The sequence below is a fragment of the Mesoplodon bidens genome (assembly GCF_964165515.1).
Source record: "Mesoplodon bidens genome assembly, chromosome: 8".
NCBI lineage: Eukaryota > Metazoa > Chordata > Mammalia > Artiodactyla > Ziphiidae > Mesoplodon > Mesoplodon bidens.
Genome location: NC_138165.1, coordinates 16,517,407 through 16,805,764, shown reverse-complemented (window position 1 = coordinate 16,805,764; position 288,358 = coordinate 16,517,407). Strand labels below are relative to the sequence as shown.

The following is a 288,358-nucleotide window of genomic DNA, read 5'->3' as shown; positions in this document are numbered from 1 at the left end:
TGCACAGTAAAAGAGACAATCAACAAAATGAAAAAGCAATCTACAGAATGGGAAAAAATACTTGCAAATCTTATATCTGATATGTGATTAATATCCAAAATATATAAAGAACTGATACAACTCAACAGCAAAAAAAAAAAAAAATCCAAAACAAAATTCCCACACAATCCAATTAAAAATGAGCTAAGAAAATGACATTTTTCTAAGGAAGACAGACAAATGGCCAACAGGTGCATGAAAAAAATTTCCCTACTAATCATCAGGGAAATGCAAATCAAAACGACAATGACATATTACCTCATACCTGTTAGAAAGGCTATTGTCAAAAAGATGAGGGAAACAAGTGTGGGTGAGGATGTAGAGAAAAGGGAACCTTTGTGCACTCTTGTTGGGAATAGATATGGGTACAGCCACTATGGAGCAGTATGAAGGTATCTTAAAAATTAAAAATAGAACTACCATATGATCCAGCAATCCCACTTCCGGGTATATATCCAAAGAAAATGAAAACAGGATCTGGAAGCGATATCTGCACTTCCATGTTCACTGCAGCATATTCACAATAGCCAAGATAGGGAAACAACTAAGTGTCCATCAACAGATAAATAGATAAGATATGGTGTATATGTACAATGGAATATTATTCAGCCATAAGAAAGAAGAAAGTTCTGCCATTTGTGACAACATGGATGAAGCTTGAGGGCATTATGCTAAGTAAAACACGTCAGACAAAGGAAGACAAATACTGTACATCACTTACATGTGGAATCTAAAAAAGCCAAAGTCATAGACACAGAGATTAGAATAGTGATTACCAGGCAATGGTGGGGGTGGGAGAAATGGGAGATGTTGACCAAATGGTACAAACTTCCAGTTATAAGATGAATAAATTCTGGGGATCAAATGATTATAGTTAATAATGCTGTATTTGGGCTTCCCTGGTGGCGCAGTGGTTGAGAGTCCGCCTGCCGATGCAGGGGACGCAGGTTCGTGCCCCAGTCTGGGAAGATCCCACATGCCGCAGAGCGGCTGGGCCCGTGAGCCATGGCCGCTGAGCCTGCGCGTCCGGAGCCTGTGCTCCGCAACGGGAGAAGCCGCAACAGTGAGAGGCCCGCGTACCGCAAAAAAAAAAAAAAAAATTCTGTATTACATACTTGAAAGTTGCTAAGAGAGTAGATCTTAAAAGTTCTCGCCACAAAAAAGAAGTAGTAATTATGTGACATGATGCAGATGTTAGCTAATGCTCTGGTGGTAATCATTTTGCAATATATATATTTGCAATATATGTGTATCAAACCAATACTTTGTACACCTTCAACTTACATGTTATGTGTCAACTATACCTCAATAAAGCTGGCGGGGAAAGACTTTATTAAATTAAAAAAAACATTTTAGGGGAAACCTTCCCTTATGTACTCTTTTAACTGCCTTGACAAATTTGAGATGGTTATACTTTTTCAGTTTAAGTTTTTCATAATTGTGTTAGAAAGCAATAAGTGCTTTTGTATCCTTTCTTATAGCCCACTTGAGGATGACTTTTGCGTTATTTATGTATTTTTCACAATAGACTTTTCATGTCTTTGAATTCTTTTAGCTGGAGTAGGAAATGCAAACAAATCAACAAATGCATTTAGCCCTTGAAAGCTGGAGTCCAGCTGAGTAGTTACAATATCAATTACATCATGAACAATTCCTTTTACCTAAAAAACTGCTAAAACTCAGAGGGTGGCAGTATTATTTCTCAACATAAGACCAACTGGAAAAGAAAATGTAGACCCCTTTTAAATATCGCTGAATGTTGGCAAACCGGGGGAATTTTTTGATATGAGAAAAATATGCAGTTGCTTTTAAGGCGACGTATTGCCTATTATGTATTAATCAACTGACTTCAACAAAGACTATCTTATCTGTTGCTAAAAATCGACCAACAGCCACGAGAATGCTATCTTTGCCAGTGCCAAAAAGATTTCCAAATCTTTTCAGCTAAAAAGCCAGCAAAGATCAAAAAGAGGTTTCATATGAGCTCTCTACGTGCCAATGAGAAACAAGTGCCATTTTTAGCACATTATAATAATCCTGTTGTACAGCATTCTTTTCCAATGACCTGTAAAAATTATATATTTGAGAGAGGTACATTTTTTTCAGCATAAGAAAGTATGAATTAGGAAAGGTACATTTAATAAGTTCAATGATCTATTGCTACAAGTTAATACACTTTTTTTCCATTCTATGGAGATACAAATTCCTGTCCAATTAGCCATAATTGAGATGAAACTTGACTGCTACAGTGCAACTTGACAAAACAATTTATTACTCCTTAGTCACTGGAATAAATACGTGCTCTCTAACATTATTAGCTTTTCACTTATTTTATTATGCATGCCTTCAAACAAATTAAAATATGTGCACTAGCATAATATTGTAGCCAGATTTCAAAAAGAAAGGAAGACAGAGAGAAAGGAAAGAAGGAAGAAAGAAAGGAAGGAAGGAAAGGAGGGAGGGAGGGAGGGATGGAAGCCCAGCCCAGGTTGAATTCTAGTTAAGTGAAATTTATTTTATTTGTTAACACTAACCCTAACCCTAACCCGTACCCTAATCCTAACCCATACACGAACACTAACCCGTGCCCTAACACGTACCCTAAGCCTAACACGTTTTCGTACCCTCACCTGTACCCTAAACCTTACCCGTTCGCTAACCCTAACCCTAACACTAACCCTATCCGAACCCATACCCTAACCCGTACCCTAATCCTAACCCATTCACTAACACTAACCCATGCCTTAACACGTACCCTAAGCCTAACACGTTTCCACTCACCTATACCCTAAACCATACCCACTGGCTAATCCTAACCCTAACCCTAAAGCTAAACCTAACCCTTACCCTGACCCATACCCTAATCCTAACCCGTACACTAACACTAACCTGTGCCCTAACACATACCCTAACCCTAACACGTTTTCATACCTTCACCTGTACCCTGAACCTTACCCGTTCGCTAACCCTAACATTAAACCTAACCCGTACCCTAAATCCTAACCCGTACATGAACACTAACCCGTGCCCTAACACATACCCTAACACTAACACGTTTTCGTACCCTCACCAGTACCCTAAAACTTACCCATTTGCTAACCCTAAACCTAAACCTAACCCTAACCCTTACCCCAAACCGTACCCTAATCCTAACCTGTACACGAAAACTAACCCGTGACCTAACACGTACCCTAACACGTTTTCATACACTCACCTGTGCCCAAATCCATACCCGTTTGCTAACCCTAACCCTAACCCTAAACCTAACCCTAACCTGAACACTTACCCTAACCCATACCCTAATCCTAACCCGTTCACTAACACTAACCCGTGCCCTAACCCATACCCGAAGCATAACACGTTTCTGTAACCTCACCTGTACCCTAAACCTTACCCATTCACTAAACCTAACCATAACCCTAAAATTAACCCTAACCCTAACACTAAACCTTACCCTAACCCGTACCATAACCTTAACCCGTACACTAACACTAACCCGTGCCCTAAAACATACCCTAACCCTAGCACGTTTTCATACCCTCACATATACCCTAAACCTTACCCGTTCGCTAACCCTAACCCTAAATCGCACCCTAAACCTTACCCTAACCAGTACCCTAAACCTAACCCCTACACGAACACTAACCCATGCTCTAACACGTACCCTAACCCTAACATGTTTTCATACCCTCAAGTGTACCCTAAACCTTACCCGTTCGCTAACCCTAACCGTAACCCTAAACCTAAACCTAATCCTAAGACGTACCCTTACCCTAACACATAACCTAATCCTAAACCATACTCAAACACTAACCCGTGCCCTGACATGTACCCAAAGCCTAACACATTTTCGTTCACTAACCCTAACCCTAAACCTAACCCTAACCCTAAACCTTACCCTAACCCGTACCCTAATCCTAACCCATACATGAACACTAACATGTACTCTAACGTGTACCCTAACACTAATGCCTTGTCGTACCGTAACCTGTACCCTAAAACTTACCCATTCCCAACCCTAACCCTAACCCTAACCTGAGCCCTATCCCTACCCTAACCTGTACCCTAATCCTAACATTTACACTAACACTAACCCATACTCTAACACGTACCCTAAGCCTAACCCGTTGTCGTACCCTAACCTGTGCCCTAAACCATACCCATTCCCTAAACCTAATCCTAACATTAAACCTAACCCTAACCATAAACCTAACCCTTACCCTAACCCGTACCCTAATCCGAACCCATTCAGTAACACTAACCAATACCCTAACATGTACCCTAAACCTAACACATTGTTGTACCCTAAGTTTTAACCTAAACCGTACCCTAATCCTAACACGTACATTCACAGTAACCCGTACCCTTACACATACCCTAACCCTACCCATTTTCGTACTCTAACCTGTACCCTAAACGTTACCCATTTGCTAACCATAATCCTAAACTTAACACTAACCCTAAACCTTACCCTAATCCATACCCTAATCCTAACCCTTACACTAACACTAAGGGTTACCCTAACACATACCCTAACCCTAAGCCATTTTTGTACCCTAACCTCTACCCTAAACCTTACCCGTTCACTAACCCTAACCCTAATACTTACTCTAAACCATATCCTAATCCTAACACATACACTAACACTATCCCGTACCCTAACACATACCCTAACCCATTTTTGTACCCTAACCTGAACCCTAAACCTTACCCGTTCGCTAACCCTAACCCTAACCCTAAACCTTACCCTATCCCGTACCCTAATCCGAACCCGTTCAGTAACACTAACCAATACCCTAACATGTACCCTAACCCGTTTTCATACCCTAACCTGTACCCTGAAACTTACCTGTTCGCTAAACCTAACCCTAAACCTAACACTAACCCTAACCCTTACCCTAACCCATACGCTAATCCTAACACATACACTAACACTAACCTGTACCCTTACACGTACCCTAAACTTAACCTGTTTTCATACCCTAAACTGTACCCTAAACCTTACCCGTTTGCTAACCCTAATCCTAACCCTAACCCTAAACCTTACCCTAACCCATACCCTAATCCTAACCTGTACACTAACACTAAGGTTTACCGTAACACGTACCCTAACCCTAACCCATTGTCGTAACCTAACCTTTACCCTAAATCGTACCTGTTCCCTAAACCTAACACTAACACAAAAACTATCCCTAACCCTCACACTAATGGTAACCCTTACCCTAAAGCTTACCCGATTCTAACCCGTACACTAACACTAACCTGTACCCTAAAATGTACCCTAACGTGTACCCTAAACCTTACCCGTTGCCCAATCCTAACCCTAAACCTAAGCATTACACTAACCCGTACCCTAATCCTAAGCCATACACTAACACTAACAGATACCCTAACAAGTACCCTAAGTGTAACACACTGTCGTAACCTAACCCGTACCCTAAACCTAACCCGTACACTCACACTAACCTGTACCATAACACGTACCCTAACCCTAAAACCTGTCGTACCCTAACCTGTACCCTAAACCGTACCCGTTCCCTAACACTAATCCTAACCCTAACCTTAACCCTTACCTTAACCCATACCCTAATCCTAACTGTTACACTAACGCTAACCCATACCCTAACTGGTACCCTAACCCTAAACCGTTGTCACACCCTAAACTATAACCTAAACCGTACCTATTCCCTAACCCTCACCCTAACCCTTAACCTATCCCATTCCCTAATCCTAACCCATATAGTAACACTAACCCGTACCCTAACTCGTACCGAAACCCTAAACAGTTGTCATACCCTAACCTGTACCCTAAACCGTACCCATTCCCTGGCCCTAACCCTAAGCCTAATACTAACCCTAACCCTAAATCTAACTCAAAACCCTAAACCTAACACTAACCTTAACCCTTACCCTAACACCTACCCTAATCCTAACCCATACACTAACACAAAAACATACCCTAACATGTACCCTAACCCTAAAACGTGGTCGTACCCTAAACTGCACCCTAAACTCTACCTGTTCCCTAACCCTAACCCTTACCCTAAGACGTACCCTCATGCTAACCCATACACTAACACTAACCCATAACCTAACAAGTACCCTAATGCTAAACTGTACCCTAAACCGTACCCGTTCCCTAAAAATAAACCTTACCCTAATCTGTAACCTAAACCTAAGCTGTACACTAACGCTAACCTGTACCCTAACACGTACCCTAACACTAACCCGTTTTCATACCCTAACTTTTACCCTAAACCGTACCCATTCCCTAACCATTACCCTAACCCTAACCCTTACCCTTACCTTAAGCTGTACCCTAATCCTAAACCTTCCACTAACACTAACCTGTACCCTAACAGTTACCCTAATCCTAAACCGTTGTCATACCCTAACCTGTACCCTAAAGTGTAGCCATTCCCTAACCCTAATCCTAACCCTCACCCTAACCCTTACCCTAACCGGTACCTAATCTTAACCCATACACTAACACTAACCTGTACCCTAACACATACCCTAACCCTAACCTCTTGTTCTACCCTACCCTGTACCCTAAACCGTACCCATTCCCTAACCCTAACCCTAAACCTTACACTAACACATACCCTAATCCTAGCCAGTACACTAACACTAAACCGTACCCTAACACGTACCCTAACCCTAACCCGTTTTCGCACCCTAACCTGTACCCTAAACCTTACCCGTTCACTAACCCTATACCTAACCCTTTCCCTAACCCTGAAGCTTAGCCTAACCCGTACCCTAATCCTAACACGTACACTAACACTAACATGTACCCTAAAACGTACCTTAACCTAACATGTTTTCGTACTGTTAACAGTTTGAAAAATAAAAGGACATGCCTGAAGGCTCAATTTCAAAGGATTTTGTGACACTTGGAAATCCAACCAAAAAGAGGTATCAGCTCACACCACTCAGAAAAACCATTAGCAAAGAAACTATAAATGATCAATGCCGAAGAGGTTGTGGAGAAATGCATACCCTCAATTTGAAGTGGGACGTAACTCGTAAGAGCCACTAATGGGAACAGAATGGAGGTCCCTTTAAAAGGTCAACACTGAGCTACTATAAAATCCAGCAGGCCCACTCCTCGGCCTATAACCTAAAAAGACAGAATTGGAAAGACACAGGCAGGAAATCTCCACTGCAGCAGTATTACAATAGCCAAGACATGGAAGCAACCAAAAAGTCCATCAAGAGATGAGTGGACAAAGAACAACTGGTACATGTACAGATGGAATATTAGCCAAGGAAAAAAATGAAACAATGACATTTGCAGCACCATAGATGAGTCTAGATGTAATTATGCAACTGGTAGTGAGAAAGCGAGGACACATATCCCATCATATCACTTATAGGTGTTAGCTAAAAGTTGATACCAATGAAGATATTTCCACAGAGAAAGGCAATCACAGATTCATTAAACCAACTTAGGGTTCACCATAAGGAAAGGTGTGAGGATTGGATACATTACGATATTGGGGTTAACAGAGATATACAAACACATGTGAAATATATAATCACCAATGACCTATGGCATACCAAGAGAAGACTACTCAACATTGTGTCATAACCTACATGGGAAAAGGATCTGAAGAAGAATAGATATATGTATATGTGTAAAAGAACCACATCTTGCACACCTAAAACAAACAAAACATTGTATTCAAATTGGCTGTGATAAAAAATAAAAATTAAATTAAAAAACGAACAGGAAGGAATGAGACATAATCTTAAGGGGCTTTTCCTGGCACTTTCCGTTCTAATTTACAACCTACAGCACAACTTCCATTAAGGCTCTGTTGCCCTGGTAACCAGATTTGGTAAAGGAGAAATGCTGCTTCCTTGTGGCTGTTTCACACAACAGCAGCTTTAAACCAAGAGCTAATGGTCACTTAATATTCAAAATATGTGCAGGACTCTAAAGGACACCGGGCCTCAAAAAATTCCTGGGGTCGTAAATTGACCAGAAAATTCAAAAGACATCAACCTTTCAAAAAGACAATGTCAAGAGGCATGTTTTGCACACATGTAGTCTTTTCTTTCTTTTTCTTTTTGTTTAAAAAGATGCATGGAATAATGTTCAATATCAGGAAATAATAAAGCCATGCAAATCCAATCTACAAAAACGTTCTTCACCTTACCACCGTCAGAATGATAAACAGTAAAATAGTCTACAAAACATGAATGCTGAAAGGGTTTTAGAGAACTGTGTACCCTCTAGCTGCTGCTGGGACATAAACTGGTAACAGCCAGTAGTGAGAAGAGAATGGCGGTGCATTTAAAGTTAAAACTTGAGCTCATCACTCTGTAATGACCTACACAGGAAAGGAACCAACAATGAATAGATAGATACATAGATATAATGAACCAGATTCTGTACACCTAGAACAAGCACAACATTTTAATCAAATTTGCTCTGATAATAAATAAAAATTAAATTTAAAAAACAAACAAGAGGTAAGGAGATATAAGCTCTTAGGGGTGTGCCCTGGCACATTCCACTCTAATTTGCAGCCTACTAACACGATTTCCAGCAAGTCTCTGTTGCCCAAAAACCCAGAGTTGGAAATGGAGAAATGCTGCTGCCTTGTGGCCGTTTCCCGCAAGAGCGGCTTTAAACCCACAGCTAATGGTCACTTAACATTCACAAGGACTCAGGGCTGTAAAGGACACCTTCCCTCAAAAAATGTCCTGAGGTGAGGAATGGCCTAAAAAATTCAAAAAAGGCAAAATTTTCAAGAAGGTAGTATGAAACGGTAAGTTTGACTTACTCTCTTGTTAAAAAAAAGGAAAATGTATAGAAGCTCAACCTCAGGAATTATTAGACTCATGCAAATCTAATCTACAAAAAGTTTTCAACTCACTCCAGTCGACTGACCATCAGCAAAAAGTCTACAAAGAATAAGTGTTGATGTGGTTTGAGAGAACTGTGTACCCTCTAGCTGCTGGGGGAATGTAAACTGGTAACAGTCAGTAGTGAGAACATAATGCAGGTGCGTTTAAAGGTAAAAATTGAGCTACCATGTGATCTGGTAGGTCCTTTGATGTGCCTATCACCAGAGCAGACCAGAAAGAAAAAGGCACAGGCTGGAAATCTGCACTGCAGGAACATTTAACATAGCCAAGACTTGGAAGAAACCAAAATGTCAGTGAACAGAAAAATGCACAAAGAAGAAGTGGTCCATGTACACAATGGAATATTAGCCAGGGAAAACAATGAAACAGTGCCATAAGCACCACCATATAAAGACCTAGAGATAATCACCCAACTTGAAGTAAGAACCAAACTGAAGGACAGGTATCTTGACATCACTTCTAGGTGTTACCTAAAAATTGATACCCATGAACTTATTTCCAAGAGAAGGAAAAGCATGGACTAAGAAAATAAAATTATGTTTAACCAATTGGAAAGGTTTAAGGAATGAATGAATTACGATATGGGGGTTAACAGACATGTACTTACACATATGAAATATATAATCACAAAATACGTACGGAATACCAAGAGAGGTCTACTAAACACTCTGTAATAACCTACATGGGAAAGGATCCAAAGAGGAATAGACAGATACACTGATATGATGAACCAGATTCTGTACACCTAGGAGAAACAAAATATTTTTATCAAATTTGCTCTGATACGTAATAAAAATTAAATGAAAAAAAAACAACAAGTAAGGAGATATAAGCTCTTGGGGGTTTGCGCTGGAACATTCCACTCTAATTTGAAGCCTACTAACACGATTTCCAGTAAGGCTCTGTTACCCAAAAACCCAGAGCTGGAAATGTAGAGATGCTGCCTCCCTGTGGCCATTTCCTGCAAGAGCGGCTTTAAACCCACAGCTAATGGTCACTTAACATTCACAAGGACTCAGGGCGGTAAAGGACACCTGCCCACACAAAATGTCCTGAGGTAAGGAATGGCCAACAAAATTCAAAACAGGCAAATTTTTCAAGAAGATAGTATGAAGACGTAAGTTTTACTCACTGCCTTTTTAAAAAAAGGAAAATGGATAAAAGCTCAACCTCAGGAATTATTACACTCATGCAAATCTAATCTGCAAAAAGGTTTCAACTCACACAGGTCGACTGACCATCAACAAAAAGTCTACAAATAATAAATGCTGAAGTGGTTTTTGAGAACTGTGTACCCTCTAGCTGCTGGTGAGATGTAAAGTGGTAACAGCCAATAATGAGAACAGAAAGGAGCTGTGTTTAAAAATAAAAATTGAGCTACCATTCCATGAATCAGGCCCACCGCTGTGCCTCTCACCTGAGAAGACCACAATCCAGAAGACAGAGGCTGCAAAAGCTGCACTGCAGCCTTATTCACAACAGCCAAGACATGGAAGCGGATAAAGAAGAAGTGGTCCATGTACACAATGGAATATTAGCCATGGAAAACAATGAAACACTGCTCTTTGAGGTACCACAGATGAGCCTAAAGATAATCACAGAACATGACGTAAGTTGGAAAGCAAAAGACATATATCATATGATATCACTTATAGGTGTTACCTAACAACTGACAAAAATGGACATATTTCCACAGAGAAAGACACACACGGACTTAAAAAACAAACTATGCGTATCTAAAAGGAAAGGTGGTGGCAATGGATAAATTAAGATTAAGTTTACCATACCTATACAAATACAGATTAAGTACATATATCAAAAAGCCCAAGCACATAGCAAGGGAAGTGTACACAACACTGTAATCCTTTACATGGGAAAAGGATCTGTACATGAATAGATATATATCATGTATGAATGAACCAGATTGTGTTCACCTAGGGAAAACTGTATTCTAATCATTACCCTGATTAAAACAATTAAAACAACGAACAAGAAGTATTGAGACATAAACTTCAGGGGCTTTTTCCTGGCACATTCCATTCTAATTTACAACCAAGTAACAGGACTTCCAGAAAGGCTGTGCTGCCCTAGTAACCAGATTTGCGAATGGACAAATGCTGCCACCTTGTGGCCGTTTCCCACAACACCAGCTTTAAACCCAGTGCTAATGGTCACTAAATATTCACAATCATTGCAGGCATGTAAATGACACCTACTCTCAAAACAAATCCTGGGGTAGAAAAATGACCACAAAATTCAAAAGGGGGCAACCTTCCAAGAAGACAATTTCAAGAGGTATATTGCACTCACACTTTTTTTCTAAATAAAAGAGAAAGGTGTGGAAAATGCTGAATATTAGGAATTATTAAAGACATGCAAATCCAAATTACAAAAACCTATCAGCTCACACCAGTCAGAATGGCCATGAGCAAACATTCTTCAAACAATAAATGCTGAAAGGGGTATGGAAAAATGCATAACCTAGGTGTTAATTGGGACGTGGTAAGAGCTGCTAATGAAAACACAATGCAGGTGCTTTGAAAAGGTAAACATTGAGCTACCAGTCAATGAATCATACCCACTGTTAGGCCTATCACCTGAGAAAATGAGAATCAAAAGTCACAGGCTGGCAATACTGCACTCCAGCAATATTTACCATAGGCAACACTTAGAAGCAACGAAAATGTCCATCAACAGAGGAATGCACAAAGAAGAAGTGGTCCATGTACAGAATGGAATATTACTCCACTAAAAAATATAAATTAAATTTTAAAAACAAACATAAGTAAGGAGACGTAAGCTTTTGGGGGTATATCAGGTCACACTGCACTCTAATTTATAACTGAGGAACACCACTGGCAGGACGGTCAGTTTCCCTAGGTACCAGAGTGGGGAACGTAGAAATGCTGCCATCCTCTGGCCGATACCTGCAACAGCAGCTTTGAAATCCGTGCTAATGGGCACTTCATATGCACAAGTACTGCAGGGTTGCAAATGAAACCTGCCCTTAAAAAGTCTTGATGCAGGTAAAGGCCAAAAAATTTCAAACTGTGGCACATACGTCAAGAAAACAATTTGAAGAAGTCAGCTGTAATAACAGTTTGAAAAATAAAAGGACATGCATGAAAGCTCAATTTCAAGGGATTATGAGACACATGCAAATCCAACCACAAAGAGGTATCAGCTCACACCACTCAGAATAACGATCAGCAAAAAAAAAAAAACTACAAACGATCAATGCTGAAGAAGTTTTGGAGAAATGCATACCCTCAAATTGAAGTGGGATGTAACCTGCTAAGAGCCACTACCGGGAACAGAATGGAGGTGCCTTTAAAAGGTAAACCTTGAGCTACTATATGATCCAGAAGGCCCACTTCTTGGGCTATATCCTAAGAAGACAGAATTGGAAAGACACAGGCAGGCAAATCTGCACTGTAATAGTATTACAATAGCCAAGACATGGAAGCAACCAAAACGTCCATCAAGAGATGAGTGGACAAAGAACAACTGGTACATGTACAGATGGAATATTAGCCAAGGAAAAAAAGGACACAATGCCATTTGCAGGACCATAGAGGAGTCTAGAGGTAATCATGCAACTGGTAGTAAGTGAGAAAGCGAAAGACACATATCCTATCATATCACTTATGGGTGTTCCCTAAAAATGATACCAATTAAGATATTTCCAGAGAGAAAGGCAATCACAGATTCATTAAACCAACTTATGGTTCACCAAATGGAAAGGTGTGAGGATTGGATACATTACTATATTGGGGTTAACAGAGATATACAAACACATGTGAAATACATAATCACGAAAAACCTACGGCATACCAAGAGAAGACTACTCAACATTGTGTCATAACCTACATGGGAAAAGGATCTGAAGAAGAATAGATATATGTATATGTGTAAAAGGACCACATCTTGCGCACCTAGAACAAACAAAACATTGTAATCTAATTTGCTGTAGTAAAGAATAAAAATTAAATTTAAAAAACGAACAAGAAGTAATGAGACATAATCTTAAGGGGCTTTTCTTGGCACCTTCCATTCTAATTTACAACCTACAACACAACTTCCATTATGGCTCTGTTGCCCTAGTAAGCATATTTGGTAAGGAGAAGTACTGCCGCCTTCTGGTCATTTCACACAACAGCGGTAATGGTCACTTAATATTCAAAATAATTGCAGGCCTGTAAATGACACCTGCCATCAAAAAATATCCTGGGGTCGTAAATCGACCAGAAAATTCAAAAGACGTCAACATTTCAAGAAGACAATTTCAAGAGGCATATTTTACGCACATTTTGGCTTTTCTTTTTTTCCTTTAAAATAAAAGGGAATTGAAAAATGTGCAACATCAGCAATTAATAAAGCCATGCAAATCCAATTACAGAAATGTTCACCTCACAGCCGTCAGAATGTTCTTCAGCAAAAAGTTTACAAAGAATAAATGCTGAAGGGGTTTCAGAGAACTGTGTACCCTCTAGCAGCTGGGGGGATGTAAACTGGTAATAGCCAGTAGTGAGCACATAATGGAGGTGCGTTTAAGGGTAAAAATTGAGCTACCATGTGACCTCGTAGGTCCTTTGATGCCCCTATCACCTGAGCAGAGCAGAATGGAAAAGACACAGGCTGGCAATCCTGCACTGCAGGAACATTTTTTTTTTTTTTTTTGCGGTAAGTGGGCCTCTCACTGTTGTGGCCTCTCCCATTGTGGAGCACAGGCTCTGGACGCACAGGCTCAACGGCCATGGCTCACGGGCCTAGCAGCTCCATGGCATGTGGGATCTTCCTGGACCAGGGCACAAACCCGTGTCCCCTGCATCGGCAGGTGGACTCTCAACCAATGAGCCACCAGGGAAGCCCTGCAGGAACATTTAACATAGCCAAGATTTGGAAGAAACCAAAATGTCCATCAACAGAAAAATGCCCAGAGAGGAAGTGGTCCATTTAAACAATGGAATATTAGCCATGGAAAACAATGAAACAGTGCCGTTTGCACCACCATATAAGGACCTAGAGATAATCACCCAACTTGAAGTAAGAAAGAAAGTGAGGGGCTTCCCTGGTGGTGCAGTGGTTGAGAGTCTGCCTGTCGATGCAGGGGACACGGGTTTGTGCCCCGGTCCGGGAAGATCCCACATGCCGTGGAGCGGCTGGGCCCGTGAGCCATGGCTGCTGAGCCTGCATGTCCGGAGCCTGTGCTGCGCAACGTGAGAGGCCACAACAGTGAGAGGCCCGTGTACCGCAAAAAAAAAAAAAAAAAAAAAAGAAAGAAAGTGAAAGACAGATATCCTATGACATCACTTATAGGTGTTACCTAAATATTGATACTCATGAACTTATTTCCAAGAGAAGGAAAAGCATATATTAAGAAAAAAAATATGTTTCACCAAATGGAAAAATGTAAGGAATGTATGAATTAGGATATGGGGGTTAACAGACATGTACTAATACATATGAAATATATAATCACAAAATGCCTATGGAATACCAAGAGAGGTCTACTCAACACTCTGTAATAACCTACACGGTAAAGGATCCAAAGATAAATAGACAGATACATTGATATAATGAACCAGATTCTGTACACTTAGGAGAAACAAAATATTTTTATCAAATTTGCTGTGATAATTAATAAAAATTAAACTTAAAAAACAAAAAAGAAGTAAGGAAATACAAGCTCTTGCGGATGTGCCCTGGCACTTTCCACTCTAATTTGCAGCCTACTAACACAATTTCCAAGAAGGCTCTGCTGCCCCAAAACCCAGAGTTGGAAATGTAGAAATTCTGCCGCCTTGTGGCCGTTTCCCGCAGGAGCAGCTTTAAGCCCACAGCTAATGGTCTCTTAACATTCACAAGGACTCAGGGCTGTAAAGACACCTGCCCAAAACAATTGTGCTGAGGTAGAGAATGGACAATAAAATTCAAAATTGGCAAATTTTTCAAGAAGATTGTATGAAGAGGTAAGTTTGACTCACTCTCTTTAAAAAAAAAAGGAAAATGTATAAAAGCTCAACCTCAGGAATTATTAGACCCATGCAAATCTAATCTACAAAAAGGTTTCAACCCACACCAGTCAACTGACCATCAGCAAAAAGTCTACAAACAATAAATTCTGAAGTGGTTTTAGAGAACAGTGTACCCTCTAGCTGTTGGTGAGATGTAAAGTGGTAACAGCCAATAATGAGAACAGAAAGGAGCTGCGATTAAAAGTAAAAATTGAGGTACCATTCGATCCAGCAGTCACACCACTGGGCCTCTCACCTGAGAAGACCAGAATCGAGAAGACCAGGGCTGCAAAAGCTGCACTGCAGCCTTATTCACAATAGCCAAGACAGCGAAGCAACCAAAATGTCCATCAACAAATGAGTGGATAAAGAAGAAGTGGTCCACGTACACAGTAGAATATTAGCCATGGAAAACAATGAAGCACTGCTATTTGAGGCACCATAGATGAGCCTGGAGATAATCACAGAATATGAGGTAAGTCAGAAAGCAAAAGACCTATATCCTATGATATCACTTATAGGCGTTATCTAATAACTAATACAAATGAACATATTTCCACAGAGAAAGACACTCACAGACTTAGAAATTAAGTATGCTTATCTAAAAGGAAAGGGGGGCGGAACGGATAAATTAAGATTAGCATTACCATACGTATACAAATACATATTATAAACATATATCAAAAAGACCGACCATATAGCAAGGGAGGTCTATGGAACACTCTGTAATATTTTACATGGGAAGAGGATCTGAACATGAATAAACATATATATTGTACAAATGAACCAGACTGTGTACACCTGGACAAACAATATCTAATCATTATCCCGATTAAATAAATTTTAAAAACCAAGAAGAAGTAATGAGACATAAACTTATGGGCGTTTCTCCTGGCACATTCCATTCTAACTTACAATCTAGGAACACGACTTCCAGAAAGGCTCTGCTGCACTAGTACCCAGATTTGGGAATGGAGAAATGCTGCCTCCTGTGGCCGTTTCCCACAACAGCAGCTTTAAACCCAGTGTTAATGGTCACTAAATATTCACCAAACTTGCAGTTTTGTAATGACACCTGCCTTCCAAAAAAATCCTGGGGTCGAATATTGACCAAAAATTCAAAAGAGGGCAACCTTCCAAGAAGACAATTTCAAGAGGTATATTGTACTCACACTTTTATTTTTAAACAGAAAAGAAAAAGGTGTGAAAAAATGATGAATTTTAGGAATTTTTAAAGACATGCAAACCCAAATTACAAAAACCTATCAGCTCACAGCAGTCAGAATGGCCATTAGCAAAAATGCTGCAAACAATAAATGCTGAAGGGATTGTGGAGAAATTCGTACCCTCGGTTGTAAGGGGGATGTGGTAAGAGCCACTAATGAAAACACAATGGAGGTGCTTTGAAAAGGTAAACATTGAGCTACTAGTCAATCAGTCACACTCACTGCTGGGACTATCACCTGAGAAAATCAGAATCAAAAATTCACAGGCTGGGAATCTTGCACTCCAGCAATATTTAATATAGCCAACACTTGGAAGCAACGAAAATGTCCATCAACAGAGGAATGCACCAAGAAGTGGTCCACATACACGATGGAATATTACTCCAATAAAATATAAATTAAATTTATAAAACAAACAAAAGTAAGGAGACATCAGCTTTTGGGGGTTTATCCGGGCACTTTCCACTCTAATTTATAACCGAGGAAGACCACTGGCCGGAAGGTCTGTTTCCCTAGTACTAGCATGGGGAAAGAAGAAAGGCTGCCACACTCTGGCCAGTACATGAAAAAGCAGCTTTAAAGCCTGTGCTAATGGTCACTTCATGTGAACAAGTACTGCAGGGCTGTAAATGAATCCTGCCCTCAAAATGTCTTGAGGGAGGTAATGGCCAATAAATTTCAAAATGTGGCACATACTTTAAGAAAACACTTTGAAGAACTAAGTTGTAATCACAGTTTGAAAAATAAAAAGGGCATGCCTTAAAGCTCAATTTCAACGGATTATGAGTCACAGGCAAATTCAACCACAAAGAGCTATCAGCTCACACCTGTCAGAATATCCATCAGCAAGAAAACTACAAACAATAAACGCTGAAGGTGTTGTGGAGAAATGCATACCCTCAACTGTAAGTGGGATGTAACCTGGACAGAGCCACTAATGAGAACAGAATTGTGGTGCATTTAAAAGGTAAACCCTGAGACACCATATGATACTGGAGGCCCACTCCTGGGCCTATAACATAATAAGACAGAATTGGAAAGACATAGGCAGGCAAATGTGCATTGCAGCAGTATTACAATAGCCAAGACATGGAGGCAACCAAAAATCCATCAAGAGGTGAGTGGACAAAGAAGAACTGGTACATGTACAGATGGAATATTAGCTAGGGAAAAAAAGTGAAACAATGCCATTTGCAGCATGATAGATGATTCTAGAGGTAATCAGGAAAATTGTACTAAGTCAGACAACAAAAGACACAAATCCTATAATATCACTTATAGGTGTTAGCTAAAAATTTATACCAATGAAGGTATTTCCACAGAGAAAGGCAATCACAGATTCATTAAACAAAGTTATGATTCACCAAATGGAAAGGTGTGAGGATTGGATACATTAGGATATTGGGGTTAACATAGATATAGAAACACATGTGAAATATATATTCACCAAAGACCTACGGAATACCAAGAGAAGACTACTCAACATTGTGTCATAACCTACATGAGAAAACGATCTGAAGAAGTATAGATACGTGTATATGTGTAAAAGAAACACATCTTGCACACCTAGAACAAAAACATTTTAATCAAATTTGTTATGATAAAAAATAAAAATTAAATTAAAAAAGGAACAAGAAGTAATGAGACATAAACTTAAGGGGCTTTTTGATGGCACATTGCATTCTAATTTACAACCAGAACACGACTTCAATTAAAGCTCTGTCATCACTAATAAAGCAGCTTTATAAGCAATGTTGAAGGTAGCTTAAAAGAAGTCTCACTAATTATTGATAGTAACAAGAAAACAAACAAAAGTAAAAATCTCACTGCAAAAAGTATACATAGAGTAAGGGTAGTAGATCAAACACTTACTAACTTCTGTAAAGAATAAAAGACAGGGGCTTCCCTGGTGGTGCAGTGGTTGAGAATCTGCCTGCCAATGCAGGGGACAGGGGTTCGAGCCCTGGTCTGGGAAGATCCCACATGCCGCGGAGCAACTAGCCCCGTGAGCCACAAATACTGAGCCTGCGCATCTGGAGCCTGTGCTCCGCAATGAGAGGCCGCGATAGTGAGAGGCCCGTGCACCGCGACTTGCCGCAACTAGAGAAAGCCCTCACACAGAAACGAAGAGCCAACACAGCCATAAATAAAATAAATAAATAAATAAATAAATAATTTTTTTAAAAAAAAAGCAAAATTCCTTTAAAAAAAAAGACAACAGTAGTATGTTTTTTTTAAAAAAGAGAGGGCTCACATAAATCAGAAATGAAATAGATGATGTTACAACAGCCACCACAGAAATACAAAGTATCCTAAGATACACACAGGGTAACTCAGGACTCAGACTGGACATAGCCCACTCGCCACTCCCCTGTACATGACTTACAGGAGCCTCAGGAGCTGAGAAGGGGGTCACTGAGGAGAGGCACAAGATAGAAGATGTTAGGCATTAATATGACTGCATTCATCTTAAACGTGCCTGAACTACATTCACACGAGATGATTTGTCCTGTATGTACATTGGCACCTCTAGTCGGAACTGCAGATCTTTGGCTTCACCACCTCTACTGACAACATTAGCTTCACCTGCTGTGGACCGTCTCCTATAGGATTTTTAGAACCACAAAGCATCAAAGCTTCACAGGACCCAGAGTCTGTGCGACTCCACTCTGAGTCTCAGAGTCTCAACTGCACTCAGAGATGCAGAGTCTCAACAGAGACTCCACTCTTGGAGGGCACACACAAAGTAGTGTGCACATCAGGACCCAGGGGAAGGAGCAGTAAACCCGTAGGCGAATGACCATACCTACCTGCTAGTTTTAGAGGGTCTCCTGCAGAGGCTGTGGCTCACCGTGGGGACAACGACACTGGCAGCAGAAGTTCTGGGAAATGCTCCTTGGCGTGAGCCCTCCCAGAGTCCGCCATTAGCCCCACCAAGAGCAAGGTAGGCACCAGTGCTGGGTTGTCTCAGGCCAAACAACCAACAGGGAGGGAACCCAGCCCCATGCATCAACAGACAAGTGGATTAAACTTTTTATTAAACTTTTATTTAATCCACAGACAAGAAGATTAAAGCTCTGCCCACCAGAGCAACACCCGGCTCTACCCACCACCAGTCCCTCCCATAAGGAAGCTTGCACAAGCCTCTAAGATAGAGTCAATCACCAGAGAGCAGACAGCAGAAGCAAGAAGAACTACAATTCTGCAGCCTGTGGAAGGAAAACCACATTCACAGAAAGATAGACAAGATGAAAGGCAGAGGGCTATGTACCAGATGAAGGAACAAGATAAAACCCCAGAAAATCAACTAAATGAAGTGCAGATAGGCAACCTTCCAGAAAAAGAATTCGGAATACTGATAGTAAAGATGATTCAAGACCTTGGAAAAAAGAATGGAGGCAAAGATCGAGAAGATGCAAGAAATGCTTAACAAAGACCTAGAAGAATTAAGGAACAAACACCTAGAATAATTAAGGAACAAACAAACAGAGATGAACAATACAATAACTGAAATGAAAAATACACTAAAATTAATCAGTAGCAGAATAACTGTGGCAGAAGAACAGATAAGTGACCTGGAAGACAGAAAGCTGGAAATCACTGCCATGGAACAAAATAAAGAAAAAGAAAGAAAATAAATGAAGACACCCTAAGAGACCTCTGGAACAGCATTAAACGCAACATTTGCAGTACAGGGGTCCCAGATGGAGAATAGAGAGAGAAAGGACCCGAGAAAATATTTGAAGATATTATAGTCAAAAACTTTCCTAGCATGGGAAAAGAAATAGCCACCGAAGTCAACAAAGCACAGAGAGTCCCAGGCAGGATAAACCAAAGGAGAAAAATGCTGAGACACACAGTAATCAAATAGACAAAAATTAAAGACAAAGAAAAATTATTGAAAGCAACAAGGGAAAAATGACAAATACCATACAACAGAACTCCCATAAGGTTAACAGCTGATTTCCCAGCAGAAAATCTACAAGCCAGAAGGGAGTGGCCTGATAAATTTAAAGTGATGAAAGGGAAGAACCTGCAACCAAGAGTACTCCACCCAGCAAGGATCTCATTCAGATTTGATGGAGAAATCAAAAGCTTTACAGACAAGCAAAAGCTAAGAGAATTCAGCACCACGAAACCAGCTCTGCAACAAATGCTAAAAGGACTTCTAGATCTAAGTGGGAAACACAAGAGAAGAAAAGGACCCACCAAGACAAACCCATAAAAATTAAGAAAATAGTAATAGGGACATACATATCGATAATTACCTTAAACGTGAAGGGATTAAATGTTCCAACCATAAGACACAGGCTCGTTAAATGGATACAGAAACAAGACCCATATATATGCTGCCTGCAAGAGACCCATTTCAGACCTAGGGACACATACAGACTGAAAGTGAGGGGATGGAAAAATATATTCCATGCAAAGGAAAATCAAAAGAAAGCTGGAGTAGCAATACTCATATCAGATAAAATAGATTTTAAAATAAAGAATGTTACAAGAGACAAGGAAGGACACTACATAATGATCAAGGGATCAATCCAAGAAGATATAACAATTATAAATAGATATGTACCCAACATAGGAGCACCTCAATATATAAGGCAACTGCTAACAGCTCTAAAAGAGGAAATCGACAGTAACACAATAATAGCGGGGGACTTTAACACCACACTTACACCAATGGAGATCATCCAGACAGAAAATTAATAAGGAAACACAAGCTTTAAATGACACACTAGACCAGATAGATTTAATGGATATTTATAGGACATTCCATCCAAAAACAGAAGATTACATGTTCTTCTCAAAGGCTCACAGAACATTCTCCGGGATAGATCACATCTTGGGTCACAAATAAAGCCTCAGTAAATTTAAGAAAACTGAAATCATATCAAGCAGCTGTTCCGACCACAATGCTCTGAGATTAGAAATCAATTACAGGGAACCCTGTCCTGTCTGAGCGAAGAACAGACGCCCTCCAGTGACCTACATGCAGAGGCGGGACCAAATCCAAAGCTGAGATCCAGGAGCTGTGAGAACAAAGAAGAGAAAGGGAAAGCTCTCCCAGCAGCCTCAGAAGCAGTGGATTAAAGCTCCACAATCAACTTGATGTACCCTGCATCTGTGGAATACATGAATAGACAACAAATCATCCCAAATTGAGGAGCCAGGAGTCAGTGCTGTGCCTCTGAGGTGGGAGAGCCAACTTCAGGACACTGGTCCACAAGAGACCTCCCAGCTCCACATAATATCAAACGGCAAAAATCTTCCAGAGATCTCCATCTCAACACCAGCACCCAGCTTCACTCAACGACCAGCAAGCTATGCCAAACAACTAGCAAGACAGGAACACAACGCCCCCCATTAGCAGAGAGGTGGCCTAAAATCATAAAAAGTCCACAGACACCCCAAAACACACCACCACATGTGAACCTGCCCACCTGAAAGACAAGATCCAGCCTCATCCACCAGAACACAGGCACTAGTCCCCTCCACCAGGAAGCCTACACAACCCACTAAACCAACCTTAGCCACTGGGGACAGACACCAAAAACAACAGGAACTACGAACCTGCAGCCTGCAAAAAGGAGACCCCAAACACAGTAACATAAGCAAAATGAGAAGACAGAAAAACACACAGCAGGAGAAGGAGCAAGATAAAAACCCACCAGACCTAACAAATGAAGAGGTAATAGGCAGTCTACCTGAAAAAGAATTCAGAATAATGATGGTAAAGATGATCCAAGATTCTATTTCCAAGATCCAAAATCTTGGAAATAGAATAGACGAAATGCAAGAAACAGTTAACAAGGACCTAGAAGAACTAAAGATGAATCAAGCATCGATTAAAAACACAATAAATGAAATAAAAAATACTCTAGATGGGATCAATAGCAGAATAACTGAGGCAGAAGAACGGATAAGTGAGGTGGAAGATAAAATAGCGGAAATAACTGATACAGAGCAAAATAAAGAAAAAAGAATGAAAAGAACAGAGGAAAGTCTCAGAGACCTCTGGGACAACATTAAACGCACCAACATTCGAATTAAAGGGTTTCCAGAAGAAGAAGAGAAAAAGAAAGGGACTGAGAAAATATTTGAAGAGATTATAGTTGAAAACTTCCCTAATATGGGAAAGGAAATAGTTAATCAAGTCCAGGAGGCACAGAGAGCCCCATACAGAATAAATCCAAGGAGAAATATGCCAAGACACATAATAAACAAACTGTCAAAAGTTAAACACAAAGAAATCATATTAAAAGCAGCAAGACAAAAACAAATAATACACAAGGGAATCCCCATCAGGATAACAGCTGATCTCTCTACAAGCCAGAAGGGAGTGGCAGGACATAATTAGAGTGATGAAGGAGAAAAACCTGCAACCAAGATTAGTCTACCCAGCAAGGATCTCATTCAGATTTGATGGAGAAATTAAAACCTTTACAGACAAGCAAAAGCTGAGAGAGTTCAGCACCACCAAACCAGCTTTACAACAAATGCTAAAGGAACTTCTCTAGGCAAGAAACACAACAGAAGGAAAAGACCTACAATAACGAACCCAAAACAATTAAGAAAATGGGAATAGGAACATACATATCGATAATTACCTTAAATGTAAAAGGACTAAATGCTCCCACCAAAAGACACAGATTGGATGAATGGATACAAAAACAAGACCCATATATATGCTGTCTACAAGAGACCCACTTCAGACCTAGAGACACATACAGACTGAAAGTAAGGGGATGGAAAAAGATATTCCATGCAAATGGAAACCAAAAGAAAGCTGGAGTAGCAATTCTCATATCAGACAAAATAGACTTTAAAATAAAGACTACTAGAAGAGACAAAGAAGGACACTACATAATGATCAAGGGATCGATCCAAGAAGAAGATATAACAATTGTAAATACTTATGCACCAAACATAGGAGCACCTCAATACATAAGGCAAATACTAACAGCCATAAAAGGAGAAATCGACAGTAACACACTCATAGTAGGGGACTTCAACACCCCACTTTCACCAATGGACAGATCATCCAAAATGAAAATAAATAAGGAAACACAAGCTTTAAATGATACATTAAACAAGATGGACTTAATTGATATTTATAGGACATTCCATCCAAAAAGAACAGAATACACATTTTTCTCAAGTGCTCATGGAACATTCTCCAGGATATATCATATCTTGGGTCACAAATCAAGCCTTGGTAAATTTAAGAAAATTGAAATTGTATCAAGTATCTTTTCCGACCACAATGCTATGAGACTAGATATCAATTACAGGAAAAGAGCTGTAAAAAATACAAACACATGGAGGCTAAACAATACACTACTTAATAACGAAGTGATCACTGAAGAAATCAAAGAGGAAATTAAAAAATACCTAGAAACAAATGACAATGGAGACACGACGACCCAAAACCTATGGGATGCAGCAAAAGCAGTTCTAAGAGGGAAGTTTATAGCAATACAATCCCACCTTAAGAAACAGGAAACATCTCGAATAAACAACCTAACCTTGCGCCTAAAGCAATTAGAGAAAGAAGAACAAAAACATCCCAAAGTTAGCAGAAGGAAAGAAATCATAAAAATCAGATCAGAAATAAATGAAAAAGAAATGAAGGAAACGATAGCAAAGATCAAAAAAACTAAAAGCTGGTTCTTTGAGAAGATAAACAAAATTGGTAAACCATTAGCCAGACTCATCAAGAAAAAAAGGGAGAAGACTCAAATCAATAGAATTAGAAATGAAAAAGGAGAAGTAACAACTGACACTGCAGAAATACAAAAGATCATGAGAGATTACTATAAGCAACTCTATGCCAATAAAATGGACAACCTGGAAGAAATGGACAAATTCTTAGAAATGCACAACCTGCCAAGACTGAATCAGGAAGAAATAGAAAATATGAATAGACCAATCACAAGCACTGAAATTGAAACTGTGATAAAAAATCTTCCAACAAACAAAAGCCCAGGACCAGATGACTTCACAGGCGAATTCTATCAAGCATTTAGAGAAGAGCTAACACCTATCCTTCTCAAACTCTTCCAAAATATAGCAGAGGGAGGAACACTCCCAAACTCATTCTACGAGGCCACCATCACCTTGATACCAAAACCAGACAAGGATGTCACAAAGAAAGAAAACTACAGGCCAATATCACTGATGAACATAGATGTAAAAATCCTCAACAAAATACTAGCAAATAGAATCCAACAGCACATTAAAAGGATCATACACCATGATCAAGTGGGGTTTATTCCAGGAATACAAGGATTCTTCAATATACGCAAATCAATCAACGTGATACACCATATTAACAAATTGAAGGAGAAAAACCATATGATCATCTCAATAGATGCAGAGAAAGCTTTCGACAAAATTCAACACCCATTTATGATAAAAACCCTGCAGAAAGTAGGCATAGAGGGAACTTTCCTCAACATAATAAAGGCCATATATGACAAACCCACAGCCAGCATCGTCCTCAATGGTGAAAAACTGAAACCATTTCCACTAAGATCAGGAACAAGACAAGGTTGCCCACTCTCACCACTCTTATTCAACCTAGTTTTGGAAGTTTTAGCCACAGCAATCAGAGAAGAAAAGGAAATAAAAGGAATCCAAATCGGAAAAGAAGTAAAGCTGTCACTGTTTGCAGATGACATGATACTATACATAGAGAATCCTAAAGATGCTACCAGAAAACTACTAGAGCTAATCAATGAATCTGGTAAAGTTGCAGGATACAAAATTAATGCACAGAAGTCTCTGGCATTCCTATATACTAATGGTGAAAAATCTGAAAGTGAAATCAAGGAAACACTCCCATTTACCATTGCAACAAAAAGAATAAAATATCTAGGAATAAACCTACCTAAGGAGACAAAAGACCTGTATGCAGAAAATTATAAGACACTGATGAAAGAAATTAAAGATGATACAAATAGATGGAGAGATGTACCATGTTCTTGGATTGGAAGAATCAACATTGTGCAAATGACTCTACTACCCAAAGCAATCTACAGATTCAATGCAATCCCTATCAAACTACCACTGGTTTTTCACAGAACTAGAACAAAAAATTTCACAATTTGTATGGAAACACAAAAGACCCCGAATAGCCAAAGCAATCTTGAGAACAAAAAATGGAGCTGGAGGAATCAGGCTCCCTGACTTCAGACTATACTACAAAGCTACAGTAATCAAGACAGTATGGTACTGGCACAAAAACAGAAAGATAGATCAATGGAACAGGATAGAAAGCCAAGAGTTAAACGCACGGACATATGGTCACCTTATCTTTGATAAAGGAGGCAGGAATGTACAGTGGAGAAAGGACAGTCTCTTCAATAAGTGGTGCTGGGAAAACTGGATAGGGACATGTAAAAGTATGAGATTAGATCACTCCCTAACACCATACACAAAAATAAGCTCAAAATGGATTAAAGACCTAAATTTAAGGCCAGACACTATCAAACTCTTAGAGGAAAACATAGGCAGGACACTCTATGACATAAATCACAGCAAGATCCTTTTTGACCCACCTCCTAGAGAAATGGAAATAAAGACAAAAATAAACACATGGGACCTAATGAAACTTAAAAGCTTTTGCACAGCAAAGGAAACCATAAACAAGACCAAAAGACAACTCTCAGAATGGGAGAAAATATTTGCAAATGAAGCAACTGACAAAGGATTAATGTCCAATATTTATAAGCAGCTCATGCAGCTCAATAAGAAAAAAAACAAACAACCCAATCCAAAAAATGGGCAGAAGACCTAAATAGACATTTCTCCACAGAAGATATACAGACTGCCAACAAACACATGAAAGGATGCTCAACATCTTTACTCATTAGAGAAATGCAAATCAAAACTACAATGAGATATCATCTCACACCAGTCAGAATGGCCATCATCAAAAAATCTGGAAACAATAAATGCTGGAGAGGGTGTGGAAAAAAGGGAACACTCTTGCACTGCTGGTGGGAATGTGAATTGGTACAGCCGCTATGGAGAACAGTATGGAGGTTCCTTAAAAAACTACAAATAGAACTACCATATGACCCAGCAATCCCACTACTGGGCATATACCCTGTGAAAACCATAATTCAAAAAGAGACATATACCAAAATGTTCATAGCAGCCCTATTTACAATAGCCCGGAGATGGAAACAACCTAGGTGTCCATCATCGGATGAATGGATAAAGAAGATGTGGCACATATATACAATGGAATATTACTCAGCCATAAAAAGAAATGAAATTGAGCTATTTGTAATGAGGTGGATAGACCTAGAGTCTGTCATACAGAGTGAAGTAAGTCAGAAAGAGAAAGACAAATACTGTATGCTAACACATATATATGGAATTTAAGAAAAAAAATGTCATGAAGAACATAGGGGTAAGACAGGAATAAAGACACAGACCTACTAGAGAATGGACTTGAGGATATGGGGAGGGGGAAGGGTAAGCTGTGACAAAGTGAAAGAGCAGCATGGACATATATACACTACCAAACGTAAGGTAGATAGCTAGTGGGAAGCAGCCGCATAGCACAGGGAGATCAGCTCGGTGCTTTGTGACCGCCTGGAGGGGTGGGATAGGCAGGGTGGGAGGGAGACGCAAAAGGGAGGGGATATGGAAACATATGTATATGTATAACTGATTAAATTTGTTATAAAGCAAAAAAAAAATTTAAGAAAATTGAAATTGTATCAAGTATCTTTTCCGACCACAATGCTATGAGACTAGATATCAATTACAGGAAAAGAGCTGTAAAAAATACAAACACATGGAGACTAAACAATACACTACTTAATAACGAAGTGATCACTGAAGAAATCATAGAGGAAATTAAAAAATACCTAGAAACAAATGACAGTGGAGACACGACGACCCAAAACCTATGGGATGCAGCAAAAGCAGTTCTAAGAGGGAAGTTTATAGCAATACAATCCCACGTTAAGAAACAGGAAACATCTCGAATAAACAACCTAACCTTGCACCTAAAGCAATTAGAGAAAGAAGAACAAAAGCATCCCAAAGTTAGCAGAAGGAAAGAAATCATAAAAATCAGATCAGAAATAAATGAAAAAGAAATGAAGGAAACGATAGCAAAGATCAATAAAACTATAAGCTGGTTCTTTGAGAAGATAAACAAAATTGATAAACCATTAGCCAGACTCATCAAGAAAACAAGGGAGAAGACTCAAATCAATAGAATTAGAAATGAAAAAGGAGAAGTAACAACTGACACTGCAGAAATACAAAAGATCATGAGAGATTACTACAAGCAACTCTATGCCAATAAAATGGACAACCTGGAAGAAATGGACAAATTCTTAGAAATGCACAACCTGCCAAGACTGAATCAGGAAGAAATAGAAAATATGAATAGACCAATCACAAGCACTGAAATTGAAACTGTGATAAAAAATCTTCCAACAAACAAAAGCCCAGGACCAGATGGCTTCACAGGCGAATTCTATCAAGCATTTAGAGAAGAGCTAACACCTATCCTTCTCAAACTCTTCCAAAATATAGCAGAGGGAGGAACACTCCCAAACTCATTCTACGAGGCCACCATCACCTTGATACCAAAACCAGACAAGGATGTCACAAAGAAAGAAAACTACAGGCCAATATCACTGATGAACATAGATGCAAAAATCCTCAACAAAATACTAGCAAACAGAATCCAACAGCACATTAAAAGGATCATACACCATGATCAAGTGGGGTTTATTCCAGGAATGCAAGGATTCTTCAATATACGCAAATCAATCAACGTGATACACCATATTAACAAATTGAAGGAGAAAAACCATATGATCATCTCAATAGATGCAGAGAAAGCTTTCGACAAAATTCAACACCCATTTATGATAAAAACCCTGCAGAAAGTAGGCATAGAGGGAACTTTCCTCAACATAATAAAGGCCATATATGACAAACCCACAGCCAGCATCGTCCTCAATGGTGAAAAACTGAAACCATTTCCACTAAGATCAGGAACAAGACAAGGTTGCCCACTCTCACCACTCTTATTCAACATAGTTTTGGAAGTTCTAGCCACAGCAATCAGAGAAGAAAAGGAAATAAAAGGTATCCAAATCGGAAAAGAAGAAGTAAAGCTGTCACTGTTTGCAGATGACATGATACTATACATAGAGAATCCTAAAGATGCTACCAGAAAACTACTAGAGCTAATGAATGAATTTGGTAAAGTTGCAGGATACAAAATTAATGCACAGAAATCTCTGGCATTCCTATATACTAATGATGAAAAATCTGAAAGTGAAATCAAGGAAACACTCCCATTTACCATTGCAACAAAAAAATAAAATATCTAGGAATAAACCTACCTAAGGAGACAAAAGACCTGTATGCAGAAAATTATAAGACACTAATGAAAGAAATTAAAGATGATACAAATAGATGGAGAGATACACCATGTTCTTGGATTGGAAGAATCAACATTGTGAAAATGACTCTACTACCCAAAGCAATCTACAGATTCAATGCAATCCCTATCAAACTACCACTGGCATTTTTCACAGAACTAGAACAAAAAAATTTCACAATTTGTATGGAAACACAAAAGACCCCGAATAGCCAAAGCAATCTTGAGAATGAAAAATGGAGCTGGAGGAATCAGGCTCCCTGACTTCAGACTATACTACAAAGCTACAGTAATCAAGACAGTATGGTACTGGCACAAAAACAGAAAGATAGATCAATGGAACAGGATAGAAAGCCCAGAGATAAACCCACAGATATATGGTCACCTTATCTTTGATAAAGGAGGCAGGAATGTACAGTGGAGAAAGGACAGTCTCTTCAATAAGTGGTGCTGGGAAAATTGGATAGGGACATGTAAAAGTATGAGATTAGATCACTCCCTAACACCATACACAAAAATAAGCTCAAAATGGATTAAAGACCTAAATGTAAGGCCAGACACTATCAAACTCTTAGAGGAAAACATAGGCAGAACACTCTATGACATAAATCACAGCAAGATCCTTTTTGACCCACCTCCTAGAGAAATGGAAATAAAGACAAAAATAAACACATGGGACCTAATGAAACTTAAAAGCTTTTGCACAGCAAAGGAAACCATAAACAAGACCAAAAGACAACCCTCAGAATGGGAGAAAATATTTGCAAATGAAGCAACTGACAAAGGATTAATGTCCAAAATTTATAAGCAGCTCATGCAGCTCAATAACAAAAAAACAAACAACCCAATCCAAAAAATGGGCAGAAGACCTAAATAGACATCTCTCCACAAAAGATATACAGACTGCCAACAAACACATGAAAGGATGCTCAACATCTTTACTCATTAGAGAAATGCAAATCAAAACTACAATGAGATATCATCTCACACCAGTCAGAATGGCCATCATCAAAAAATCTAGAAACAATAAATGTTGGAGAGGGTGTGGAAAAAAGGGAACACTCTTGCACTGCTGGTGGGAATGTGAATTGGTACAGCCACTATGGAGAACGGTATGGAGGTTCCTTAAAAAACTACAAATAGAACTACCATATGACCCAGCAATCCCACTACTGGGCATATACCCTGAGAAAACCATAATTCAAAAAGAGACATGTACCAAAATGTTCATAGCAGCCCTATTTACAATAGCCCGGAGATGGAAACAACCTAAGTGTCCATCATCGGATGAATGGGTAAAGAAGATGTGGCACATATATACAATGGAATATTACTCAGCCATAAAAAGAAATGAAATTGAGCTATTTGTAATGAGGTGGATAGACCTAGAGTCTGTCATACAGAGTGAAGTAAGTCAGAAAGAGAAAGACAAATACTGTATGCTGACACATATATATGGAATTTAAGAAAAAATATGTCATGAAGAACATAGGGGTAAGACAGAAATAAAGACACAGACCTACTAGAGAATGGACTTGAGGATATGGGGAGGGGGAAGGGTAAGCTGTGACAAAGTGAAAGAGCGGCATGGACATACATACACTACCAAACGTAAGGTAGATAGCTAGTGGGAAGCAGCCGCATAGCACAGGGAGATCAGCTCGGTGCTTTGTGACCGCCTGGAGGGGTGGGATAGGGAGGGTGGGAGGGAGACGCAAAAGGGAGGGGATATGGGAACATATGTATATGTATAACTGATTAAATTTGTTATAAATCAAAAAAAATAAAGATAAAAAAAAGCCAGATTGTGGTAATAAGTGGAACAGGACTCGAACCTACATCTATAAAGTCCAACAAGGTTAACACTGTTTTACTTCTACTATTCTGTAGTCTATTTATATTTCTTCTTCTCATTAAAAAATCACCCTCCTGGCATGTTTCATAATGTACATAACACCCTAATAGTCTTGCATATGTATATTATTTATCAATAAATGAGGCTACAATTATTGGAGGACTGTTCAAAATACTTTACCCAGTTTCCACAGTTTAAAAAAAAAAGAAATCAATTACAGGGAAAAAAATGTAAAAAAACACAAACACATGGAGGCTAAACAATACGTTACTGAATAACCAAGAGATCATTGAAGAAATAAAAGAGGAAATCCAAAACTACCTAAAGACAAATGACAACAAAAACACGATGATCCAAAACCTATGGGATGCAGCAAAAGCAGTTCTAAGAGGGAAGTTTATAGCAATACAAACCTACCTCAAGAAATAAGAAAATCTCAAATAAACAATCTAACCTTACACCTAAAGGAACTAGGAAAGAAGAACAAAACCCAAAGTTATTAGAAGGAAAGAAATCATAAAGATCAGAGCAGAAATAAATGAAATAAAAACAATAGCAAAGATCAATAAAACTAAAAGCTGTTTTTTTGGGAAGATTAAAAAAATTATAAACCTTTAGCCAGACTCAAGAAAAAGAGGGAGAGGACTCAAATCAAAAAAATTAGAAATGAAAAAGGAGAAGTTGTAACAGACACCACAGAAATACAAAGCATCCTAAGAGAGTACTACAAGCAACTCTATGCCAATAAAATAGCCAACCTGGAAGAAATGGACAAATTCTTAGAAAGGTATAAACTTCCAAGACTGAACCAGGAAGAAATAGAAAATATGAACAGACCAATCACAAGTAATGAAATTGAAACTGTGATTAAAAATCTTCCAACAAACAAAAGTCCAGAACCAGATGGCATCAGAGGTGAATTCTATCAAATATTTAGACAAGAGCTAACACCCAAACTTCTCAAACTCTTCAGAAATTTTCAGGGAAAGGAACCCTCCCAAACTCATTCTATGAGGCCACCATCACCCTGATACCAAAATCAGACAAAGACACTACAGAAAAAGAAAATTAGAGAACAATATCACTGATGAATATAAATGTAAAAATCCTCAACAAAATAGTAGGAAACATAATTTAACAACACATTAAAAGGATCATACACCATGTTCAGGTGGGGTTTATCCCAGGGATGCAAGGATTCTTCAATATACACAAATCAATCAATGTGATACACCATGTTAACAAATTGTAGAATAAAAATATGATCATCCCAATAGATGTAGGAAAAGCTTTTGACAAAATTCAACACCCATTTATGATAAAAAAATCTCCAAAAAGAGGGCATAGAAGGAATCTACCTCAACATAATAAAGGCCGTATATGACAAACCCACAGCAAACATCATTCTCAATGGTGAAAAACTAAAAGCATTTCCTCTAAGATCAGGAACAAGACAAGGATGTCCACTCTCACCACTACTATTCAGCATAGTTTGGGAAGTCCTAGACACAGCAATCAGAGAAGAAAAAGAAATAAAAGGAATACAAATTGGAAAAGAAGAAGTAAAATTGTCATTGTTTGCAAATGACACGATACTACACATAGTGAATCCTAAAGATGTCACCAGAAAACTACTACAGCTAATGAATGAATTTCATAAAGTTGCAGGATACAAAATTAATGCACAGAAATCACTTGCATTCCTATACACTAACAATGAAAGATCAGAAAGAGAAATTAAGGAAACAATCCCATTCACCATTGCAACAAAAAGAATAAAATATGTAGGAATGAACCTACCTAAGGAGGTAAAAGACCTGTACTCAGAAAACTATAAGACACTGCTGAAAGAAATCAAAGATGATATAAACAAATGGAGGTATAAACCATGTTCTTGGATTAGAAGAATCAATATTGTGAAAATGACTATACTACCCAAAGCAATCTACAGATTCAATACAATCCCTATCAAATTAGCAGGGGCATTCTCTACAGAACTAGAACAATAAAAATCTTAAAATTTGTATGGAAACAGAAAAGACCCTGAATAGCCAAAGCAGAAATTAAAAGAAATTAAAAGAGCTGGAGGAATCAGACTTCTTGACTTCAGACTATACTACAAAGCTACAGTAATCAAGGCTATATGGTACTGGCACAAAAACAGAAATATAGATCAATGGAACAGGATAGAAAGCCTAGAGATAAACCTACGTACCTATGGCTAACTCATCCAATGGAACAGGATAGAAAGCCCAGAGATAAACCTACGTACCTATGGCTAACTCATCTATGAAAAAGGAGGCAAGGATATACAATGGAGAAAAGACAATCTCTTCAGTAATTGGTGCTGGGAAAACTGGACAGCTACACGTCAAAGAATGAAATTAGAAAACTCCATAACACCATACACAAAAATAAATGCAAGGGCTTCCTGGGTGGTAGAGTGGTTGAGGGTCTGCCTGCCAATGCAGGGGACATGGGTTTGTGCCCCGGTCCGAGAAGATCCCACATGCCATGGAGTGGCTGGGCCCCTGAGCCATGGCCACTGAGCCTGTGAGTCCGGAGCCTGTGCTCCACAATGGGAGAGGCCACAACAGTGACAGGCCCATGTACCGCAATAAATAAATAAATAAATAAATAAACTCAAAATGTATTATAGATCTAAATGTAAGACCAGACACTATAAAACTCTTAGAGGAAAACATAGGCAGAACACTCTATGACATAAATCACAGCAAGAACCTTTTTGACCCACCTCCTAGAGAAATGGAAATAAAAACAAAAATAAAAAAATGGGACCTAATGAAACTTAAAAGTTTTTGCACAGCAAAGGAAAACATAAACAAGACCAAAAGACAACCCTCAGAATGAGAGAAAATATTTTCAAATGAAGCAAATGACAAAGGATTAATCTCCAAAATTTACAAGCAGCTCATGTAGCTCAATATCACAAAAACAAACAACCCAAAACAAGAATAGGAAGAAGACCTAAATACACATTTCTCCAAAGAAGGTATACAGATTGCTAACAAACACATGAAAGGGTGCTCAAAATCACTAATCATTAGAGAAATGCAAATCAAAACTACAGTGAGGTATCACCTCACAGCAGTCAGAATGGCAATCATCAAAAAATCTACAAAAATAAATGGTGGAGAGGCATCTATTGGAGAAAAGGGAATGCTCTTGCACTGTTGGTGGGAATGTAAATTGATATAGCCACTAGGGAGAACAGTATGGAGGTTCCTTTAAAAATGAAAAATAGAACTACCATACGACCCAACAATCCAACTACTGGGCATTTACCCTGCGAAAACCATAATTCAAAAAGAGTTATATACAACAATGTTCATTGAAGCTCTATTTACAATAGCCTGGACATGGAAGCAACCTAAGTGTCCATCGACAGATGAATGGATAAAGAAGATCTGGCACATATATACAATGGAATATTACTCAGCCATAAAAAGAAACAAAACTGAGTCATTTGTAGTGAGGTGGATGGACTTAGAGTCTGTCCTACACAGTGAAGTAAGTCAGAAAGAGAAAAACAAATACTGTATGCTAACAGATACATGGAATCTAAACAAAAAAAAAGTTTATGAAGAACCTAGGGGCCGGACAGGATTAAGGACATAGACGTAGAGAAAGGATTTGAGGACATGGGGAGTGAGAAGGGTAAGCTGGGATGAAGTGAGAGAGTGGCATGGACATGTATATACATTACCAAATGTAACATCGATAGCTACTGGGAAGCAGCCACATAGCACAGGGAGATCAGCTCGGTGCTTTGTGACCACCTAAAGGGGTGGGATGCAGAGGGTGGGAGGGAGATGCAAGAGGGAGGGGATATGGTGATATATGTATATGTACAGCTGATTCACTTTGTTATGCAGCAGAAACTAACAATCCATTATAAAGCAATTATACTCCAGTAAAGGTGTAAAATGAAAAAAAAAAAAAGAAAGCCCAGAGATAAACCTACACACCTATGGCCAACTAATCTATGACAAAGGAGAAAAGACTATACAATGGAGAAAAGACAGTCTCTTCATTCAGTGGTGCTGGGAAAAATGGACAGCTACATGTAAAAGAATGAAATTAGAACACTCCCTAACACCATACACAAAAATAAATTCAAAATAGATTAGAGACCTTAATGTAAGACCGGACAGTAAAAAACTCTTAGAGGAAAACATAGGAAGAATACTCTGACATAACTCACATCAATATCTTTTTTGATCCACCTCCTAGAGTAATGCAATAAAAAACAAAACTAAATAAATGTTACCTAATGAAATGTAAAAGCTTTTGCAAAGCAAAGGACACTACAAACAAGATGAAAAGACAACCCTCAGAATGGGAGAAAATATTTGCAACGAATCAATGGACAAAGGTTTAATCTCCAATATATATAAACAGCTCATCAGCTCAATATTAAAAACAAACAAACAACCCAATACAAAAATGGGCAGAAGATCTAAATAAACATTTCTTCCAAGAAGACATAGAGACGGCCAAGACGCACATGAAAAGCTGCTCAACATCACTAATTATTAGAGAAATGCAAATCAAAACTACAATGAGGTATCACCTCACACCTGTTAGAATGGGCATCATCAGAAAATCTACAAACAACAAATGCTGGAGAGGGTGTGGGGAAAAGGAACCCTTTTCCACTACCGGTGGGAATGTAAATTGATACAGTCACTATGGAGAACAGTATGGAGGTTCCTTAAAAAACTAAAAACAGAATTACCATATGATCCAGCAATCCCACTACTGGGCATATACCCAGAAAAGACCATAAATCAAAAAGACACATTCACCACAGTGTTCATTGCAGCACTATTTACAATAGCCAGGTAATGGAGGCAACCTAAATGCCCACAGACAGACGAATGGATAAAGATGTGGTACATATATACAATGGAATATTACTCAGCCATAAAAAGGAATGAAATTGGGTCATTTGTAGAGATGTCGATGGATCTAGAGACTGCCATACAGAGTGAAGTAAGTCAGAAAGAGAAAAGCAAATATTGTATATTAATGCATATATGTGCAACCTAGAAAAATGGTACAGATGAACCGGTTTGCAGGGCAGAAATTGAGACACAGAGGTAGAGAACGAACATATGGACACCAAGGGGGGAAAGCCATGGGGGGTGGTGGTGGGATGAGTTGGGAGATTGGGATTGACCTGTATACATTTATATGTATAAAATAGATAACCAATAAGAACCTGCTGTATAAAAAATAAAATAAAATTCAAAAATTTTTTTAAATAAATAAAATTAAAAAAACAGAAGAAAAAGTTCTTCCCTTCACATAGATGTATTTATATGAATGAATTATTTCCATGCTTATATCTATAAATACAAAAAAGAGGAATAAAATCTACCTTGAACCAAAAAAGAAAAAAAAAAAACAGAACCCACCAGTTATACAGAGGAAAACCTTATCAAGGCACTTGCTCCAGTGGTAAATGATTCTGAAGTTGGTCAGAGGTGGGGAATCATCTCCCATGCAGCCAGCAGCTCCCCCGCACGGAGCGTCCTCATTGCAAAGCTGGGGGACTCTGCCGAGGCTTCTGTGAGTAAATGTGAGCTGAGCCCCAGGCCAGCTGCTGCTGAACTGTTCCCACCCTTCCCAGGTAAAACACCTGAATATTTACAAGGACTTGAAAGCCTAGAGGAAGGGCCGTGGAGCCACACCAGCGACAGCACGCAGGCCGACTCGGTGCCTGCAGGCCAGCCAGGATGGTCCTGGCCCCGGGCGCTCTTCTGGAAGCTTTCCATTTCCCTGCCTGAGATACCCCTCCTGTCCCGGCCCCCACTGCTTTTTTCCTTCCTCACCTCTGCCCGGGGAGAAATTCCAGCGGAAGGTATGGGTGACACATCCTCTTCTTTAGCAGGTGGCAGCCTGGCAACTCCTGCAGAAAGTCCAGCAGAGCCCCACTCACACTGGGACACCCATAAAGCCGTGGCCCCTCCCTCCCTCCCTCCCACCAGCACAGCCTCGAGACTGCTGATGGGGCAGAGAATATGGCGTCAGGCACAGCTGCAGGGGCTCTTGCTGCCTGGAGTGCTGTTTATATTGACCTCAACCCAGGCACACCTGGGGAGGGCTGGCCGGCAGGGTCAGGCTGCCCAGGTCAGCCAATCCTCACCCCTCAGGGGCTCACACTGCAGAAAGTGGACCTTGCTGGACCAGCCAGGTCCAAGGAACAGGTGTGGGCTCCTGAGAATCAGGATAGACAAGGGGCTGCAGCTCCGGCTTGTTTTCTAATCATTTTATCTGGCCCACGAGTGGGAGACAACTTCAAGAAGACCCTCTCTTAATGAGAAGAACCCAGGAGTCAGGGAGAGGAGGGGTGGTGGGTGGAGACAGAGGCCTGGTGGCCCGGCTGCAGTGGAAGTCTCTGGAAGACCAGGCAAAGGGAGGCTGCACAGAGTGATGATCAGGGTCACAGACCTGTCGGAACTGCTGTTTGTTAGTTCAAGTCCTGCTCTGAGGTGCTCTGTGTCAGCTCTGAGCGACAGGTGAGCTGGTGGTGCTCTGAAATGAGGGCTATGTGCACCGTTCCTGTGTGCCCAGCCCTGTCGGGGTACCTGCCCAGGGGAGCTCCATATCCTGGGAGTGTCCTGACCACGAGAGCCCCGTGGGCTGCTGGGGACCTGCCCAGGTGAGCCCCATATCCTGGGAGGGGCCTGACCACGAGAGCCCCATGGGTTGTGGGTGGGTGGGGGGACCTGCCCAGGTGAGCTCCATATCCTGGGATTGACCTGACCACGAGAGCCCCATGAGCTGCTGGGGACCTGGTAAAGGATGTCAGGACAGTCAGTGAAGCCACCGAGGATATACATCCAGTAGTTCCTAATTCCTACACCCTGCTGGTCATTCTACCATCCACCAGGACATGGTATTCTGTATTAGACTTCAATGATGCCTTCTTCTGTATTCCATTAGTCCCAGAGTCACAAGAAATTTTGGCTTGTGATTGGCAGGACTCAACATACAACAAAGACAATACTGCTGGGGCTGTCCTGCCCCAAGGGTTCAAAAATCCCCACACCATCTTTGGAGAAACGTTAGCTAAAGACCTGAAAGTTCTACCTCTGGAAAAGGGAACCCTCCTTCAATATGCAGACGACATTCTGATCGCCAGCCCTACTAAGGAGGCCTCTGAACTACTTAGCCAATAAAGGAGAGAACGTGTCCAAGAAAAAGGATCAAATATCACAGACTAAAGTGACCTGCCTGGGCTTCATTTTCACAGAAGGTCGGAGAAGCCCATCCCAGGAAAGGGAAGAAGCCATTTGCAGCCTTACCCCTTCTAAAACTAGAAGACAGCTTACGGGTTCCTGGGGAGGCCGGGGTTTGCTGCATCTGGATCCCTAATTACAGTCTAATAGCTGGGCTCTATATGAAACACTGAAAGGAAAAGATGATGATTCTTTTGAATAGAATCCACAAGCAGCCTTTCAAGAATGGAAAGAACAGTCAGTTCAGACCCTTGCCCTGGAACTCCCTAATTTAGCTAAACCCTTTGACCTTTACATTCCCGGTCAAAGGTGAATTGCTCTTGGAGTATTAGTGCAAAAACTGGGACCACTTGAAATGGAAAACCGCAAGAATGCCCTCCAGGTAAGATAAACTACGGTCACCAAGGGCTTGGCCCGCCGCCCCATCCGGCCAGGATACTGGGGGTATCTAAAAACCTGGAAATCAGCAGCCCGCTAGGCCAGCTCCCTCCCAAGGTTAAAGGACCCCACGTGGTGATCCTAACCACCCACCATGCCCTGAAGTTGCAGGGGTCGCTCTGTGGGCACACAGACAGACCTCCAGTGAGGAGGCCCTCCAACTCCAACCTCCAGAGAGACAACCGGGGGCAACGGGCCCCCATGACGACTTGTGTGACCATCACTTGACCTGGAGTTTCTCTCAGAAAATAAGAGTGTACCCCAAACGAGCAGACTACTGCTTGCAGGACTTACTGCTCCCAGAGGGGAGCTAATAAGCTTGGCGGAGGAACCATATATCACACTGTCACCATAGAAAAGCCTACAGACACCGTGGTGATGGCGGCCAATAAGACCGGCTGGACTCCTGGCTACTTCAAAAGGCCAGTGACTCAGTGGCCGCCATGGTCCTGGATCACCACCGGCCCTGGACTGTCTGGGAGTTGACCAGGCAGGGCTCTGACACCTGGTGCTGTTTGTACGTTAATTCAGGGGCCTAACTGAAGAAAGCGCAGACTACTGGTCAGAACATCTAGGCTGGTAGAAACCGTCAGCCTAAGGTGAATGAACAAATGTGGGGTGGGGTAAAACCGGTACCCCCCAGCGTCTCTGCGCATCTCTTTCCTGGACCCTTAAAGGTCATTAGAATCTATAACGCTTCCAATGCTGGTGCTCAGGCGGACGAGCAGTGAGGCAGGAGGCCTGGGGACAATCAACCTCACCCGGAGGCTGCTGGGGGGAAGTTCTGCCCCTCCCCCCCGGGTATGAGGACACCCAACTCAGAATGAAGCAGTTACAGAAGAGGGGTCTGCACCCTCAACACCCCAAGAATGAGGAACGGGACAAAAGGCAGAGGAGGGTTTTGTCACCGGCAAAGCCCATTAAAAATTCCTGGGAGATAAAAATAGAATCTGGGCAATAAAATAAAGTCTAACCTTTTTTTCCTTTGTGCTTTTTCTAATTTCACGTGTTCCTAGGGTTCCGCATGCAGAGGTCCCACACCCGGCACTTCAGACCCGATTTCCTAGTGCAGAGTGGCTGGGCCAACACCTCAGCTCGCGGGGCCCCATGCAGACTCCTCGATGGAGAGCCTCAGCTGCAGCCAACCCGGCCCTCGAGAGCTCCGCCCCCTCCCTCCAGCTGACGCTGCCACGATCCCTACACAGCAGCCCCGCCCACAGCCCACGGGGGAGCGTACGCTCTCACCTCTCCATTCTCTGATCAAAATATAAAGTTTCCTTTGCTTCTGAACCAAACTCAGTCTCGATCTGTTGGCTCCAATGACACTGGGCAGGGGGACCCTTGTTGGGGCCCACTCTGGAGGATCAGTAACAGAAATGGAGAACATTGTAACTTCAATGAACAGATGTGTGAGCCAAACTATAATTAACATAGAGCAGTGTATAAGGCTCGGGTAACATAAGATGTTTCTAACACTTCCATTTGATATTTCCATCACTTTATTATAAGCAAGGTCAGTAGAGGTGTTTGTCTTATTTGTCAGGTCAATATTAGAGAAATGACGTGATTTCTTTCCAAGGATGTACATCTAATAATCTTGGCTGAAGCTTCAATCTTGTTTTGAATGCTTTTCCATTGAAAATGATACCTCTCCTTCAGCTCCCCCATTTCTGAGAAGTATAAAATCTTATAATTTATTATTAGCAAAAGGGAAAGGTGGGAGGAGGGATAAATTAACAGTTTGGGATTAACACATACACACTGCTATGTACAAAATAGATCATCAACGTGGAACTATTGTATAGCACTGGGAACTGCACTCAATATTTTGCAATAACCTATAAGGGAAAAATAATCTGAAAAATAATAGATATTTTTATCGAAATCATCTATCAATGACAGATAAAATGTAACCTAAGGGAAGCCGATGGTGAGCACTTCTGACCCTGAAGACTTCAATCATCTAAAGTTCAGACTCTGCCTACTTCCCAAGGCCCTTAATGAACATACGTGTAGCCGTAGCTTAAAAATTCCCCAGTTTCAGGTTCGGGAAGATACTGATTTGGAAAAATCCCTGGTGTTCTCCTTACATGCACGGGACCCTTCCTACTGCTAAAACATGCCTGTCACACCCAGAGGATGGTACACCGTTTGATCGGGAAGAGTTTGGAAAAGGCATCTCATCTCCTCATCTCCTGGTGCTCGGGTTCACCCCTCCAGCGTCTTTCCTAACAATCTCCCCACTTGGGGATGTCAGCACCATCAACATCCTGTTGTGCACAGTTTGGAATTTGTCCAGAGGATGAAGCGGAAGGATGAGAAACAATGAGAGACAAGTCCTAGGTGTTTGGACAGGCACATGTCACTCTAATTTCCAATCAGGAAGACGAATTCACCAAAGGCTAGGATTGCCCACCGAAACAGAATAGGGCTTGAGGAAATACTGCTGTTTTGTGGCCAGTTCCCAAAAACACAAGTTGAAAAATGGAATTCAGGGGCACTAAAATTCATGAAACTGCAGAGTGGAAAATATCTATCGTCGAAAAATGAATTGAGGTAAGTCACTGAAAAGGACTTGGAAGCAAGGGAGAATGGCAGGAAAGGGATTTGAAGAGGTAGAAAGGACTCGCCATTAAAGCACAAGAAAAGGGGCTGAACATCGCCAATGATGCAGTTGGCCAAAAAGGGCATATGTGTTTTTTCTGAATATATTCAAGAAAAGGCCATACACCCTCTTTAGCCAACCAAACAAGTGGGCACTGGAAATCAATACTACAAAATGTATCACTTTGCATCAGTCAGAAGAGCCATCCTCATAAAGTTTAAACACAAGAAATGCAGGACAGGGTGAGGAGAAAAGGGAGCCCTGTGAGGGTGATAGTGGAAATGTAAATTGCCAGCGGCCACTCTGGAGAAGTGTATTGTGTTTACTAAAACATCTAAAAAATGAGCTACAGAGCATAGGGCACTTGCACTCATGGGCGTATATCTTGGGAAAAACAAAAATCGACAGGACTCAGGCACCCCAACGTTTACCGCCTCTCTCTTTAAAAGAACCTCGACTTGGATATAACCTAAATGTCCCTGGAAGGAAAAAATGGATAAAAGAGATGTGGTACTTATGTAGAGTGGAATATTACTCAGCTGGAAATCAATGAAATAAGGCCAGTTGCAACAACTCAGGAGGAGTTACATATGATCATTCTAAGTGACATAAGTCAGAAAGAAAAAGACACACATCATAAGATATCACTTAAAGGTGGAATCAAAAATGGCTACATATGAAATAAATTACAAAACAGAAACATAGTCAAATATGTAGAAAACACACATAAGGCTGCTAAAGGGGAAAGGTAGGGAGGGGTGAGGCATTATCCAGGAGGTTGAAATTAGCAAAGATACCATTCCAAATACCAAATTGATAATCGACAAGGCCTACACTGTACCTCAAAGAACTGCACTCAGCAGACACAAGTCACCGAAAAACAATATATACGACTGGTAAGAATATGAAAAAGAATTTATTGATGTCTCTGTGTATGTGAATCAAGTGGTTGTAGAGCAGCAAGTAACAGAGCATTGAAAAACAGCTGTAACCAATATAATAATAAATTTAAAAAGACAGTGAGACAGAGAAAAATTCTTACAACTTTTGCTCAGCAGCTGTGATGCAACATGGATGAACACATCTAGAACCACAGCAGGATGAGACATAAGGCTGGAAACTGTTCGTGCTAAGAGAACTAGTGAGGTTACGTGAGGAAATGCTGACCCTTTAAAGCAATACTGCGTGCTACCCATTCCATGGGTCCCAACTCTCCAGGTTTAAGGGAATCTTACTACAGCTAAAACATGCATGGGAAACCCAGAGGATGGGGCACCGTGTGATCGGAAAAGGTTTCTAAAACGCTCCTCATTTTTCCTCTCCTGGTGCTCGGGTTTGCCATTCCAGCCACTTTACTGTCAATCTCCCCACTTGGAGAGTTAGCGCCTTTTACCTCCTGTTTCGCACAATTTTCAATTTGCGCAGAGGATGAAAGGGAAGAGGGGGAACCAATGAGACACTAGCTGTATGCATTTGGACGGGCACATGTCACTCTAATTTTCCGTCAGGAAAAAGAATTAACCAAAGGCTCAGCCTGTTGCCCCGGAACAAGAAGAGGGCCTGAACCAATCCTGCGGTGTTGCAGCCAGCTCACAAAAAAGCGAATTGAAAAATGGAGATCAGGGGCACTGCGATTCACAAACCTGCAGAGTTATAAAGGACAACTATCATCCAAAAATATATTCAGGTAAGGCAACAAAGAGGAGTTGAAAGCAAGGCAGAATTGCAGGAAACAGATTTCAGTAGATAGATTGGAGTCGCCTTTAAAGTACATGAAAAGCAGCAGAACTTCGACAATGATGCGGGTTGCCCAAAAAGGGCATATGCATTTTTTCCTGAATATATTCAGGAAAAAATGCATACGCACTTTTTGGCCAACCAAGCAAGCAGGCAATGCAAATCCGCACTACAAAGAAGTCTTCCTTCCCACTTGTCCAAAGGGACATCCAAAAAAAGTGTAAAAACCAGAAAGGCAGGACAGGCCATGGAGAACAGGGAGCCTGTTATGCTGATGGGTGGGATGTAAATTGCCAACAGCCACTCTGGAGAAGTCTATGGTGTTTCCTAAATCATCTAACAAACAGAACTAAGGAGCCTAGGGCACTTCAACTCATGGGCGTACACCTTGGGAAAATTAAAAATCAACAAGACACAGCCACTCCAAAATTTAGGGCTGCTCTGTTTACAAGAACCTCGACTCCAAGACAGCTTAAATATCCCAGGATAGAGAAAAATGGATAAAGAATTTGTGGTACTTATGTACAATGGAATATCACTCAGCCATGAAATCAATGTCATAAGGCTAGTAGCATCATAATGACTGGATTTAGGTATGATGATTCTAAGTGAAATGAGTGACACAGAAAAAGAAGCCTATCATAATATATCACTTATAGAGGGAATGTAAAAATCGCTACACATGAACTGAATTACAAAACAGAACAGAGTCACACATTTAGAAAACACACTTATGCCTGCTTAAGGGGAAAGGTGATGTAGGGTGATGCATAAAAGTAGAGTTTGAAATTAGCACAGATACCATTCCATAAACCAAATATGTAATAGACAAGTCCTACTCCTTGGTCAATGAATTGGACTCAACACACCCTATTCACCGCAGAAGAATATATCTGACTAGTAAGAATCTTAAAATGTATTTATTGATATCTCTCTGTAAGTGAATCAAGTGGGTGTAAAGCGGCATAAACACAGCAGTAGCAATCAGCTAAACCCCATCATAAAAATAAATATATTCAGGAAAAATGCATACGCCCTTTTGGCCACCCAAACAAGCACGAAATGCAAATCAGCACTGCAAAGAAGTCTCTCTTCGCATTCGACAAAGGGGCCATCCTGGAAAAGTGTAAAACCAGAAATGCAGCACAGGACATGAAGAAAAGGGAGCCTTGTTACGCTGATTTGAGGGATGAAAATAGCCAACGGCCACTCTGGAGAAATGTATGGTGTTTCCTAAAACATCTAAAAAACAGAGCTACAGAGCATATGGCACTTCCACTCTTGTGCGTATATCTTGGCAAAACCAAAAATCGACAGGACACAGGCACCCCTACGTTTCATGCTGCTCTGTTTAGAAATGCCTCAACTTGGGTACAAGTTACATGTCCTTGGACGTAAAAAATGGATAAAGAAGATGTGGTACTTATGTACAGTGGAATATTACTGAGCAATTAAATCAGTGAAATAAGGCCATTTGCAGCAACTCGTGGAAACTGAGGTATGATCACTCTAAGTGACATAAGTCAGACATAAAAAGAGACTTATCATAAGGTACCACTTATAGATGGTATCTAAAAATGGCTACACATGACCTCAATTACAAAACAGAAACAGAGTCACACATTTAGAAAACACACTTATGGCTGCTAAAGGAGAATGGTGGGGTGGGGTGATGCATAAACCAGGAGGTTGGAATTAGCATAGATACTGTTCCAGAAACAAAATAGGTAATCGACAGTACCTACTGTATAGCTCAAAGAGCTGGACTCAGCACACTGTTGTCACCAGAAAAGGATATATAAGACTGGTAAGAATCTGTAAAAGAATTTATTGATGTCTCTCTTTAAGTGAATCAAGTGGATAGATGTAGAGCAGGAAGGAACACAGTATTAAAAATCAGCTGTACCCCATTATAAAATTAAATAACAAGAATAACAACAAAAAAAGACAATGAGAGAGACCGAAATTCTTACAAAATTTGTTCAAGGGCTGTGATGCAACCTGGACTGAACACATCTAGACACACAGCTGGATGGGACCTAAGGCTCTACACTCATGGGTCTGAGAGGCTTGGTGAGGATGGGACAGCAAATGCAGCACTTTTAGAGTAATACTGCCTGGCCCTCATTCCATGGGTCCCATATCTCCAGGTACAGGGGACCCTTCCTACAGCTAAAGCATGAATGGGACATCCAGAGGATGGTACACTGTCTGTTCGGGAAGAGTTTGGGAAAGTCACCTCATCTCCACTTCTCCTGGTATTCGGGTTCCCCAGCTCCTTTCCTTAGAGTCTCCCCACTTTGGAAAGGCAGCACACTCAACAGCCGGTTTTTGCACAGCTTGGAATTTTCCGTGTGAAGAAGGGGAATGGCGGGATGGACTGAGACACAAGCCCTAGATGTTTGGACAGGCATATGCCACTCTAGTTTCCTAATCTGGAAGAAGAATTTCCCTATCCTTCAGGTGCCCCAGTAACCAGAATGGGTCAGTAGAAATCCTGCCCCTTTGTGGCTGCTTCCCTAAACAAATTGAAAACTGGTGCTCAGGGGCACTGCAATTCAAAAACATGCAGAGTTGTAATTGACACCTCTAATGGAGTCATTTCTTGAGCCAAGTATTCGTAAAGGCCTTGTAAGCAAGGCAGAATTGCAGGAAAGGGATTTCAAGAGGTAGTTTGCACTCGCCATTAAAGCACGTGCAAAGCTGCTGAACATCGCCAATGATGCACTTTGCCAAAAAGGCCGTATGCATTATTCCTTAATATATTCAGGAAAAACCCTTACTCCATTTTTGGCCAATAAAACAGGCAGGCAATGTAAATTAATACTACAAAGAGGTATCACTTCGCACCAGTCAGAATGGCCAAGTTCACAAAGTGTAAAACCTGAAATGCAGGGCAGGGCGTGGAGAAAAGGGAACCCTGACAAGCTGATGGTGGGAATGTAAATTGCTAACAGCCACTGTGGAGAAGTGGGTAGTGATTCCTTAAAAATCTAAAAAACAGAGCTTCAGAGCATATGGCGCTTCCACTCCTGGGCCTGTATCTTGGAAAAAACGTAAATTGACAGGACCCAGGCACTCCAAAATTTATGCAGCCCTGTTTACAATAGCCTCTACCTGGAAGCTATGTAAACGTCCTCGGAAGGAAGACTGGATAAAGAAATTATGGTAGATATCTACAATGGAATATTACTCAGCCATGAAATGAATGAAATAAGGCCATTTGCAGTCACTCGGAAGGACCTAGATACATTCATACTAAGTGTCATAAATCACACAATGATAAATATCATATGATATTACTTATCAGTGGAATCTAACAATTGATACAAAGGTACTATCTTACAACACAGAAACAGAGCCCCAGACTTAGAACACAAACTTATGGTTACCAAACTGGAAAGGTGTGTTGGAGGCATAAATCATGAGGTTGGAGTTGGTATATACATATTTACAGAGAGAAAACTTGTCATCAACATGGACCTGCTGTAGAGCACTTGGAACTCTTCTCAACACCCTTTAGTAACATCAATGGGAAAATAATTCCAAAAAGAATATATAGTCCTCTCTGTATAAATGAATCATGTTGGTGTGTATCAAAAAATGAACACAACATGGTAAATCAACTATACTCCATTATAAATTTAAAATTAAATTATAGAAAAGAAAAATGATCATTAAATTCATTTAGTCGCGGTGAACGTGCTAGTGTCACATCCCTGGACACAGACCCAATTTGGTCCCAAGGCTGGACTGTTGTGGGTCTGAGGACCTCACGAGGATATGTCAGCTAATTCGACCCCTTGAACATGTAGTACCTGGTCCCCTCTGCATGGGGTCACAATCTCCAGATCTAAGTGTGCCCTCATACTACTCAACCAACCCTCTGACACCCAAAGGATGGTGGACTCTCTGGGCTGGATGACATTTGGAAAGTCACCTGGTCTCAACATATCCTGGTGTTTGGGTTCCGACCTCCCGACTCCTTCGTTAGGGTCATCCCACTCTACAAGACAGCACCCTCAAGAAGTGATTTTGCAGGGGTTTATACTTGTTCAGGGGATGAAGGGTAAGGGGGAAGAAGGAATGGGACAGAAGCCCTTACATGTTTGGTCAGGCACATTCCACTCTAATTTAAAACCCAGGAACAGGACTTTCCCTACATCTAAGGTTGTGTCAGTAACCAGAGAGGGACAGTAGAAATCCTGCCGCCTTCTGTTTCCCATAACAACAATTCTAAAACTGGACCTTATAGGCACTTCATATTCACAATGCCTGGGGAGCTGTAAATGACAACAGCCCTCAAAAAAAGTCTTGGTGTAGGTAATTGAAATAGACTTCAAACAATGCAACCTTTCTGGGCTTCCCTGGTGTCACAGTGGTTGAGAGTCCGCCTGCCGATTCAGGGGATACGGGTTTGTGCCCCAGTCCCAGAAAATCCCACATGCCGCGGAGCGGCTGGGCCTGTGAGTCATGGTCACTGAGCCTGCGCGTCCGGAGCCTGTGCTCCGCAACGGGAGAGGCCACAACAGTGAGAGCCCCGCGTACCGCAAAAAAAAAAAACAACAACAAGGCAACCTTTCAATAACCCTTTTTCAAGGGGTAAATTTTACTCACACTGTTCAAAGAAAAAAAAAGCACATATGAAGATGCTCACCATTGCTTTATGTTAGACAAATGCAAATCAGATGTACAAAGAAGTATCACCTGGAAACACTCAGAATAGCCATCCTCACAATGTCTAGAAACAAGAAATGTTTCAGAGTGTGTGGAAAAAAGAGAAGCCTACTACTTATTATTATTTTTTTAAATCTGCGTTGGGTCTTCGTTGCTGCACGCAGCTTTTCTATAGTTGCAGCAAGCAGGGGCTATTCATCGTTGTGGTACGCAGCCTTCTCTTTGCGGTGGCTTCTCTTGTTGTGGAGCACAGGCACTAGGCACACAGACTTCAGTAGTTGTGGCACATGAGCTCAGTAGTTGTGGCTCGTGGGCTCTAGAGCGCAGACTCAGTAGTTGTGGCACACAGGCTTAGTTGCTCTGCGGCGTGTGGGATCTTCCTGGGCCAGGGCTCGAACCTGTGTCCCCTGCACTGGCAGGCAGATTCTTAACCACTGTGCCACCAATACTATGCTATTGGTGGCAATGCCAATTGGTAACAGCCACTATGGAGCACAGAATGGAGGTTACCTGAGTAAGGGGAGGCAGGAGGGATAAACTGGAAATTGGGATTGACATATACACACCACTATATATAAAAGAGATAACAAATAAGGGCCTACTGTATAGCACAGGGAACTCTACTCAATACTCTGTAATGAATGACCTGTATGGGAAAGGAATCCAAAAAGGATTGGATATATATATAACTGCTTCACTCTGCTGTGCAGCAGAAAGTAACACAGCATTGTACATCAACTATACTCCAAAAAAATTGAAACTGAAACGAAATGAAATAAAATAAAATAAAATAGAGCTACCAGATGATCCAGCAAGTTCACTCCTGTGCGCATATCTGGAGGAAAGCATAAATCGAAAAGACACATCTTCCCCAATGTTCACTGCAACACTCTTTACAATAGCGAAGATATGGAAGCAACCAAAATGTCCATCAACATATGAATATAGGTAAGGAATATGTGATACATATATATAATAGAATATGACTCAGCCATAAAATAGGAGAAAATAATGCCAATTGCAGTAACATGGATGGACCTAGAGATGACTGTACTAAGTGAAGTAAGTCAGACACAGTAAGACAAATATTGTATGATATCACTTCTAGGTGGAACCTAAAAATTGATACAAATGAACTAACTTACAAAACAGAGGCAGATTCACAGACTTGGAAAACAAACATATGGTTACCAAAGGGGAAAGGCTGGGGGTAGGGATAAATCAGGAACTTGAGGTAAACACACGAATACTACTATATATAACATAGATAAGCAACAAGGACCTACTGTATAGCACAGGGAACTCTACTCAGTATTCTGGGAATACCTTTATCAGAAAAGAATCTGAAAAAGAATGAATATATGCATATGTGTAACTGAATCACTTCCTGTGCAGCTGAAATGAACGCAACATTGTAAATCAACTATACTCCCATAAAATTTAAATTACAAAATAAGGAAAATCACCTATATTTCAAAAGAAAAAAAGAATTCCCATATATTTTTATGGCTTGATAGATTATTTTTTTAGTGCTCAATATTATCCCATTCCCAGAATATATTAATACTATATCATTTCATTCACCTATTGGAGGACACCTTAGTTTCATTCACATTTTGGCAATATTGAATTAGGTGCTATAAATATCCATATGCAGGTTTTCGTCTGGAAGTACGTTTTAAACTACTTTCAGTAAATATCCATGAGAACACTTGCCAGATTGTACAGTAAGGGAATGTTCACTATTATAGCAAGTGTCAATCAGACTACCAAAGTAGCTGTACTATTTTTCATTTCCACCAATAACAAATGACATTTCCTATTGTTCCACATCCCCTACAGAATTTGTTCTTGTCATTGTTCACATTTTAGCCATTCTAAGTGTTACATAGTGGTATGTAATTGTATTTTTAATTTGCTTTTTCATGACAGCATGTAATCTGGATTATTCTTCTGTATACTTATATGCATAGTGTCTATTTTCTTTGGTGAGGTGTCCATAAAGTATATTGGTCCACATTTTATTTAGGCTGCTTTCATTTTTTTCTACCCAATCTGTATGTGTTCTATTTATTTTCGTGCCTTATTGCATTAGCAAGCACTTGGAGTAAAATATGGAAAAGGAGTCATGAAAGGGGACATCCTTGCTTTTACCTGAACTTAGGGGAAAAGCTTCATGTTGTTGACCATTAATCATGATGTAAGTTAAAAGTTTCCTGTAGATCTTTGTTATCAACTTGAGAAAGCTCCAGTCTATTTCTTTTTTTTTTTTTTTTTTGCTGTACGCGGGCCTCTCACTGTTGTGGCCTCTCCCATTGCAGAGCACAGGCTCCGGACGCGCAGGCTCAGCGGCCATGGCTCACGGGCCCAGCCGCTCCGCGGCATGTGGGATCTTCCCGGACCGGGGCACGAACCCGTGTCCCCTGCATCGGCAGGCGGACTCTCAACCACTGCGCCACCAGGGAAGCCCTCCAGTCTATTTCTTTAACTGAGAGTTTTTATGAAGAATGAGTGTTAGAATTTTTCAGAGGTCTTCTGAATCTATTGATATGCTAATGATTGTCTTTAGGATGTTGATATGATGGATATAATTATTTGATTTTAGAATGTTGAACCAGCCTTGCATACCTGGGATTATTCCCTCTCATTCATGATATAAAATTCTCTCAAAATATTGTTGGGTTCGATTTGTTAATATTTTGTTGAGGATTTTCACATTGACGTCCCTGAGAGATACTGGTCAGTTTTCTTTACTATTCATATGTTCCTCTAAGTTTGGATGTTGTGAATTTAGTGTCAGACATTCATTTGGGGAGATTCTCAGTCATTTTAAAAAAATATTTTCTGTTCTTTGTTATCTTTATTCTACTCCTGCTATACCCATTATGTATAGGTCACAGCATTTTCACTGTTCCACAATTATTGATTACTCTGTTCTGTTGATTTCTTTCCTGCCCATTTTCTCTTTTCTTTTGAGATTTAAAGGTTTCTCTTGATATGTCTTCAAGCTCACAGATATTTCTCCTCAGCCACCTCTTTGACTGCTAAAACAAAACACGAGAGACTTGGTATTTTATAAGCAACAGAATATTTTTGTTTCCTCATAATTGCTGAGGCTGAAAAATTCAAGAACAAGTTACCAGGGGCTTCCCTGGTAGTGCAGTGGTTAAGAATCTGCCTACCAATAAAAGGGACATGGGTTCGAGCACTGGTCTGGGAAGATCCCACATGCCATGGAACAACCAAGCCCACGTACCAGAAATACTGTGCCTGTGCTCTAGAGCCCACAGGCCACAACTACTGAGCCCGTGTGCCACAACTACTGAAACCCACACGCCTAGAGCCCGTGCTCCGCAACAAGAGAAGCCACCCAATGAGAAGACTGCACACTGCAACAAAGACCCAATGCAGCCAAAAAATTAATTAATTAATTAATTAATTATTTTTAAAAAGAACAAGTTGCCAGCTGACTTAGTGTCTGGTGAGGGACCAATTTCTGGTTCATAATGTGGGTCTTCTCGCTCGGCAATGAAATCATGTAATGGGCATAAGATCTGTGTGCTACATTTATTAGGTCACTAACCCCATGTTTGAGGTCTCTGCCCTCATGACCTAATCACCTCCCAAAAGCCCCACCTCCTAATACCATCAACATGGGAGCTGGGTTTCAAAATTTTAAAATTAGAGGTACAGGGCTTCCCTGGTGGCGGAGTGGTTGAGAGTCCGCCTGCCGATGCAGGGGACACGAGTTCGTGCCCCAGTCCGGGAGGATCCCACATGCCGTGGAGCGGCTGGGCCCATGACCCATGGCCACTGAGCCTGCGCGTCTGGAGCCTGTGCTCCACAATGGGAGAGGCCACAACAGTGAGAAGCCTGCGTACCGCAAAAAAATAAAATAAAATAAAATAAAAATAAAATTAGAGGTACAAAATGCTTACACTGTAACAAGGACCACAGAGTTAACTGATTTTTCCTTTCATGTTAAAGGTTTTCACATTTATATTTATTATATAATCCCAAAACCCCTGTTGTTTTTTTTAAGATTCTTTTCCTGTATACGCCAGTACAGACCATTGAGTAGAGTTTCCTGTGCTATGAAGCAGGTCCTTATCAATACTTATCTATTTTATATATAGTAGTGTGTATATGTCAGTCCAAATCTCTCAATTTATCCCTTCCCCACTTATCCCCTGGTAACCATAAGTTTGTTTTCTATATCCATGACTCTATTTCTGTTGTGTAAATAAGTTCATTTGTACCTTTGTTTTCTTTTTTAGATTCCTCATATAAGTAATATCATATGATATCTGTCTTTCTGTGTCTGACTTGCTTCACTCAGTATAACAATCTCTAGGTCCATCCATGTTGCTACAAAACCCTTAATTGTTAAGGATAACTCTCAATTTTTTCCAGTATCATCATCAATTCTTTCTGGCAGACATGTGATAACACTTATTAAACAGGGATATTGAGACCAAGGCTCCTGACCTGCCAACAAACAAAACATCATTCATATAGTGAAAACTCTGCACATCAAAGGATGAAAGCACTTGGTCTAAATCCCTTTGCACCCACTGCTGACAGAGGGCAGAGGAGTTTGACTCACTAATCTTCCTTACATGCACTTCATCCTAATGGGGTATTCCATCTAAAACTTATAAGAAGCGGGAATGCATCATGGAACACACCAATCTTTACTACAGATTCTGAAGCAGCAAAAAAACAAAAACATGATGAATCCATCCAAAGATTCTGTCCACATTGTTACAATAGTTTCCCTCGCACTGTGAACCCTTTTCAAACACTATCACTTGAACCTAGTTTTATTTTTTTCAACAAAAATAATGTTAATCTGCAGTCACACACTCCAGTAATATTACACTATCCCTTGTGCAAGTATGTAGGGATTTGAGTAGCTATGGGAGGCTATCATGAGAGGTTGCCTAGAGTAATTAGGACATTTCATTTAATGTTGACTCTTCTCCCTAAGATGTCTGCTGTCCTCTTCTTTTTGTAGCTACTAGCATCGAGAAAGTGACCAAGATAAGGCCCTTCTCTTTTCCTGCCCATGAATGCACCCATGATGAACCCCACAGACCTTGGTGCTTCCAGAACCCCCTAAACCTACTGACCCTCCATGCATGGCATGACATAGATAAGGATGGTGACGTGTAGACTTGTATAGAGCATGCTATAAAATTTTTGAGTCTTCCCTTCCTCATAATTCCAAAGAATAGATTTCTTTGGATTTTGGGTTAATGCTGATGGAGTTGGTACATAAGTTGAGGGAGGTATCAGGATACACCAAAAGAGAGGGTAACTGCACAGAAAATACAAGCAGGTACATTTCTGTGTAGTTTCAAGCAGCTTATTTGCTATATCAACCATGGTGACATGTTGACCCTTCCTCTTTCTACTAGTAGTACAACAAACATAAAGGATATTTAGTCTGCTTGTTTTATCCCCACCTCTCTCAACTGATCTGCATTCACATATAGGACAATGAAGGGCACTTTCTACCATCTTAGCCAATACTTGAGAACTAGAAAATGTGCAGATTTTCCCGGGGATTATTTTCATATTCCCCTATCAGGCCTATGAAGGAATCTTACCTATTGTGTTTAATGAAGTCATATCTCTGATGGCATCCCATAATCAACAAAACTGGAAAGAAATTTGAAGGGTCTTAGACTTTACTGTATTTGAAATTCCAATATTTTAGCCTGACACGTTTTTGGATTTTAGAAAAAAATATTTTAAATGAGACAAAAAATAATTTTTTTGACACAAAAGGACAGCAATAGTTTTATATTTTTGTCTGTTCCACTTGCACACAAAAGTCTCATGGGGTTATGTAAAGTAGTCCTGTTGGGTGCTGTGCATGGTGCAAGTATGGATTAAAGCTTAGGAATCTAAGCTTCAGTCACCTGAAACTTTTAAATTAGGATGGAAGCAATCCTGTTCAACATTTGAACAGAGCAAGACACTGTCTTTATTTTACTTGTCAGGTAATTAATCTGTCTTTTGCCCCAAGGAGAGAAACAACTGGCAACTTCCATCAATGTGTTGTACAGAAATCTTTGAACACAGAGTGCAAGCAGAGGCTGATACCAGATGTGAAAAAAAATAAATGAGAGACCCTTGTGGCATTTTCTCCTAACGTATTGCAATTTCCCATTTAAAATGAGGGAATAATCAATCTTCTGAGGATAAAGGCCCAAGGAAGGTTTTTGCTTCTCTGGAATAATGGGATTGCTAAAGATTTCAGGGGGCAAGAAGAATTAGTGAGAATGACCATGAGAAATCAGAAAAGTCAGATCCATGGATGATGTTTACCTCTGTGAATCAATGAGAAGTAGGAGCAAATGAAAAGAAAGCTGAATACAACATTTTCGGAATAAATGTAACCTTTCAGCTGTCATAGAAAAATTAATAACTCACTATGATACAACATATTTAGTTTAGAAAGTTAACTTAAATTTAAAGCTTAATAATTAGATGTACTGAAGAAATGAAAACATATTTGTGGTTTACAATAAATAACGTGTTCTGCTACAGATAAGGAGATTACATAAATAAATAGAAATAAGGCTAAATAAATAAAGAGGAAAATAACAAATTAGATGTTATTAACATTAAAAACTGACACTCATCTAAAGAAAGAGGAGAGACAGAAAGAGAGAAGAACTCATAGCAAGCATATGTTAAAAACTCCTAAATAAGAAGTCTTCAGATGTTAAAAAAAGAAGTCTTCAATAAGAAGATAATGTAATAGCAAAAATGGGGAAAATATACCAAAAGATATTTCAAAAAAGAGAGTACAGAATGTTAAGTAAACATATCAAAAGATGCTTGGCTTCTTAGTAGTCAATTAAATGCAAAAAAGTGATACCTGGAATTATCACTCACCAACCAGAAAGTTCAAGTGAAAATGACAGGTATTATCAAGTTTGACAAGAATGTGTATAATTCTTGAATCTCATTCACTGCTGCTGAGCATGAAAAATCATGCAAATGTTTTGAAAATATTTAGAAATATCTAAAAAGATAAACACATGAAAGCTATGACTTGAAAATTTTACTACTACATGTATACTGAACAATAATTTACACACACCACCAAAGCTCAAGTTCTAGAATTTATATACCAGTGCTATTCTCAGTAGACACAAACTGAAAATCACTCATATTGTAATACACATTGGAATAAATTAATTAATATTTATTTACTCTATGGAATCCTATGCAACAGTGGCAATGCATGATCACAACAATAGGCAACCATATAGGCATATTTGCAAGCAACAAAAAATAAAAAAGCCCAATCCAAAAGTGATTTTACTGTGCCATAACATTTATATAAAATACAAAATACAGGTAACGTGATCTTTTTGTTAGATACCAGAGCAATATTAAACTTTAAGGGGAGTCACTAGAATGGGACCACGGGGCCTCTGAGTATCTGGCAATTTTCTGTGTCTTTATCTAGAAGCTATGTATAGAGTGTATTCAGATTCTGAATTTTCTGAAATTTGTCATTTCCTTACAAACCATGCATGTCTCTAGTTGTTTTTTTATACATAACAAAAAGTAAAAAAGATAGAGTAGGGAAGGTAATTATATTAGCACTTTAATATCCATGCTTTTCAAGGTGGAAGTGAAAGGTATTAAATACTTGACATTGTGATTACTTCTTAAAAGGTGAAAATTTGAGATTAATAAAAAAGACATACTTCTTCATATATAATCCTCAAAGAGGAGGGGTAGAAAGGAGTATTACTTTTTAAATTTAATTCAGAATCGTTAAGATAGAAAATAATGAAAACAGAATAGGTTTAAAAAAGAGCACACTGGACTTCCCTGGTGGCACAGTGGGTAAGGATTTGCCTGCCAATGCAGGGGACAGGGGTTCAAGCCCTGGTCTGGGAAGATCCCACATGCTGCAGAGCTACTAAGCCCGTGTGCCACAACTACTGAGCCTGCGCTCTAGAGCCTGCAAGCAACAACTACTAAGGCTGCATGACACAACTACTGAAGCCCATGCACCTAGAGCCCATACTCCACAACAAGAGAAACCACCACAAGGAGAAGCCCGTGCACCACAACGATGAGTAACCCCTGCTTGACACAACTAGAGAAACCCTGTGCAGCAATGAAGACCCAACGCAACCAAAAATAAATAAAATTAACTCTTTTCACTTCTGAGATGACTCACTCACGTGGCTGTAGGTAAGAAGCCTCAGTTCCTTGCCACATGGATCTCTCCTTAGGGCTGCTTGAGTGTCCTCATGACATGGCAGCTGGCTTACCCCAGGATGAGCGATCTAGCAGAAACCAAAGCAGAAGCTGCAATGTCTTTTATAACTTTGGAAGCTGCACTCTGTCATTCTGCAATTTCTTATTTGTTAAACAGTCAGCCCTTTTCAAGTGCAAGGAGCCACACAGGTACATGAAGACTGGAAGATAAGTAGGGGATAATTAGGGCCATCTTGGAGGCTGGCTACCTAAGTGGCTGACTAGCCAAAGACTGAATTTTGTTTTCTTCACTTCTGGAGAGAAAATGGTTAGTTCTCATTGGTGGTCTTTGAGATATACCAAAGCTACCTCTTGCTCCCACCCCCAGCCATGTGGCTGACAGGGTCTTGGTGCTCCGGCCAGGTGTCAGGCCTGTGTCTCTGAGGTGGGAGAGCCGAGTTCAGGACACTGGTGTACCAGAGACCTCCAGGACCTTGTAATATCAAACGGAGAAAGCTCTCCCAGAGATATCCGTTTCAATGCTAAGACCCAGCTCCACTCAGAGACCAGCAAGATCCAGTGCTGGACATCTCATGCCAAACAACTAGCAAGACAGGAATGCAGGCCCACCCATTAGCAGAGAGGCTGCCTAAAATCATAATAAGGCCACAGACACCCCAAAACATACCACCGGATGCGGACCTGCCCACCAGAAAGACAAGATCCAGACACACCCACCAGAACACAGGCACTAGTCCCCTCCACCAGAAAGCCTACACAACCCACTGAACCAACCTCAGCCACTGGAGGCAGACACCAAAAACAAGAGGAACGACGAATCTGCAGCCTGCAAAAAGGAGACCCCAAACACAGTCCCCAAAGCCAAATGAGAAGACAGAGAAACACACAGCAGATGAAGAAGCAAGGTAAAATCCCACCAGAACAAACAAATATAGAGGAAACAGGCAGTCTACCTGAAAAAGAATTCAGAGTAATGATAGTGAAGTTGACACCAAATCTTGGAACTGGAATGGAGAATATACAAGAAACGTTTAACAAGGACCTAGAAGAACTAAAGAGCAAACAAACAATGATGAACAACACAATAAATGGAATGAAAAATTCTCTAGAAGGAGACAGTAGCAGAATAACTGAGGCAGAAGAATGGACAAATGACCTGGAAGATAAAATAGTGGAAATAACTACTGCAGAGCAGAATAAAGAAAAAAGAATGAAAAGAATTGAGGACAATCTGACACACCTCTGGGACGACATTAAACACACCAACATTCGAATATAGGGGTCCCAGAAGTAGAAGAGAAAAAGAAAGAGACAGAAAATATTTGAGGAGATTATAGTTGAAAACTTCCGTAATATGGGAAAGGAAATCATTAATCAAGCCCAGGAAGTGCAGAGAGTCCCATACAAGATAAACCCAAAGAGAAACATGCCAAAACATATATTAATCAAACTATCAAAAATTAAATACAAAGAAAACATCTTAAAAGCAGCAAGGGAAAAACAACAAATAACATACAAGGGATTCCCCATAAGGTTAACAGCTGATCTTTCAGCAGAAACTCTGCAAGCCAGAAGGGACTGGCAGGACATATTTAAAGTGATGAAAGGGGAAAAGCTACAACCAAGATTATTCGATCCAGCAAGGATCTCATTCAGATTTGACAGAGAAATTAAAACCTTTACAGACAAGCAAAAGCTAAGAGAAATCAGCACCACCAAACCAGCTTTATAGCAAATGCTAAAGGAACTTCTCTAGGCAGGAAACACAAGAGAAGGAAAAGACCTACAATAACAAAACCAAAACAATTAAGAAAATGGTAATAACAACATACATATCAATAATTACCTTAAATGTAAATGGATTAAATGCTCCAACGAAAAGACATAGACTGGCTGAATGGATCCAAAAACATGACCGGTGTATATGCGGTCTACAAGAGACCCACTTCAGATCTAGAGACACATACAGACTGAAAGTTAGGGGATGGAATAAGATATTCCATTCAAATGGAAATCAAAAGAAAGCTAGAGTAGCAATTATCATATCAGAAAATAAAGACTTTAAAATAAAGACTATGACAGGAGACAAAGAAGGACACTACATAATAATCAAGGGATCAATCCAAGAAGAAGATATAACAATTGTACATACTTACGCACCCAACATAGGAGCACCTCAATACATAAGGCAAATGCTAACAGCCATAAAAGGGGAAATCGACAGTAACACAATCATAGTAGGGGACTTTAGCACCCCTCTTTCACCAATGAACAGATCATCCAAAATGAAAATAAATAAGGAAACACAAGTTTTAAATGATACATTAAACAAGATGGACTTAATTGATATTTATAGGACATTCCATCCAAAGACAACAGAATACACTTTTTCTCAAGTGCTCGTGGAACATTCTCCAGGACAGATCATATCTTGGGTCACAAATCAAGCCTTGGTAAATTTAAGAAAATTGAAATCGTATCAAGTATATTTTCCGACCACAGTGCTATCAGACTAGATATCAATTACAGGAAAAAATCTGTAAAAAAATACAAACACATGGATGCTAAACAATAGACTACTTAATAACCAAGACATCACTGAAGAAATCAAAGGGGAAATAAAAAAATACCTAGAAACAAATGACAATGAAAACATGAAGACCCAAAACCTATGGGATGCAGCAAAAGCAGTTCTAAGGGGAAGTTTATAGCAATACAATCCTACCTCAAGAAACAAGAAACATCTCAAATAAACAAGCTAAACTTATACCTAAAGCAATTAGAGAAAGAAAAAAAAATCCCAAAGCCAGCAGAGGAAAAAAATCATAGAGATCAGATCAGAAATAAATGAAAAAGAAATGAAGGAAATAACAGCAAAGATCAAAAAAACTAAAAGCTGTTCTCTGAGAAGATAAACAAAATTGATAAACCATTAGCCAGACTCTTCAGCAAAAAAAGAGAGAAGACTCAAATCAATCGAATTACAAATGAAAAAAGAGAAGTAACAACTGACACTGCAGAGATACAAAGGATCATGAGAGATTACTGCAAGCAACTATATGCCAATAAAATGGACAACCTGGAAGAAATGGACAAATTCCTAGAAAAGCACAACCTTCCAAGAATGAAGCAGGAAGAAATAGAAACTATAAACAAACCAATCCCAAGCAGTGAAATTGAGACTGTGATTAAAAATCTTCCAACAGGGCTTCCCTGGTGGTGCAGTTGTTGAGAGTCCGCCTGCCGATGCAGGGGACACGGGTTCGTTCCCCGGTCTGGGAAGATCCCACATGCCGCAGAGCAGCTGGGCCCGTGAGCCATGGCTGCTGAGCCTGCGCATCCGGAGCCTGTGCTCTGTGACGGGAGAGGCCACAGTGGTGAGAGGCCCGTGTACCGCAAAAAAAAAAAAAAAAAATCTTCCAACAAACAAAACCCCAGGACCAGATGGCTTCACACATAAATTCTATCAAACATTTAGAGAAGATTTAACACCTATCCTTCTCAAACTCTTCCAAAATATAGCAGAGGGAGGAACTCTCCCAAACTTATTCTATGAGACCACCATCACCCTGATACCAAAACCAGACAAAGATGTCACAAAGAAAGAAAACTACAGGCCAATATCACTGATGAACACAGATGCAAAAATCCACAGCAAAATACTAGCAAACAGAATCCAACAGCGCATTAAAAGGATCATACACCAAGATCAAGTGGGATATATCCCAGGGATGCAAGGATTCTTCAATACATGCAAATCAATGTGATACACCATGTTAAAAAACCATATGGTCATCTCAGTAGATGCAGAAAATGCTTTTGACAATATGAAACACCCATTTATGATAAAAACCCTCCAGAAAGTAGGCATAGAGGGAACTTTACTCAACATAATAAAGGCCATATATGACAAACCCACAGCCAACATCGTTCTCAATCGTGAAAAAGTGAAAGCATTTCCACCAAGATCAGGAGCAAGACAAGGTTGCACACTCTCACCACTGTGATTCAACACACTTTTGCAATTTTTAGCTACAGCAATCAGAGGAGAAAAAGAAATAAAAGGAATCCAAATTGGAAAAGAAGAAGTTAAGCTCTCACTGTTTGCAGATGACTTGATACTATACATACAGAATCCTAAAGATGATACCAGAAACCTACTAGAGTTAATCAATGAATCTGGTAAGGTTGCATGATACAAAGTTAATGTACAGATATCTCTTTCATTCCTATACACTAAATATGAAAAATCTGAAAGAGAAATTAAGGAAACACTCCCATTTACCACTGCAACAAAAAGAATAAAATACCTAGGAATAAACCTACCTAAGGAGACAAAAGACGTTTACTCAACAAACTATAAGACACTAATGAAAGAAATCAAAGATGACACAGACAGAGAGATATACCATGTTCTTGGTTTGGAAGAATCAACATTGTGAAAATGACTCTACTACCCAAAGCAATCTACAGATTCAGTGCAATCCCTATCAAACTACCAATGGCATTTTTCAGAGAACTGGAACAAAACATTTCACGATTTGTATGGGAACACAAAAGACCCCGAAAAGCCAAAGCAATCTTGAGAAGAAAAACAGAGCTGGAGGAATCAGGCTCCCTGACTTCAGACAATACTACAAAGCTACAGTAGTCAAGACAGTATGGAACTGGCACAAAAACAGAAATATAGATCAATGGAACAGGAGAGAAAGCCCAGAGATAAACCCATACACATATGGTCACCTTATTTTTGATAAAGGAGGCAAGAATATACAATGGAGAAGTCACAGCCTCTTCAATAATTGTTGCTGGGAAAACTTGACAGCTACCGGTAAAAGAATGAAATTAGATCTAACACCTAACCCTAGGTCTAACCCTAACATCATACACAAAACTAAACTCAAAATGGATTAAAGACCAAAATGTAAGGCCAGACACTATAAAACTCTTAGAGGAAAACATAAGCAGAACACTGTATGACATTAATCACAGCAAGATCCTTTTTGACCCACCTCCTAGAGAAATGGAAATAACAACAAAAATAAACAAATGAGACCTAATGAGACTTAAAAGCATTTGCACAGCAAAGGAAAATGTAAGCAAGGTGAAAAGACAACCTTCAGAATGGGAGAAAATATTTGCCAACGAAGCAACTGACAAAGGATTAATCTCCAAACTTTACAAGCAGCCCATGCAGATCAATATCAAAAAAACAAACAACCCAATCCATAAATGGGCAGAAGACCTAAATAGACACTTCTCCAAAGAAGATATACAGATTGCCAACAAACAGATGAAAGAATGCTCAACATCACTGATCACTGGAGAAATGCAAATCAAAATTACAATGAGGTATCACCACGCACAGGTAAGAATGGCCATCATCAAAAAAATCTACAAACAATAAATGCTTCAGAGGTGTGGAGAAAAGGGAACCCTCTTGCACCGTTGGTGGGAGTGTAAATTGATACAGCCACTATTCAGAACAGTATGGAGGTTCCTTAAAAACCTAAAAATAGAACTACCATATGACACAGCAATCGCACTACTGGGCATATACCTGGAGAAAACCATAATTCAAAACGAGTCATGTACCAAAATGTTCATTGCAGCTCTATTTTCAATAGCAAGGACATGGAAGCAATCTAAGTGTCCAATCAGCTGATGAATGGATAAAGAAGATGTTGCACATCTTCAATATAAAATGGAATATTATTCAGCCATAATAAGAAATGAAATTGAGTTATTTGTAGTGAGGTGGATGGACCTAGAGTCTGTCATACAGAGTGAAGTAAGTCAGAAATAGAAAAACAAATACTCTATGCTAACACATATATACGGAATCTAATAAAAAAGAGAAAAAATGGTTTGGAAGAACCTAGGGGCAGGACAGGAATAAAGACGCAGACATAGAGAATGGACTTGAGGAAATGAGGAGGGGGAAGGGTAAACTGGGACGAAGTGAGAGAGTGGCATGGACATATATACACTACCAAATGTAAAATAGACAGCTAGTAGGAAACAGCTGCATAGCACAGGGAGATCAGCTCAGTGCTTTGTGGCCACTTACAGGGGTGAGATACGGAGTGTGGGAGGTAGACACAAGAGGGAGGAGAGGGCTTCCCTGGTGGCGCAAGTGGTTGAGAGTCTGCCTGCCGATGCAGGGGACACGGGTTCGTGCCCCAGTCTGGGAGGATCCCACATGCCGCGGAGCGGCTGCGCCTGTGAGCCATGGCCGCTGAGCCTGCGCGTCCGGAGCCTGTGCACCGCAACGGGAGAGGCCACAACAGTGAGAAGCCCGCGTACCGCAAAAAAAAAAAAAAAAAAGAGGGAGGAGATATGGGGATATATGTATATGTAGAGCTTGTTCACTTTGTTATAAAACAGAAACTAACACACCATTGTAAAGCAATTATAGTTCAATAAAGATGATAAAAATAAACAAACAAATAAATAATTTATGCCCTCCCAAATTAAATCTTTTTAAAAAATAAATAAATAAAAGAGACCACTCAATAACATGGTAACTCTATATTCTTTTTTTTTTTTGCGGTACGCGGGCCTCTCACTGTGTGGCCTCTCCCTTTGCAGAGCACAGGCTGCGGACGCGCAGGCTCAGCGGCCATGGCTCACGGGCCCAGCTGCTCCGCAGCATGTGGGATCTTCCCGGACCGGGGCACGAACCCGTGTCCCCTGCATCGGCAGGCGGACTCTCAACCACTGCGCCACCAGGGAAGCAACATGGTAACTCTAAACCTAAGTATTTTCAGTACTATAGTAGATGTAAATGGATTAATATTAAAGTGTAATTTTTAATATTCTGTGCAACTAAATTTTTTTCACAATATGCAGGTAAAATAAAAGAATTACATTAGAAAGGAGAAAACATTCCATGTATTTAAAAACAATAAAACAATAAGCATATAATAAGCATATATAATATCATATAATATATAAGCATATATAAGCATATAATATCATTCTTATAATAAGCATATAATAAGCATCTTAGATAAAATAGTCTTTAAGTTCAGAACAATTTGTCATTATTGTAATTAGTATTATTATCCCAATTTCTTAAAAATATTTCAATACTTTTTCTGTTTGAAAAAATATCTTAATACTTTTTTCTTTGCTCTTTTGGGGTCTAATACATGGTAAGTATTTAGGTGCTAACATAACCTAAAAATATATGTTGTTTTTTTACAGCTGAACAAAACTGAATCCAGAAGAAATAGATAACTTGAACATACTGATCACTAAAAGCAAAATAGAATCTGTAATTTAAAAAAACTCCCTACCAACAAAAGTCCAGGATCACATGGTTTCAAAGGCAAATTCTACCAAATATACAAAGCAGAACTTACACTGATTCTTCTCAAACTCTTCAAAAAGATTGAAGAGTAAGGAATACTTCCAAAGACATTCTATGAAGCCACCATCACCCTGATATCAAAAACAGACGGGGGGCGGGGACTTCCCTGGTGGCACAGTGGTTAAGAATCCGTCTGCCAATGCAAGGGACTATAGGTTCGAGCCCTGGTCTGGGAAGATCCTACATGCCGTGGAGGAACTAAGCCTGTGTGCCACAACTACTGAGCCTGCGCTCTACAGCTCACGAGCCACAACTACTGAGCCTGATAGCCACAACTGCTGAAGTCCGCGCACCTAGATCCCATGCTCTGCAACAAAAGAAGCCATGGCAATGAACAGCCTGCACACCACAATGAAGAGTAGCCCCCACTCGCCACAACTAGAGAGAGCCCGTGCACAGCAACGGACACCCAACGCATCCAAAAATAAATAAAGAAAGAAATTTACTAAAAAACAAACAAAGAAAAAAACAGATGGGGACTTCTCTGGTGGTCCAGCAGTTAAGATTTCGCCTTCCAGTGCAGGGGGGGCAGGTTCAATCCCTGATGGTGGAGCTAAGATCCCACATGCCTCACAAACAAGAAACCAAAACATAAAACAGAAGCAATATTGGAACAAATTCAGTAAAGACTTAAAAAAAAACACAGAGAAAGACAGAAATAAAGAATGAAATAATGCCATTTGCAGCAACATGGATGGACCTAGAGATAATGATACTAAGTGAAGTAAGTCAGAAAGAGAAAGACAAATACCACATAAAATCACTTATATGTGGAATCGAAAACAGGACACAAATGAACATGTTAGCGAAACTGGAACAAACACACAGATATAGAAAACAGAGTTGTGGTTGTCAAGGAGAGAGTGAAGGAAAGATTGGGAGTTTTGGAATAGCAGAAGCAAACTATTCTACATAGGCTGGACAAACCACAAAGATCTACCGTATAGCAGAGGAAACTATATTCAATATCCTGTGATAAACCATACTGGAAAAGAATATATATACATACATACATACATACATATATATATATATATATACATACATATATATATATATATATATATATATATATATATATATAAAACTGAATCACTTTGCTGCACAGCAGAAATTAATACAACAATGTATAAAGGCTGCAGAGGGTGTGGAGAAAAGGGAACCCTCCTGCACTGTTGGTGGGAATGTAAACTGATACAGCCACTATGGAGAACAATATGGAGGTTCTTTAAAAGCTAAAAATAGAACTACCATATGACACAGCAATCCCACTACTGGGCATATACCCAGAGAAAACCATAATTCAAAAAGATACATGTACCACAATGTTCACTGTAGCACTATTTACAATAGCCAGGACATAGAAGCAACCTAAATGTCCATCAACAGATGAATATAGAAAGAAGATGTGGCCCATATATACAATGGAGTATTACTCAGCCATAAAAAGGAACAAAAATTGAGTTATTTGTAGGGAGGTGGTTGGACCTAGAGTCTGTCATACAGAGTGAAGTAAGTCAGAAAGAGAAAAACAAATACCATACGTGAACACATATATATGGAATCTAGGAAAATGGTACTGACGAACCTAGTGACAGGGCAGGAATAAAGACACAGATGTAGAGAACAGACTTAAGGACACAGGGCGGAAGGGGAGACAGGGACGTAGTGAGAGAGTAGCACTGACATATATATACTACCAAATGTAAAAGAGCTAGTGGTAAGCTGCCACATAGCACAGGGAGATCAGCTCAGTGCTTTATGTCCCCCAGAGGGGTGGGATAGGGAGGGTGGGAGGGAGGCTCAAGAGGGGGGGATATGGGGAATATATGTATACATATAGCTGATTCACTTTGTTGTAAAGCAGAAACTAATACAGTGTTATAAAGCAATTATACTCCAATAAACATGTATTTAAAAAACCCACAACATTGTAAATCAACTACACTAGAAAATATTTCTTAATTGCAAAAATTTTTTTGGATGTAAGTTTTACTGTGTGTGTGTACCACAGGTTCAACATATATGAATTATGTCAAATTGATTACATTGTTTTTCAAAATAAAGAATTTTTGATATCCTACATCAGCTTCATAATATAAATGCAGAAAAATTATATTTTTTTTTCTAAAGTTCAGAAATAGCCATTTTGCTCATTTGGTATACTATAAACCACTAACTATTCAAAAGGGATTCGTGACCTCTTCCTTCCAAAGAAATATTTCTGCACTCACACAAGTTTAATAGAATGTTCCACCATGAACTGACTTCCTACTTTAGAGACACGAGATTTGCATCCTGAAATCTCTTTCTTGCAAAAATGTCCAATTAGCATCACAGAAAAGAAATGCTTTTTTCCAGATGTCAAATTTCATACAACTTTATCAAGACATCATGTATGTTTTTTTCACACACACAGACTGTATTTTATTTTTACAAGAGATAAATCAACTGACACCAAGCATTGTAAATGGATGACCACAACAAAAGCAACAAAGATTGCAATTACCAAACATGAAACACACTCACACTATGTCATAATATTGACATTCAGTCCAGGAATCCTCCACTGTAAGAGCTCCTTTACTTTGCAGTGAAAGACATCATGTATTTTTAAATTATCAGCACTCACCTGAGGTCTTCAAAAATCAACAAAAACATAATTTTGTGTTCTCTTTCATTTACTCTGGTTCTAAGTGGTCATTCTAAACGGAAGTATTTAAGTATGTTAACGTCACCTCATAACATCATATTTCAAATGACTACCGTCTCTCCAAAGATGAAATATGAGGAACTCATAATTAGGCTCTCCAAAGTATTACTCTCTGAATCTGTTGAACTCCACTTCTGCTGAACTCCACACTGTTCATTATTCTCTGAGAATATTCTTTTTCTTGTATGGCCATCACATGCTCTTTCATTTCATGAAGATTTTTCCTACAATTTTATGCCTAGTTTATTTCTGAGAATATGCATTATTTCAGATTGATATTTATAGACACAAAGACTTCTCTATAATTCCCTGAGAGTTTCAAGAACTCCTTCTTCTTTTTTTTAATACCTAGATTCTGAAGCTCTCCACAAAGCATTACTAAAATTGCATTTACATAAGTATCTACATATTAATCACACATTAATGCATTTACAATTGTATTATGCTTTATTGCTAATTTTGGAGCATAAATGTAGCTGTCTTATGTACCACCCTCTTGGAAATCACTTTAATATTTGCACTTAGGACTTGAAAGAGAATGGATAAATAAAAACCTGAAAATATGCAAATACAATTTATATATTTCTCATAAAATTAGGTGATTATCTAACCTTTATCCAGAGAAAAGAAGAGCCCAGTTACTCTGCAGGCATGACACTCGAGAATGTGTGGTCTTCCAGCAGGAAACATGCAGTAATCCATGTGGCAGAGTTTACCTGTGACCAGCTGGGGTTGGTGTCCTATGCATTCCTTACATGCAACATATCAGGAGTGGAAAAAGGGAATTTGTCAGTTGTGGTAATAAGTATAATGAAGATTTGTAGCAGGTCATGCTCAAATATTCAACACAGGTACAATCAAAATTTTGCTCAATTCTGGTAGATCTAAGTCTGTATCTGTTACCTTGTCTTTAACGAGGAAATGTCAGAACTGACTTACAAAAAGAAAAGTGTTTTGTTTGTTTGTTTGTTTTAATTACAGTCACGGAGAGTAAGACATAGCTCAGAACAGCTAATGTGACTTAGTGATTCTCTCATCAGGAAATACAGTTTCTACTTCCCTGTTTATTCTCCACATCCTGTAGTAAGTTAAGTTTCAATGAAAGATAAATCTACAGGGAGAAAAGAAAAGAAAACTTACATGTGTTGATAAGATCATTCTGACAGGTTTTACCTACTATGTCAGGGTTTCTGGTGATGGACGCAAGCCAGAGCTCCCTGCTCTGACATTTTCACTGATGTCATTCCCCTTGATCCTCTTGAAAGTGGATAAAAATGTTTTCTATGTTTTCTTCTTTAAGAAATTAAATGAAGAATGCTTTCTAGACATGATGCTCTAATGATTTTCAGTCAGTGGTCATCAAGAGAGGAAAAGCACAGAATCTCATCCCCACAGAAGGGTGACCTTCAGTCAGGTAAGAAAATTCTCCCCAAAATCAGAGCTTCATCTTTAACATGCAATCAAACGCTTTCACAGGTTCTTCATCACTCTGCACACAGCCCTACCATATGGGATTGGCTCTGAGAATCTCACACCAGATGACTGACAAACATGTCATAGTACACTGATCTGGTACCGGATCCTGCCTCTCTTAATGATCTCCCGCAGGGACATTGCAATATTCTAGGATATTTCCTGGAGCCCTCTACTCTATACAGGTACACTTCCAAGTAGAAACAGAAGCTTTGATTCTCACTGGGACTCCTGCTCTGTCCAAGCAACCTCTCTAGAAATATGATGTTCTAATCTCTCCTGATCAGAACATTTCACGGTCTCTCCCTGTGCTAATTTCCTAAAGGTAAAAGAGAAACAAGAAAGAGCAAACTAAGCAGGGAGCAATATATAAGATTCCTTTACTTAATGTATTTATCTGATATACCCAAATATTGAGAAATATAGATTCATTTCATAATGGTCAAGAAAAGAGAAGGAGGAACCTCCACACCAACTGTATATATAAAATGGAATCAATATTGCATAAGCTCCAGCTTAAGCTTAGCTATGAGATACTAACTCTTCTCATAAAGAAGCAATAGTTCTCCCATCATTGAAGCACACTGTGGACTCAGACAGCTGGACACTGAGGGTGTAGTCTCCTCACTCGAATTCTGTACCTGCATCACAAAGCAATGAAATATTCCCAAAGAATTATTAAGGATGAGGCGGGGAGCCAAAATAAAAAAGATGAATCCACAGTCTGCCCTACCATCCATTCTGCTGGATATTACCACCATCTTGGCCCAATATGACCTTCCCACTTTTCTCTGGGCCTCCCTACTTTCCACCTCCATCCTCTCATTATATCTTACCTACACTTGGAAACGACTCTAGTTTTTCCACTTATCTTTATCAACAAGTAATCCAAAGAGCAACTGTGTATATAACTCCTTAGAAACCTCAGGTCTGACTCAGTAATACATGACCTTCGAAGTCCAAAGTTTTCCTAATTCCCTTTATTATTTTTTTCTAATTTCCATGTACTTACACTCTCAGGACCTCCACTGTTCTCAGGTTCATCTTCCCTGCAAAATCTGTCAACCTAGACATAGACATAAGTACCACCCTCTAATTATCTCCTAGGGAATCCAGTTTTTAAAAAAGCCTCAGCAGGGCCTCCCTGGTGGCGCAGTGGTTGAGAGTCTGCCTGCCGATGCAGGGGATATGGGTTCGTGCCCCAGTCCAGGAGGATCCCATATGCCGCGGAGCGGCTGGGCCCGTGAGCCATGGCCGCTGAGCCTGTGCATCCGGAGCCTGTGCTCCACAACGGGAGAGGCCGCAACAGTGAGAGGCCCGCGTACTGCAAAAAAAAAAAAAAAAAAAAAAAAAAAAAAGCCTCAGCAAGCCTTATGGACTTTATTAAAGACTCTTTAAGATAACCCATGGGAGATAGCAGTACACCCACAGATATCTATTTAATAAACCCTCAGAGTAAATTTATTTTTTCTTTTTTATAAAGTCTCTTCTGTCCAATGAAGACTCTCAGCTCTTCTTCTTCAACATATGCAGTGTCTCACCCTTCTGATTACTCTCTGCTCTATCCCAGGGCCACTCCCTTTCCTGATATTACATTCTTTCCCAATTCCATATGTTAGTAAAATCAAATAACATAAAATATAACATGTTAACTATTATAAAGTGCACCATTCAGTGATATTAAATACATTCATATTATTGGGCGATCAACATCACCATTTATCTTTCTAATTCTTTTCTACGTTTTAAAACTGTAACTCTATATCCTTTGAACGTAACTTTCCTTTTTGTCCCATAACCACCTGAAAAGCATCATTACCCTCCCAATTTCTATGGTTTTGACTACACTAAGTACCCCATATAATTGAAATAAGTAGTTGTATTGTTATGACTCAGTAAAAGTCACAAAAATTGCATTTTGGTAGCTAAATTTCCTCAAGATTCATACATGTTGTAGCATATTCATAGATCTTTTCCTTCTTAACACTGAATAATATTGTATTATATGGGTATACCACACTTTGCTTATCCAGGAACTAGTGGATGAACACTTAGGTTGCTTTCATATTTTAGCTACTGTGATTATTACTGCTCTAAACACTGGAGTACAAATATTTCTTTAAGACCCTCATTTCAATTCCTTTGGGTATACCTCATAGTACAATTCCTGGATCATGTAGTAATTCTATTTTTCAATATCTGAAAAATTGCCATACTCTTTTGCAAAGCAGCTGTATCATTCTACATTCCCACTGACAGAGCACAATGCTTCCAACTCCCTCACATCCTCACCAATACTTGTTTTCTGCTTGTGTATGTGTGTGTGTGCTTGTGTGTGTATGCATGCACACAAATATATAAACATGCATTTAGTGATATGAAGCATCTATTCAAGTGCTTAGTCATTTGTACATCTTTTTGAAGAACCATATATTCAAGTCTTTTATCCATTTTTGAATCAGGGTGTTTGCTTTTTGTTGAGTTGTAGGAGTTCTCTGTATAATCTGAATAGAGATCTCTTGTCAGATAGATGGCTTTCAAATATTTTCTCCCATCTTGTGGGTTGCCATTTTATTCTGTTTACATTTTTTGATACACATTTTTTCTTAAATTATGTACTGCAAATTGTTTATTTTTTTGTTAGCTGTACCTTTGTTGTTCCTTCGTTTCATATTGAGGAAAACACTGCCAAATCCAATGTCATGAAGCTCTTGTCCTGTGTCTTCTTCTAAGACTTTTTATTTTATTAGGTCTTATATTTAGTTTCTTGATACATTTTCATTAATTTTTGCATATGACGTTAGGTAAGGGTCCATCTTCCTTCTTTTGCATTTTGACAACAAGACTTCTCAGCACCATTTGCTGAAAATACTATCTGTTCTACTTTGAAAAGTCTTGGCAACTTGTCAAAAATCATTTGGCCATATATCAGGGTTTATTTCTGGGTGTTCTATTCTAGTCTATTGGTCTTGAATAAAGGAGAAAATAGTATAACCTATCCAGGTTGATGAAGAACATAAAGAGAGACGAGGACTGAGAATCAGGAGGGCAATACAGAACAGCAGGGAATAAAAGACAGTGTGAGAGAAGATTTTGTATTTGCGAGTTCATGGAAATATGATCATGCTAAAACCACTAAACGCCTGACTTTGAACAATATGGTAAATGTGCTAGCAAGAAACATAACACTTACCCATCTCTGGGAAATATAGTATGGACATAAAGATAAACTACACACAAGTATATTAAAAAAGGAAGGGTTTTCATGGTGTGAGAATATTGTGGGATTTGAAATACAATTTACTTCTATTCTACCATTGTCTCTAAAATTTCTCAAAGTGTATATACAAGGAATTTGAATTCTGGTAATGTGCTTGACAGGTTTATATATGAACTTCAGCAGACCAGTAAATGTACATTCATAGTAGGACTGTTCCCTAATCCAAAAAACAAAACACAAAAACTGGAAAGACTAGAGTTCACTCTGTCAACACACATACAGATGCAGTGATGGTTAACAGTCCAAAAACAGAAGGTGAGCATGGGTGCAAGAGGTTAATCTCCAGGCTGGGGTGGGGTGCAGAGTTTGAGGGTAACACAGGTAGAAAAGGCTTTTGTCCTATCCTTGATTTTTGAGGTATGGAAATTCACAGGTCACTACCTTCATTTCAAAATGAATGAATGCACTATTCAATTTTTTAAAACAGGAGAAGTAAACATGAGTGATAATAAATTTCAAACTGTCACTAATCAAATAAGATACTAAGAAAAATCAAATAATATGATTTAAGAATGAAGTGGAGAGATTGTCCAAGATGGTAGCATTCAAAGACCCAGAGCTTGATACTTCTCATGGGCACACCAAAGTCACAACTGTTTACAGAACAGCAACTGGTAAAAAAGGCCGGGACCTACCATAAAAGATGTCTTAGAGCTAAAGATATAAGGAAGGCACCTCGGCAAGACAAGAAGGAAGGGCAAAATCTCAATAGAGTCAAGACCCATACCACCAGGTGGGTGGCCCACAGATGGGAGAATAATTACAATTTCTGAGGTGCACCCAGGTAGCAAGGGGTATGAACCCAACATCAGGCTCCCAAGCCCAGGGACTCTGTGCTGGAAAGAAGAGTTACTAGAAAGTTGGCCTTTGAAGACCAGTAGTGCTTATTTTCCAGAGAGCCAGAGGTTTGTGGGAAATAGAGAGTCCACTCTTAAGAGATGCTCACAAAATCCCACATGATCCGAGTATCAGAACAGAAGCAGTCATTTGAAAGAATCCTGGGCCACACCTACTTCCTGATCTTGGAGAGTCTCCCAGGGAGGAAAGAGGCAACTACAGCACAGCCTCAGGGACACAGACACTGGAAGCAGCCATTTGGGGGAGCTCCTTCTACCTCGTGGCCACTGGTACCAGCAAGCATAATTTCAGATTCCTCCCTCTATCTTTTTAGCCTCAGGACCTAGCCCTACCCATTTCCACCAGACTATAGACACAAGTACTAGGATGCTGCAGGCCAAGCAGCTAACTAAGCAGGGGCATAGCCCCATTCACCAGCAAACAGGCTGCCTTCAGACCCTCTCAATGCACAGCTGCCCCTGGACATGGGCCCAGCCACCAAAAGCCCCAGGACCAGCCTCCACACCTCAGGGGACAGGCACCAGCCCCAGAGCCCCTGGCCCCTCTGACAAGTGAGCCTGCTCTGGCCTTGGAATCAGCCTCACCATCAGTAGTGATTACTGCACAGGGACTGGATGGAGCTTGGACCTACCCAACAGCAAACCTGCTCTAGCAGTGGGATCAGCCTCATACACCAACAGGCACACACCAGCTCCAGGAATACCACAGCCCAGCAGCCTGTGTGACCAGAACACTCACTTTCAGGCCAGAAGCAGCCATGGACTCAGCTGGGTCCTGACCCTGCCCATCAGAATGCCAACACAAGATTAGGGGTACCCCAGACCCTGCAGATAGCTGTGTCAGGAATAGTGATCCAACACCAACTCTGCGACTCCTGGGCCCTGAAGCCAGAACTCAGGACCTGTGTCTTCCTCCCAGTAGCCAGCATAGCCCCAGGACCAGTGACTGGGCACTAGCCCTGATATCACCTGGACTGCAATTCTACCTATAAGTGAACCAGCACTAGATTTGCTGTTCCCCAGAGTTGTGTAGCCAGCTGCCTTATGATTTAGCCTCATCAAGTAGCACAGACAGCCTCCATACAAGGCAGACTCTGGCAAACAAGCACTCTGGGGGCAACCAAGCCTACCAGACCACCCACAGTAGTAAGCCCACCACAACAGAAGAGCCCAAGCAGTCCACATAGGGGGTACACCTAGAACATATAGTTCTGGTGACCAGGGGACAGTGGGCTGCTGGGATACATAGGACCTCTCCTACAAAAGGCCACTTCTCCAAGGTCAGGAAATGTAACGAACCTACTACGTACATAGCAAAAAAACCCCAGAAAGTTAAGAAAAATGAGGTGACACAGAAACATGGTCCAAATTAAGGAACAAGATAAGAACTCAGAGGAAGATCTAAGTGAAGTGGAGATAGCCGATCTCCTCAACAAAGAGTTCAAGGTAATGACTATAAAGATGATCAAAGAACTCAGGAGAAGAATGGACGACCAGAGCAAGAAGTTAGAATTTTTTAAAAAAGAGTTAGACCATTAAAGAACATTAAAACAGAGATGAGGAATACAATAACTGAAATGAAAAATACACTAAAAGGAAACTACTGTAGACTAAATGATACAGAGAAATGAATCAGAAAACTGAAGGACAGAGTACTGGCAATCACTGAAGATGAATGGTAAAACAATAGATTAAAATGAAATGAGGAAAGTTGAACAGACTTGTGAAACAACATCAAGTGTACTAATATTTGCATTATACTGGTCCCAGAAGCAAAAAGGAAAGAGAAAGCAGTGTAGAACATACCTGAAGACATAAGAGCTGAAAACTTCTGTAACCTGGGAAAGAAAACAGACATCCAAGTCCAGTAAACGCAGTAAGGCCAAAACAGGATCAACCCAAAGAGGACCACACCAAGACTCATTGTAATTAAAATGGCAAAAAAATAAAGATAAAAAGACACTATTAAACGGAGCAAAGGAAAAGCAACAAGTTACAAACATGGGAACTTGCATAAAGTTATCAGCTGAATTTTCAGGATAACCGCTGCATGCCAGAAGGGAGTGGCATGGTATATTTAAAGTCATGAAAGGGAAAAGCCTATAACCAAAAATACTCTACCCAGCAAGGCTCTCCTTCAGATTTGATGGTGAGATCTAAAGTTTTACAGAGAAGCAAAACTCAAAGAGCTCAGCATTGCCACACCAGCTTTATGAGAAATCTTAAAGGGGCTTTTCTAAGTGAAAAAGAAAAGGCCACGACTGAAACATAAAAATAAGGAAAGGAAACTTACGAAAGGAAAAACCTCATTGGATAAGGCAAATATTCTACAAAGGTAGTAAATCAGCCATGTACACAGCTAATAGGAAGGATGAAAGAAAACAGTAATAAAATCATCTATATTCACAATAAGAAGTTAAGGGACACACAAAACAAGTAGATGTAAAATATAAGGTGGGGGAGCAGACTAACAATGCAGGGTTGTTAGTGTCCATGTGAAATTAAGAGCTCAGCAACTTAAATAATGACACACACACACACACACACACACAAAACTGAAAGAAATCCAAACATAATATTAAAGATGTCCTCATATCACAGATGAAAGGAATAAAAGGGGAAGAAAGGAACACTGAAGAAATTAAAGAGGGATTCTAAAAATACCCAAGACAAATGAAAATGAACACACAATGACCCAGAATCTATGGGACACAGCCAACGCAGTTCACAGGCAGAAGTTATAGTGATACAAGCTTATTCTTAGGAAACAAGAAAAATATCAAATGAACAACTTAACATTACACCTGAAGGAATTAGAAAAAGAAGAAAAACAAAACTCAAAGCTGTCAGAAAGAAAAAAAATTAAGAAAACAATACCATATGCAATCACACCAAAAAGAATAAGATGCCTGGGAACAAACACACCTAAGCAGGTAAAAGACATGTGCTCAGAAATCTATCGGCCATTGGTGAAAGAAATTGAAGGCAACAGAAAAAGATGGGAAAATATAGCAGGTGCATGGACTGGACGAATTAATACTGTTAAAATAACCATACTACCAAAGACAATCTACAGATTTAATGCAATTCCTATCAGTATACCAAAGCATCTTCACAGAACTTGAAAAAGTAATTTTAAAATCTGTATAGAAACACAAAGACCCCAAATAGCCAAACAATCTTGAGAAAGAACAGAGCTGGAGGCATCACGCACCTTGACTTCAGATTATACTGCAAAGCGACAGTAATCAAAGAGAATCGTACCAGAGCAAAAACAGACACAAAGATCACTGGAATAGAGTAGAGATCCCAGAAATAAGCCCACACACTTATATTTAATTGATTTATGACAAAGCAGGCAATATGGAGAAAAAACTGTCTCTTCAATAAGTGGTACTGGGAAAACTGGTCAGCTACATGGAAAAGAATAAAATTAGAGTATTTTAGCACACCATACATAAAATAAATGCAAAACTGAATAAAGACCTAAATGTAGGACCATAAAACCCCTAAAGGAAAATACAGAACATTCTTCAACATAAATGATAGCAACAGTTTTAGGTTCAGTCTACTAAGGCAAATGAAACAAAAGCAAAAGTAAACAAATGGGACTTCACTAAACTTAAAAGATTTTGCACAGCAAAGGAAACCAAAGACAAAATGAAAAGGCAACCTGCTGAAGGAGAGACAATATTTGCACATGATAAGAGGTAAACACCAAAAAGATGACCAAGCAAGGGTTCATATATAAACTAGAGTAACAGCACACATAACTCAATATCAGAACAACACCCAAAATCTTTTTTTAAAAAATGAGAAGACCTAAATAGACATTTTTCCAAGGAAAAAATACAGATAGACAGCCAGAACTCACAAAGATGCTAAACATAGCTAATCGGCAGTAAAATGCAAATCAAAACTGTGAGATATATCAACTCAGTCTTGTCAGAATGGCTGTCATCAAAAAGGTCACACTGGTCAGAATGGCCATCATCAAAAAATCTAGAAACAATAAATGCTGGAGAGGGTGTGGAGAAAAGGGAACACTCTTGCACTGCTGGTGGGAATGTGAATTGGTACAGCCACTATGGAGAACAGTATGAAGGTTCCTTAAAAAACTACAAACAGAACTACCATATGACCCCACTATCTCACTACTGGGCATATACCCTGAGAAAACCATAATTCAAAAAGAGTCATGTACCAAAATGTTCATTGCAGCTCTATTTACAATAGCCAGGAGATGAAAACAACCTAAGTGTCCATCATTGGATGGATGGATAAAGAAGATGTGGCACATATATACAATGGAATATTACTCAGCCATAAAAAGAAGCGAAATTGAGTTATTTGTAGTGAGGTGGATGGACCTAGAGTCTGTCATACAGAGCGAAGTAAGTCAGAAAGAGAAAGACAAATACCGTATGCTAACACATATATATGGAATTTAAGAAAAAAATGTCATGAAGAACCTAGGGGTAAGACGGGAATAAAGACACAGACCTACTAGAGAATGGACTTGAGGATATGGGGAGGGGGAAGGGTAAGCTGTGACAAAGTGAGAGAGTGGCATGGACATATATACACTACCAAATGTAAAATAGATAGCTAGTGGGAAGCAGCCACATAGTACAGGGAGATCAGCTCGGTGCTTTGTGACCACCTGGATGGGTGGGATAGGAAGGGTGGGAGGGAGGGAGATGCAAAAGGGAGGAGATATGGGAACATATGTATATGTATAACTGGTTCACTTTGTTATAAAACAGAAACTAACACACCATTGTAAAGCAATTATACTCCAATAAAGATGTTAAAAAAAGGTCACAAATAACAAAGGTTAGTGAGGATGTGGAGAAAGGGAAACTCTTGCACACTCTTGATGTGAATGTGAAGTAGTGCAGCTACTGTGGAAAGCAGAATGGAGGTTACACAAAAAACTAAAAATAGAACTACCATAATATCCAACAATTTCACTCTTGGGTATATCAGAAGAAAACAAAAACACTATTTCAAAAAAATAACTGCACACCAACGTTCATAACAGTGTTGTTCGCCATAGCCAAGATATAGAGTCAAACTAAGTGTTCGTCAATATGTTAGGGGATAAAAAATATTTTTTATGATGACTTTAGCAAAAAAATGAAATTTTGCCATTTGCAAGAACATGGATGGACTTGGAGGGTATTATGCTTAGTAAAATAAGCCACAGAGGAAACAAGCCTGGTAGGTTATCACTTACATGTGGCATCTAAACAACTGAATACCACAACAACAACAACAAAACAGACTCACAGATTAAAGAACAGACTAGTGGTTACCAGCAGGGAGAGACAGGGTGGAGGAGCAAAATAGTGGTAGGAGATTCTGAGGAATAATCCACTATGTATAAAATCAATAATCTACAGTGACGTACTGTATAGCATGGGGAATAGAGCCACTCTTTTATAATAAGTATAAATGGAGAACAACCTAAACATTTATGAATCACTATGTTGTACCTCTGAAACTAATATAACAATGCAACTTAACTACAGATCAATAAAATATAAAGTAAGAAACAATAAAGGGGCGACACAGATTATTAGATAGAAATCAATGAAATAAACACACGTTTTGGAAATCAAGGAATTAAAAAACTACATGTTAAGACACAACATTGGCATTTAAAGTGTACAATCTATTCATTTAAAAGAAATCATTTAAGTGGTGAAAAATGGTACCCATTCTCACAATTTTGTATATCTAAAATATGTTACAAATATTCACTCAAAAAGAAAGAGAAAATTTGGATTAACCCATTTTAGTATACAAATTTAATATCAAAGTCTCTATGTAAAATTGATTTGAATAGGGCTTCCCTGGTGGCGCAGTGGTTGAGAGTCCGCCTGCTGATGCAGGGGAAACGGGTTCGTGCCCCGGTCCGGGAAGATCCCACATGCTGCGGAGCAGCTGGGCCCGTGAGCCATAGCCGCTGAGCCTGCACATCCGGAGCCTGTGCTCCGCAACGGGAGAGGCCGTGACAGAGAGAGGCCCGCGTACCGCAAAAAAAAAAAAAAAAAAAAAAATTGATTTCAATAAGTTCTGTTAGCCACTTCTAGTTTCTTTGTGATGAAAAATCTTTTAAAGCATAAAAATCAGCCTTTCTACATTATTCCATTAGACATACATAGAAGTTAAAAGAAATGAGAAGACAGAGCAATCAACCAGGAAGGTGAATTTACTGAGAAACAGTCACTCGTTCTCCCTCCTCCTTTGCTTTTCCTCCTTTTCCAGGTCTCTTTCGGTTCCAATCAGGAAAAGTCTTGAGAGTTCTGAGAATATTTCTTTGAGGGCTTCAAATCACCATACCTACATCCTCTGCCACAACTACACACACGGGAACAAAAATAAACCTCTGCTATCTACTCATGTAGGAGGGATTCATGCAAAATAAACTCCTACATGGAGACCAACAGGTGAGTTTTCTACCTGTTCTTTATAATGTCCTTCCATTACAGTAAATCCCACACATTATGAGGCAGAAGCGGTTATGTGAGCTTTTCCTTGAAGTCAAAAAACTTGCATTCATTTCAAGTACCTGGTGATCATAGGGTACAGCCAGGGAAGGTGCCTTCCCCCTTGGGGGGGCGGTGAATGGGCTCCCGCAACCATGCACCTCCTGATGTGCAGATTCTGGAGAAACAAAAGGCGGTCACACCGCAGTCAGCCTGTCAGGCTGTCAGGCCACTGGGCAACCCCACCAGCCTGGAAGTGCCCCATCAGTTGCTGAAAGCAAAACTCTGTCCCCCCTGTGAAGCCAGGCAATTTGGGCCAGAGAGTCAGAGGAGACTGGTAATCAACTCCTCCTCTCTGCTCACCTCCCTGGGGTTACAGCAACCCCATCTCCAAACCCAAATCTCACCCTGCAGTGCCAAACTGGGAGTGGCAGGTGGGCTCTGCCGGTGCTTCTGCGCCCTCTGGAGGTTGTCTGCTCTAATGGCAGCTCTCAGCCCTTCCTCCTCCTCCTTCCCTAGTTCTGGGGGCTGCCTTGCCTCCTGCAGCTACTGGCCTGATTTCATTCTTCTTTTTTCTCCAGTTACAATAAAGTTTCTTACAGAGGTTTGGAATCTCTTGAAGAAGGAAGATCTTTTAGTCAATACACCTTAACCGTGAGAAGCTGGTTTCAAGAATGAACGCGAAATACTGTATTTTTCTCCTGATGATTCGAAGGAGACACAGCTCAAGTTTTCTAAATCATAAGAAAAACCAAGGTAAATATGATATTCTGAGCCAGAGATGAAAAAGCCGTTTTTAGCACCCCCTCCTCATGTCATATGACCGGGATGTAAATCAATCAACTGCCACTGGTTTTTAAATCACATGACCCAACTTTAAATCAATCAGCTGCTTCCGTGTAACCCACGTGACTTGGCTTTGAATAGTAAGAAATGCAGAGGTATAAAAATTATGTTCTGAACAATAAATGGAAAAACAACATTTTAGAAAGTTTTTTTCTTTTCGAATGGACCATTCATTGCATACAGAATAAAGTTTTCTCTTGTGGATTTCTTGAACTGTAAACACATACAATGTCTCCGTTGGCTTGACTGACTTAGTTTTTTGGGGGGTTTTGTTGTTGTTAACATCTTTATTGGAGTATAATTGCTTTACCATGTTGTGTTAGCTTCTGCTGTATAACAAAGTGAATCAGCTATTCTTATACATATATCCCCATATCCCCTCCCTATCCCACCCCTCTAGGTGGTCACAAAGCACTGAGCTGATCTCCCTGTGCTATATGCAGCTGCTTCCCACTAGCTACCTATTTCACCTTTGGTAGTGTATACATGTCCATGCCACTCTCTCACTTCATCCCAGCTTACCCTTCCCCCTCCCAGTGTCCTCAAGTCCTTTATCTACATCTCTGTCTTTATTCCTCTGCAGCGACTCCTACTAGGGATGGATACTTCCTTTTATGCTCAGGGAAATCCCCTAGTTTGAATATGATTTGAGTTTGATCCTGTGAAACCATCAGAACTTCCCAGCAGTGATAAATGAGGAGATTCTGGCCTTTATTAGTACGCATGGTGAACACGGTTGTCCCGGCTGTACTTTCCAACCCTCCTATTTTACCCACCTATTTTTATCCACCTTCCTCCCTGTGAGTACCTTTAACCAACCCTGAGCTCAGACTCCTGACCTATTACAGTGACTTTCGCAGTCTTTCTTTAAGAATGGACAGGTAATAAAATGAATTTAACCTAGAAGCAGCAGCTCAGTAAGGGAAATAAAATCATCAGAAGTTATCTAATCACATCCACAGCCATCCAGGGCTCTGTCTTATCTGCTGGGGCATAAGAATGGGACCTTCCTAAACTTGAAGGGCATCCAATCAAATAAGTTGATTACACTCACCTCAGGCTCTTGGAGGTATTGCTAGGCAGTCTACACTAACTGCAAAACACGGTCATGGTTTTGAAACACCTAGGTTCCAGGAAAGCTTTTTGGGGTGCATGGGGAAGGTTTCTTTTTGAAATCAAGCAAAAAATAAATCGCCAAGCTCTTTGAGCACAGGGCTTCTTAAGAGGGCAGTAGAAGGAAGGAATGGGCAGAAAACATGATCCCCTCTGAAGTGAAGGTCGTTTTTCCAAAAGAGTAGGATTTAGTCTCAGTTTAAGGAGAACACTTTTAAATAGCTGGGACAGCTCCAAACTGCAGTTTAGGGAATGAGTGCTTCAAAAGAACAGTGCTTTAAAAGTCCTGGCAAGGCAGCAAGAGGATGAAGAGTTGGTTTTGCATAGTTTTGAACACAGGAGTAAAGAAACAGAGGCATCTCTGACTAAACGGCCCTGAGATCCTATGGCATCAATGGGTCAGTTGCAGGGGGCAGGCGATATTTCTCTCTCAACATCTCCCAGGGCAGCCACCCCTCCCTACCCCACCCTCCTACTCCCTTCACCCTTCCTCCCTCCACTGTTGGGTCCCCAGGGACAGCACTTCTTAAGCTGGAGCGCTCAGGCACCATCTCTGCAGTCTGGATTCTTCCTGGAGCCTGACAAGGTCTGGGACAGCAAGCCAGGTCTGCAAGGCCACTGGGGTGCAGTCGGACCTGGAGGCCTGGAAGGGAACTGGAGCCCTGAAGCCCACTCACGTCCTTGAAGCCCAGGGAGGAACACATCCTCCTAACAGTACTTCTCAAGGCTCAGTGTGCTCCCCACCTGACGGTGATCCATACTCACCTAAGGCAGCAAAGACTGCCTCTAACTGGCCCCCTCGATTCCGCCTTAAGGGTCCTCGCACATGTGTGATAACACAGGCCATGTCTCTCTTTAGTCAGCTGATCCCAGTGCTGCTGGGGTCCCTCCAGTCCCATCCCCCAGCCCCTCCCTCTGGGACTGTATCTAATAGAAGAAAGAGCACAGAGGAATTGGATGAATCCAGGGACCTGGGAGCCTGGGTATGAGTTTGAAGACCGAGAACCTAAGGCGCAATTACGGATTATTGGAAACTCCTGTGGGGTGTGTGGGGGGAGGTGAGGAGGCTGAGAGGCTGAGTTGATCTGGTGAGTCCAGCCCCAGGACACCACACAGCCCCGCCCCCACTTCCCTGCCATCAGACAAGGGGTGCCGCAAGTCCAGCCGGGTCGCTGCAATTCCCCCTCCCTGATTCTCCTCCAGAAGAGCAGGTGGCCCCCCACTGAGGGCAGCGGCAGGACAACGGACCAAGTCCCCCTGCACTAAGGCGCTACTGGAAGCTCTTCCTGAACAGCAGTGCTGGCTTGGAGCGAACCCGTGCACCGCCAAAGTTGGTCTCGTCCTGCAGCTGAGGGACACAGGGTTTAAGTCAGCTGCCCTGGCTTTAAATCAGTCAGCCCCCCCTTTAAGTCAGGTGACCCGACTTTAAATCACTGTGTGCCCCTCAAGCCTGCAACTTCAAAAGTTGGGAACTCCACTTTGATCCCGGCACCTCACATAGCTGAATGCACACTGTAGTCACCCCCAAGCCTGGCTTAGAGGCAGGATATAAGGTAAGGGGATGGGCATGCACACATGATGATGAGGGTGTACTTCATGTACCAGAACGGTCTAGGCACTCTGGGGTACAGCTAGCAGTGCACGATACAGCAGCTCCCTGGCAAAGCTGGTGAGGCCCAGGGAGAGCAGGCACACCCATGCGTGCAGCGGTTCCAGGACGGGAGCTGGGGCACAGCCAGCCGGCAGGGTGTGAAAGTGGAGGATCTGAGCCTTCTTGAGAAAGGCAGACACAGAGGATGGATGAGAAACAAAGACCAGATGAATTAGGGATTTGAGAAACACACCCTGCTCTTGAAATTGGGGTGGGGGCACCCCAGATTTGAGTCTTCTTACTCCCTAGTACCTAGTGCTTTGGCATTTGCCCAATTACTTATAAAATTTACTGACAATATCTAACCCATAGAATACTGCATTTGTAGTGGTATTGCATGTTAATGTTTCTGTAGTGGAAAAATCTTTTCTACAAGAAAAACGTACACTATCTGAAATAAATTAAAACCCCTCTTCGTAAAGTAGTATATCGGACTTCCCTGGTGGCGCAGTGGTTAAGAATATGCCTGCCAAGGCAGGGGACATGGGTTCGAGCCCTGGTCAGGGAAGATCCCACATGCTGCGGAGCAGCTATGCCCGTGTGCCACAACTACTGAGCCTGCAGGCCACAACTACTGAAGCCCGTGCGCCTAGAGCCGGTGCTCCACAACAAGCACAACAAGAGAAGCCACCACAGTGAGAAGCCCGCGCACCGCAACAAAGAGTAGCCCCCACTCGCCGCAACTAGAGAACGCCCGCGCATAGCAATGAAGACCCAATGCAGTCAAAAATTAATTAATTATTTTTAAAAAGTACTATATCCTTCTGTACAACTTCTCTGGGAAGAACAGAGAGATGGTGTGGGAGAGTGAGAAAGACCAATATTTAGTGCACATTTCTCATGCAGGTGCTCTGCTGGCTCAGATACATTTATCCCCACTTTACAAAGGAGGAAATAAGCTCAGAGAGGTTTAGTAATTTTCCCAAAGCCAAACAGCTATTGAGTGGCAGAACCAAGATCTGAACCAAGTCTGTTACCTTCAAAGACTAAGTCCTCATCACAACAAAACTCAATTAATATTTACATTATCGAATTACATTGCAACCTGGAGAGTTCTTGGCACAATCCTGAGTAAGAGTGAGAAATAAAGAAATAGCATTGTTCCTACAGTCAACCAAAATTTTTGGAGCAGCTGCTAGATGCCTGGCCCTTTTAGGGGTTCAGCAGTGATCACGACAGGAAGAGTCCTGCTTTCACGAACCATGTAGTGGGGAGGAGAGACGGGTGCAACTTGGGTGAGGGATTTCACCTTGCTGGGCCTCTGTTTTCTCATCTGGAAAATGGGATGGGTGTTCCTCATTTTCTGGGATTGTCTGGCTGGACATTCTCTGATTCCATAAGAAGCATTTGTTTTCCTGTTTCTTTAAAATTCATTCAGGCCGTGAGCCGTGATGAATGTTGTTAGCTGCTCCCCAAATCACTCTATTCCCACCCTTTTCCTGTGATCAGGTCTTTCCCGAAAGGACTCACAATCAGTCAAGTCACAGAACCTGAGGGGCACCCAGCAGAAAAATTCCAACCCTTGCTTCTCAGGAGCTCTGCGGTCTACCTGCCAGGTAAACTTAACTCACCTGGCACAAGGTGGCCATCCCCGGTTTCACATCAACATGATCTCAGGCACAAACCTCCTTGTTTTTCCATTTTGTCTTTAAGTTACTTGTTGAAACAACTGTACAAATATGACAAGGGTATAAAATCAGGCATCTTCTGCCCCCAGTGTCTACTAATAAATGATTTTCTGCCACTTTAATGATAAAGATAGAACATTTCAACATTCTGCTGCCCTTATTATTTGTCATTTTTGTTGATATTTCTATTGAATACACCTTTCAATATTTTAACAATGGAACATTTATTTAGGTTGTTCCAGACCCAGCCTTTAGTGGTAAAGGATTTGTTGCTATATTTCTATTATGTTTCCTTTAAAAAATCATTATCCTATTTAAATGGATTAAGTCAATTCTACAGGAATTTCTCTTATGATATTGATGAAATTAATACATAGAGGGCAGTAGTACAAGTTGATTGCACTTGAGAACCTCTATTAGTACAGTTAAGTGTAAATATTATCTATATGTAAACCAAAGTACATGCTGAGTGAGATTCTCCGACTCTTTTTCACCGTCTGCGCCTCAAGCCTGTGAGAAATGGAATATTTGTTGCCATCTCAGTAAACAAAGGATGTCACAGTCATCAGCACTTGCAGCCCTCCAGTGTGAGCGGCAGGCCCCGAGGAACTCAGGATATGTAAATACAGAATATGCAGGCCCCAGGGCGCAGAGGTGCATATGAAAGGAAGGAATTCAGTGAGCCCAGACTCTGGCACCTTCGCATACAAAGAAAAGCGCTATATTCCTCAGGTTGTTGGGAGAGCTGGTTTTCCTTAGTTAACAATCACCTTTTGATGTTCCCCATTACCTGCGCCAGTTCCCTGCCCTGTCCCCTCCCCCCGGTACTTTAGCTCAGGGAAGAAGGAGCGCAGAGGGACTCGGCTAAATAAGGGGCCTGCGAGCCTCGGGAGGAGTTTTTAGCCGCTTTCCCCGCAGTCCGGAGGAGGGGCGCTGACGCTGAAACCGGACCTCGCGCCTCCCTTGCCCCGTTTCCCCTCAGGATGCTCAGGCCGACCCCCTCCCCACGCCCCCCAGGCCCTGCGAGCCAGGCCGAGGGCAGGAGCGAGAGGAGGGACCCAAGTTCCCCGGGACCAGACGCTGGGGGACGCTCTTTCTAGACAGCAGCGGCGAGTGGCAGCGAACCCCTGCCCCTCAGAACCTGGTCTTGCGCTGCCGCCCGGGCACCGGACCAGGCGGAGGGTCGGCGCCCACTTACCCGGCCCACCGTCCGGACCCACGACTGTCGCGGCTTCCGCCGCCGGGGCCCCTCCACAGCCGGCAGCCTCACTGAGGCCGCCCTCCCCTCGGGCTCCGGGGCAGTTCCGTGAAGGCGGAGGGAAGAGACCCCGAGCCGGGAGCTCCAGCTCTGCGGAAACGCGGGCTCCGTTCTGGGCGCAGGGGGTGGGACCGCTCTGCCCCGAGGCCTTCTGGGAGTGAGGGGGGCGCCGGAGGAAGGAGCCGCCAGGAGCGCAGGGCCCCGTCGGGGGTCCTGGAGGGGCGGCACGGCCTGAGGGCCCCGCCCACTGTGACCGCAGCCCAGGCTTTTTTCCTCGAATCCTACACAAAAAAGTTAAAAAGATACACGGTCTATAGTAAATATTCACAAATGATTGTTGCTGCTGTGCTTACTAACCTATTAAAGGTGTAAAATTCATAAGACACTTTAAGTTCAAAATTAAATATGAATTTTTACCTTTCTAATTACGACTCTGCTATTCACAATTGCCGCTAGTGAATCAGAGACTGTGGCATCACTAGGTAAAAATGAGCTTGTTAAAAAATAGAACTGAGGCCTACCAGACCTACTGAATCACAATCTGCACTTTTACAATCTCCCCAGTGTACTTGTGTACCCATGAAGAGTTGAAAGGCACATTTCTACCTCGACATGTCTTTTCTTTCTGAGAAACACACACATTTAATCCAGTCTGATATAAATAAAACAGACAAAAATGCATATGCCTGTGTTGAAACCATAATTTTATCCTTTCTTTTCCAGTTAAGTATAGTCTCTATACTGGTTTTGTGGATCACATGCCATACTCTTTTCTTGTAGTTAGAAATAAGGTAGAGAAAGTTACTGTATAAAAAAATACATATATATATATATATGTATATATTAGTGGATAAATGAGGACACTCTTCTAAATTAAAACCAGTTCTCTTAACTTGCTGTTTTCTTCTTGGGTCACATTATGAACTCTTCCCGTGGCCACATGGCATGTGTAGTTTCAATTGCAGGGACGGCTGACATTCCAGGATATAGCCATAGATTTCTCTCAAGAGGACTGGGAATGCCTGGACCAAGATCAATGGGAATTGTACAGGGATGTGATGTTAGAGAAGTACAGGAACCTGCTCTCCTCTGCTGAGGATACCTTCCTTCCAGAATTCCTTATCCACCCACAGGGTTTAGAGTCCTTCATTTGTAGAATGTCTCCTGGAATCTTCTGCTTCCTACACTAGGGTTTCAGATTGCAATGTTTCAGGAAATATTGGGAGTTTGTGGGTATAATTTATCTTATTCTTTTAATATTGCAGCCTCCCTCAGCCACATAGCACAGGGAGAGCAGCTGGGTGCTTTGTGACCACCTAGAGGGGTGGGAGAGAGAGGGTGGGAGGGAGGGAGATGCAAGAGGGAAGAAATATGGGAACATAAGCATAGGTATAACTGATTCACTTTGTTATAAAGCAGAAAATAACACATCATTGTAAAGCAATTATACTCCAAAAAAGATGTTAAAAAAATAAAATAAGTAAAATAAAATTGCAACCTCCCTTTTAATATACTTTGTAACTGCTTGGGATGTGTCTATATGAACTGTGTACTATATGCTTCTGTTATAGTCCTTACAATCTTTTATTGTCTTATTTTCTGTAACAATTTTCCAAGGATTCTTTGGGCTTAAGGTATATTAAAAGGGAGACTGTGATTCTGGGACTTCCCTGGTGATGCAGTGGTTAAGAATTCGCCTGCTAAGGCAGGGGACACGGGTTCGATCCCCGGTCTGGGAAGATCCCACATGCCACGGAGCAACTAAGCCAGTGGGCCACAACTACTGAGCCTGCGTGCCACAGCTACTGAAGCCAGTGTGCCTTGAGCCTGTGCGCCATTTATTTTTTGGAGAATAAAACCACCTCTGAGTGATTAAAATTTAGACCAGCTAGTCAAAATGCTTTATGTTCTTCTAAAACACTGATCAACGGAACAAGTGTTACTAGGGATAACATTGTAATTGTATTCTGGAGTTCATTTCGGCAATATGATTTATGACCTTGATGCTGCATCACGACATTTCAATGGTATAACTGCTATTAATTGTCTGTTTGTTCAACGATTAAAGTCTCACGTGATCTGAGTTCAGACTGGAGTCATCCTGGTTTCTTTCTGTCTATTGCAGATTTCTTCCAGTATGAAAGGACAAGAGCAATACGGATTACTTTACAAAATGCTGCAAACTAAATGATGATATAATCTACATTCAATTAATTTATACATACCCTACTGTAGAACCGGGTTTGTAACGGTGGCAGAGCCCAGTAATTATGTAAAACTGAAACCTTTATCTGCACTGGTTCAAGTCCTCTTCCTAAGAATACGTTTATAATCAACATTCTTGCACAAATGACCCAATTTAATTCACCATAGCATTCCTCATATTAACTAAATGGAAAATCCTAGGCTATATACAAATACAGAAAGGGCCAACAATCATCAGCCCCCATGGATTATTACAAACCATTGTTGAGGCATTCAAATTACTTATTAAAGAACCACTATGTCCATCAACATCATCAATTTATATATTATTGCCCCAATGCTAGCCTTAATCCTGGCTCTCACAACATGAATTCCTCTTCCCATATCTTATCCACTAATTCATATAAACGTAGGCATATTATTTATATTAGTCATATCACACCTAGCCATTTATTCCATCCTCAGATCTGGATGAGTTTCACATTCAAAATACTCACTCACTGGAGCTCTAGGGACAGTAGCACACACAATCTCCTATGAAGTAATGTAGCAGTTATTCTACTCTCAGTCTTACTGATAAATGGATTATTTACACTTTCAACCGTAATTATTACACGAGAACACCTATGACGAATTTTCTCCTGACCGCTACCCAGAATTTGATTGTCTCCGTAGTAGCAGAAATCCAATGAAGCCCCACTTGATTTAACAGAAGTAGAATCAAAACCTGTATATGTCTTCAATATACAAAATGTAGCAGGCCCATTCACCCCGTCCTTCCTAGAGAACATGTCAATTTCCTTATAATAAACATTTCCACAACAATCTATTTTTAGAAGCATTCGACAATCCCTAGGTGCCAGAATGATAGATTCTTTCATCTTGTGAATATAGTTTTTAAAAAAAATAATGTTTATAGTTTTACTACCTTTAAACAAAATGTACTCCATTGCTGTGGAATATTCCTTCATAGGAGTGTGCATGGTTCATTCTGCATCCGCTTGTGATGGCCTTCATGTTCTTTCAGGTTTGGCTCCTGTGGCTGCGGAGTCCATGTCCGTGTGTTCTGGTGCAGGGCTGGGGGGTTTGTGTTCAGCTGGGAGGAACATTGTGGGTCTGTGTACACAGACTTCGCTCTCTGAGGCCCGATTGCTTCAGAAGTGGTTGCACCCCCCACTGCGCACCAGGCTTTCCATTGCTCCATGTCCTGCTGATATTTGATACTGTGTCTTCATGTCTGCCATTCTGGTAGGTGTGTGCACAGTAGTTTTCTTATGGTTTTAATCCCTCGGTTGTTAGTGAAGTTGTGCATCTTGTGGTATTCATGGACTATTTCCTGTCATTTTTTAAAAAGTTTTAAAAACTTTGGTCAAATACACATAACATAAAATTTACTATCTTAACCATTTTTAAGTGCACATTTCAGGGTCAAGAAGTAATTCTCACTGTTGTGCAAACCTGACCACCATCCTCCTCCAGAACTTTTTCATCTTGCAAAATTGAAACAGTCCCCATTAAACACTCACTCCCTATTGTCCCTCCCTCAGCCCCTGGCACTCAACATCCTACTTTATGTCTCTATGTTTCTGAATGCTCTAGGGGCCTTGTATGAATGGATCAAGCACTGTTTGTTTGTTTGTGTCTAGCTTACATCACTGAGCATAATGCCCTCAAGGTTCATCCCTGCTGCAGCCTGTGTCAGAAGTGCCTTCCTTTTTAGGCTGAATAACATTCCCTTGTATTGATGGACCGTGTTTTTCTTCTCCATTCATCCATTAGTGGACACATGTAATATCTACATTCATTTCTCCTGTCATAATATTTGTGGAATAATGTCAGAAGGTCCTATGAATAAAAAGTCATTTGCCATTAACTTTTTTCTTAAACTATTTTCTTTTTTTGCGGTATGCGAGCCTCTCACCATTGTGGCCTCTCCCGTTGCGGAGCACAGGCTCCAGGCACGCAGGCTCAGCGGCCATGGCTCACGGGCCTAGCTGCTCCACGGCATGTGGGATCTTCCCGGACCGGGGCACGAACCCGTGTCCCCTGCATCAGCAGGCAGACTCTCAACCACTGCGCCACCAGGGAAGCCCTAAACTTTTTATTGTGAAAAACATCAAAGAAAAGGGAAAAATACATGTCAGCTTCACTTGTGTTCAAGAATTAATGCTTTACGGATTCACTTTATTCCCTGTGTGTATGCTATGTGTGTGCATGTGCCTGTTTGCATACATATGCTGTGCATGTGCATGGGTATGTGCACTTGCACACGTTAGTGTGTACATGGGCATATGCGTGCATGTGTGTTCATATTCTAGTGTGTGAATATATTTCTGCTGTGCATCTGCATATGTTTGTGTGTGTGCTGTGCCTGCCTGTGCGCACAACTGTGTGTTTGCTGGAACCACTGGCAGATATATCCACACACAGCTGCTCTAACAATCCTGCATAGCCACGTAAAAGTCACAGATCTCAGGGATTTAAATAGATGGAGCAGGATGTCCTGACACAGGGTCTGTCTTCCAATGACTGTCACTGTCTCAGTAACATCCTTCTCACCTTCTTTAAGCCCCATTCTAGGTCCACTTTAGACCCCCATTATGTTCAGTCACATGCCCCAGGTCCCCTAAAGCTACAATGTCACAGTTGGAGAGCCCGGCCAGGGCCTGGGGTGCCCCTCCTGTTGGCCTGGCCTCCAGGCCCTGAACGTGGCTCCTGTGTTCCCATCTCTCAGCCAGGCCCCAACTTGGATGGGGCCGCCACCTCTTTCCTCACAGGGTCCCATCGCCCAGTCAAGGGGGTTCATTCTCCCCAAACACAGTATCAGGAGTGTGGACGTGACAGTCCCCATTGGGTCTCCTTAATGTGAGACCCTCTGCTGTTGAAACAGCAGGCGCCCTGCCCTCAGGGGTGGGGGTTGGGGGTGACATGCGGCCCACGATGGGCAGGCGGGTCACCAGGTGGGGCGAGCCAGTGTGCAAGGAGTTCCGCGGTGGGTTCTCCTCTCCAACGGCTTCTGTGCCCCTACCTCTCCCCGTGCCTCCCCTCGAAGACAGCGCTGTGCCTGGGAATGGAGCCATGGGAGCCGTTAGTCACCACCCCCTCTACACACACACACACACACGCTGTAGGGAAGCAGGACCTGAGTGCAGGGCTCTCAGCGGCCCTGAGCGCCCCGCCCAGAATAGGCCAGCGGAATGGACAGACTGGATCTCTGGGCCCAGACCATGCAGGACTGTCCTGCCTGGGCTTCCAGTGCAGCCGCCTCCTTCTGGAAGCCTGGGAGGCTGGAATCAGGCCACTTCTTGTCTGTCCTGGCAGCAGACTGGGCTGCACTCTCAGAAGCTCGTGGCTCACCCGTGGATCCTGACCATCAGGTGGCCAGAGATATTGGTAACATTTCGGTTTTGCCTCTTGAAATGTTTAATGACAAAGATTTTGTTCAGTTTCCTGATGTGGGTGTCCAAAGATGAGAGACCCATGTGTGTGATCTGTACCTCCTATGAGATCAGCCCTAAGCTAGATTAAACATGATCAAGTTCTGTCTACACGGTAGATTTAGACCTCTGCATGTCCTGTCTACTGTTTATGTTTAGAGCTGACCATGTGTTGTCTATACTAAGAAGATTTAGACCTGACCATGTTCTCTGTACGCTAGGACTATGGGAACCTGGGTGGAAACCCGGCCTGGCCTCAGGACTGGGAAGCTCCGTGCCTGCATCTGAAAGTCAGTGTTTAGATGTCTGTGGTCTGGAGCTGAGGTGCGCTTGTCTAAGTCACAGTCTCTCTTCTGAGTGTGGTTACCTCCCAAGGGTCAGTGTTATGGTCGGGGCCTTAGTCTTAATTCCTGCAAGGTTCACCTTCCCTGGGGCTCATGGAGAATCCGCAGGTGGGCTACCTGGCAATAATTCTAATTCACCAGCACGTGCATGGTGCGTAGGGAGGCAGGTTTAGCTGGTGAATTGATTGCAGGGCACGCAGATCGGGCAAAAGGCCGATGGGTAACAGCTGAAGCTCCTGCTGAGCTCTCCTTCCAGTCTACCATCCCTACTCAGAAGCGTCCGGAGCTGGCCCTCGGCTTTCAGCCCTGCTGTCCTGTGAGTTATCTCAACAAGTATGTGAGACAAGAAAGGACTGAGCCTGCCAGAACCAAGTAGTGTGTTCAACTCTAGCATGAAAGCTTTAAAAACAGGTAAAATCAACAGAAGCAAAGTGAAAAGAGGAGGACTTCTCTGGGACAAATGTGGGGAGAGGAGACCCACCTGCCACTTTTTCTCATCCCAGGAGGTCCCAAGAACACAGCTTGTTTCCACATGAGGGGAGCCACCAGGAGAGCCATTGTGTCCTGACCGAAGGGACAATTCACCCCAGGTGCAGGGTCTGGGGAGGTGAGGTCACCCTGGAGACTGTGCACATGTGAGCCCAGTTGGGGGAGTCTGGGGAGGGCGGTTCACCCTGGGACTGTGGACATGTGACTCAGGTGGAGGGGTCTGTGTAGGAAGGGTCACCTGTTGAGACAGAACGTGTGACTTTAGGTGCAGGGTCTGGGGAGGTGGGGTCACCGTGGTGAGTGTGGATGTGCAACCGAAGGTAAAGGGTATGGGGAATGTGTGGGTCTCACCACATCTGCATGGGTCAGCTTCACATGTATGGGGAGACCCCATATGTGCTCTTTGCCTGCAGTGTGTCTTTTCCCCTTTGAGATTTCCAACCTCTGCATTAAGGGTGTTGCCCTGATTAACCTGTGGTACCTTTTCTTCTCTTAGTCTTCTCACATTCTTATGAGGTCAGGCATGATTGTGAGTGGGTTGCCGCTCTGTGTTCTGGTGAGTGACAACACTTGGTGGTATCATATTAATAACATATCATATCATATGTCTAATCTATGGGGGTCACCACTGTCCAGGGTACCCCTGGACAGAGGTCAGGTGAGCACAGACCAGCCCCCCCCCCAAGAATGGTCTCCCTTGTGCCGTGTGAGGGTACCATGATGGCCCCTAAGGTAGGGGACTGTGTCTGGGCCTCTGACATTTTTGAAGAAGGGGAGTTGAAATGGAATCTCAATTAACAAGACATTATTTTAAGAATTTATTTTAAGTGAAATAAAACACACGTCCCATACCCTTTACCATCATCACCATTTTAAGTGCACATTCTGAGGCATCAGATCTATTCACTTTCTCGTGGAGCCATCACCACCATTCCTAGAACTTTTCATCTTGCAAAACCAAAATTCCACAACCATGAACGTCTCACTCCCCATTCCCTCCCACTGCCCCTGGCACTGATATCCACTTCAGTCCCTGAGTTGTGGACTCCAGGGCGCCCACTGGAGTGGAATCCTGCAGTGTTTGCTGACGGGTCACTTTGGAAGAGCTGACTTTCAGTCTGAAGCTCTGCCTGTTTGCATCTGAAGAATCTGCATTTAAGGAGAGGGTGTATGAGGAAGGGGGTGTATGAGGGACAAAGGTGTCTGGCGTGCAGATGAGCCAGGACCTGACCAGCTGCCTTTTGGGTCCTCTGGTTCCGTCTCTTGGTCTGTGCCTCATCTGCATCATCACTGTCCCCGCTGGCACCCCTGGGGTGTTGTTGGGTGCCTGAGTGAGATTCCCCTGGTGCTCCTGCTCTCCTTCCCTCCTCCAGCTGGTTGGGGAGGAAACTGCTTGCTGTGTGGTCTCTACTCCTGAGGCAGGAAGGACCCTGCAGCGTGGACTTGCAGAGTGTGGGTGTGGTCCCAAGAGCATGGGACCCACATAGGACACAGCATTGGGGCATGACAAGTGCTAGGGCTGCCTCATCACTGACAGGGCATGTTGCCAAGATCCTGCTCGGGAGGGCGTGGTGGGTGGCCTGGGACCCCAGAGGCCCCATTCCTATCCTGGAGCTTGGGGAGTGCATCCCCATGGGCTCCAGATTCACCCCATATCTCAGCCATATCCCTCTGTCCTGTCTTTGAACTCAGGAAAACGACCTCTACTGATCATTGTCCACAACATAGGCCTGGTCCTGTCGGTATTAAGATTCTTTAATTTAGGCGTCCTGGGATAGCAGCTCTTTTTAGGCCTGAGAAGGAACAGCTGAGGAGTGTACAGCAATTTCAGATGAAACTAACATTCAATGACTATCTCTATACTGCTAGGTTGTTGACTTCTATTAATCACTATTCTCCTGGTTTTAGCTCTGATGTGGGGATTACAGAGGAGTCAACATTTAAATCTTCATAATCTGTGTATTTGTAGCATCAGTATCGTTACTGACCCATAGTTTTTACGGTTTGGGAAGAGTTATTGATTTCATGTATCATGTAAAGGATTCACAATGATGATAGGGCAATTAAGATTACAATAATGGCTGGTAAATTGTTCAAATGTTCTCTACCTGTGCATCTATTGTACGCATATGAGTTAGTTTAGTTGTCAATATTAGTGAAATAATATAGAGGACTAGAGAACTTCTTTTAAAAATCACTATTAATGTGTGTGATGAAAATGTAAAATTTCTTCCATAATCGATGATGTTGTGTCTTGAGAGCCTAGATGAAATTGATATGCCTTCGTGATATACACTATTTTAGCCTATAATTTCACATTGAAAAATTTACATCACTTTTTACTTTTATCTCATTTATTGAGAAAGACATAATTGTTGGCTTCAAACTGCTTGAAAAGGACTTGAGTCCTTCCTTATTTTACATTTACGTAGGTAGGATCTTCAAATATAGGATATGGTGGAGGGCATCCGTGCAACCATTCTAGGTTAGGAGTAGCAGTTTCCACTGCTGAGACTTCTCGTTTGGACACAAATGTTTTTCACAGTATGAAGATTATTAGCATTACTGCTGCTACTGAGATGAATGAGCCTAAAGACAAAATATTTCATGTTGTGTGTGCCTCAGAGGAATGTAGTAACCTCCCTGAGAGGCCAAGAAAGTGCTGCAGGAAGTCATATTTACTACTACAAATATACCTGTGAAGTGAGTTTTTCTACTGCTGAGTTAACTGTGTAACCTGAGAATAGTGAGAATCAGTGTAGGAAGCCTCCTATAATAGTGAAGACTGCTCCCATGGACACTACGTCATGGAAGTGTGCTACTACATAGTATGTATTCTGGAGGACAATGTCCAGCTAAGATGATTCCTGTCAAACCACCTACTGTAAAAAGGAAAATAAAGTCTAAAACTCATAATAGAGTGGGATCTCATTTAATATTACCTCCGTGAAGAGTTGCTAATCAGGAAGTTCCCTGGTGATGCAGTGGTAAAGAATTGGCCTGCCAATACAGGGGAAACGGGTTTGATGCCAGGTCCAGGAAGATTCCACATGCCGCGGAGCAAAAAGGCCGTGCGCTACAACTACTGAGCCTGCCCTCTAGATCCCGCGAGCCACAACTACTGAGCCCACGCACCAGAGCCTGTGCTCTGCAACAAGAGAAGCCACTGCAATGAAAAGGCCGCACACCACAACGAAGAGTAGCTGCCACTCACTGCAACCATAGAAAGCCCACGTGCAGCAACCAAGACCCAACACAGCCAAAAGAAAGAAAAAAAAAGAAAAATTAAAGAAAGTGTTGCTATCCCTATGGTAAACATATGATGGGCCCACAAGAGAAATCCTAAAAAGCCAGTAGACATGACTCATACTATTCCCAAATAGCTGAAAGGCCCTTTTCATCCTAAAGAGTATGTAATGATATGTGAGTTTATAACAAACCCTGATAGGCCATGAATACAGACTTCAGGGTGACCAAAGAATCAAAATACGTGTTGGTACAGGATTCGGTCTCCTCCTGCAGGGTCAAAGAAAGTAGTGTTGAGATTTCTATCTCTTAACAGTATGGCAATTCTGGCTGCTCGGACTGACATTGGTAATTATAGTAATATGGCTATAGTTGGGGAAGATTAAACAAATAATGGTGTTTGGTATTGGGATATGACTGCTGGTTTTGTATGAAAGACTATAGTGATAAAAGTAATAGCACCAAGAATGGAAGAGACACCTGCTAAATGTAAGGAGGAAATGGTTAGGTCGACAGAGGCTCCTGTGTGGGCCAGATTGCAGGCTAGAGCTGAATACACGGTTCCACTGGTACCAGAACCAGCTTCTACTGTTGCTGATATGAGTAGGAATAAGAATGATGGGGGAAATAGTCAAAAGTTTATATGATTTATTTGGGGAAATGCTACCTCAGGTGTCCTACTTATTAGTGGCCCAAGTCAGTTTTGAAACCCTGCAATATAATGGGTACAACTATAAAGAAAATTATTACAAGTGAAGGGACTGTTATGACTACCTTACAGATTTGGGCATCTCCAAGTTGCGCTCCAGGTTAGCATAGCTCAGCCTGGATTAATATACTTAAGGTGCTGCCTGCTACTCCAGCTCAAGCACCAAATAGTAAATATAAAATGCCGATATCTTTGTGATTTGTAGAAAATAATCTGCAGTGTATGAACAGAGGTAAAATGACTGAGCTAGCTTTAGACTGTAAATGTAAAGACAGAGATCGAGCCCTCTTTGTGGCAAACCCTGTGGTGAATCAACAAATTGAACTGTAATTTCAGACAAGCAGCTTCAATTCTGCCAGAGATTTTCCTGACTTTTTTCTCTTTTTTTCTTTCTCAAATGAAGGAGAAGCAGATTGAAGCCAGTAGACTAGAGGATTTGCCTGTTAACTAAAGTTTCCTAGGGTTAAAGCTCATCAATCTCCTAAAGATTTGGCTGAATTACAATGTTTGCTTTACATTCAATTGATGTAGGATGATGTCTTGCAATCCTTATTTTTAGGAATTAAGTAAATTTTACTTGTGTAGGGTTATGAAAGCTCTTGGTCTGAACTGACCTAAATTCCTAGTCCAGCACTGATAGAATGGGTGTATGGGTAGGAATTGTGTGGATATTATGATTGGTAATGATAGGAAGGTTATTTCTTTGTATGTTCAAATTGTTTTATTTTTCTGTTGTTTAATGAAGGGAACATAGTTAGTGATGTGGAGTATGTTAGCTGCAAGTAGAAATATATGTTGAGGATGGCTATGATGGCTATCAGTGTTGGTAGAATGATGTTATCATTTTTGTAATCTCTTGGATAATTATTCATTTGGGTAAAAACCCTGATAGTTATGGGTGATGTCCTAATGATACTATAATGGTGAGGAAAAGGATTGTGATGGGAGGTGTTTTATCTCACGTGTGTGATAATGATACTCTTGTAGTACATGATCTGGGCATAAATAAGAAGCAGAGAGTGTTGTTATGATATAAATTAGTATGTTTAGGATTGTTATAATTGGAATATACTTTACAATAGCTGTTATTCATCCTATATGGGCAATTGATGAGGAGGGTGTAATTTATTCCAGGTGAGTATGGCTAAGTCTGCCTCAGCCTCCAGCTATGATTTATAATATCACTATGATTAATAGTATATTTAGGTTGATGGATGGTGACATGTGGTATAAAACTGATAGGGGTGCACTTTTGTCATGTAAATAACATCAGGCCTGCTGTTCATGGAATGCCTTGTGTTACTTCAGACACTCAGAAGTGAAATGGGGAAAGTCCTACTTTTGTGACAAGGGCGATTTTCATGAGGGTGGATGCTGCTGGATTAAAGATTTTTGTTATTCTTTGTGTTCTTTGACCAGAGTGTATTAGATTAATGATAATAGCCATTATAAGTAGTATTGATGTGGTGGACTGTTTTAGGAAATATTTCTTGGATGCTTCTGTAGCTTATGGGTTTGTGTTTTTTATTAGAATGGGGATACCATTAACCAGTGTGAGCTTCTTGTACAATTATATTTCCTGAGATAATAGTCAGTAGAATGATAGTAAAAACAATGAGAGTTTATTAGTACAGGAAGGATATATGACAATATTTTGGGGGTATGGGCCTGAGCCTTACTTAGAGAACCTTACTATATAGCATGTGGTGTAATGTGGTAGCATGGAGAATGTAAAATTCTTAGGAAGAATTCAATTCCAGGAATAAGAGCATTGAAACTTCTATGATTTACTCTATCAAAGTAACTCTTTTGTCAGACATATTTCTTTTTCTTTTTTTTTTTTTTTGCGGTACGCGGGCCTCTCACTGCCATGGCCTCTCCCACTGCGGAACACAGGCTCCGGACGCCGCAGGCAGGCTCTGTGGCCATGGCTCACGGGCCCAGCCACTCCGCAGCACGCGGGATCCTCCCAGACCGGGGCACGAACCCGTGTCCCCTGCATTGGCAGGCGGACTCCCAACTAGTGCGCCACCAGGGAAGCCCCGTCAGACATATTTCTTAAGTTTGTGACAGGTTGTCTGGTATGATGACATGTAGTGAAAACTCTCATATACATCGGGCTAATGTTAGTAGTAAAAAAAACACACTTTTTATAAGAGATGTAGACGTTGATCATATCAAAATTATGGGTAGGATGCTCAAATTCATAGAAAGGAGATTGTTAGATGTGTTTTAGTGATAACTTGGGCTGTATATAACTCTGGCACCTAGGGATTGTCGAATGCTCCTCAAAATAGATTGTTGTGGAAATGTTTATTATAAGGAAATTGATAAATTCTCTAGGAAGGACGGGGTGAATGGGCCTGCTACATTTTCTACACTGAAGACAATTACAGGTTTTGATTCTACTTCTGTTAAATCAAGTGGGGCTTCATTGGATTTCTGCTACTACGGAGACAATCAAATTCTGGGTAGCGGTCAGGAGAAAATTCGTCATAGGTGTTCTCGTGTAATAATTACGGTTGAAAGTGTAAATGATCCATTTATCAGTAAGACTGAGAGTAGAATAACTGGTACATTACTTCATATGAGATTGTATGTTCTACTGTCCCTAGGGCTCCAGTGAGTGAGTATTTTGAATCTGAAGATCATCCAGCTCAGAAGATAGAAAAAATGGCTAGGTGTGATATGGCTAATATAAATAGTATCCCTACATTTAAATGAATTAGTGCATAAGATATGGGAAGAGGAATTCATGTTGTGAGAGCCAGGGTTAAGTTTAGCATTGGGGCAATAATATATAAATTGATGATGTTGATGGACATAGTAGTTCTTTAATAAGTAATTTGGATGCCTCAGCAATGGTTTGTAATCATCCATGGGGCTGATGATTGTTGGCCCTTTCTGTATTTGTATATAGCCTAGGATTTTCCATTTAGTTAATATGAGGAATGCTATGGTGAATTAAATTGGGTCATTTGTGAAAGAATGTTGATTATAAACGTATTCTTAGGAAGAGGACTTGAACCAGTGCAGATAAAGGTTTCAGTTTTACATAATTACTGGGCTCTGCCACTGTAATGAAACCTGTGCTACAGTAGGGTATGTATAAATTAATTGAATGTAGATTATACCATCATTTAGTTTGCAGACATTTTGTAAAGTAATCCGTATTGCTCTTGTCCTTTCATACTGGAAGAAATCTGCAATAGACAGAAAGCAACCAGGACGACTCCAGTCTGAACTCAGATCACGTGAGACTTTAATCGTTGAACAAACAGACAGTTAATAGCAGTTATACCATTGAAATGTCCTGATCCAGCATCAAGGTCATAAACCATATTGCTGATATGAACTCCAGGATACAATAACACTGTTATCCCTAGTAAAACTTGTTCCGTTGATCAGTGTTTTAGAAGAACAGGTGATAAAGCATTTTGACTAGCTGGTCTAAATTTTAATCACTCAGAGGTGGTGTGATTCTCCAAAAAATAAGTGGTGCACGGACTCAAGGCACACTGGCTTCAGTAGTTGTGGTGTGCAGGCTCAGTAGTTGTAGCCCCCTGGATTAGATGCTCCGTGGCACGTGGGATCTTCCCAGACTGGGGATCAAACCCGTGTCCCCTGCATTGGCAGGTGAATTGTTAACGACTGCATCACCAGGGAAGTCCCAGAATTGCAGTCTCCCTTTTAATATACCTTAAGCCCAAAGAATCCTTGGAAAATTGTTACAGAAAATAAGACAATAAAAGATTGTAAGGACTATAACAGAAGCATATAGTACACAGTTCATATAGACACATCCCAAGCAGTTACAAAGTATATTAAAAGAGAGACTGCAATATTAAAGAATGAGATAAAGTATCCGGACAAACTCCCAATATTTCCTGAAACGTTGCAATTTGAAACCCTATTGTAGGAAGCAGAAGATTCCAGGAGACATTCTACAAATGAAGGACTCTAAACCCTGTGGGTGGATAAGGAATTCTGGAAGGAAGGTATCCTCACCCAAGGGTAGCAGGCCCCTATACTTCTCTAACATCACATCCTTGTACAATTCCCATTGATCTTGGTCCAGGCATTCCCAGTCCTCTTGAGAGAAATCTATGGGCACATCCTGGAATGTCAGCAGTCCCTGAAATTAAAAGTACACATGCCATGTGGCCACGGGAACAGTTCATAATGTGACCCAAGAAGAAATATATCTATATCTATATCTATATCTATATCTATATTTTAGAAAATAAGTTTCTCTACCTTATTTCTAACTACAAGAAAAGAGTATGGCATGTGATCCACAAAACCAGTATAGAGACTATACTTATCTGGAAAAGAAATGATAAAAGGACGGTTTCAACACAGGCATATGCATTTTTGAGTGTTCTATTTATATCAAACTGGATAAAATGTGTGTATTTCTCAGACAGAAAAGACATGTCGAGGTAGAAATGAACCTTCCAACTATTCATGGGTACAAAAGTACACTGGGGAGATTGTAAAAGTGCAGATGGTGGTTCAGTAGGCCCGGTGTGCCTGTGTTCTATTTTTTAACAAGCTCATTTTTAACTAGTGATGCCACAGTCTCTGATTCATTAACCACAATTGGGAGAAGCGGAGACATAATAAGGACAGGCAAAAATTCATAGATAACTCTGAACTTAAAGTGTTTTATGGACTTTACACGTTTAATAGAATAGGAAGCACAGCATCGACAATCATTTATGAATATTTACTGTAGAGCGCGTTTCTTTCTAACATTTATGTGTAGGATTCCAGGAAAAAGGCCTGGGCTGCGGTCAGAGTGGGCGGGGCCCTCAGGCTGTGCCGCCCCTCCAGGACCCCCGACGGGGCCCTGCGCTCCTGGCGGCTCCCTCCCCCGGCGCGCCCCTCACTCCCAGAAGGCCTCGGGGCAGAGCGGTCCCACCCCGTTCGCCCAGAACGGAGCCCGTGTTTCCGCAGAGCTGGAGCTCCCGGCTCGGGGTCTCTTCCCTCCGCCTTCACGGAACTGCCCCGGAGCCGGAGGGGAGGGCGGCCTCACTGAGGCTGCCGGCTCTGGAGGGGCCCCGGCTGCTGAAGCCGCGACAGTCGTGGGGATGGTGGGCCGGGTAAGTGGGCGCCGACCCTCCGCCTGGTCCGGTGCCCAGGCGGCAGCGCAAGACCAGGTTCTGAGGGGCAGGGGTTTGCTGCCACTCGCCGCTGCTGTGCAGAAAGGGCTGCCCCCAGCCTCTGTTCCCTGGGAATTTTGGTCCCTCCTCTCGCCCCTGCCCTCGGCCTGGCTAGTGGGGCCTGGAGGGCGTGGGGAGGGGGTCTACCTGAGCATCCTGAGGGGAAACGGGGCAAGCGAGGCACAGGGTCCGGCTGCAGCGTCAGCGCCCCTCCTCCTGACTGCGGGGAAAGCGGCTAAAAACTCCTCCCGAGGCTCGCAGGCGCCTTATTCAGCCGAGTCCCTCTGCGCTCCTTCCTCCCTGAGCTAAAGTACGGGGGGAGGGGACAGGGCAGGGGACTGGTGCAGGTAATGGGGACTATCAACAGCTGATTGTTAACTAAGGAAAACCAGCTCTCCCAACGTGAGGAATGTAGCGCTATTCTTTCTGTGCGAAGATGCCAGAGTCTGGGCTCACTGAATTCCTTCTTTTGTTATGCACCTCTGCGCCCTGGGGCCTGCATATTCTGTATTTGCATATCCTGTGTTCCTCAGGGCCCGCGCCTCACACTGGAGGGCTGCAAGGGCTGATGACTGTGACATCCTTTGTTTACTGAGATGGCAACAAATATTCCATTTCTTACAGGCTTGAGGGGCACAGAGTGAAAAGAGTAGGAGAATCTCACCCAGCATATAATTTAGCTTATATATATATAATATTTATATTTAACTGTGCTAATAGAGGCTCTCAAGTCCAATCAACTTCTACTATTGCTCTCTATGTATTAATTTCATCAATATCATATGATAAATGCCTATAAAACTGACTTTATTTAAACAGTATAATGATTTTTAAAGGAAACATAATAGAAGTATAACAACAAAACCCTTACCACTAAAGGCTGTGTGTGGAACAACCTAAATAAATGTTCCGTTTTTAAAATATTGAAAGATGTATTCAGTACAAATATCAAGAAAAATGAAAAATAATAAGGGCAGTGGAATGCTGAAATGTTCTGTCTTTATCATTAAAGTGGCAGAAAATCATGTATTAGTAGGCACTGGGGGCAGAGGATGCCTGATATTATATCTTTTTCATATTTGTGCAGTTGTTTCAACAAGTAACTTAAAGACAAAATGGTGTTTTACCTGGGAAGGGTGGGAACAGTTCAGCAGCAGCTGGCCTGGGGCTCAGCTCAGGTTTACTCACAGACGCCTCGGGACGGTCCCCGAGCTTTTCAATGAGGAAGCTCCTTGCGGGGGTGCTGCTGGCTGCATGGAAGATGATTCCCCACCTCTGACCATCTTCAGAATTGTTTACCACTGGAGCAAGTGCCCTGATAGGGTTTTCCTCTGTATAACTGGTGGGTTCGGTTTTTTTTTTTCTATTTTGGTTCAAGGTAGATTTTATTCCTCTTTTATGTATTTATAGATATAAGCATGGAAATAATTCATTCATATAAATACATCTGTGTGAAGGGAAGAACGTTTTTCTGTTTTAGTTTTAAATTTTATTTTTAAAAATTTTGAAATTTTATTTTATTTATTTATTTATACAGCAGGTTATTATTAGTTATCTATTTTATACATATACATGTATACAGGTCAATCTCAATCTCCCAACTCATCCCACCACCACCACCCCATGGCTTCCCCCGCTTGGTGTCCATACGTTTGTTCTCTACCTCTGTGTCTCTATTTCTGCCCTGCAAACCGGTTCATCTCTACCATTTTTCTAGGTTCCACATATATGCATTAATATACAATATTTGTTTTTCTCTTTCTGACTTACTTCACTCTGTATGACAGTCTCTAGATCCATCGACATCTCTACAAATGACCCAGTTTCATTCCTTTGTATGGCTGAGTAATATTCCATTTTATATATGTACCACCTCTTTATCCATTCGTCTGTCTGTGGGCATTTAGGTTGCTTCCATTACCTGGCTATTGTAAACAGTGCTGCAATGAACAATGTGGTGAATATGTCTTTTTGATTTATGGTTTTCTCTGGGTATATGCCCAGAAGTGGGATTGCTGGATCATATGGTAATTCTACTTTTAGTTTTTTAAGGAACCACCATACTGTTCTCCATAGTGACTGTATCAATTTACATTCCCACCAATGGTGGAAGAGGGTTCCTTTTGTCCACACCCTCCCCAGCATTTGTTGTTTGTAGATTTTCTGATGATGCCCATTCTAAGAGGTGTGACGTGATACCTATTTGTAGTTTTGATTTTCATTTCTCTAATAATTAGTGATGTTGAGCAGCTTTTCATGTGCATCTTGGCCATCTCTGTGTCTTCTTTGAAGAAATGTCTATTTAGATCTTCTGCCCATTTTTGTATTGGGTTGTTTGTTTTTTTAATATTAAGCTGCATGAGCTGTTTATATATATTGGAGATTAAACCTTTGTCCATTGATTCGTTTGCAAATATTTCCTCCCATTCTGAGGGTTGCCTTTTTCCTTTCCCATTTTGTAACAAAAAAAAATAAAGAAAGAAAAAGAAGCAGAACACAAATGTGTGTAAAATATGCCTCTTGAAACTGTCGTTTTGAAATATGGACGTGTGTTGAATTTTTTGGTCGATATACGACCCCAGGATTTGTTTTCAGGGCAGGTGTCATTTACAGGCCTGCAATTATTTTGAATATCAACTGACCATTAGCGCTGGGATTAAAGCTGCTGTTGTGTGAAACGGCCACAAGGTGGCAGCATTTCTCCTTTACCAAATCTGGTTACTAGGGCAACAGAGCCTCAGTGGAAGTCGTGTTCTAGGTTGTAATTTCGAATGGAATGTGCCAGGAAAAAGCCCCTTAAGTTTGTCTCACCAATTCTTGTTCGTTTTTTTAAATTTAATTTTTATTTTTTATCACAGCAAGTTTGATTACAATGTTTGGCTTGTTGTAGGTGTGCAAGATGTGGTTCTTTTACACATATACATATGTCTGTTCTTCCTGGGATCCTTTTCCCATGTACGTTATGACAGAATGTTGAGTAGTCTTCTCTTGGTATTCCGTAGCTGTTTGGTGATTATATATTTCACCTGTGTTTGTATATGTGAACCCCAATATCCTAATGTATCCAATCCTCACCCCTTTCCATTGGTGAACCATAAGTTTGTTTAATGAATCTGTGATTGCCCTTCTCTGTGGAAATATCTTCACTGGTATCAAGTTTTAGGTAACACCTATAAGTGATATCATATGATATGTGTCTTTCTCTTTCTGACTTACTACAAGTCACGTGATTACCTCTAGCCTCATCTACGGTGCTGCAAATGGCACTGTGTCCTTTTTTTCCTTGGCTAATATTCTGTCTGTACATGTACCAGTTCGTCTTTGTCCACTCATCTGTTGATGGACTTTTTGGTTGCTTCCATGTCATGGCTATTGTAATGCTGAGGCAATGCACATTTGCCTGCCTGTGTCTTTCCAATTCTGTCTTCTTAGGTTATAGGCCCAGGAGTGGGCCTGCTGGATCATATGGTAGCAAAATGTTTACCTTGTAGAGGCACCTCCATTCTGTTCTCATTAGTGGCTCTTACCAGGTTATGTCCCACTTAAAGTTGAGGTTATGGTCTTCTCCACAACACCTTCAGCGTTTATTGTTTGTAGTATTTTTGCTGATGTTTATTCTGACTAGTGTGAGCTGATTCCACTTTGTGGTTGGATTTGCATGCGTCTCATAATCCCTTGAAATTGAGCCTTCTCACATGTCCTTTTTTTCTTCAAACTGTGAGTACAGCTTACCTCTTCAAATTGTTTTCGTGAAGTATGTGTGACATTTAGAAATATTTTGGCCATTACCTCCCTCAAGACATTTTGAGGTCAGGTTTCATTCACAGCCCTCCAGTACTGGTGCATATGAAGTGACCCTTAGCACAGGTTTTAAAGCTGCTGTTGCAAGTAATGGCCAGAGGGCGGCAGCATTTCTGCTTATCCCAATCTGGTAACTAGGGAAACAGACCATCCTGGCAGTGGTGTTCCTCGGTTATATATTAGAGTGGAATGTGCCCCCAAAAGCTGATGTCTCCTTACTTACGTTTGTTTTATAAATTGAATTTATATATTTTTAAATTGGAGTCATATTTCATTGTGTACATGGACCACTACTTCTTTGTGCATTCCTCTGTTGATGGACATTTTCGTAGCTTCCAAGTGTTGGGTATGGTAAATATTGCTGGAGCGCAGGATTGCCAGCCTGTGTGTTTTGGTTTTTTTTGCGGTACGTGGGCCTCTCACTGCAATTGACACTCCGATTGCAGAGCACAGGCTCCGGACGAGCAGGCCCAGCAGCCATAGCTCACGGGACCAGCCGCTTCGCGGCATGTGGGATCTTCCCGAACCGGGTCATGAACCCGTGTCCCCTGCATTGGCAGGCGGACATTCAACCACTGCGCCACCAGTGAAGCCCAGCCTGTGTCTTTTTGATTCTCATCCCCTCAGGCGATAGGCCCAGCAGTGGGTATGCTTGATTGAATGGTAGCTCAGTATTTACCTTTCCAAGGCACCTCATTTTTGTTTTCATTACTGGCTCTTACCATGTCCCACGTTGAACCAAGGGTAGGCGTTTCTCCAAAACCCCTTCAGCATTTATTATTTGCAGAATTTTTGCTGATGGCCATTCTGACTGGTGTGAGCTGATAGGTTTTTGTAATTAGGATTTGGATATCTTTAATTATTCCTAATGTTCAGCATTTTTCCATGCCTTTTTAAATTTCTTGTACAGAAAAACAGAAAAAAATGGAGTGTACAATTAACCTCTTGAAATAGTCTTCTTGGATGGTTGCCCTCTTTTGAATTTTTTGTTCAATTTTCGACCCCAGGATTGTTTTTGAGGGCAGGTGTCATTTACAGGCCTGCAATGAGTGAATATTTAGTGCCCATTAGCCCTGGGTTTAAAGCTGCTGTTGTGGGAAACGGCCACAAGGCGGCAGCATTTCTCCATTCCCAAATCTGGTTACTAGGGCAGCAGAGCCTTTCTGGGACCAATGGAATACAGAAGAAGGCCTCATTGAAGTCTAATACAGAATACCATGTTCTGGTGGATGGTAGAATGACCAGCAGGGTGTAGGAATTAGGAACTACTGGATGTATATCCTCGGTGGCTTCACTGAGTGTCCTGACATCCTTTACCAGGTCCCCAGCAGCCCACGGGGCTCTCGTGGTCAGGGCAATGCCATTTTATGGAACTCACCTGTGCAACTACCCAGCAGCCCATGGGGCTCTCGTGGTCAGGCCCCTCCCAGGATATGGGGCTCACCTGGGCAGGTCCCCAGCAGCCCACGGGGCTGTCATGGTCAGGCCACTCCCAGGTTATGGAGCTCAACTATGCAACTACCCAGCAGCCCATGGGGCTCTCGTGATCAGGTCCCTCCCAGGATACGGAGCTTCCCTGTGCAGGTACCACGGCAGGGCTGGGCACACAGGAATCGTACACATAGCCCTCATTGCAGAGCTCCCCAGATCGCCTGTCCCTCAGAGCTGACACAGAGCACCTCAGAGCAGGACTTGAACTAACAAACCGCAGCTCCGACAGGTCTGTGACCCTGGGCGTCACTCTGTGCGGCCTCCCTCTGCCTGGTCTTCCAGAGACTTCCACTGCAGCCGGGGCACCAGGCCTATGTCTCCACCCATCACCCCTCCTCTCCCTGACTCCTGGGATCCTCTCATTAAGAGAGGGTCTTCTTGAAGTTGTCTCCCACTCATGGCCCACATAAAATGATTAGAAAACAAGCCGGAGCTGCAGCCCCTTGTCTATCCTGACTCTCAGGAGCCCACACCTGTTCCTTGGACCTGGCCGATTCAGCGAGGTCCACTTTCTGCAATATGAGCCCCTGAGGGGTGAGGATTGGTGGACCTGGGCAGCCTGAGCCTGCTGGCCAGCCCTCCCCAGGTGTGCCTGTGCTGAGGTCAATATAAACACCACTGTAGGCAGGAAGAGCCCCTGCAGCTGTGCCTGATGCCATATTCTCTGCCCCGTCAGCAGTCTCGGGGCTGTGCTGGTGGGAGGGAATGAGGGGCCATGGCTTTGTGGGTGGCCTGGTGTGAGTGGGGCTCTGCTGGACTTTCTGCAGGAGTTGTCAGGCTGCCACCTGCTAAAGTAGAGGATTTATGGCTAACATGAACTTCAGAAGAAAGTTGGACTGTGTTTTGGAAAGTCAGGAAGATTCTGGAACATCAGTTGGAGTTCTTAGGAAGTTCCCAGTAGGAGACAGACTAATCCCATCTCCATCTGGACTGACAGGAAGTAGGGAACAAATGGTAGGACCACTGAAATAGCCTTGGTGGAAAGCTGGTGGGTTCTGGAATCAGAAAGTGCGTGCTGGGGGGAGAGAGAGGCGTCTATAGAAACACGGCTAAACTCAGAGACTAAGAGACATAGGTGGCTTTTGGAGGATTTACTAGGCCCTCCTGGAGATGTAAGAATTAAAAATACGGAGAGGGTACATGGCCCAGGTACTTGCCTGCTGAAGGGCTTTATAGCAAGCTTTGGCTTTGCCTTATACAAATGATTCTAGTCTCATCACAAGCCAGAGGTCTTCTCTAGGAAGAGTCAAGAACTTATATATGTTTTTAAAGGCAGTGGAGATGGGGAGGCGTACTGGCTTCTGTGGGCCAACTTCAGGCATCCCAGGAAGCAAAAGAAACTCCCGAGATTCTTCTAATTGTTAATTCTGAAGGAAGAGGGGAAAGCGGGGACTATACTACAGGGAATCAGAGAAAACAACACAGGGCAACTCCCATCAGCTAGCACCTTGGAGCAGGTGAGGCAGAATTGGCCTTGTAGGTGTGAGAAGAGTTGTTAATAATCCATTAAAGGCAGTAGGAATCAGAAACCTATAAGCCTCCCCTTGCAGAAGAGACCTTCCTTTGTAGGTCATGGGGTTTTCTTTGGCGGGAATCCTTTATGACTGACTGGTGGCAGAGTCTACCTACCCAAAGGTGCACTCCCTTGGTAACTTGAAAAGGTGCAGAAGTGCTGAGAGGCTGCCAGGAATGGACTGGGGGTCCAGACTGACCCAGCATTACCTCAGTCTCTACTTGGCTCCAGGCCGTAAAGCAACTCCTGGCTGTCTTCTAGATAGCGTGGGGGGGGGTGAAAAGCTGTCACAAGGGGAGCCATGCCAAGAGTTGTTGGTCCCAAATAACTGCCTTTTACTAGTCATTCTATGAGCTAATACTTATAAAGTCTCTGTGGCTTGAAAGTAGAAAGTCACTGATACTTGGGATACACTGTGACGCGCTTGGCAATTTCCAAGTACTTTGCAGAGGTAAGAGAAGTTGTAGGCACACTGCATTGTCGTGCCAGGGATCCCTGGGCTCACAGCAACAGGGGAGCTGATTATAACCAGCTCCTAGAACTCGCTGTTGTTGGCAATAGGCTAAGGAAGGTATCATACACGTGCTTATGTCCCCTTTTTATGGTACAGCCCTTCAGTGTTCCCCAGAATTCCTGGGAGTGGTGAGGTCAGGGTATTAAGAGCAGGGTAGTGCTTTGTGCTCCCCCAGCACCCAACCTAGAAATGGAAAGAAGGTTAATATGGAAGTTGAAGGCTAGGAACAGGCATGTCATCTCACTACACCTGGTAATTATAGAAGCACAGACATTTAATGAGTGCTGGAAAGAGTTTGGGCAGAGATCCATGGTTTAAGGTAGTGCTGTCCAATAGAACTTCCTGTGATGTCAATGTTCCATGTCTGTGCGGTCCAATTAGGTGGGCACTAGACATTATTGAGCTGTTGAAATGGGGCTAGTGCGACTAAGGAGCTGAATTTTAAATTATACTTAATTTTAATTTATTTAAATTTAATTTAAATTAAAATTGAAATAGCTTTGGCTGCCATATTGGACTGTACAGATTTGAGGGACCATATTAAGACATTCTTAATTAGTGCCATTATCTGAATTTTAAAGTTCTTAGGCATTTTAAATAGTCTCCCAGTGGTAGAGGCTGTGTATGAATTACAGGTACTGAACAAGCAAACTTGAGTTTGTCCTGAGTTCAGGATGCCCTCAACTGCCAAACAGAACTAGCGTGTCAGGAATAGGGGTTCCCAGGTGCTCACGGTGGAGAAGAAAGAGAAGACAGCTCACATTTGCTGGTACAGGGAGTCACTGGAGAGTGGTTGGGATAGGAAGTAGTTGGTGGTGCTACTGTGGGTAACGATTCAATGATGTTGAAAGGGCTTTGGAAGAGCATGTGAAACAGGTCCCTGAACTGGTGGCTCTCCTGCAGGAAGTAAGGAGGGAAGAAATCTGTCACTTGAAAAGCATCATTTCTCTTGCATTTCAGAGAAGTATGTGAAACACATCATTTTTTTGTGTGTGTGGTACGTGGGCCTCTCACTGTTGTGGCCTCTCCCGTTGCGGAGCACAGGCTCCGGATGCGCAGGCTCAGCGGCCATGGCTCACAGGCCTAGCCGCTCTGCAGCATGTGGGATCTTCCTGGACCGGGGCACGAACCCATGTCCCCTGCATCAGCAGGCGGACTCTCAACCACTGCGCCACCAGGGAAGCCCAACACATCATTTTTAATAAGCATCGGATTCAAATAGATTTCTTCCCTGGTCCATCAGCTGCTGAGAACTAAGGCTATGTTTTGAGTTTAATGGGTATGGTAGGTGGTTTGTTGGAGACAGTCCTGAAATCACCAACCATTCACCAATTTGACTCGAGTAACTTGGCAGCAGGAGGACCTCTTCTGGGGCTGGAAAGAGGGCAGAGCACCTGGCTGTGGATGAGGGGCAACCCCAGTGCTACCGGAGGCTTTGAAAACCCCCCAAAGTCTTGCTTATCACACATCTTTTTATTGCAGGAGGATTTGGGGGAAAGGAACCTGTTGCATTTGCCGTGGTTGCTCATCTGACAGTGAGGAGGCCTTGTGTATCCTCTGTGAGGTTCAGACTGAAGTGGTCTCTCCCAGCTGTAAGCCAGGACCCGTGTGGGTGCCAACTGCCTGCCCAGAGGTGGGGGCCTCATCGCCATACCAGATGGGCCATGGGTGCAAGACACAGGTAGATGAGGAGGAGAAAACTCAGTGGGTATGTTGTTGGCTTGTTAATTTTGCTTATAAAATAAAGGACTCTTTTTTTCTAGTTGTTTTATTTGTTTATTTATTTATTTTTTGGTTGTGCCAGGTGTTAGTAGCAGCAGGAGGGCTCTTTAGTTGCGGCTCACCAGCTCCTTAGTTGCAGCTTGCGGGCTCCTTCGTTGCGGCATGCATGTGGGATCTAGTTCCCTGACCAGGGATCGAATCTGCATTCCCTGCAGTGGGAGGCGGATTCTTAACCACTGTACCACCAGGGAAGTCCCTCTAGTTGGTTTTTTAAAAAAATTTATTTTATTTTTGGCTACGTTGGGTCTTTGTTGCTGCGCGTGGGCTTTCTCTAGTTGCCGCGAGCGGGGGCTACTCTTTGTTGCGGTGCACGGGCTTCTCATTGCAGTGGCTTCTCTTGTTGCAGAGCACGGGCTCTAGGCGCACAGGTTTCAGTAGTTGTGGCTCGCGGACTCTAGAGCGCAGGCTCAGTAGTTGTGGCGCACGGGCTTTGTTGCCTGCGGCATGTGAGATATTCCCAAATCAGGGATCAAACCTGTGTCCCCTGCATTGGCAGGCGGATTGTTAACCACTGCGCCATCAGGGAAGCCCTCTAGTCTTTCTTTTTCCCTATAGGTTTTCTGTTTGGGGTGTCATTCTTAGAAATGTCTTTCTCTCCACAAGATGACAAAACTTTCCACTCATATAATCTAGTACTTTTATGGTTTTGTCCCCACCTCTTAAAAATGTGGTTAAATGTACATAACATGAAATTTACCATTTTAGCCATTTTTAAGCGTATGGTTCTGTGACATTAAGTACATTGACATTTTTGTGCAACCATCACCACCATCATCTCCAGAACTTTTACATCTTTCTCAACTGAAACGCTGTACCCGTTAAATGAGAGCTCTCTATTCTCTCTCCCCCAGCCCTTGGCAACTGTCATTCTACTTTCTTTATGAACTTGAGTTTGACTACTCATATAAGTGGAATCATACCGTTTTTGTCCTTTGTGACTGGCTTATTTTACTTAGCATAATGTCTTCAAGGTTCATTCACGTTGTAGCATGTGTCAGAATTTCCTTCCTTTTGAAGGCTGAATAATATTCCATTCTATTATATACCAAATTTTATTTATCCATTCATCCATTGATAGGCAGTTGGGTTGTTTCTACCTTTTGCTATTGTGAATAATGCAATGCACATTGGTGCACAAATTTCTGTTCAACGTCCTGCTTTCAATTCTTTTCAGTATATACCCAGATGTGGTGTTCTTCCCCTTTAAGTGTGAAATCCATCTGAATATAAAGGCTGGTACTGAGGTAGGATGAGGTGGAAACCCACCTTTGTTTTACTAAAAGGCTGACTAACCAGTCTGTGTCTCGATTGACTTTACGGAATAATTTTTTACCACTGTTTTGAAATGCCACCTGCAATGTCCGCTCTGCTTGACCAGCACAGTGACTCAGTCCAGTTGGACACTCACAGTCACAAGACCAATAGGCCACACCTGTCATCAGCCTCATTTAGATCTATAGAAGGACAGGACAGGAATTACAGCATGTCAGCAGAACAGCATCAGATGTGTCATCACCAGGGGTCCTTTCAGAGTCCAGGAACTAGACTTTTGGCCTCCAAGGAGCAGCACAGGTATAACGGAACAAAGCCACACAAGAACCAAGACCACCATAGGAACCAATATTGTTTGTAAAAGCTCATGAACATCACTTCCAGGGCCCTGCATGGAAGTATGCACTCGCTCACAGGGTGAACCTCATAGTGAAGCCCCAGGGCCCTGCTTCCCACCAGACGTTAAAAGCCTCCCAGACTAGGTGCAATTTACTCATTAGGGGGTCATTTTTACTATAAGCAATGCTGCCTGGTAACACAGCTGACACCCTACCCTATTAGGTTTCCAGGCAAATAATGCTGGGAGAAAGTGAATCCAAGGTCTTTTCCTTTTGGAAAAGGAGAAAGGGTTTTGTTAACTCTTTATTCAGACCATCTTAATTACATAGCAAATTCAAATGGTGACTATTTCTGGACTTTCTGTTTTGTTCCATTGAACTGTTAGTTTCTGAGCCAGTACCAAATTATTTTAATGATTATAACTTTACAACACATTTAATTTCTTTCTTTTTTTTGAACTTAATTTTTATTTTATATTGGGGTATAGTTGATGTACAATACTGTGTTAGTTTCAGGTGTGCAGCAAACTGGTTCAGTTATACATATACATATATCCATTCTTTTTTAGATTCTTTTCCCGTAAAGGTTATTATAGAATACCGAGTAGAGTTCCCTGTGCTATACAGTAGGTCCTTGTTGATTATTTTATATATAGTAGTGTGTATATGTTAATCCCAACTTTCTAAATTATCTCCCCCCTCCACATGTCCCCTTTGGTAATCATAAGTTGGTTTTCAAAGTCTGTGAGTCTGTTTCTGTTTTGTAAATAAGTTCATTTGTATCATCTTTTTAGATTCCACATATAAGTGACATCATATGATATTTGTCTTTCTCTGTCTGACTTACGTCACTTAGTATAATAATCTCCAGGTCCATCCATGTTGCTTCAAATGGCATTATTTCATTCTTTTTTATGCCTGAGTAATATTCCACTGTTGTATGTATGTACCACATCTTTATCCATTCCTCTGTCGATGGACATTTAGGTTGCTTCCATGTCTTGGGTCTTGTAAATAGTGCTGCAATGAACATTGGGGTACACGTATTTTTTCAAATTATGATTTTCTCTGGATATCTGCCCAGGAGTGGGATTGCTGGATCATATGGTAGTTCTGTTTTTAGTTTTTTAAAGAACCTCCATATTGTTCTCCACAGTGGTTGTACCAATTTACCTTCCCACTCACAGTGTAGGAAGGTTCCCTTTCTCCACACCCTCTCCAGCATTTATTGTTTGTAGACTTTTTGATGATGGCCATTCTGACCAAAGTGAGCTGATACCTCATTGTAGTTTTGATTTGCATTTCTCTAATAATTAGTGATGTTAAGCAAATTTTCATGTGCTTTTTGGCCATCTGTATGTCTTCTGTTTTATTCCACTGAACTGTTTGTCTATTTCTGAGCCAGTACCAAATTATTTTAATATTTATAACTTCATAACACATTTATTTTCTTTTTAAAAATGGCTTATTTAGTGAAAGTATAATATACTTAGGGAAAAGGGCTCAGATCACAAGTGTAGGGGCCAGTGAATTATTTCAAAGTGAACACAACCATGAAATCACCACCCAAATCAAGAAATAGAATGTGACCAGCTCCCCTACAGGCCACCTATACTCATTGCTGGTCAGAATGTGCGGTTTGAACTGTGTCAATCTAATTAAGGTGGAACTACATTTTCCAGAATTCCTTTCTCTGAGTGGTTCCATGTTAAGGTTGGCTTGGGGAGTTTGTGTGTGTGTGTGTGTGTGTGTGTGTGTGTGTGTGTGTATAAAATTTATGTTTGTGCAGTTGACTGCTCCCCCTAACCCCACCCCACTGCATTAGAAAATCCATGTGCTGCTATTTCTGCCTCAAAGACAAAGGAATTGATAGATGCCTCACTCAAGGGCAGGAAGGTAAAACCGTTTGTATAGAATCAGGACTCAAATCCTAGTTTTTTTGATTCTACATATTGTGATCTCTAATTGAACACAGACTTTTCCCCACACTTAGTTAATTTAAGGTTTTGTAAAATGAAAATACAAGTGCTATATTTATTGGAAAAATTTGCATGCAAATGGACCTGTGCAGTTCAAACCCATATTGTTTAAGGATTACCTATGTGTATATATACACACATACATATATATGTATATATAATTTTATATAATATATTTTATAAACATATATATTTATAGATAAATAAAGTGAAATCTGTATTTTTATATATATTTGCTCTTGTTAAAAACTCAATTCTTATTTTCTTGAGTATTTTTATCTTCAATGGATGTTGATTTTTATTGAAGGCTTTTTCAGCATCTATGAAAAGAATTATGATTTTTCCCATAGATTTTTAATATTTTTCCCTTTTGGTTTTTAATATGGTATATGATATTAACAGATATCCTAATATTGAACCAACCTTGCATTCCTGGAATACATCCCAGTTGGTTATAGTATATTACTTTCTTGGTATGGTGTTGAATTCTGTTTGCGTATTCTTTAGTATTTTTGCATGAATATTCATGAGTGATATTGCTCTGTAGTTTTTTTTATCATCTTTATCAGGTTTAGGTATCAATGTTATACTTGCCTTAAAAAAGGTATTAGGAAGTTTTCCTTCATTTTAATGCTCTGGAATAATGATGAAGCATTTGGATACCAGTCTTTGAAGCTTTGGTAGAATTCCACGTTTATGTTAGGTAATTTCTTAATAACTTTCTCTGTTTCTTCTACAGAAATTAGTCTGTTTAAGCTTTCTATAATTAAGGGCATCAATTTTTTTTTTTTTGTCGTACGCAGGCCTCTCACTGTTGTGGCCTCTCCCGTTGCAGAGCACAGGCTCTGGACGCGCAGGCCTAGCGGCCATGGCTCACGGGCCTAGCCGCTCCGCGGCATGTGGGATCTTCCCGGACCAGGGCACGAACCCGTGTCCCCTGCATCGGCAGGCGGACTCTCAACCACTGTGCCACCAGGGAAGCCCAAGGGCATCAATTTTGATCAGCTGTATTTCCCTAGGAAATTATCCCTTTCATCTAAGTTTTCAAATTTATCTGCAGCAAGATGTGCAAAGTAGTCTCTCATGACTTAAAATTTCTTCTGTTTCAATGGTTATTTCTACCTTGTCATTTTTCAGTATTTATGCTTTTTCCCTTTTTAATGATCAAATTAACTAGTGGTTTTGTCTATTTTGTTAATTTTTTAAAATAGGATTTTAATTTATTTACTAGATCTATTTTTAAATTCTCTATCATCAATTTCTGCTTTTATCTTTATTATTCCCTTCTTTGTATATTCTTTTGGTTTACTTTTTTCTTTCACTAGTTTCTATGAGCTTGAAACTTGATTTTTTGGTTTTCAGTTTTTCATTTTTATTGATAAAAATGTTTAGTGCTATGAATTCTGATCACTGCTAATATTTTGGTAAGGATTTTTGCGTCTCTATTCATCAGGGATATTGGCTTGTAGTTTTTATGGTATCCTTGTCTAGTTTGGTATCAGGGTAATGCTGGACTCATAAAATGAGTTTTGGAAGTGTGCCTTCCTCTTGTATTTTTTGGGAGAGTTTGACAAGGATTGGTATTAATTATTCTTTGAATGTTTGGTAGAATTCACCAGTGAGGCCATCTGGTCCTGGACTTTATTTTGTTGGGAGGTTTTTGATTACTGATTCAATCTCCTTATTTCTCTTCAGTATATTCAGATTTTCTATTTTTCATGATTCAGTCTCAAGGGTTGTATATTTCTAAGAATTTATTTATTCTAGGTTGTCAAATTTGTTGGTGTGTAATTCTTCATAGTAGTCTGTTATGATCTTTTGTATTTCTGTGGTATCTCTCTTTTTTTCTTGGTGGGTCTAGCTTAAAATTTGTCAGTGTTGTTTATCTTTTCAAAGAACCATCCTTAGTTTCATTAATCTTTTATGCTGTCTTTTTAGTCTCTATTTCATTCATTCCTGCTCTGTTCTTTATTTATTTCCTTCTACTAACTTGGGCTTCATTTTTTTCTTTTCCTGATTTCTTGAGGTGTAGTGTTAGGTTGTTTGTTTGTGATTTTTCTCATGTCTTGAGGTAGGTGTTTATTGCTATAAACTTCCTTCTTAGAACTGCTTTTGCTGTATTCCATAAATTTTGGTGTGTTTTATTCCCATTTTCATTTGTCTTAGGTATTTTTTATTTCTCTTGTGATTCCTTCTTTGACCCACTGGTTGTTCCGTAGCATGTTGTTTATTCTCCACATATATGTGAGTTTTCCAGTTTTCTTCTTGTAATTAATTTCTACTTTTATACCATTGTTGTTAGAAAAGATGCATGATATGATTTCAGTCTTCTTAAATTTATTAAGACTTGTTTTGTGGCCTAACATATGATCTATCCTAGAGAGTATTCCAAGCGCACTTGAGAAGAATGTGTATTCTGCTGCTTTTGGATGGAATGTTTTGTGTGTATCTGTTAAGTCTGTTTGATCTAATGTGTCATTTAAGGTCTATGTTTCCTTATTGATTTTTTGTCTGGATGATCTATACATTGATGTAAGTGAAGTATTGTAGTCCCCTACTATTACTGTATTGCTGTCTATTTCTCCTTCTTTTTAGCCTGTTAATATTTGCTGTATATATTTAGGTGGCTGTTATGTTGGGAATGTAAATATTTATACCTGGTATATCCTTTTGCTGGACTGACCCCTTTATCATTATCTCCTTCTTTGTCTCTTATTACAGTCTTTGTTTTAAAGACTATAATATTTTGTCTGATAAGTATAGGTAACTCAGCTTTCTTTTTGTTTCTGTTGCATGGAATCTCTTTTTTTATCCCTTCACTTTCAGTCTGTGTTCTTACAGATGGAGTGTCTTGTGAGCAGCATAGATGGGTCTTAGTTTTTATGTGTGTTTTTTAATGCATTTAGCCACTCTTTGTCTTTTGATTGGAAAATTTAGTTCATTTACATTTAAAGTAATTATTGATAGATATGTATTTATTGCCATTTTATTAATTGTTTTCTGGCTGTTTTGTACTTCTTCTCTGTTCCTTTCTTCTCTTGATCTCTTCCTTTGTGGATTGGTGACTTCCTTTAGTGGTATACTTAGATTCCTTTCTCATTATCTTTTGTGTATCTACCATAGGTTTTTGCTTTGTGGCTACCATGAGGCTTATATATAACAACTTATAACAGTCAAAAAGTTGATAATAAGTTTGAACATATTTTGAAGTTCTACCTTTTTATGCACCCCCAACGTTTTATATTTTTGATGTCACATTTTACATCTTTTAATCTTATGTATCCCTTAACTAATTATTATAGTTATTTTTACTACTTTTTTCTTTTTAGTTTTATAAGTGAATGATCCACTACATTTACCATGAGATTTATACTTTCATATGTTTTTCTGTTACTAATTACTGCCCTTCCTTTTCAGCTTAGAGAAATCCCTTTAACATTTCTTTTAAGGCTGGCTTCATGGTAATGGATCCCTTTAGTTTTTGCTTGCTTGGAAAACTCTTCATCTCTCCTTCAATTCTGAATAATAATTTTTCCAGGTAGAGTATTCTTGGTTGGAACATTTTTTTTCTTTTAGCACTTTAAATATATTGTGTCACTACCTTCTAGCCTGTGAAATTTCTGCTGAAAAATCTGTTCAGAGTCTTATGGGAGGGTTCCCTTGTATGTAACAAACTGTTTTTCTCTTGCTGTTTTTAAGATTTTTTCATTGTCTTTCACTTTTGAAATTTTAATTGTAATGTGTTTCAGTGTGGATCTCTTTGGGTTCATCTTTTTTGGAACTCCCTAGGCTTTCTGGATCTGGATGTCTATTTCCTTTCCCACGTTAGGGAAGTTTTAAGCCATTATTTCTGCAAATAAGTTTCCTGCCCTTTTCTCTCTCTCTTCTCCTTCTTGGACCCCTTTAATGTGAATGTTAATATGCTTGATGTCCCATAAGTCGCTTAGGCCATCTTAACTTTTTTTCATTCTTTTTCTTTTTGCTGCTCTGATTGGGTGAGTTCCACTGCCTGGCCTTTGAGTTGATTGATCGTTTCTTCTGCTTCATCTACTCTGCTGTTGAAACCCTTTAGTATATTTTTCAGTTCTGTTACTGTGTTCTTCAGTTCTGTGACTTCTATTTGGTACTTTCTTATATTTTTCATCTCTTTATTAAAGTTCTCACTAGGTTCATCCATTGTTCTCCCCAGTTTGGTGAGCATTTTTATGACCATTATTGAACTCTTTATCAGCTAAATTACTTATCTCTGTTTCATAGGTTTTATCTTCTTCCTTTATTTGGAACATATTCCTCAATTTCTTCATTTTACATGACTCTTTGTTGGTTTCTATATAGTAGACGAAACAACTACCTCTCTGTCTTGAAGGAGTGACCTTGTGTAGGAGATGAACCTTATCATTCAGCCCTGCCCCAGCTCTTCGTTGTCTCTCAATCCTTTGTGACTGTCCACACGGCCTATTTTTTTTAATAGTTCCCAGTAGTTGAGGGTGTGCCAAGACCTGTCAGTGTTCCAAAGAGGGGTATTTCAGTCAGCACCTTGATTCAGGCAGATTTAGAAGCCAGACCTTCAGGCAGCAGCTTTTAAAGCATGCAAATATATACAGTCCTGTGGAACTGCAAGCATAAGTCCTGCTGGCCCCTAGAGCCAGGCGATCTGGAGGTGTTCCCTGGGCAACAGCTGCAAAAATCAAGGCTCCAGAGGAGTGTATAAGTTCCTTTTCTGGGAGTGAGGCAGAGGGAGAGAGTGTAGATGGTGTCCTCTTGCCCATATTTCTTGAGAGCACCTCCACATGCCTCTAAATGCATGCTATACCTGAATCCTGTCCCTTAGGCCAAAGCTCCAGGATAAGTAAATACCTCTTTCACAGAAAGACCAAAGGTGTGTTTCAGGCTTCTGTCTGTGCAGTGCCCTGGGGGTAACAGTCTGCCAAGAATTCTCTCTTCTATTGTTACAGTCCTGTGGAACCCAGGAAGGTGAGCCCCTGTGGCTACCAGAGCCAGGTGATAAAGGGATGTTTCCTGGATGGCAGCCACAGAAACCAGGGCACCAGAGGTAAAAACTGGGGCCCTAGACATGTGTAAGAGCTCCTTCCCAAGCAATACTGGCATTCTGGAGTGCCAGTACCTGCTCTGGAGGGAGAGCATGAAGGCTGTGCCTGCCCTCTGCAGTCTCTAGAAAGGTTTACAGTCAGCCCTTGGTGTGTTTATAATTAGAAGCCTTGCCCCTATGCTGCATCAGTGATGCTAAACATTTAGGCCTCTTTCATAAGAAGCCTGAGCTCCTGGCTCTCCTGAGCTCCTTGCCTCTTGCTGTGCCCTAAGGGTGGTAGCTGTTTAAGAATTCTTTCTCCTGGCTATAGTTCTGTGGGACCCATAGTGTAAGCCACCAGAGCCAGAAAATGTAGAGGTGTTCCCTGGTGGCAGCTGCAAAAATTGGGGCACCAAACAAGGGTATAAGCTCCTTTCTGGAATATACCAGCAAGCTGGAGTGAAGCAGGGGGAGAGCACAAAGATTGTGCCCACCAGCCTGTCTTACCCAAGGTCACCTCCTAGAAGCGTGCCAGACCAGTAAAGCCTGCCGCTCAGGTCAGAGCTCCTGGACAAGCAAATAGGCCTCTTTCTCAGAAACACTGTGAGTATGTTTTAGTAGGCTATCTTTGCAGTGCCCTGGGGGTAGTAGTCTGCCAAGAACTGTCTCTGATTGTTACAGTCCTCTGGCACCCAGGAATGTAAGCCCTCATGCCTCCAGAGCCAAGTGATCAAGGGGCATCCTGTGGGCGGCACCCACAAAAACCAGGCACCAGATGCATATAAAACCTCCCCTCTGGGAGATGCTGACACTCTGGAGCACAGTAGAGAGAGAGCACAAAGGAGGAGCCCACCCCAAGAAGAGAAAACAAAGGTCTAGAGTGGGGAAAAGAGATGGCACCTCTAGGTTTAGCAAAATTAAAGTTTTAGTGAGGATGGCACTCCCTGGTTGGAGGGCAGAGATGACACCTGCCAAGGGGTGAGAAAAAAAGGCACCCACTGGCTTTAGCAATGCAGAGGGAGAGTGTGAAAATGGTGCCCACCATCCTCCGTCCCTGGAGAGTATTGCAGTGAATCCCACCCTTCTGGTGGATGCTTTAAGATTAGCAGTTGAATCTCTTTCTTGTAAAGTCGAAGTGTTTTTCAAGTGGCTGCTTCTGTGCTGGGCCCCATGGTAAGTGAGTTCATGCAAGCCCTTCAAGGGCCATTTCTCAGATTGCTGCAGCCCTTTGGGTCTCATGGACATGAGCCCTGTTGGATTTCAAAGCCAGATGTTTTGGAGGCTTGTCTCTCATGTGCAAATCTTAAAAGTTGTGGTGCCTTTTTTGGGTATAAACCCTTCACTCCTCAGGGAGCCGCTCTGCATTTATGTTTCCTCCTGATTGTGGTTTGCCATGCCAGGGATGGGGTTTGTGATGAAATTGGATCTCAGCCTCTCCTACCGCTTTGATGTGGCCTTTTGCTCATTTTCCCCATGTAGAGATGCTCAGCTAGTTTTCAGAGGAAATTGTTCCATATATAGCTGTAGATTCAGTGTGTCCGTAGGAGGAGGTGGGTCCAGAATCTTCTTACATCATCGTCTTGAGCTGCCTCCCTTGCTTGTACTTTTTAAAAAGCTGTTACTCCAGTTTCCTTATTTAACCTTTGGCTATCTGGTTTATCAAGTTTTTTTTTTATCCTTTAATGCCCTCCTGTGGCCTACATAGCATTATTCTATTTTTGTATTTCCTTCTTCTTTTTGCCATTTTTGTAGTTGCATTTCTGCTTTGTCATAATATGTAACATTTGTACATCAGGTTTTCATTGTCATTCCGACCTTTGCTTCATATATTGCTTTATATATTTTTAAATGCTCACACCATCAGTCCTTTGCCTGAAATTTTCCCAGTTATCACTTGGTTGGATGAGGCTCATCCTTAATACAGAGGTTGTTCAAATAAGGCTCACAGGCCAAATATGGCCCATAGCCCATTTTTATATGGCTTATGAGCTAAGAATTTTTCTCCTTATTTTTAAAGGATTGTATAAAAAAACACACACACAAACCAAAGAATAATGAGTGAAAGAAACCGTATATGACCCTCAAAGCCCATAATATCTACCATCAGGCCCTTTACAGAGAAAGTTTGCTGACCTCTGCTCTTGCAAATTCCTTAAGAAGGGCTGATGGGTACAGAATTCTCTAAGTTTTTATATGTTTCTAACCAATTTTCTTAGTCTTGCTATTTGAAGGACAATGTATCTGGATATAAAATCCTTGGTTCACACACATTCTTTGAGTTTTTTTTAACACATTCTTAGAGTTTTAAAAAAATGCTACTTGTATTAACTTTTTATTGCTGCTACCTTAAACCCTTAAAATAATACACACTTATTATTTCATAGTTTCTGTGCATCAGGAATACAGACACAGCGAGGCTAGAGTCTCACTCAGGGTTTCATAGGCTGAAAGCAAGGTATCAGCAAGGCTGTGCTTCTCTCTGGAGGTCTAGGGAAGAATTTGCTTTGAAGCTCAACCTGGTTGTTGGCAGAATTCAGGATTTTCTTGCAGTTTTAGGACTGAGGTCAACATTTCCTTGCTGGTTTTCAGCCGGGGGCTGCTCTCAGCTCCTAGAGGACTCCTGCATTCTTTGCCATGTGGCCTTCTCCATCTTCAAGGCAGCAAGGGCATGTGAAATCTTGTGCTTCAAATCTCTGACTTCCCCTTCTGTAACCAGGTGGGGAAAACAGTTTTTAAAAGACTCACGTGATTAGACCAGGATACTCTTCCTTTCTTAAAGTCAATTGTAACATATAATTGAATCATGAGGAAAATCACCATTTTCACAGTCCCAGGGATGGTGTAGGCATGGATATCAGAGTGTAGGAAATCTCAGGGCCTTAGAATTCTGCCTACCACACTGCTGCACTGTTGCTTTGCTTGGTGTGTTGGTTTTTAAATGTCTATTGCCAGTTTCTTTTGCCCTTTAAGTTATTTGATCTTTTTGCCTGTAGACTTTGATAACATTTTGTCTTTGAAATCTAATAGTTTTATTAGAATATGTCTCAAAGTTGATCAGTTTTCCCAGGGTACCCACAGCGTCCTTATAATGTAGATCCAGATATACATTTTTTTTTCTATTTTTGGAAAGTGTGCTTGGGCTGTAGGTTAAAATATTACTTCTGTTCTACTGTTTTTTCTTCCTCAGGGCCTCCAATAACACAATTATTTTTCCTTCTTTGCCTATTTTCCATTCCATTTACATTTTCTCTGAACTTCTTTATACAATTTTCATTTTCTTGGTTGTTTTCCTGCCTTTCTTCAATGACTGTTATTTTCATCTGAATCTGTTCTCCCTTGAGCATCTTGTAACTTATTCCTCATTTCTGAGACAATTTTGTCTTTTTCTTCCATTTCTTTCCTGAGTTTAAACAACTCTCCTTTTACTTCTGATTTTTGTCCATTTCTGTTCTCAGTTTTTGAATTTGTTTCCCAGTGGTTTATCGTGTCCTCAAAAGTTTGTCTGAAATACATTTGTTTGGAATGTTCACTTTTTGTGTCCTCCTCCATGAATGCTTATTGGAAATTTTCCTCAGTTGAAATGTAGGGAATTTCACTTCCTGACTTTCTGCAGTAGCTCTGTACGGACTTCACTTTCCTGTTGTTCACAGGTATGGTATTTTATGCTTGTCTTTTTTCTTACTGGCCCTAAAATTTTCCTTTTTTCTCTTTCCCCTTAATACTTTCAAAAGAGGGCTTCTCCCTTTTGCCTTTATTACTCCTCCAGAATCTATGCATTTTGATGACTGCCCCCTTAAATCATGCCTGTACCTTTTAAATCATGTATGTACTTTGAACTCCCTTTCCTGTAGTTCATGCTCTGATCTGCCTGGACACTTTTTAGTATTTCCAGATTTAGGGTGCATTTAGTCTTTGTGGTGGCAGTTCAAGATCAACCTTAGACTCCTTCCCTAGTTTCCTTTTTCTGTCTTCACTGCACTTATTTTGGTCTACCTTTGTCTGCCACAGAGCCTTTTATTGAGGGAGGTGGGGCAGAAGTGTGAGAGAGCCATGCATGGGAATTTGGTGATTTTTTTCCTCCTCATTTTACTTAATTATTTTGAAGATTTGACATTATTTGCCTTCGAGTTATATAGAGTATGATTTTGTGTAGAATTTACTTTTTCTTTCTTGTTTCATATTGCTTGTGAAGGGAGTATTAGGAGGCAGACAGCTAAGTAGCTGCCATGTCTTTAGTTACCTGAAAGCCCCTATACATAGGTTACTAACGAAATAGTTTTAAAAGCTTCAGGAAGAACTTGACAGCTTGTGGCTGTCCATTAGTGCTCTGGAGGAAAACGAGTGTCAGTATGAGGACCTTATCCACTACTCAAAGCTTTCTGGCTGCAGTGTAAATGAAGTTCACTAGTTACCTTGGTGTATTTTCTCCATTTACAAACTTTTGACATCTATGGTTTTGATCTGGTCCACCTCCTTTTCCCCTTTCTTCTGGAAATATCACTTAGATTTCCTTTGGGGACCACCCTCAGTTTCAGAGATGGACACATCTCACATAGAGACCTAACCAGTCAGTATACAATTCAGCTTTCAAGTCACAGTGATTGTTTGAGGGTGGCATTGAACCAATCCTTCCAATGAGACTCAATCCTGATCTCTTATTAGAACTATATAAGAAAAGAAAAACACTCTGCTGGGGCTGGTAATCAGGAAATATTCCAGTCTGTTTTAGTCTTCTATATATTGTTCATTGTTTCTGACCATTTAGAAAAGGGATTACATTAGCAAATGGTTTACAGAGTCCCTATTGCCCAAGGAAATCCAAGGTGGAGAAAATATTATAGTGTGGTGCCACCATAGAGCCATCTCACTCAATGAAGTGAGAGATCACCAGAGATAAAAGCCCAGAATAAACACTCTTGAGAAGAGAGATGTCAAATATTATCAAATAGTCAAATTTCTTAGAAAATCTCCTCTTTTTTCAAAAGTATTCATGGGTAGACCCCACAGCTGAAGTAAAGGAGGACTAGTCCTCCCTTTTTTTTAACAGGCTCAAATATAAACTAGGGAACTTATTAAGAAAAAATTGAAACTATTTTTAGAAAATATATAATATGTGGCCAGATGTTTTTAGAGAGGCTTAGAGAGTAAACAAGCTATGGCTCTCTAGATAAAAATTGACCCGAGATAAAAACTAGACCAAAAGGTCTTCTATTAAGAATTGGAAGCCTGTAGGTAAAGAAGCCAGGAGAACAGTGCAAGTGAAAGGAGCACTGAAATAACAGTTGTTCAATTCTGGCTAAGAAGCTGAAGGACAATCCAAAACCTGTCTAATCATGGCCGCTCTGAGGGAGACCTGAGTCCACAACAGTTCCTCGTCCTTCCTCTAAACTCCCAAGTGGAACAATATAGCATTCTTGTTGATATTAGTGTTCTCTATCCTTAATCCTGCTACTCTGGAACATCAGATCCTCAGAGGAGTTTTGAGGTTGTCTAAAAAGCAAAATGACTTACAGTGAGAGAGAGAGAGAGAAGAATTTTGTCTTAATGTAAAAATGACTGACACGATAAAAGATGATGAATAATTTGAAAATGTAATCATAGAAGCTTGAGAAGAAATCAACTTTATTTGATTTGGTCTACTAGAACCACTCTGAAAACTGAGAATTTACAACAACTCTAAGTCTCAACCCATATCTGATACTTTGGGATCTCTGTTGGAGAAATATTCCTTTATTCCTTGTGGCACCTACAGATTTAATAGGCAGGATCTACTTCCAGAGAAAATATACTGCAGCCCTTTCATATTATCAGATTATAGCTGATGTGACATTAGATTACCTACACTAGCCTAAAGAAATGACTCAAGGAATTACCAAAGATACTTACATGTGGAATCCCCCCAAAAAAGGTCAAACTCATAGAAACAGAGATTAGAAAAGTGATTTCCAGGGTTTGGGAGGTAGAGGAAATAGGAAGCAGTTGGGAAAAGGGTACAAACATTCAGTTATAAGATAATGTATAACATGATGATTGTGGTTGAAAATACTGTCTTGTATAACTAAAATTTACTAACAGTAGAAATTAAATGCTGTCACCAAATTTTTTTAAAAAAGATGTGAGGTGATGGATGTGTTAATTAGCAAGACGAGAAGAATCTTTCACAGTGAATATCAAATTATTACAATGTATACTTTAAATATCTTATAATTTAATGTCAGTTATACCTCAATAAAGGTAACCAAAAAATTACCAAAGAAATAGCTATGGTCTCAGAATCCCCAAGGGTAAAAGACTTTACAGACAGGCTAACTGGAACAAAGTCAATTAGAGTTCAGATGGATTCTTCCTAGATTTTCATAAATCTCTTTTTGTACTGACGTGAAAAGGTTAGGCCATGCTCTAGGGGTGTTAAAAACATGGCACTGCCTGTCCCTTAAATCAGTAGAAGCCGTGGCTTAGTCTCCTTGCTTCAGAACAATTACAGTCTTCAAGAAATTAGTCAAAGCATCTTCAGATCTTGTGTTAGGCTCACCTTTAAATCTGATGTTACCACAGGCAGTAAATCTCTATTGCTAAAGGAAATCACTCATCATTTTTCTACTAGTTAACTAAATAATTATAAACTATTGCTGCTTTCTTTTTCTCATATTACCATCTACTGGTATAATATTCTTTGAATATACAGAGTAGTTACAATAATTGTTTTAATGTCCTTGTCTGTCAACTCTAATGTTTGTGTTAGTTCTGGGTCAATTTTGATTTTCTCATTATGGGCCCTATTTTCCTGCTTCTTTGCATGCCTGATAATTTTGCCAGAAATCGTGATTCTACCTTGATGGGTACCATAATTTTGTATCCTTCTAAATATTCTTAAGCTCTGTTTTGGAACACAGTTACTTGGAAATGGGTCACTTGGGGCCACACTGTTAAGACGTGTTAGGAGCAGAGCTGTGTTGACTCCAGGGCTCACTATTCACTACTACTGAGGCCAGGCCCTGTTGTTTACTACCCAGTGCCCGGAAATCACAAGGTTTCCAATTCTGGCTGGTGAGAACTGGTACTGCGCGCGCGTGTGTGTGTGCGCGCGTATGTGTGCGTGCGTGCGTGTATGTGTGCGTGCATGTGCACGCTGGGCACTGTCACTTCTAACCCTTTTGGATGGCCTTTTCTCCAGCCTTAGGTAGATTCCTCAAAGGCATGTGCTGCCCAGTACTCAGCTCAGTACTCAGAGAGGACCTTGTGGGCGTCTCTGTGCGGCTCTCTCCTCTCCCGTCCTGTGTCCTGGAACGCTTGCAGCCTGTGTCTCCCTGGACTCTCAATTCTCATTCCTTAACCCAGGGAACCTATCCTGATTTCCACTCCTTGCATCACAGGCTGAACTCCCTCAAGGCTGTAAGTCGAGGCAACAATAGGGCTCACCTCACTTGTTCCCTTTCTTTCAGGGATGAGAGTGCTTTGTTGCTTGATGTCCAGTCTCTTAAAAACCATTGTTTCATATTTTGTCTGTTTTTTTGTTATTTCAAATGAAAGTAGAGGGTCACAATAGAAGCTAGTATATATGATAGACACTCTAAACGTACTATAGAAACACTTCTAAAGTATCATAGAAATGCTTTAACAAATCATCACACTAAATAGGCTGCTTTAATTATAATCTTGACTAGAAATGATCACCAGTCTAACTCTCTAATTCTCCTCTTGTTCTGGATGAGGATATTAATATTCTTGGCATGTGACTGTTACGACAACACTCATTTGCAACCCATTAAGATTGATCATCTCTCCTGTGCAGCAATTGGGATCTTTGTTCCTATGCATATTTCAGGACCAAGGTTTTCAGTGCCACCCCAGGACCAGGTTAACTGTTCTCTGGGGCTCTTAGTTAGGCTGTTTCAAGATTCTGACTCCCCAATACCATCAAATTGACAATACCTCCTTACCTCCAAAGGGATAAATACTATAGGAGTTAGACAGCTTAAGGAGGCTTTTACCAGCCTGCCAATCAGTGAGTCCCGCACTCTTGAAAGTCAGACACAGAAATGGATGCCCTCCAGGAAACTTGCCTCTGAATGTCAATTAATCAACAATAGTCTCACTCAAGTACTACACATCTGCAGATGATGTCAACCCACTTAAACCTCTGAAACTCTTCCAGTGCTTGAACTCCATGCTTCCTCAAAACCCTATATAAGATCAGCAATTTGCTCTGATCAGGGAGGCCACTGTCTAACATCTCTCCCCTACCACAGTAAGCAATAAATTCAGCTGTGTTTATTTTTTAGTATTTTGTTCTATTTATTTATTTATTTATTTATTTATTTAGGGCTGCATTGGGTATTCATTGCTGCGCGTGGCTTTCTCTAGTTGCAGAGAGCAGGGGCTACTCTTTGTTGCAGTGCATGGGCTTCTCATTGTGGTGCCTTCTCTTGTTGTGGAGCATGGGCTCTAGGTGCGCGGGCTGCAGTAGTTGCAGCATGCGGGCTCAGTAGTTGCAGCACACAGGCCCTAGAGTGCAGGCTTCAGTAGTTGTGGCACATGGGCTTAGTTGCTCTGCAGCATGTGGGATCTTCCTGGACCAGGGATTGAACCTATGTCTCCTGCATTGGCAGGTGGATTCTTAAACACTGCACCACCAGGGAAGTCCCCAGCTGTGTTTTTTTATATTAGATATTGAGTGGTGGGCTCATCAACCTCTGAGTCTTATATTTGATATTCTAATTTTATAATTGCTCATTTGATTTAGGTCCTAATACTATTATCAGCAGCTACCATTACTGGAGCATCAATTAAGCCAGGTATTATGCCAGCTGTTTACATACTTTAAATCTGGATTACTTAATCTGAAATGAGAAGATAAAGCTGAATTTATTGCTTACTATAGTAAGGGAGAGCTACATTGGTCAGGCATAATCTCCTGGAACAGAGTTGAATAAACTTCTTTGTAAATGTCCAAGGAACCTGCAAATACAACCTCTGAGATATCTTATATACGAATAGAGATATGGTCTTATAAAAGGTGTGCTAGTAATTACCCAGCATAGAAGGGTATATGTTTACTAGACAGTGGGAGAGTTTTTACCACTTTTCAGGTGATCGTATTTCCAGGGAGTATCTACTAGATGTTAGACTAGGACATTTCACTGAAATAAAGTATCATATCATTTAGTTGCCAAATCATCCAGTACCTCATTAAATGCTTTTTGATAAAATTTACTTAAAACAATAGCCAGGTATCATGCAACAGCATCTCCTATCATACAACACATTAATATAAATTTACTGGGTGGAAAATGGGGAAAGGGACAAAAAAGATGGGGTGGTTCTGTATTGATATCAAAGAGTTCATAAAAGGATAAACTCAGGTCCAAAATCTTCAGTCCACATCAAAGACTTCATGTCCTGATGACGGTGGAAACAGCCCAGCCCTAGTTGCTGGGCTCAGGGAATCAGGGTGATGTAGCTGTTCTAAGTGAAGAAGCTCCTCTGTCAAGGACACCACCTCTCTTTAGTTCAGAATGACACTTCTTGGGCACAAGTCTAAGATTCAGTTTATTCTCCCATCGATGTAGAGCAGACTGATCGGATATGCTGCTGTGCCTTTTATCTTGGTCCTATTGGAAAGAAAACACACCCCAAAACTGTTAGAAACTAACTGCAGAGCTGAGGACCTATTTTGTCTTTATGGATGTCATTTTTTTTTCAAGATGATAGGTGGTTCTAAACTAGACAGCTTGGGAGAGGTAGAACTTTTAAGAAAGAAATTCAGTTCATTGGTTTTCCAAACAGTAGTTTAAAGAGATCTACAGATTCGTGGAGAGTAGCTGGATGAAGACAGAACTTGTGTAATGAGAAATCTGAGAAGGAACAAATCCAGAATTGCTTAAGACAGACAAATATTCCACCTCTTTCCGCCACCTGTCTTCCCTCTGCAACGGGTTTTTGGTCAGCTCAAGTTGTAGGCCATTGTGTTTGCACTTAAACCAGCACCAAGCTTGTTCCAGGTTAGCTGTTATCTGCACATAACAAATCTTCTCATTAAAATTTACAACAAAGGAACACTTAATCTTTTTGTGTATTAGTTCAAGAGACTCTTTTTTTTTTTTTTTTTTGCGGTACACGGGCCTCTCACTGTTGTGGCCTTTCCCGTTGCGGAGCACAGGCTCCGGACGCGCAGGCTCAGCGGCCATGGCTCACGGGCCCAGCCGCTCCGCGGCGTGTGGGATCTTCCTGGACCGGGGCGCGAACCCATGTCCCCTGCATCAGCAGGCGGACTCTCAACCACTGTGCCACCAGGGAAGCCTGAGACTCTTTCTTTTTACACTTATAATTTAAAAGCTTTATTTCCCCCCACAATTAGCAAATGGGCTTCATATTAGTTAAACTGGAAGTTTTCTTCCTATAGTTGCCAGTTCAAGAGACTTTAACTAGATATTAAAAGACTCAAATTCTAACTTTATGGTCTTTGCAACCTGTTTGCATAATACACATCCTCCTATAGATGAGAGAATAATTTCTGAATATGGAGTTAAACAATGAATGCAAACCTGCTGATTTTCATGCATTTGTTAATATTTCCTGGATGTGAACTGAGGTGAGAGGGCTTGGGAGAAAGTTAAGATAGGAGTGAAAGTACAAGATGGCATTGAAAGTTCATGTGGTAATTCAAACCACACTTTGAGTTCTGTTCTCTAAGCCTAAACACTTCTCCAAAGTCCCTGAACTGTAAAGCCTAGATTTTCCTGCTGTGCTTTATAAAGGTAATAGAATGAATTAGTAAAAACACTGGACCAGCTTAGTGTAAATGGTATTTTTTATTTCCTTTATCAAAATATTTTATACTTTAGCTCCTAAGCACAAACTTCCAAATGATCTGTTAGACTTGAAAACAGTCCCTCTAATAGTCTGCCTTTGAAGATGATCTAGAATCAGTATTCATTTACTTGACAAATATTTATTGAGTGCCTCTATGTGCCTAGCACTTTTCTATGTATTTGGGATATTTTGTTATTTTGAAGGTAGAGCCAACAGGTTTTTATTATATATAAAGGTTGCTTCAAAATAGCTGTAGAACATATCCTCTAGAATAAAAAGTAAAATGACTGGTTTTCCCCCTTTGATTATTTATGTTTCATGGACAGCATTTTCATGTTTTGACTCTGAGGTCTCAGAGACTAGTGTATTTCTCTCTTGCTTGGGAGAAGGCAAGTTCGATGAGACCAGGGGTTTCTTCTGGCTTATTCACCCTATAGCTCCATCACCTAGCATGGCACCAGCCATATAACAGGTCCTTTATAAATTTGTGCTACTATGTACTTGTCCCATATTAACCAGGTCACAGTGTGAGTACAAAATAGTGAGACAAGAAAATAGAGCTCTGCTTGTCACTTAACTTTTAGAAAGCTACAAAGCTAAAGTATTTTCCAGGTCTGTTTGTGCATCCTGATGACAGACACACTCCCATCCACCCCCAAACCAAACCCCACTTTTCTCTTTATCAGAAGTGGAGGGAAAGATGCTTGAAATGACATTCATTGTACATCATGTCTCCTCTTGTATGGTGAATGAGAATGGAGCCAACATTTATTGAAACTTACTCCAAGCCATCTATCAGAGTAACAGCGGTAGGTAATAACTTCCTGACTATTATAGAAGTGGTAACTGATGAGTTACAGAAAGTAAATGTAACTTCCTTAAGGGCCCAGTAAGTGTCATTGTTGGCAAACTCACAAGAAACGGGTCCATATTCCTTTTAATTAATTAATTAATTAATTAAAACATCTTTATTGGCGTATAATTGCTTTACAATGGTGTGTTAGGTTCTGCTTTATAACAAAGTGAATCCGTTATACATATACATATGTCCCCATATCTCTTCCCTCTTGCGTCACCCTCCCTCCCACCCTCCCTATCCCACCCCTCTAGGTGGTCACAAAGCACTGAGCTGATCTCCCTGTGCTATGCAGCTGCTTCCCACTAGCTATCTATTTTACGTTTGGTAGTGTGTATATGTCCATGCCACTCTCTCACTTCGTCCCAGCTTACCCTTCCCCCTCCCTGTATCCTCAAATCCATTCTCTAGTAGGTCTGTGTCTTTATTCCCGTCTTGCCCTTAGGTTCATCATGACCTGTTTTGTTCTTTTTTTTTTTAGATTCCATATATATGTTAGCATATGGTACCTGATTTTCTCTTTCTGATTTACTTCACTCTTTATGACAGACTCTAGATCCATCCACCTCAGTACAAATAACTCAATTTCGTTTACTTTTATGGCGAGTAATATTCCATTGTATATATGTGCCACATCTTCTTTGTCCATTCATCTGTTGATGGACACTTAGGTTGCTTCCATGTCTTGGCTATTGTAAATAGAGCTGCAATGAACATTCTGGTACATGACTCTTTTTGAATTATGGTTTTCTCAGGGTATATGCCCAATAGTGGGATTGCTGGGTTGTATGCTAGTTCTATTTTTAGTTTTTTAAGGAAACTCCATACTGTTCTCTATAGTGGCTGTATCAATTTACATTCCCACCAACAGTGCAAGAGGGTTTCCTTTTCTCCACACCCTCTCCAGCATTTACTGTTTGTAGATTTTTTTTTTGCGGTACGTGGGCCTCTCACTGTTGTGGCCTCTCCCGTTGCGGAGCACAGGCTCTGGACACGCAGGCTCAGCGGCCATGGCTCATGGGCCCAGCTGCTCCGCGGCATGTGGGATCTTCCCAGACCGGGGCATGAACCCATGTCCCCTGTATCGGCAGGTGGACTCTCAACCACTGCACCACCAGGGAAGCCCAATTGTTTGTAGATTTTTTGATGATGGCCATTCAGACTGGTGTGAGGTGATACCTCATTGTAGTTTTGATTTGCATTTCTCTGATGATTAGTGATGTTGAGCATCTTTTCATGTGTTTGTTCACCATCTGTATCTTCTTAGGAGACATGTCTCTTTAGGTCTTTTGCCCATTTTTGGATTGGGTTTTCTGTTTTTTTGTTATTGAGCTGCATGAGCTGCTTGTATATTTTGGAGATTAATCCTTTGTCAGTTGCTTCATTTGCAAATATTTTCTCCCATTCTGAGGGTGGTCTTTTCATCTTGTTTGTGGTTTCCTTTGTTGTGCAAAAGATTTTAAGTTTCATTACGTCCCATTTGTTTTTGTTTTTGTTTCCATTTCTCTAGGAGGTGGGTCAAAAAGGATCTTGCTGTGATTTATGTCATAGAGTGTCCTCTAAGAGTTTGATAGTGTCTGGCTTTACATTTAGGTCTTTAATCCATTTGAGTTTATTTTTGTGTATGGTGTTAGGGAGTGTTCTAATTTCATTCTTTTACGTGTAGCTCTCCAGTTTTCCCAGCACCACTTATTGAAGAGGCTGTCTTTTATCCATTGTATATTCTTGCCTCCTTTATCAAAGATAAGGTGAGCATATGTGAGTGGATTTATCTCTGGGCTTCCTATCCTGTTCCATTGATCTATATTTCTGTTTTTGTGCCAGTACCATACTGTCTTGATAACTGTAGCTTTGTAGTATAGTCTGAAGTCTGGGAGCCTGATTCCTCCAGCTCTGTCTTTCTTTCTCAAGATTGCTTTGGCTATTCGGGGTCTTTTGTGTTTCCATACAAATTGTGAAATTTCTAAGTTGCTTTGGGTGGTATAGTCATATTCACAAATGTTGATTCTTCCAATGCAAGAACATGGTATACCTCTCCATCTGTTTGTATCATCTTTAACTTATTTCATCAGTGTCTTACAGTTTTCTGCATACAGGTCTTTTGTCTCCTTAGGTAGGTTTCTTCCTAGGTATTTTATTCTTTTTGTTGCAATGGTAAATGGGAGTGTTTCCTTAATTACACTTATAGATTTTTCATCATTAGTGTATAGGAATGCAAGAGATTCCTGTGCATTAATTTTGTATCCTGCTACACTACCAAATTCATTGATTAGCTCTAGTAGTTTTCTGGTAGCATCTTTAGGATTCTCTATGTATAGTATCATGGCATCTGCAAACAGTGAAAGTTTTACTTCTTTTTTTCTGAATTGCATTCCCTTTATTTCTTTTTCTTCTCTGATAGCTGTGGCTAAAACTTCCAAAACTATGCTGAATCATAGTGGTAAGAGTGGGCAACCTTGTCTTCTTCCTGATCTTAGAGGAAATGGTTTCAGTTTTTCCCCATTGAGGATGATATGCCTACTTTCTGGAGGGTTTTTATCATAAATGGGTTTTGGATTTTGTCAAAAGCTTTCTCTGCATCTATTGAGATGGTCATATGGTTTTTCTCCTTCAGTTTGTTAATATGTTGTATCACATTGATTGATTTGTGTATATTGAAGAATCCTTGCATTCCTGGGATAAACCCCACTTGATCATGGTGTATGATCCTTTTAATGTGCTGTAGGGATTCTGTTTGCTAGTATTTTGTTGAGGATTTTTGCATCTATGTTCATGAGCGATATTGGCCTGTAGTTTTCTTTCTTTGTGACATCTTTGTCTGGTTTTGATATCAGGGTGATGGTGGCCTCATAGAATGAGTTTAGGCGTGTTCCTCCCTCTGCTATATTTTGGAAGAGTTTCAGAAGGATAGGTGTTAACTCTTCTCTAAATGTTTGATAGACTTCACCTGTGAATCCATCTGGTCCTGGGCTTTTTTTTTTTTTTTTTTTTTTTTTTTGCGGTAGGCGGGCCTCTCACTGTTGTGGCCTCTCCCCCTGCAGAGCACAGGCTCCGGACGCGCAGGCTCAGCAGCCATGGCTCACGGGCCCAGCCGCTCCGCGGCATGTGGGATCTTCCCAGACCGGGGCACGAACCCGCGTCCCCTGCATCGGCAGGCGGACTCTCAACCACTGCGCCACCAGGGAAGCCCCTGGGCTTTTTTTTTGTTGGAAGATTTTTAATCACAGTTTCAATTTCAGTGCTTGTGATTGGACTGTTCATATTTTCTCTTTCTTCCTGGTTCAGTCTCGGAAGGTTGTGCATTTCTAAGAATTTGTCCATTTCTTCCAGGTTGTCCATTTTATTGGCATAGAGTTGCTTGTAGTAATCTCTCATGATCCTTTGTATTTCTGCAGTGTCAGTTGTTACTTCTCCTTTTTCATTTCTAATTCTATTGATTTGTGTCTTCTTCCTTTTTTTCTTGATGAGTCTGGCTAATGGTTTATCAATTTTGTTTATCTTCTCAAAGAACCAGCTTTTAGTTTTATTGATCTTTGCTATTGTTTCCTTCATTTCTTTTTCATTTATTTCTGATCTTTATGATTTCTTTCCTTCTGCTAACTTTGGGGTTATTTTGTTCTTCCTTCTCTAATTGCGTTAGGTGTAAGGTTAAGTCGTTTATTTGAGATGTTTCTTGTTTCTTGAGGTAGGATTTTTTGCTATAAACTTCCCTCTTAGCACTGCTTCTGCTGCATCCCATAGGTTTTGTGTTGTCGTTTTCATTGTCATTTTTTTCTAGGTATTTTTTTGATTTACTCTTTGATTTCTTCAGTGATCTCTTGGTTATTTAGCTGTGTATTGTTTAGCCTCCATGTATTTGTATTTCCTACAGATTTTTTCCCGTAGTTAATCGATATCCAGTCTCATAGCGTTGTGGTCAGAAAAGATACTTGATACGATTTCAATTTTCTTAAATTTACTGAGGATTGATCTGTGACCCAAGATATGATCTATTCTGAGTGTTCCATGAGCACTTGAGAAGAAAGTATATTCTGTTGTTTTTGGATGGAATGTCCTATAAATGTCAATTAAGTCCATCTGGTTTAATGTATCGTTTGAAGCTTGTGTTTCCTTATTTCTTTCCAGTTTGGATGATCTGTTCATTGGTGAAAGTGGGGTGTTAAAGTCCCCTGCTGTGATTGTGTTGCTGTTGATTTCCCCTTTTATGGCTGTTAGCATTTTCCTTACGTTTTGAGGTACTCCTATGTTGGGTGCATAAATATTTACAATTGTTATATCTTCTTGGATCAATCCCTTGATCATTATGTAGTGTCCTTGTCTCTTGTAATAGTCTTGATTTTAAAGTCTATTTTGTCTGATATGAGAATTGCTACTCCAGCTTTCTTTTGCTTTCCATTTGCATGCAATATCTTTTTCTATCCCCTCACTTTCAGTCTGTATGTGTCCCTAGGTCTGAAGTGGCTCTCTTGTAGACAGCATATATATGGGTCTTGTTTTTGTATCTACTCAGCCAGTCTGTGTCTTTTGGTTGGAGCATTTAATCCATTTACATTTAAGGTAATTATTGATATGTATGCTACTATTACCATTTTCTTAATTGTTTTGGGTTTGTTATTGTAGGTCTTTTCCTTCTCTTGTGTTTCCTGCCTAGAGAAGTTCCTTTAGCATTTGTTGTAAAGCTGGTTTGGTGGTGCTGAATTCTGTTAGCTTTTGCTTATCTGTAAAGGTTTTAATTTCTCTCTTGAATCTGAATGACATCCTTGCTGGGCAGAGTAATATTGGTTGTAGGTTTTTCCCTTTTACCACTTTAATTATGTTCTGCCATTCCCTTTTGGGTTGCAGAGTTTCTGCTGAAAAATCAGCTGTTAACCTTATGGGGATTCCCTTGTATGTTATTTGTTGCTTTTCCTTTGCTGCTTTTAACATTTTTTCCTTGTATTTAATTTTTGATAGTTTGATTAATGTGTCTTGGCGTGTTTCTCTTTGGGTTTATCCTGTGTGGTACTCTCTGTGCTTCCTGGACTTGATTGACTATTTCATTTCCCATGTTAGGGAAGTTTTCAACTATAATCTCTTCAAATATTTTCTGAGTCCCTTTCTTTTTCTCTTCTTCTTCTGGGACCCCTATATTTCGAATGTTGTTGTGTTTAATGTTGTCCCAGAGGTCTCTGAGACTGCCCTCAATTCTTTTCATTCTTTTATTCTGCTCCCTGGCAGTTATTTCCACCATCTTATCTTCCAGCTCACTTATCCATTCTTTTGCCTCAGTTATTCTGCTACTGATTTCTTCTAGAGTATTTCTAATTTCAGTAACTGTTTGTTTGCTCTTTAATTCTTCTAGATCCTTGTTAAATGTTTCTTGTAATTTCTCCATTCTGTTTCCGAGATTTTGGATCACGTTTACTATCATTACTCTGAATTCTTTTTCAGGTAGCTTGCCTATTTAATCTTCACTTATTTGTCTTTTAGGTTTTCACCTTGTTCCTTCATCTGTAACTTTTTTTTGTCATTTCATTTTTTTTGATGGGTGGTGCTGTATTCCTATCTATCTTACTGGTTGTCTGGCCTGAGACGTCCAGCACTGGAGTTTGCAGGCAGTTGGATAGAGCCGGGTCTTGGTGCTGAGATGAGGACCTCCAGGATGCCTCACTCCCATTAATATTCCCTGGGGTTTGAGGTTCTCTATTAGCGAAGCAGACTTGGAGCTCCCACCACAGGAGCTCGGGCCTGACCTCTGTCCTGGGAACCAAGATCTTGCAAGTTTTGTGGCATTGTGAAAAATAAAAAGAAAAAAGAAAAAGGAAAAAAAGGACCAGAGCAGCACAATATCAAAGAATGAAAAAGAAAATAATATTAGAAAGATAAAAAACATATTAGGAAATATAAAACTATAATTGAAACAAGTGCAACAAGGTAAAATAAAACCACAACAGAAAAAAGAAAAAAAGGGGGGGTGGTACAAGCCAAAAGGAGAGAACAATAACAAAGTATAAAGAATAAAATAAAATTAGAAAAATAAAAGATTAGGAAATATAAAAATAGAAGAGAATCAACAATGAGCCAACAAGGTAAAACAGAACCCCAATCTAAGAGAGGAAAAGAAAAAAAGCCTTAGCTATGGGGGGGTGGGGTTTAGGCAGGGGTGGAACTTAGGCAGGGGCGGGGTTTAAGGTGGGGCAGGACCTAGGCTCAGAACCCCCATAGCAGGAAAAGGCCCTGGGGGTGGGGCCTAGATGGGGTGATGTTCAAGTGTGGGGCAGGGCCTCTGCTTAGGACCTGGGTGGAAGGAAGGGAGGGCCTCTGCAGTGTGGAGTTCTGGAGTTTGGAGGTAAGGCCCTGAGTGAGGGTGTGTGGGTGGGGTTTAGGCCCAGTGCCTTGGACGGGGTCTCTGAGTGTAGAGGTGGGGCCCTGGGTTGGGGTTGTAGGGGTAGGGCTTGGGTTCTGCGTAGTAGGAGGGAGGCTCCAAGGATTAGGCCCAGGAGCCCAACAGGGAAAGCGCTGGCCCTGTTTCCTTCCATTCCTCTGTGCCCTCCCCCACTGTCTCCTCCAGGGTCTCTCCCGTTGCTGCTAGACCCCTAACCGTGGGTGGGTCCCGCTGGGTGTAGGAACACCTCCCCTCCCCCAGCCACCCCTCAGGGGTGCCAGTCCCACAGGTCCAGCCTTTACTTTTGCTCCCTCTTCCCTCCCACTCCCTCAGGACCCGCACAGCTGGAGGGGGCCTCAGTGAGCAGAGGGTCAGGCCTGGGATCTCAGCAGGCTCCCAGGGGCCCAAGTGGGCAGGGGAAACCTGGTCCTGGTCCCTTTTGATCCTCTGCCCTCCCAGTGGTACCAAAATTTCCCCCTACAGGCATGGAATCCCTTCCCCACCCCCAGCTGCCCATCAGGTGCCAGTCCTGTCCCACCTCAGCTTCTCCTCCCCCTTCACTCCCCCCCACGCCCCAGGTCCTACCTGGTCTCTGGGGGTTCCTCCCATCCCCTTAGGTGTCCATGGTCCCCCAGGTGCCTGGTAGGTGCCCTCGTTGTGAGGAGACGTGAATTCCGTTTCCTCCTAGTGCACCGTCTTCACCCCGCCCCCCCATATTCCTTTTTTTTTTTTTTTTCTTTTTGCGGTATGCGGGCCTCTCACTGTTGTGGCCTCTCCCGTTGCGGAGCACAGGCTCCGGATGCGCAGGCCCAGTGGCCATGGCTCACGGGCCCAGCCGCTCCGCGGCATATGGGATCCTCCCAGACCGGGGCACGAACCCGTATCCCCTGCATCGGCAGGCGGACTCTCAACCACTGCGCCACCAGGGAGGCCCCCCCATATTCCTTTTAATATACCATTCTGACAGTCATATTATCATGTAACTTAATGGCTACAAAAGGGATAAACTGGCAGCAATGTCACTGTGATACCTTTAGCTTAAGAATCTCTTCTTTTTTGAGTTTTATTTATTTATTATACAGCAGGTTCTTATTGGTTATCTATTTTATACATATTAGTGTATATATGTCAATCCCAATTCCAGGGATTTCTGGAATTTCAGGGGCTTGGACTACCAAGTTAATATTAGTCAATGTCAATCAATATTTTAGCATTCTATGATGTCTCATCAAGACACAGAATCGTAATCTAAAACTATTCTTTATAACGGAGGCTATACTAAGGTATTGGTTCTTGCCTTTTGCACTCCTGACAACTGTGTTACTGCAGGATATTACACGGACTTGTGTTTTAGGGTCATCGTGTCTGAGGAAGCCTGTCTAAGTCTTCATGTCCATGGGTCTGGCTTACCTGTTCTGATTCCACACTAGCTTCTTTCAGTGTATCCTCTGTTGCCTCTTTACATTTCTTCAGGTGTCTAACTGTTTCTTCCAATTCCTGAAAACGTGATACAAAGATTTTTTACAAACTCCCAATGTACTATATATGGAAGAAAAAGCTTCAATATTGTAATAAATGAGCAACCAAATTATGAAAGTATGATGGGGTACTTTCTCACTCCAGGTGCTACCAGAGTACAGGATAAAAACTATTACTTTCAGTTTAACCTACAGCATACATTTGTGTATATGATTATAGATTTTGATTTACAGATTCTCCTGAGAAAAGATGATTAACATCTCTTTCCAGAACTGGGGAATACTTTTCATAGCAGACAATCTCTGTTGGAAGGCAAGACCTTGATGGTCTCTTGAAGTCCCTTTTCCGTAATAAAATGTGCTTTTCATTAGGTTGGGAGTAGATAAAAGTCCTGTAATGGCAACAGATGTATCTGAGCTATGGGGAAGAACCAAGGGGTGTAAAGTTCCTCAAAGACTATGAAGTTCACAAGTCTTACTTAGTAACTAGTACTTTGCATGTGTGAGCTTTAGCCGTTCTTTAAAATGAGTATCATTTTTATTAAGTTGAACATGAAGATGAGGTGCCATAGTCAAAGCTCCAGGCTTCATTCCTAGATATGATTCTAAGGACTTAGCTAAGATGAACGACTTGTAAGTTTGTCTTCTTCTATAGAGCCTAGAAAAGCCAGGTGCCCTCATGCTGGGTTTTGCACATGGCCTTTGCTGGTAATCTCTGAGATGAATCTTAGGAACCCTTTTACCTGGCAGTGATGCTCCAGCTCCCACCTCCTCTTCTGCTCTGCCTCGAGTTGCAGCTCTTGCTGTTTATTCTGAGCTGACAGATCATGTCGGCTCTTGGCCAACAGCTGCATCTCCTGCTGTAGGTTAGTCATTTCAGATACACATCTCTGGATACTCAGTGACTGGTAGGGCACAAAGAGGGAGACAGCTGGTGAACCTGTCCAAGTTTGGGATTTCATGTGAATGGTAAACAGAGTGTGTGGAAATCATCTACCTGTTCATAGTTTCTTTTCTGATACTGATCCTTAATTAGCTCCATTTGCCTCAATTCTGTTTCTATTTGCTGAAAGTAAATGTGGAAATAACATAGAAAGATGATCAGTGGAAAAACTGGCTTGCTCTTTTTGCCTATAGGCTGACAGAAAGAATCCCACATGAGATCCACTGTTACCAGTTCCTGCTGGGCTCTCCTTCCCATCCAGCCCCCTGACCCCGAAAGAGCAAAGTCTTGTACAATCACTGTGGAAGAGACAGCTGGGGAGCCAGAATGTGACACTGGCAGCTAATGAGAAACCAAACACTGATGCAGCAGTATCTCTGCGGGAGAAAGAGTCTCCCCCCACCTCCCCCCAGGCAATCTGCCCACTTCCCAGGTGTAGCTGTAATTCCCAGAGAACACATGGTGGTGGTGGGGCTCTGAAACCATCTTCCCCAGACACCACTGCCTGCCTGGATCCTCATCAGATACTAAGGAGGAGAGGAGAGTTAGGGTTTCTCATACAACCTTCCTCCTCTCTATGTTCTGAGCATTATTCTCCTTAGCTAATAAGTGGAACTTAATTTGGGCCTTTTGATCCTTTATTTTCTCCTTGCTGCTGTTCAGTATCTTTTCCAACTCTGTAAGTTTCTGCCGCAGCTCCCGGTTGGTCCGGGATACTTCCACTGATCTGAAGTTGCTTTCATCAAGGGCTTTCTTCAGCTGTGGGATACAAAGGGAAAATTAGAACATTTTAACCTTCCATTCAGTAAGAGAAGCTTATGTTTAGCTGTGTCCCCATATTTTGTTCTCTTTGGACCTTTCTTTTAAAAAGGAGGTTAAGTGATGGGACTTCCCTGGTGGCCCAGTGGCTAAGACTCTGTGCTCCCAATGCATGGGGGCCGGGTTTGATCCCTGGTCAGGGAACTAGATCCTGTGTGCCACAACTAAAGATCCTGTGTGCTGCAACTAAGACCTGGCACAGCCAAATAAATAGATATTTTAAAAAGGAGGGTAAGTGAGGCAATAATAAGAAGTAGATTTGTGGAGAAACACTCTCAGTGATTTTCATAATTTTTAACACTAAAGAACACAATTTTTCTTAGAACGATAATGTAAATGTATGTTCGTCATTTGCTTTCTAAGAGCATGGCTTTGGAGTCAGACAGAAGTTAAAATCTCAGCTTCACCACACACTAGTCAAGTAATTTCAGATAATTAACTTCCCTAAGCTTCAGGTTCATCATTGGAAAAGTATGTGAATAGACTACTTCATAGGATTCATGTAACAGTTAAACAAGAGGAGGCAGAGAAGGAATATAGAGCCTGGCACACACTAATTGCTCAGTGCTCATTGCTGTGCTTTAAAGGTTTTTTTTTTTTTTAAAAGCTTAAGCTCGTCTCTTTCTGTCACTTGTGACCTCATGTATGGAGAAGTGAAAATAAATTATATGGAGTTTATGTAAATACACTTGTCAGTTATTGACTATCCTTGCATGTATTTTTATAATCTGGCTTTTTTTCTATTGAGGTATAGTTGATTTATGATATTATATTAGATTTCGGTGTATGACATAGTGATTAAAAATTTTTATAGATTATACTCCAGTTATTATACAATACTGGCTATATTCCCTGTGCTGTACAATATATCCTTGTAGCTTATTTACATAGTAGTTTATACTTCTTATGAATATTGCTTTTTGTTTAGAAATTTTAATAAACTTGTCTAGTGGAAAAATAACATAATGATTACTATGAAAAACAAGACAACAGGCCCACAATGAAGTCACTTATGCTAAACCTTATGTCACCAAACTGAGACTTAATTACAGTTTTGGCTCTCCCAGAGAAGGACTCTTAAACCAGTCAATCAGGAATGGCCTGATCAGCATTAGGTGAGTAATCTGCCTGACAGCCCCCTGCCATCCCTTAAAGGAAGTAACTCTGCTACTAGTAACTAATCTACTTTTTTGCCTAGTATAACTTCCTTGTTCCTGCTCCCCTCTGCCTATAAAAGTCTTTCATTTTATACAACTCCTCAGAGCGCCTTTCTATTGCAATCGATTGCATACTGCCTGATTCAAATTGATTTTTGTTCAAATAAACTCTTAATTTTATTATTCCTCAATTTATCTTTTAACATTACGTAAATCATTTTACAGACTTCCCCCTCTTCCTCATATGCCCTTAAATGAGTACCACTGGATTTGTAGGAAGAAGAGTCGGCAGCTGAGAAGGGAGATGATAGGAGGGTGGTATACTCTGTGGCTGGTAAGTATTTAACATGTGAAAGAAAAAAGTCAAAGTTATTTGTTACCTTTTCTCTTTATACTAGCTCATTCCCTCAGATCCTAACCTCACACTACAGTGTTAGTTTTTTATTGTCACCCAACTAAATTTCTGTTAGATATTCCACCATTACCTCAATCACAGCTTTGTCAAAACTGGGTAAGCCCTAAAAACTAACCCTCAAAACCACCCTGGAAAGCAGTTGTGATGATTTCCATTTTGATTGAGGAAACTGAGACTCAGAAGTGAAGTCATCTGCACAGATAGTAAATTTACACATTGCTAATAAGAGGCAGCGCTGGGAGTCTTAAACAGTGCACCCTGAGCCCACCCCTGCCACTAACTGCTCAAGACATCACACTCATACTGTTCCTTGGTCTCTCCTGCACAAGTTCACCGTCTTTACTGATCCCCGTTAAAAGGATTTAATTTTTAAATATTATGAACAACTCTCTCTGAATAAAGGTACTTTTAATTTCAGTGCCCATTTTTGTTTCCCGCAGAAATTATTTCTATAATATTTTTAACACTTATACAGTGCTTTTTCAATTTACAAATCATCATATAAACGGTTGAATCTGATTTTGTGACTGTGCGCTGTCAAGTGCAATTGCTAAATATGCTAAATTTGGCAAAATACAGACTGGCCACCCCAACCAAGTCTTGGAATTATTTTAATTACTCCCTCCCCTTTGCTTATGATACATTTGGTGTCTGCTTTTTCTATTAATTAAAATGGATTTTTGATTTGATTGTTCTCTATTTTCAACAGAAACACTTTGCTTGGCTCTAATCATCTGAAGCCCAAAGTTACTGCTCTAGTTCCCCTTAGCCTCCATATTTCTAGTTTCTCTTCATTCTTACCTACTCTCCACTGCTAACAGACTAACCGACCTAACATTGTGCTCACAGCCTCCTCAGAAACCTCCAGTGCTCTACTTTTACCTAATACTTTCCATCCAACACTCTGGGAGTCAAGGCCATCTACCAGCTGGTCTCATCTAAGCTAACCCCCTTTTCTCAGAAATTTCCTAAAGTCTCTGCTCTGATCAAGAGAGGCAAATCCTTTTTCTTTGCTCACATGTCCTATTTATTTCTGTAACTAAGCTTTGTTCATCCTCTTACATAGAGTGTCACAGCCCTGTCAGCTCTGCCAGTCTCAACCCTGTAGAATTTCGTCAAGCTTCCCCTCTTCTTCGATCACCCAACCAGCCTAAAACAAACTTTCCCTTACTTTTGAATTCCTTTAAAATTGTACACAGCTTCTAGCTATCCAGGAAACATCTTCTGATGTCTTCCTAGTTGTCTCATGTAAAGAGTGGAGATGACAATTAAATAAGGAGTAATTTAGCACGGACCACATCTTCTGCTGTTTTTACTTGTGCCTCTTAGGAGGAGGTAGGTGCATGATGGATGCTAGTTAAGTGAATTGAGGAGACAGGTGATTTGCCATCTGTCTAGCAGATGGCGGTCTCCTCCTTCCCACTCAGTTATTATTCTCCAATGGGAATGCTGTCATCAAGGCATTCCTTCATTGGGCAGATAACTGTATATCAGAAACTTTTTGTGTGTTAATTTACAAACAGCATAGAGATGTATCTGGCTTGCTGGCAAAAGGGAGATTAGAAGAACCAAAGAACAACTGTAGCCATTCTCGGAAATCCTGTAGCTGGTTCTCCTCTTCAAAGGCATTCACCTAGAGGGAGACTTTTGTCACTTGCCTCCATACCTCAGTCACTTCCCGTTGTGCTGCTTTCTTTGCAGTTTCTCTATCAATTTGAAACTGCTTTCTTAGAGCATCTATGCTTTCAGCATGCAATTCTGCTTCTGTTTTGGATTCTTCACTCATCCGTTCTCTGTTTTGAAAAAGAGACATGATAAATCACCTTTAGAAAACATCTTAGTAGGCGTTATTTACCAATGAGAAGCAGATCAGTCACCAGGTAAAAATCACTGATCTGGAACTCATTAACAGAAGAAGAAATAAGCATTTACCTACAGCATTAAAAAACAAAAAGTTGTTCAATATAAAGAGATCCACCCAAAAGAGTGAAACACATACTCTTGTTTTAACCAATACTGAGTAGTCTTGAGCCAGCAACATTTCACCAGAATATAAAATTTGTACAGATTACAAATATGAAAACTACCTTCTTTGCTTTAGCTTATACTTGTCTGCTATATCAGTATGTTCACTACGTGAAAGGAATAAAGATCCACGTGCACAATGCATTTCCCTTGGGTATAAATTTTCATGGGATGTTATTAATATCTAAATCCTATTTGCCTAGATAAAGTTTAACAAAAAACTTTAGTGGCTTGACCTGAACTTGATGGGTTTGACCTCACTAATCTCAGGAAAAAAGTTGAAAACAATGAATGGTTTAGCAGCTGCTTAAATGGAATTATCCCACTCCTGGAGGGGTTATTCCCATCCATGCTTCTGCTTCTCCTTTTCCAAATCATGCTTTTAAAGGACACATAAGCTTCTGATAGAAAAGGTTTGGGAGAAACATGTAAGTATCCCTTCCAACTTGGTTTAAACCTTCATGTACAGAAGAAGACCAACACTAGATGAGGGAAGAGCTGAAAAGGAGCGTACCCCAGCCAGCTAATATCTGCTCTGCTCAACTATGCCTGCTTCCTTCACATGGCTCTGCTGGGAGTACTAGCTCAAAGTAGGGAAAAAGGGTTTAACTGGTTTATGTGAATTAGCCAAACTTTCTCTCCCAGAGGCTCTTCCCTAATTCCACTGTGACTATACTGCCCTTACATGAAGGTTTCCAAATTCCGTAGCTCAAGTTCTTTGCTTTCCAATTTCTCTTGAACAGGAACAAGCTTTGTTTGCAGCTGATGATTTGTCTGGAGAGCTTGCTCCAGGCTCATAGCCAGTCTCCTGTTTTCTTCTCTAGCTACATCTAGAGCTTTCTGTAGAGCCTCCATCTGAAAGAGAGAAGAAAGAAGATTGTTTATAATTCCACTGTAACAGATACAAGAAGTCCATAACACTGTATATTCACTCTTTAAACTTTGAAACAATAATTATTTGGAACCAGAACCAAAGACTCCAGATGCCTGGAATATATATATGTGAGAACTTATTACAGACAGTCCGTAGGAGACTCTTAGAAGGTGATGGGAAGGGTATGCTCCACTGGTCACTAGAGAGTTTTGGAAAATAGAGCCAACTTATTTATCCTAATTTCTAAGGTTTTAAACCAGTTAAACTCCCCTTTCCTGATCCTATGACCCTCTGGTCTCACTGCCTAGAGAGATAAGAACTGGCAACTGTCCCTTGTATATCCTTCTAGAAAAAGCTTTTTATAGGAAATATGTCTATTTTATATGTGTGCATACGTGTAGATACATATTCATGTGTGTATACACCTATAAACATGTGAGTATTCCTCCTTATTAAGTGGGATCTCTCTAGCTACTTCTGACTAAAGTTATGTTGTTTTCTAAGCCCTTTAAGTTCACTTATGCATTAATACATGAAAAGAATGCAGACCATATAAGACAAAGAGAGTTAGGCATAATTATGGTCCTGGTTTGCCAATAAATGGTTCACTGTAAGATCACAGACCCATTTCCCATTTGGAAATATGTCACTGTTCAAAACTCAGACTTGAATGGAAAGGATATTTACCCGATTGTTTTACTCCATTTTTCCAAAATAGCAATATCCCAATAAAATAAAAAATATCAACATTATCATCTATAAAAACCTGGCTTCTACCTTACTGTTGTGCTGGGCATCCATGACAAGGATTCTGGCCCGCAACTGGTCCACTTCTGCTTCCAGCTTCTGTACCCGCTGTTGATTTAGAGCCCTGTAAATGAAGGGCACAGGGAGAGTGACCACAGAAAAGTACCATCTAGGAGTGATACCACTGGGAGTTACAGGGCACCTTCCAGGAAGCCCAAATGGCATATGTAGTGGGCTACAGATGCTCAGAATATCTGAGAGTTGGCAGGTGACAATTAGCAGCCTCAGCTTCAGGTTAAGAAACTAATTTTCCTATGGATTAAAAACTTGTCCCATTTATGATTCAATTTGGCTTTATATATTAAAGTATCAGTACATGTTAATGACTAACTTATGGGCTGGTAACTTTATACTATATATATTACTAGTACAAAAATATATCACCTCTGTATGGACTGGCTTGCTGTGGAGATTTCTGCTTTTTACCCAGAATTTTATTGTGAATAGTAAACTATTTTTAATACCATCCCCTTGACTTTTTTTAAGTTCAGAGGTAATACAGATTCATAATATGTAAAAAAACAAGCACAATGAAGAATATAAAACTCACTTGTTCTCCCATAACACAGAGGCAATATGAACCACTAATGTATTACAATATGTCTTAGAGGTCTGATTAAACTCAAACCATTTGTTCATTAACCTAAAAGGGAAACTTTTATGTAATTTTTGAAACATTTAAAGGAGTTCACTTATGAAACATGGCTAAAAGTAGTTCTCAGAATGATTCATGTAAAATAAATAGGATACTAATAAATGGATAATTAATTCAAACAGAAGTAGACACTTGGCTTTAATCTTGACAATTACCATTCCGTAGACCCAAGGGCAGGTATAAATGGTGTAGAAAACAGCAAGAATAAAACAGCATAGGGCTTCCTTTGTGGCGCAGTGGTTGAGTCCGCCTGCCGATGCAGGGGACACGAGTTCGTGCCCTTGTCCGGGAGGATCCCACATGCCGCAGAGCGGCTGGGCCCGTGAGCCATGGCTGCTGAGCCTGCGCGTCTGGAGCCTGTGCTCCGCAACGGGAGAGGCCACAGCAGTGAGAGGCCCGCGTACCGCAAAAAAAAAAAAAAAAAAAAAAAACCAGCATATATCACATGAATTTCTAGAATACATACTTATTTACATCATTACAAAAAATATGAGAATTTTTGGATATCATTTTTATTTATAATTCCAGATTTTCCTGAATTTGCTAGTTCTTTAAATACCAGTTTACTACTTTATTTTCACTAGGGAATCAATAGAAAATGACTGTTTCTTGACTGCACTTTGTTCTTTACTACAAGGCAGCAGAAAAATACAAGTACAAAGACAGAAAAATAATCTCTGGTACCTTTCTTTCTTGAGGCCTGCAATCTCTGCATCCCTCTGCCCAAGCTCTATTTGCACTTTCTCCAGAGCGCCTTGCATCTTACTGTGAGAAGCCAACACATTCTCCAACATGATTGTAACTTTGCAGTTGTCTTCTTTAGCTTCTGCCAGTCGCTGAAAGTTTCCCACCTAATAGAAAATGAAATAAGACAAAGATATTTGATCCTTTCTGGTTATTCTTCTGCTGAGTCCCATGACTTCTAGAAGAGTATGGAAACCAGGTCTGGTAGAATGCTAAGAGGAAAAATTAAAGTATATTTTATATTTATTTTGTTTCTTAAGGTATTCTGACTTTGAGAAAACTAGACCCTAGATCATATGGATCCTATGAAGAGCTCTGCAGTGCATCCTAACTATTGTCGTGTCACAGCACATATATTAACTAGAGACATAAGGACCAACAGCTTCTTGGGGCTAGAGGTGGTCCCAGACTGGCCTGTGCTAGCCCTCCTCAGCTATCTTATCATGGGGTCAGAAGAAGATAACACATTTGAAGCCCATCAGAATTATCTGAGGAAAGAGGACCATAAGTGGAAGCTGCTGAAGAATGATGTGACTCACAGCCCTCTTCAGAGGGGCAAAATCTAGCACCTGCTGTCATGAATTTTGGGATGTTACCTCTCTTCCCACTAAGTACACACACTGTTAAGCAGAAAGCATTTGGTAATTTGACTTAACATAAAATCTTAACAGTGTTATATCACATTAATAATACATAAGTAGGTGGTTATTATTACCAAGGTCAGATGTGTTTCAACAGAAAAAAAATAGGACTTTTGATTATTTTAAGACAGGAAGAAAAAAAAACATTGGGAGTTAAATCATGTATTTTTAAAGGAAATATTTTAGAGCTCTTCTAAAGTTATCCTTTCTTTAGGAAAAAAAAATCCTCCTCTGATCAATCCTCATTCTTTTTTAATAAAGGTAACAAGAAAAGAAAGAATATGGCTCATGAAAAATTTCAGAAGCGCTTCATTTCAGTAACAGACTTCAGAAAGGATTGATGTCTTGCCTTCTTGTTCTCCCTGTCCTCCAAAGCTTTGAGGTCATGTTTCAACTTCTGACTCTCTTTCAGGGCTGCAGCACGACCCTTCACAACTCGTGAGAGCTCCCCTGCTTTCTTTTCAAGACTGGATTTCACCTTAGTAGAAAAAAAGAAATGATAAATGATTCTCCCAAAGCACAGTCAATCAGCAATTAGAATAAGACACAGCAATTTAGAAACCAAATTTAAAATGTTTAATTAAATATGCTTATATATTGTAAATAAAAACTAGCTTTAGTAGCGGCTTTTCCCCTTAAAACTACAAAAAAAATCTGTTAATAAACATGGGCAAATCTCTAATATATGTCAATCTCTATGAAAGCGCAGAATGAAGGTAAGGGAGATAAGACAATGATGCTAAGATGAAAAACGGGGGAGAAACTGATTATCACAGAATTTGAAAATACAAGGTAAATTAATATCATAAAAGCAAAGGTGAATAAGTACTAAATAGTGTCAAGAAAATAGTGTTACAGAAGTGTTCTAAATAGTGTCCTAATCCTAATTAGAAGTATTAGAATTTTATATCTCTGAAATACTTTTACTATATCTACACAGTTGTTTCAGATTCATCATACTATTCTAAATACTACTCTTTTAAAAAATACTTTATCTTGAAATACAGACTCACAGGAGTTTACAAAACTGGTGCAGAGTCCCCACCCACTCTTTTCCCTGCTTCTAATGATGACATCTTATATTGTAGTTCAACATTAAAACCAGGAAATTGAATTTAATGAGATTAACTAGACTACAAAACTTACAATTTTCACTTTTTTTTTTTTTTGCAGTACGTGGGCCTCTCACTGTTGTGGCCTCTCCCGTTGCGGAGCACAGGCTCCGGACGCACAGGCTCAGTGGCCATGGCTCACGGGCCCAGCCGCTCCATGGCATGTGGGATCTTCCCGGACCGGGGCACGAACCCATGTCCCCTGCATCGGCAGGCGGACTCTCAACCATTGCGCCACCAGGGAAGCCCTTCACCATTTTTTTTAACCTGCATTCATCTGTGTATGCACACATACACATAGCTCTATGTAATCTGACCCCATGCACATATTCCTGTGATCATGACAATCAAGATACAGAACTGCTCCACTGCCGCAAAGAACTCACTTGTGCTACTTCTCTGTGTTCACACCCTCCCCCAAACTCATCTCATGTCCCCTGGCAACCAGTAATTTGTTCTCTATCAATACTGTTTTTGTCATTTCAAGAATGTTATTTTAAACATTTAAAAATAATTAATTTTAGTATAATACATTCACGTTTTTTAAAACAGCCTTACTGAGATATAGTTGAAATACAATAAACTATGTATATTTAAAGTGTACAATTTTGATATATGTATAAACCATAATCATGATAATGAACACTTCCATTATCCCAAAAGTTCCCTTATGCCTTTTTGTAATTTCCCCCACTTCTATATCTCCCTGTTCCTACACATCCACCCAAGGCTACCACTGACCTGTTTTCTGTCACAATCAATTCACTTTTATTTCCTAGAATTTTATATAAATGAAATCACATTTGATGTACTCATTTTTGAATGATTTTCCACTCAGCACAATTATTGTGAGATTCACTCACTCTTCTTTATATATCAATACTTCTTCCTTTCTGTTGCTGAATAGTGTTCTGCTGAACACTTGAGTTGTTCGTTTTAAGCTGTTACAAGTAGAGCTGCTCTGGGCAGTTGTATACAGATCTTCGTGTAGATATATGCTTTCATTTATCTTTGGTGAATGCATAGGAGTGGAATGGCTGGGTTGTATGGTCGTAGTATGTCTCACTTTTATTTTATTTATTTATTTATTTATTTATTTATTTTTTATTAGTTTCTGCTTTATAACAAAGTGAATCAGTCATACATATACATCTGTTCCCACAACCCTTCCCTCATGCATCTCCCTCCCTCCCACCCTCCCTATCCCACCCCTCCAGGCGGTCACAAAGCACCGAGCTGATCTCCCTGTGCTCTGCGGCTGCTTCCCACTATCTATTTACCTTACATTTGGTAGTGTATATATGTCCATGCCTCTCTTTCGCTTTGTCACAGCTTACCCTTCCCCCTCCCCATATCCTCAAGTCCATTCTCAAGTAGGTCTGTGTCTTTATTCCCGTTTTACCCCTAGGTTCTTCATGACATTTTTTAAAAATTCCATATATATGTGTTAGCATACAGTATTTGTCTTTCTCTTTCTGACTTACTTCACTCTGTATGACAGACTCTAGGTCTATCCACCTCATTACAAATAGCTCAGTTTCATTTCTTTTTATGGCTGAGTAATATTCCATTGTATATATGTGCCACATCTTCTTTATCCATTCATCTGATGATGGACACTTAGGTTGTTTCCAGCTCTGGGCTATTGTGAATAGAGCTGCAATGAACATTTTGGTACATGTCTCTTTTTGAATTATGGTTTTCTCAGGGTATATGCCTAGTAGTGGGATTGCTGGGTCATATGGCAGTTCTATTTTTAGTTTTTTAAGGAACCTCCATACTGTTCTCCATAGTGGCTGTACCAATTCACATTCCCACCAGCAGTGCAAGAGTGTTCCCTTTTCTCCACACCCTCTCCAGCATTTACTGTTTCTAGATTTCTTGATGATGGCCATTCTGACTGGTGTGAGATGATACTGTAGTTTTGATTTGCATTTCTCTAATGATTAATGATGTTGAGCATTCTTTCATGTGTTTGTTGGCAGTCTGTATATCTTCTTTGGAGAAATGCCTATTTAAGTCTTCTGCCTATTTTTGGATTGGGTTGTTTGTTTTTTTGCTATTGAGCTGCATGAGCTGTTTATAAATTTTGGAGATTAATCCTTTGTCAGTTGCTTCATTTGCAAATATTTTCTCCCATTCTGAGGGTTGTCTTTTGGTCTTGTTTATGGTTTCCTTTGCTGTGCAAAAGCTTTGAAGTTTCATTAGGTCCCATTTGTTTATCTTTGTTTTTATTTCCATTTCTCTACGAGGTGGGTCCACAAGGATCTTGCTGTGATTTATGTCATAGAGTGTTCTGCCTATGTTTTTCTCTAGGAGGTGGGTCCACAAGGATCTTGCTGTGATTTATGTCATAGAGTGTTCTGCCTATGTTTTCCTCTAAGAGTTTGATAGTTTCTGGCCTTACATTTAGGTCTTTAATCCATTTTGAGCTTATTTTTGTATATGGTGTTAGGGAGTGATCTAATCTCATACTTTTACATGTCCCTGTCCAGTTTTCCCAGCACCACTTATTGAAGAGGCTGTCCTTTCTCCACTGTACATTCCTGCCTCCTTTATCAAAGATAAGTTGACCATATGTCCGTGGGTTTGTCTCTGGGCTTTCTATCCTCTTCCATTGATCTATCTTTCTGTTTTTATGCAAGTACCACACTGCCTTGATTACTGTAGCTTTGTAGTATAGTCTGAAGTCAGGGAGCCTGATTCCTCCAGCTCCGTTTTTCGTTCTCAAGATTGCTTTGGCTATTCGGGGTCTTTTGTTTTTCCAAACAAATTTTGAAATTTTTTGTTCTAGTTCTGTGAAAAATGCCAGTGGTAGTTTGATAGGGATTGCATTGAATCTGTAGATTGCTTTGGGTAGTAGAGTCATTTTCACAATATTGATTCTTCCAATCCAGGAGCATGGTATATCTCTCCATCTATTTGTATCATCTTTAATTTCATTCATCAGTGTATTATAATTTTCTGCATACAGGTCTTTTGTCTCCTTAGGTAGGTTTATTCCTAGATATTTTATTCTTTTATTCTTTTTGGTAAATGGGAGTGTTTTCTTGATTTCACTTTCAGATTTTTCATCATTAGTGTACAGGAATGCTAGAGATTTCTGTGCATTAATTTTGTATCCTGCTACTTTACCAAATTCATTGATTAGCTCTAGTAGTTTTCTGGTAGCATCTTTAGGATTCTCTATGTATAGTATCATGTCATCTGCAAACAGTGACAGCTTTACTTCTTCTTTTCCAATTTGGATTCCTTTTATTTCCTTTTCTTCTCTGATTGCTGTGGCTAAAACTTCCAAAACTAGGTTGAATAAGAGTGGTGAGAGTGGGCAGCCTTGTCTTGTTCCTGATCTTAGTGGAAATGGTTTCAGTTTTTCACCATTGAGGACAATGTTGGCTGTGGGTTTGTCATATATGGCCTTTATTATGTTGAGGAAAGTTCCCTCTATGCCTACTTTCTGCAGGGTTTTTATCATAAATAGGTGTTGAATTTTGTCGAAAGCTTTCTCTGCATCTATTGAGATGATCATATGGTTTTTCTTCTTCAACTTGTTAATATGGTGTATCACATTGATTGATTTGCGTATATTGAAGAATCCTTGCATTCCTGGAATAAACCCCACTTGATCATGGTGTATGATCCTTTTAATGTGCTGTTGGATTCTGTTTGCTAGTATTTTGTTGAGGATTTTTGCATCTATGTTCATCAGTGATATTGGCCTGTAGTTTTCTTTCTTTGTGACATCCTTGCCTGGTTTTGCTATCAAGGTGATGCTGGCCTCAGAGAATGAGTTTGGGAGTGTTCCTTCCTCTGATATTGTTTGGAAGAGTTTGAGTAGGATGGGTGTTAGCTCTTCTCTAAATGTTTGATAGAATTCGCCTGTGAAGCCATCTGGTCCTGGGCTTTTGTTTGTTGGAAGATTTTTAATCACAGTTTCCATTTCAGTGCTTGTGATTGGTCTATTCATATTTTCTATTTCTTCCTGATTCAGTCTTGGCAGGTTGTGCATTTCTAAGAATTTGTCCATTTCTTCCAGGTTGTCCATTTTATTGGCATAGAGTTGCTTGTAGTAATCTCTCATGATCTTTTGTATTTCTGCAGTGTCAGTTGTTACTTCTCCTTTTTCATTTCTAATTCTATTGATTTGAGTCTTCTCCCTTGTTTTCTTGATGAGTCTGGCTAATGGTTTGTCAATTTTGTTTATCTTCTCAAAGAACCAGCTTTTAGTTTGGTTGATCTTTGCTATCATTTCCTTCATTTCTTTTTCATTTATTTCTGATCTGATCTTTATGATTTCTTTCCTTCTGCTAATTTTGGGATGTTTTTGTTCTTCTTTCTCTAATTGCTTTAGGTGCAGTGTCAGGTTGTTTACTCGAGATGTTTCCTGTTTCTTAAGGTGGGATTGTATTGCTATAAACTTCCCCCTTAGAACTGCTTTTGCTGCGTCCCATAGGTTTTGGGTCGTCGTGTCTCCATTGTCATTTGTTTCTAGGTATTTTTTAATTTCCTCTTTGATTTCTTCAGTGATCACTTCGTTATTAAGTAGTGTATTGTTTAGCCTCCATGTGTTTTTTTTTTTTTTTTTTTTTTTTTTTTTTTTTCTTTTTGCGGTATGTGGGCCTCTCACTGTTGTGGCCTCTCCCGTTGCGGAGCACAGGCTCCGGACGCGCAGGCCCAGCGGCCATGGCTCACGGGCCCAGCCGCTCCGCGGCATATGGGATCCTCCCAGACAGGGGCACAAACCCGTATCCCCTGCATCCGCAGGCGGACTCTCAACCACTGCGCCACCAGGGAGGCCCATGTGTTTGTATTTTTTACAGATCTTTTCCTGTAATTGATGTCTAGTCTCATAGCATTGTGGTCGGAAAAGATACTTGATACAATTTCAATTTTCTTAAATTTACCAAGGCTTGATTTGTGACCCAAGATATGGTCTATCCTGGAGAATGTTCCATGAGCACTTGAGAAAAATGTGTATTCTGTTGTTTTTGGATGGAATGTCCTATAAATATCAACTAAGTCCATCTTGTTTAATGTATCATTTAAAGCTTGTGTTTCCTTATTTATTTTCATTTTGGATGATCTGTCCATTGGTGAAAGTGGGGTGTTAAAGTCCCCTACTATGATTGTGTTACTGTCGATTTCCCCTTTTATGGCTGTTAGTATTTGCCTTATGTATTGAGGTGCTCCTACGTTGGGTGCATAAATATTTACAATTGTTATATCTTCTTCTTGGATCGATCCCTTGATCATTATGTAGAGTCCTTCTTTGTCTCTTCTAATAGTCTTTATTTTAAAGTCTATTTTGTCTGATATAAGAATTGCTACTCCAGCTTTCTTTTGATTTCCATTTGCATGGAATATCTTTTTCCATCCCCTCACTTTCAATCTGTATGTGTCTCTAGGTCTGAAGTGGGTCTCTTTTAGACAGCATATATATGGGTCTTGTTTTTGTATCCATTCAGCCACTCTGTGTCTTTTGGTGGGAGCATTTAGTCCATTTACATTTAAGGTAATTATTGATATGTATGTTCCTATTCCCATTTCCTTAATTGCTTTGGGTTCATTATTGTAGGTATATTCCTTCTGTTGTGTTTCTTGCCTAGAGAAGTTCCTTTAGCATTTGTTGTAAAGCTGGTTTGGTGGTGCTGAACTCTCTCAGCTTTTGCTTGTCTGTAAAGGTTTTAATTTCTCCATCAAATCTGAATGAGATCCTTGCTGGGTAGAGTAATCTTGGTTGCAGGTTTTTCTCCTTCATGACTTTAATTATGTCCTTCCACTCCCTTCTGGCTTGTAGAGTTTCTGCTGAGAGATCAGCTGTTAACCTGATGGGGATTCCCTTGTGAGTTATTTGTTTTTTTTCCCTTGCTGCTTTTAATATGATTTCTTTGTGTTTAATTTTTGACAGTTTGTTTATTATGTGTCTTGGCGTATTTCTCCTTGGATTTATTCTGTATGGGACTCTCTGTGCCTCCTGGACTTGATTAACTATTTCCTTTCCCATATTAGGGAAGTTTTCAACTATAATCTCTTCAAATATTTTCTCAGTCCCTTTCTTTTTCTCTTCTTCTTCTGGAACCCCTATAATTCGAATGTTGGTGCGTTTAATGTTGTCTCAGAGGTCTCTGAGACTGTCCTCTGTTCTTTTCACTCTTTTTCTTTATTTTGCTCTGCATCAGTTATTTCCACTATTTTATCTTCCACCTCACTTATCCGTTCTTCTGCCTCAGTTATTCTGCTATTGATCCCATCTAGAGTATTTTTCATTTCATTTGTTGTGTTTTTAATCGATGCTTGATTCATCTTTAGTTCTTCTAGGTCCTTGTTAACTGTTTCTTGCATTTTGTCTACTCTATTTCCAAGATTTTGGATCTTGGAAATAGAATCTTGGATCAGCTCTACTATCATTATTCTGAATTCTTTTTCAGGTAGACTGCCTATTACCTCTTCATTTGTTAGGTCTGGTAGGTTTTTATCTTGCTCCTTCACCTGCTGTGTGTTCTTCTGTCTTCTCATTTTGCTTATGTTACTGTGTTTGGGGTCTCCCTTTTGCAGGCTGCAGATTCGTAGTTCTCGTTGTTTTTGGTGTCTGTCCCCCGTGGCTAAGGTTGTTTCAGTAGGTTGTGTAGGCTTCCTGGTGGGGGGGACTAATGCTTGTGTTCTGGTGGTTGAGGCTCTATCTTGTCTTTCTGGTGGACAGGTCCACGTCTGGTGGTGTGTTTTGGGGTGCCTGTGGCCTTATTATGTTTTTAGGTAGCCTCTCTGCTAATGGGTGGGGTTGTGTTCCTGCCTTGCTAGTTGCTTGGCATAGGGTGACCAGCACTGTAGCTTGCTGGTCATTGAGTGAAGCTGGGTGCTGGTGTTGAGATGGAGATCTCTGGGAGATTTTTGCTGCTTGATATTATGTGGAGCTGGGAGGTCTCTTGTGGACCCGTGTCCTGAAGTTGGCTCTCCCACTTCAGAGGCACAGCACTGACTCCTGGCTGTAGCACCAAGAGCCTTTCATCCACCCGTCTCAGAATAACAGGGAGGAAAAAGTAGAAAGAAAGAACTAGTAGAAGAAAGAAAGAGAGAGGGAAAGAAAAGAAGGGAAGAAAGGAAGGAAGGAAGAAAGAAAGGAGGGAGGGAGGAAGGATGGAAAGAAAGAGAGAAAGGAGGGAGGGAGGGAGGAATGAAAGCAAAAGGAAGAGTGAATGGAAGGGAGGGAGGGAGGAAGGAAAGAAAGGAGGGAGGGAGGGAGGAAGGAAAGAAAAAGAAAGTGGAAAGAAGAAGGGTGGGAGGGAGGGAAGGAGGAAAGAAAAAGAAGGAAAGGAGGAGCGGAGGGAGGGAGGAAGGAAGGGAAGGTAGGAAAAAAAGAAAGAGCAGGTAAAGTAAAATAGAATAAAGTATGAAATATAGTAGCGTTATTAAAATTAAAAAGTAATTATTGAAAAAAAAACGGACCGATAGAATCCTGGGACATATGGTGGAAGCAAAGCTATACAGAGAGAATCTTACACAGAAGATTACACATACACATTCACAAAAAGAGAGCAGGGGGGAAAATCAAAAATCTTGCTCTCCAAGTCTACCTCCTCAATTTGGGATAATTTGTTGTAAAAAGAGGAAAAGGGCGTGAAATCTGAAATCTTGCTCTCTAAGTCCACCTCCTTAATTTGGGATAATTCATTGTAAAAAGAGGAAAAGGGGGGAAAGTCTTAAATCTTGTCCTCAAAGTCCACTTCCTCAATTTGGGATGATTCGCTGTCCATTTATGCACTCCACAGACGCAGGGCACATCAAGTGGACCGTGGAGCTTTAATCCGCTGCCTCCGAGGCTGCACAGAGAGATTTCCCTGTCTCTGCTCTCACAGCTCCCGGGTCTCAGCCTTGGACCTGGCCCCGCCTCTGCGCGTAGGTCGCCGGAGGGCGTCCGTTCTTCGCTCAGACAGGACGGGTTTAAAGGAGCCGCTGATTCGGGGGCTCTGGCTCACTCAGGCAGAGGGGAGGGAGGGGGCGCAGTGTGGGGCGGGCCTGCGGCGGCAGAGGCCGGTGTGACGTTGCACCAGATCGAGGCGCTCTGTGCGCTTTCCCGGCAAAGCCGTCCCTGGGTCCCGGGACCCCGGCAGTGGTGGGGTGCACAGGCCCCCCGGAAGGCGGGGCGGACAGTGACCCGCGCTCGCACACAGGCCCCGCGGCGGCGGCAGCAGCAGCCCCAGCGTCCCACGCCCGTCTCCGAGGTCCGCGCCTTACCCGCGGCTCGCGCCTGTCTCCGGCGCTTCCCCAAGCAGCCCTCTTAATGCCCTCTCCTTGCGCACCAGGAAACAAAAGGGAAAAGTCTCTTGCCTCTTCGGCAGCTCCAGACCCTTTCCCCGGACTCCCTCCGGGCTAGCCGTGGTGCACTAACCCCTTCAGGCTCTCTTCCTGCCGCCAGCCCCAGTCCTCTCCCTGCGCTCTGACTGAAAGCCGATACCCGAGCCTCAGCTCCCAGCCCCGCCTGCCCCGGCGGCCAAGCAGACAAGCCTCTCGGGCTGGTGTGTGCCTGAGGGCACCGATCCTCTGTGCCGGAATCTCTCCGCTTTGCCCTCCACACCCGTTGCTGTGCTCTCCTCCGCTACTCCGAAGCTTTCCCCCTCCGCCACCTGCAGTCTCCGCCCGCGAAGGGGCTTGTAGTGTGTGGAAACCTTTCCTCCTTCACGGCTCCCTCCCACTGGTGCAGGTCCCGTCCCTATCCTATTGTCTCTGTTTATTCTTTTTTTCTTTTGCCCTACCCAGGTATGTGGGGAGTTTCTTGCCTTTTGGGGGGTCTGAGGTCTCCTGTCAGCGTTCAGTAGGTGTTCTGTAGGAGTTGTTCCACGTGTAGATGAATTTCTGATGTATCTGTGGGGAGGAAGGTGATCTCCGCGTCTTACTCTTCCGCCATCTTCCTCCGGGGGCCTGTCTCACTTTTAAAGAAACTACCAAACTATTTTCCAGAGTGGCCGAGTGATTTTACATTCCCTTCAGCAATGTATGAGAGTTCCTCCACATCTTCACTAACACTTGGGGTAATCAGATTTTCAATTTTAGACATTCTAATAGTGTGTGGTAGTATCTCACTGCAGTTTTAATTTGCATTTCCCTAATGACTGATGTTTAACATCTTTTCAGGTGCTTATTTATCATCCGTATATCTTTTTTGGTGAAACGTGTGTTCACCAAATAAATAAAATACTTTGTGCCTTTTTTTTTCAGATTGTTTTTCCTTCTTAGTGAGTTTTGAGAGTTTTTAATAAACTGTGGAGACAAGACCTTTATCAGATATGTGATTTGCAAATGTTTTTTCCCCCAGCCTGTAGCTTTTCATTTTCTTAACAATGTCTTTGAAGAGCATACGTTGTCAATGTTACAGTTTTTCCTTTATGGATCATGGTTTTGATGTCAAATCTAAGAAACCTTTGTGTAATCCAAGATCACAATGGTTTCATCCTATGTTTCAGAAGTTTTAAAGTTTTAGGTTTTACCTTTAGGGCTTTCATCCATTTTGAGTTAATTTTTATATATGGTAGGAGGTATGGATCAAAGGTATTTTGTTTTTTTGTTTCTGCATTTGATACCCAATTGCTTTAGCACATTTGTTGAAAAGACCATCCTTTCTCTACTTTTACTTCTATTGAAAATAAACACTGTTCATAAAATTATTCTGGATGGGTAGCACATTCACATTACTCTTAAGGTACAAAAGGATAAAGTGAAAAATCTCCCAGCCACCCAGTTTCCTTCCTTGAAAATAATGTTGCCAATTTATTACGATTCATTTTAGAGACTCTATTCAAAAGTGAATACATATGTATACTTCATCGCCCCAACCCTTTTGCACACAAATAGTAAAATACTCTGTATACTCTTCTGAACCTTCACTGTTTTAACCTAATAATAGATATGTTATGATTAAGATAAATATATCTTCAAACAGTATTCCAAACTATGGATATACCATGATTTATTTAGCCAGCCTCTTACTGATGGAATTTTGGTTGTTTCTAGTCTTTTGCTAATAACAAACAATACTTCAGAAAGTAACCTTGTAAACATGCCTTATGTACAAGCTAGTGTATCTGTAGGAAAAAGTACAACTGTGGGTGTAAAGTGATAAACAAAGCCAAATTGTCCTCCACAGGAAAAGGGCACTCCAAAAGCAGCAAAGAAGAATGCCTTTTCCCCACATCTTCCTCAATATTATACTTCCTTATAACTTTTAACCTGTAACATTAAAAATACTTTAACGTCTTCTGTAAGGATTCAAGAATAGTACAAAAGATGCTAACTTATAAGGTTTTGAAAACCTATTGGATTTTGTTCTAGAAAAGTACATTAGGAAGAATATAGTTTTTATAATTTTACCAGTGTTTATAAAATATTTACAAAAATGAAAAGGCCACTAGCAAAAGTGCTTACAGAAAGGGTCTAAATTGTAGTTAACTCTAGAAGACAAGCTATAGTACTTTCTATTTTTAAATACCAAACAAAGATGGATGCTCTAGTAAGTTTTCTTTGGAAAGTATTTTCCAGTGTTCAAGTTCTCAGGGCTTCTATTTATGTATTTCTACTTGAAAATCAGGCTTTACCCATTTTACTGTAAATGTTAAGACTATTAGCATTAATTTTTAAAGTGAAAATTAGATTAAAAATCTCAATGGTTACTCTTAAGCCAAATATGACATTTCTGTGTCCAAATCAAAAACTGAGTATGCAATAGCCAGAATGATGGTTTTGATCTACATCATCAGTTTTTGCTGTTTGTGAAGAAGTTCTTTCCTTGTTGTTACTCACACCTCCAAACGTTATCTTTCTAGATGTTACTACTTTTCTTCATTGTTGTATAAATCTGAAATTTCCTTATGATTTAATTTGTGGCCTTCACTTACCGAATCCCGGTGAAGAAAATTTGGTGACTCATCATTTTTTAATGGTCTTGAGGCAAGAATGTCTATTTTACCTTCCAGTCTTCCCTCCATGGTTTTAATGGCATTCAAAAGAGTCTTTAGAGAGATCCCAGAGTCTCCAATCTCCTGAGAAGACCTCACAGAAGTCAGGGTAGGTGCAAAGGTCACATGGTGTGTAGGGTTTGGCCTAACACTGGGCAAAACAACTGATGAACTTCGTTCCTTTACATTGTTGACACGGGGCCTATGGCTTTCAAGTAATGTTGAAGATGCAGGCCTCTCTGGAGACTTCCTTCTTCTTGGAAGCATCAGCAATTTAAAAAGACAAAATCAACTAAACCTAGAATTATTTTTCAGTGAGTGCCCCCTTTACTATGAGAAACAACACAATGTTCTCAATGAAGCTGGGATGGAAGATATACTTAAAAATGTGTTCCTTTGCTTTCAGAATGAAGAAAATACTAGTGTAAAGTATGTCCTCATGAAGAAACAAAGCAGATCTAATGAGGTCCCCTTTACCAGTATAGTCAGATTGTTAGAACCCTAGCAGCATTCCATTTGAAGACACATTCTAGTTGCTTGGTTACCAAGGGTATACATACACAAACGTTATAGTTAAAGAAGTTACACATGCTTACACTGTTAAAAATTAAAAATAAATAATGTGATAAATTTGTAAATCATTGAAATGAATCACTTTCTTTTAGCACCATATTCCTGGATTATTTTCTTCACTAAATGTTTTACATATGTTCTTTGTCTAATTTTCTCTGTTCATGTTAAATTGTTATGTGACCTACAAACAGTTTTACGAGTCTCAATAGTCTCAGTCTCAATAGCCACCATGCTAACAAGTAAGCACCTTCACTACTAATACCTCTTTCAAGTGCGCTATTGCAGGTATATCTTGTTGGCAATGTGTTCTGCGTTCGCCTGTAATTAAAAACCCAAAGATACTTGTTCCTCACGTCTGCCGAAAGTTTTCAGGCTCAAATTAAAAAACCACTTCCTCTATGATAGAGATTCTCGATGCTTTCATCATGATGATGTTCCCTATGCATGCTCACAATACAATCTATTTTGTTTCTGAAAGGCATAACCTTCTATTCTATAATAAAGTCTGCCGAGTACATTCCTAATCCCGCAATTAGAGCATGCAAGTTGAATGTCCCAATACTGCTTCAGGCATCTTTATTAATTCTTCTGTGGTTGAGTGGAACCTTGTACATCGAGGGTGTTTAAAATATTTTTGATAAATTGAGTCAAGTGAGAGAATATTCATCTTTCTGGGATCATACGGTGAGGTGGGGAGAAAGTCACCAATTTCTTAAAAGCTAATTAAAACAACATAGAAGCAATCTGTTTTATAGCTATTAATCACACCTGAGCATATTTGCCCTCTAGTGCCTTATTCAACTTGCGTAGATGGTCGTTCTGTGAACTGGTTCCAGTAAAAGAATGTAGTTGTTCTTCTAGCTGCTTATCTTTTATCTAGAGAAAAAACAGAAGAATAAAAAAACAAGTCTCATTAACGAAATATATATATATATATGTATGTATGTGTATATATATATATATATATATATATATATATATATATATACTCCAAAATAGAAAAAAAAGATGTCACAAGTTTTGCAGAAAAACAAATCACAGAAAATCCTTAAAACTTGTAAAAAGCGATCCTGTTCTTCTAATGACGCTATTTCAACTAAAATAGCTATTTCAACAAATAAAATAGGCTATAGCCCTATACATGTACTGAGATAATTCATTTGGTTTATAGCATTTATGGAAACTCCAAATTAACATGACTCATGAATATAACAGTGAGACTTTGTGGGTAAAATATTTCAATTTTAAAGAAATTGTGGTATCTATTATTCAAAACCCTTTCTGAGTACGGATAATTAGAATTGTCAATATTTAAGGAGACAAGAGTCTTGTGTTTACCCACAGAGAATTACGAAAGTTGAATTAACAGAATTCTTATAGGCTGAATTATATTTGAAAACTAACTCATAAAGCTGACTACTCACATCTTTCACTTTAAAGAAAAGATGATTTGGGGGAATAAAATCATTAATATTTATTCACAAATCTCCAAATTGTGTGTTTTTCTACATTTTCTTCCTCTTATTCCCAACCCTCTCAATACAAATCGACAATTAACATTACTGAGCCTATCTCTGAATCAGAAAAAAATTCATCCAAAATTTTTAATTTAAATCAACTTTTTCCTCTCTCAGTATCTTTCCTTGTTTCCCACCTCTGAAGGGCAAACTCCTCTTGGTTGTAGCCACTGATTGTTTTCAAGAACTGTTAAAATTTGAGTGCTAACACTTAGTTTTTTTTAGAAAGGCTACATGAAAACACATTTTGTCTTAGGAAATCTCTCTTGTTCCATCAGCAGAATCCTTTTTCTCATCTTTGCCTGTTTCTGGTGCTCTTTTCCACAGTGTACAGTATAAAACATGTTCCATGGCTCCCCCTTAAGTGTATTCACTTAAGGTTCAGAATTAGCATGGCTGCCTCTAAAGAGAGGTATTGATGCAACACTTACTCTCATTTTAAACGTAAGCAAACTGCTGTTAACCTTAGAACTCAGTGGAAAATACTGATGAACACTCAAGAATTTTCGATTTGCCTCTCTTCAAACAAAACACAGAATATCCTTGTTCCACAATATTTCTCAGGTAACTTACGCTACCCCCAGCCTCAGAGTACTCAATAAAATGCCCTGAAACTTGTCAGATGGCATGTTCTCATCTATAAAGCACTTTACTTTTTATACTGGGTTTCTTTTCTGGAAGAATTTCTAATTCAGGACACTGAAATGGGGAAGAACACAGAAGCAAATAAATCCTGCTGCCCTCAGAGATCTGATGTTTCTGTGTCATTAAAATCCAAGTAGCTTCCACAGCTAGCTTACCAGGCAGTCTCAGGAATACCAGTATTTAGGTCAAGGTCATATCCTCCTACTGTTTCAAATGATCTAAATATATATAGATACATATTTTTAAAAATTGAGGTAGAGTTGATTTATAATATTATGTAAGTTTCAACTATACAACATAGTGATTCACAATTTTTAAAGATTATACTCCATTTTTTTTTTTTTTTTTTCTTTTTGCGGTATGCGGGCCTCTCACTGTTGTGGCCTCTCCCGCTGCGGAGCACAGGCTCCAGACACGCAGGCCCAGCGGCCATGGCTCACGGGCCCAGCCGCTCCGCGGCATATGGGATCCTCCCAGACCGGGGCACGAACCCGTATCCCCTGCATCGGCAGGCGGACTCTCAACCACTGCGCCACCAGGGAGGCCCCTCCATTTTTAGTTATTATAAAATATTGGCTATATTCCATGTAATGTACAATATATCCTTGTAGCTTATTTTATACACAGTAGTCTGTACTTCTTAATCTCCTACCCTAATATTGCCCCTTACATATATTTTCTAATATAAAACTATAAAAACATAACACTATAGAAACTGTGAGACACCTAAGAAATGGATGAAAAGGAACTTTTTTCTTTTTTTTTGTGGTACACGGGCCTCTCACTGTTGTGGTCTCTCCCGTTGCGGAGCACAGGCTCCAGATGCACAGGCTCAGCGGCCATGGCCCACGGGTCCAGCCGCTCCGCGGCATGTGGGATCTTCCCGGACCGGGGCACGAACCCGCATCCCCTGCATCGGCAGGCGGACTCTCAACCACTGCGCCACCAGGGAAGCCCGGAACTTATTTTTATGTGTTTTATAATGCAAGTATTCTAAATTAATGTTATTAATAAATTTCCTAGGTTTTTTCTTCTTCGATACATATGATAAGTTGGAAATAAAGTAGGACAAGCCTAAAACGTTACCCCAAAGTTTGAAATGAGCTACAGAGTTGAAACAACCTAAACTGCCAGAGTTATGTATTTTGACTAGAAGTATGAAAATACATTCATAAAACTGATAATTTCAGCACAGCGGCCTTAATAATATTCATATAATTCCATGAAGCAATTCAAATCAAAGAAGTACAACAACAATCAACATGGATGGATCTCTCAATTATAATGCTGGGTGAAAGAAACAAGACACACAAAAACTATATACTGTATTATTATATAAAGTTCAAAAATTAATCTGGGGTATTAGAAGTCAGGATGACGGATGGTAACATCATGGGGGACAGTGACTGAAAAAGGCTATGAAATGGGTTCTGGGTGCTGGGAATATTCTGTGTGCCGGTCACATGGTTACCTCTACTTTGTGAAAATCCATTAACTGTATCCTGTGCACTTTTCTGTACAATATTTTACAGTTCAATAAAAATTTATTAAAACAAAACAAACAAAACCTTTAAATAATCTCTAAATTAAGGTCACAAATGCAGCTGCTCCTAAGGGGCTAGGCAGCTAACATAATATTTGAATCCAGTTGGTATAAGAGTGATGGGGCCAGTGGTAGATTAAAGTGAGCATAAAGCACTAACTAACATATGTTTAATGACAAGAAAAAGGTGTTGGGCTTCCCTGGTGGTGCAGTGGTTAAGAATCCTCCTGCCAATGCAGGGGACACGGGTTCGATCCCTGGTCCAGGACGATCCCCTATGCTGCGGAGCAACTAAGCCTGTGCACCACAACTACTGAGCCTGCGCTCTAGAACCTGCGAGCCACAACTACTGAAGCCCACGAGCCTACAGCCCATGCTCTGCAACGAGAAGCCACCGCAATGAAAAGCCCACGCACCACAATGAAGAGTAGCCCCAGCTCACAGGAACTAGAGACAGCCCTGCATGCAGCTATGAAGACCCAATGCAGCCAAAAATAAATAAAATAAATGTATTTTAAAAATGTTGGAAATCTTTCAGGCATATATAGCAACATCCCTTCTATTCATCACTCAACTTAAAAAGAATAAAACATTACTAATATAGTTGAAACCCTCTGTGTAGCCTAATCCAACTAAATCTCTTCTATCCTGGAGTTAACTACTATCCTGAATTTGGTGTTTTATCATTCCTATTCCTTTTAAATAATTTTACTATAAATGTATCCCTCAACAGTATGTAGTATTATTTTATGAGATTCATCCATGTTAAAACATGTCACTCTACATCCTCTTATATAGACTGCTTTCTAAACTGGTATAATTACTTTTAGGAGAAATTTGAAAAACTCCAGTAAATTTCAATTTATGTACATCATGCAACCCAGCAATTCTCCTCCTAAGAATTATACCTAGAATAGAGAATATTTTGGATGAGAACAAAGACATGTGCAAGAATTCATCATATCAGCATTATTTGCAAACAACTGAAAACTGCTTAAATTTCCATCAACATAAGAAAGGATAAATATATTTGGGCATATTTAGATAATGCAATAGTATACAGCACCATATATGAAACTGAAATCACGTTTGAGTGTGAGGCGACAGTTTCTGACAGTCTGCATTAACACGTAAAACCCGGTATTTATATCATTAAGTCAATTTTGACAATGCAATATTTTATCTAATATGGTTCATATGTAATATTTTAATCGATTATAATCCAATTGAGAGAACACACAGCAGACTATTGTTTTGATTACATTTAATATGTAGCTCTTCTTGTAGATTATCTTGTGAGAGTAATATGCTATACATTTACAATAGCCAAGACATAGAAGCAACCAAGATATGCATCGATAGAGGAATGGTAAAGAAGATGTGTGTGTGTATATATGTATGTGTGTGTGTGTGTGTGTGTATATATACATACATATATACACACACACACAATGGTCTATTACTCAGCCATAAAAAAGAATGAACTAATGCCATTTGCAGCAACATGGATGGCCCTAGAGATTATCATACTAAGTGAAGTAAGTCAGACAGAGAAAGAAAAATACCATATGATATCACTTATATGTGGACTCTAAAATATGACACAAATGAACTTATTTACAAAACAAACAGACTCATAGGCATAAAAAACAAACTTATGGTTACCAAAGGAGAGAGTGGAGGGGAAGATAAATTAAGAGTTTGGGAGTGGCAGATGCAAGCTACTGTGTATAAAATAAACAACAAGGTCCTACTATGTAGCACAGGGAGCTATATTTAATATTTTTAAATAAAGTATAATGGAAAAGAATATGAAAAAGAGCATATATACACACACACATATATAAAACTGAACCACTTTGCTGTACACCAGCAACTAACACAAGATTGTCAATTAAAAAAGAAAATAATGTGCTATATAAGAGCACTTTCCCTTGGGCTGATGAGGTCAGTGCCTTTTGGAATGTGCCAACCCAAGGCATGACATAAAAACACCAGTGAATCAATAGTTTCAAAAGTGTTTCACCTTTCAAAGGCTATCAAAAAGCTTCAGCCCTTATTACAGGAATGTGGACAGAAAAAAAGGCATGTATTTTCCTTAAGATTATAAGGATGATCTCTAACATGTAATCAAGGTTTAAAAGGTTAGATAGGTAACATCAGACTCACTAATAAATCTTAAAATGTATTCCACTCCCAGCTAAAGTTTGGCATCAAGGGTTTAAGATTTGGCTATGAGTATTTAAGAGTTTTCTCACACACTTAAAAATATACTTAATTTCTCTTGGGAAAGCTAAAAGCAGGTCAGAATCATGGGCCACAGCTTCTCTGAGATGATTAGTTTCACAAAGGAGAAAGTATATACCCAGCCTATTACACTGATCACTTTTCCCAGTGAGAAGTAAATAAGAGAGGTGTACTTCCCCAGCTCATTTCATAGGTGAATAAGATGAAACGAGAAAATTAAGACTTGTGCAAGGTTACACAAGTATAAATGATTATACTTAAGTGCATCGCTGCCTCTGGAAAATATTAATTAAAAGCACACAAATAGTGGCCAAATAGCTTTATCTTTTTTTTTTTTTTTTTTTTTTTTTTTTGTGGTACGCGGGCCTCTCACTGTTGTGGCCTCTCCCGTAGCAGAGCACAGGCTCCGGACGCACAGGCTCAGCGGCCATGGCTCACGGGTCCAGCCGCTCTGAGGCATGTGGGATCTTCCCGGACTGGGGCACGAACCCGTGTCCCCTGCATCGGCAGGCGGACTCTCAACCACTGCACCACCAGGGAAGCCCAGCTTTATCTTTTTACTGGACAACATACTGTTTCACAACCATGGTTTATCAACTGCCTTTCAGATCACCTGCCATTTCTGGGCTGGATCTTGTCTGCTAACCCTATGGTAAGTCCCTTGGGAAGATGAGATAAGATTAACACTGAGGTGTTCGGTGAATCTCTAGGGAGATTACTTATTCAGTCAGCTCTATAGCTGCCAAGCCTAACCAGACTTCACTTCATACCATTCAGTCCTGTGGTGCTCAACTATGGGTGCACATTGGAATCAACGGGGATTTAAAAAGTATTGAAGCCTATGACTTATTTCCTGAGATTCTGATTTAATTGCTCTGGGGTGCAAGCCCGGTCATGGGGAGTTTTCCCTTTATATTTTATTATGAAAAAATTTAAATATACAGAAAAATTGAAATGTGCATACACCTGCCATTCAAATTCAACCATTAACATTTTTATACTTACTTATCATATATCCATCCATCATTTCCTGTATCGATCTACCAAACTATTTTCTTTTTTCTTTTTTTAATGATTCATTTCAAAGTAAATGGCAGACATCATATACTTCCTAGCATGAAGAGTTTTAAAAATTCCCCAGGGGAGCCTACTGTGTAGCTAAGGCTGAGAACCACTAATTTAGACTTCAGTGTTTCTACTGAAGTTGGTTTAAGGCAGGTCTAGCCTTATTAGTGGCAAGCTTCCTGCTCTGAGGACACTTTAGGGACAAAACTCACATGGAGTGAAAGAACAGTATCATCTCATGCACAAGTCAATTCTATTGCCTTGCATCTCAATTTCCAGGGTTATTTCTTTTTAGGAATGTTATAAAAATTTTTCAAAAAGGAAAACATATGCGATGGAGGGAATCAAGATGGTGGAGTAGGATGATGCTGAGCTCACCTACCCCTACAAACAAATCAAAAACACATCTATATGTGTAGCAGCTCTCAGTGAAAACAAACTGGAGACTGGCAGGAAGATGTCTACAACCAAGGCTACAAAGAAAGATCCACAGAGTTTGGTAGGAAGGGAGAAGTGATCAGGTCGGGACCTATGTCCCTAGTAGGGATACAGAAGAGGAGGGGATATCACAGGTTCAGAGATCCTCCCTGGGGATTTTGGGGCTTGAACCACATATTAGGAACCCCAGTCCTGGGGACCAACAATGGAAAGATGAATCCCACTAGCTGGTTTGAAAATCAGTGGGACATACCAGAGAGCTGTAAGAACCTGAGACTCTGCTCCTGAAGAGTGCACACACGCTTGCTTACTCCCAGGAACAATGAAGAGGAAACAGATTAAAAATGGCCTGGGGCTCTGGCCGGTTTCCCAAGACCACCCCAACAGCTGCCCTAGCCTGCACAGATGCCAGCTCCAGCCCCTCTTGCTCTGGAGCAGCACCGGGAGCAGCTCCACACTAGGTAAAGGCCGCCACTGTCAAGGAGGATAAGCAATTGGGGGAGATGGAGCAGTTCAGACTGGGCCCTGCATCTGAACAGGGTGAGGGCAATCATTACCAGTGTGTGCAGAAGTGGTGGGGCAGGAGCTACCTGGAACTCCTACTGATGTGCTGGGACGATCCCAGTGCATACCCCAGCCCACGCCAGGCACCTACTCTGGACCCTTTTGCTCTGATGCAGCTGCCCACTAGGGCAAAGGCTGCCATTGCTTTAGGGGCGAGGGAGTGCACAGTTAAGAGAGAACAAAACCAGCCTGCAGCTGACCCTTAGGGCTTCTGCTCCAGCACCTTGATACCTGGCCCTACACCTGATAGGGTGGCTATAGCCATTGAGCAGAGGAGAAATGCCAGCTCACACCTGGCTCTGGCTCTAGCCCCTCCATCTCTGGCCCTACCTCCCACCAAGGTGGTAACTGCCAGCACACCCTGAGGGAAGATGTAACCTGTGCTCACTTCAGATTCAGCTCTCCCAACAAAGCCACTGGACACGAGCAGACTGCACAGGGACACTTCCACACAAGGACACCCCTTTAAGTTTGGGATAAGTAACTTTTACCTAGAGATACAGAAAGTAAAGCAAAATGAGAAGATCAAAGAATGTATTTGAAACAAAAGAACAAAAAACAACCCTGAAAAAAACAACTAATGAAATAGAGATAAATAATTTACCAGATATAGAGGTCCAAGCATTAGTAATAAGAATGCTAACTGAACTTGGGAAAAGAATAGATGAGCAGAGTAAGAATTTTAACAAGGGACTAGAAAATATAAAAAAGAACCAGTTGGAGCTGAAAATCATAATAACTGAAATGAAAAGTACACTAAAGGGCTTCCCAGGTGGCGCAGTGGCTGAGAGTCTGCCTCCCGATTCAGGGGACACGGGTTCGTGCCCCGGTCCGGGAGGATCCCACATGCCGCGGAGTGGATGGTTCCGTGGGCCATGGCCGCTGGGCCTGCGCGTCCGGAGCCTGTGCTCAGCTGCGGGAGAGGCCACAACAGTGAGAGGCCCACGTACCGCAAAAAAAAAGTACACTAAAAGGAATTAATAACAGACTAGGAGATACAGAAGAATGCATAAGTAATCAGGAAGATACAATATTGGAAATCACCAATTCAGAAGAGCTAAAAGGAAAAGAAATTTTAAAAAATGAGGATAGTTGAAGGAACCTCTGGGACAACATTCCCATTTTAGGGGTCCTAGAAGGAGAAGAGCAAGAGAAGAAGGTTAAAAATGTATTTGATGAAATTATGGCTGAAAAAATTTATTCCTGAGGATGAAGAAAGAAACAGATTTCTAGGTATAGGAAGTACAAAGAGTTCCAAATAAGATGAACCTAAAAAGACCCACACCAAGACATATAATTAAAATGGCAAAAGTTAACGAGAGAATTTTAAAGGCAGCAAGAAAAAAAATAAAGAGTAACATACAAAGGAACCTCCGTAAGGCTATCAGCTGATTTTTCCATAGAAACTTGGCAGGTCAGAAGGGAGTGGCATGATATATTTAAAGTATTGAAAGGGAAAAACCCACAAGCCAGAATACTCTACCCAGCAAAATTATTATTCAGAATTGAAAGAGAGATGAACAACTTCTCAGAGAAGCAAAAACTAAGAGAGCTCATCTAACTGATGCTACAAGTGTTAAAGGGTCTTCTCTAAGTGGAAAAGGCTACAAGAAGAATTATAGGAAAGGAAAATCCCACTAGTAAAGGCAAATATAAGATAAAGGTTGTGGATCAACTACTTAAGTAAGCTAGTACAAGATTAAGAGACAAAAATTATAAAATCAACCATAACTACAATAAATAGTTAAGGGATAGACATGAATATGTAAAATATGACATTGAAAACACAAAATGTGGGGGGAGGGAATAAAAAATGTAGCTTTTTAAAAGTGTATAAATGTATCTGAACTTAAATGACTATCGGTTTAAAATAAGCACATAAAGTTCTAGGTCAACATATATGAACTCCACAGTAAACACAAATAAAAAACCTACAATAGATACACAGAAACTAGAGAAAAGAATACAAGCACACCACTAAAGAAAATCATCAAACCACAAGGGAAGGAAGTAAAAGAAGATAACAGAGAAGAACTATAAAAACAACCAGAAAACTAGTGACAAAATGGCAATAAGTACACACTTATCAATAATCACTTTAAATATCAATGGGCTAAATGCTCCAGTCAAAAGACATAGAGTGGCTGACTGGATAAAAATGAAGACCCATCTATATGCTGCCTGCAAGAGACACATCTCAGAGACACACACACAGCCTGAAAGTGAGGGGATGGAAAAAGATAGTTCATGTAAATGGAAGAGGAAAAAAATGCTGAGGTAGCAATACTCATAGCAGACAAAGTAGACTTTAAAATAAAGTCTATAACAAAAGACAACAAACAGCATTATATAATAATAAAGGGATCTGTACAAGAATAGGATTAACTTTCATTAACATATATGTACATAAAACAGGTGAACCTAATCAGGAGCATCTAAACATATAGAGCAAATATTAACAGACATAAAGCGAGAAAATGACAACAATACAATAATAGTACGGGACTTTAACACTCCACTTGTATCAATGGACAGAAAATCAATAAGGAAACAGTGGTCTTAAATGGCACATTAGACCAGTTGGACTTAATAGATATCTACGGGACTTTCGTCCAAAAACAGAAGAATACACATTCTTTTTAAATGCATATGGGGGATTCCCTGGTGGCACAGTGGTTGGGAGTCCACCTGCCAATGCAGGGGACACAGGTTCGAGCCCTGGCCTGGGAAGATCCCACATGCCACGGAGCAACTAAGCCCATGCGCCACAACTGCTGAGCCTGCGCTCTGGAGCTCGCGTGCCACAACTACTGAAGGCCGTGCACCTAGAGAGCCTGTGCTCCACAACAAGAGAAGCCACTGCACTGAGAAGCCTGCGCACCACAATGAAGAACAGCCCCTGCGTGCCACAACCAGAGAAAGCCTGCGCACAGCAATGAAGACCCAATGCAGCCAAAAATTTTAAAAAATAATAAATAAATAAAATTTAAATGCATATGGAATGTTTTCCAGGATAGATCACATGCTAGGCCATAAAACAAGTCTCAACAAATTGAAGAGAACAGAAATTATATCAAGCATTTTTTTATGAACACAATGGTATGTAACTAGAAATCAACTACAGGAAGAAAAATGGGAAAACCACAAACATGTGGAGCCTACACAACATGCTATTACAATCTATGGGTAGGTAAAGAAACCAAAGAGGAAATCAGAAAATACCTTGAAACAAATGAAAATAAAAACACAACTTTCCAAAATAAATGAGATGCAGCAGAAACAGTCCTAAGAGGGAAGTTTATGGCGACACAGGACTACCTCAAGAAAAAAGAAAAATTTCAAATGAACAACCTAACATACCATCTAAAGGAATTAGAAAAAGAACAAAGCCCAAAGTCAGCAAAAGGAAGGAAATAATAAAGATCAGAGAGGAAATAAATGAAAAGGAGACTAAAAAAAAACACCAATAGAAAGGATCAATGAAACTAAGAGCTGGTTTTTTTAAAAGATAAATAAAATCAATAAGCCTTCAGCCAGGCACTTTAAGAAAAAAAGACAGAGGACACAAATGAGCAAAATAATAACTGAAAGAGGAGAAATTACAACTGATATCACAGAGGTACAAAAAAACATCAGAAGAGAATACTATGAACAGCTATATGTCAACAAATTGGACAACGTAGAAGAAATGGATAAATTTCTAGAAACATACAATCTTCCAAGACTGAATGAGGAAGAAAGAGATAATCTGAACAGACTGATCACTAGTAGTGGAATTGAATTAGTAATCAAAAAACTCCCAGCAAACAAAAGTCCAGGACCTGACAGCTTCACAGGGAAATTCTATCAATAACAAACATATAAGAAGAGCTGATACCTATCCTTCTCAAACTACTCCAAAAAACTGAACAGGAGGGAACACTCCCAAATTCATTCTATGAGCCTACGATTATCCTGATACCAAAATCAGACAAAGACACCACAAAAAAAGAGAAAATTACAGGCCAACATCTCTGATTAATATAGTTGCAAAAATCCTCAACAAAATATTAGAAAACTGAATTCAACAATTATAAAAAGGATTATATACCGTGATCAAGCGGGATTTATGCCAGGGATTCAAGGATGGTTTAATACCTACAAATTAATCAATGTGATACACCACATTAACAAAAGAAAGGATAAAAATCACATGATCATCTCAACAGATGTAGAAAAAGCATTTGACAAACTTCAACAAACATTCATAATACAAACTTTCATCAAAGTTGGTATAGATGAAACATATCTCAACATAAATAAAGGCCACTTATGACAAACCGACAGCTAACATCATACACAGTGTTGGAAAGCTGAAAGCTTTTCCTCTAAAATCAGAAACAAGGCAAGGATTCCTACTCTTCCCATTTATATTTTACACAGTATTGGAAATCCTAGACACAGGAATCAGACAAGAAAAAGAAATAAAAGGCATCAAACTGGAAGGGAAAAGGTAAATCTGTCACTATTTGCAGATGACATTATACTTATATATAAAACCCTAAAGTCTCCACCAAAAAACTATTAGAATAAATTAATTCAGTAAAGTTGCAGGATACAAGATTAATATACAGAAGTCTGTTGCTTTTCTATACTCTTACAATGAACAATCACAAAGAGAAAGCAAAACAATCCTGTTTAAAATCACACCAAAAGAATAAAATACCTAGGAATGATCTTAACCAAGAAGGTGAAAGACCTATACTCTCCAAAACTATAAAACACTGGTGAAGGAAATTAAAGATGATATAAGGAAAGGGAAAGATATCCCATGTTCACAGAAATTTTGGTAAAATGTCCATACTACACAAAGCAATCTACAGATTTAATGCAATCCCTATCAAAAACCCATGGCATTTTTCACAGAACTAGAATAATCATAACATTTATATTGAACCACAAAAGATCCTGAATAGCCAAAGCAATCTTGAGAAAAATGAACAAAGTTGGAGTTAACATATGCTCCCTGACTTCAGACTATACTACAAAGCTACAGTAATCAAAATAGTATGGTACTGGAATAAAAAGAGACACATAGATCAATGGAACAAAACAGAGAGTCCAGAAAGAAACCCACACATATATGGTCAATTATTTTACAACAAAGGAACCAAGAATATACAATGGGAAAAAGGTAGTCTCTTCAATAAACTGTGTTGTGGAAAGTGGACAGGCACTTGACAAAGAAAGAAAATGGACCACTAACTTATACCATTTACAAAAATTAACTTGAAATGGATTAAAGACTTGAATGTAAGACCTGAAACCACAAGACTCCTAGAAGAAAACACAGAACACTCTTTGACATACATTGTAGCAACCTTTCTTTGGTTCTTTCTCCTAAGGCAAAGGAAACAAAAGCAAAAATAAAACAAATGGGACCTAATTAAGCTTAAAACCTTTTGCACAGCAAAGAAAACCATTGACAAAATGAAAAGACAACCTACTGAGTGGGAGAAAATGTTTGCAAATGGAATGACTGATAAGGGGTTAATATCCAAATTACATAAACAGCTAATACAACTCAATATCAAAAAACCCGAACACCCCAATTAAAAAAATGGTCAGAAAACCTGAATAGACGTTTCTTCAAAGAAGATGTACAGAGGGCCAACATGCACATGAAAAGATGCTCAACACTGCTTATCATCAGGGAAATGCAAATCAAAACCACAATGAGATATCACCTCACACCTGTCAGAATGGCTATCCTCAAAAAGACCACAAATAACAAACATTGGCAAGGATGTGGAGAAAAGGGAACCCTAGTGCAATGTTGCTGGGAATGTAAATTGTTGCAGCCATATGGAAAACAGTATGGAGGTTCCTCAAAAAACTAAAAATAGAACTACCATATGATCCAGCAATTTCTCCCAAGTATATATCTGAAGAAAATGAAAATACTAATTCAAAAACCCCAATGTTCAATAATAGTGGGGGACTTTAACACCTCACTTACACCAATGGACAGATCATCCAAACAGAAAATTAACAAGGAAACACAAGTGTTAAATGACACAATAGACCAGATAGATTTAATTGATATTTATAGGACATTCAATCCAAAAACAGCAGATTACACTTTCTTCTCAAGTGCGCATGGAACATTCTTCAGGATAGATCACATCTTGGTTCACAAATCAAGCCTCAGTAAATTTAAGAAAATTCAAATCATATCAAGCATCTTTTCTGAGCAAAACGCAATGAGATTAGACATCAATTACAGGGAAAATTACATAAAAAACCACAAACACATGGAGGCTAAACAATACGTTACTAAATAACCAAGAGATTACTGAAGAAATCAAAGAGGAAATCAAAAAATACCTAGAGAAAATGACAATGAAAACATGAGGATCAAAAACCTATGGGATGCAGCAAAAGCAGTTCTAAGAGGGAAGTTTATAGCTATACAAGCCTACCTCAAGAAACAGGAAAAATCTCAAATAAACAATCTAACTTTACACCTAAAGGAACTAGACAAAGAACAACAAACAAAACCCAAAGTTAGCAGAAGGAAAGAATTCATGAAGCTCAGAGCAGAAATAAATGAAATAGAAACAAAGAACACAATAGCAAAGATCAATAAAACTAAAAGCTGGTTCTTTGAAAAGATAAACAAAATTGATAAACCATTAGCCAGACTCATCAAGAAAAGGAGGGAGAGGACTCAAATCAATAAGATTAGAAATGAAAAAGGAGAAGTTAGTTACAACAGACACCGCAGAAATACAAAGTATCCTAAGAAACTACTACAAGCAACTCTATGCCAATAAAATGGACAACCTGGAAGAAATGGACAAATTCTTCGAAAGGTATAACCTTCCAAGTCTGAACCAGGAAGAAATAGAAAATATGAACAGACCAATCACAAGTAATGAAATTGAAACTGTGATTAAAAATCTTCCAACAAACAAAAGTCCAGGACCAGATGGCTTCACAGGTGAATTCTATCAAACATGTAGAGAAGAGCTAACACACATCCTTCTCAAACTCTTCCAAAAATTGCAGAGGAAGGAACACTCCCAAACTCATTCTATGAGGCCACCATCACCCCGATAACAAAACCAGACAAAGATACTACAAAAAAAAAAAGAAAATTTCAGACCAATATCACTGATGAATATAGATGCAAAAATCCTCAACAAAATACTAGCAAACAGAATCCAACAACACATTAAAAGAATCATACACCATGATCAAATGGGATTTATCCCAGGGATGAAAGGATTCTTCAATATATGCAAATCAATCAATGTGATACACCATAGTAAAAATTTGAAGAATAAAAACCATATGATCACCTCAATAGATGCAGAAAAAGCTTCTGACAAAATTCAACACCCATTTATGATAAAAACTCTCCAGAAAGTGGGCACAGAGGGAACTTTCCTCAACATAATAAAAGCCATATATGACAAACCCACAGCAAACATCATTCTCAGTGGTGAAAAACTGAAAGCATTTCCTCTAAGATCAGGAACAAGGATGTCCACTCTCACCACTATTATTCAACATTGTTTTGGAAGTCCTAGCCACAGCAATCAGAGAAGAAAAAGAAATAAAAGGAATACAAATTGGAAAAGAAATAAACCTGTCACTGTTTGCAGATGACATGATACTATATAGAGAGAATCCTAAAGATGCCACCAGAAAACTACTACAGCTAATCAATGTATTTGGTAAAGTTGCAGGATACAAAATTAATGCACAGAAATCTCTTGCATTCCTATACACTAATGATGAAAAATCTGAAAGACAAATTAAGGAAACACTCCCATTTACCACTGCAACAAAAAGAATAAAATACCTAGGAATAAATCTACCTAGGGAGACAAAACACCTGTATGCAGAAAACTATTAAGACACTGATGAAAGAAATTAAAGATGATACAAACAGATGGAGAGATATACCATGTTCTTGGATTGGAAGAATCAATAGTGTGAAAATGACTATGCAACACAAAGCAATCTACAGATTCAATGCTATCGCTATCAAATTACCAATGGCATTTTTTACAGAACTAGAACAAAAAATCTTAAAATTTGTATGGAGACACAAAAGACCCTGAATAGCCAAAGCAGTCTTGAGGGAAAAAAAACGGAGCTGGAGGAATAGACTCCCTGACTTCAGACTATACTACAAAGCTACAGTAATCAAGACAATATGGTACTGGCACAAAAACAGAAATATAGATCAATGGAACAAGATAGAAAGCCCAGAGATAAACCCATGCACCTATGGTCAACTAATCTATGACAAAGGAGGCAAGGATATACAATGGAGAAAAGATAGTCTCTTCAGTAAGTGGTGCTGATAAAACTGGACAGCTACATGTAAAAGAATGAACTTAGAACACTCCCTAACACAAAAATAAACTCAAAATGGATTCAAGACCTAAACGTAAGACTGGACACTATAAAACTCTTAGAGGAAAACCTAGGCAGAACACTCTGACATAAATCACAGCAAGATGTTTTTTGATCCACCTCCTAGAGTAATGGAAATAAAAACAAAAATAAACAAATGGGACCTAATGAAACTTAAAAGCTTTTGCACAGCAAAGGAAACCATAAACAAGAAGAAAAGACAACCCTCAAAATGGGAGAACAAATCAACGGACAAAGGATTAATCTCCAATATATATAAATAGCTCATGCAGCTCAATATTAAAAAAACAAACAAACAACCCAATCCAAAAATGGGCAGAAGACCTAAATAGACATTTCTCCAAAGAAGACATACAGATGTCCAAGAAGCACATGAAAAGCTGCTCAACATCACTAATTATTAGAGAAATGCAAATCAAAACTACAATGACAGGGCTTCCCTGGTGGTGCAGTGGTTGAGAGTCTGCCTGCCGATGCAGGGGACACGGGTTCTTGCCCTGGTCCGGGAAGAGCCCACATGCCGCAGAGAGGCTGGGATCGTGAGCCATGGCTGCTGAGCCTGCGTGTCCGGAGCCTGAGCTCCACAATGAGAGAGGCCACAACAGTGAGAGGCCCGCGTACCACACACACACACACACAAAACTACAATGACATATCACCTCACACCAGTTAGAATGGGCATCATCAGAAAATCTACGAACAACAAATGCTGGAGAGGGTGTGGAGAAAAGGTTACCCTCTTGCACTGTTAGTGGGAATGTAAATTGATACAGCCACTATGGAGAACAGTATGGAGGTTCCTTAAAAAACTAAAAATAGAATTATCATATGATCCAGCAATCCCACTACTGGGCATATACCCAGAGAAAACCATAATTCAAAAAGACACATGCACCCCAATTTCATTGCAGCACTATTTACCATAGCCAGGTCATGGAAGCAACCTAAATGCCCACCGAGAGACGAATGGATAAAGATGTGGCACGTTTATACAATGGAATATTACTCAGCCATAAAAATGAACAAAATTGGGTCATTTGTAGAGACGTGGATGGACTTGGAGACTGTCATACAGAGTGAAGTAAGTCAGAAAGAGAAAAGCAAATACCGTATATTAACACATACATGTGGAACCTAGAAAAATGGTACAGATGAACCAGTTTGCAGGGTAGAAATAGAGACATAGATGTAGAAAACAATCATATGGACACCAAGGGGGGAAAGCAGCTCCGGGGTGGGTGGTAAAAAAAAAAGAGTTCTTTTTTACACTTCAAAAATTAAACATGGTCCCGAATAGGAAAATCTACAGAGACAGAGAGTAAATTAGTGGTTGCCAGAGGCTAGGGAAGGGGAGAATGGGGAATGACTGCTAGTGGGTACAGGGTTTCTTTCTGTCATGATGAAAATATTCTGGAATTAGACAGTGGTAATGATTCCACAACTTTGTGAATGTACTATAAACCACTAAATTTTACATTTTAAACGTGAATTATATTTCAATAAACCCATTATTTTAGGAGGAAAAAAACCACAATCTTCATAGCAGCATTATTTACAATAGCCAAGATATGGAATCAACCTAAGGGTCTATCAACAGATGACTGGATAAAGAAGATGTGAGAATATATATATATATTCTCTCTCTTTCTCTCTCTCTATATATACATATACATACGTGTACATATATAGACACAGACACAGACATATATATATATATATATATATATAGAGAGAGAGAGAGAGAGAGAGAGAATATTAGCCAGCCATAAAAAGGAATGAAATCTTGCCATTTGCAACAACATGGATAGACCAGAAAGGTATTATACTTAGTGAAATAAGTCAGACAAAGAAAGACAAATATTATATGTTAGCACTTATATGTGGAATCTAAAGAATAAAACAAAGCAATGAAAATAACAAAACAGAGACAGACTCACAGAAATAGAGAATAAACTAGTGGTTATCAGTGGGGGGAAGGAAGGTGGGAGGGGCAAAACAGGGGTAGGGGATTAAGAGGTACAAACTACTATGTATAAAATAAACAAGCTACAAGGACTGATTGTTCAGTACAGGGAATATAGCCAATATTTTATAATAACTTTAAATGGAGTATGATCTATAAAAGTATTGAGTCACTCTGTTGTACACCTGAAACTAATGTAATACTGTAAATCAACTATACTTCGATAAAGAAAGAGAGAACATAGGCTTTCTACATTGGCAGCAAATGACCATGCATAAAATAATTATAATAAAGTTTTATACTGTCACAGAATGAGCCTTGGTTTCCAATTTTAGGTTTCAGTATTATATTATAGGTGTGTAAATAGATGTCACCTGGATTTCAATGAGGGACCAAACTTAGGGAGGCTTAAAATCTTGTCCAAAGTTATAGAATTAGTAAATGACAGAGCTAAGTCCTCTCAAAATCCAGCAAAATTTAGCTTGACAACTGGCATTAAAAAATTAGAAAACAAAAATCAAAAAACGACATCTCATACCTGTAGTCTTCCCTTTTCATAGGCCAGTTTATTTTTACTCTCAGTAATTTTTCCCAAGACATTTTCCACCTGCTGTTGGGCAAGCTGATAAAGCAAACACAGGTATCAGTACCTCTAGGCATAGAATGAATAATCATTTTCTTTCTTAAACAAGTATTTATACCCTTACTATTTCTAAAGTAATGAATCCAGGATTCATATTTATTTGCTACTGCTACCACTTAGTCTGTCTTTAGACAGCTGATCATAGTGTAATATGAAACATGTAGAGAGACTGCTAATGAAAATATGAGTGCCTTAGGACTCACTGTTGTTCTTTGTTTCCTAATTCTGTTTTTGTTATGTCAAGTATTCCTTTGTAGTTGCAACCTAACCCAGATGTGGGGTGGTTTTATCAGTGGTTGCAGATATGCAGTTTGAGGATTATATGCAGTTGGCCCTCTGTATCCACAGGTTCCACATCCACTGGTTAAACCAATTGTGGATCAAAAATATTCAGGAAAAATTAATTTCCAGTAAGTTCCAAAAAGCAAAACTTGAATTTGCCACACACGGGCAACTGACAACTATTTAAATAGCATTACATTGTGTTAGGTATTATAAATAATCTGGAGATGATTTAAAGTATATGGAAGGATGTGCATAGATTATATGCAAATATCACACCATTTTATATAAGGGACTTGAGCATCCACAGATTTTGGTATCTGGGGAGTCCTGGAACCAATCCCCCACAGATACTGAGGGATGATTGTAGTTATTTAAGACAGTGGGAGCTACAAATGATCACAACCATTTGGTCAATAGCAGACACCTCAGTTACCATAGTAAAAGGCAGTAAAAAAAGAAAAAAAAACTGAAAAAAAAACAAAAGAAATGTTTGTCGGAAACTCCAACATTGTTTGATCAACTACTCAACATAATGTTATCTAGGACAAACATTACTGAAGTCTCTATATTTCATGAAATTACATATTTAATCATTCAAACAGCCTTTAATAATGAGGGTTTTTTTCTTTTTTGCGGTACGCAGGCCTCTCACTGTTGTGGCCTCTCCCGTTGTGGCCTCTCCCGTTGTGGAGCACAGGCTCTGGATGCTCAGGCTCAGCAGCCATGGTTCACGGGCCCAGCCACTCCGCGGCATGTGGGATCTTCCTGGACCGGGGCACGAACCCATATCCCCTGCATCGGCAGGCAGACCCTCAACCACTGCGCCACCAGGGAAGCCCTGAGATTATGTTTTGATCAAGCCTTCAGCAGAAAATATATGACAAGGATGGCCAATAATGCTACAAAAACAAAGCTACACCATAACCATAAAAGCTGAATTATTTAAAACTTAAAATTCAGTTCCAAGTCCTATAAATCAAGGTGCCCAATGTGCTGCAAAATGTAGGTATAGCTTATAAAAAGTCAAGAGCCAGATTTAACCAAAAATATGCTAGCTATTACAAATAAAAACACTCAAAAATAACTTTGCTTGCCTTCTTGGAATGTGGAAGGCTTTTTATTTTTTTAAATAACTTGGATAGTCTGGGTCTCTTATAAAATGTGTCCAAGAATTTTTAAAATAATGGCACTTGTTTCTTCAATAAAATTCCCTCTTTTAGGCAAAGGCATAAAGAATTCTATTACTCCTTCAAATACACTTTTAAAATAATTTCCCCTTTTTGCCACCCAAGAGAACACTAATGCACTGATAAGTGAAAACTAAGAAGAATCAAAATGTGTTACTGTTTGACACAGTCACTTATTTAAATTTATGACAAACAAAAATAAATTGTTCCAGTTGCTAAAGGAAAGTAGATGTTAAGGCAGTCACTTAAACTACTGTTTTCAGATTATTTAAATACGCCCTGTACTTAAGAAAATTGGTGGAACACCAAAAATTAGAGAGAGACCACTTAAATGAGTGAATATCTCAGATTCTGAGTTGTGGAATGCAGAACTCAATGTAACCTTTGCTTAAATAATCTTGGTAATATACTATAAAAATTATTAATATACAGAGCGAAACAGAAACTGGAGAATCAACTGAGAAACAGCATACAAAGAAAAATGTTAATGGTTAGAATATACATTTTAACTCAAGCACAAAAACCTCACTCCTTGGAAAAGCAGGAAGCTAACACAGAAAGAATTATCTTAAGATATGAAAGGTAGGTTGACAAGGATCAACAGTAAGCCACAAAGTGATTTCTAAAATAATTTTAAAAATCTGGGTAAGCTCTAAAAGTTAGCAGAAGCTGTTAGAAGGATACATAAAACCAAGAGATAGTAGCATCTTGGTAAAGCTGTTTTATAAGTAGATTGTTAAGTACGAATTTTATTCAAAATGTTTAACAACCAGTATGACATAGGCCCCCGCAAATGGAACCAACTCTGTCACCCTCACAAGTATACACTGACTGAATGTCACCCTAGTTTTAAGAAATACTACATTTAATACATTGTTTAATTTCAAGTCATTATAATCCTAGTTGTGTATGCAACTAATTCTACTTCTGTCTGGTGCTACCATTCGAAAATGTATGTTTAAAATACAAATGAGAAGTGGGGCAAATAGTCATTTAACTTGAATCCAGGAATAGTAACCTTCTCACATTTGGATCTTTTCTCATTGTGTTTCCCTGCATGACTGCCTGTGGTAACGGACTTAAATTACACCATTATTCATAGCAAACAGACTTGTGGTTGCCAAGGGGGAGGGGAGAATGGGGGAGGGAGTGAGTGGGAGTTTGGGGTTAGCAGATGCAAACTATTATATATAGAATATATAAACAACAAGGTCCTACTGTATAGCACAGGGAACTATATTCAATATCCTGTGATAAACCACATGGAAAAGAATATTTAAAAATATAAAAGTATAACCGAGTCACTTTGCTGTACAGCAGAAATTAACACAACGTTGTAAATCAACTATATTTCAATAGAAAAATTTAAAAATTACACAGTCATTAAAGGCTGAAATGGCAAACATAAACCTAAAATTAGGAAGTGTGAGAAAAAGAAGAAATTATATTTATACAAGTATACTGTATATGTTGGCCCTGTGAGGGGCACTTTACTCACAGTATGACATTTAATCCTCACAGCCTGGTAAGACACACATGACCCTCTTTGTGCTCTACCCAATCAACATTTCTTAAACACCTATTATGTATTAGGCGTTACGGTAGGCAAGGGAGTATACAGATGAGTAACCTACTCTTCTTGCATTAGAAGAGAGTGAAGGCAGATGCATAAGCAGGTCAATTTCTAACTTAGCAGTTAGAAATGTAGTAACTATTTTGATATGGGTTTGCACAGTAGAACCCCACAGTTAGGGCAGATCCCCTTGGCGCTGAAGGCCATAGAGGTTAAGAACTTGCCCAGGTCACACAGTAAATGGAGCCGAGTATTGTAACCAGGTCTGAATTTAAATCTGTGGTGTGGCATACACAACACACATTCATATGTATATCTCTAAAAATCAGTAAGAGGTTATACTAGAGGGTAGTTTTTATTGAGAATTTCAAGTGTTAATTCTCAAAGAACAATAGGTTTAATGACATTGCTCGGATTGAAAAAAAAAAGTTCTTAACCTCTTTCCTCAAGACTCATACAGCCAAGTGAAGCACTTCCAGGCAGGTTTGGTCAGAGAAGATTCTATGCACAGACATATAAGCTGGAATTGAGGTATGTGATATCACTGGGAGACCTTAATCAAGAGATGCTGTGGACAGGCAAGAATCAGCATTGAACAAATCACTTGCAAGACCCGTCAAAGTCACTAATAGGATAAGGTCACAGGCCTGCTCACTGGCAGTAGAGGCATGAAAGAATCATGCAGACTGAGATATGGTCTTCCAGAGAGACCCAAACCAGGTGGGTGGATAAGCCCAGCTGAGGCCTGGCCAACAGGAAAGGACATGGATGAATCTTTAATCTTGGGGGAGGGAGGCATGGTTTGAGACAGTACCAGGAATTAGAGCTAATGCACCTTGTTGCTGTGATAGGAACTTACAGGCTTTCTTCTGAGACAGTTGAGATACTAAGAATTCAATAAATGTTAGAATGCTCTACATGTTTTACATGTATTAACTTACTTAACCTCAACAACCTCCTAATAATAGTATGATTATCCCCATTTTGAGAGACTAAGAAACTCAGGCTCCGAGAGGTTAAGGATCACACCCAAGGTCACAGCCAAAATTGAAATATAGATAGTCTGGCTCTAAAGCCATGAAAAATATGAGTATTTATACATATATTTTAAATTTTTATTTATTTATTTATTTTTGGCTGTATGGGGTCTTCGTTGCTGCGCACGGGCTTTTTCTAGTTGCAGTGAGCGGGGGCTACTCTTCATTGGGGTGTATGAGCTTCTCATTGAGGTGGCTTCTCTTTGTTGCAGAGCACAGGCTCTAGGCATGCGGGCTTCAGTAGTTGTGGCACGAGGGCTCAGCAGTTGTGGCTCGCGAGCCCTAGAGCGCAGGCTCAGTAGTTGTGGCACACGGGCTTAGTTGCTCCGTGGCATGTGGGATCTTACTGGACCAGGGCTTGAACCCATGTCTCCTGCATTGGCAGGCGGATTCTTAACCACTGCACCACCAGGGAAGTCCCAGGATTTAGATTTAGTCTCTGTAATTTTTTATAGTTGAAGTAATGAGCAGCTTATGAGAGTTTGAAAGAATTTAGTTCAGATTAAGGCAGACTTCACAACAGGGCCTTCTTTGGAATTTTGAAAGATGATTTGCATGTTATAGAAGCAATAGCTAATTCTTTCTCAAGTATTCAGAAGCACATGGAAAACTTATTAGCTGTTTAACATAACAATTATCTCTTTAAATCTCCTTCACCTGGACATGTTTTAAGACTTCTACCATTTATTTGTAATGGATTGACCTTGTCAAGTAGCTTTTAGGAATCGAACTTACTATTGATTTCCTAATGGATGGAACTGTCACAAAGAGAAAAAAAATACAAGTTTGGGCTTCCCTGGTGGCGCGGTGGTTGAGAGTCCGCCTGCCGATGCAGGGGACACGGGTTCGTGCCCCAGTCCGGGAGGATCCCACATGCTGCGGAGTGGCTGGGCCCGTGAGCCATGGCCGCTGAGCCTGTGCGTCCGGAGCCTGTGCTCCGCAATGGGAGAGGCCATGACAGTGAGAGGCCCACATACCGAAAAAAAAAAATACAAGTTTGTTCCTCACAATTTATGGAAAAGAAAATATTTTAAAACGTTAGAAATATTGGTGCTTTTCAGCATTATAGATCATCTGTGTAGGCAGACATTTAAAGGCTGTCTTAAACTCTTGTTTTCCTAAATCCTGTATTGTCTGAATACTGTAGGTCTCTCTGACATATTTAGCCTGCATTATTCAGACTTGTGATAATTATCAAAAAAAAATGAAGGAAACCCATCTCCTGATTTCTGATTGTTTTTAAAACTCATAGTCATTAATTGCTAATTTAGAATGACTTTTTATACCCCCAATGGTAATCAGAAGTTGCTTGCTCAAGTTCTAGGGAAGCAATTTGATCTGCCAGTTGCTTATTCTTTTCCTCTAGAGTTTGCAGGTTGCAGGTTAATGCATTTATGTCTACCTTTAGAAGAAAAAAGAGAAAAGAATTCTATGCCAGATCCAAAAATATTATCTTGTTTTTTTTTTTGTTTGTTTTTTTGCAGTACGCAGGCCTCTCACTGTTGTGGCCTCTCCCATTGTGGAACACAGGCTCCGGATGTGCAGGCTCAGCGGCCATGGCTCACGGGCCTAGCCACTCCACGGCACGTGGGATCTTCCCGGACCGGGGCACGAACCCGTGTCCCCTGCATCGGCAGGCGGACTCTCAACCACTGCGCCGCCAGAGAAGCCCTTATCTTGTTTTTAAAATGACATTTTTAACTGTAAAATAAATGGTATCTTATGAATATGTTTCCCTGCTTTTTAGTTGTCTTTAGCAGGAGAGTTATTACAAATTGCATAGTGTACATTTACTAGAAGTGAAAGTCCTTCTGATACTTGGTACCTATTTATATATTAACTCAAGCATATAAATATAGAGGCAAAAATACTCCAAAAAATATTAGCAAAATGAATCCAGCAATAAATAAAAGGATAACAAATCAGGACTAAGTGTAGTTTATTCTAGTAATACAAGGCTTGTTCAACATTCAAAATTAATTACAATAATTCACCACATCAATAGACTATAGAAGAAAAACCATATGACCATCTCAATAGACACAGAAAAAGCATTTCACAAAATTCAAATTAATTTATGATAAAAACACAGTAACCTAGAAATGAAAGGGAACCATCTCTATGTGATCAATTATGTCTGTAAAAACCTACAACTAATATCAGTATTGGTGGAAGACTGAATGTTTTCCCCTAAGACTGGGAAAAAGGCAAGGATATCTGCTTTTGCCATTCCTATTCAGTATCATACGGGAGGCCTTAGCTGGTGCAACAAGGTAAGAAAAAGTAATAAAAAGCATAGAAATTGGAAAGGGAGAAATAAAACTGTCTCCACTTACAACAGACATGATAGTCTACATAGGAAATCCCAAAGAATCTACAAAAGAAATCCTAGAATAAGTGAGTTTAGTAAGGTTGAAGGATACAAGGTCAAATCAATTGTATTTCTATATATTAGCAACAAACAATTGGAAATTGATATTTCTTAAAAGTTCCATTTATAACAGCACCAAAATCCATGAAATTCTTAGGTACAAATCTAAGAAAAAATATGTCCAATATTTGACATGCTGAAAATTACAGTATGCTGACAAGACAAATCAAAAGCCTAAATAAAATGGAGAGACATACTGTGTCCCTGTATTAGGAAGATACAATATTGCTAAGATGTCAATTCTCTCTAATCCCAATTTAAATTGTGTGGGATAATTTACCAGTGTCCGCCCTTTGGTGGGGTCTAGACTGTGAGGCTAGAAAAAAATGCCCTGTAAGAAATGCTAAAGGGAGCTCTTCAGGCTGAAATAAAAGGGGATTAGATAATAACTGGAATCCACATAAAGAAATAAAGGGTACCAGAAAATGTACCAACGTAGGTACATGTAGAAGACATATAAATATGTAGTTTTTGTTTGTAACTCAGTTATCTATAAATCAAAAATATATAGTAAAAGAAAGGTTAAGGGAATTAAAATAGTGCACCAGAAATATCTACTTAACACAAAGGAAGGCAATACTGGAGAAACAGAGGAACAAATATCACATAAAACATATAAACAATAGTAAAGTGGCAGATGTAAATCCTACCTTATGGGTAATGATGTTAAATATTAATGGATTAAACACTCCAACTAAGAAGCAGAGACAGGCAGAATAAATTTTTTAAAAGACCCAACTGTATGCTGTTTATAAGAGACACACTTTAGATCCAAAGACACAAATGGGTTGAAAATAAAAGGATGGGAAAAGATATATGATGTAAACAGTAATCTGAAAAGAGCTGGAGTGGCTACACTAACATGAGACAAAGTAGATATTAAGACAAAAATCTGTGAGATAAAGAAGGACATTATAGGGTTTCCCTGGTGGCGCAGTGGTTGAGAGTCCGCCTGCCGATGCAGGGGACATGGGTTCGTGCCCCGGTTTGGGAAGATCCCACATGCTGCGGAGCAGCTGGGCCCGTGAGCCATGGCCGCTGAGCCTGTGCGTCCAGAGCCTGTGCTCCGCAACGGGAGAGGCCACAACAGTGAGAGGCCCACGAAACAAAACAAAAAGAAAAAAAGAAGGACATTATACATTGAAAAAAGGATCAACCCATTAAGAAGATAACATTTATAAATGCATTTGCATCTAACAACACAACCCCAATGAAGCAAAAACAATACAGCAAAAACTGACAGAATTGAAGGGAGAAATAACAATTCAACACTAACAGTTGAAGACTTCAATATCCCTCTTTCAATAATAGGTGGAACAGTTAGATGATCAATGAAGAAACAGCTGATGACTTGAACAACACTATAAAGCAACTGGACCTAACAGACATCTTTAGAACACTCCACCAAACAATAATAGAATACACATTTTTCTCAAGTGCACATGAAGCATGCTCTAGGATATACCACATGTTAAACCATAAAACAACTCTCAATAAATCTGAAAGGACTGAAATTATATAAAGTATGTTCTCCAACAACAATGAAATAAAATTAAATGAATAAAAGAAGGAAATTTGGAAAATTCACATATATGGGGAAATCAACAACGTATTTCTAAATAATCAATGGGTCAAAGAGGAAATTACAAAGGAAATTAAAGAATATTTTGAGATGAATGAAAATGAAAATATAACATGATAAAGAAAATGTATAGTATGCCGCTAAAGTGGTGCTTAGAGGGAAATATGTAGCTGTATAAACTTATATTTAAAAAAAGAGAAATATCTCATATCAATAACCTAAGCATCCATCTTAAGAACCTAGAAAAAGAAAATTAAACTCAAAGCAAGCAAAAGGAAGAAAATAATAAGGATTATAGCAGAAATAAAACAGAGGCTAGAAAAACAATAGAGAAAATCAGTAAAACCAGAAGTTGGTTCTTTGACAAGATCAACAAAATTGACAAACCACTGTGGTATTAACCAAGAAAAAAAATATAAAGAATACACAAATTGCTAAAATTAGAAATGAAAGAAGAGAGATTGTATTGAACTCCCAGAAATTAAAAAGGGGCTACTATGAACAACTGTATGCCAATAAATTACATAGCCTAGATGAAATGGACAAATTCCTAGAAAGACCCAAATGACTAAAACTCAAAAAAAGTAGAAATATGAATTGAACTATAACAAATAAAGAGACTGGATCAATAATAATAATAATTAAAAACAAAACACTCCCCACAAAGAAAAACCTAGAACCAGATGGCTTTACTGTTGAATTCTACAAAACACTGAAAGAATTAACACCAATCCCTCACAAAGTCTTCTCAAAATAGGAGAGGGAACACTATCAAATCATTTTAAGAGGCCAATATTATTCAATACCTTGATACCAAAACCAAAGATGTCACAAGAAAAAAAATATGGGATAACCCTTATTAATATAGATTTTTAAATTCTCAACAAAATAATAGCAAGCCAAATCAAACAACATATGAAAAGGATTATACACCATGATCAAGTGAAATTTATCCTCCAAAGGAAAACTTGGTTCAACATTTGAAATCAATCAATGTAATACACCTTAGTAATTGAATAAAGGACAAAATCCACAAGATTATTCCAACAGATATAGAAAAAGCAACTGAACAAGTTCAACATATTTTCATGATAAAAATTCCCAACAAACTAGTAATAGAAGGGAATTTTCTCATCCTGATCATGGGCATTTAGGAAAAGCACACAGCTAACATCATACTTAATGGTGCCAAACTGAAAGCTAACCCTCTAAACTCAGGAACAAAACAAGGATGTCTGCTCTCATCACTTCTATTCAACCTCTCATGGCTGGAGGTTCTAGCCAAAGCAATTACACAAGAAAAAGAAACAAAAAGCAACAAATTGGAAAGGAAAAAATAAAACTATCTCCATTTGCAGATGGCACAATCTTATATAGAGAAAATATATACTCTATTGTTAAGATCACAATACTCTCCAAATTGATCTACAGGATCATACAAACCCTATCAAAATTCCAGCTCCTCTTTTTTTGCAGAAATGGAAAATCTGATCCTGAAATTCATATAGATATGCAAGGATCCAGAATAGCCAGAACAATCTCAAAAAAAATAAAGTTGGAGGGCTCACACGTCTCAATTTTAAAACTTATTACAAAGCTACAGTAATCAAGACCATGTGGTACTGGCATACGTACAGTCATATATATCAATGCAATGGAATTGAGAGTCCAGAAATAAGCCCATGCATCTATGGTTAACTAGATTTTGACAAGGGAGCCAAGATCATTCAATAGAAAGAACAGTCTTCCAACAAATCGTCCTGGGATAACTGGATATCCACAGGCAAAATAATGAAGTTAAACCTCTACCTCATACCATATATAAAATTTAACACAAAATGGATCAAAGACCAAAATGTAATCTGTAAAACTATAAAATTGTTAGAATAAAAAATGGGTGCAGGATGACAGTTGCAAGATGGGGGAGTAGAAGGACATGAGCTCACTCCTTCATACAAAAACACCAAAATCACAACTAACTGCTGAACAACCATAGAAAATAAAACACTAGAACCTACCTAAAGAGACACCCTACATCCAAAGACAAAGAGGAAGCCACAACAAGATGGTAGGAGGGGCACAACTGCAATAAAATCAAATCCCATACCCACTGGGTGGGCAACCCACAAACTAGAAAGTAATTATACCTGAAAAGGTCTCCCACAGGACTGAAAGTTCAGAGCCCCATGTCAGCCTTCCCAGCGTGGGGGCCTGGTAAGAGGAGGAAGAGACCCCAGAGAATCTGGTTTTGAAGGCCAGCGGGGTTTGATCGCAGGAATTCCACAGGACTGGGGAAACAGAAACTCCACTCTTGGAGGGCACAGGCAAGGTCTCATGTGCACCAGGACCCAGGGAAAAAAAGCAGTGACCTCTTATATAAGAGACTGGGCCAGACCTACCTGCTAGTAGTGGAGGGTCTCCTGGAGAGGCAGGGGAGGTGCTATGGCTCACTGCAGGTACAAAACAGTGGCAGCAGTAGTTGTGGGGAGTAATCATTAGCATGAGCACTCCTGGACGCTGCCATTTCCTCCCAATGACCTAGCCCCACCCAACAGCCTGTAGGCTCCAGTGCTGGGACGCCTCAGGCCAAACAACCAACAGGGCGGGAATACAGTCATACCCATCAGCAGACAGGCTGCTTAAAGTCTTCCTGAGCATGGCCCTGCCCAGAGGGACAAGAACCAGCTCTACCCACCAGTGGGCAGGAACCAGGAAGCCTGCACAAGCCTCTTAGACAGCCTCATCCACCAGAGGGCAGACAGCAGAAGCAAGAACTACAATCCTGCAGCTTGCGGAATGGAAACCGCAATCACAGAAAGTTAGACAAAATGAGACGGCAAAGGAATATGTCCCAGATGAAAGAAAAAGATAAAACACCAGAAGAACAACTAAGTGAAGTGGAGATAGGCCATCTACTGGAAAAAGAATTCAGAGTAATGATATTGAAGATGTTCCAAGATCTCAGGAAAAGAATGGAGGCACAGACTGAGAAGATACAAGAAATGTTTAAAAAAGACATAGAGGAACTAAAGACCAAACAAACAGAGATGTACAATACAATAACTGAAATGAAAAATACACTAGAAGGAATCAATAGCAGAATAACTGAGGCAGAAGAATGGATAAATGAGGTGGAAGACAGAATGGTGGAAATCACTGCTATGGAGCAGAATAAAGAAAAAAGAATGAAAAGAAATGAAGAGAGTCTAAGAGACTTCGGGACAACATTAAATGCACCAACATTCACATTATAGGCCTCCCAGAAGAAGAATAGAGAGAGAAAGAACCTTTGAAAATATTTGAAGAGATAATAGTTGAAAACTTCCCTAACATGGAAAAGGAAACAGTAACGCAAGTCCAGGAAGCAGAGAGAATCCCAGGTAGGATGATCCCAAGGAGGAATATACCAGGACACACAGTAATCAAACTGACAAAAATTAAAGACAAAGAAAAGATATTAAAAGCAACAAGGGAAAAGCAACAAATAACATACAAAGGAATTCCCATAAGGCTATCAAGTGATTTCTCAGCAGAAACTCTGCAGGCCAGAAGGGAGTGGCAAGATATATTTAAAATGATTAAAGGCAAGAACCTAAAACCAGTAATACTCTACCCACCAAGGCTCTCTTTTAGATTTGAAGGAGAAATCAAAAGCTTTATAGACAAGCAAAAGCCAAGAGAATTCAGCACCACCAGACCACCTTTACAACAAACACTAAAGGAACTTCTCTAGGTGGAAAAGAAAAGGCCACAACTAGAAACAAGAAAATTATGAATGGAAAGCTCAGCAGTAAAGGTAAACATACAGTTAATGTAGGAAATCATCTGCACACAAATATGATATCAAAACCAGTAACTGTGAGAAGAGGAGAGCACAAATGCAGGATATTGGAATTGCATTTGAAATTAAAAGACTAGAAACTTAAAGCAATCTTCTTTATATATAGACTACTGTATCAAAAGCTCATGGGAACCATAAACCGAAAATCTGCAATAGATACACACAAAAAAGAAAAAGGAATTGAAACACAACATTAAAGTTGGTCATCAAATCACAAGATAAGAGAACAAAAGAGGAAGGAAAGAAGAAAGACCTACAAAAACAAATCCAGGGAATTCCCTGGTGGTCCAGTGGTTAGGACTTGGCACTTTCACTGCCATGTCCCAAAACAAGGGATGCAGCCAAAAAAACCCACATAAAAACCCAAATCCAAAACAATTACGAAAATGGCAAGAGGAACACACATATTGATAATTACCTTAAATGTAAATGGATTAAATGCTCCAACCAAAAGACACAGACTGGCTGAATGGATACAAAAACAAGATCCGTATATATGTTGTCTATAAGAGACCCACCTCAGATCTAGGGACACATACAGACTGAAATTGAGAGGGTGGAAAAAGATATTCCATGCAAATAGAAATCAAAAGAAAGCTGAAGTAGCCATACTCATATCAGACAAAATAGACTTTAAAATAAAGACTGTTACAAGAGATAAAGAAGGCCACTACATAATGATCAAGAGATCGATCTAAGAAGAAACTATAACAATCGAAAATGTATATGTACCCAACATAGGAGCACTCCAATATATAAGGCAAATACTAACAGCCATAAAAGGAGAAATTGACAGTAATACAATAATAGTGGGGGACTGTAACACCCCACTTTCATCCAAGAACAGATCATCCAGAAAGAAAATCAATAAGGAAACAAAGGCCTTAAATGACACATTAGACCAGATGGACCTAACTGATATTTATAGAGCATTTCATTCAAAAGCAGCAGAGTAAACATTCTTCTGAAGTGCACATGGAACATTCTCCAGGACTGATCACAAAGCGAGTCTTGGTAACTTTAAAGAAATTGAAATCATATCAAGCATCTTTTCCAACCACAATGCTATGAGATTAGAAATAAACTACAAGAAAAAAAACTGTAAAAAACACAAACATGTGGAGGCTAAACAATATGTTACTAAACAACCAATGGATCACTGAAGAAATCAAAGAGGAGATAAAACAATACTAATAGACAAATGAAAACCAAACCACAATGATCCAAAATCTATGGGATGCAGCAAAAGCAGTTCTAACAGGGAAGTTTCTAGCAATAAAATCTTACCTTAGGAAACAAGAAAAATCACATATAAACAACCTAACCTTACACCTAAAGCAACTAGAGAAAGAAGAACAAACAAAACCCAAAGTTAGTAGAAGGGAAAAAATTATAAAGATCAGAGCGGAAAGAAATGAAATCGAGACAAAGAAAACAACAGAAAAGATCAATGAAACGAAAAGCTGGTTCTTTGAGAAGATAAACAAAATTGATAAACCTTTAGCCAGACTCATGGAGAAAAAGAGGGAGAGGGCTCAAATCAGTAAAATTAGATATGGCAAAGGAGAGTTACAACAATCACCATAGAAATACAAAGGATCATAAGAGACTGCTAAAAGCAACTATATGCCAATAAAACAGACAACCTAGAAGAAATGGACAAGTTCTTAGAAAAATATAATCTCCCAAGACTGAACCAGAAAGAAATAGAAAATATGAACAGACCAACCACAAGCCCTGAAATTAAAACTGTGCTTTAAAAACTCCCAACAAACAAAAGTCCAGGACCAGATGGCTTCACAGGCGACTTCTATCAAACATTTAGAGAAGTGTTAACACTTATCCTTCTGAAACTATTCCAAAACACTGCAGAGGAGGGAAGACTTGCAAACTCATTCTATGAGGCCACCATCACCCTGATACCAAAACCAGACAAAGATACCACAAAAAAGGAAAATTATAGGCCAGTATCACTGATGAACACAGATGCAAACATCCTCAACAAAATACTAGCAAACCAAATCCAACAATACATTAAAAGGATCATACACTACGATCAAGTGGAATTTATCCCAGGGATGCAAGGAGTTTTCAGTCTCTACAAATTAATCAGTGTGATACACCACATCAACAAATTGAAGAATAAAAACCATATGATCCTCTCAATAGATGCAGAAAAAGCTTTTGACAAAATTCAACACCCATTTATGATAAAAACTCTACAGAAAGTGGGCCTAGAGAGAACCTACCTCAACATAATAAAGCCTGTATATGACAAAGTTACAGCTAACGTCATACTCAACTGTGAATAGCTGAAAACACCTCCCCTAAGATCAGGAACAAGACAAGGATGTCCACTCTCACCACTTTCATTCAACACAGTTTTGGAAGTCCTAGTCACAGTAATCAGAGAAGAAAAAGAAATAAAGGCATCAAAACTGGAAAAGAAGAAGTAAAACTGTCACTGTTTGCAGGTATTTGCAGATACTATACATAGAAAATCCTAAAGATGCTACCAGAAAACTACTAGAGCTCATCAGTGAATTCAGTCAAGTTTCAGGATACAAAATTAATACACAGAAATCTGTTGCATTTCTATACACTAACAATGAGAGATCAGAGGAGAAATTAGGGAAACAATCACAGTTACCATCATATTAAAAAGAATAAAACACCTAGGAATAAACTTACCTAAGGAGGCAAAAGACCATTATTCTGAAAACTGTAAGATGCTGATGAAAGAAATCAAAGATGACACAGATGGAAAGATATACCATGTTCTTGGATTGGAAGAAGCAATATTGTCAAAATGACTATACTACCCAAGACAATCTACAGATTCGATGAAATCCCTACCAAATTACCAATGGCATTTTTCACAGAACTAGAACAAAAAATCTTAAAATCTGTATGGAGACACAAAAGACCCTGAATAGCCAAAGCACTCTTGAGAAAGAAAAACGAAGCTGGAGGAATCAGGCTCCCTGAGTTCAGACCATACTACAAAGCTACAGTAATCAAAACAGTAGTATCATACTGGCACAAAAACAGAAATATAATTCAATGGAACAGGATAGAAAGCCCAGAAATAAACCACCCACCTATCATCAATTAATCTACAATAAAGGAGGTAAGACTATACAATGGAGGAAAGATAGCCTCTTCAATAAGTGGTGCTGGGAAAACTGGAGAGCTACATGTAAAAGAATGAAATCAGAACACTCCCTAACACCATACAGAAAAATAAACTCAAAATGGATTATAGACCTAAGTGTAAGGCCAGACACTATGAAACTCTCAGAGGAAAACATAGGAAAAACACTCTTTGACATAAACCACAGCAAGATCTTTTTTGACCCACCTACTAGAGTAATGAAAATAAAAACAAAAATAAACAAATGGGACCAAATTAAACTCAAAAGCTTTTGAACAGCAAAAGAAACCATAAACAAAATGAAGACAACCCACAGAATGGGAGAAAATATTTGTAAACAATGCAACCGACAAGGGATTAGTCTTCAAAACATACCAACAGCTTGTGCGGCTCAATACCAAAAAAACGACCCAATCAAAAAATGGGCAGAAGACCTAAATAGACATTCCTCCAAAGAAGACATACAGATGGCCAAGAGGTACACGAAAAGATGCTCAACACTGTTAATTATTAGAGAAATGCAACTCAAAACTACAATGAGATATCCCCTCACACCAGTCAGAATGGCCATTATCAAAAATCTACAAAAAATAAATGCTGAAGAGGGTGTGGAGAAAAGGGAACCCTCCTACACTGCTGGTGGAAATGTAAGTTGGTGCAGCCACTGTGGAGAACAATACGGAGGTTCCTTAAAAAACTAAAATTAGAACTACTATATGATCTAGGACTCCCACTCTTGGGCACATATCTGCAAAAAAACATGGTTGACAGGATACATGCACCCCAATGTTCACTGCAGCGCTGTTTACAAGAGCCAAGACATGGAAGCAACCTAAATGTCCATCGACAGAGGAGTGGATAAAGAAGATGAGGTACATAAATATAATGGAATATTACTCAGCCATTGAAAAGAATGAAATAATCCTATTTTCAGCAACATGGATGGAGTTGGAGATTATTATACTAAGTGAAGTAAGTCAGACAGAGAAAGACAAATATCATGATATCGCTTATATGTGGAATGTAAAATAAAAAGACACAAATGAACTTATTTACAAAACAGAAACAGACTCACAGACTTAGAGAATGATCTTATGGTTACAGGGGGAAGGGGAGGGGAGGGGAGGGATTGGGAGTTTGGGACTGACATGTACACACTGCAATATTTAAAACAGATAACCAACAAGGACCTACTGTATAGCACAGGAAACTGTTCAATATTCTGTAATAACCTAAATGGAAAAAGAATATGAAAAAGAATAGGTACATGCATAACTTAATCACTTATCTGTACACCTGAAACTAACACAACATTGTTAATCAACTATACTCCGATATAAAAACAAAACAAAACAAAAAGGTGTAAATCTTTGTGACCTTGGATCAAGCAACAGTTTCTCAGATGTGACACGTAAAGGACAGGCAAACAAAGAAAAAATTGGTAAACTGGACTTTATAAAAATATAAAAATTTAAACAGAACCCACAGAATGGGAGAAAAATATCTGCAAGTCACATATCTGATAAGAGTCTACCATTCAAAATATATAAAGAACTCTTACAACTCAACAATTAAAAGACATTAAATAACCCACCTTAAAAATTGGTAAAGGATCTGAGTGGACAGCTCTCGAAAGAAGATATACAAATGGCCAATAAACACATAATAAGATGCTCAACATTATTAGCCATTAAGTAAATGCAAATCAAAACCAAAATGAGGTACACTTTCACATTTACTAGGATGGCTATTATCAAAAAACAAAAAATAGGTGCTTCCCTGATGGTGCAGTCATTAAGAATCTGCATGCTATCCAAGGAGAAACACACTAAGACACATTAATCGAACTGTCGAAAATTAAATACAAAGAAAACATATTAAAAGCAGCAAGGGAAAAACAACAAATAACACACAAGGGAATCCCCATAAGGTTAACAGCTGATCTTTCAGCAGAAACTCTGCAAGCCAGAAGGGACTGGCAGGACATATTTAAAGTGATGAAGGAGAAAAACCTACAACCAAGATTACTCTACCTAGCAAGGATCTCATTCAGATTTGATGGAGAAATTAAAACATTTACAGACAGTCAAAAGCTGAGAGTTCCGCACCACCAAACCAGCTTTACAGCAAAAGCTAAAGGAACTTCTCTAGGCAAGAAACACAAGAGAAGGAAAAGACCTACAATAACAAACCCAAAACAATTAAGAAAATGGGAATAGAAACATACATATGGATAATTACCTTAAACGTAAATGGATTAAATGCTCCCACCAAAAGACACAGACTGGCTGAATGGATACAAAAACAAGACCCATATATATGCTGTCTACAAGAGACCCACTTCAGACCTAGAGACACATACAGACTGATAGGGGATGGAAAAAGATATTTCAGGCAAATGGAAATCAAAAGAAAGCTGGAGTAGCAATTCTCATATCAGACAAAATAGACTTTAAAATAAAGGCTATTACAAGAGACAAGGAAGGACACGACATAATGATCAAGGGATTGATCCAAGAAGAAGATATGAGAATTGTAAATATTTATGCACGCAACATAGGAGCACCTCAATACATAAGGCAAATAGTAACAGCCATAAAAGGAGAAATCGACAGTAACACAATCATAGTAGGGAACTTTAACACCCCACTTTCACCAATGGACAGATCATCCAAAATGAAAGTAAACAAGGAAACACAAGCTTTAAATGATACATTCAACAAGATGGACTTAATTGATATTTATAGGACATTCCATCACAAAAAAACAGAATACACATTTTTCTCAAGTGCTCATGGAACATTCTCCAGGATAGATCATATCATGGGTCACAAATCAAGCCTTGGTAAATTTAAGAAAATTGAAATTGTATCAAGTATCTTTTCCGACCACAACGCTACGAGACTAGATATCAATTACAGGAAAAGAGCTGTAAAAAATACAAACACATGGAGTTTAAACAATACACTACTTAATAACGAAGTGATCACTGAAGAAATCATAGAGGAAATAAAAAAATACCTAGAAACAAATGACAATGGAAACACAACGACCAAAAACCTATGGGATGCAGCAAAAGCTGTTCTAAGAGGGAAGTTTATAGCAATACAATCCCATCTTAAGAAACAGGAAACATCTCGAATAAACAACCTAACCTTGGACCTAAAGCAATTAGAGAAAGAAGAACAAAAAACCCCAAAGGTTAGCAGAAGGAAAGAAATCATAAAGATCAGATCAGAAATAAATGAAAAGGAAATGAAGGAAACGATAGCAAAGATCAATAAAACTAAAAGCTGGTTCTTTGAGAAGATAAACAAAATTGATAAACCATTGGCCAGACTCATCAAGAAAAAAAGGGAGAAGATTCAAATCAATAGAATTAGAAATGAAAAAGGAGAAGTAACAACTGACACTGCAGAAATACAAAAGATCATGAGAGATTACTATAAGCAACTCTGTGCCAATAAAATGGACAACCTGGAAGAAATGTACAAATTATTAGAAATGCACAACCTGCCAAGATGAAATCAGGAAGAAACAGAAAATATGAACAGACCAATCACAAGCACTGAAATTGAAACTGTGATTAAAAATCTTCCAACAAACAAAAGCCCAGGACCAGATGGCTTCACAGGCGAATTCTATCAAACATTTAGAGAAGAGCTAACACCTATCCTTCTCAAACTCTTCCAAACCATAGCAGAGGGAGGAACACTTCCAAACTCATTCTACGTGGCCACCATCACCCTGATACCAAAACCAGACAAGCATGTCACAAAGAAGGAAAACTACAGGCCAATATCACTGATGAACATAGATGCAAAAATCCTCAACAAAATACTAGCAAACAGAATCCAACAGCATATTAAGAGGATCATACACCATGATCAAGTGGGGTTTATTCCAGGAATGCAAGGATTCTTCAATATACACAAATCAATCAATGTAATACACCATATTAACAAACTGAAGGAGAAAAACCATATGGTCATCTCAATAGATGCAGAGAAAGCTTTTGTCAAAATTCAACACCCATTTATGATAAAAACCCTCCAGAAAGTAGGCACAGAGGGAACTTTCCTCACATAATAAAGGCCATATATGACAAACCCACAGCCAACATTGTCCTCAATGGTGAAAAACTGAAACCATTTCCACTAAGATCAGGAACAAGACAAGGTTGCCCACTCTCACCACTCTTATTCAACGTAGTTTTGGAAGTTTTAGGCACAGCAATCAGAGAAGAAAAGGAAATAAAAGGAATGCAAATCGGAAAAGAAGAAGTATAGCTGTCACTGTTTGCAGATGACATGATACTATACATAGAGAATCCTAAAGATGCTACCAGAAAACTACTAGAGCTAATCAATGAATTCGGTAAAGGAGCAGGATACAAAATTAATGCACAGATATCTCTGGCATTCCTACATACTAATGATGAAAAACTGAAAGTGAAATCAAGAAAACACTCCCATTTACCATTGCAACAAAAAGAATAAAATATCTAGGAATAAACCTACCTAAGGAGACAAAAGACCTGTATGCAGAAAATTATAAGACACCGATGAAAGAAATTAAAGATGATACAAATAGATGGAGAGATATATCATGTTCTTGGATTGGAAGAATCAACATTGTGAAAATGACTCTACTACCCACAGCAATCTACAGATTCAATGCAATCCCTATCAAACTACCACTGGCATTTTTCACAGAACTAGAACAAAAAATTTCACAATTTGTATGGAAAGACAAAAGACCCCGAAGAGCCAAAGCAATCTTGAGAATGAAAAACGGAGCTGGAGGAAACAGGCTCCCTGACTTCAGACTATACTACAAAGCTACAGTAATCAAGACAGTATGGTACTGGCACAAAAACAGACAGATAGATCAATGGAACAGGATAGAAAGCCCAGAGATAAACCCACGGACATATGGTCACCTTATCTTTGATAAAGGAGGCAGGAATGTACAGTGGAGAAAGGAGAGCCTCTTCAATAAGTGGTGCTGGGAAAACTGGACAGGTACATGTAAAAGTATCAGATTAGATCACTCCCTAACACCATATATAAAAGTAAGCTCAAAATGGATTAAAGACCTAAATGTAAGGCTAGAAACTATCAAACTCTTAGAGGAAAACAAAGGCAGAACACTCTATGACATAAATCACAGCAAGATCCTTTTGGACCCACCTCCTAGAGAAATGGAAATAAAAGCAAAAATAAACAAATGGGACCTAATGAAACTGCAAAGCTTTTGCACAGCAAAGGAAACCATAAACAAGACGAAAAGACAACCCTCAGAATGAGAGAAAATATTTGCAAATGACGCAACTGACAAAGGATTAATCTCCAAAATTTAGAAGCAGCTCATGCAGCTCAATATCAAAAAAAACAAACAACCCAATCCAAAAATGGGCAGAAGATCTAAATAGACATTTCTCCAAAGAAGATATACAGACTGCCAACAAACACATGAAAGAATTCTCAACATCATTAATCATTAGAGAAATGCAAATCAAAACTACAATGAGATATCATCTCACACCAGTCAGAATGGCCATCATCAAAAAATCTAGAAACAATAAATGCTGGAGAGGGTGTGGAGAAAAGGGAACACTCTTGCACTGCTGGTGGGAATGTGAATTGGTACAGCCACTATGGAGAACAGTATGGAGGTTCCTTAAAAAACTAAAAATAAAACTACCATATGACCCAGCAATCCCACTACTGGGCATATACCCTGAGAAAACCATAATTCAAAAAGAGACATGTACCAAAATGTTCATTGCAGCTCTACTTACAATAGCCCGGAGATGGAAACAACCTAAGTGTCCATCATCGGATGAGTGAATAAAGATGTGGCACATATATACAATGGAATATTACTCAGCCATAAAAAGAAACAAAATTGAGCTATTTGTAATGAGGTGGATAGACCTAGAGTCTGTCATACAGAGTGAAGTAAGTCAGAAAGAGAAAGACAAATACCGTATGCTAACACATATATATGGAATTTAAGAAAAAAAATGTCATGAAGAACCTAGGGGTAAGACAGGAATAAAGACACAGACCTACTAGAGAATGGACTTGAGGATGTGGGGAGGGGGAAGCTGTGACAAACTGAGAGAGTGGCATGGACATATATACACTACCAAATGTAAAATAGATAGGTAGTGGGAAGCAGCCGCATAGCACAGGGAGATCAGCTCGGTGCTTTGTGACCATCTAGAGGGGTGGGAGAGGGAGGGTGGGAGGGTGGGAGAGGGAGGGTGGGAGGGAGGGAGACACAAGAGGGAAGAGATATGGGAACATATGCATATGTATAACTGATTCACTTTGTTATAAAGCAGAAACTAACACATCATTGTAAAGCAATTATACTCCAATAAAGATGTAAAAAAAAAAGAATCTGCCTGCTGATGCAGGGGCCATGGGTTCGAGCCCTGGTCCAGGAAGATCTCACATGCTGTGGAGCAACTGGGCCCGTGTGCCACAACTACTGAGCCTGCGCTCTAGATCCCACGTGCCACAACTACTGAAGCCCGCAACCCTAGAGCCTGCGCTCCACCACAAGGGAGGCCACTGCAATGAGAAGCCCGCGCACTGCAAGGAAGAGTAGCCCCCGTTCGATGCAACTAGAGAGAGCCCATGTGCAGCAACAAAGACCCAACACAGCCAAAAGTAAAATAAATTAAATAAATAAATAAATAAATAAATAAATAACGTGTTGGTGAGAATGTGGAGCAACTGGACCCCTTGTACACTGCTGGTGGGAAGAAAATGTGGTTCAGCACTGTGGAAAACAGTCTGGTGGTTCTTCAGAAAGTTAAACATAAAATTACCATATGACCCTGCAATTCCACTCATAGCTATATATCTCAAAGATATGAAAACAGGTACTTACAAATACACATACAAGTGTTTATAGCAGCACTAATCACAACAGCCAAAAGGCAGAAACAATGAAAACATCCATCAACAGATAAACAGATAAAGAAATTGTGGTATGTGTGTGTGTACATATATATACGTGTGTGTGTGTGCATGTATACACACACACATACATATATTGGGTTGGCCAAGAAATTCGTTTGGGTTTTCGGTAAAATCTTACCAAAAACCCAAACGAACTTTTTAGCCAACTCAACACACACACACACACACACACACACACACACACACAAAATGAATATTACTCAACCATAAAAAGGAATGAGGTACTGATACATACTGATACAAAAACATGGATGACCCTCAAAAACATTATGCTAAGTGAAAGAAGCCACATACAAAAGATCCTATATTGTATCGTTATATTCATATGAAATATCCATAATAGGTAAATCCATAGAGACAGAATGCAGAGTAGTGGTTGTCAGGGGCTGGGGGAAGGAGGGAATAAGGAGTGATTGCTTAATGGGTATGGAGTTTCCTTTCGGGGTACTGAAATGTTTTGGAACTAGACAGAGGTGGTGGTTGCACAATATTGTGAATATTGTACTAAATGCCACTGAATTGTTCACTTTTAAATGGCTGATTTTATAGTATGTGAATTTCACCTCAGTTAAAAAAAAGAACCGCAATGAGATACTTCACACCTACTAGGATGGGTGTAATTTTTTTTAAAGTTTTTTTAAACAAGTTTAGGTGAGGACGCAGATAGTGGAATGCTCATACATTGCTAGTGGGATTGTAAAATGGTGCAACCACCTTACTTGTGAAACAGTTTGGCAGTTTCTCAAAATGATAAACAGAGTTATCACATGACCCAGTAGTTTTGCTCCTGGAGAACTGAAAACATATGCTCACAAAAAGAACTGTAGACAAATGTTCATAGCATTATTCTTAATAGCCAAAAAATGGAAACGGCTTAAATGTCTATCAACTGATGAATGGATAAATGAAGTGTGTTATATTCATGCAATATTATTCAGCCATAAAAGAAACGAAGTACTTATATACACTACAAAATGGACAAACTTTGAAATCATCATGCTAGGAAGCCAGACCCAAAAGGCCACATACTATTTGATTCTATTTACATGACATGTCCAGAACAGACAAATCCACTGAGGTAGAAAGTAGAATAGTAGTTGCCAGAGGTGGGCAGGGGTAAATAGGGAGTGACTCCTAATGGGTACTGGGTTTCTTTTTAGGATGATATAAAAGGTTCTAGAATAAGATAGTGGTGGTATTTGTGCAAACTTGTGAATATACTAAGAAATCACTAACTTGTATATTTTAAGAAGGTGAATTTATGGTATATTAATTATATCTCAATAATAAAAGGTACTAAAGCAATCAGATGATCCACCTAAGAATAAATGAACCTTGGACTACATCTTGCATGATATACAAAAATTAACTTGAAGTGGATCATACACCTCATATTGAACAAAAAAGTTCTAGAGAACAAAGGAGAAAATCTATGTAATCTTAGATTAGGCAAAAATTTCTTAGCTACAACACAAAAAGTATCATCCATAAAAGTTGAAGAATTGATAAACTGGACTTAATCAAAATATAAAACTTCTGCTCTTTAAAAGAGCATGAAAAGGCATAATACAGAAGAAAAGTAGGTAAAGCACATAGAAAATTTGTTTATATACAAATAGTAATAACTATTACATGAGGATTAATAGGACACTATTTTTAAAGCTCTGAAATATAAATTATAAGAAAACAAACAACTGAATTAAAAATGGTTAAAAGATTTGAAGAGACACTTTAAGTTGTTGATGGCAAATAAGCAGATGAAAAGGTACTCAATGTTACTAGTCACTGGAGAAAAGCAAAGTACACCACAATGACATACCCCTACACACCAATCAGAATGGCTGAAACTGAAAGAACTGACAATGCCAAGTGTTGGTGAGAGTGTAGAGAAACTGGAACTCATATATTCCTGGTAGGAATGCAAGATGGCACACATCCTTTGGAAGACAGTTGAACATATATTTACTGTAGGATCTAGAAGTCCAATTCCTGATATGTATCCAAGAGAAATAAAAATACATGTTCACATATGAATATTTATACAGGTTTTTTCATACCTGCCAAAATCTGGAAGCAATCCAAATGTTCTTCAATTGGCAAATGGGTAAAGAAACTGTGATATAACAGAACATAAACTACTGATACATACAGTAACATGCATGAATCTCAAATCTCAAATGCTTTATGCTAAATAAAAGAAGCCAGACTTATAATGCTACATATTGTATGATACAATTTATACAATATTCTGGAAAAGGTATAACTACAGGGATAGAAAAACAGAGCAGTGGTTGCCAGGGGATGGGGATGGAGGAAGAGGCTGACTACTAAAAGGCACAAGGGAACTTTCCGGGGTGATAGAAATGTTCTATATTTTGATTGTTGTGGTGGTGGTTACATGATTGTGTTTATCAAAGCTCACAGAACTGTACAGTAAAAAAAGGGTGAATTTCACTCTAAATTATAACTCAATAAGCCTGACTTTAAGAAAACATAGCTTTACAATGAGTACACATGTAAAAAATATCAAGTTAGACCAAAAACCGGAACTCTAGAAGCACTGTCATTTGGCTTAATAGAACCTCTCTAACGAGCAAGTATCTTTCAGCCCCATGAACATACACTTAGTCTACATTAAAACAAATGAAATCAGACAAGCAAAATAATAATACCATGTTTTAATCACAAATAGCATTTGCCTTAGCCATGAAATATTCACTAGCATTTTAAAGCAAAAAGTATTAATGAATTTAATAGTATCCACCAAATTCCCAAATTTTAAAAAACATATTTGAGGCCATATTGACACCAGCAAAGTCCTTACCACAGGAAGTCAGCTTTATTTGAAAGATTTTTTGGGTGGATTGTTTTCAAATCACTAGATATGAGTGACTAAACCACAGAAGGTACCTGCCAGCTTAGTGAACTGTCTTTGAGCTCCAGCTCAGAATTTAGCTTTTCTTCTCTCCCCAGTTCTTAAACTAAAAGTTCACATATATGGTACTAAGAATGCTATTTAGCTGAGCCAAGAAACAGTCAAGGCTTGATGACTATATCTGACACCTGTTGCTGGGTTTATTGAATGCGGATGGGCTGACAGTCCTTGATGCTCCAGATATATTCTCTAGATGATAGTGATACATAATCTTTACCCTGTTCAAATTTTGAAATGCAAACAGCAATGTCTGAAAGATTTTTTTTGGTTTGAATAAGGATTGTATTTGTTTCTCTGGCCATTCTACCTTCATAGAACCCAGAAAGGGGTATCTCACAAATAAAGTGGCAAGTGCTAACAAGTTAGGAAGCTTAGTTAAAACAAACAAACAAACAAACAAACAAACAAACAAACACCAGCATTGTCAGCAATCATCCCTTTGCAGCCCACAGGCCCATTAGCTCACTCTCAAGGGACTCCGTGGCTAAACTACTCGGTGAACACTAGGGTCTGAGGCAGTGATGACTCACTGGCAAACATGAGATGCTCAACAAGCAAACATTCCCCAGACGCAGCCTTATGCTGAAGTGACTGGAGTGCTCCAAGTGCATCCAGCTTCGCGGCTTCTCTATTTCCCCCACGTTTTGGTATTCAACAAAATAACCCATCTCCTCATTCAGATAAGCTGATAAAGGAGGCAGCAATACAGAAGGAATTAAATATAATGACATAACAACAAATAAAATGTGGAATACCTTGCTTTTAGCTAATTCCTTTTCCAAGTTGCATTTTTCTTCTGCTATTTCTTTCTCAGTTTTATTAACCTGCCCAAGAGAAGGGAAAAAAAAGAAATGGGTCATTTTCAAAACAGCAGACAGGCTCTACTATAGCAGATACACCCTGCATGTCAATTAATACCTACACTGCAGAGATAGCACATCCTCTCAGAAAAGGGGCCCCTCGGGGAGTCTCTGAGGCAGAGCAGACTTCACAAATAGCCCTGAAATTAGAAAGACACGTCTGCATGTCAGACTCTGCCGGTTCTTTCCTAACTAGGAAGACAGGGCTGTTTCTCCTTACATTGTTTCCACTACACTCTCCCACTTCTACTGGGAAAATTGAGTTTTAAATCTGACTCCTTAACTAACATGAGGATGTGTGAATGGTTAACATTCACTCACGCTATATAAGGGCATCTATTTGGCACAGTGCACTCACATGCTAAAAGACACAGATTAGCCACCCAAAGGTTTCTTTCATGGGCAACTCAGACAAACTGCCTCTGGGTTGTATTTCTTGTCTTTTGCACTTACAAGAAAATTTTAAAACAAGATCAGCACCACAACCAGGAGGTAACATAAATCTGCCTCTACCTACCTCTCCCTGAAGTCCTTCTTTCTCCTCTAGCAGAGAGGTCTTCTCTTGCATTGATGCCTCCAGTTCACCTCGCAATCTTGCAATAGTTGATTCTAGCAGCTCTTTTTGCACAGCTGCCCTCTTCTCAGCATCCTGTGCTTTCTGGATACACTGGTTATGCTCAAGGACTAAATGGTCCCTGCAGGAAGAGAACAAGGAGATATGAAAGCTGAACGAGAGTTCTTCCTTAACAGAAAGACTAAATGTTCTTACAGAACATATCTCCTGCCTGAGAGCAGTTACCAAAATGCTCTAACAAAACTAGTTCCTTTAGGGCAGAGTCTTTATTTTTGTGACTGGCCCAGCAAATGCAGAATTAAACATTTTCATTAAAGATAAGAAATACAAATGCAAAAACAAAAGTTGCCCACAGTTTACTTACAGATGCATTTGGAGTTGTGTCTTCTCATTCTGAACAGTCTGAAGCTCACTTGTGATACTGGCATGGGCTGCATCCAGCAGTAAGTTTTGTTCTTGAAATGTGTGTCATCATTTTCTGTTCTTCCTGAGTGTTAGAAGCAATATTAAAAGTTGAGATGCCAGGGGCCTCCCTGGTGGCGCAGTGGTTGAGAGTCCGCCTGCCGATGCAGGGGATACGGGTTCGTGCCCCGGTCTGGGAGGATCCCATATGCTGCGGAGCGGCTGGGCCCGTGAGCCGTGGCCGCTGGGCCTGCGCGTCCGGAGCCTGTGCTCCGCAACAGGAGAGGCCACAACAGTGAGAGGCCCGCATACCACAAAAAGAAAAAGAAAAAAAAAAAAAAAGTTGAGATGCCAGAAGTCATTTGATAGGGTATCACTCTAAACAACTGATCAAAGATACTGATACTTACAAAGGTCAAATTTAATTTATATAAATAAACCCCTTTTTAAAAGAATTTATCTTAATCCAGCTTGCTCTTTGTACCTACCCTGGCCTGACCACAATTCTATCATTTTATAGCTCTTCTAGCCAATAATCAAGAGGCATTATTTATCCAGCTTGATGCAAAATTTATAAAACTCCTAACATGAACAAATTTTTAGATACCATGTATAAAATAGACAACTGATAGGAACATACTGTATAGCACAGGGAACTCTACCTAATGCACTGTGGTAACCTAAATGGGAGGGAAGTCCAAGAGGGAGGGGATATCTGTATGTGTACGGCTGATTCATTTTGTTGTGCAGTGGAGGCTAACACAACATTGTAAAGCAACCATACTCCAAAAAAGATGAAAAAAAAACTATATTAAGTATATTTTGGTACTTCAAAATTTCAACACGATACTATATTTTAAAAAGTAAAACAATATCAACGTATATAAAGTAAAATGATCGCTCCACCTCTATCTCCCCCACATCTCTTCCAAATAATTCCATTCTCCAGGGACAATCATATTTCATAGTTTAAATTCTTTTGACAGTATCTGAAATTGCACTCAGACACTGCTACAGCAGACGTCTATAACTGTTCTGCACAATTTCCTCTTGCTTACTATTTTCAATTATCAAAACAGCATTTTTTGGGCTTCCCTGGTGGCGCAGTGGTTGAGAGTCCGCCTGCCGATGCAGGGGACACGGGTTCGTGCTCCCGTCCGGGAAGATCCCACATGCCGCGGAGCGGCTGGGCCCGTGAGCCATGGCCGCTGAGCCTGTGCGTCTGGAGCCTGTGCTCCACAACGGGAGAGGCCACAACAGTGAGAGGCCCGCGTACCACCAAAAAAAAAAAACAGCATTTTTATGCACACTTCCTCTACCTACAATTTACAAAGCTTTTGTAAATATAGTACATATTAATAATTATATTTGTAAACATATTTTAAAACACTTCTTTTTGAACAATATTTGATTGCAAGGTAAACCTTCACACCTTCATACTTGGTAAAATGGGATCTCACTTGTGTCATATTCCAAGGTTTTAAAATGTTTGTGAAAGTGTTACATACATAAGTCACATTCTTCAGTCTACTAAATTGTAAGTTCCATGAAAGTAGGGACTTGTCTTGTTCACTGCCATAATTCTATCTAGATCTAGCAACATACTTGCATGAGGTAAACACTAAATGCTTGCTGAATAAAAAATATTTATTGAGTACCTGTTATGTGCAAAACACGCTTAGCCCTATAGGTAATAACAAAGGTATGTAAGACAATGTCCTAGGAATGTAGTACAGGAAATGAGCCATGCACATAAACTACTACTATAGAATGCAGAACAAGAGAAGCAACATAACATAAATGATTAAAAACACTGAGTCTGGAGTCGAGTCTAGATTGAAATCTGGCTCCACCCTATACTAGCTGGGTGATTTTGGGCAAGTTGATTAACTTCTCTAAATCTTATTTTTATTATCTGTAAAACGAGGGTGATAAATATCCCTTTATGTAACTGCTAGGATTAAAGGAGGTAATATATGTAAAATCCTTAGCACAATGCTTGGTATATAGTAAGTACGCTCAAAAAAGAAAAAAAAGAGAGAGCCTTATTATTACAGCCTATTTAGTGTCCTAGAAGTAGAAATTAAAAGACAAAACTGATTTTTTCTGATCGGAGTGATCAAGCTTCTGGGTGAAAGTGAGTCTTAAAGAATGAACACAATCTCAAACAGTTGAAAATGAAGTAAAGACCATTCTCAGCAGAGGGAATGGCATAAGCAAAATGGGAAAGCACAGGTCTTTGGGGAAAAGATAAATACTTTAGGGTCAGTCATAAGTATTCTCCATAATTCTATCAGTACTGGGACAGGTAATTACTTTTCCTAAAGTAAAGATATTTGAGAAGAAACCATTAAGAAAGCTCTGAGTGTAAGGCCAAATGACCCCTCTGATGAAAACAGAAAGCAACTAATTAAAAAATAAAATAATTCAGAAAAATCCTTGAAATTAATTGCTAAAATATTTTATGTATCCAGTTGGCTATTTGTATTTCCTGATCTCTTAGCCAAGGAGGCTTCCTGATGATTCTACCAGAAATTGACTAGTGTTAAAAATGAATACGGGCCTCCCTGGTGGCGCAGTGGTTGAGAGTCCGCCTGCCGATGCAGGGGATACGGGTTCGTGCCCCGGTCTGGGAGGATCCCATATGCCGCGGAGCGGCTGGGCCCGTGAGCCATGGCCGCTGGGCCTGCGCGTCCGGAGCCTGTGCTCCGCAACGGGAGAGGCCACAACAGTGAGAGGCCCGCATACCGCAAAAAGAAAAAAAAAAAAAAATGAATACCTGCAGAATGGCTTGGTGGTCAGCAATGATTCTGGTATTTTCCATTCTAACAGTCTGAAGCATTCTGTTCAGCTCTGAACACTTTCTAGTCAGTTGGTCATTCAAAACCTAAGACAACATATACAGCAAAGCACAGATCTCTCCAATAAATAAGTCTTTTTACTTATGTATCATCATTTTTAACAATGGCATAGTATTTCACCATACATGTGAACTTAATTTATTTAACCTAATCTCAATTGATATTTCATTAGATTATAAAATACTTTCAAATATTTGGAGTCATCATCCTAAACAACTGTAAATTAAAAGGGGAAATTTGGTGATACAGTGGAACAACTGAAGCATTTGGCAGTTTACCAATCTTACATTCTTCATAATTTTGAATGCTGGTCAATTACAGCAAGACATCTACAGAATGGAATTTACAATGTAGATGCATGGCCCATGTTATAGAAATCCATTCTCAAAACTGGATGATGAGCTTTCAGAACTGTTTAGCTGATAACAAAATATCTAAGCTCCTTCATCACCAATGACAGTATTCAAAAAAGCAAAATACAGATCACTGTGCCATTTCACAAGATTAACCTTCCAAAATAAAACAAAAATCTTTTCTGTAACATACATGTAGTTAGTTTATAATTCTCTTGTCCTTTTGGTATTTTGAAATTTGTATTCCTGTGGAAAATATTTATCTTAATTCTCAGTTATTTTTGCAAAGTATATTTGGTAAGGATCTCATGTTTTAATGTATAAACTCTTTAAGGATGGGGCAAATAACTCTGAAGCGTTAATAGAAAAATCCCTCAAAAAATAGTAACAAGAAAGGAGAGATAAAGATTACCTGGACAGCATCAGAAGTGGGACAGCATCATAAGACAGGAATACATTCATGGGCATTTTAAAGTTATAACCAGATGCACAAACTACTTATCAAGGAATACTTGGGGGTAAGAGGAGAACTCTTGCTCCTTGAAAAGAAATAGCTAATTTTCTTTACAGCTAGATTGCTGGGCTCAAATTCCAACTGCGTCACTTACTAGCTATATATATATATATATTTTAAAATTTATTTTTGGCTGCGTTGGGTCATCATTGTTGCACGCTGGTTTTCTCTAGTTGCGGTGAGCAGGGGCTACTCTTCATTGCAGTGTGTGGGCCTCTCATTGCGGTGGCTTCTCTTGTTGCAGAGCACGGGCTCTAGGCTCGAGGGCTTCAGTAGTTGTGGCTCGCAGGCTCTAGAGAGTAGGCTCAGTAGTTGTGGCGCACAGGCTTAGCTGCTCTGCAGCATGTGGGATCCTCCCAGACCAGGGCTTGAACCCTGTTCCTTGCATTGGCAGGCGGATTCTTAACCACTGTGCCACCAGGGAAGCCCTAGCTATATTATTAAACTTCTCTGTATATCAACTTTCTTATCTTTAAAATGGGAATAATAATAGTTCTAAAGAAGTCCTATTGAGAGGATTACAATTTGTTAGTAACATGAAGTGCTTAGAATTGTGCCATGACTGTAGTATGGATTCAGTAAATGTTAACTATCATTTATAGTAAGAGTAGTAGTAGTTACTGTTATCATTATTTTATGAAAGATCACATTTTGTATTTTCTTTATCATAAAGACAGCATAACAACACTATGATCCTAACATTGAAATAATCAAATTGTACTAACAAAAAGTTCTTTTAAACGATCGATACTATTTCTTTGGGCCCTATGAGAAATAACTCGGTTGCTTGCATATGTGGTGACTCCTTTCCATATACATGCATATAGAGAAAACATCAGCTGAATTTGGGAACCACCATCCCACGTAAAATGATTACACATAACTCCAAAATCAGCAAGTATTTATTCGGTTCCTACTGTGCTTTGCCATAGAAGATACAAAGAAAGTATAAGATAGCCCTTGGCATTGAACTGCTTAGAGTTTCATAGGGGGAAATAAAAGGTATACATTTAGTGAGTAAATTAGAAAGCAAACAAGGCAAAGTTTAAACTAGTGCATGGTTTAGCAGTATATCTCAAATACCTATGTATCACAGGAATTTAGAGGGTGAAATGGGAAATGTGGTTAATTTGATGATGTTTCACAAATGAAGTAAATCTTATGGAAATAAAAATTTTGGATGATGGCAATGGTATGAATTCATGTAACCAGGATTAATCTTGGTTCTTGGTTCTTTAACTGAACAAAATTAACATCTAAACACTAGAGAAATGGGAAGATTTACCTGTGCTTTTTCTGATGCTTCCTGAAGGGATATTATTTCAGACCTCAAATATGCATTTTCTTCATGTTCCTTGTTGAAAGACAACTGTATATCCTACAGGAAAAAAAAGAATTTCTCTTTTTCTACATGTAAGAGCTATTACATGTATCTCTATCAAAATACCTGTTCTGTATTGTGGCTAGTACCAATTCAAGTTCTAATATACATAGATAAGTGTCTTATAAAGGATTTTTTAAAATCTTGATATATCCAACCCCCAAACTTCTCTTAATTTATACATTATTTATCAAAACTATTTATTAAAAATATTCTCATACTGGGACTCCAATTAGAAAGAATTTGCCTAAAAACAAACCTTGATATTTACCTGGTATCCTTATGTCAAAAAAATTCTACTAAGATGAAATATTTTTAGTTTATGTTACATACACATTTCTTCCTATTAGTAGTATGAGCTTATTATTTCAAAGAAACACATGCAAGGATCTTTTAAAATTATAAGTAGGGGAAGAGATTTTCATCAAGGAATACCTGAGGGTGGAGCAGAAGAAAGCACCTTTGCTCTGTGAAAAAAAAATGTTCTCTTTGAGATGAGGGAAAGGTGATAGGGATGTGAGTTTTGGGCTGGGTTTTACCTAATAGGTACTTAGTCAAATGGGGAAGAACAAAGTCTAAGTCCTCTTCCTTCAGAGAGAGAACCACTTTTCTAGCTTTCCAAAAGAAGCATCTCAAGAAAAGTTAACATCATATAACATCTACACCATGAGATTGATTTAGAAATGTCTTGATATAAAAGTAGTAACATTTATCCTATTTTTTATTTTTTATTGTGGTAAAATACACATAACAAAATTTATCATTTTAACCATTTTTAAGTCTTTTTAATGAAATGTCTTTTTTATTGAAGTATAGTTGACTTACAATATTGTGTTAGTTTCAGGTGTACAGCACAGTGATTCAGTTATATATAATAATAATACTATTAATATTATATACAAATATACATTATACTATTATATAATTACATATAACAATATGTATTCTTTTTCAGATTCTTTTCCCCTGTAGGGGAAAGGGGAGGGGAAGGATAAATTAGGAGGTTGGGATTAACATATACACACTACTGTATATAAAATAGATAACCAGCAAGGGCCTACTGTATAGCACTACACTCATTTTAACTATTTCTAAGAGTACATTTCACTTAAAACTATTTAAGTATTAAGTGTTAAATTCAGTGGTAGTAAGTACATACATTCATGTTGTTGATAAACCATCACCAAAAATAGTTCATATTTCTTACATTTCATAAAAAAAGCTTCACAGCAATTCATTTGCAATAGGTATAAAATGCAAATAAGTCTCATTAGTTTTGCCAACTCACCTTTTTTCAAACTATACTAACCTGCATGAAATGATTTATTTCCTAATACCCAGTTGACAACAGTTCTGGATATACACTCATTTACACTGAAACTTTTTTTCATAAAGATTTTAGGAGAATCAGAAGGACTGTAAACCAACATGAGTAAGGAAACACTATTTAGTGAAGAGATGAAAGAAAACCTCTGTACTCAAAACCTCAAAACCTACCTTATTTTCTTCAACCAACTTGGAAATGAGGTCATCTCTAGAAACTAAAAACAAAGAAAGTCCACATAACTATGATGATAATAATTTACAAGTACATTGAAATCACATGGTATTTTCCCTGAGAAACTTTGATTAAAAAAATTGTTTTCGTCTGTAGTTTGCAGAAATAAGGAGAACGCAAGCATTTCTACCATATTTTTATAGACTGGAAACTAAATTAATTCCTGAACTAATATAAACTAATTCCTGAAATTATCAAGAAACTAGTCCACAGTCACGTACAATGGTAAATGAGGTCACGTTTTACTCAATGCACAGATGATGATGAGTCTGAGGGATTTCAAGACAGAGAGGCACACAATCAAAAAGATCAAAAAGCCTTTTGTTAGATTACTCTGACAAAGGCTCAATAAAGATAGGGAGATCAGTTCAGTAGCTGTTGGAGTAACCCAAGTGTAAAACAATGAGAGCTGGCTCTGAGGTAATGATGCAGAAGGAAAAGACTTGTGAAAAGCAAGCAGGGAGAATTGTCAGGACTTGGTGACTGACCGGTGGTGTAAAGGCAATAGATGAGTCAAGGAAAATATCTAGTGTACAGACCTGGACAGTGGGGGTGGTTGGTGGATTCTAACAGGGAATTCAGGGTAAGGAGCAGGTTTGGGGGATATAATGAGTAAAAATGACTGCAACACTTAAGCTTTCATCATGTGTTTTGAGGTATCTGCAAAGCATCTAAATATAGATGATTAGTTGGCAGTAAGATACCATCTGGAGCTCAGGAGGATGATTTGGTGTAGGAAAAAAAAAGATTTGAAACCACTCAGAGTATGTATATACAGTGAAAATAAAACCAAAGGCAGAAATAGAACAGTTTGGCACTGTATACTAGTAGACAAGAGATATAAACTTTTCTGAGGTTAATGTTTGGCTTCATAGAAAATTCATAAAGATCTATTAGTTTTGTTTCACTTAAAAATTCTAAAGCCAGAAAATTATAAAACATATAAAAACTCATTTTATTTAGGATATACTCAGAAAAACTGTACTTCTTGAAAATGAGTCCAAGACTCATTTTAAGTCAATTCTAATTTAACATATGTGAAGGATCAAAAAGATAAACTACATGATCTATTTTGAAAATTCCACTAGCCAAGGAAAGACTAAAAGGGGAATGTTTATCCTACTTTGGAGAACAATTTAATCACTTTAATTAATGTGTGTGTAATACACACACATATACACACACATATATACATATAATGTTTATTGCTAATAAATAAACAATTATTAATAAATAAGTACATTTTAAAATTCATTGAAGCAAATATCTAAAGGCATTCCTTTTATTAATATAGTTAGAATAACTATTTGTACCTTAAAGTAATAAAATTGCATGCATGTAAAGCATCTATTCTTCACTATGAAGCATATAGCTGGTATTCAGACAGGCTTCCTTTTTTTTTTTTTTTTTTTTGCTGTACGCGGGCCTCTCACTGCTGTGGCCCCTCCCGTCGCGGAGCACAGGCCCCGGACACACAGGCTCCGCGGCCATGGCTCGCGGGCCCAGCCGCTGCGCGGCATGTGGGATCCTCCGGGATAGGGGCACGAACCCGTGTCCCCTGCATCGGCAGGCGGACTCCCAACCACTGCGCCACCAGGGAAGCCCTAGGCTTCCTTTTTTTATGTTAATTTGAATTACTGTTATTCTAATCTCAATGTTTTTAATGGTCTTCCATATATTCTTACAAAATTCAAAAAGCATTAATCCATTAAGAAAGTAACATTTTAAAAAATCACTTAATCAGAAGGACAACTAATATAATAGAAAGATCTGTGTTTAGTCCCAGCTATTCTATTTACTGTGGGTCGTTCACTATAGATCTTTTCATCCTTTTGTAGAATGGGGTACATTTTCTTATCTTTCTCACTAGTTTGCTGTAAGGCTCAAATGGGATAATGTGGTAGTACAATAAAATGTCACATGTATTTTTGTAGGCATGCAGTCACAGGAAGACAGAAAATTATTTAGGGACATTATCAGAGAGAACTTCACAGAATAAGTCATTACTCAACAACTATATGGAAAAAGAATACTTTCTGCTAAAAGCAGTAAGTAAAAGCATTGAATGGGTTACCCTTTATGGTTTCTTTTTTCTAATTTTCATTTCCCTTTTGGTATTCCCTGTCCTCATTACAGCCACAGAGCAGGCGGGCCACAGTGGCAAGAACATTGGGTTTGGAGTTAGAAGATCCAGGTTGAGGCCTCACTTCACCATTTATTCATTTTGTAACTTTAGGAATTACAGATAGTTTTGTGTGTTACATGAGATAACGTATGTGAAAGCCCTGTGTAAACCATGAAGTGTTATTCATGCGTAAAGCACTGCACTGGAACTCTGTGTGATCTCTATAGTGAGATCTACCTGAACACTGCTGTTACAATTATATATTAACAAACAGTCGTCTGATAAGGGCTGTTGGGTTGGAAGAAGCATGTCTCTGAGCAGCCTGGGATCAAGTCTAGACACTTCCATTTCCTAGCTCTGTCACCTTTTAGGACTATTTTTTAAAACAGACGTTTTTTCCTCCTCAAACGAGTAGTTAATCTAACCTCTCTCTATGGTACCTTACAACTATCCTTTACTACAAATACCAGTTGACCAAAATAGGTCGATAACCTGAAGAATGGAGAGTCTGACATGATAAATCGTTAGAATCAGTAGGATAGCAACGATTAATGACCTCATTTCCGTATTAGCATTCTATTATCCAATATTCAATCTAGATTTATAGAACCCAAATGTTCCCAAGTCCACAGTTAAATAAACCTGAAAAAAATCCACATAAGTTTACAATTAAGAGGGTCAAATTCTATTTTATTACCAACATTCTCTGTCTTTCTCAGTGCCACAGATAAAAAGGAAATCAGCAACTTTTTACATTCAGGTCTGTGGGAAATACCAGTAACACTGGCCACTTCGAGAATTTGGAATCTTAAGAGTTTTCACATGAAATCTCAAAAAAATAACAAAAGTGTAATTTCTAGCATCTGTTTTCATACCTAGATCAGACTTGAGCTGTGAGGTAGTGGTCTCCAACTCTCCTTTCTGTTGTCGCTCCTGTGCCAGTAGTTCTTGGGTGGTCTGAAATCAGCAACACAGTTTTGCTGCAAAATTTGCACCTGAAATCGTATAAGGAAAACTCCTTTTCTGTAAGGTAAAGATTTCTACTAAGCTAACTTATAGCACAGGTGTAAGGCAGATTTTTCTGATCTTAATGTTCCTGGAGGAAGAAGCGGTGTTTATGTGTTACAGTTAAAAGATCTCAACAGAGTGCAGTGTCTTACAGCAGTGCTGTCCAGGAGAACTTTCTGTGCACTCTTCAACAGCACTCAAAATGTGGCCAGAGTGAGCGAGGAACTGAATCTTTAATTTTGTTTAATTTTAACAAATAAAATTAATTTTCATTTAAATAGCCACATGTGGCTAGTGCCTACTATATTGGCAGTATAAAGTATAGCAATAAAGGATCAGTTGCAAATTCTTTAAGTAGAATCCTCTTTATTCTACTTAAGGACATTGTAGAAGGACAGCACTCATTAAAATAATAAAAATTATGTACTCTAATAATAGGTATTATGATTTGAAACTACTAATTGCCTCAGTACTTAGAATTTAAAATATTCTAAATTACATATAGATATTTCAAATAACAACTTTGATGAAAGCAAAAATATTATGCTAAAATAATGAGACTTGAAAACAGCAATGTAAACACATTCCTGATTATCTGACTTATTCCTTGCTTCAAATGTCAGCTCAGTTTAATCTTTCTTTTCTATGCACATCATATACAATACATACAGCATGAGACTAGGTCAGTGCCTTCCAAAATCAACTCTTGGAACAGAGATTATATGGTGTAGAGGGAAGGATTCCCTCCCAGGAACTAAGAGTTCACTTCTGTAAAGCCTGAGACAAAATAACCTCTCTGTCCTTAGCTCCCTCATTCATAAATTGAGAGCACTGGACTAAATGGCATCAGAGTCCTTTCTTATTTTGCACTAAAATTTTTAAAATTGTAGTAAGAATGTTAATAGAGGAATACTAAAGAAAGGAATTTAATAAATCTAGAGGAAATAAGCAAAACCATAGGTTTGTAGGTAAAACATTGGCTTTTCCCTTTTGGTTTCACTTTCCCAACATAAACAAGGAGAGAAAATCTCTCTACCTGTTTCCGTTCCACCTCCACTGTTGATTCCATTTCTTGAATTTTGAGTAGCATGGCTGATCCAGATTTATCAAGAGATTCCCTTAGGTGCTTCTCTTGAGACAGTTGTCTCCTTAGCTATAGAGCAACACTGCAGTTAGGCAAGACCAAGGGAACTTCATAGCAGTTTAACAAAGATCAAAGTCACCATGAAAAGTTTACCAGACACGCCATCTCACCCCCATTCTTTGTTCATTTATGACTACTCAGAAACATGCTTTTGTTTCTCCCTAACGGATAACCTTCTAGGAAATGCAGAGTCAAATTTGTTACCCTCATCTTCCTACTGTGTAAGTCTGTTTTCCAAACTGTGGGTCAAGGCGCATTAGTAAGTTGCAAGAAGCACTTGAAAAGGGGGAGAAAAGAATACAAAGTAAATATCAGAGCACATAGCAAGTAGTAAGGAAGGGTAAGTACTGCTTCATGAAATGTTTGTGTATATGCATGTATGTATGGTGTTGCAGTGTAAAATATGTCTTACAATGTATTGCTGTCAAAAGAAGTTTGAAAAACACTAATATGTCTTAGTATATGTATTTTCTGTATTTCTCTATTTTCTAACTTTATTTTTTAACTCTTTATTTTCCTGTATTTTGATTTCTTCACCTATATATATATATATATATATATATATATATATATATATATATCTTTTTTATCCCATAGTATTATAAACATTCCTCTGAAAGCTGTTTCAATTATGTACTGGATTTTTTTTTTCATGTATTGGAACTTAAAGATCAAAACAAATAATGAAGTAGTTGCTAAGCAGCAGACAAAAACAACACTCAAGAATTTGGGTACACTGACCTTATTTCTATCAATAAATGACTATAAAATGAGTCAGATAAAGATACAAAGAAGGTTAAGAGTCTCTTTTATCATGAAGTAAAGAAATCCTTTCTAATTTAAATGGGAACTGAAAAATGCTGTTCCTTTTATGAAGTGACGTTAAATTGAAAGAATTTCTTTTTTAATTTATTTACTTATTTATTTATTTTTGGCTGCATTGGGTCTTCGTTGCTGCATGTGGGCTTTTTCTAGTTGCGGTGAGTGGGGGCTACTCTTCGTTGTGGTGCGCGGGTTTCTTGTTGTGGTGGCTTCTCTTGTTGTGGAGGCTTCTCTTGTTGTGGAGCATGGGCTCTAGGTGAGTGGATTTCAGTAGTTGTGGCACACGGGCTTAGTTGCTCCACAGCATGTCGGATCTTCTCAGACCAGGGCTCGAACCCATGACTCCTGCATTGGCAGGCGGATTCTTAACCACTGTGCCATGAGGGAAGTTCCAGAAATTCTATCTTTAAACCCCAGTAAACATGACGTAAGAGTACACTTTATAACTCTTCTCTACATTGTACATATGCACTTTATATGTGCTTTCTTGAAGGATGATATATTTAACAATTTAAGAAGTTTTTAAAAAGTGAAATGAGATGAAAAATATGTTCACACGAAATAGTTACAAGATAGCCCATTTTGGAAATGTTCTATGATTTTCTTAACCATACACCTAATATTGAACATTTGGATATTTCCAGTGTTTTGCTATTCTAAATACTGTTCTGCTGAACATGCTTGTGAATAAATCTTTCACTGAATTTCTGACTATTTCCTTGGGATAAATCCTACAAAAGAAATCACTAGGTTAAAGGTATAAATATTTTTTAGACTTTTGATACATTTTGTAATTCTCCTTCCAATTTTACCTTATCAGTAGTATTTGAATAAATCTCATCAGCACTACAGATTATCACTTTCTTAAATCTTTGCTAATAAATGAAAAACAACACCTTAATATTTTTGCATTTCTTTGGTTCCTAGTGAGATTAAACAGTTTCTAATATGGTTATTAGTTCTTTATATATTTTCTGAACTGTTCTTATCCTTTGCCCTCTGTTTTTTTAAGTCAATTTAAGTTCTTTAAAAGGGAAGATTATTAACTGTCTAGTTTTGTAATGTTGTATTAGTTTTGCTTTTTTATACATATATAAGATTTTAATTTTTATATGGTCAAACTTATCAAGCTTTTTATAATCCTGTTCCTTCTTTTCAAGCTTAGAAATCCCTTCCTTATCCAATAATCAGTTAAATATTAATATTAGAATCTTATTTAAGAATGAGCTATAGTTTTTGTTTTGGGCTATATTTTTCAGGTTTTATTTTAGTATCAGATTATAATCACTTTATAATTTAGAGTAGCATAATATACTTTTCTAAGCTCTACATCGAATTATATAGTATAATTTGCTCAAGATATAATTTAAGTGCCTTATAAAGGGAATCTTTATTTGATAACTATACTACTAAGATATTCATCCCTAAAGCATTATGAAGGCTATCAGTTAATCTATTTCATGTTCATCGGAACCAGATTTCATATATATATATATATATATATTTCTTATCTCTTAGAAAGATATATACTGCATTTACTTTATCTTTGTATAGTCCTTTGTTATGGGCTGAACTGCATCCCTCTGAAATCCATATGTTGAAGCCCTAAACCCCAGTATCTCAAAATATGACTGTGTTTGGAGATAGGGCCTTTAAAGAGTTGTTTCAGTTATGAGGCTGCTGGGGTGGGCCCTAATCCAACATGACTGTTGTCCTTATAAGAAGAGGAAATTTGTACTCAAAGAGACACCAGGGATGTGTACACAGAGAAAAGACCATGTGAGGACACAGAAAAAAAGGCAGCCATCTGCAAGCCAAGGAGAAAGGACTCAGGAAAAAACCAAACCTGCTGATGATATTTTGATCTTGAACTTTTCACCTCCAGAATGGTGAGACATAAGTTTCTGTTGTTAAAGCCACCAGTCTGTGGTACTTTGTTATGGCAGCCCCAGCAGACTAATACATCCTTCCTGCCTCACATACCCTCAAAATGTCCCTATTTGACTAGCACAGTCCTTCTACAGGTCCTTGACAAGTTCCATGAAAATTCAACATTTTACTACAGCGCCAAGAATTAAGACTTCCCCAATAAAAAAATAGTGTTAAGTGGCAATCCAAAGGATAGTCTTTTCAACAAATGGTGCTGGAACAACTAGACATACACATACACAAACTTACCCAAAGAATCTAGATACAGACCTCACACCTTTCACAAAAAATAATTCAAAACCTAAATGTAAAATGCAAGCTATAAAACTTCTAAAAGATAACATAGAAAAATCTAGGTGACCTTGGGTTTGGCAATGATATTTTATTAATAGATATAATACCAAAAGTACAATCCAGGAAAAAAAATGGGTAAGTTATACTTCATTAAAATTAAAAGCATCTGGGGCTTCCCTGGTGGTGCAGTGGTTGAGAGTCCGCCAGCCGATGCGGGGAACACAGGTTCATGCCCCGGTCTGGGAAGATCCCACGTGCCACGGAGCGGCTGGGCCTGTGAGCCATGGCCACTGAGCCTGCACGTCCGGAGCCTGTGCTCCACAACGGGAGAGGCCACAACAGTGAGAGGCCTGTGTACCGCAAAAAAAAAAAAAAAAAAAAAAAAAAAAATTGAAAGTGTCTGCTCTGCAAAAGACACTGTTAAGAGAATGAAAAGATAAGCTAAAGATTGGGAGAAAATATTTGTAAAACACATACTGGATAAAGCATTGGTATCCAAAATATAAAAAGAACTCTAAAAACTCAACAATAAGAAAAAAAAACCCAGCTGCAAAGTGAGCAAATGATCTAAGATACCTCACCAAAGAAGATAGACAGATGGCAAATAAGCATATGAAAAGATGCTCAATATCACGTCCATAGAAAACTGTAAATTAAAACAAGATACTGTACATACGCCTATAAATTTGGCAAAAATTCAAAACACTGACAACACAAAATGCTGGTGAGGATGTGGAACAACAGGAACACTCATTCACTGCTGGTGGGAACACAACATGGCATAGCCACTGCAACAGGTTGGCAATTTCTTGGAAAGCTAAACTTAAGCTTATCATATGATAAGTATGAATCGTACTCCTAGGTGTTTATCCAAAGGAGTTGAAAACTTATGTTCATATTAAAAACTGCATATGAATGTTTACAGCAGCTTTATTCATAACTGCCAAACTTGGAAGCAACTAAGATGTCCTTCAGTAGGTGAATGGATAAACTACGGTACATCCAGACAATAGATTATTGTTCACTGATAAAAAGAAATGAGCTATCAAACCATGAAAAGACATGGAGGATTAAATGCATATGCTAGGCGAAAGAAGCCAGTCCAAAAAGGCTACATGCTGTATGATTCCAACTAGAGAGACAGTGAAAAGATCAGTGGTTGCTAGGGGCTTGGGGAAAGACAGGGGTGGGGGAGAGAGGCGTGGGGTGATGTGTATGTAGAGCACAGGGCATTTTTAGGGCAGTGAAGCTATTCTGTACACTGTGATGACCAAAAAGTAAAACTTAATCTAAACTGTGAATTTAGTAATCATGTATCAAAACTGGTTCATCACAGACTAATACAGAATGTGAACAACAGAGGAAGCTCTGTGGGTGGGGAGAAAGGATATATGGGAACTCTGTTTCTGTACAGTTTTTCTAAAAACTTAAAACTGCTCTAAAAAGAATCTATTAAAATAGCCAAAATATTTTTTTAAAGCATGAAACAATATACTCCAACTAACAACGAACAATCATGCTTTTATCAGTAACTATTGGCAAAAAAAATACTCTACGTGAGAGAATGTCCCAAATAGCTATACTTACCACCCTAAACACACTGAAATTCATAATTTTTAAAATAGTGTATCTATTTCTGTTTTGTATAACAAAGTATTTTAAATACAACTTGATCCTTTTGGTTTGGACTAATGTCAACTATTATTCTGTCAGGGAATATTGAGGTTTTTAGGCCACTGTCAAGGTGTATTGAACTGGTAATTCTTCTGACTCTTCCACTGCTTTTAGCTGCAAATTTTTAGTCCAACAACTTTTAGCAGCCACCTACTCCATAATTCCAATCTGTTATCTACTGAAATTTAGACTGAAATGAAAGTTTTAAGGTAAAATTAGATGAGCAGACTTATTAAAAGCTTTTTATTTTAAACACAACTTTAGTGTAAAAGGCCTTTTTATGTCCACTTAACTCTAGTATATGGGCAACTGCATTAGTTTCATGGTAACTGTTTCCCTCCTGTCTCAGAGAGCATTTATTTTTTATTTCTGGTTTTGTGGCAGTACTGAGGTGAAAGGAAGTCTTAATGTCACATACGGGCAAGTATAACATCATGTGGCATATTTTTAAAATCTTCCAAATAAACAGCCACATATTTTCTTCTTCAATGGTTTCTTTTCATTCTATCCACTACCTTGACTTCCCCCTCTGCAATTCCAATGCCTCCTTCACCTTCCAGCTTCCTTTTTATCTTACCTCCTGAATTTTAAGGTTCATTTTACGTTTTGTGGTCTTCAGTTCCTCTTCAATAATGGCTGCATTCTTCTAAAAATAGAAGGAGAAAAGGTTCTAAATAATCTGAAATGACAGGAAGAAACTGTCTATGGTATATCACAGTTCAAATCTAGACTTTTTTGGGGCAACCTATAAATGCTAATCTGAATACAGTTATAAACACTTCTTATTATGAGTCTAAAGTAATTATTACAATGAGATATTTAAAGTTATTTTATTACTTTCATTCATGACTTCTATCATTTTCCCTTTCAGATAATTAAAAAGTGATTAGTCACATGTACCTCCTATGTAAAATTCAATAATCAGAGGAAAACCTGGTAATTGCTAGACATTTTTCTTACAGGGTATAGTCCTATTTTTTTAAGTACTCCATTTTTTCTAGCCTCAAATATTATCTATGCTTAGGAGTTGAGGATGAAAAACACAGCTTTCACTATTCATCCTCTTTTATATTATTATTAATGGCACTATAATCTAAGATGTAAAAACTCAAAGCTGTCCTTGCCTTCTTCTCTACCTTCAGCCCCTATCCAATACCACATTCTAACATATCTTTCCTCTCAAAATGCCACAACTGTAGTTCAGACCTAATAAGGTCTATGTCTCAAATAAGGCAATGGATTCCTAATGGGTTTTCCTATCTCCAATCTCTTCTCCTATAATTGATACTCTACACTACTGCTAGATTAGTTTTCTTGTTTTCAATTATGTCACTTTCTTATCAAAAATTTAATCACTCCCCATAGGATCAAGCCCAACTACTTAATTATTCTTGATTTTGAGATCCTCTATGACATTATCCCTTGCCAATTTCCAACTTATTTTACACAAACAAATCCTCACTCCTGTCCAGCTAGTTTATGCATTGCCTCCTAACTGCACCCAAAGGGAAAGATCTAGGTTCAAATCTGAGTTACAGGAAGAAAACAGGCAAGTGTGATCTCAGAGAGATGACTTCTCTCTGAGCCCCAGTACACTCATCATTAAAACAGAGACAGTAGGGCTTCCCTGGTGGCGCAGTGGTTGAGAGTCCACCTGCCGATGCAGGGGACACGGGTTCGTGCCCCGGTCCGGGAAGATCCCACATGCCACAGAGCGGCTGGGCCCGTGAGCCATGGCTGCTGAGCCTGCGCGTCTGGAGCCTGTGCTCTGCCACGGGAGAGGCCACAACAGTGAGATGCCCGTGTACAGCAAAAAAAAAAAAAGAGAGAGACAACAATATCCTCCATCTTGAGGTTTTGCAGAGATTAAACAAAACATGTTTTAAACAAAATAACATCTGTTACACTGCCTGGCCTGTGAAGGGAAAACAAAATCATTAGTTTCTTTTCCCTAGTCTTATTTTTTGCTGCCTCTGTGTGAGGTCTTTTAAATGTCCTCACCTCACTGCTTTGCCTTCCAAAGGCTCATCTCAAGTCCCATGTCTTCCTTGAAGCCTAGCCTAATCTGTTCTAGACAGGACACGCATACCTTCTCAAACCCACCTGAATACAGAACACTTAGTTGGCAATATTTGCTTATTGTCCTACACTGTCCTTTAATATTTCTTATACCCTTCTTTTCTCTCTTTTCTCCTGCTGTGCCTTGTGCTCCCAGCTAGCATACAAGCTCTTGTAGAGCACAGACTCCCTCATATCTCTGGATCCGCACAGTCACAGGTAGAGGGTAGGAATCTATAAATACTCAATTACCGACAGCACACAATGTTATAGGCTATCGATGTAGATAAATTTCAGATGTCAAGAATCCTCACACCAACATCACCTATTTTTAAAAGTCAGCTTTATGGGTCTGTTGCCTCCTCCAGCTAACACATTAACAGTGAGTTTGTATTCCAGAACTCTGGACTCAAACCTTTGTCTCTGAGGCAAACTGCAGAGTCACAGTCAACCTTTGCACCTCATCTTGTGCCGTGTCTTCTTTCCCTTTTACATCTCTTAGTTGCTGGCACAAATTCATCACTTCCAGTTGCAATAGCTTCAGATCCTTGGAATGCTCCTCCTGTGTGGTATTCAGTCTTTCCTTCAGAAAATCTATCAGACAGGACAGGAGGGTCATCAAGCAGTTTAAAGAAGGTCAGGAAAGGAAAAGAATCATGAACTCATCAAGCACCCACACAGGACCGAATTTCTGATGACTCTCTTCTCTCTATACCTGTTTTCTGTGGATTCAAATCTTTTTTAGTTTGCAGATGAAGATGTTCATCTTCAAGGACTGGATGAGGCTTTCCACACGGCACATTCGATTTACCAGAAACTCACAGTTCTTCCATAAAATATCTGTTTTTCCTGAACAAATTATTTCATTCTGGATAGGGCTAATGATGTTCTGGCTCACAGGCTCTTCTAAATATTTTGGAGTTTCCAAGTGGCCTCTGGACAAAGATCCCAATATAACAATATTATAGGGTAATCCCAACCATCGAATCAATGTAACACTTCTACTGAGTATAAAAACTATAGTCTTTAGTTAACCAGTATCTGATAGCCCCTGCAAATTTAAACATAGAGAGCACTATTAGGTAAAGAGGACGAGACCAATGTGGAATGGGTAAAGACCACTGATTTTTTTTTTTTTTTGCGGTACGCGGGCCTCTCACTGTCGTGGCCTCTCCCGTTGCTGAGCACAGGCTCCGGACATGCAGGCTCAGTGGCCATGGCTCACGGGCCCAGCCACTCCGCGGCATGTGGGATCTTCCCAGACCGGGGCACGAACCTGTGTCCCCTGCATCGGCAGGTGGACTCTCAACCACTGCGCCAGCAGGGAAGCCCAAGACCACTGACTTTTTAACGGTTATTTTAATCGGAATTTTTTGTAAACTTATTTTGTATGTAAAAGCAAGTGATATATAAAACAGGTTAAATGCTAATTTTATAATGGTAAACTAAGAATTAAAGTTAGCATGGAGACAGTATTTCACATCCTTTTTAGAAAATTTTTAAACAAGGTGATAATAAATATTCCCATTTTGTTCTAACATACTCAACACTGGTACAAATTTAATCTTTGCTGAAGAGTTATTTATTCTACGTGTGCTATAATACCAACTATACCAATTTTAGGTCTTCATAAGAGACACTCAGGAAATACATACGTAATTTTAAAGACAATCACACCAGTAAATTCTACATTGGCCACTTAAGCACCCAGATTCCTCAAGGCCTTTTGACAATCTAACTTTTAATGGCAATAACTTCTTCAGGAGCACAAAGGAAAAACACAGTTCTTCTTTTGAGTACTTCATTCTAAACTATGAATTTTTTTTAAGACTTATAACCTTTCTTTTAATTTACAAAAAATTTGGAGAAAGAAAATACAGACCATATTAATGGCATGAATCAAGTTGTAGATGTTCACCTTAACTAATATCAAAGCCTATTTTTATTTTTAAAAAAGGCCCCAATTTTTTTTTCTAATTATGTAAAAAATTACATTTGTTTTTAATCAAGTATTGAGGGAGAATAGGATATCAAAGTTTGTGCACCTAATTAACACACTTTAAAAATCTGTTTAGAATAGTGGTAGTAGCTCCATTACAGGAGGACAACTCTTTATCTTGCAAATATTTCCTAATTAGTATTCTAATGTTATTTCTCAATTCTTTTCTAAGTACTTATTTCACCTGCCAAACCACCCACACTGTGACTCCTTATTAGTAACCAGTGAGGCAAAATTTCTTCAACCTACAAAGATATTGTAACACAATTTTTTTATTTGTTACCTTTTTTCACCAAAGTCCAACATTATTAGGTCATCTCTCAGAGAACTGGTCTGTTTCTCAACTATTCTCATCCTTTGCTGAAGTACCGTGAATGTTTCAGAAGCTGTAACATTGAAGCGGGCTGGAGAGAAGACTGCTCTGGACATTGTAGTTTCCATATGTACCTGAGATTAAAGTCACAATATTAGTGTAGTCGGTTCTATTATTGTTCAGAATAGCCACTGCCCCTTCCTGTGGAGGATTATACATCCCTGTCCTGTTGAGCTTGGAAATGGCCATGTGTCCTGCCTTGCTCAGTTAATGTGGGTAGAAGCTTTAAGAGCCAACTTGTCATTCATCATCTCTTTTCCCTTCTCCATGCGATGAGCAACATCCCAGATAGGGCCTGCTCCATGTGCCAAGATCCCAGGTAAAGATTACATGAGCAGAGCCATGGCCCATCCTTGACATACAGTGTGAGTGAGCAAGAAACTAATGTTGTTATAAGCCACAGATGGTTAGGTAGTTTGTTACTGCAGCACAGTCTAGTCTAACCTGTCTGCTACTATTAGACATACACTAGGACCTATGACTTGGCTGAAGAAGTTATTACCTCTTTTCACTGCCAGCCATTTTCATTTTAACATATTCCCATCCAACCGTTCTGAAAACAAAACAAAACAACACTCTACAGTACTTGGATCTCTGAGCAGTTGTCATAAAATAGGTTTACCAACTACTTTGAAGCAGTGACTTTTTTTTTTTTTTTTTTTTTTGGTATGCGGGCCTCTCACTGCTGTGGCCTCTCCCGTTGCGGAGCACAGGCTCCAGACGCTCAGGCTCAGCGGCCATGGCTCATGGGCCCAGCCGCTCCACGGCATGTGGGATCTTCCCAGACCGGGGCATGAACCCGTGTCCCCTGCATCGGCAGGCGGGCTCTCAACCACTGCGCCACCAGGGAAGCCCCGAAGCAGTGACTTTTAAAAAGAACTTGCAAACATAACTTCATAGCAAAGACTCTTTTACACTTACTGACATCAAATTTCCAGACTCCTCCCGCAAGACCACATGAGAGTAAATGGGAGTAGTGAGACTACTCTTTCAGGTATTAGTGACAGAAGCAGAATCAGCTTATAAGAAGTCCCAACATTTAAACGAATCATGTGCTCAAAGTTCAATGACAAGATCATTGGTGGAAACTTTAAGGACATTTTCCTGCAACTCTATCCTGTACAGACAGTTCTATACTAATCAAACCATAACCTTAAGCATCACTAGCAATGGTGTATCTGTGGGAATGTGTTCACAAAGGCCCCACCTGGGATATTCGTAATACAACTTTCTCTCTCACTTGCTGTGTGATTAGATGCCTCCCCGAGGTATCCCAGCAATGGAAGTGGGGACTCCCTTAGGTTCAAGTCACTGAAGGTGGTCCCCAGGACCCAGGGAAGGAATTAAAGAAGTCTTAAAACTGGTGGCAGGATTTAAGGGGGCACCAGCGCAAAGGCTGAGCTTCTTGCCAATGTAACACTGTTACAGCCACTGAGGACAGCTCTCTAACCACCTTCTGTCTTTCCCCCACTGGTCCCAGAGAACGGCCTGTTTCTCTCTTTTTACTTAAAACAAAACAAAACAAACCCCAAACAAACAAACAAATACTTTACTGAGGAATAGTTGACAAATATAATTGTATACATTTAAAGTGTACAACATGATGATTTTATATACATATACCTTGCAGGATGGTTACCAAGATCAAAATAATTAACACATCCACATAATTAACAACCTCACATAGTTGACGTAAGTAACTTTTTTTCTTTGTGGTAAGAATACTTAAAGATCTACTCTCAGCAACTTTTAAGTATACAATACCATATTATTAACTATAGTCACCATGTTATACATTTGATCCTCAGAATGTCTTATTTGAAAAGGCAACCTGCAGAATGGGAGAAAATATTCGCAAACCATATATCTGATAAAGGGTTAATATCCAAAATATATAAAGAACTCATACAACTCAGTAGCAAAGGAAGAAATAATCCAATTAAAAAATGGGCAGAGGGCCTAAATAGACATTTTTCTAAAGAAAATATACAGGTGGCCAACAGGTACATGAAACGATGCTCAACATCACCAATCATCAGGGAAATGCAAATCGAAATCACAAGATAGTAGCTCACACCTGTTAGAATGGCTAGTTTTAAAAGACAGATAACAAACGTTGGCAAGGATGTGGAGGAAAGGGAACCTTATGTACTGTTGGTGGGAATGTAAACTGGTACAGCCATAATGGAAAACAGTATGGAGGTTTCTCAAAAAATTAAAACTTGAACTACCATATGATCCAGCAACCCCACTCCTGGGTATATATCTGAAGGAACTAAAATCAATATCTTGAGATATCTGCATATCCATGTTCACTGCACCATTATTCACAATAGCCAAGAGATGGAAACAACCTAAACGTCCTTCAGTGGATGAACAGATAAAGATGTGATTTACATATATATATATATATATATATATATATATATATATATGGAATGTTATTCAGCCACATGAGAGGAAATCCTGCCATTTGCAGGATGAATCTGGAGGGCATTATGCTAAGTGAAATAAGCTGGGCAGAGAAAAAACAGTGTGTGGTTATCACTTATATATGGACTCTAAAAACCAAACAAACAAAAAAATCTGATTTCATAGAAACAGAGAATAGAATGGTGGTTGCCAGGGGCTGGAAGATAGGGGAAATGGAATGATGTAGGTCAAAGGGTACACATTTTCTTTTTATTCTTATTTTGTGCTCCTGACCAAGATTTCTCTCCTTTGTGCTGCTCTATAAAACAGAATGCATTTCCGACACACATAGAGTTACAGCCACTGACCTCCAGGTGGCCTGTGGATTGTGTGTGGAGGCATGGTGTTTCTGTTACCCTTGCTTGGACCTGCCGGATGAGGGAGGAGAGGCAGGGGTATGAGCAACTGCAACGAAAATGAGTAGACTTATAACTCTATATGCTATTAAGAAGTTACAGACTTTCAACTCTATCTATAACTTATGGGGATAGAAGCCATAACTCTTCTTACAAGAAGAGAACTTAGCTCTAATTGCTAATATTCCAGCAAAGAGACTATAGCTTGAACATATCTGTGCTTTGCTGTTTTTGAAAGGGAGTAAATATCATTGAATGCAGCCTTGAACCTAAGCCCTGATGCTTGATAGCAACGAGAATAAAAATACGAAGATATAAGCTTTTATTTTTAAAAAAGTTAATTCACAATTACTTTCCTAAATATATCATTATCAAATTAATACAGTGCTGTCTCTATGTTTAGGGAAAGTATTTCCAGAGAGCTCAGGTTACCTCACTGAAAGCATGGCATGAATAAGACAAATGTCATAAGTAATATACTAGTAAAAGCCAGGTGGCTTTGAAAAGGCAACACTTGCTTCTGTAGGCACAGGCTCCATTCTTATATCTGGCAATAGCTACAACTAGATGCTCTTGGTTCCAAAGTAACAGGCCAGGAACTCAGTGTTGCTTACCACAATCACTGGAAAATAATTTGGTCAGAAATATTTTCTTCATTCACTCATATGTCCAATAAACGTTTCCTGAACGCCTACCATGAGCCAGAAACTGTTTTGACACCAGGCAATACAGCAATGATAGAAAGAGACTAACTCCCTGCCCTCCTGGAGCTTATATTCCAGTTGAAGAAATAAGTAAAATATATAGTTTGTTCACTGGTGATAAGTACAATGGAGAAAAAGCAGGAAAGAGGATGGGAGGGAGGCTGTGGTGCAGGCTTCCATTTTAAACAGAGCGGTCAAAGGAAACCTCCCTGAGATGATATTTAAGCAAAGACCTGGGAAGGAGGTACAGGAGTGACATCTGGATGGGACAGAAAGGTCCAGAAAGAGTGAACAGAGACTGCAAGTCAGAAGGCCTGATGGGTCCACAAACAGTAAGGAGGTCAGTTTGACTGGGAAGCACAAAGTGAAGGAGAGAATAGTGGGAGATAAGGTCAGAGAGTAATAACAGGACAGGTTACACAGAGCCTTAAAGGCTATTGTAAAGGTCTGCCTTTACTTTCAGAGCTGTTGGAGGGTTTAGAGTGGAGAAGTGTTGTGATCTACCTTAACTTTTAACTCGATCAGCCTGCCTAGATGGTAGCCAGGCAGAGATGGTAGAAAGACAACAGCAAAGTAGGAAGACCACTTGTAAAGCTACTACGATAACCCAAGGGAGATGCCGCTGGTTAGGACCAGGGTGCTAGCAATGGAACAGTCAGAAGTGGTCAGAGTCCAGACATATGTTAAAGATAGGTTTGGTTGATAGACTAGATGAGAAAGGATGCATTGGAAGCCATTAACTGAGACAATGAAAGCCTTTAGGAAGAACAAGTTTCAGGAGGAAAGATCAAGAGTTGTTTTGGAAATGTTAAATTTAAAACACGAAAGATGCCCAATACCGGACTGAACTTGTAGATTTGGAGTCAGGGGAGAAAGGTGGACCTTTCTCCCCTGACTCCAAATAAGGGATATAAATTCTGAAGTTGTCAATATATACATGGCTTTTAAAGCCACGGAGACTGGATAACAGAGAACAGAAAAGATTCAAGGACCCAGTCCTGGGCGCTCCAAGATCAGTGTGGAGCATTCAAGCCAGACTAACCCGAGCTTCACCTCAGTAAGGTCAGATTCTTAATCATTTTCTATCTTCAGAGCCCAGACAGTACATGGGACATTGTGGGTGGCAAACAGCGGTAGAGTTCAACAAAAACTTAACTTTGTTCCAGCCTAATTGGTAGGAGCTGGGGAAACAGCAATGAACGAATGTAAATTCCTGACACCTGCTTTCTAACGAGTGGGCCAGGGAAGATAACCGGTGGCAAAACCATAAAATTAACGAAATGGCTTTCCCAGGAACCTATAACGCCAACCTAACATATAAATAAAGAAAAGTCGGACTGGGGCTTATGCGCGGCCCTCTCTGGTGGCTATCCTTCCCCCGCTGGAGCCAGGTCAATGCAAACCTCGCTCCTAAACGGTTTTCATCGGCATCCCGCGCAGAAGCGCCATTAATCAGGGTCCTGAGGTCCAGAGGGCAAGAGTAAACTCCGCCAGCTAGGGGAGAGGGCGGCAGGGAGAGATGACTGGGACCGTATCTGAACTGCTGACCCGCCCCCGCGGACACCGGACCTCCCAGGGCCCCGCAGCCTCACCCCACAGTCCATCGGTCCGCCTGCGGCTCTGTCCTGCAGCAAGTGGGCTGGTTTCTATGGAACTAAGACAGCGCTTAAACCTACCCGCTCTTCCGCGCGGTAGCTCCCGTACGCAGGCGCACCCGTGGCAGGGCATGCCGGGAATCACAGTTTTCCCGGCCCTGGAGGGCCCTCCGCCCTGGGCGGGACCCAGGCCGCTACCCGGGGGCGCGCACGGAGCGCGCAGCCCCGTGACCCGGACGACTACAGATCTTCGTTGTGCTCGCGAGCGGGGCACGCCGGGATAGGTAGTTTCAGCCCACTCATGTCCCGGAGGTCCTGCGGCGTCCGCTTTGCGGAATTACCCGTCCCATGCCGGTGAGCGTGCGGCGTTTGGGTCATTTGACACATACCCTGCATCCGGTCAGAGTCCAAGAGAAGAAAATGTTTTGAGTTTTAGAAGGATGAAAGTATCAAGTAACTTATGAACGACAGGAAAATAAGATTTTGTTAATGAGCATAAAAAATGGTAAAAATACCGAGCTCAAACATTCTCATTGAAGAAAAAAACAAGCCCCTCTTCATCCTCATTCATCATGGCCAGACCGAGAGTAAAACACATGTCTGCTCACCGGTTTTTTGTCTCTTCAGCATAATTTATTTCTTGCTTTGTCTACAGGTGAGTAGGTATTTCTGTTTGACTGTAAATAGCTGCGAAACGAGAGAGAGCACCGAGACTAAAACTGCAGTTGTTTCTGAGTTTTGCTGTAAGACTGGGAATTCACACTTACCAGGAAGTCTTCTACAGTGAAAAGGCAACACGGCTTTGCTTTAGGTAGCTGGACAGAACACCTTTTACAAGCACCAGAGCAATTAATGTATTCTTCTCATCTCTCTGGGGTTGCAGCTGAGAAGAACTTTAGCCCTCAAGTGAATGCAGTCAGATCCGAGATGAGTCCTCCTTTGCTTAGCGAGTGGCTGGCTGAATTGATCTGGCAATTCTTATTCTGATAGATGAGACTCACGTGAGATGGAGAGAATGTCCAAACCACAGCTGTAAGGCATATTCATCAAACTGTAGGGCCATTCGGTGAAGGAGAAACGAGCACCGCAAACGTTATTCAGGTGAAGGGGCCAAATAAAGCTTTTAATATGAAAAGTGGGAGAGTATTTTAGGGCGTCAATGCAAAGAGCCAATTACTCGTAAGTTTTCTCTTGCAGTGACCTCTGATTTATGGATGAAGATGGGGGATATGTGTATGCACCTGGTAGATAATCTGCACACTTCAGTGTAATGAGAGTTTTCACCTCCTTGACTCTCCATATTAAACAGCAGTCAGGGAGCCAAACTGATTAAATTTAGTGTTTTTAATTTATTTTCCTCTGTCTACCATTTGGTAAACCACATTAGAACTTAAGTCAGGCAATTACAGAGTTAAAGAATCTGAAGTCGTCAATAAACTAATTCATCTGTTAGAGAAGGGGTTTCTGGACACCTGAGAATTTACTCTATTAAAAGTCTGGGTTTTTTTTTTGTGTGTGTGGTATGCGGGCCTCTCACTGTTGTGGTCTCTCCCGTTGAGGAGCACAGGCTCCAGACGCACAGGCTCAGCGGCCATGGCTCACGGGCCCAGCCACTCCTCAGCACGTGGGATCCTCCCGTACCGGGGCACGAACCCGTGCCCCCTGCGTCGGCAGGCGGACCCTCAACCACTGCGCCACCAGGGAAGCCCTAAAAGTCTGTTTTTATTCTAAGTGCCTGAACATATTGATTTTTTTTTCTGATTTCCCTCTTGATTTTCAATTGATAAATAGTTTCACACTTGTTGACCCCACTCAAAAACAAGGTCTTTTCAGCCATGGAAATCCTAGGGATTCCATGAGGACCATCCTCTCTCATGACTACTATGATAGCCTTCTAACTGGTTTTCTGATCACTCTTCCCAAAGCATCCTTCATATAGCTACTAAAATGATCTTTTGAGAAAGTAAATCTGATTATCTTATTCCTTTGCTTAAAAACATTTAATAGTTCCCCACTTGAACTTTTAGTTTCCCATTGAACAGTATGAAGCCCAAGTTTCTAATGGCTTCAGCCTAATCCACCAGCCTCATCTGCATCTGGCCCCACAAGGGAACCTTGAATTCAAGCCTACAGGCACGTCTTTGTGCTTGCAGGCTCTGCGCCCTCCGCCAGGCATGCCCTGCCTCTTATCAGTGTGGTGAATTCAACCGAAATGTAACCTCTTCTGTAGAGCCATTCTGTTCCCTCCTAAAGTGTTTATTGTACAGCATAATTGTCAGTGTGCCTTACCTCCCCTTGATTAGGCTGTAAGCTACTTGAGGACAGGACCTTTGTTCTCTTTATTTTGATTTTTAAATTTTCAACAGCAAGCACAATGCCTGGCAGACAGTAGAGGCTTGGTAAGTTCTTGTTTAGTGAATGAATTAATGAATACATTTTGAATGCTTCTACAGAGGTTATGTCTCACTCTCCTGACTAATCTTATATAATCATGGTACAGTGATCAAAACTAAGAAATTAGTACTGGTATGATACAGTTAAGGAAACAACAAACTGCATTTGGAATTCATCAGTTTACCCACTAATGTCTTTTTTCTGTTTCAGGATGCAATCCAGGAGCCTACATTGCATTTACTTGTCCTGTCTCCTTCCTCAGCCTTTGTCTTTCATGACCTTAGGATCTTTGAAGACTACTGGTCAGTTATTTTGTAAAATGTCCCTCAATTTGGGTTTGTCATGATTTCTCATGACTAGATCGAGGTTATGCAATTTGGGAAAAATACCACAGAAGTGATATTGTGTACTTCTCGGTGCCTCATATTCGGGGGGACATGATATGCCTGCCTTATTACTGTTTAAGTTAATATTCATCCCTTGCTTAGGGTGATGCCTGTTAGATTTCTCCAGTAATCTTACTGTGTTCTTCTCTGTAACTAATAAGTATTTGGGGAGAGGCACTTCAAGCCTGTGCAAATATCCTGTTTCTCCTTAAACTTTCACCCACTAAATTTAGCTGGTTTTTCTTGCTAACAGCTTTTATGGTGTGTTAATGGTGGCTTTCTATTTTCTTCATTTAATAGTTTGAGTTCTTTTGTAGAGACAAGTTGTATGTTTTCTCCCATTTATTGATTTATTCAGTTATTTACATCAGTATGAGCTTATGGATATTTATTTTATTCTTTATTTATTTATTTTATTCTTTCAATACCATTATTCTTTTATTTCTGAAATTGTTCCAGCTTTGGCCATTCAGAGACCATTAAGGAGCCACTGTGTCTCATTTTTTTTCTTTAAGCACTACCCTACTTTCTATCATTGCAAATTTCTAGGCTCATCTTTTATTTTCCTGGCCCAGCCCTAGATTCAACCACTTCTCCAAGGAGCCCTGTTTCTTTTTATTAAAGAATGGTATTTAAAATCTGAATGCTAGGCTATCACTGCTTCTAGTTCCTCTCAGAAGACAGAGATAGGAAATATATGTATAAATACCACCCCATGCATATACATTAATTATCTATATTTCTGTATCTATCTGTGTATATATACATGTTTTACATGTATGTAAATGCGTGGATATATAAACAAGACATGAGTTCATACTGATATTCCCACTCAAATCCAGCACCACAGTTTATTCTAACTTTTGTCCTTTACTTTTAACTTCTTTCTGTGACTGTGGGAAACCTGGCTCTCATTATCCACAATACATCTACTTGTTTGTTCAACCCTAGTACACATATAAAGCAGTTTTAAAAATTGCTAATCCATACCGGAAAAGAAACACATTTAAAACTAGAGCATGTTGCTTGGGCACAGATCTTTTTGTCTTTAGCCTTATAGCACCCAGTCCAAACACCATTTTCCAAAGTTACTTGGGTCACTCCTTTCTTCTCCACCTGCTTCAGGGTGGCCATTGGATTTATTTGGAATACAGTTAGATTTATATGTCCCAGTCTGCATTCCAGCTTGTGTTCTGTCCAAATCCTGGTTGGTTTTATCTAATTTCCATATGGTAAAATGTACTATTTGTGGTGTCCAGTCCAATGAGTTTCAACAAATTATTAGAGTTTTCTATTTCCCACCACAGTTGTATACAGAAGTTTCCTCACCCTCAAAATTCCATCATTCTACCCCTTAATAGTCAATCCCTCCCCCCCACCTCCCAGCCTGTGACAACTACTGATATGTTTTCCATACCCATAATTTTGCTTTTCCAAAATGTCATGTTAATGCAGTCATACCCTTTGGGTCTGGCCTCTTTCATTTAGCAAATGCATTTAAGATTTATCCACGTTGTTGCATGAATCAATAATTCATTTTTGGGCTTCCCTGGTGGCGCAGTGGTTGAGAGTCCGCCTGCCGATGCAGGGGACACGGGTTCGTGCCCCGGTCCGGGAAGATCCCACATGCCGCAGAGCAGCTAAGCCCGTGAGCCATGGCCGCTGAGCCTGCGCGTCCGGAGCCTGTGCTCCCCAACGGGAGAGGCCACAACAGTGAGAGGCCCATGTACCATAAAAAAAAAATCATTTTTATAGCTGACTAGCATTCCACTGTATTGATATATCAGATTGCTTATTCATTCACTGGTTGCAGGACATCTCAGTTGTTTCCAGTTTGGGGAGGTGGTTGTTAATAAAGCTTCTATAAATATTTGCATAGAAGTTTTTGTGTAAAAATAAATTTTTCATTTCTCTTGGATTAAACACTTAGGAGTGGGATTTCTGGATTATATAGTAGGTACATGTTTAAATTTGTAAGACACTGCCAAACTGCTTTCCACAGTGGCTCTACCATCTTGCATATACATCAACAATGTATGGCATTCCCAGTTGCTTCTCATCCTTGTCCACACTTGATAGTGTCAGTATTTTTTTTTCTTTAGCCATTCTAGTAAGTGTGTAGTAGTATCTTGTGGTTTAGTTCACATCTCCTCAGTGACTAATGATGTTGAACATATTTTCATATGTTTATTTGACATGAATGTATCTTTTATAATAATTTGTCTGTTCATACCTTTTGCCCATTTTAAAAATGGGGTGTTTTTTTTCTGATCAATTTTTTGAGATACAAGTCCTTTATCAAAATATGATTTGACAACATTTTCTCTTAGTCTGTGGCTTGTCTTTTCATTCTCTGAACGGTGTTTTGCAGAGCAAAAGTTTTTAATTTTGATAGAACCAACTTACCAGTTTTTTTTTCTTTTATGTATTGCTCTTTAGGTGTCATACCTAAAAATTCCTTGCCTAACCCTAGGTCATGCATATTTTTTCCTATGATTTCTTCTGGAAGTTGTACCATTTGGTGTTTTACTTTTAGGTCTATGATCTAGAGTTATCTTTTTTTTTTTTTTTTTTTTTTTTTTTTTTTTTTTTCTGTACGCGGGCCTCTCACTGCTGTGGCCTCTCCCGTTGCGGAGCACAGGCTCCGGACACACAGGCTCCGCGGCCATGGCTCGCGGGCCCAGCCGCTCCGCGGCATGTGGGATCTTCCGGGATAGGGGCACGAACCCGTGTCCCCTGCATCGGCAGGCGGACTCTCAACCACTGCGCCACCAGGGAAGCCCCTAGAGTTATCTTTTAAAATTAGGTATGAGGTATAAGTTGTTTTGATTTTGGTTATGGACATCCAATTATTCTAGCACTATTGTTGGAAAGATTATCCATCCTTTCTTCTAGTGCAACACTGTCTTTGGTTAGTGTAGTTTACAGTATTTCTTGAAATCAGAAAGCGTAGTCTTCCAACTTTGTTCTTCTTTTTCAACTTTATTTTGGCTATTCTAATTCTTTTGCCTTTCCCTAGAAATTTAAAAATCAACTTGTTGATACCTACAAAAAATTCTGCTAAGGTTTTGATGGGGAATATGCTGAATCTGTATATCAAGTTGGGGAGAATTTAGGATTAATATTATTGAGTCTATCAATCCACGAACATGATATATCTCTCTACTTATTTAAGTCTTCTTTGATTTATTTTATCAGTATTTTGTAGTTTTCAGCATATAGATCCTATTCATAGTTTGATTTATATCTATGTTTTCTTTTTGTGGTGCTATTGTAAATATTGTTTTAAAAATTTTTAAATCCAAGTTAGTTTATAGAAATGTAATTGACTTTTGTATTTATCTCTTATCCTGTGACTTTGGTAAATTCACCTACTAGTTTTAGGAACTGTTTTTGCTCTATTTGGGGGGATTTTCTATGTAAAAATCCTGTCATCTGTATATAGAGTATTTTCCCCCCTTACAATCTGAAATGACTTTATTTTTCTCACCTTTTTGCACTGGCTAGGACATTCACTGTGGTGTTGAGTAGGAGTGGTGAAAGGAGATTATCTTTACCATGTTCCCATTAAGTTTGATATTAGTTGTAGGTGTTTTATGGTTATCCTTTATCAGGTTAAGGAATTTTCCTTCCATTTTTGTTTGTTGAGAGTTTTTATTATGAAGAGGTGTTGAATTTTGTCAAATGCTATTGAGATAATCATGTGTTGTTTTTTTTTTTTTTTTCTTCTTTAGTCTGGTAATGTGGTGAATTACACTGCGTTTTCAGAAGTTGAACCAACCTTGTATTCATAGGTTTTGGCTGACTTGGTCAGTCTATATTATTTTTGTTATATATGCCTAGATTTGATTTGCTAATCGTTTTTCTTTTAATTTTTATTTTATATTGGACTATAGTTGATTTACAATGTTGTGTTACTTTCAGGTGTACACAAAGTGATTCAGTTATACGTATACGTATATTTATTCTTTTTCAGATTCTTTTCCCATATAGGTTATTACAGAATATTGAGTAGAGTTCCCTGTGCTATACAGTGGGTCCTTATTTATTATCTATTTTTTTTTGTTTTTGTTTAGTTTTGTTTTTTTTGCGGTATGCGGACCTCTCACTGTTGTGGCCTCTCCCACTGCGGAGCACAGGCTCTGGACGCTCAGGCCCAGTGGCCATAGCTCATGGGCCCAGCCTCTCTGCGGCATGTGGGATGTTCCTGGACTGGGGCACGAACCAGTATCCCCTGCATCGGCAGGTGGACTCTCAACCACTGTGCCACCAGGGAAGCCCTGATTATCTATTTTATATTTAGTAGTGTGTATATGTTAATCCCAACCTCCTAATTTATCCCTCCCTGGAACCTTTTCCCTTTGGTAACCATAAGTTTGTTTTCTAAGTCTGTGAGTGTTTCTGTTCTGTAAATAAGTTCATTTGTATCATCTTTTCACATTCCACATATAAGTGATATCATATGATATTTGTCTTTCTCTGTCTGACTTACTTCACTTAGTATGATAATCTTTAGGCCCATGCAGGTTGCTGCAAATGGCATTATTTCGTTCATTTTTATGGCTGAGTAATATTCCATTTATATATGTACCATTCTTATTGCTAATAGTTTATTGAGGATTTTTATATCTATGTTTGTAGGGGGGATACTGGTATTTATTTTCAGTTTATTATAATGTGTTTGGTTGTGATATTAGGATAATCCTAGCAGTATAAAATACATGAGAAGTGTTTCCTCTTCTTATATTTTCTGAAAGGGATTATTTAGAATTGATATTATTTCTTCCTTAAGTGTTTTTTAGAATTTGCCAGTGAACATTTGGGCCTGGAGTTTTCTCTGTTGAAAGGTTTTGAACTACAAATTCAGTTTCTTTTATAGCTATAGGACTGGGTTTTTTTCTTTTTTCTTTCTTTTTTTTCTTGGTATTGCAGTGTTTTTTTAGTGAGTTTAAGTAATTTTTGTCTTTTAATAATTGGTCTCTTTTATCTGAGTTGATTTATAGGCATAGAGTTGTTTGCAGTCTTCTTTTATTATCCTTTTATTCTCTATAGGATCTGTTGTGATAGTTCCTCTTTCATTCCTAATATTGGCAATTTTTGTCTTCTGTCTGTTTTCTTGGTCAATATGGCTAGAGGTTTATCAATTTTATTGATTTTTTTTCAAAGAACAAGCTTTTGGTTTCATGATTCTCTCTATTGATTTTCTGTTTTCAAATTTATTGATTTTTTTCTCTCATGTTTATTATTTAAACCAGAACATTTTCAAGAATAAAAAGGGGGTACTATTAATAATTAAACCAAGATAAAAAGCACAAAACTGGAAATGTTCCAGGAAAACCAGGGTGTATGGTCACTCTGCCTATAGGATACGTGGGATGGGGAAAATGGTAGCTGGGAACCTCTGTGGGAATAAAACTTTACAGTGTATACCTTTTAGTATTATTTTCATTTTTAATCATTTGAATGTATAACCTATTAAAAATAAAATAAATGTACTTCTTTAAATATCTGGCATAAAGTAAGATCTCAGTGTATGCTGTTGAATAAACGAATGAATCAGTCAATTAGTTATCATTGGTGATTACCCGAGTTTCATTGGAGAAAATGGGATAATCATTATATATCCAACTCTGAAAGTCTACAACATATGTATCAGAATTGAATGATTAGTTTGCTCTGTATTCCTAACCTGCAGGTTTGGTGACATGAATATTATTATCTCAGACTTGGTTATATTGTTCTCATTATTTATATCTTTCTTTGCCTGCTTTTTGATTTATTTGAAGCATCTTACATATGAGGAAAGAGTAAACTGCAACTTACTGTAGAAAATCGGGAGAAAAGAAAGGGGCCTCATTGAGGTCCTGCAGAGGGCATCATTGAGGGTTTCCTCAGCGCTGTTCCTTTTCCTCAGAACCTGTGCCTCATCTCCAGGGTTACTGTGGGGATTTCCATTTTCATACTTTGTTCTGTATATATGTCTCCAGCACAGCCAGAGTCTTTTCCACATAATTTTTGGCCAAGAGAAGCTGCACAGTAACGGGAAAATCGATGAGAAATAAAATTTATAAAGTGGTTGTTTAGAATTCGATGGGTGAAATGTTATAACTGCAGCAAGGACCTTAGTTCAGTTGTTTCTGAAATTTAGCTGCATTATTGTATATTCAGTACCTCCTTGAGTTCCGTGAGTCAATAAATCATATGAATAGAATAAAAATTTTATTTATGGAATGAAAAAAGGTTCTTAAAGAACTGATCTGATAAGTTAAATGTAAGTAATGAATTCAGATAAGTGTTCCTATAAATAATAAGAATGCTCCTATTTTTAATAATCAAAGATTAACTCAGCCCTTCTAAACACAAGGCTCTGGAATAAGCTACAGGTCAGTATTACAACAAGAATGTGTCTCATCTAAAATATAGGAAATTTCAGGTGGGTGAAAAAGGTGGAAATCAAAATAATGTTTTACCCAGACATTGAATTCTAAACAGCCAATTTATAGATATTATTTCTCAGAATCTGTTCCATTATTGCTAAGGTTCTATGATTCCTTTATAGACCTCTCATAACTATATTTGGACAGAGATGGCACCTTGTTACAATAGTGATAATCCCTACAGAATATAAATATATGTGTTCCACTAAAAACATTCAAATCGAGGTCAAGGTATCACTTGGATATCTTGGTGAAACAATGATCAAATGGTAAAAGGTTAAATCTTTATAAAACATTATTTAATAAGATTATATGACAAAGTAGAACTGTTTCTCCTCTGGCACTCAACAAACAGAAAAAATCCATATTCACATTGCTTTCTTCTTTGTTTCCTCCATAACAATCAGTACTGAAAACCCACAAAGATAGTAAATTCAGTCAAACATATTGATGATAAAATCAAGCTTCTATATTAGCTCTGAAGTGCATACTGTCTCTTGAAACCTTTGACAGCTTGGCTGGTTTCATTTTCTACCCCCGTGTATTCTCTTCCTGGAAAGCGTCCTGGCTTCTTAAAATAACTGTTCGTGGAAAACATTCTCTCTAGATACAGTGCTATGAAGATATAATATTTTTCCTTATATAAACTCAACAGCTTAATGAAGTCAAAAGGACTACTATTTAATATGATAATGAAGAAATTGAGTTCATATATTCCTTATTCTAGGATTAGAGTATTAAAGATTTTTCTTAAACAGAAATCTATCTTTGTTCTAGAAATATTAACCAATATGCCTGACTCTTTAGCTGTATGATCTTGGGAAAGTTACTAGACTCTCCGTACTTTAGTTTCCATATTTGTAAAGTAGAGAGGATTAAGTAAGTTTATAATACCACCAGGATACAATTGTCTCTAGGTCTCTCACATTTCTCTATGACTTGTGAAGAAAGGCACTGATTGCCCTTTCTCTGGACTCTCTTTTCAAGAATATTTTTAGAGGGAAAATAGAGATAGAGTCTGCCTCTAGAGCAAAGGGAAGGCTTGCTTACCGTCCATTATAAAAGATTTGGATTCCCAAAGCTCAGGGATCCCTTCCTGTAACACCATCCACTTCATATGCAATGAGGCCCCTCTGGTAATTTGAGGAAAAGGGAACTAATGCAAACATGCTGATCCTTATGCTGCTTGCTGTGTCCAGAGTAACAAAGTCCTTTGTCTCTTACCCAGGAGTCTCGTGTCTCTGTCAGCATCCATGAAACTGTGGCAGAATAACTTGTTAGCTTGAAAGTAGGGTAAAATCTGAGACCCTTTACAGTTTTTGGCACATACGACAGTCTTGGAGTCTGGAATGTAGAAAATGTTCAACAAATCTTAATATTTATCACCATCAACATTATTTAGCATCAAAAATACTAAGATTTGACCTAGCAATTTTACTTCTGGGAATCTGTCAGGCTGAAAGTTGTGAGATATGTGTCAAGTGCTAGATATTAATTGTAAATTTTTAATAAAAATTAGAATAAACATAAATGACCATCCTATAAACATGCTATCACCACAGTAATACCATCAAACACAGCCATTCTAAAACTCAGTGTCATAAAGCCAAGCATTTATTTTCACACTCGTGATGTCTGTAAGTTGGCTGGGAAAACTCTGCTCCATGTGTCCCCTTCTGGGGCCCAGGCAAAAGGGGGCAGTGACTATCTGGGGCATACTCTTCTTGGGAATGACGGAAGAACAAGAAGGCAAGCCCAATTGCACAAGCACGTTTCAAGCCTCTGCTTGTGTCACATCTGATAATATCCTAATGGTCAAAGCAAGTAACACAGCCAAGCCCGAAGTCAAGACATGGGAAATTATGCCAAGACCACCCCAAAGCCATGGTAAGGATGTTCAATGTACTATAGAAGAGTGAAGGATTGGAATCCACAATTTACTCTACCATAATCAATAGGAAAGTGGCTAACTAAATATAGTGTATTCATACTAAGCAGCCATCTGAAAGAATGAGTGAATCTGAATGTTCTAAAATGGAAAATGTATACAATACATTACTGAATGAAAAGAACAAATTGTGAGATATGCATATGATCCTATTTTCATTTAAAAGAAAAACCTTTGGGAGTAAGACGCGGAGATCACCTTCCTCCCCACGGATACACCAGAAATACAGCTACACGTGGAACAACTCCTACAGAACACCTACTGAACGCTGGCAGAAGATCCCAGACCTCCCAAAAGGCAAGAAACTCCCCACATACCTGGGTAGGGCAAAGCGGAGAGATCCCCGCACAGAGGATCGGTGCCGAGCGGCACTCACCAGCCCGAGAGGCTTGTCTGCTCGCCCGCCGGGCAGGCAGCGCTGGAAGCTGAGGCTCGGGCTTCGGTCAGAGCGCAGGGAGAAGACTGGGGCTGGCGGCGAGAACTCAGCCTGAAGGGGGCTAATGTGTCACAGCTAGCCGGGAGGGAGCCCGGGAAAACTCTGGAGCTGCCGAAGAGGCAAGAGACTTTTTCTTCCCTCTTGGTTTCCTGGTGCACGAGGAGAGGGGATTAAGAGCGCTGCTTAAAGGGGATCCACAGACAGGCGCGAGTCACGACTGAAAGCGCGGAGCCCAGTGACGGGAGTGGGACGCTGGGGCTGCTGCTGCCGCCGCCAAGAAGCCTGTGTGCGAGTACAGGTCACTGTCCACACCGCCCTTCCGGGAGCCTGTGCAGCCCGCCACTGCCGGGGTCCCAGGATCCAGGGGCGGCTTCCCTGGGAGAACGCACGGTGCGCCTCGGGCTGGTGTAACGTCACGCCGACCTCTGCCACTGCAGGCTCACCCCGCACTCCGTGCCCCTCCCTCCCGCCCGGCCTGAGTGAGCCAGTGTCCCCGAAGAGGCTGCTCCTTTAACCCTGTCCTGTCTGAGCGAAGAACAGACGCCCTCCGGCGACCTACACGCAGAGGCGGGGCCAAATCCAAAGCTGAGACCCAGGAGCTGTGAGAACAAAGAAGAGAAAGGGAAACCTCTCCCAGCAGCCTCAGAAGCAGCGGATTAAAGCTCCACAATCAACTTGATGTACCCTGCATCTGTGGAATACATGAATAGACAACAAATCACCTCAAATTGAGGAGCCAGGTGTCAGTGCTGTGCCTCTGAGGTGGGAGAGCCAACTTCAGGACACTGGTCCACAAGAGACCTCCCAGCTCCACATAATATCAAACGGCGAAAATCTTCCAGAGATCTCCATCTCAACACCAGCACCCAGCTTCACTCAACGACCAGCAAGCTACAGTGCAGGACACCCTATGCCAAACAACTAGCAAGACAGGAACACAACGCCACCCATTAGCAGAGAGGTGGCCTAAAATCATAAAAAGTCCACAGACACCCCAAAACACACCACCAGACGTGGACCTGCCCACCAGAAAGACAAGATCCAGCCTCATCCACCAGAACACAGGCACTAGTCCCCTCCACCAGGAAGCCTACACAACCCATTAAACCAACCTTAGCCACTGGGGACAGACACCAAAAACAACGGGAACTACGAACCGGCAGCCTGCAAAAAGGAGACCCCAAACACAGTAACATAAGCAAAATGAGAAGACAGAAAAACACACAGCAGGAGAAGGAGCAAGATAAAAACCCACCAGACCTAACAAATGAAGAGGTAATAGGCAGTCTACCTGAAAAAGAATTCAGAATAATGATGGTAAAGATGATCCAAGATTCTATTTCCCAGATCCAAAATCTTGGAAATAGAATAGACAAAATGCAAGAAACAGTTAACAAGGACCTAGAAGAACTAAAGATGAATCAAGCATCGATTAAAAACACAATAAATGAAATAAAAAATACTCTAGATGGGATCAATAGCAGAATAACTGAGGCAGAAGAACGGATAAGTGAGGTGGAAGATAAAATAGTGGAAATAACTGCTGCAGAGCAAAATAAAGAAAAAAGAATGAAAAGAACAGAGGACAGTCTCAGAGATTTCTGGGACAACATTAAACACACCAACATTCGAATTATAGGGGTTCCAGAAGAAGAAGAGAAAAAGAAAGGGACTGAGAAAATATTTGAAGAGATTATAGTTGAAAACTTCCCTAATATGGGAAAGGAAATAGTTAATCAAGTCCAGGAGGCACAGAGAGTCCCATATAGAATAAATCCAAGGAGAAATACACCAAGACACATATTAATCAAACTGTCAAAAATTAAACACAAAGAAATCATATTAAAAGCAGCAAGGCAAAAACAACAAATAACACACAAGGGAATCCCCATCAGCATAACAGCTGATCTCTCAGCAGAAACTCTACAAGCCAGAAGGGAGTGGCAGGACATAATTAAAGTGATGAAGGAGAAAAACCTGCAAACAAGATTACTCTACCCAGCAAGGATCTCATTCAGATTTGATGGAGAAATTAAAACGTTTACAGACAAGCAAAAGCTGAGAGAGTTCAGCACCACCAAACCAGCTTTACAACAAATGCTAAAGGAACTTCTCTAGGCAAGAAACACAACAGAAGGAAAAGACCTACAATAACAAACCCAAAACAATTAAGAAAATGGGAATAGGAACATACCTATCGATAATTACCTTAAATGTAAATGGACTAAATGCTCCCACCAAAAGACACAGAGTGGCTGAATGGATACAAAAACAAGACCCATATATATGCTGTCTACAAGAGACCCACTTCAGACCTAGAGACACATACAGACTGAAAGTAAGGGGATGGAAAAAGATATTCCATGCAAATGGAAACCAAAAGAAAGCTGGAGTAGCAATTCTCATATCAGACAAAATAGACTTTAAAATAAAGACTACTAGAAGAGACAAAGAAGGACACTACATAATGATCAAGGGATCGATCCAAGAAGATGATATAACAATTGTAAATATTTATGCACCAAACATAGGAGCACCTCAATACATAAGGCAAATACTAACAGCCATAAAAGGAGAAATCGACAGTAACACAATCATAGTAGGGGACTTTAACAACCCACTTTCACCAATGGACAGATCATCCAAAATGAAAATAAATAAGGAAACACAAGCTTTAAATGATACATTAAACAAGATGGACTTAGTTGATATTTATAGGACATTCCATCCAAAAACAACAGAATACACATTTTTCTCAAGTGCTCATGGAACATTCTCCAGGATAGATCATATCTTGGGTCACAAATCAAGCCTCGGTAAATTTAAGAAAATTGAAATTGTATCAAGTATCGTTTCCGACCACAATGCTATGAGACTAGATATCAATTACAGGAAAAGAGCTGTAAAAAATACAAACACATGGAGGCTAAACAATACACTACTTAATAACGAAGTGATCACTGAAGAAATCAAAGAGGAAATTAAAAAATACCTAGAAACAAATGACAATGGAGACACGACGACCCAAAACCTATGGGATGCAGCAAAAGCAGTTCTAAGAGGGAAGTTTATAGCAATACAATCCCACCTTAAGAAACAGGAAACATCTCGAATAAACAACCTAACCTTGCGCCTAAAGCAATTAGAGAAAGAAGAACAAAAACATCCCAAAGTTAGCAGAAGGAAAGAAATCATAAAAATCAGATCAGAAATAAATGAAAAAGAAATGAAGGAAACGATAGCAAAGATCAAAAAAACTAAAAGCTGGTTCTTTGAGAAGATAAACAAAATTGACAAACCATTAGCCAGACTCATCAAGAAAACAAGGGAGAAGACTCAAATCAATAGAATTAGAAATGAAAAAGGAGAAGTAACAACTGACACTGCAGAAATACAAAAGATCATGAGAGATTACTACAAGCAACTCTATGCCAATAAAATGGACAACCTGGAAGAAATGGACAAATTCTTAGAAATGCACAACCTGCCAAGACTGAATCAGGAAGAAATAGAAAATATGAATAGACCAATCACAAGCACTGAAATGGAAACTGTGATTAAAAATCTTCCAACAAACAAAAGCCCAGGACCAGATGGCTTCACAGGCGAATTCTATCAAACATTTAGAGAAGAGCTAACACCCATCCTACTCAAACTCTTCCAAACAATATCAGAGGAAGGAACACTCCCAAACTCATTCTCTGAGGCCAGCATCACCTTGATAGCAAAACCAGGCAAGGATGTCACAAAGAAAGAAAACTACAGGCCAATATCACTGATGAACATAGATGCAAAAATCCTCAACAAAATACTAGCAAACAGAATCCAACAGCACATTAAAAGGATCATACACCATGATCAAGTGGGGTTTATTCCAGGAATGCAAGGATTCTTCAATATACGCAAATCAATCAACATGATACACCATATTAACAAATTGAAGGAGAAAAACCATATGATCATCTCAATAGATGCAGAGAAAGCTTTCGACAAAATTCAACACCCATTTATGATAAAAACCCTGCAGAAAGTAGGCATAGAGGGAACTTTCCTCAACATAATAAAGGCCATATATGACAAACCCACAAAAAAAAAGAAATAAGTTGGTCAAAAGGAACTAATCCATTCATTCAGTCATTCAGCAAGTATATATTAACCAGGTACTTCTCTAGAAGTCATCTTACCAGAATCAAGATTAACCTATTATTATAATTAAGTATAGAATAATGTTCTGTAACAAGGGGGAAAGAGAAGTGTGTTATACTACAAAGTTTGCATTTTCTAATAAGTTAAAACTATAAACTTCACACCAGAGATAAAATATTCCCAGAAGAAAAATCAAGTAGATGAGTCTTATGGATCTTTATAGAAAGGGCATGAGTAACCTAGGGGAGAAAATCAAAACTACCATTTTGCAAAGGACAAGACATGCCGTCCAAATGGACAACTCTTGAATCAATCTTCCGTACGCTTATGCTTTATAGGACTTATAGGCTTAGTCATCAAACAACATGGATCAATAACTGGCACCGAGAAGCACTTCTGAAGCATCAGACAATAGTACAAATTTCCAGTCCTCGTGCTACACAGGGAAAAATATCTTCACCCTAGAAAATTTGTTTTTCAACAGTGAATTCAATAAAAAATGATACTAATCACCTAAAAAAAAAGAAAAACCTTTGAATACATGTATTTATTTTATATGGACAATAAAGAGCTTGCATAGGTACACAAACCGTTAGTATTTATCTTCAGGATTGGAATTGGGAGATGAGGGATAAATTCCTTCCACTTTATGCTTTATGCACTTTTGTATTATTAGAAAAAATGTTTTATAAATATGTTTTACTTTTGTAATAAAAAACTTGATAAAGATAAGACAAAAAATACTAAAAGAAAATGACAAAAATGTTTTTAGCTTCCAGGTATTTTTTAGTTGATGACTCATTTTCCATTCCCTTTCCCCAGTAGACATAAGAATAAAATAATTCTAATACCTAGAAGATTTTGGTCTCAGATCCTGCCCCTACAAAACTTCATTCTGCTTCAGAAATGATTGGTTTCATTCCACATAAGCACCTTTAGACTTATGTGATACATTTTGATACTGTTGGGTCTCTCGGTAGAGCAGAGAATTCCTAATAATATTTAAGGATTTTCTGAGTTTCTTGACATTTATTTCAGATATGTAGTTTTTCTGTTTTAAAATTCCCATTTGGTTCTTTTTTATAATTACTATAGTTTCTATTTCTTTATTTTTTTAAATAAATTTCTTTATTTCATTCTTTATTTTTGGCTGTGATGGGTCTTCGTTGCTGCACCCGGGCTTTCTCTAGCTGTAGCGAGTGGGGGGGCTACTCTTCGTTGCAGTGCATGTGCTTCTCGTTGCGGTGGCTTCTCTTGTTGCAGAGCATGGGCTCTAGGCGCACGTGCTTCAGTAGTGGTAGCACGTGGCCTCAATACTTGAGGCTCATGGGCTCTAGAGCTCAGGCTCAGTAGCTGTGGGGCACGGACTTAGTTTCCACACGGCATGTGGGATCTTCCCGGACCAGGGCCCGAACCCGTGGCCCGAACCCATGTCCCCTGCATAGGCAGGAGGATTCTTAACAACTGCGCCACCGGGGAAACCCTAGTTTCTATTTCTTAGTTGAGAAGATCTCTATCTTTTCATCCATTTCAAGTGTTTACCTTTACCATATGGCGTATTGTTAAAATAGCTACTTTAGAATCTTTGTCTGATGTTTCCACCATCTGTATCAAGAGCCAGCAAGCTACAGCCTGTAAACCAAATCCAACCTATTGTCTGGTATTGTTTGGTTCATGAGCAAAGAATTGTTTTCACACTACAGTTTTAACCAAAGCTAAACTTTTAAATGGTTGGGAAAATTTTTTTTTAAAAGGCTAATATTTTGTGATGTGAAAATTACATGTAATTAAAATTTCACTTTCCATAAAGACAAATTTATTGGAACACAGCCATGCTTATTCATCTACATATTGTATGTGACTGCTTTTGTACCACAATGACAGAGCTGAGTTGTTGTGACACACATCATATGGCCCAAATAACCGAAAATATTCCTTCCATTTGGCTGTTTACATAAAAAGTTTGCACCTGATCTGGGTTATCTCAGGCTTTGCATCTGTTGAGTGTCTTTTCCATTAAGAATTGGCCACGTGTTCCTAGTTTTTTGTATGTTGAGTAATTTTGGATTGTGCTCTGGACATTTTGAATAATATATAGTGAGACTCTGGGACCTGCTAAAGTCCTCTGGAGAATGTTGATTACTTTTTGATTTAACAGAAATCCACCTAGTTAGGTTCACACTTTAAGCTCTGTCTCAATTTCTGTGGGAGTGGCTCCAATATCATTTCAATTTTTGAAGGCTTTTCAATGCTACTTTACATTTATTCCATGTGTGTACAGCTCGGTGGTGAGCTTGTGACTTATGTTGGTTCATACACAGAACCAAAGGATCTCCTTTAGCTCTGTCCTCTCTGATATTTCCACCATTTTCTCCAACTTTTTAGGGCCCCTTTTCCCAGTCTTCCGACTAGAAAGATGGTATTTCTCTCAGAGTTATAGTTGCCCATGGTACTACACAGTTACACACAACTGGAGTTTTCCTTAGGTTAACGCCATCAGATAAAAGAGAAAAAAAAAGAAGAAGAAAGGAAAATTAACCCCTGCACAGGCCATTCTTCAAATTTTGAGTCCTCTCCATGGTCCACCTGTTATTTTTCTCCCTGAAGTCCCCAGGTAGTTGCTATTCATATACTGTCCATGGTTTATATTTGTATAAGGTTTTAGCTCCTGCATGGAATTAAGGCGTTGAGATTTCCAGGGCATAAACACATCCTAAGCAATATCTTAATAATCCATATAGCACTGTTTGGTAATAATTTTGCTCTAAAATTTTGGACTTTGTGGGATTCAGAATATGCAAAAGGCAATATCATGTTTGATTTACCCAAGACCATCAATCCTCATGAATCCTGAGAATTTATACTAGAATGTAACAGGTGAATGAATTCCCATGATGAATCCTCATGGACCTGGGTGAAGAGGTTTACAGACCATGATAAATCCAAGTGGACTCAAACTATTTATTCTGTAAGATTTAATATGAGGAGTTTTGTGGTCAGTCAGTGAGGCCAGGACTCTTATTTGCAAGTGACAAGAGGAAGAGAAGAAGAAAATAATTTTTTACAAGTCCAGGGGGGATTTAGTGTGGTAGAAAGACCAATGGCCCCCCAAAGATGTCCACATCCTAATCCCCAGCACCTGTGAGTATGTTACCTTGCATGGCCAAAGGAACTTCACAGATGAAGATCTTGTCATGGAGAGATTCTCCTGGATTTTCTGGGTCCAAGTAATCACAAGGGACTTAAGGGAAAGAGGAAGGCAGGAATGTCAGAATGATAGAAGAAGATGACATAATGGAAGCAGGGGTCAGAGAGAGAGAGAGAGAGAGAGCTTTGAAAATGGAGGAAAGGGCCATGAGCCAAAGAATTCAGGTAGCCTCTAGAATCTGGAAAAAGCAAGGAACCAGATTCTCCTCTAGAGTCTCCAGAAGGAATAAATCCTGTCAATAACTTGACTTTAGCCCAGTGACACTGATTTTGGATTTCTGCCCTCCAGAACTGTAAGGTAATAAATTATATTGTCTTAAGCCACTAAATTTGTAGCAATTTGTTATGGCAGCAATAGGAAACTAATACAGTTAGCTCAGCCACAAAATGGATCCAATGACTTAAATTATTCTTAGCAAGGCTAGGGCCCAACTCCTCCCTCTCTCTCCCTCCCTCCCCCCCAACTTCCACCAACTTACCCTTCCTTCTGTTTATCTCTACTTGACCTCACTTCTACTGCAGATACAGGCTTTTCCCACATGGTAAGGAACATGGCTGTAAGCAGCACCAATTTCACCTCTTTCTAGCCCTGTGTCTTTGGAGTCAAATGGGACTTTATGCCCTAGAGCCATTTAGAATCTCAGAGGAGGACTTTAATTGGCTTGGCTAGGGTCAGGCGCCCACCCATTGAACCAATTATCCCAATAAATGGAAGAGGGAATAATGATAAGCCAGAACTGCCTGAGTTACCTGCAGACCCCTCCCCCGCAACTATGTGGAAGGTAATGAAATGGCAGTCCCACTAGAAGCATGTGGAAAAAATAACAAATTCTCCGAAGGAGAAAGGGGTGCATTCAGACAAAGTGAACAAATGTCCATGACAACTAGTCATTTTACTAGCTAGACCCAGCAAGGATAATGTCAATACATAAACCTGAATTTCCATTGAGATTACCAACTAAGACCACAGTCCATATCCTTTTCTATCAACGTGGCTGCACTCACTTGCTCACATCCCCAGATGCTCAGTTAATGTTAGATTTTGCATTAAGTGACAGTAAACTGAAACTAACAGTGGCTTAAATAAGATGGTGTTGGGGGAGGGATTGTTTCTCGGTCATGTAAATGAAATCAGGAGGTGGACAGTTAAGGGCTGGCAGATGCTCCTTGGTGCCAGGGTTCTAAACATTTCTTGTCTACCATCCTTAAAAGGGACTTCCACGTTATGGTTCCAGATGGTTCCTCAGGCTCTAACCATCATTTTTGTACCACACAAGGCAGAAAAGAAGAAATAAAGAGGAGCACCTCTCCTTCCTAAAGATATGCCCTGGAAGTTAAACACATCCAGTTGATCAAAATATAGTCACATAGCCTCGTTCTCAAGCCACAGGCTTATTTCCTGAAAGCTACTGGAAAATATTTTTTTAACATCGTTATTGGAATATAATTGCTTTACTATGTTGTGTTAGTTTCTGCTGTATAACAAAGTGAATCAGTTACATGCATACATATATCCCCATATCCCCTCCCTCTTGCGCCTCCCTCCCACCCTCCCTATCCCAACCATTTAGGTGGTCCAAAAGCACTGACCTGATCTCCCTGTGCTATGCAGCTTCTTCCCACTAACTACTTTACATTTAGTAGTGTATAGACATCAATGCTACTCTTTCACTTCATCCCAGCTTACCCTTCCCCTCCCCATGTTCTCAAGTCCATTCTCTATGTCTGTCTTTATTCCTGTCCCGCCCCTAGGTTCATCAGAACCATTTTCTTTTTTAGATTCCATATATATGTGTTAGCATACGGTATCTGTTTGTTTTTTTAACAACTTTATTGGAGTACAATTGCCCCAAAATGGTGCATTAGTTTCTGCTTTATAACAAAGTGAGTCATCTATACATATACACATATCCCCATATCTCCTCCCTCTTGCATCTCCCTCCCATTGTTTTTCTGTTTCTGACTTACTTTACTCTGTATGACAGACTCTAGATCCATCCACCTCACTACAAATAACTCAATTTCGTTTCCTTTTATGGCTGAGTAATATTCCATTGTATATATGTGCCACATTTTCTTTATCCATTCATCTGTTCATGGACATTTAGATTGCTTCCATGTCCTGGTTATTGTAAATAGTGCTGCAATGAACATTGTGGTACATGTCTCTCTTTTTTTTAAAAAAAATCTTTATTGGAGTATATTTGCTTTACATGTTGTGTTAGTTTCTGCTGTACAACAAAGTGCATCAGCTATATGCATACGTATACCCCCATATCCCCTCCCTCTTGTGTCTCCCTCCCACCCTCCTCATCCCACCCCTCTAGGTGGTCGCAAAGAACCAAGCTGATCTCCCTGTTCTATGCAGCTGCTTCCCACTACCTATCTGATTTACAGTTGGTAGTGTATATATGTCATTGCCACTCTCTCACTTCGGGTCAGCTTACCCTTCCCCCTCCCTGTCTCCTCAAGTCCATACTCTTGTAGGTCTGTGTCTTTATTGCCGTCTTGCCCCTAGGTTCTTCATGAGCATTGTTTTGTTTTTGTTTTTTTAGATTCCATATGTATGTGTTAGCATACGGTATTTGATTTTCTCTTTCTGACTTACTTCACGTTGTATGACAGAATCTAGGTCCATCCACCTCACTACAAATAACTCAATTTCGTTTCTTTTTATGGCTGAGTAATATTCCATTGTATTTATGTGCCACATCTTCTTTATCCATTCATCTGTCAATGGACACTTAGGTTGCTTCCATGTCCTGGCTATTATAAATAGAGATGCAATGAACATTGTGGTATATGACTCTTTTTGAATTATGGTTTCTCAGGGTATTTGCCCAGTAGTGGGATTGCTGGGTCATATGGTAGTTCTATTTTTAGTTTTTTAAGGAACCTCCATACTGTTCTCCATAGTGGCTGTATCAATTTACATTCCCACCAACAGTGCAAGAGGGTTCCCTTTTCTCCACACCCTCTCCAGCATTTATTGTTTGTAAATTTTTTGATGATGTCCATTCTGACTGGTGTCAGGTGATACCTCATTGTAGTTTTGATTTGCATTTCTCTAATGATTAGTGATGTTGAGCATCTTTTCATGTGTTTGTTGTCCATCTGTATATCTTCTTTGGAGAAATGTCTACTTAGGTCTTCTGCCCACTTTGGATTGGGTTGTTTGTTTTTTTGATATTGAGCTGCATGAGCTGCTTGTATATTTTGGAGGTTAAGCCTTTGTCTGTTTCTTCGTTGGCAAATATTTTCTCCTATTCTGAGGGTGGTTTTTTGTCTTGTTTAAGGTTTCCTTTGCTGTGCAAAAGCTTTGAAGTTTCATTAGGTCCCATTTGTTTATTTTTGTTTTTATTTCCACTTCCCTAGGAGGTGGGTCAAAAAGGGTCTTGCTGTGATGTGTGTCATAGAGTGTTCTGCCTATGTTTTCCTCTAAGAGTTTGATAGTGTCTGGCCTTACATTTAGGTCTTTAATCCATTTTGAGTTTATTTTTGTGTATGGTGTTAGGGAGTGTTCTAATTTCATTCTTTGACATGTAGCTCTCCTGTTTTCCCAGCACCACTTATTTAAGAGGCTATCTTTTATCCATTGTTTACTCTTGCCTCCTTTATCAAAAATGAGGTGACCATACATGCTTGGGTTTATCTCTGGGCTTTCTATCCTGTTCCATTGATTTGTATTTCTGTTTTTGTGCCAGTACCATACTGTCTTGATTACTATAGCTTTGTAGTACAGTCTGAAGTCCAGGAGCCTGATTCCTCCAGCTTCATTTTTCTTTCTCAAGATTGCTTTGGCTATTTGGAGTCTTTTGTGTTTCCATACAAATTGTGAAATTTTTTGTTCTAGTTCTGTGAAAAATGCCATTGGTAGTTTGATAGGGATTGCATTGAATCTGTAGATTGCTTTGGTTAGTAGAGTCACGTTCACAGTGTTGATTCTTCCAATCCAAGAACATGGTATATCTCTCCATCTGTTTGTATCATCCTTAATTTCTGTCATCAGTGTCTTATAGATTTCTGCATACAGGTCTTTTGTCTCCTTAGGTAGGTTCATTCCTAGGTATTTTATTCTTTTTGTTGCAGTGGTAAATGGGAGTGTTTCCTTAATTTCTCTTTTATAATTTTCATCATTAGTATATAGGAATGCATGAGATTTCTGTGCATTAATTTTGTATCCTGCTACTTTACCAAATTCACTGATTTGCTCTAGTAGTTTTCTGGTAGCATCTTTAGGATTCTGTATGTATAGTATCATGTCATCTGCAAAGAGTGACAGCTTTACTTCTTCTTTTCCCATTTGCATTCCTTTTATTTCTTTTTCTTCTCTGATTGCTGTGGCTAAAACTTCCAAAACTATGTTGAATAATAGTAGTGAGAGTGGGCAACCTTGTCTTGTTCCTGATCTTAGTGGAAATTGTTTCAGTTTTTCACCATTGAGGACGATGTTGGCTGTGGGTTTGTCATATATGGCCTTTATTATGTTGAGGTAAGTTCCCTCTATGCCTATTTTCTGGAGGGTTTTATCATAAATGGGTGTTGTATTTTGTCAAAAGCATTTTCTGCATCTATTGAGATGATCATATGGTTTTTCTCCTTCAGTTTGTTAATATGTTTTATCACATTGATTGATTTGCGTATACTGAAGAAACCTTGCATTCCTGGGATAAACCCCACTTGATCCTGGTGTATGATTCTTTTAATGTGTTGTTGGATTCTGTTTGCTAGTATTTTGTTGAGGATTTTTCATCTATGTTCATCAGTGGTTTTGGCCTGTAGTTTTCTTTTTTTATGACATCTTTGTCTGGTTTTGGTATCAGGGTGATGGTGGCCTTGTAGAATGAGTTTGGGAGTGTTCCTCCCTCTGCTGTATTTTGGAAGAGTTTGAGAAAGATAGGTGTTAGCTATTCTCTTCCTTGCTGGAGCACCAAGACCCTGACAGCCACATGGCTCAGAAGAAAAGGAAGGGACTTCTTAGTGTGTGGAAACTTTTCCCTCTTCACAGCTGCCTCCCAGAGGTACGGTTCCCATCCCTATTCTTTTGTCTCTGATTTTCTTTTTTCTTTTGCCCTACCCAGGTACATGGGGATTTTCTTGCCTTTTGAGAAGTACGAGGTCTTCTGCCGGCATTCAGTAGGTGTTCTATCAGAGTTGTTCCACATGTTGATGTATTTTTTATGTATTTATGAGGAGGAAGGTGATCTCCACGTCTTACTCCTCTGTCATCTTGAAGGTCTCCAGCTGGAAAATAATTGAACTTGAGGGAGAAAAACTTTCTAGATTTGTAACTTTGGGAAGTCATAATCTAAGTCTCAGTTTAAATTTGAGGGTGTGACAGTTAAAATAATTTTTAACTAAAAAAACACATTATTTCTCTTCATTTGTAATGGAAAGATTGTTCTGAATTGATTGTTTTCCATTTCTCTTATCTCTCGTTAGATATTGTAATTGGGTGACTAGCTTCAATACTTTCCTGTAATGGCCATTTGAAATGGCACTGTTGACCTCCATTTTGCAGAATCCTAATGGCTTTATTTGCCACCATTCCTCCCGACCTCTGTGCAGATATGACCCCATTATCACCCTTATCCTTTTGGACATACTCTCTTCACTTGAATTTTAGAATAGAGCACTCCAAATCAAGCACAAACTTAAATCCTCAAAGCTGAGCTTGAAGCTAGACTCTATGCTGTAAAAAAAAAAGGCTTCACTGAAGACTCAGAGGATATGGAAGGGAAACCCAGTACAGACTACTGGCTACCTGGTGTGGCTGGTTTTGTAAACCTGGTTCATCCATACAGCTTCTCTTCTGCCTAGTTACCACATTGTTCCTGTGGCAGAGGCTGGTTTCCTTCTCCTCTTATGAATAGCTTCATGTACTTGGAACCCAGGCCTGGAGAAGGGGGGAAAATTCCCTTCTCACCCTATTTAAGGTCTTTATCTTCCAAAGATGATTGACATTGACAATAATCACACCCTTCATAACAGCTCGAATACCGTCCCTGACATGACAGCTCAATGCACAGTATCTGATATGAGTACGGGAGATGCACTCCCAGCAGCAGAGAAATTGCAACCTTAAATCCCCCACTTCCAAATAGCAGAGAGACAGATTTTTAAAAACATTTCTCAACCCTGTGTTATTATATTTTAAATAATATACGTGGGACAGCAGCAATTCAGTCTGAGATGAGCTTTGTCAAACCCAGTCTAGTTTCTTTTATGACCTCTTCTCCAGTGTGAGATGAAAATATATGCACATGCTCCTGCCATTCTTAGGATTACGGGGTCTTATCTGTGATAACCACTCAAGTGAGAACACAGCCATCTCATCAGAACCCAGCAACATTCTATAGGCACAGTGCAGTTTAAATCTACTCACAGTAAACTTTTCTCCAAAGAGGAACCAGATTGCAGAGATTCAGTTCTGGCTCAAGCAAAGAGACAAATCCATGATCACAAATTCAGTTCAGCTTTTTAGAACACAGAAAGCAGACACTTGGGTGCCCCATGTCATATCCCATTAGCTCATGCGATTCCAGCACAGAGGTGGTGGACAATTCCAAGCACAGTGCCAGTGTCTAGTCTCAATGTGGGCAGTGAAATCTCTCCACCTTTCTAGCTCACAGTTTTCTCTGAAGCCACAGAAGGCCACTCAGAACAAGCAGGCTCAGCAGGAAAGTTGGGAGAGGGGATAGTTAACAGCCCTGTGGGCAACTATCAACCAATGGTGGAGGGAGGTGAGAGAATAACCAGCCCCCCTCCCGTTCTTTAATAAAATGATTCTGGAGTACATTCTACATGGTTCTTCAGAGGGTTTCCAGGGGGAATCAAACCCCAATTGCCCACAGGTCAATGAGGCACTCTTTGTTAGCTCTTCTCCTTTCTCTATTTCATTCTTTCCACCCTTTTATTTCAGCTTCCTGGGATCACCTCCTAAATAAACAACGTGCACCCAAGTCCTGATTCTGTTTCAGGTATTGGGAAGACCCAAACTAAAAATCACAGAACTCCAATTCTACACCGTTTTACGTGTGCTCCAGTTTTCTTTTGTATATTTAAATGTTCTACTTGGGTGGCTTTTTTTCAAATTAAAAATAACTCGTATCAAAGCTGCATTCAATTCTCTATATCTTCCAATACTCAAAGACTGATTGTAGCTCTGAGATGACATTTTTCCCCATCCCCAGATTTCTACTATTTCCATCAGTGCCTCAAAGATCTTAGAAATGTGTTGAGCCAAGACTGAAGCTTAAAGAACCATGTTCAATACCCCTCCAGCTCTCTCTGCAAAGATGAAGTGCCTGTGAAGCACATGCCTTAGAAATGAGAACTTAACCTTGAGCTGAGGGCAGAGGAAAGGCTACTTTTCTCTTTCACATCTTGCTCCACGAGTCAATACCTTCTCACTGTGTAGTTAACTGCATTCTCTGCCAACTTCCATGTATCTTAAAGGTGCAAGCTTATTGATTCATTAATTAAACAACCATTTATTGCTTGGGTCAGACACAATGCTAACTACAGGGGGAACAGAAATTAATAAGACAAGAATCCAGAAGACAAGGGGATCACTATCTCATAAAAGAGACTGAAATGCAAAGAACCCATCTGCTGTGATCAAGCCTAATAAGGCCCAGAGAGTACATAGGAAAGGCATCTCAAGAGGACATCTCACATGGATCCAGGTAGTGAGGTCTGAGACAATTTTCTGGAGGAAATAATGCCAAGATTAAGTAAAAAGAGATGAGTAGGTGTTGTCCTGTTGACTTTAGGACAGAAAGGGAATTCCAGGATGGAAGAACAGTCTGTGCAAGTGTTTGTGGGGAAAAGTAAGATGTATATGGGAACTGAAAGTGCAGTGTGAGTAGAGCAGAAATGGTGAGAAATGAAACTAGACAAGGGTAGTTGGATCAAAGTTATGCTAAGGAATTTTGTCAGTAAATATGAAGTTATTGCCTAGGGAGCGGAATGGTTAGATTTACGCTTTAGAAAGATAGATTTGTAGTTCTATGAGAACAGATTGGAAACAGGAAAGGATAGATATAGAGAAACTGATTAAAAGGCTATAGCAATATCCAGGCAAACGATTCTGAAGATCTGAATTTATATATGGCATACTTGATATATCACTGAAAAATTTTTGTGCGTGCAGTGTCTACTTACAGTCCGTGGAACAGAGTTTTCGAATTGTTAAATTAAGAAGCTATTCAGGAGGCAGAAATGGTGGCCCACAGAGACTGGTTGAATGTAGAGGTGAAGAGGGAAGAATTCAGGATGGCTTGGTCAACAGGGTAGAACATATAGCCATAAGGAGACAGAGAAAAGCGGAAGTGGATGAGATTCTGGGGTATATTAGTTATCGCTGCTGTGTAACAAATTTCCATAAACTTAGTAGCTCAAAACAACACATTATCTCACAGTTTCTGTGAGCCAGAAATCTGGGCATGACTTAGTTGGGTCCTCTGCTTAATGTCTCACAATGCTGTAGTCAAGGTATTGGCCAAGTTTGCATTCTCATCTGGAGGGTCAACTGGGAAAGTATATGCTTCTAAGCCCACTCAGATTGTTGTCAAAATTCATGTCCTGTGATTGTTGAACTGAGGGCCCCAGCTTATTAATGACAGCTGGAGGCTGCCCTCAGCTCCTTGAGGCCCCTTGCAGTTTCTAGAGGCTGGCCACAGATCCTCACCACTTGGACCCTCCCAACAAGACTACTAACTTTTTTTTTAGCCAACAAGGAGTCTCTAGAGGAAGTCTGCTAGCAAGACAGAATCTAGTATAACTTAACGCCACAGGAGTGCCATCCCACCAACTTTGTCATATTCTACTGGTTAGAAGCAAGTCTCAGGCCCCATCCACTGTCAGGGGGAAAGGGTTACACAAAGGTGTGAACACTATGAGGCTGGAATCAAGGGCCACAGAGGGGAAAGATGAGTTCAGTCTGGACATGTTGAGTTTCATGTAACATCTAAGTAAAGATGTCCAGTGAGATATGTGAGTCTAGAACCAAAAGAGAAGCTTAGGGCTGAAGCTATAAACCCACAATCCATGTTGAATATAAATGGCAGGTGAAATGATGGAAGTAGATGATGTTTTCCAGGAAGAGTGTATATGTAAGTGTCTGGAGATGGAGATGAATTAATATCCTCTCTGTAAACTTGAGGACAGCCAAGTTTTTCCTCAGCCTTCTTCTTTTCAGAGTGAAACAATACTAAACACCCATTTCTAATTTCTCCGTACCTACTCATTTTTATAATCCTTTATTTCCTTTGTTCCCCTCTGGACATTCACTTGTTTTTGTATGATATGCTTAAATGAAGGAACTAAAACAAGAGGCAGTTCATTAATAAAGGTTATGATTAATCCCCAACAAAGCAGAACTACCTCCAAGGAATTTCAACGTCTTTTTTGTTTGTCCCCATTAATATAATTCAAAGATTTTAAATAATTTGTTGTATCCTAAAAGGTATTTCACTTACCAAAGACAATACTGAAAGAAGCAAAAAATAATTGAAGTCTCCTCAAAGTAATTAAAAACCTCAGAGCGTATCTAATAGTAATTTAAAGAGTGAGAAGGAACATATAGTTATTGACAGGTTTGATGGATTAATTTGGGCATCTGTGTTGAAGGGTAATAAATAAGGGAAGAATGTTAACAATATTTCCAGTACATTCAATAGGTTACTATAATATATCTGGTCTAGTTCTTTAGATTTCTGGAGTCAGAATTTACAGGAAAATTGTAGATTGTGTAAGTTAGGGAGTTGCATAAATTAGATAACAATATTACTTTTTGCAGTGTTACAGCAAGTGACCAAAGAGTTGAAAAAGAGAAAGTATTGGGGTGGTGGCTAAGGGGTGTGGACTTTCTATTTTGGATAATGAAAATGTTCTAAAATTGGTTGTGATGATGGATACACAACTCTATGAATATACAAAAATAATTGAATTGCACAATTTTAATGGGTGAATTGTATAGTATTTGTATTATATCTCAAAGTTTTTTGTTTGTTTGTTTTGTTTTTAAGATGGGATAATGGTGCTTATTTGCTTATGCATTTTTTCAGATGCTATATCTCTATTCTCCACTAGGGCAAGGTGAAGGGTAGAACCCGTAGTGATTCTGAAGATGCTCAGTTGACAGGAAATAAGAAACTTCTGTGCTCTTGCTGCTTCTCTAAGCCATCATAGAGGAAACATAAATCTATCCCTTTCTTCAACGAACTCTGGAATCGACCAACCTCTCTGTGTCCCACCCCCGCTCCCCAACCCCCTCTCATCCCCCCTCTCTTCACGCCCTCCACCTCAACCTCTTTTTCTCTTCTTTCTTTTTTTGATTATCAAATGCATACTGATGAATAACTGTAGTGCTCAGAGATAAAACTTGTAGTTCAGTAACTTGGTTTCTTAACTTATGGTTGAAGGAAACAGTTTATATATCATTTTAAAATTAGATTTATGTACTTTATGATAGTCTTTATGTTAACTTTTAAAATACAGAACCATTCTGTTATCTGTTTGACTTTCCAGATCACATTTTCACCCTTCTATTCCCTGTTCTGTGCCACAGGAAACTGACCTTTATGGAGAGCATCAGACAAGCTATCTTGGCTTTTAGTTGTGGCTTTGGTTGTGGCCAATGGAAGGCACAGGCAAACGATCAGAGGAGGGCGGAAAGAGAGCCTGGTATTGATTTTCCCTAGAAGGCCTTGGTTTAGGCAACAACTGAGATCCTCTAATTCCTGTACTGCAGGTCAAAGCTCCATCAGACCCCTGTCCTAAACTGCAGCTCACACCAGGTTCTGGAAACATGACTCCCTCCCCTTGCCCTTTCAAATGCACAGGTGGTCAGGACTTCCCACCGTTGCTACTTCCTGGCTGCTTCACCACATCTTGCTTTTCTTCATAACTGCCCATCCCTCCATGAACAGTCCCTTTTTACCCTCTGTAACCTCTCTCTAATTACTCCTTTGAGTGTGCCATCTCCTTCTTGCTGGGATCCTAACTGATTTAACCATAGCATATCTTATTTCTAGATATACACACAGGGAGAAAAATGTTGCCAACCCCCTTAAAACAAAACAGAATGGGAATGATGTACATCAGCTTCAGGGTAGTGGTTAATTTTGAGGAAGAGAGGGAAGGAGGAAAGTGAGAGTTAGGGGTTTTATTTATTTGTTTTGTTTGTTTTTAAGCTATTTCTAAACTGTCTTAGTTCTGAAACTAATACTTAACAATAACAACAAAAAAGTAAAATGAATATGGCAATTAATTAATGCTTGTTTAATCTCAGTCATGGACACATGGATGTCTTTTTTCTGTATTTTTGAAAAATAAGAAATGAAATAAAATTTACCTTATTTTAAATTTAACCTGTTTTTAAAAGAATCTACTCTGTATGACAGGTTGGATGTACACATGAATGCAGATTTGTGTTCATGGACTAAGGAAAGGGAAAACCATGCCTGAACATTTAAGGTCCTAGACTGGTTGAATTGCACACAAAATCTTAGCTGAGTCTATACACATAGTAACAAAGATAAGTTCCTATTGTTCCCAGGAGAAGTGATGACATTACCCATCTTAGAGTTCTCATGGAAACAGTATCTCAGGGCCACATAATCTCTTGAAAAATGTATATACAGATAAAGTTGGAGCAGATTTAACCTTGAGGCTACTACAAAGAGAAATCTTTACTGGCCCTGGCAGCTTCTGGTTTGGGGAGGAAAAGAGTCCATGAGCAATAGTATAAGCAGAATGGAAGACTGTGAGGATGGCCAGGGACTAGGAATTAAAGGTGTTTGCTGTAAATCCTCACTTTCTAACCTAGAAACATTTTTTGCTAATTATTATGTGGCTCAAATTCTTCTTCTAGGGCCTTGGAGAAGTCTCTGATGAAACTGGTGGGCTGACACACTAAGTCTTCTAGACTGCCTCTGAATACTCATTGTCTCTATAACATACACCCTCCCTTGTTCTCAGCCATATTGTATGTGGGGGATGGACCCCACTCCCAGCCATAAGGGCAGGTCCAGATTGGTATAAACCAATTCAATCTGATTATCCCAACCCTCAGTCCCCACAGCGACTGGCTCAGGAATATGCACATAATCTAAACAGAAGTAATGAGGCCTAATAAGACCTTGAGGGACTTCAAGAAGAGAGAGGCTTTCACTCTTCCTCTGGGTTTAGGGAATTAAGGATACGAGGAAGATGGGATTGCTGCAGCCATTGTACCATCAGGAGAGGAACCAGATTGATGATGAAGCCCTGAGGAGGCAAAGCCAACATGGATCCTAGGGTTCTAGTTTGGCCTGAAGTCAGGCTGTGCCTGGTGCCAGCCCTAACTGAAGTTATGGGGGCTGACACATTTTTCTTTCCTTCCCTTCCCTGCACTTTCCTTCCTCCTTCCCTCCCTCCCTCCCTTCTTTCCTTCCTTCCCCGCTCCCTCTTCCTTCCTGCCTTTCTTCCTTCCTTCCTTTCTTTCTTTCCTTCATTTCTTCCTTTCTTTTCTTCCTTTCTTCCTTCCTTTCTTCCTTCCTTCCTTCCTTCCTTCCTTCCTTCCTTCCTTCCTTCTACATTTAGTTTGAAAGCCCTACTAATGTAGAGGCACATAGTGCAGTGTGACTCTTAACAATTACCCTCTGATCAACTGAAAAGGTAGATTTGCTGAATTATACAGGGAGTCAAATCAGGCAAGAATTGTATTTGGATGATAATAACAGACACAAATAGTAACTTGTGTACCCAAGAGTTTATTATCTCATGGACAGTAAGTCCAGAGTGTGACATTTCAAGCTGGTACAGTGACCCTGCAAAGGCTCAGGCTTATTCTACCTTTTTTGCTTCACTGCCCTAGTCATGGATTCCACTTCCAGTGTTAACCCTGGAGTCCATAGAAGCTGCTGAACTCCAGCCAACATATCTGTATTTGAGGCAGAAGATAGGAAGAAAAGAGGAGGAACAAAAGGAAGGGTACACCTTCCAGTTAAATCAACTTCCTTTAACCATTCTTTCTGGAAGGCCCACTTATTACATTTCATTGGCCAAATTTTAATCTTATAATTGTATCTGGAAAAGAAGCTGGTAAGTATAATATTTTATCTGGAGCTATACGTTCCCATGGTAGACCAAATCATGGCCCCCTTAATCCCTCAAATCTGTGAACATGGCAAAAGTTACTTTGCTGATATGACTAAGATAAGGATCTTGAGACAGGAGGATTGTCCTGAATTTTCCAGGTGGGTCTAATGTATTCACAAGGATCCTTATAAGAGGGAGGCAAGAGGGTTCAAGGTAGAAGAAGGAGATGGGACAATGGAAGGAGAGGTTGGAGTGATGAGCCTTGAAAATGGATGAGGGAGTCCCAAAACAGGGAGTACAGGCAGCCTCTAGAAGCTGGAAAAGGCATGGACATAGATTTTTCCCGAGAGCCTCCAGAAGGTAGGCCTGATGATACCTTGACTTTTTGTCCAGTGAGACTGATTCCAGACTTCTGACCTCCAGAACTGCAAAGTAATACATTTGTATTTTTTAAGACACTAAATTTGTGGTGATTTGTCATAGCAATGTTAAGAAACTAATACAGTACTCCAGGTGAAGTCAGTGTTCTTTTACCAAGGAAATGTGCTCTATCAGTTTCTGCCGGAGTGGGAGGTAATATACATGTGGAGGGTTGTGCATCCCCAAACCTGTCGCTGCTTGGGTACAGCCAGTTTACAAGACAATTACCATTACATTCTTCTAAACATAAAAGCAGGCTCATCTAAAGAGAGTGCCTTAGTCGATGTACTTTAATTTGGAACCATAGTTAGCTGAAAAGAAGTCCCCACATTGTCATTTCATTAGGTCTTTAGTTCGTAAAAAGTAAGGGATTTTTTTGTTTGGTTTTGGTTTTGGTTTTGGTGGTGGGACCGGGTGTGGGGGAGTAATAGCACCTATATTTGCCACAGCTTTAGCTAGCCAAAGGAAAAAGAACATATTTGCAACTGGATTTCAAAAAGTAGATTAGAGTGCTTTATAATTGTATTAGAAAACCTCCCACTGGAAGTCTGGCTGTCATGAGCCAGGGGCTTCTTATGAAGGCCATGAAGGGATCCTGTTTCTTTTGACAGCTAGGTGGGTGAGATAAATCTTGTTATAAACAAACTAAACCAAAATAATAATCAAATGCCTAAAGTAACAAACTATTATTGTTATTAGAAACAATTATATGACAGAGCTCAAATAAAAATGATATTTTCTTTAGAGGAGTCAAGGCAAAATGGAATGAAATTCTTTATTGGAGGGTTTCTTTAATGCTCATGAGTGACATTTCTGAATGCTGTTTAAACAAAGTCCCTCTGGCATGGCAACTGTTGCCAGGTAGGGCTTAGCTTCCTAAGGAGTTCAATGAGATAAGAGGCTGCTTTTAATCAACAAGCCAGAGGAACCATATGTAGTCTGTAGGCTGAGCACCTAATGCTTCCTCCTACTAGTCAATGTCCAGATCAAATAAGCAAGAATAAAAATGGTACTGTACAAATCTCTATCTACATGCAAGGCTGTGGGTCACCCTGGCCTTCAAGTAGTGGGCTGCTGGTGCCATTAGATGGCCCTTGAGTTTGATTTTATTATCTTCCTCCAATAGTGTGAACCCTTAGTTTGTTTTGGCATAAAATAAGTTAAATAAGCCTCTAGGAGAGTGTTTTTTTTTTTTTTTGCGGTACGTGGGCCTCTCACTGTTGTGGCATCTCCTGTTGCAGAGCACAGGCTCCGGACACGCAGGCTCAGCGGCCATGGCTCACAGGCCCAGCTGCTCTGCGGCATGTGGGATCTTCCCGGGCCGGGGCACAAACCCGCGTCCCCTGCATCGGCAGGCGGACTCTCAACCACTGCGCCGCCAGGGAAGCCCAGGGAGAGTGTTTTTATTTGTGTGGTAAAATATATGTAACATAAAATTTACCATATTAGCCATTTTTGAGTGTACAGTTTAGTGGCATTAAATGCATTCACAGTGTTGTGCAACCATCACCACCAATCATCTCCAGAACTTTTTCATCTTCCCAGGCAAACTCTGTACCCATTAAACACTAACTGTCCATCCGGACTCCCCCTAGTTCCTGGAAATCACCATTCCACTTTCTGTTTCTATGAATTTGACTACTCTAAGTACCTCATATAAGTGGAATGATACAATATTTGTCCTTTGGTGTCTGACTTAGCATAATGTCTTCATCCATGTTGTAGCATGTGTCAGAATTTCATTCTTTTTTAAGTCTGAATAATATTTCATGGCATGTATATACCAGATTTTGTTTATCCAATCATCTGGTCACAGAAGTTTGTTGTTTCTGCCTTTTTGCTATTGTGTATAATGTAGCTATGAACATTGATGTAGCCAATATCTGTCCAAATAAGAGAGCGGTTTTTAAATAGAGAAGTACATCTGATTCATCCAGGACACATTTTCAAAATACATATGACAAGAAAGTGGGAGACTGTAGAGGCTTTGATTCAACAGGTGTGGGGTGAGATTCCAAGGCATACATCTGATTACAAATCACTGCTCTGGTGTATCAAGAAGGCACATAAAAATTGAGGTTAAAGTTTTAAAAGAGGTCAATGGAGGGCTTCCCTAGTGGCGCAGTGGTTGAGAGTCTGCCTGCTGATGCAGGGGACACGGGTTCGTGCCCCAGTCCGCGAAGATCCCACATGCCGTGGAGTGGCTGGGCCTGTGAGCCATGGTTGCTGAGCCTGCACGTCCGGAGCCTGTGCTCCGCAACAGGAGAGGCCACAACAGTGAGAGGCCCGCATACTGTAAAAGAGGTCAATGGAACTCTCTCCAGAAATAGCCTAATCTAAGATATTATTTCCAAGAATGTTTTGTGTCTAGAACAAAAGAGTTATCATTATGTTTCATCTGGAAGACATCCAGGAAGTATGAGGTGCTAATGTAAAATAGTTGTGATGTTAGACATTATTATTTGAGATAATGTCATGATAGAAGCTTTAGTACTGACAATGACTACCCCATCCGAAAAGCAAAACTGATGGTAGTTGGTCAGTGGATCTACAGTATTGTCCAATAGAGGGCAAGCTCCATTTCTAGGAGTGGTACTGATAATTTTGAAAAACTTTATTGAAGTATAATATAAATACAAAAAGGTGCACCCCTATTATAAATGTATAACTTGATAAATTTTCACAAACTGATCCCCTTGTGTCACTAGCACCCAGATTATAAAAGAAAACATCACCAGCTTCCCAAAATCGCCCTCGAGACTCTCTTCCTGTCATAACCTCCCACCCCACCCCAAGGTAATCACTGTCCTGACTTCTAAATGATATTAATTAATATATTATACAATCTATACTCTTTTGCGTCTGCCTTCTTTCACTCAACTTCATGTTTGTGAGAGTCACCCATATCGTTATTTGGTTGTAACTTGTTCATTCCCATTACTTTATAGTATTCCATGTGAATACTGTTTGTTTTTTGTTGTGCTCATGTAGGCAAATGCCTGAAGTGTATAAGAGCAATTCATTGTGTTGATGTAAATACATGGGAAAAGACCTTAAAAATATCTAATGCCTCTAATTCTAACTCTGTGCTCACCATGATGCAAACCTCTGATTTGTAATTTGAGACTCTACATGATATTATCCACCTAAAAGGAGAACCCTGAGCTGATGGTCTAACAGTTCTGGTGCCAGAGATTCCCTTCTGTAAGTTAATAAACAGAAGTCTAGAAATAGAACTCTGTGTCCTATGAGTTTATTTGGCATGAACAGATTCCCTATGGTTCTGTCATCTCTAGGGGAGTTGATAAAATTGAAGTTTTTGAACCTTCAAAACTGAGATATCAACTCTCAATGAATCTAGGTCTGAAATAACCTGATGGCAGGACTTCTCTGGTGGCGCAGTGGTTAAGAATCTGCTTGCCAATGAAGGGGGCACCAGTTTGATCCCTGGTCCAGGAAGATCCTACATGCTGTGGAGCAACTAAACCCATGAGCCACAACTACTGAGCCTGCGTGCCACAACTACTGAAGCCCGTGTGCCTAGAGCCCGTGCTCCACAAAAAGAGAAGCCACCGCAGTGAGAAATCCGTGTACCGCAATGAAGAGTAGCCCCCGCTCGCCGCAACTAGAGAAAGTGCACACCCAGCAACGAAGACACAACACAACCAAAAATAAATAAATAAAATATATTTTTTAAACATTGAAAAAAAAAGTTCCTTATGAAATTACCTGATGGCAATTGATCTGAGCTCTATTGACCTGAACCCTATTGATCTGAACTGTAAAGACCATCTAATTTAAATGTACTTTTAACCGTGTCTAAATCTACCATTTCTCAAAGTATAAATATCCTGGAAAAGGATGCCAGTTGAGAGCCCAGCAGAATATAGAACACATGCTGAGTCGGACTGTAGTACAGAATGTCACAAAAACTCTGTTCACAGAGGCTTGGGCAGAGTTAAGAAACCTAGCAGGAATGTTGAGGTAGCTAGGGACCAGCAACAGTGGGAAGCTGCTCTTATCCATAGGCAGAAAGGGCAACGATGTCCCATAGTCCAGTGAGGGCTGGAGGAGTAGAAAGGTAACTGCCTAATGGGGGACTCTGGAACTGCATCACCAAGTCCAGGAGGGAGCTGGGGAGAAAACACTCCAACCCCTCTGTTGTCCTACCATCCAATCTCCTCCAATGCCAGGGAGCAAGGGAGCCTGTTGTGCAGTCTGTATGGGTCAGTCTTCCAGGACACAAAGCAGGGTGGAAAAGGGTGGAGCATGGGTCTCCAGAGGATGTGGCTTGGCATACAAAGAAAACCAGTATAAATGGATAAGCTGTATGTGGTATATCACTGACTCCAGGACATGAGGAAAGAATAACACTAAAAAATGACACTATAATCAAACTTTTTATAAAATTTATATTATTTTTCTAGGACCTCACCCTTGATTTTAATTTCACAATGTATTTTCTATGTTTCTGTTTCACTTTAAGTCTTCTTTGATTAAATGCTGCATCACCTGCTACCTCTGCATGACCTTGAACTAAATCACAATGTAAGCTCCTTGGCACAAGTTTCAATAATGTTACAGCTTCTGGGCAAGATGTATTTTCTTTGGCCAAAAGCTACAGCATTACTCATAGTCTTCTATCCCAGCAGAATCATGTTTTGGGTTGGAATTTTGAGTCAAGTGGAAATGCTGGTTTTTTCCGAGATAAATATTTGTTCGTCAAGAAGAGAAATATGCCAACTATAGTATACATTTTGGATTTTTAAAGCATTCATCACATTTCTAACATAATCAGAATATCCTTGTTGGGGATAGATCTCTTTCTGTATCATTAAGTTCATTTTGGCCTCTCATCTCAAGAAATTGTGAAGATATATTCATTCAGAAAGCAAATTGGGGCTCTTCCTATACGAATATTATTAAAAATGCTATAAGGAGTTGTGGTATTAAGGAAGATGCTGAAAAGATGAAAACAATAAGAAAGTAAGAAACAAGGAAGGAGAAGTAAAAGAAAATTGTGTCTTCCAGTGCCAGCAGGTCATAGAAAAAGAAGGCAGACAGAGATAAGAGCAACCCAGATGTGTCTCTCAAACTGTATGCCTTCTCAGGCTCTGGCCTCAAGTGGGTGAATATGTTAGGGCAGGGACTCTTGCTTTGATTTCTTTTATTTTTTCATTTATTTGTGTATTTATTTTATTGGGGTAAAAGACACATAGCATAAAATTTACCATCTTAACCATTTTATGTATTAAATACATTCACATTGTTGTACCACCATCACCAACACCCGTCCCTATAATTCTTTTCACTCTGTAAACTGAAATTCTATACTCATTAAACAATAACTCCTCATTCTCCTCTCCCTTCAGCCCCTGGCAACCACCATTCTCCTTTCTGTCTTTATGATTTTGACTACTCTAAGTACCTCATGTAAGGGAAATCATATAATATTTGCCTTTTTGTGACTAGCTTATTTCACTTAGCATAATGTCCTCTAGGTTCATCCATGCTGTAGCATATTGTAGAATTTCCTTCCCTTTTAAGGCTGAATAATATTTCATTGTATGTATATAGCACATGTTTTGAGACAAAACTTTTAGTTCTTTTGGGTATATATTCAGAAGTGGAATTACTGGATCATATGGGAATTCTATTTTTAACTTTTTGAGGAAGCACCATACTGTTTCACAGTGGCTGTATAATTTTAGATTCCCACCAACAGAGCACAGGGGTTCCAATATCTCCACATCCTCATCAACAATTGTTGTTTGCTGTTTTTTTAAATAGTCGCCATCCTAATGGGTGTGAGGTATCTCATTATAGTTTTTATTTGCATCTCCCTAATATTTAGTGATGTTGAGCATCTTTTCATGTGCTGATTGGCCATTCAAATATCTCCTATGGAGAAATGTCTATTCAAGTCCTTTGCCCATTTGTGAATTAAGGTTTTTTTTTTCTGTTGTTGTTGTTGTTGATTTTTAGGAGTTCTGTCTATATTCTGGATATTGGTCCCTTATCATAGATATGACTTGCAAATATTTTCTCCCATTCTGTGTGTTGCCTTTTTACTCTCTTCATAGGGTATTTTGATGCACAAAAATTTAAAACTTTAATAACATAACAAAAACTCTGCTCCTTTACAGTTCTATTCCCACCACATTAGGTTGATAATGTCATAGAATTACATCTTTATGCACTGTATGCTCCAAAACATAAACTGATAGTTCTTTTAAATGCATTAGTCTCTTAAATTATATAGAAAAGAAAGTTACAGTAATACTAGCAGTTTCATTAATTTTTTTCTTTAAATGTATTAGTCTCTTAAATCAAGTAGAAAACAAAAAGTGCAGTGTCAAACAATTGTTACAATAATACTAGCTTTTATAATTACTCATGTATTGACCTTTATTGAGATCTTATTTATCCGTATGGCTTCAAGTTACTGTTGAGTGTCCTTTCATTTCACTTGCAGGACAGGTCTAGTGGTCACCGACTCCCTCAACTTTTGTTTATCTGAGAATGTCTTAATTTCTCCCTCACTTTTGAAGGACAGTTTTGCTGGATATAGAATTCTTAGCTCGCAGGGTTTTTTTTTTTCTTTTAGCATCTTGAATATATTAGCCCACTCTCTACTGGTCTCCAAAATTTCTGGTGAGGAATCTGCTGATAATCTTAGGATTAATCTGAGAATAGCTGATATGTGATGCTTTGCTTCTCTCTCTTGCTGCTTTCAAGATTTTCTCTTTGATTTTTGATAGTTTGATTATAATGTATCTTGGTGTAGGTCTCTTTTTGAGTTGATCTTGCTTGGACTTTGTTGGGCTTCTTGGATGTTTATATTCATGTATTTCATCTTACTTGGGAGTTTTCAGCCATTATTTCTTCAGATATTTTCTCTGCCCCCTTTTCTCCCTCTTCTTTTTCTGGGACTCCCATGATGCATATGTTGGTTTGTTTGATGGTATCCTACTGATTCTTTAGGCTCTGTTTATGTTTCTTCAATCTTTTCTCTTTCTATTCCTCAGACTCAATAATTTTCACTGTCATATTTCCAAGTTTGCTAATTCTTTCTTCTGCCTGCTCCAATCTGCCTTTGAATCCCTCTAGCCAATTTTTCATTTTAGCTATTGTACTTTTCAGCTCCAGGATTTCTTTTTTTCCCCAGGTTTTCTATCTCTTTATTGATATTGATATTTCCATTTTGTTCATAAATCATTTTCTTGACTTTCTCTACATCTTCCTTTAGTTCTCTGAGCATCTTTAAGACAGTTGTTTTGAAAACTTTGTCTAGTATACTTGCCATTAGATCTTTTTTTTTTTCTTTTTGCGGTATGCGGGCCTCTCACTGTTGTGGCCTCTCCCGTTGCGGAGCACAGGCTCCGGATGCGCAGGCCCAGCGGCCATGGCTCACGGGCCCAGCCGCTCCGTGGCATATGGGATCCTCCCAGACCGGGGCACGAACCCGTATCCCCTGCATCGGCAGGCGGACTCTCAACCACTGCGCCACCAGGGAGGCCCAGCCATTAGATCTTTTAAAGGAACAGTTTCTGTTGATTTATTTTTTCTTTTGAGTGGGCTATGCATTCATGTTTCTTTGTATGCCTTGTGATTTTTAGTTTAACCTTGAACATTTGAATCTAATAACGTGGTAACTCTAGAAATCAGATTCTCTCCCTTTCCAGGGTTTGTTGTATTTATATTTATATTTATTTATATTTATATTTATATTTATATTTATATTTATATTTATATTTATATTGTTGCTGTCTGTCTCTGTGCCAAGGATCAGACAGAGATGTAACTTAAGGTCTTTGCAGGTCTTTTCTGAGCCTTTCCCTGGGAATACACAGTTAGCTTCTAATTTTCTCCATAAAGGCAGTAGTGTTTGAATGCCCTAGTCTTTAATGTCTGCCTCCTAAAAGGGAAAAAAAAGAAAAATGAGGAGGGAAAACGGTACCAGCTCTTTAAATCCCCTGGAAATCACTTCAGCTGTTTGGGGAGGGACTTGCATAAATGAGAGAGTAGGTACAGCAACAATGGCTACCCACCTCTTTGTCTGCACCTCTGTGATCAGAAGCAGCAATCAGTGATCAGAGTACAGATCCCTGATATCTGGAGGACATAGTCTTTTTTGACCACCCTGTTTCCTGTAAGCTGTGTGCAAGCTGCTCTAAGAACATGTATATAGCTGCCAGACACATGGCTGTGTGTGGGAGTTGGGTAGCTGCTACTGTGCTAAGAGCTAAAATTGGCCAAAATTAACCACACTTTGCCATCCAAGTCTCCCCTGGAAGTTTCAAGCCTTCAACAGACTCCAGTGCTCTAAAATAGTTACATCAGACAGATTCTGATAGTGCAATCATTGTCTAGGTGGGGAGACAGATTCCTGGTGCTTCTTACTCCACTATCTTCCCAGAATCTTCTTCAATTTATATTTAAGGTTTAGTAAGGAGATTGCCTCACAGGTTGCTCTGGCACCCACCTGAGGGCAGCTGCATCAAAGTAAGTTCAGGGGGGGCTTCCCTGGTTGTGCAGTGGTTGAGAGTCTGCCTGCCGATGCAGGGGACACGGGTTTGTGCCCCGGTTCAGGAAGATCCTACATGTCGTGGATCTGCTGGGCCCGTGAGCCATGGCTGCTGAGCCTGTGCGTCCAGAGCCTGTGCTCCGCAATGGGAGAGGCTACAACAGTGAGAGGCCCACGTATGGCAAAAAAAAAAGTAACTTCAGGGGTACAATGTAGTAGGACAGAGGGAAACCCTGAGTTTTACCTTACTAAGTCTACCTCAGTTTCCTTGTTGTGGATAGGCCTCAGAACTAACCACATGCTGATGAGAAACATGAAGGCAGCTGCACTGAGAATAAAGTGAGTGTCGTAGGGCCAGCAGTGATGAAAGATGAGGTGAGACCATGGTAGAGCCCAAGGGAGGCATAGTCTAGGCCATGGAGTAGATAACACATATGACAGATACTTAGAAGCGTCTATAGCAGCAGCAGCAACTGGGAGGAGGCCTAATCAGCCAGGGAGCAATGCTGGGCCTACAAGAACCTGAGAGATCAGATGATGAGTCACAGTAGCCACAGGCTTCAGCAGACTCCATCAGCTGAATACCCAGAGGTGGGACCAGTTGGCTTTCCACAACCCAGGCAGTCCAGATGGCCGTTCCCCATGAGAGGCCAGCATAGATCCAGAGGATGCCATGGATCCAGCTCCCCAGCTGCTGACACATGATCACATAAGCCTCCACTGCCACCTCTTTTCACGGGCACTATCCTGGGTGTGGGGGGAAGAATCTGGGAAACTGAGCTTTTTTAAGTTAAAAAGAGAGAATTAATCTAAAGAGAATCTTTAAACTTATCAGACTAATTTTACCAGGTAGGATTTCTTTCTTAAATCTAAAACAAGATTTTTGTTACCAAGAAGAAAAGATCAAATCAAGGACAAAATAAGGAAATATAGAAGTATTAATGATAATAATATCTTTGCAATGGAATCACAAATTTACTCACATTTTACACTCACATTTTATATTAGTCCCTGAAACACTTAATTCTATGAATGAAGCTCATAAAAATAATATATTAAACAAAACAGTTTTGGGATGGGGAAACACTACTGTAAAATATCTTAAAAACAAGGTGATTATCAACATAGCCTCTGACACAGTAAGATACTGCTTATCCAGCTCCCATTTCAGCACCTCTATACTTACTGTTCCTTCTTCCTGGAATGTTCTTCCCCGAAATGCCTGAGTGGCTGAGACTTTACTGCTCTCAGATCCTTATTTAAGTCATTTTCTCAGGGAGGCTGTCTTCCTCCCCTATATAATATTCCACCCCCTTCCAACCTTCCGTACAAATAAGTCCCAAATATGAGTGCCTTAACATGAGAAGTGTTTATTTCTTACTCCTGTCCTGGTCTGGGCCTAGTTGCTGTTCTCCTGGGTGGCTTGTCTCTAAGCACTGCTCAGAAAGCCAGACTTCTTTTATGTTGTAATGCTGCCATCTTTCAACATGTAGCCTTCATGGTCTAGGGAAGGGAGAAGAGGTGATAAGGAAGGTACATTGTATAATTAATCATCTCAGTCTAGAAATGACCAACGTTTGTTCTGCTCACATTTCATTGGATAGAACTAGCCACATGGCCACTTAATCATAAGGCAACCTGGAAAATATAGAAGCACATAGTGATTGGTAAAAACCAATATATTTGCCTTCTGGTCACCAAATATCTATTTGTTCCCCTTTTCCCTGTGGCAGACAATGAGCTAAGTCCCCTTGTAAAATATCTTTCCTTGAGTGTGGATGAGATCTGTGACTTGCTTCTAACCAATAGAATATGGCAAAAATGATAGAATGTTACTCTACTGATTAAGGTATACTGTATAAGACTCTGTCTTAGAAGACTGGAAAGGTAGATTCTCCTGCTAGCTTTGAAGGAACAAGATGCCATTAGTTCTAGAGCCATAAGGAAATGAATTTTGCCAACACATTGAGTGGGTAGATTTTTGCACAGTCAAGCCTTCAGATGAGAATGTAACCCAGCAGACACCTTGTGAGACCATGAGCAGACATCCCAATTAAGCTTTTCTCAGATTTTCAACCCACAGAAACTGTCAGGTAATAACTGTGTGCTGTGTTAAGCCACTAAGGTTGTGGTAATTTGTTATGCAACAATAAAAAAAAATACATTCCTATATTTAAAAAAACATTCATTTTTTCACTAAGGAAGAAAATACAGTCATTTTCCCTAGATCTTTGGGTAATGTGCAGTTCTCTCCATCAAGTCCAGATGTGGTGACTCCTGGTATAGTAACTTAGGGTATATAGCAACCCATGGTCAAAAGGACAAGAGATCTGCCTCCTCTGAAATCCAATAGATAATGGACACCCACAATAGATACTCACATTTGGAAAAAAAGAGAATGGAAAACACACAGCAGTCTCTTGTCCAGAGTAATTCTGAAACCCTGTGAGTAGGCACTGTGATATATCCCCACCTGCCCTGGCAGTTTGGGAAGTTTCATGATTAAATTCTGGTTCTGCCCTCAGGGAGGACCACCCTTGTACATTGTTCCCTCTACCTCCATCCTTTCCTTTTTCTCCTCTGTGAGGTTCTTTCTTTCCCATTACTCTCCTTGAGATCCTTTGAAGGATCTCCTTGGTGGGGTGTGTATAGCATTCAAAACCTGCTTCCTCACATGGAAAATTGTTCTGAAACTTAAACTGATAAATAACTTTTTAGTCTGGGTGGGCTAATAATTTCTCTGGTAATATAATTTCTTCTCAAATAAATAGGTTTCTGTCTCGACCTTCAAGATGGCAGAGGAGTAAGACATGGAGATCACTATCCTCCCCACAAATACATCAGAAATTCATCTACGTGTGGAACAACTCCTACAGAACACCTACTGAATGCTGGCAGAAGACCTCAGACCTCCCAAAAGGCAAGAAATTCCCCCACGTACCTGGGTAGGGCAAAAGAAAAAAGAATAAACAGAGACAAAAGAATAGGGATGGGACCTGCACCAGTGGGAGGGAACTGTGGAGGAGGAAAAGTTTCCACACACTAGGAATCCCCTTCATTGGTGGAGACAGGGGTGGGCGGTGGGGGGAAGCTTTGGAGCCACGGAGGAAAGTGCAGCAACAGGGGTGCAGAGGGCAAAGCGGAGAGATTCACGCACAGAGGATCCGAGCCGACCAGTACTCACCAGCCCAAGAGGCTTTTCTGCTCACCTGCCATGGTGGGTGGGGGCTGGGAGCTGAGGCTCCAGCTTCAGAGGTAAGAGCACAGGGAGAGGACTGGGGCTGGCTGCGTGAACACAGACTGAAGGGGGCTAGTGCACCACAGCTAGCCAGGAGGGAGTCCAGGAAAAAGTCTGGACATGCCTAAGAGGCAAGAGACCATTGTTTTGGGGTGGACTAGGAGAGGGGATTCAGGGAACCACCTAAATGAGCTCAAGAGATGGGCACGAGCCACGGCAATCAGCACAGACACCAGAGACACACATGAAATGCTAAGGCTGCTGCTGCAGCCACCAAGAATCCTGTGTGCAAGCACAGGTCACTATCCACACTTCCCCTCCTGGGAGATTGTGCAGCCCGCCACTGCCAGGGTCCCGTGATCCAGGGACAACTTCCCCAGGAGAACACACAGCATGCCTCAGGCTGTTGCAATGTTATGCCTGCCTCTGCCACTGCAGGCTCACCCTCCCCATGGTCTGAGTGAGCCAAAGCCCCTTAATTAGCTGCTACTTTAACTCCATCCTGTCTGAGCGAAGAACAGATGCCCTCAGGCAACCTACATGCAGAGGCGGGGCCAAATCCAAAGCTGAACCCCAGGAGCTGTGCGAATAAAGAAGAGAAAGGGAAATCTCTCCCAGCAGCGTCAGGAACAGCAGATTAAATCTCCAGAATCAACTTGATGTACCCTGCAACTTTGGAATACCTGACTAGACAACAAACCATCCCAAAATTGAGGCAGTGGACTTTGGGAGCAACTGTCGACTTGGGGTTTGCTTTCTGCATCTAATTTGTTTCTGGTTTTATGTTTATCATAGTTTAGTATTTAGAGTTTATTATCATTGGTAGATTTGTTTATTGATTTGGTTGCTCTCTTCCTTTTTTAAAAAATATATTTTATTTCCCTTTTTTCTTTTTGTGAGTGTATATGTGTATACTTCTTTGTGTGATTTTGTCTGTATAGCTTTGCTTTTACCATTTGTCCTAGGGTTCTGTATGTCCGTTTTGGGGTTTTTTTTAGTATAGTTTTTATGGCTTGTTATCATTGGTGGATTTGTTTTTTGGTTTGGATACTCTTTTCTTTCTTTCTTTCTTTCTTTTTTTTCTTTTTTATTACTTTTTAATTTTTAATAATTAAAAAATATTTATTTTAATAACTTTCTTCTTCCTTCCTTCCTTCCTTCCTCCCTCTCTCCCTTTTCTTCTGAGCCATGTGACTGACAGGGTCTTCGTGCTCCAGCTGGGTGTCAGGCCTGTGCCTCTGAGGTGAGAGAGCTAAGTTCAGGACACTGGTCCACCAGAAACCTCCTGGCTCCACGTAATATCAAACAGCGAAAGCTCTCCCAGAGATCACCATCTCAAAGCTAAGACCCAGCACCACTCAACGACCAGCAAGCTACAGTGCTGGACACCCTAAGCCAAACAACTAGCAAGACAGGAACACAACCCCACCCATTAACAGAGAGGGTGCCTAAAATCATAATAAGGTCACAGACAACACCAAAACACACCACTGGATGTACTCCTGCCCACCATAAAGACAAGATCCAGCCTCATTCACCAGAACACAGGCACGAGTCTCCTCCACCAGCCTACACAACACACTGAAGCAACCTAAACCACTGGGGGCAGACACCAAAACGATGAGAACTATGAAGCTTCAGCACTGGAAAAGAAGACCCAAACACAGTAAGTGAAACAAAATGAGAAGACAGAGAAACACACCGCAGATGAAGGAGTAAGGTAAAAACCCACCAGACCAAACAATTGAAGAGGTAATAGGCAGTCTATCTGAAAAAGAATTCAGAACAGTCATAGTAAAGATGATCCAAAATGTTGGAAATAGAATGAAGAAAATACAAGAAATGTTTAACAAGGACCTAGAAGAACCAAAGAGCAAACAAACAATGATGAACAACACAATAAATGAAATTAAACATTCGCTAGAAGGAATCAATAGGGGAATAACTGAGTCGGAAGAACGGATAAGTGACCTGGAAGATAAAATAGTGGAAGTAACAACTGCAGAGCAGAATAAAGAAAATGAATGAAAAGAATTGAGGGCAGTATTAGAGACCTCTGGGACAGCATTAAACACACCAACCTTCGAATTATAGGGGTTCCAGAAGAAAAAGCAAAAAAGAAAGGGACTGAGAAAATACTTGAAGTGATAATAGTTGAAAACTTCCCTAATATGGGAAAGGAAATAGTCAATCAAGTCCAAGAAGCACAGAGAAAACCATACAGGATAAATCCAAGAAGAAACACAAGAGGACACATATTAATCAAACTATCAAAAATTAAATACAAAGAAAAATATTAAAAGCAGCAAGGAAAAAACAACAAATAAAATACAAGGGAAGGGCTTCCCTGGTGGCACAGTGGTTGAGAGTCCGCCTGCCGATGCAGGGGATGCGTGTTTGTGCCCCAGTCTGGGAAGATCCCACATGCCATGGAGCAGCTGGGCCCGTGAGCCATGGCCGCTGAGCCTGTGCGTCCGGAGGCTGTGCCCTGCGGCGGGAGAGGCCCCAATGGTGAGAGGCCCGTTTACTGCAAAAAACAAACAAACAAACAAACAAAAAAAAAACAAGCAGAAGGGAGCAGCAGGACATATTTAAACTGATGAAAGAGGAAGACCTACAAGCAAGATTACCCTACCCAGCAAGGATCTCATTCAGATTTGACAGAGAAATTAAAACCTTTACAGACAACCAAAAGCTAAGAGAATTCAGCACCACCAAACCAGCTTTGCAACAAATGTTAAAGGAATTTTTCTAGACAGGAAACACAAGAGAAGGAAAAGACCTACGATAACAAACCCAAAACAATAAGAAAATGAAAATAGGAACATACATATTGATAATTAACTGTAAATGGATTATATGGTCCAACCAAAAGACATAGACTGGCTGAATGAATACAAAAACAAGACCCGTATATATGCTGTCTACAAGAGACCCACTTCAGACCTAGGGACACATACAGACTGAAAGTTAGGGGATGGAAAAAGCTATTCCATGTAAATGGAAATCAAAAGAAAGCTGGAGTCTCATATCAGACAAAATAGACTTTAAAATCAAGACAATTACAAGAGACAAAGAAGGACACTACATAATGATCAAGGGATCAATCCAAGAGAAGATATAACAACTGTAAATATTTATGCACCCAACATAGGAGCACCTCAATACATAAGGCAAATGCTAACAGTCATAAAAGGGGAAATTGACAGCAACACAGTCACAGTAGGGGACTTTAACACCCCACTTTCACCAATGGACAGATCATCCAAAATGAAAATAAATAAGGAAACACAGCTTCAAATGATACATTAAACAAGATGGACTTAAGTGATATTTATAGGACATTCCATCCAAAAACAACAGAATACACTTTCTTCTCAAGTGTTCATGGAACATTCTCAGAATAGATCATATCATGGGTCACAAATCAAGCCTTGGTAAATTTAAGAAAACCGAAATTGTATCAAGTATCCTTTCTGATCACAACGCTATAAGACTAGATATCAATTACAGGAAAAATTCTGTAAGAAATACAAATACATGGAGGCTAAACAATACACAACTAAATAACCAAGAGATCACTGAAGAAATCAAAGAGGAAATAAAAAAATACTTAGAAACAAATGACAAAAAACGATGACCCAAAATCTATGGAATGCAGCAAAAGCAGTCCTAAGAGTGAAGTTTATAGCAATACAATCCTACCTCAAGAAACAAGAAACATCTCAAATAAACAACCTAACATTACCACTAAAGCAATTAGAGAAGGAAGAACAAAATAACCCCAAAGTTAGCAGAAGGAAAGAAATCATAAAGATCAGATCAGAAATAAATCAAAATGAAATGAAGGAAACAATAGCAAAGATCAGTAAAACTGAAAGCTGGTTCTTTGAGAAAATCAACAAAATTGATAAACCATTAGCCAGACTCATCAAGAAAAAAAGGGAGAAGACTCAAATTAAGAGAATTAGAAGTGAAAAGGGAGAAGTAACATCTGATACTGCAGCAATACAAAGGAACATGAGAGAATACTACAAGCAACTATATGCCAATAAATTGGAAAACCTGGAAGAAATGGACAAATTCTTAGAAAACCACAACCTTCTGAGACTGAACCAGGAAGAATAGAAAATATAAACAGACCAATCAGAAGCACTGAAATTGAGACTGTGATTAAAAATCTTCCAACAAACAAAAGCCCAGGACTAGATGGCTTCACAGGCGAATTCTACAACATTTAGAGAAGAGCTAACACCTATCCTTCTCAAACTCTTCCAAAATACAGCAGAGGGAGGAACACTCCCAAACTCATTCTACGAGGTCACCATCACCCTGATACCAAAACCGAAGATGTCACAAAGAAAGAAAACTACAGGTCAATATCACTGATGAACATAGTTGCAAAAATCCTCAACAAAATACTAACAAACAGAATCCAACAGCACATTAAAAGGATAATACGCCATGAACAAGTGGGATTTATCTCAGGAATGCAAGGATTCTTCAATATACACAAATCAATCAATGTGATACAGCATATTAACAAACTGAGAGAGTAAAACCATACGATCATCTCAAGAGATGCAGAAAAAACTTTCGACAAAATTCAACACCCAGTTATGATAAAAACCCTCCAGAAAGTAGGCATAGAGGGAACTTACCTCAACATAATAAAGGCCATATAACAAACCCACAGCCAACATAATTCTCAATGGTGAAAAACTGAAACAATTTCCTCTAAAATCAGGAACAAGACAAGGTTGTCCACTCTCACCCCTATTATTCCACATAGTATTGGAAATTTTAGCCACAACAAACAGAGATGAAAAAGAAATAAAAGGAAACCAAGTCAGAAATGAAGAAGTTGTCGCTGTTTGCAGATGACATTGTTACAACATATAGAAAATCCTAACGATGCTACCAGAAAACTACTAGAGCTAATCAATAAATTTGGTAAAGTGGCAGTATACACAATTAATGCACAGAAATGTCTTGCATTTGAATACACTAATGACGAAAAATCTGAAAGAAAAATTAAGGAAACACTCCTGTTTACCATTGCAAAAAGAAGAATAAAATACTTAGGAGGAAGAAACCTACCTAAGGAGACAAAAGAATTGTATACAGAAAACTATAAGACACTGATGAAAGAAATTAAAGAGTATACAAACAAATGGAGAGCTATCCCATGTTGTTGGATTGGAAGAATCAATATTGTGAAAATGACTATACTACCCAAAGCAATCTACAGATTTGATGCAATCCCTATCAAACCACCAATGGCATGTTTCACAGAACCAAAGCGAAAAATTTCACAATTTGTATGTAAACACAAAAGACCCCAAATAACCAAAGCAATCTTGAGAAAGATAAACGGAGCTGGAGGAATCAGGCTCCCGGACTTCAGACTGTACTACAAAGCTACAGTAATCAAGACACTATGGTACTGGCACAAAACCAGAAATATAGCTCATGGAACAGGATAGAAAGCCCAGCGATAAACCCACGAACATATGGTCACCTTATTTTTGATAAGGGAGGCAAGAATATACAGTGGAGAAAAGACAGCCTCTTCAATAAGTCGTGCTAGGAAAACGGGACAGCTACATGTAAAAGGATGAAATTAGAACACTCCCTAACACCATACACAAAAATAAACTCAAAATGGATTAAATACCTAAATGTAAGGCCAGACACTACCAAACTCTTAGAGGAAAACATAGGCAGAACACACACTATGACATCAATCAGAGCAAGATCCTTTTTGACCCACCTCCTAAAGAAATGGAAATAAAAACAAAAATAAACAAATGGAACCTAATGAAACTTAAAAGCTTTTGCACAGCAAAGGAAACCATAAACAAGAGGAAAAGACAACCCTCAGAATGGGAGGAAACATTTGCAAATGAAGCAACTGACAAAGGATTAATCTCCAAAATTTACAAGCAGCTCATGCAACTCAGTATCAAAAAAAAACAAACAACCCAATCCAAAAATGGGCAGAAGGCCTAAATAGACATTTCTCCAAAGAAGATATACAGATTGCCACAAACACATGAAAGAATGCTCAACATCACTAATCATTAGAGAGATGCAAATCAAAACTACAATGAGGTATCACCTCACACCAATCAGAATGGCCATCATCAAAATTCTACAAACAATAAATGCTGGAGAGGGTGTGGAGGAACGGGAACCCTCTTGCACTGTTGGTGGGAATGTAAATTGATACAGCCACTGTGGAGAACAGTATGGAGGTTCCTTAGAAAACTATAAATAGAACTACCATACAACCCAGCAATCCCACTACTGGGTATATACCCTGAGAAAACCATAATTCAAAAAGAGTCATGTACCGCAATGTTCATTGCAGCTCTATTTACAATAGCGAGGACATGGATGCAACCTAAGTGTCCATTGACAGATGAATGGATAAAGAGGATGTGGCACATATATACAATGGAATATCACTCAGCCATAAAAAGGAACGAAACTGATTTATTTGTAGTGAGGTGGATGGACCTAGATTTTCTCAGAAAGAGTGAAGTAAGTCAGAAAGAGAAAAACAAATACCATATGCTAACACATATATATGGAATCTAAAAAAAATGGTTCTGAAGAACCTAGGGGTAGGACAGGAATAAAGACTCAGATGTAGAGAATGGACTTGAGGATACAGGGAGTGGGAAGGGTAAACTGGGACGAAGTGAGAGAGTGGCATGGACGTATATACACTACCAACTGTAAAATAGCTAGCTAGTGGGAAGCAGCCGCATGGCACAGGGAGATCAGCTCTGTGGTTTGTGACCACCTAGAGGGGTGGGATAGGGAGAGTGGGAGGGAGGCGCAAGAGGGAGGAGATATGGGGATACATGTACATGTATAGCTGATTCACTTTGTTAAAAAGCAGAAACGAACACAGCATTGTAAAGCAATTATACTCCAATAAAGGTGTTAAAAAATAAATAAAATCATAATAACATTAAAAACATAAAAAAACCAAATAGGTTTCTGATCTTTTTCTTCCAGTCAGTTACGTGTGCCAGTAACTATACCCAGTGTTTTTGTAAATATAAGACTAAACCTTCCTCAACTTAGTGGTAACCTTGAACCTATCTAACCACACCCTTAAATGTTATATTTTCCCTGGCTGAATTTTACTGGGGTTTTGTCAAAGCTTTTATAAATCCCATCTTTTACTGTTTGGAATATAAAAGCAGTCAGGTTTTCCACCTCTGTGAAGAATGAAATATCTAGACTTTCTGTAATCTCTCATTTATTTTTGAAAACTGGTTCTTTCCTCAACTCCTATCTTTTTTGTGATACTTTGACATATGCAACTAGTAGTCTCTATCACTTCCTAATTGATTCTTTCCAATCATTTATCTTACTGCTGCTGACTCAGTGGCTCGAGATAAGTTATGTGCTAATGGTAACATTTTACTCATTATTTTGCCACTGCATACTATTATCACCATCTTTCTAGCTTCCAATGTTAGTTTTTTGCTACTTGCTACTGAACTCCTAAGTAAATGCCACATATTTTAGGTTTTAATTATAGCAATACCCTATTTCAAGGTATTAATTTCCATTGTAGTCAGGATCATCTATTTATTTATTTATTTTTGGCTGCGTCGGGTCTTAGTTGCAGCACGCGGGATCTTGTTGACGCGTGCAGAAGCTTTCCCTGCGGTGCATGGGCTTCTCTCTAGATGTGGTGTGCGGGTTTTCCAATAGTTGAGGAGCGTGAGCTCAGTAGCTGTGGAGTGTGGGCTTAGCTGCCCCACCACATGTGGGAACCTAGCTCCCCGACCAGGGATCGAACCTACGTCCCCTGCATTGGAAGGCAGATTCTTTACCACTGTACCACCAGGGAAGTCCCTAGTCAGGATCATTAATACTGGCTGCTGTAACAAATAAGTAGCTTAACACTTTATTTCTTGCTCTCATCACAGTCTTATATCAGTTAGCTTTCCTCCAAGTGATGGCTCAGTGATGCAGGCTCCTTCCATCTTGGGATGACACCATTTCAACAGGTGGCCTCTGTGGTATCCAGTGAAGGTGAAGAGAAGGAAAGAAGTCCCATTGGATTTTTAGCTCCACTGTGAGAAGTGATACCCATCACTGCTGCTTAAATTCTATTTGCCAGAAGTAGTCACACAGCTATCCTAAATGCAAAGGACACTGGAAAACATATAGGAACACATGGATATTGTAAACACTAACATTTGCTGCCACAAGTTATTATTTGACCTCTCCTTCCCTATTCTATCAGAATATAAGCTTCACAAGGGCAGAGAATTTTATTCTGTTCCCTTTACTTCTGTATCCTTAACACTTAGAAGAATGCCTGGCTCATAGTTATTGGTTATGGTTAACGGTTATTAAATATTTACTTAGAGAATATGTGAAAAGGAGAATCCAGGGCTTCTTACCATTACTAGTGAGTAAGAAATTGGAAGAAAATAAGAAAGGATTCCAAGCAACCACAACAGGTACCATGAAATGTATGCACTAAAGCTCACGCATATTATTCACTGAAACTCCCCCCTCCCACAAGGCATTTTAAACAGTTCTAATGAGAAAGTTTATATAGTTTATCAATTCCATACCAGATCATAAACAGGAACTTAAAGTGAGACAAGAAAGATTATCAAGAAAAGAAAAGGTTATAGGAAAAATATGGGGTTCAAAGGAAAAAGTTGCTTTTAAAGTACAACAGCAACAATGAAAACTATAGGAGCCTGAGGCCATTTAGTGTAGCGGCAAAAACATTTATGCCTAGATAGGTCCTAAGGGTATCACTGAATCATAGCATAGTAAATAAATTACAGCCACTATGAAAATGATGAATCAATTAGGTTTGGTATACTTTCTTAAAAAAGGCAGAAAAGTTGTAATACATTTAAGAAATTTTCTTTTTTTTGTGTTCAAATGGACATTCTTCAGTCATGCCCTAAATTCCCTAGTTGTAACTAGTCATTCATTTCTCTATGATGGTTGACAGATGAAATAGGACAGTAATGGATGTCTCAACTATTATTGTGCTTAGTTATTTCTTCCACTGGAAGCTCCCACTCCCTGAATGCTACACTGATTAGACTACATTCAGAGTATCAGGTTCAATAGGGGATAGATCCACATTTTGTGGAGTCTGAAGATTACACAATACAGAGGCTTCTTTAAGAAAAAAACCCACAAGTATAAAAGAAGGTACAAAAAGTATTAATTTAGAATAAAAGTCACAACCAATTACAAATTTAAAAATTCACAAGAACCAGACATCACCAAATTCAGAAAAATATCTTGATGTTTTAAATTAATTAACTGCCTAGTATACCTTTAACAATACTTTTCCCTACATGTTTTGACTGCATACTCTTTGATTTCTTCTTCATATGAAAATGATTTTGTTACATTTTGTTCCATAGAGTTAATAGATAGTTCAGTCTTTGTACTAGTGGAGTTGATTGAAATTTGTTTTTATTATTGGTAGTTTAGAAGAGTTTCTTTCCAGTCTACAACTCATTATTGGGAAAGTTACATACATTTTTTAAGATAGTGGTCAAATTTGGGAAAATCTGTACCAAATTTCTTTTACATATACAGAATAAGATGTGGGAGGATTTTCCAGTTCTAGTTCTGGATCCATACATTTCAAACATTACCCCATGCTTCTGTGCTGGGTCCCAAAGCATTCATTTGCTGATGGGTCTCTGGCCATCCACCTTCGTGTCACAATACCAAGTGACCCAGGTGACGGTAGGCCTTCAAGCAGTCAGAATAGATGCTACTGTTCCAATGGGCTGTAATGCCCATGAACCACATAATTTTTTTCCATTTAACTAACTCAGCTTCCCCTTAGCCAGATCCCCAAAATGCCAGCAATCACTTCAGTGCTTCTGGACACAAGGAAAATTATGACTGAAGGGAAGTTAGAGTACACAGAGACAGCAATCTTTTAAGATGAAAATATTTTACTTCCAAAACTTTTACAGAAACATAATACCACATGAATATACTTCTAGGACCCTTCTTGTGGTGCTGGAAGAGGCTTGAATTTTAAGTTTCCTGGAATCTGCCTTTGGGTTTAGCTTTGAATGCTTCAGGAGGAGTGCTCAAAGGTGAGCACGTTCATAGAAAGGAGGTAATGGAGGATGACGAAGGGTCAGGACTCTCTGCCTTATGATAAACAGCTAAGGGCCATGCAAAGATCTTGGAAGAGAAAATTCAAGGGGTTCCCAAGTCTGTCTTTAGTCCTTGTAGTCCTGTGAGGTGAAAGAAGTATTTCAACTCAATATAAGGAATCACTATCTAATGTTAGGCCAGTTTAAATGTAGAATTGACCAGCCAATGAAATACTGAGCTTTCTTCACAGGAACAGCTCAGGAAGAGGCTAAATGAGAACCAGTCAGGGATCCTGTGAAGGGGAGGCCCCAGTTTGGGGAGTGGTAGTGACAGGGATGGGGAGTGTGGTATGAAAGAACCTAACGTTTACACACTTTTGCAAGTCTGAGATTTTAAGATGACTTTGCTATTAACCTTATTTGAAGCCTTGGCCTCATGTTTAATGCCTGATACATAGAGAGTTTTAAAGATAGATGGGACCGCTTTTAAGGTGAGAGAAAAAGGTTTTGTTTTTGTTTATTTAAACCTAGGGGCAGCAAGAATGATCCATTTTAGCTCTATTTAATTTTATGCTTTTTTGTTTAAAGCCAGATTGTAAGACAGTGCTTAATCAACACAGGCGATTAAGGGTTGCAGTTGTGGGGTTGCTGAGTCTAGAGCAAGTTGTAGAAAGAGAACATCATGTGGGATCTTTCGGGATCCCTACTCTTCCAGCAAGTACAAGAATAGGACCATTTTTTTCCTTTGTGTGTGTGTGGGGGCGGGTTGTTCATCAATTCATTAGAGTAGCCTAGCAATGATGCCTGGGATGGAAAGATCCAGAGGAATAATGAGTCAGGGCTTTTTGTGACATGTGACAGAACACAACTGAAACTGCCTTGAGGAAAGGAGGGGGATTTTTGCCTTGGGGGTAGAGTTCACTTCAGATATATTTGCCTCCTAAGTCTCCAAAGATATCATCCCCTCTCCCACACTTTTCCTTCTCTTGAAGTTGACTTGACTTCATTTACAGGCATTGGTGGTACTTATCACTGGCTTATATCCTTCCAAATAAGTTATTCTAGTTTGAAGGGCTTCTTTTTCTGAACTGATTCAGCAAAAGCCCCAGATTGAGTTCCTGGACCAATATGCCCATCCCAGAACCAATCACTGTGGTCTGGAATATGAAGACTGACCAGTTCTGGGGAGTGAGGGTGGGAGGTATCAGTATCCTGGAACCACAAAGACTCGTGGGCAAGCGGGGAGGGGTAGTTCCCAAAGGAAAAATGAATAGCTGTTATCAGAGAAATGGAGAATACTAAAAGTACATCCTCAAAACACCGTAAATAAGGATATCCATTATTTGTGGAAAAATGTTTTGGGACTTCTTTCCTATGGTTGTAGTTAAACTGTAAAATCGAGTAAATCTTTCCCTTATCCAGATAGATATCACGCATAGTGGGTAATCGTTTTATCTGTCAGCGTTTTTACTCTTTCTCCTAAGTGGGACTGAGTCAATGAAGATGCTACAAAAGAAGTAAACAGAAAGCTGAAAGTATTAATACGGTAATTTTTAATTTGAGTGCCCTCTTTAGGCAAAGTAGCTGGGAGGGCTTTCAATAATCCATTTTTAATCGTGACCACACCCCGTGTAGGTGACCTGAGTAACACCGTCTTGCCCTTGCAGTTGGGGAAACCGAGGCATGACACTCCTCCATTCAGCCTTCCGGAGGGATTTAGGAAGAGTCCAGCCTGCTTGACCTCAGAGGGTCTTCTTCTTTCTCTGCGGCCCCTCTCGGAACCCTCATGTCCTTCGGCGTCGCAGGAGAGCAGCACGGTCTCCGCCGCAGCCTCCGCATTCGTCCTTCGCCCAGCTGCATCCGCCCCGCTCTCCCACACCTTCCCCGGGAAGGTCCAACTGGCCAAGGTCTGGCAGTCCCTCCCGTCCTCTCCCCTCACCCCTCTCGCCTCCGCCACTCTAGTCCCTGACGTGCAGGAAGGCCCCAGACCAGCGCCCCACAGGCAGGTGCGGGCAGATGCTGCCCGGGCGTCCAGCGGGAGGGGCGCCGACGCCGCGGGAGGTGAGCGGCCCGCACCATTCGCCCCCCGAGGGCCAGGGCGGGCACCCGGCACGCTGGGCCCGAGGAAGGTGGCAGCGCGAGGGAGGCCGGGCGAGCCCGCGGGGAGCGGCGAGAGAGGGCGACGCGGGCGGGCCGGCGCGCGGCTCGCGGGCGACGCCTGGAGAGCGAGCGGCGGGGAGCAAGGAGCTGCGGGGCCGCTCGGGGACGCGCCGCGCCCGGGACGCCGAGCTCGCCCGTAAACCCGCTCCGGACGCCCAGACCCCTGGCGCCTTCCCGAGCGCGGGCGGGAGATATGGCTTCGCGCGTCCCCGCCGCCGCCGCCGCCGCCGCCGCCGCCGCCGCCGCTGCTGACTCGACAGTATCGGCGGGCCGCGCGGGGGGCGCGGCGTAACCCGGGGCTGGGCGGCGGCGCGGAGCCCCCGGGAAGCTCCAGGCGTCGTCGGGAGCGAAGGAGGATGCCAGCACAAAGGCGAGCCGAGACCCAGCTCACTGCGGAAGGCGGCGGGAAGAGCCGCTGAGGGGCGCGCCGGGCGCGGTCGGCTCCACGCTGCGTCTCTCGTCGCTGCCTCGGAGTCGCCGGGTCGGAGACGGCCGCATAGGGTCCCTCGGCCCCGTGGCAGCGGCCACCGCAGTCGGGAGCTGCATGCTATGCGCGGCGGCGCCCCCGGTCGCCTGCTTTACCCGCGGCGTGCTCGGCCGGCCGGAGGGCGCCGGGGCCGCGGGTCCGGGCGACTGTGGGGGCGCCCTGCCTCCCGGCGGCCCCGTCCCCACCCGCAGTCGGCGGCAGCGGGCGCCGAGACCCAGGTGAGTGCGCGGCCCTGGCCCGGCCCTCGCGCCGCAGGTACCGGACAGCGGGAGGTGGCTTTGTTTTCCTCCCTCTCGCTCTGGCGCGGTCATTCATTTGACATTTTGGCTTCCGCTGCCCAGAGACGCGGGTGAGAGGCACTGGGACGTGTTTCAAGTTTGGTTCTCCCGGGGAGCTGAGACTTTTGGGTCCATCTGAGCGTCACTTGAGGGAGCGGAGGCTTCATTTCCTTTTTGGTTTGGAACGTGTTGTGAACATCCTCTGCGGGGGCTTGGGGCCTGGAGGAAGCTGGGGCTGCAGATTTAGACGTAGACGTTTCCGAGTACGTGCAACTGCAGAGGTCTGGCTCTTCCATGCCTTGTGTTTTCCACTATTAGCAGAGCTCAGGTGTTTTTCCTTGATTATTATTATTAATTTAGGAACATCTTTACAGGTACATTTATTTCTTTTAGAGTTGGAAGTCTTTGGAGACAATACAGAGAGCTCACAGAGTTACAGGGGATCAATCGATATTAAACTTGGAGAAGGCAAGCATCAGCAGTCCTCGTAGGTAGAGGTGAACGGTAGGCAAACTTCCCCGGGGGCCTTTGGCCTTCCCAGTACGGTTTCTGCTTTCACCGTCCTAGAGTCAAGCAATCTCTGAATTCTCATCGTACGTATGCCTTCGTCAAAGTGTGAAACTTGTCTTTTATTGAATAGTTTTCTGGTTTGTCATTTGGAAGAAAAAGATTTTAATGTAATTATTAGAGTCCTCTATTAGACCTGGTGAAATTTCATGCTTTCATTTGTCTCATAAGTATGATTTTCATTTTACTATTTCTCCTGTTCCCTCACGGGATCATTTCTTCTGTTGCCTAGAGAGAGCTCCACCCGCTCACCCTCCAACAGATGGCTGTGTGTTCTGAGAGGTTTTCTTTAAAATGACACTCACATTACCTGTAAACAAAAAGGATCAGTTATTAGGCTTATTTTTGGAGTTATTAAAGCAAGAAGCCTAATCTGGATAGGGATATTATTAATGGTGTGAAAATCTGGAGTTTGCTAATCTGTTTGGGCATCAGAAGATTCCTGCAGGGATTGTTTAAAGTGTGGGAGACAGATGGCATCCCTAGCAGACAAGAGAAGCCCAGCATAAAGGGTCATTGTATTCTTCAGAAATTATCCACTTCACTTTTGGGAGATGGGGTCAGGTGGGGAAGACATAATTTTCATCTCCCATAGGAGGCATTCTAACCTTATCATCCAGCAGCCTAACCAGTTAGTTTCTTCTCTCTTTGAACATTTAAAAAGTCATTATTGAGCTGTTTGTTTTGATTATTCCTTCGGCCCATTTTGGCCTCAATTGTGGTTATGTGAAG

General features: G+C 39.9%; 1 protein-coding gene across 1 annotated transcript; it reads right to left on the bottom strand.

The window, feature by feature from the left end:
- Positions 1-126,629: 126,629 nt before the first annotated feature.
- Positions 126,630-224,718, bottom strand: LOC308621795 (coiled-coil domain-containing protein 150-like). Its single transcript, XM_081242532.1, is given in 30 exon segments — positions 126,630-127,038; positions 127,330-127,440; positions 136,870-136,956; positions 137,681-137,842; positions 137,935-138,003; positions 138,445-138,639; positions 141,938-142,064; positions 142,982-143,151; positions 143,948-144,041; positions 145,317-145,483; positions 146,367-146,495; positions 159,417-159,524; positions 177,599-177,682; positions 183,072-183,074; positions 183,077-183,187; positions 203,482-203,550; positions 204,104-204,281; positions 204,525-204,626; positions 204,628-204,647; positions 207,342-207,449; positions 209,576-209,668; positions 211,169-211,212; positions 214,230-214,319; positions 214,322-214,349; positions 215,399-215,515; positions 220,803-220,871; positions 222,699-222,877; positions 222,999-223,037; positions 223,040-223,218; positions 224,566-224,718. Coding segments are annotated over 30 exon segments (3,243 nt in total). The 5' UTR covers positions 224,712-224,718; the 3' UTR covers positions 126,630-126,873.
- Between the last annotated feature and the right edge of the window lie 63,640 nt (positions 224,719-288,358).